The 216,757-nt window shown below is 34.5% G+C and overlaps 3 protein-coding genes and 1 pseudogene across 4 annotated transcripts in view; 2 read left to right on the top strand and 2 right to left on the bottom strand.

Moving 5' to 3' along the window:
* Positions 1-4,617: 4,617 nt before the first annotated feature.
* LOC148953035 (uncharacterized) lies at positions 4,618-14,453 on the bottom strand (annotated as a pseudogene).
* Positions 14,454-37,346: 22,893 nt separating this feature from the next.
* On the bottom strand, positions 37,347-192,804 carry Brr2 (U5 small nuclear ribonucleoprotein l(3)72Ab). Its single transcript, XM_089088243.1, has 34 exons — positions 192,627-192,804; positions 181,178-181,341; positions 172,270-172,432; positions 170,864-171,059; positions 164,743-164,924; positions 162,453-162,696; positions 160,257-160,439; positions 154,008-154,139; positions 152,470-152,663; positions 145,724-145,879; positions 142,607-142,777; positions 141,420-141,590; positions 133,734-133,914; positions 130,105-130,331; positions 126,407-126,538; positions 125,020-125,249; positions 116,021-116,177; positions 110,899-111,105; positions 108,978-109,125; positions 106,109-106,268; positions 102,091-102,441; positions 98,356-98,473; positions 94,122-94,409; positions 91,585-91,743; positions 88,636-88,848; positions 77,075-77,311; positions 65,015-65,217; positions 59,256-59,553; positions 56,831-57,038; positions 52,620-52,861; positions 47,990-48,195; positions 45,693-45,888; positions 43,260-43,383; positions 37,347-37,542 (listed from the first exon to the last, which is right to left on the bottom strand). Exons 1-34 carry the CDS (start codon positions 192,669-192,671, stop codon positions 37,421-37,423), a joined length of 6,408 nt encoding a protein of 2,135 aa, XP_088944369.1. The 5' UTR covers positions 192,672-192,804; the 3' UTR covers positions 37,347-37,420.
* On the top strand, positions 84,178-87,066 carry LOC148953034 (polyphosphatidylinositol phosphatase SYNJ1-like). Its single transcript, XM_089087312.1, has one exon. The coding sequence runs from the start codon at positions 84,178-84,180 to the stop codon at positions 87,064-87,066; it is 2,889 nt and encodes a 962-aa protein (XP_088943438.1).
* Positions 192,805-214,490: 21,686 nt separating the features above from the next.
* The window catches only part of Pdrg1 (Pdrg1 prefoldin-like subunit), a 191,682-nt gene continuing 189,415 nt past the window's right edge, over positions 214,491-216,757 (top strand). The window contains exon 1 of one of the 2 annotated variants that reach the window (XM_089088242.1): positions 214,491-214,538. The gene's annotated coding sequence lies outside the window, so the exon portion shown is untranslated. The remainder of the gene's footprint in view (positions 214,539-216,757) is intronic. The other variant, XM_089088241.1, reaches the window with a different exon arrangement.

Raw genomic sequence — 216,757 nt, 5'->3', positions numbered from 1 at the left:
CCTATTTGCAACTCTTTTTGTTAATAAGCTAGCATCAAATAATCAAAGCAAACTGTCCACAATTCCTATGAACCCTAGTTACCAATCACGCCCAGGATCCGAGTACATAACTAATCTATTTTCAATCCAAGAATTGAATAATGCAATACATCATATTAGGTCCAAAACTAGCAGTAGCTATGACAATATACACCCTACATGGATAAAGAATCTCACACCTTCATACAAACAAGAATTGCTAAATTGTTATAATCACGCTTGGGCAACTTCTAGGTTCCCCAATATTTGGAAATGTCCGTCCCTCCTACCAATCCTAAAGAAAAATAAACCAAAAGATAACCCTGAGTCTTATAGGCCCATAATGATTACACCTGGGATGGGAAAAATAATGGAGAAAATTATTTATCTCAGACTCCTCTGGTTTGTTGAAAAAAATAATATGATCCCACACACTCAAACTGGATTCAGGAAATACCACTCCTCAACAGATGCTTTCATTTTGCTAACAAATGCAATAAATGAATCTTTCTCAAAAAAAAATATCCTAGTGGCAGCTTTCCTAGATTTTGAAGAAGCTTATGACAATGTGAACCACCAAATCCTTTTAAATAAACTTGCAAACCTTGGAGTACCTCCTAAGCTAGTATCCTTTATTAAATCCTTCATAGAAGTGCGAAGTTTCATTGTTTGTGTTGGTTCAGCCTCTTCACCCCAAAAGACAATATCCAAAGGCCTACCTCAGGGAGCAGTCCTCAGTTGCCTCCTTTTTGCCCTATATCTCTGGGACATGAACCTACCCCACACGAATCTACAATTTGCTGATGATCTGGTGCTATGGTCATTTGGCAACACCTTTCAGATAGCACAGTCAAATCTGCAAAAGTCACTTTTCCAGTTTGAAAAATTCTCTCAACATTCAAATTTACCCATTGCACCCACCAAGTCAAAAATAATCCAATTTCACCGGAAGCGAAACCATGTTAGTGTAAAACTAACTCTAAATAAAACAACTATTCCAGAAGATAATAATATTAATTACCTAGGTCTCATGCTTGACCAAAAACTTAATTTCAACCTCCACATTTCAAACACAATAAAAAAATGTTATAGAAAAGCAAATATACTAAAGACTTCTTTCCACACCCTGGGGTTGTAAGGAGAAAACCTTACTCCAGTTTTATAAATCACATATAAGACCCCATATTGACTATGGGCTCATTGTCTATGGTGCATGTGCAAAGACCCAGATGCAAAAAATTGAAACAACACAAAACGATAAAATATATTCCATATTTAGTCTTAGGAAACCAAAAAGCATCAATTTTCTGTTAACGGATAGCAGATTAAAAACAATGAGAGAGTCACGTAGAACTCTTTTGATAAAACTTTTTATAAAATTTTAATCAAATAGGTCATACACTCTAAGTAATTGGTCCCTGTACCAGCAAAGTCTATTGCACCTACTTTCCCCCAATCCCCTCCATGGAATTGGTCATTTCCCATAATAAATACTGAATTTTCAAAATGGAATAAAGATTTAACCCCCATTGCTTTTGTCCAGAAAAAATTTGCAGAACTTAATACAATTACCTATAAAAATCACTTCCAAATATTTGTTGATGGGTCAAAAATGGATGAGAAGGTTGCAAGTGGTGTTTTCCTTCCTCACCTGAAAGTTGCAATGGGAGAGAGATTATTTAATAATTTATCTATAATGTCTGCTGAGTTAAATGCCATAATCATGGCATTTGAACACCTTAAGCAAAACCAACCTTTGATTGAAAATTCGAATAATATTATCATCTATTCCGACTCTTTATCAAGCCTTGAGTTGCTGGCCTCAGCTCCTCAATATAAGTTGGACATTGGCACTTATCATTGTCTCAGTATTATTGATAATCTTGCTTCAAGTGCCATAAAAACCTATTTTCAGTACATTCCTAGCCACTCTGAAATAGGGGTAATAATCAGGTTGATGAAATAGAAAAAAAATGCTATAAATATTGACCAGCCAAGGGGTAGACCAATCCCGATTAGAGATATTTATCGCTGGAGGCTATCAGGTATTAATTTTAATAAAATTAATTCTATCCTTTCCCCCTTTCCCAATAAGTATCTTTCTAAAATTTATCATAGAATTCGTTCTGTAACAAATGGACTAAATTTAATTGCATTCTCATATAAGCTTTCTAATTCAAGTGGTTCAATTCCCCTGTCCCCTCTTTGCAGGCATTGTAACATGAATAATGAAACAATTGACCATTGCCTATTTGAATGTAATATGCTGACGTCTGCACAACATACCTTGCTTTGTAAACTGTTAAAATACTTCAAACACCACAAAATCCCACTATCAGCCAAGAGTCTAGCCAACTATACCTGCACACAGAGCATAGAAATCGACATCTATCATCTTATATTTGAACTCCTAGAGTCAAAAGATCTGCTGAAAGATATCTGAATATATCTAATAAATATGAGGCAATCAAGCCAGTAGCTCTGTAGCCCACAGAGTGAAGGAAAAGGGCTAAATAGTTATACTGAAAAGCCCGCCTGCTGTTAAATAGAAGAAGAAGAAGAATCGACTGTCACGAACAATAATCACTCTTAATTTTGCACGTCCAAAGTTTGTGATATTTAAACTGCGCAAATACGCGATCACCCGCTTGCATAACTGGAGAGAATATTCACTCTGAAATCCAATCTTAAATACGTGGGGAATTTCAGCCCGACAGCCAATCTTGAAAGCTTATAATCAAAGCATAATCATCTACGGAACAAGTACTGACAAAACCTATCCTCTCCACACAAAAAAGTGACCGTTTGTTACGCAATTTACACAGACCCTTAGGTTATTTTTAAGACCCTTAGTTACACAATTCAATACAAATTTCCAGGTGACTCTTCGCCTGAATCACGCTCTATTGGCTGGGAGCAAAGTACTTTGGCTCGGAGCGATTAAGTAGTACAACATTTTGCGTCTAGAGGCGCTGAGGTAAGCGGGGTCACTTTTGGAGAGTTTTGTCAGTACTTGTTGCGTAGATGATTATACTTTGCTTATAATGAATATCCTATTATAAAGAAAAACTTGCCATACAAGTTTGTAAATAGTCCAAAAAAGTTCAGGTAAGCTTGTAATGATATCCTGTTCATAAAATAAACTTGTCACACTGGTTTGTTAATACCCAAAATGTTTATCCAGTGTTCACTCAATGAAAGCTAGATATGATACTTTGGACCAAAGCATTCTCAAAACCTCTTAATTTTTATTATGTGTTCGAAATTTAAGATAATTTTGACATAATTTGCTTGTTTTGACATATTTACTCCATATAAAATTATCCTCCCCTCAACAAGAAAAAGTTTGCCATACATGATACCGCCTGAGGACCTTCCAATAAGAAGTTAGTTCAAATTGGTTACGAAAACTATAATGTTCACGCCTAAAACTACACTTATCTTAGGCATCAGTGCAGGGTTGCCACCCGGTGAAAAAAATCAAAATATTCTTTAAAAAACTCACTAGATCAGATGATAAATCACTAGATTATTGACTAGAAATCACTAGAATTATAATACTCATTATCAGTGCGTTTAACAATTGTTTTGCTTCTTCACCATGTTCTGTTTTCTATACCGGTGCACATATAGTAAGGGGGTAAAATTACTCCCCAAGGTCTGGAGAAATAATTTAGATTGCTGTTTTGTTGTTTCTAAAGTGAAATATATCCTTGGAACTTTGAAAAATGTCTTTTCGCATCTTTACACAGAGAATAGAACAAAATCCTGGCTTCCTCTATGTATTTTTCCCGAACTAGTAACCGTGACTCATGACCCGACAACTAAAAATTTGTTATCGGTGATATAATCGAAATATTAAAAAAATTTTTCTCGTCGATTCAAAACCCTAGTTTTTTCTTCAAAAACAAAGAAACTATTTTATTTTTACTCTAATTGAGCTAGTGTAATTACTGGGACACCAATGACAATTTTGAAAATGACGTTTTTATATTTTCATGTAAAAAGTTTGTCCCACCCTTCCCAAATTTCAAAAATTTTGATGTTACTTCTTTAATAAAAAAGATCCAGAGAAAATCTTTTTCACCCAATACGTTTTTGTTTATTGGTTACGATTGGTTATTCTATTACTTAAGCTGTAAAAGAGCCCGGGCTCCTCATCAGGATCTATGTCACTGTCAAACAACATAGTTTTCAATTAAATATTCATTTATTTAAAAATATCACAGGCTACAAACTACAATCAGATACAATAAAGGCAGGTTCTCACAAAGTTTAAATTGTTGTCACATTTTGGTCTTTTATATCCTGTTTCCACTTTTTTGGAGAAGCCACAAGAGCACGAAGAATTTCCCATTTTGAGAGATCTTTGACATATCGATTTACATGCATTAGTGAAGAAAGTGTTTCTTCTTCCAGTCTGTGTCTCAAAGGTGACTTAATTAACTTCAGCAACGAGAAGTGTCTCTCACCTGATGCGCTCGAATGTGGAAGTGCTATAAGGAACTTCATTTGCGTCACAACTGGGAACATAAAATCACCTGCACCATTCTTTCACTTCCCAAGGAAGTTGCTGAATAAAACAGGATCGCTCTTATTTTATGCATGCACCCGAATCAGTTCTCCTGCATGTGGAATTATCCGCCATTCCCTGTTCAAAGCTTCTACTTCCAGATCTATTGTCTGCGAGAAGCGATCATACAATCCAGTAATTGATGAGACAGAGCCAGAAACTGCAATAATAGGGCCCAAACACTTTAGCTGATGTAAAAGATCGTCTTTGTTCACTGATTCGGAATCGGATCTGCTCACAAAGCATTTGGTAAAACCTAACACATTTGTTGTGAACTCCATCAACTAATTTGGCGTCACAGTTTTTCGCAAATGATTTAAATTTTGCACCAAAATACATACTCTCATAATTTTTTGGGTTGTTTGGGTGTTTAAAGTCAACCTTCCAAGATCCAAAGCATCTCAACTTATCCGTATTTATAAAGCAACACATTATTTCTTTCAGTCCTCCTTCGACATTTTCCAAAAGGACACTCAAACTTTATCACTCTGGAACTCTTTGTTAAGGCTGCTCACTATTAGTAAAATGTGTCCAAGAAACAAACAATGTAACCGCACTGTATTGTTCTTTAGAGCAGCATATAGAGCATGAGGGGATGGTACGCTCTTAGCCAGCATGGATTGAAAATATAAGATTAAAGCTTCCCACTGCTCGAGCAAATTCAGTTACGTTTTCCATTGCCAGCCAACGTGTTTTACTGGGATACAGAAGGCAGTGCTCAGCAATACTAACAAACCTTGACACTCCGCTAATTCTTGCTTTCTTTCTGGACTATAAGCAATGAAATTATATATATCATGGCTAAACTGGACAATTGACTTATCTAAAATTTCCAGTGCAGCCGCTGAACACAACGCAAAAGAGTGACAAATCCACCCAAAAATTAAAAGCCAAGGAAGGTCTCATTTCAAAAGTGTAGCTAGACCATTCTTTGATCCAACCATAACGCTGGCATTATCTGACGTGAAGCCGATCATTTTTTTCAACGGAATCCCTTTTGAGTCAATTCATTCCCTCTGAACTTTTTTCGTCCTTGTGGAGAGGCATCAGTGACAACTGGCACGAAAAAAAAAACACGACTACATCTTCATCACTCAGTAAGAAAAATCGCACCATTATGACTAAAAATTTGGTCGTTGTTCGGTCATTGGACTCGTCCACAATTTGTATTTTTACACAATTGTGAAAACTTTGTATTTTTTAGTGTTTCCGAGAGATCGTTAGCCCCAGTTCTTCCCACTTTTTTAATCAAAACAGTGGTCTTCGTTCTTCCACAGTTCAAATTATTAATGACTTGAGAGTCTTTGACATGAAACTTGATAATTTGTGGAAGTGTGTCCATTACTGAAATTCGAAGATTCTCTTTGGCAACCCACGCAGACAAGGCCAATGACAGCTTTACACTCTGGTTACGATAGCTTTTATGCTCGTGCACTCTTTCAGAAAAGCCGGCTGGGTCGGACACTGAAGCCTGTTTTTATTAGCATTCATGGCTTTCGCATGCTCTGATTCTGGACCTCTAAGCAAAGCGGTTTTGCTACCCTTTAGCACCTTGCGGTAGTACTTGCAGTATGCTTTGCTCGGATCTATTTGGTCTAAGACTAGCCGGTCCCTAAGTAGGGGGTCTTTCATCCATTTTTGGGAAAAACTTTGAGAGTAAAACTTCTTTGAGTTGCCTCTATTACTAATAGATGTTTGGTCATGGTTTTTTCTCTTTTGACCACTGTTTTTCTTATCATTTCTTTTGCGCTTTTTAGTTTGTAAATCTATCACGTCAGATACTTCAGATAAATCAGACGAGTCAGACTCAAAATCGTCTCAGCCACCTGAATAACTAGATAAATCACTGGCACTACCATTATCTTTAGATCCAGAACTCTTTGTGTCTGGGGATGGACTCAATAACATCTGAGTTTGAAACTCCTAAGGCAGAGATGACACAGCTAACAGGTACTGTCTGTTCATGAACCGGAGCACTAATGTTGGCTGACGGAGTGTTTGGGCTATTTTTATTCTTTTTAGTAGACTTTTTAAAGAAATCAAAAAGATTCTTGTTCTTTTTGGCATCTGAAGCTTCCATGTGGCCTTGATGTTTCTTTTCCTACAAAAATTTTGTAAGTTTTATTTTTCACGCATGGCAAAACGGGGTAGAGCAGGGTATACTCAAAACACAGTCAACTCAATAAAGCAGAACTACCATTATAATAAGAATAAACAAAATGGGACAGGAACCACTAGTTTCACAAAGCAGACGACTACTCACTGAATTACTAGAATTGGTTTCTAGAATTGAAAGCAAATGGCTTCTAGAATAGTAAAGTATAAAAAAGAGTTTCTTCAGCTGTTAGTAAGGAACAACACTAAAACTTGTAACGAACAGGAAACATTCCGGTTGTTAGGGGAGTTATGTTATATACCCTCCTAAATCCCTCCATCCTTACGCTAAAGTTTTTTAATGCTTTAAAAAATAATTATTCTAAATCTACGGACCTTGTGTTTTAGCAGTGATTTTTAAAGGATTGGGACGTTGAAGTATAGTGCAAAGAGCGAGGGATTGATGAGAAAAGTTCCCCCATTTATATAGTAATGTCTGTTTATTTTAAGTTTTAATGTTGCTCGTTACTTTTTATTTATTTTCTGATCATTTTTTAAATGAAGCTGGGACATCTCCCTCTCCCTTTTGTGGAAATCTATGTCAAGGAATATCCTTTTTCCAGGGTCTTTAGAGGGTCATGCTATCCCCCGTAGAGCTATTGGACTTTTCATCTATACTGAATAAAAAGTCTTTCACAAAATTTTGATCAAATGTCTTTAGGGAAGACGGGGTGTGGGAAAGGGGCTAGTTGCCCTCTCATCTTTTGATTACTTGGAACTCTCTTGGACACTGGAACTCTTAATTTTGATTCAGCCCTCTTCCGATCATATGGGTCCAATGGTTTGATACAACCACTCCTGGGGAAAGCGAAAAAATTAAAAACAATCAATGCGTATTCGTCAGTAGTGTAGCTATAACAGTTACAAGCGGGGCCTTATCCTTTTTGTATATATTAATATATACAAGCAGACAGATAGGACATTACTGTGCCAATCTAAGGTAGCAGTCAGATATGGAATTACTGTATCAATTAAAGAGACAATACAGATATATGGATGTTTTATGTTTATGGATTTTTATTGTTGTATTGGTGTTATATTTGATGTTTTATTGTATGGTAGTCTGATTGTTATTACAGAGATGATTTTTTGATATATGGTTCGGTATGTGTGTTACTTTATGATTGATTAGTCATATTGTTATATGGTTGATGTTTTATTTAATGTTTTTTTTTGTATGGATGTTCTATTGTATGGATATATGGTTTTTAATATATGGTTGAATATGTGTGTTACTATATGATTGATTATACGTATTATTATATGGTTGGTGTTTTATTTAATGTTTTTTTTGTATGGATGTTTTATTGTATGGATATATGGTTGAATATGTGTGTTACTATATGATTGATTATACGTATTATTATATGGCTGGTGTTGTATTTAATGTTTTTTATTGTATGGATATACGGTTTTTCAATCATCATTCCAACGGGGCTTTCCCCTTGCATTCCAACGGGGCAGTATGGTTGGTGTTTTATTTAATGTTTTTTTTTGTATGGATGTTTTATTGCCCCTGTATTCCGATGGGGCAGTATGGTTGATGTTATATTTAATGTTTTTTTTTATATGAATGTTTAATGCATGGATTTATGGATTTTTGTTTTAATAGTTTTTTATTGATGTCATTTTATTGTACTCTAATGATGATATTTTTCTTTTCCAACGATACGATTTTTTACATTCTAAGTATTTTCACATTGATTTTTATGAAACTTGCGTTTGATGTAGGAATCGGACGTGAGACCCGTGATATCCTAAGGTAAAAGAACGACACATTAATCGACTGAACCAACAAGTCATTGAACATATTATGATTTTAGAAATACGTCCAATTTATTGTTTCTGGGACATTGGCCAACTGATGTTAAGCGTCACAATATCGTAGCAAGTTCATTCCATTTAACTGGAACAAGTTCAAGCACATTCGATTTATCAATTGGATTTTTGATAGGTGTTAAAAGTGACCTGTTTCGGGGCATTTTTATGGCATCATCGTGAGAATATGCATTCCACGATGATTTGAGATGCATACTAGACAGACAATTTCTTCTGATACTTGGGCCCCAAGTCCTAGCCCTATCCCTCCACCCTCCCTCCAACCCCTCCCCCTCCTCCCTCCCACCAACCCTCCCCCCCAACTTTTTTTACATCTCTTAGAATGACCTGAAACATACTTAAAACATAAAAAATTCACATTTAATATTTGCCAACTTCAAAATAGGAATTATATAGATATGTGTGTCGCGACTTTTACTATTAGAAAAATAATGTTTGTAGTGACCACTTTTTTTCATCTCTTAGAATGACATGAAACACTTAAAACATAAAAAAATCACATTTGATATTTTCCAACTTCAAAATGGGAATGATATAGATATGTTAGTCGTGACTTTTACTATTAGAAAAATATTGTTTGTAGTAGCACTTATTTTTTTTGAACAAAATTTTTTTTTTACTTCAAAATTATTCAATTTTTTTTTACATGATATTTTTTTTCAACTTTTGTTTGATAGTTTAGAGTCTTAGCTTAGAGTTTTAGTTAGAGTTATAGTTTAGTTATAGTTTAGTTTAGAGTTGTAGTTTAGTTAAGAGTTTTAGTTTAGAGTTTAGAGTTTCAGTTTAGAGTCTTAACTTAGAGTTTTAGTTTAGAGTCATAGCTTAGAGTTTTAGTTAGAGTTATAGTTTAGTTTAGTTTTAGTTCAGAATTTAGTTTTAGTTTAGAGTCTTACCTTAGAGTTTTAGTTAGAGTTATAGTTTATTTTAGTTTTAGTTAAGAGTTTTAGCTTAGAGTTTTAGCCTAGAGTCTTAGCTTAGAGTTTTTAGTTACGCTTATAGTTTAGTTTCAGTTAAGAGTTTTGGTTTAGAGTTATATTTTAGTTTAGTTTTAGTAAAGAGTTTTAGCTTAGAGTCTTAGCTTAGAGTTTTTAGTTACACTTATAGTTTATAGTCATAATTTAGTCAATAATTTATTATAGTCATAATTACACTTATAGTCATAATTTAGTTTTAGTTAAGAGTTTTAGTTTAGAGTCTTAGCTTAGAGTTTTAGTTATAGTTTAGTTTAGTTTTAGTTCAGAATTTAGTTTTAGTTTAGAGTCTTACCTTAGAGTTTTAGTTAGAGTTATAGTTTAGTTTAGTTTTAGTTAAGAGTTTTAGCTTGGAGGTTTAGCCTAGAGTCTTAGCTTAGAGTTTTTAGTTACAGTTATAGTTTAGTTTCAGTTAGGCATGTTAGTATCGAGTAATAGTTTAGTTTAGGTTTAGTAAAGATTTTTATCCTACAGTCTTAGCTTTGAGATTTTCGTTAAACTTATATTTTAGTTTAGTTTAAGTTAAGAGTTTTAGTTTAAATTTATAGTTAATTTAAGTTTTAGTTAAGAGTTTTAGCTTAGAGTTTTAGCCTCGAGTCTTAGCTTAGATGTTTTAGTTACACTTATAGTTTAGCTTAGTTTCAGTTAAGAGTTATAGTTTAGGTTAGTTTTAGTTAAGAGTTTTAGCTTGGAGTTTTACCATAGTCTGAGCTTAAGAGGTTTTAGTTACGCTTTTAGTTTAGTTTAATTTCATTTAAGAGTTTCAGTTTAGAGTAATAGTTTAGTTTAGTTTTAGTTACGAGTTTTAGCTTAGAGTTTTACCCTAGAGTCTTGGCTTAGAGTTTTTAGTTACACTTATAGTTTAGTTTAGTTTCAGTTAAGAGTTTTAGTTTAGGGTTAAAGTTTAGTTTAGTTTTACTTAAGAGTTTTAGTTTAGAGTTTTAGTTAGAGTTTCAGTTAGAGTTATAATCTAGATTAGTTTTAGTCAATAGTTTTAGTTTTAGTTTTGAGTTTAGAGCTTTAGCTTAGAGTCTTATCTTAGAGTTTTAGTTAGAGTTTATAGTTTAGTTTAGTTAAGAGTTGTAGTTTAGTTTTAGTTAAGAGTTTTAGTTAGAGTTATAGTTTAGTTTTAGTTTAGAGTTGTAGTTTAGTTTTAGTTAAGAGTTTTAGTTTATAGTTTTACTTTAGAGTCTTAGTTTAGAGTTTAAGTTAGAGTTATAGTTTAGTTTAGTTTTAGTGTAGTTTATAGTTGTAGGTTAGTTTTAGTTAAGACTTTTAGTTTAGAGTCTTAGCTTGGAGTTTTAGTTAGAGTTATAGTTTAGTTTAGAGTTGTAGTTTAGTTTTAGTTTAGAGTTTCAGTTTAGAGTCTTAGCTTAGAGTTTTAGTTAGTCATAGTATAGTTTTAGTTAAGAGTTATAGTTTAGTTTTAGTTAAGAGTTTTAGCTTAGAGTCTTAGCTTAGAGTTTTTAGTTACACTTATAGTTTAGTTTCAGTTAAGAGTTTTAGTTTAGAGTTATAGTTTAGTTTAGTTTTAGTTAAGAGTTTTATCTTAGAGTCTTAGCTTAGAGTTTCTAGTTACACTTATAGTTTAGTTTCAGTTAAGAGTTTTAGTTTAGAGTTATAGTTTAGTTTAGTTTTAGCTTGGAGTTTTAGCCTAGAGTCTTAGCTTAGAGTTTTTAGTTACACTTAATGTTTAGTTTAGTTTCAGTTAAGAGTTTTAGTTTAGAGTTATAGTTTGGTTTAGTATTAGCTTAGAGTTTTCGCCTAAAGTCTTGGCTTAGAGTTTTTAGTTGCACTTATAGTTTAGTGTAGTTTTAGTTAACAGTTTTAGTTTATAGTTGTAGTTTAGTTTTAGTTAAGAGTTTTAGTTTAGAGTTTAGAGCTTTAGCTTAGTCTTATCTTAGAGTTTTAGTTAGAGTTTATAGTTTAGTTTAGTTTTAGTTAAGAGTTTTAGTTTATTTTTAGTTAAGAGGTTTACTTTTGACTTTTAGTTTGGAGTATTAGCTTAGAGTTTCAGTTATAGTTATAATTTAATTTAGTATTAGTAAAGAGTCTTAGTTTAGACTTATAGTTTATTTCTAGTTAAGAGTTTTAGTTTAGAGTTTAGAGTATTAGATTAGAGTTATAGTATAGAGTTTTAGTTAGAGTTATAGTTTAGTTTCAGTTAAGAGTTTTAGTTTAGAGTTTTAGTTTAGTTTTAGTTAAGAGTTTTAGTTTAGAGTTTTACTTTAGATTCTTAGCTTAGAGTTTTAGTTAGAGTTATAGTTTAGTTTAGAGTTGTAGTTTAGTTTTAGTTTAGAGTTTAGAGTTTTAGTTTAGAGTCTTAGCTTAGAATTTTAGTTATAGTTTTAGTTTAGTTTAGTTATAGCATAGTTTAGAGTTGTAGTTTAGTTTTAGTGAAGAGTTTTAGTTTGGAGTCTTAGCTTGGAGTTTTAGTTAGAGTTATAGTTTAGTTTTAGTTAAGAGTTTTAGTTTAGAGTTTTAGTTTAGAGTCTTAGCTTAGAGGTTTAGTTATAGTTTAGTTTAGTTTCAGTTAAAAGTTTTAGTTTAGAGTCTTAGCTTGGAGTTTTAGTTAGAGTTTAGTTCAGTTTTAGTTAGGATCTTTAGTTTAGATATCTAGTTTAGTTTTAGTTAAGAGTTTTTGTTTACAGTTTTTAGTTTTAGTTTAGAGTTTTAGTTAAAACTAAAGCTACTAAAACTAAAATAAACTATAACTCTAACTAAAACTATAAACTGTAAACTAAAACTCTTAACTAAAACTAAACTAGAGATCTAAACTAAAGCACCTAACTAAAACTAAACTAAACCATAACTATAACTAAAACTCTAAGCTAAGACTCTAAACTAAAACTAAATTCTGAACTAAAACTAAACTAAACTAACACTCTATAACTAAAAGTCTAAACTCTAAACTAAAACTCTTAACTAAAACTAAATTATGACTCTAACTAAAACTCCAAGCTAAGACTCTAAACTAAAACTCTAAGCTAAGACTATAAACTGAAACTCTAAACTCTAAACTAAAACCCTTAACTAAACTACAACTCTAAACTAAACTATAACTCTAACTAAAACTCTAAGCTATGACTTTAAACTATAAAAAAAAGTAGAAGAAAAATATCATGTTAAAAAAAAAAGTTGAATAATTTTGAAGTCAAAAAAAAATTTAGTTGAAAAAAAAGTGCTACTACAAACAATATTTTTAAAATAGTAAAAGTCACGAGTAACATTTATATATCATTCTCATTTTGAAGTTAGAAAATATCAAATGTGAGTTTTTTATGTTTTAAGTGTTTCATGTCATTCTAAGAGATGAAAAAAAGTGGTCACTACAAACATTATTTTTCTAATAGTAGGCCTAAAAGTCGCGACACACATATCTATATAATCCCCATTTTGAAGTTTGCAAATATTAAATGTGAATTTATTATGTTTTAAGTATTTTTCTTATCATTCTAAGAGATGAAAAAAAAGTTGGGGGGGGGGGTTTGGTGGGAGAGAGGAGGGGGAGGGGTTGAGGGATAGGGGTAGGACTCGGGGCTCGAGCATCAGAAGAAATTGTCTTTCCGGTATGCATCTTAAGTCATTGTGGTATGTATATTCTCACGATGATGCTATAAAAATTCCCCGAAACTATTCACTTTTAACATTTATCAAAAATCTCACTAATAAATCGAATGTGCTTGAATTTGTTTCACTTCATTGGACTGAACTTGTTACGATATTGTGACGCTTAACATCAGTTGGGCAATGTCCCAGAAACAATACATTGGAAGAATTTCTTAAATCATAATATGTTCAATGGATTACTGGTTCAGTCTATTAACGTGTCGTTCTTTTACCTTAGGAAATCACTGGTCTCACGTTCGCTTCCTACATCAAACATAAATTTCATTAGAATCAATGGGAAAATCCTTAGAATGTAAAAAATCGTATCATTGGCAAAGAAAAATATCTTCATTAGAGTACAATAAAATGACATCAATAAAAAACTATTAAAATAAAAATCCAAAAATCCATGCATTAAACATTCATATAAAAAAACATTAAATAAAACATCAACCATACTGCCCCGTTGAAATGCAGGGGCAATATAACATCCATACAAAAAAAACATTAAATAAAACACCAACCATACTGCCCCGTTGGAATGCAAGGGGAAAGCCCCGTTGGAATGATGATGGGAAAAAACCGTATATCCATACAATAAAACATCCATACAAAACCAACCATATAATAATATGTATAATCAATCATATAGTAACACACATATTCAACCATATATTAAAAACCATATATCCATACAATAAAACATCCATACAAATTAAAAACATTAAATAAAACATCAAGCATATAACAATACGAGTAATCAATCATAAAGTAACACACATATTCAACCATATATAAAAAAACAATCTCTGTAATAACAATCAGACTCCCATACAATAAAACATCAAATATAACACCAATACAACAATAAAAATCCATAAACATAAAACATCCATATATCTGTATTGTCTCTTTAATTGATACAGTAATTCCATATCTGACTGCTGGCATAGTAATGTCCTATCTGTCTGCTTGTATATATTAATATATGCAAAAAGGATAGGGCCCCGCTTGTAACTGTTACAGCTACACTACTTTCATCGTCTTTCTTCGAACAAAATAAATAAAATTTAACATTTTTATTGGCAAAGGATTGAAAACTTTACATTCTCTTATGTGCTGAGTCTAAAGGTATGACCCCTCTATTTTTTCCCCCCGTTGAATTACTTCCCCACAATTAACTACATCCCATTTTCAGTTTTCAAAAAATAAAGTTAAAATTATTTACTTACCCATCTGACATTGTTTGATAAAGAATATCCAGAAAACCTGAAAATTCTTGGCACCATTGTGGTAGAAACCTTGCATTAATTAAAACTTGCGAGGGATGCTGATCAAAGTTTGAAAATTATCTCCTCCTTTTTATCTTGGGTAGAAAACTTAATCTACAAAAATTGCACTGAAGTGTTTTATTGAGTGAATCAGGGTTTTGGAGGTATACATTTCAGGAAGTTCCGGGGTACACTGAATATCATTTTTATGTCTAAAATTCCTTGTACCAAGCAAAGCTTGGTCTCCTTGTACTGCTTGTTAATACTGATAACAATAGAAAAAGAGTATAGTTTGATACCGTTTATATGTGCACACAAAATTTCTAAATGTGAAGAACATATAGATATATTTTTCGAATCTACTTTATCCTATCTGTAGCAGATAGTTCATGTAGCCAGCAGCATACCTATACAGTGATTAATGTCCCCCAAGCAGCGCTGGTGTTGCATGAAATATGATTAATTTCAGTAATAATCTTTAGTATATTTATGACAATTCTTTTTTTAGGGCTGGTTAAAAAAATGTATAGAAAAGTGAAAATAACGAGAGTAGTCAGCATGGTATTATTAATAGAGGCAATTATACATTTATTAAAAAAAAGTTTTCAACTGAAAGTAAGGGGCAACATTAAAACTCGAAACGAACAGAAATTGTTCCGTATATGAAGGAGTTCCCCCTGCCTCCTCAATACCTTGCTCTTGACGCTAAGGTTTCTAGCACTTAAAAAAAAAACTTCCCACGCTAATCAAGCAGCCCTTGTGTTTCAGGAGTCGTTCTTAAAAATTTAGACACACAGTCAAAATTTAGACACACAGTCAAAATTTAGTGTAAAAAGCAAGGTAGTGAATAGGGGGAAAATCTCTTCATATACGGAATAATTTTTGTTCGTTTTGAACTTTAATGTTGCTCCTTTCTTTCAGTTGATAATGTTTCAGTCTTTTATGTTTAATTTCGGATCGTTTTTCAAATAATGCCTGTAAATCTGGCTCGCCCTGTATAAAAATTCCCTCCCTTCATGGTAAAGTCCTCCATGGAAAGCCCCCCCCCCCCGTTAAAAATTCTTCGAAGACAGTTCAATACTTGCTGAAATCCCCCCCCCCCCTGTAAAATTTCTTGACGACAATTAAGCCTGAAAATTATTGCATACTTTTATCCCCAGGGGCTGCGGGGGGGGTCATGCTAAACCTGAGGTATAGTTTTGGAACCTTTCAACTATGCTAAGCCAAATGGCTATCTTAAACTTTTGGTCGAGCAATTTTATTGAAAAGATGGACTTGAGGGCGGGGGGGGGGGCTAGTAGCCCTCTGATCTTTTTGGTCAAATAAAAGGGGCACTAGAAATTTGGTTTCCGTTAAATGAGCCCTCTCCCGATGTTCTGGGACTTCCGGTTCTACACGATCACCCCTGGGGAAAAAAAATTACATGCAACCGTGATTTTTCCTCTCGCAAAAAAACAAAATTAAAGTTTTTGTAGACAGGAGCTTGAAACCTGTACAGTAGGGTTCTCTGATACGCTGTTTCTCATGGTGTGATTTTATTTAAAATTATTTTACTTTCAGGGGTGTTTCCTCCCTCTTAAGAATATCAAATAAAAGTTCAAATAGGGATAAAATCCTTTTAATAGACAGTGATGATAGAAATTCACAAAAAATACCAGATATTTCGGTCACATATACAGTGACCGTCATCAGTAGTAAAACTCACTGTCTATTAAAAGGAGTTTTACTACTGATGACGGTCACTGTATATGTGACCGAAATATCTGGTATTTTTGTGAATTTCTATCATCACTGTCTATTAAAAGGATTTTATCCCTATTTGAACTTTTATTTATCGTCATGGAAAGGCAGTGTGGTCTCCGAAATTATTTAAGAATATCAGGCAAACTTTTACAGGTTCGTAGCTTTTTATGGGTAGCACTAAGCTTAATGAATATTATATATTTGGAATCAGCATAATGATCCGATGATATATCGATTGATATCAAAATTCCGTTTTTTTTTAGAGTTTCGGTTACTATTGAGTCGTAACCCTCCATTCTTATAGTTCGTTGCCTCCAACTATGTGATATGTTAGCACGTGAATCCAAAAACTTGAATCCAAAGAATATGATGTTATATACGCTTATTAGTTGTTACAGTTACAAATAAGATAATTTGAGGAATTACTGTAATTTCAATTAGATATTATAAGTAAAGAATAAAATCATTAGACAACTCTCGGATTAGATACCCCCCCCTCTTTTACTCCCAACCGCGTTCAATCATCAAACTACAATCGATTAAACCTATGTGTTATAACCTGATGTTACAAATCTTATTACTAAAAGCAATGAGTCCTATTTTCTTTTTCAATAATTTCTTTTTTCATTCAAAAAATTATATTTAATGTATACCTAACTTCTTATTTTTCCATGAATCCATTTCTGTTCTATCTGTAGATGTAGAGGGTGTGTTCATATCCACTGTCCACTCCACTTTCAAAAGTTTTAAGAAATGAAAATCTGATTTGGAACTGATTGATTATAGGGAGTAAAAAAATCATAACTTTGAAGACAAAAATTTGAGCTGAGCAAATTTTGTGAAAGAGGAATTATAGAACAGATTTACAATTGTCAGATTAAATAAGTTCGCGTATCATCTTGCTGATAGCGCTCTGGGGTCTATCTGTCTAAATCTGATATGGACGTATGGTGGGAAATCGGAAGTTTCAAAGGCGGTATATTTACATAAATGCTAATCTGGAATATATTAGGAACTGTAGTGAATAACTATTGCGCGTTTTTTTTATTTGTACTTCTCGTATGATTCATTCGATTGAATCATGAATCTACGCGCTATAAGGTGAAAAAACAACAGTTTTAGAACAAAAATCACTATAAATCACTAGCTAGAAAAAAATCACTAGGCAACATAAAGAATCAGTAGAACGAGTGATAAATCACTAGGGGTGGCAACCCTGCTTCAGTGTGTGAACTATTCGAATGTCAGCCGAGCATGTATGCTAAGAAGGCGAGTTCACCCTAAGAAGTCTTTAAATACAACGTCCTTCTAAAAAAATTTTAGACAAAAAATGTTTGGTAATTTCCACATTTTAGTCTAAGAGGCCGCTTCTTGTTAGCATCAGTTACGTTCTATTAAATCATTATGTATACCCCTCAACTTTGAAGCATCAAGGGCAAAAGATGAAAACATTCTTTGCCCCCACGACCCCTCTTGATTCTATTTATGTTGTTTGTTTGTTGTTTGACGCGTTCGACCAATAGGTCACATGCGTTCGATCACTTTGATTTATCTGTGCCTTCTGTAATCACTAGCTTGCTTGAGTGTCTTTTCAGTCAATGAAATAAAAAAAAACAAGTTTTTCCGAGGGAAGTAAAGAGCGAAGTTGAAACTTAAAACGGGCAAAAATTATAACTTCACAGCCTATTTAATATATATATATATATATATATATATATATATATATATATATATATATATATATATATATATATATATATATATATATATATATTAAAATAACTAGTACAAATAAACCAACTAATTATATTTCCCTATGCTTTTAGGATTATACAAAACTAGCGCTTTACTGAAAACACAAAAGTCAAGCATAAAAAACAGGATGATTTGCTTAAGAGTTAAAAGTGAGTATGTAGCCTGACAACACTAAACGAATCTATAAGGCTTTTCTTAGTTTAACACCAGTTGTGACATTAGTAACTTTCAGTATACAATTAAAATTACCTTAAAAACATAAGCGTAAAACTATATATTTTTTAATTATCGCGAAGTAATTGAACAGCAGTAGAAGGCTATCTTATGCTCGTGACACTCACCCCTGCTGCCACCTACAACTTTTTACATAATTTATGCATGTTTTTATGGTTATAGTTAGTGAGAATGAAAAAGCAGAATTTTTCTCACTTGAAAAATCATGAATTTTCTCACATTGATGGATGTTTTCTTGGATGGTTATGTGTGTAGGTCAATTTATTTGATGTTTTTCATGGGTGTCAACAGCAGTTCACGTCTGTTTTATGGCTTTTGTCAGTGAGAATGAAAAAACAGAAACTTTCTCACTTTGATGGATGTTAACAGCAATTTATGCTTGTTTTATGGTTTTTGTCAGTGAGAATTGATCCCACGATGACCACGTGGTTTATGGTTTTCTCAGTGAGAATGAAAAAACAGGAATTTTCTCACTAGAAAAAACATGAATTTTCTCACTTTGATGGATGTTTTCTTGGATGGTTATGTGTGTTGGTCAATTTATTTGATGTTTTTCATGGATTTCAACAGCAATTCATGTCTGTTATATGGTTTGTTGTCAGTGAGAATGAAAAAACAGGAACTTTCTCACATTTATGGATGTCAACAGCAATTTATGTCTAGGCCTCATGAGCTCGTGTCAGGACCACGTGGTTTATGGTTTTTGTCAGTGAGAATGAAAAAACAGGAACTTTCTCACATTTATGGATGTCAACAGCAATTCATGTTCCTGTTTTATGGTTCGTTGTCAGTGAGAATGAAAAAACAGGAACTTTTTCACATTTATGGATGTCAACAGCAATTTATGTTCCTGTTTTTTGATTCATTGTCAGTGAGAATGTACATGCTCGACGCGAATGTTATGAGATTGTTTGGCTAACCTAACTTGAGAAATTGATTTACATAATCGGTGGGGAAATTATTGGTCCACGAAAGGGGAATTAAGAAACAATCTTGGTTTCTATGATCTTTAGGCTAACCTAACCTGAGAACTTGATTTACATAATCGACGGGGAAATTATTGATTCACGAAGGGGGAATTAAGAAACAAACATGGCTTCTTTGATCTTTAGGCTAACCTAACCTGAGAACTTGATTTACATAATCGGCGGGGAAATTATTGATTCACGAAGGGGGAATTAAGAAACATTATGGTTTCTTTGATCTTTAGACTAACCTAACCTGAGAAATTGATTTACATAATCGATAGGGGAATGTATTGATTCACGAAGGGGGGATTAAGAAACATTATGGTTTCTTTAATCATAGGTCTGAGGGATAAACGTTCTTTAGGTCAGAGAGAAAAATTAATATTCTATTTTTAAATAGGGCTTCATTGATCTTTACTGTCAGGAATTAGAAGAAATGACATCACTTGTTATCTTGGAATTATGCGGGAGTCTAAAGAGATAGAAATTCTATTTTTAAATACGGCTTCACTGAGCTTTAAGTCGGAGAGATAAATTGATATTCTAACGAAACCTTAATAGTGTAGCTAGGAAATTTATGAGATGAAGAGATTAACTTAGGAAAGGGTTTCCTAGAAATTTCAAATGCGTCAGCGCAGAGATGCCAAAAACAAAAGGAATACGCTGAAGTTACGATTAGGGATTATTTGGGCGAAACCGTTTTAGGGAATTATTTCGGCGAAACAGTTAGAGACATTTTAAAAGATGATTTAAAAGATGATTTTAGAAGAGGATTTGAGGGTGAAACTCTGTGGTCGTCATAATACACAAGTTCCATTTGCACAGTGTTGTGAGGTCCCCTACCACAACCCCAAAGAGTTCTCATACCCCACCCCAACCCCGAAGGGTCCTCATACCCCACCCCAACCCCGAGGGAAGCCCCCCGGTCCTCAAAGGTCCACCGGGCTCCCAAAGGGCCACCCGGACCTCAAGGGTCCCCCAGACCCCCAGGCCCCCAAGGACCCCTCCCCCTGGCCCCCTCCCTCTCCCCCTCCTCACCTTCCCCTCCCCCACCCCTCCTCCCCCTCCCCTCCTCCCCCTCCCATCCTCTTTCCTCCCCCATTTTTTAATATTTTTTGAAACCTATAGTTTGGGATGAGTAGTTTGCTATTTTTGACTTTTCTGAGCTAGGTTTCTTAGCCTTTCATAGGTGTGTGTTGTCAGAAACTTATGATTTGGGATATGTAAATTACTATTTTTGACTTTTCTGAGCTAGATATCTTAGCCTTTCGTAGGTGTGTGTTGACTGAAACTTATGATTTGGGATATGTAAATTACTATTTCGGGCTTTTCTGAGCTAGATATCTTAGTCCCTCATAGGTGTTTGTTGTCTGAAACCTATAGTTTGGGATGAGTAGTTTGCTATTTTTGACTTTTCTGAGCTAGGCTTCTTAGCCTTTCATAGGTGTGTGTTGTCAAAAACTTATGATTTGGGATATGTAAATTACTATTTTTGACTTTTCAGAGCTAGATTTCTTAGCCTTTCATAGGTGTTTGTTGTCTGAAACCTATAGTTTGGGATGAGTAGTTTGCTTTTGGACTTTTCAGAGCTGGATTTCTTAGCCTTTCGTGGGAGTGTGTTGACTGAAACTTATGATTTGGGATATGTAAATTACTATTTCGGGCTTTTCTAAGCTAGATTTCTTAGTCTTTCGTTGGTATGTGTTGTCTGAAACCTATGATTTGGGATTTGTAGTTTTGCTTTTTTGGACTTTTCAGAGCTAGGATTCTTAGTCCCTTATAGGTGTTTGTTGTCTGAAACCTATAGTTTGGGATGAGTAGTTTGCTATTTCAGGCTTTTCTGAGCTAAGGTTTCTTAGTATTTCATAGGTGTGCGTTGTCTGAAATTTATGACTTGAGGTGTCTAATTTGCTATTTCAGGCCTTTCTGAGCTAAGGTTTCATAGTATTTCGTAGGTGAATGTTGTCTGAAACTTATGATTTGTGATATGTAAATTACTATTTCGGGCTTTTCTAAGTTAGATTTCTTAGTCTTTTGTTGGTGTGTGTTGACTGAAACCTATGATTTGGGATATAAGGTTCTTAGTTTTTCGTTGGTGTGTGTTGTCTGAAACCTATGATTTGGGATTTGTAGTTTGCTTTTTGGACTTTTCAGAGCTAGGATTCATAGTCCCTCATAGGTGTTTGTTGTCTGAAACCAATAGTTTGGGATGAGTAGTTTGCTATTTCAGGCTTTTCTGAGCTAAGGTTTCTTAGTATTTCATAGGTGTGCGTTGTCTGAAACTTATGATTTTATGTGTGTAATTTGCTATTTAAGTATTTTCTGATCTAATGTTTAATATTATTTATTATTTGAATGTTGTCTGAAAATTATTATTTGGGATATTTCAATTACTATTTCGGGCTTTTCTAATCTAGATTTCTTAGTCTTTTGTTGATGTGTGTTGTCTGAAACCAATGATTTGTGATGGGTTGGCTGCTATTTTTGACTTTTATGAGCTGGATTTCTTAGCCTTTCATAGGTATGTGTTGTCTGAAACCTATGATTTGGGATGGTTAATTTGCTATTTTTGACTTTTCTGAGCTAGGTTTCTTAGCCTTTCATAGGTGTGTGCTGTCAGAAAATTATGATTTGGGATTTGTAGTTTGCTTTATAGACTTTTTAGAGCTAGGATTCTTAGTCCCTCATAGGTGTTTGTTGTCTGAAACCTATAGTTTGGGATGAATAGTTTGCTATTTCAAGCTTTTCTGAGCTAAGGTTTCTTAGTATTTCATAGGTATGTGTTGTCTGAAACTTTTGATTTGAGGTATGCAATTTGCTATTTCCGACTTTTCGTAACCAGATTTCTTAGTCTTTCGTAGGTATGTGGTGTCTGAAACCTATGATTTGGGATGTTTGGGTTGCTATTTTTTGACTTTTCTGAGCTGGATTTCTGAGCCTTTCTTAGGTGTGTGTTGACTGAAACCTATGATTTGGGAATGAGTGGTTTGCTATTTTTGACTTGTATGAGCTAGATTTCTTAGCATTTCATAGGTGTTTTCTTTCAGAAAATTATGATTTGGGATGTGTATTTTGCATTTTGGACTTTTCAGAGCTAGGGTTCTTATTACCTCATAGGTGTTTGTTGTCTGAAACTTCTAGTTTGGGATGAGTAGTTGGATATTTCAGGCTTTTCTGAGCTAAGGTTTCCTAATATTTCGTAGGTGAAGTTTCCACGTCAGTTTTAAGTTCACCAAGACATAAAAAATTTAAAGTTCAGTTCTAATTTTTCAATAGAAGATAAGAAAAGTTATACTATGATTGTGATTATTTTCTATGAAGATAGAAAGTTTCACTTTAATTCTAAATTTTCTTAAATTCAGTTCCGACATTTCTCAAAGAGATGAAAAACTTTAAAGTTCAATTTAAAATTTTCTCAACGAAGTCAAGGAAAGTTCAAGTTCTCTTCTGAATTTTCTCAATGAAAAATAAATTAGTCATTGATCATTCCTATTTTTTCAAATAATATAAAAATTTTCCACTTTAGTTCAGATCTGTCTCGAAGAGATGAAAAATTTAAAATACTGTTTTAAATTTTTCACAGAAGATAAAAAAGTTCAAGTTCTTTTCTGAATTTTATCAAAGAACACAATTCAGTTCTAATTTCACCAGAGAAAATAAAACTTTTCAACTTCAGGCCTTTATTTCACAGAGACAAAGAAATTTAAAGTTCAATTAGAAATTTGTCGGTTGAAGATAGAAAAAGTAATACCATACTTGTGAATATTTTCCCGGAAGATAAAAAGTTGTAGTTCAATTTAAAATTTTGTCAACGAAGTGAAGAAGAATTAAAGTTCTCTTCTGAATTTTACCAAAGAACACAATTCATTTCTAATTTCACCAGAGAAAATAAAAATCATCCACTTAAGTTCTTTATTTCACAAAGACATAAAGAAATTTAAAGTTAAATTCTAAATTTTTCGTTTGAAGATAGAAAAAGTAATACCGTACTTGTTAATATTTTCACGGAAGATAAAAAGTTATATTTCAATTTAAAATTTTCTCAACGAAGTGAAGAAAAGTTCAAGTTCTCTACTGAATTTTACCAAAGAACACAATTCAATTCGAATTTCTCCAGAGAAAACAAAAATCTTCCACTTAAGTTCTTTATTTTACAAAGACATAAAGAAATTTAGAGTTCAATTCAAAATTTTTCGATGGAAGATAGAAAAAGTAATACCATACTTGTGAATATTTTCCCGGAAGATAAAAAGTTCTAGTTCAATTCAAAATTTTCTCAACGAAGTGACGAAGAATTCAAGTTCTCTTCTGAATTTTACCAAAGAAAACAATTAAATTCTAATTTCACCAGAGAAAATAAAAATCTTCCACTTCAGTTCTTTATTTCACAAAGACATAAAGAAATTTAAAGTTCAATTCTAAATTTTTCGGTGGAAGATAGAAAAAGTAATACCACACTTGTGAATATTCTCTCGAAGAGATGAAAAATTTAAAATACTGTTCCAAAAATTTCACAGAAGATAAAAAAGTTCAAGTTCTCTTCGGAATTTAACCAAAGAACATAATTCAATTCTAATTTCTCCAGAGAAAACAAAAATCTTACACTTCAGTTCTTTATTTCACAAAGACATAAAGAAATTTAGAGTTCAATTCTAAATTTTTTGATGGAAGATAGAAAAAGTAATACCATACTTGTGAATATTTTCTCGGAAGATAAAAAGTTCTAGTTCAATTTAAAATTTTCTCAACGAAGTGAAGAAAAATTCAAGTTCTCTTCTGAATTTTACCAAAGAACACAATTCAATTCTAATTTCACCAGAGAAAATCAAAATCTTCCACTTAAGTTCTTTATTTCACAAAGACATAAAGAAATTTAAGTTCAATTCTAAATTTTTCGGTGGAAACAAGAAAAAGTAATAGCATACTTGTGAATATTTTCCCGGAAGATAAAAAGGTCTAGTTCAATTTAAAATTTTCTCAACGAAGTTAATAAAAATTAATGTTCTCTTCTGAATTTTACCAGAGAAAACAATTCAATTCTAATTTCACCTGAGGAAAAAAAAATCTTCCACTTCAGTTCTATATTTCACAAAGACAAAGAAATTTAAATTTCAATTCTAAGTTTTTAAGTGGAATATAGAAAAAGTAATACAATACTTGTGAATATTTTCTCGTAGAGAAGAAACATATACAAAAATTTTCAAAATTATAAACAGAAGATAAAAAACTTCATGTTATCGTCTGAATTTTACCACAGAACATAATTCAATTCTAATTTCACCAGAGAAAATAAAAATCTTCCACTTAAGTTCTTTATTTCACAGACATAAAGAAATTTAAAGTTTAATTCTAAATTTTTCGGTGGAAGATAGAAAAAGTGATACTATACTTGTGAATATTTTCACTGAATATAAAAAGTCATAGTTCAATTTAAAATTTTCTCAAAGAAGTGAAGAAAAGTTCAAGTTCTCTTCTGAATTTTACCAAAGAACACAATTCAATTCTAATTTCACCAGAGAAAATAAAAATCTTCCACTTCTGCTTTTATTTCACAAGGACATAAAGAAATTTAAAGTTCAATTCTAAATTTTTCGGTGGAAGATAGAAAAAGTAATACCATACTTGTGAATATTTTCACGGAAGATAAAAAGTTGTAGTTCAATTTAAAATTTTCTCAACGAAGTAAAGAAAATTTCAAGATCGCTTCTGAACTTTACTAAAGAACACACTTCAATTCTAATTTCTCCAGAGAAAATAAAAATTTTCCACTTCAGTTTTAAGTTCCACAATGAAATAAAGAAATTTAAAGTTCTATTCTAAATTTTTAGATTAAAGATAGAAAAAATAATACTATGATTGTGATTATTTTCCATGAAGAACAAAAGTTTCACTTTATTCATAATCTTTCTTAAATTCAGTTCTGATTTTTCTCAAAGAGATGAAAAATTTAAAGTTCTCTTCCAAATTTTTCATAGAAGATAGAAAAAGTTATACATTGATTGTGAATATTCAACATGAAGATAAGGAACTCCACTTTAATTCAGAGCTTTCTCGAAGAAGTGCAAAATGTTCAAGTTCTCTTCTGAATTTTTTTAAAGAAGAGAAAACAGTTAGCTTAATTCTGAATTTTATCAATGAAAATGAAAAAACCTTCCACTTCAGTTCATAATTTCCCAAAGACATAAAAATTTTAATTTCAGTTCTAAATTTTTCTGTTGGAGATAGGAAAAGTTATACTAAGATTGTGATTATTTTCCAGTGAAGATAAAAAAGTTTCACTTTAATTCTAATTTTCTTAAATTCAATTCCGATTTTTTGCAAAGAGATGAAAAATTTAAAGTTCTGTTCCAAATTTTTCATAGAAGATAGACAAAGTTATACATTGATATTGAATCTTCGACATGAAGATAAGGTGCATCACTTTAATTCTGAGTTTTCTCGAAGAAGTGCAAAATGTTCATGTTCTCTTCTGAATTTTCTTAAAGAAGATAAAAAAGTTAGCTCAATTCTGAATTTTGCCAATGAAAATGAAAAAAGCTTCCACTTCAGTTCTTAATTTCTCAAAGACAAAAAATTCAAAGTTCTCTTCTAATTTTTCCAAGAAAATAAAAAGGTTCCACTTCAGTTCTGTTTTTTTCTCAAAGAGATGAAAAATTTAAAGTTCTATTCTAATTTTACATTAAATTTTAGCTCCTTTGTCTTATGGATTTACCCCTCAAATTTTTAAATTAGAAAATGAGTGACTCGTTCTATTAGTGACAAGTTCCATTTGCACAGTGTTGTGAGGTCCCCTACCACAACCCCAAAGAGTCCTCATACCCCACCCCAACCCCGAAGGGTCCTCATACCCCACCCCAACCCCGAGGGAAGCCCCCGGTCCTCAAAGGTCCACCGGGCTCCCAAAGGGCCACCCGGACCTCAAGGGTCCCCCAGACCCCCAAAGGGCCCCCCAGGCCCCAAAGAACCCCCCCTGTCCCCTCCCTCTCCCTCCCTCTCCTCCCCCTCCTCACCTTCCCCTCCCCCACCCCTCCTTCCACTCCCCTCCCCTTTCCTCCCCTCATTTTTTAATATTTTTTGAAACCTATAGTTTGGGATGAGTAGTTTGCTATTTTTGACTTTTCTGAGCTAGGTTTCTTAGCCTTTCATAGGTGTGTGTTGTCAGAAACTTATGATTTGGGATTATGACGTAGGCTAACCTAGCCTAACCTAACTTAACCTAACCTAACTTAATCTAACCTAACCTAACCTAATCATACACCTAACTTTTTGCCTGTCTCTCACCTAACCTAAGCTAACCTATTGTTTTGGAGGTTAGATGAACGAGTTTGAACGATTGTCTTTAATAATAGAACGAGTCACTCATTTTCTAATTTAAAAATTTGAGGGGTAAATCCATAAGACAAAGGAGCTAAAATTTAATTTAAAATTAGAATATAAATTAAAATTTTTCATATATTTGAGAAAAAACCAGAACTGAAGTGGAACCTTTTTATTTTCTTGGAAAAATTAGAAGAGAACTTTGAATTTTTTATGTCTTTGATAAATTAAGAACTGAAGTGGAAGCTTTTTTCATTTTCGTTGGTAAAATTCAGAATTGAGTTAACTTTTTTACCTTCTTTAAGAAAATTCAGAAGAGAACTTGAACATTTTGCACTTCTTCGAGAAAACTCAGAATTAAAGTGATGCACTTTATCTACGTGTCGAAGATTCAAAATCAATGTATAACATTTTCTATCTTCTATGAAAAATTTTGAAAAGAACTTTAAATTTTTCATCTATTTGTAAAAAATAGGAACTTAATTTAAGAAAATTAGAATTAAAGTGAAACTTTTTATCTTCACTGGAAAATAATAACAATCATAGTATAACTTTTTCTATCTTCTACAGAAAAATTTAGAACTGAACTTTAAATTTCTATGTCTTTGAGAAATTATTAACTGAAGTGGAAGGTTTTTTCATTTTCATTCGTAAAATTCAGAATTGAGCTAACTTTTTTCTCTTCTTTAAGAAAATTCAGAAGAGAACTTGAACATTTTGCACTTCTTCGAGAAACTCTGAATTAAAGTGGAGTTCCTTATCTTCATGTTGAATATTCACAATCAATGTATAACTTTTTCTATTTTTTATGAAAAATTTGGAACAGAACTTTAAATTTTTCATCTCTTTGAGAAAAATCAGAACTGAATTTAAGAAAAATTATAAATAAAGTGAAACTTTTGATCTTCATGGAAAATAATCACAATCATAGCATTACTTTTTCTATCTTTCATCTAAAAATTTAGAATAGAACTTTAAATTTCTTTAGTTCATTGTGGAACTTAAAACTGAAGTGGAAGATTTTTATTTTCTCTGGAGAAATTAGAACTGAAGTGTGTTCTTTGGTAAAGTTCAGAAGCGAACTTGAACTTTTCTTTACTTCGTTGAGAAAATTTTAAATTGAACTACAACTTTTTATCTTCAGTGAAAATATTCAAAAGTATGGTATTACTTTTTCTATCTTCCACCGAAAAATTTAGTATTGAACTTTAAATTTATTTATTTATATGTTAAATGTATAACATAAGTGGAAGATTTTTATTTTATCTGGTGAAATTAGAATTGAATTGTGTTCTTTAGTAAAATTCAGAAGAGAACTTAAACTTTTTTTCACTTCGTTGAGAAAATTGTAAATTGAACTAGAACTTTTTATCTTCCGGGAAAATATTCACAAGTATAGTATTACTTTTTCTATCTTCCACCGAAAAATTTAGAATTGAACTTTAAATTTATTTATGTCCTTGTGAAATAAAGAACTTTATTGGAAGATTTTTATTTTCTCTGTAGAAATTATAATTGAATTGTTTTCTTTGGTAAAATTCCGAAGAGAACTTGAACTTTTTTATCTTCTGTGAAAAATTTGGAACAGTATTTTAAATTTTTCATCTATTTGTAAAAATATTCACATGTATGGTATTACTTTTTCTATCTTCCACCGAAAAATATAGAATTGAACTTTAAATTTCTTTATGTCTTTGTGAAATATAGAACTGAAGTGGAAGATCTTTATTTTTTCTGTTGAAATTATAATTGTATTGTGTTCTATGTTAAAATTAAGAAGAGAACTTGAATTTTTCTTCACTTCGTTGAGAAAATTTTAAATTGAACTAGAACTTTTTATCTTCCGGGAAAATATTCACAAGTATGCTATTACTTTTTCTTGTTTCCACCGAAAAATTTAGAATTGAACTTTAAATTTCCTTATGTCATTTTTAAATATAGATCTGAAGTGGTAGATTTAGATTTTCTCTGGTGAATTTAGAATTGAATTGTGTTCTTTGATAAAATTCAGAAGAGAACTTAAATTTTTCATCACTTCGTTGAGATAATTTATAAATGAACTAGAACTTTTTATCTTCCAAGAAAATATTCACAAGTATGGTATTACTTTTTCTATCTTCCACCGAAAAATTTAGAATTGAACTCTAAATTTCTTTATGTCTGTGAAATAAAGAACTGAAGTGGAAGATTTTTTTTTTCTCTGGAGAAATTAGAATTGAATTATGTTCTTTGGTAAAATTCCGAAGAGAACTTGAACTTTTTTATCTTCTGTGAAAAATTTGGAACAGTCTTTTAAATTTTTCATCTCTTCGAGAAAATATTCACAAGTATGGTATTACTTTTTCTATCTTCCACCGAAAAATTTAGAATTGAACTTTAAATTTCTTTATGTCTTTGTGAAATAAAGAACTTAAGGGGAAGATTTTTATTTTCTCTGGTGAAATTAGAATTGAATTGTGTTCTTTGGAAAAATTCAGAAGAGAACTTGAATTCTTCTTCACTTCGTTGAGAAAATTTTGAATTGAACTAGAACTTTTTTCTTCCGGTAAAATATTCACAAGTATGGTATTACTTTTTCTATCTTCCATCGAAAAATTTAGAATTGAACTCTAAATTTCTTTATGTCTTTGTAAAATAAAGAACTTAAGTGGAAGATTTTTGTTTTCTCTGGAGAAATTAGACTTGAATTGTGTTCTTTGGTAAAATTCAGTAGAGAACTTGAACTTTTCTTCACTTCGTTGAGAAAATTTTAAATTGAACTAGAACTTTTTATCTTCCGGGAAAATATTCACAAGTATGGTATTACTTTTTCTATTTTCCACTGAAAAATTTAGAATTGAACTTTAAATTTCTTTATGTATTTGTGAAATAAATAACTTAGGTGGAAGATTTTTATTTTCTCTGGATAAATTAGAATTGAATTGTGTTCTTTGGTAAAATTCAGTAGGGAACTTGAACTTTTCTTCACTTCGTTGAGAAAATTTAAAATGGAACTAGAACTTTTTATCTTCCGTGAAAATATTCACAAGTATGGTATTACTTTTTCTATCTTCCACCGCAAAATTTAGAATTGAACTCTAAATTTCTTTACGTCTTTGTGAAATAAAGAACTGAAGTGGAAGATTTTTGTTTTCTCTGGAGAAATTAGAATTGAATTGTGTTCTTTGGTAAAATTCCGAAGAGAACTTGAACTTTTTTATCTTCTGGGAAAAATTTGGAACAGTATTTTAAATTTTTCATCTCTTCGAGACAGATCTGAACTAAAGTGGAAAATTTTTATATTATTTGGAAAAATAGAAATGATCAATGACTAATTTCTTTTTCATTGAGAAAATTCAGAAGAGAACTTGAACTTTCCTTGACTTCGTTGAGAAAATTTTAAATTGAACTTTAAATTTTTGCATCTCTTTGAGAAATGTCGGAACTGAATTTAAGAAAATTTAGAATTAAAGTGAAACTTTCTATCTTCATAGAAAATAATCACAATTATAGTATAACTTTTCCTATCTTTTATGGACAAATTAGAACTGAACTTTAAATTTTTTATGTCTTGGTGAACTTAAAACTGACGTGGAAGCTTCACCTACGAAATACTAAGAAACCTTAGCTCAGAAAAGCCTGAAATGTCCAACTACTCATCCCAAACTAGAAGTTTCAGACAACAAACACCTATGAGGGACTAAGAATCCTAGCTCTGAAAAGTCCAAAATGCAAACTACACCTCCCAAATCATAATTTTCTGAAAGCACACACCTATGAAATGCTAAGAAATCTAGCTCATAAAAGTCAAAAATGGCAAGCCACTCATTCCCAAATCATAGGTTTCAGTCAACACTCACCTAAGAAATGCTATGAAATCCAGCTCAGAAAAGTAAAAAAATAGCAACCCAAACATCCCAAATCATTGGTTTGAGACACCAGATACCTAAGAAAGACTACTAAATCTGGTTATGAAAAGTCGGAAATATTAAATTGCATACCTCAAATCATAAGTTTCAAACAACACACACCTATGAAATACTAAGAAACCTTAGCTCAGAAAAGCTTGAAATAGCAAACTATTCATCCAAGACTATAGGTTTCAGACAACAAACACCTATGAGGGACTAAGAATCCTAGCTCTGAAAAGTCTAAAAAGCAAACTAAAAATTGCAAATCATAATTTTCTGACAGCATACACCTATGAAAGGCTAAGAAACCTAGCTCAGAAAAGTCAAAAATAGCAAATTAACAATCCCAAATCATAGGTTTCAGGCAACACATACCTATGAAAGGCTAACAAATCCAGCTTAGAAAGGTCAGAAATAGTAACCAACCCACCCAGAATCATTGGTTTCAGACAACAAACATCAACAAAAGACTATAAAATCTAGCTTAGAAAAACACGAAATTGTAATTTACATATCCCAAATCATAAGTTTCAGACAACATTCACCTACGACATACTATGAAACCTTAGCTCAGAAAAGCCTGAAAGAGCAAATTACACACCTCAAATCATAAGTTTCAGGCAACAAACACCTACGAAATACTAGGAAACCTTAGCTAAGAAAAGCCTGAAATAGCAAACTACTCATCCCAAACTATAGGTTTCAGACAACAAACACCTATGAGGGACTAAGAATCCTAGCTCTGAAAAGTCCAAAAAGCAAACTACAAATCCCAAATCATAGGTTTCAGACAACACACCAACGAAAGACTAAGAACCTTATATCCCAAATCATAGGCTTCAGTCAACACACACCAACAAAAGACTAAGAAATCTAACTCAGAAAAGCCCGAGATAGTAATTTACATATCCCAAATCATAAGTTTCAGACAACATTCACCTACGAAATACTATAAAACCTTAGCTCAGAAAGGCCTGAAATAGCAAATTAGACACCTCAAGTCATAAGTTTCAGACAACACACACCTATGAAATACTATGAAACATTAGCTCAGAAAAGCCTGAAATAGCAAACTACTCATCCCAAACTATAGGTTACAGACAACAAACACCTATGAGGACTAAGAATCCTAGCTCTGAAAAGCCAAAAAAGCAAACTACAAATCCAAAATCATAGGTTTCAGACAACACATACCAACGAAAGACTAAGAAATCTAGCTTAGAAAAGCCCGAAATAGTAATTTACATATCACAAATAATAAGTTTCAGTCAACACAATCCTACGAAAAGCTAAAAAATCCAGCTATGAAAAGTCCAAAAGCAAACTACTCATCCAAACCTATAGGTTTCAGACAGAAAATACTTGTGAAAGGCTAAGAAATCTAGCTCAGAAAAGTCAAAAATAGTAATTTACATATCCCAAATCATAAGTTTTTGACAACAAACACCTATGAAAGGCTAAGAAACCTAGCTCAGAAAAGTCAAAAATAGCAAAATACTCATCCCAAACTATAGGTTTCAGACAACAAACACCTATGAGGGACTAAGAAATCTAGCTCAGAAAACCCCGAAATAGTAATTTACATATCCCAAATCATAATTTTCTGACAACAAACACCTATGAAAGGCTAAGAAATCTAGCTCAGAAAAGTCAAAAATAGTAATTTACATATCCCAAATCATAAGTTTCTGACAACACACACCTATGAAAGGCTAAGAAACCTAGCTCAGAAAAGTCAAAAATAGCAAACTACTCATCCCAAACTATAGGTTTCAAAAAATATTAAAAAATGAGGGGAGGAAAGAGGATGGGAGTGGGAGGAGGGGAGGGGGAGGGGAACGTGAGGAGGGGGAGGAGAGGGAGGGAGAGGGAGGGGGCCAGGGGGAGGGGCCTGGGGGGTCCTTTGGGGGTCTGGGGGACCCTTGAGGTCCGGGTGGCCCTTTGGGAGCCCGGTGGACCTTTGAGGACCGGGGGCTTCCCTCGGGGTTGGGGTGGGGTATGAGGACCCTTCGGGGTTGGGGTGGGGTATGAGGACCCTTTGGGGTTGTGGTAGGGGACCTCACAACACTGTGCAAATGGAACTTGTGTATTATGACGACCACAGAGTTTCACCCTCAAATCCTCTTCTAAAATCATCTTTTAAATCATCTTTTAAAATGTCTCTAACTGTTTCGCTGAAATAATTCCCTAAAACGGTTTCGCCCAAATAATCCCTAATCGTAACTTCAGCGTATTCCTTTTGTTTTTGGCATCTCTGCGCTGACACATTTCAAATTTCTAGGAAACCCTTTCCTACGTTAATCTCTTCATCTCATAAATTTTCTAGCTACACTATTAAGGTTTCGTTAGAATATCAATTTATCTCTCCGACTTAAAGCTCAGTGAAGCCGTATTTAAAAATAGAATTTCTATCTCTTTAGACTCCCGCATAATTCCAAGATAACAAGTGATGTCATTTCTTCTAATTCCTGACAGTAAAGATCAATGAAGCCCTATTTAAAAATAGAATATTAATTTTTCTCTCTGACCTAAAGAACGTTTATCCCTCAGACCTATGATTAAAGAAACCATAATGTTTCTTAATCCCCCCTTCGTGAATCAATACATTCCCCTATCGATTATGTAAATCAATTTCTCAGGTTAGGTTAGTCTAAAGATCAAAGAAACCATAATGTTTCTTAATTCCCCCTTCGTGAATCAATAAGTTCCCCGCCGATTATGTAAATCAAGTTCTCATGTTAGGTTAGACTAAAGATAAAATAAGACATGTTTGTTTCTTAATTCCCCCTTCGTGAATCAATAATTTCCCAGCCGATTATGTAAATCTAGTTCTCAGGTTAGGTTGGCCTAAAGATCAAAGAAGCCATCATTGTTTTTTAATCCACATTTCGTGGACCAATAATTCCCCCACCGATTATGTAAATCAATTTCTCAAGTTAGGTTAGCCAAACAATCTCATAACATTCGCGTCGAGCATGTACATTCTCACTGACAATGAATCATAAAACAGGAACATAAATTGCTGTTAACATCCATAAATGTGAGAAAGTTCCTGTTTTTCCATTCTCACTGACAACGAACCATAAAACAGGAACATGAATTGCTGTTGACATCCATAAATGTGAGAAAGTTCCTGTTTTTTCATTCTCACTGACAAAAACCATAAACCACGTGGTCCTGTCACGAGCTCATGAGGCCTAGACATAAATTGCTGTTGACATCCATAAATGTGAGACAGTTCCTGTTTTTTCATTCTCACTGACAACGAACCATAAAACAGACATGAATTGCTGTTGACATCCATGAAAAACATCAAATAAATTGACCAACACACATAACCATCCAAAAAAACATCCATCAAAGTGAGAAAATTCATGTTTTTTCAAGTGAGAAAATTCCTGTTTTTTCATTCTCACTGAGAAAACCATAAACCACGTGGTCATCGTGGGATCAATTCTCACTGACAAAAACCATAAAACAAGCATAAATTGCTGTTAACATCCATCAAAGTGAGAAAGTTTCTGTTTTTTCATTCTCACTGACAACGAACCATAAAACAGACGTGAATTGCTGTTGACATCAATGAAAAAAACATCAAATAAATTGACCAACACACATAACCATCCAAGAAAACATCCATCAATGTGAGAAAATTCATGTTTTTTCAAGTGAGAAAAATTCAGTTTTTTCATTCTCACTGACAAAAACCATAAAAACATGCATAAATTATGTAAAAAAGTTGTAGGTGGCAGCAGTGGTGAGTGTCACGAGTATAAGATAGCCTTCTACTAACAGCATACAGAAATATTGGATTGATTTATCAAGCAGCATTTTAATCTCACCAGGTATAATACCAATAGTGGGTAATATACATTCTTAATTTGTAAGAAATATGCTTTAGTATCACTTGAAATGAAGATCAAATAAGACATAATATGAACTCTGGAAATCCGATTATTTCTCTCTCTACAAGAGTGAATTTCAAGCTATGATACAAATTCTAAAGCTAGTCTATAGTCCCAATACTATCAAGATGGCCTTACTTCAAACTTATGTACAAACTAATCATGACATGTCCTTTTAAGAACAAAACGAGTCCCAGTCATTGAACTGAACCATTGTGAAGAAGTGATGCCAAATTAAAGGTAAAAAAATAAAGTAAACTTTAAAATGGACTGTTACTTTATCTTATATGGAATTGATAATATTTTGATTCTGTAAAAATTTTCCTTAATTGGTTTACATTAAATGTACCAAAAGTCCTATATTATTTTTGTTTCCAGTAATGTGCTAGTTTTGTATAATCCTAAAAGCATAGGAAAACATAATTAATTGGTTTGTTTGAACTAGTTATAATAATATATATTAAATAGGCTGCGAAGTTATAATTTTTGTCCGTTTTAAGTTTCAACTTCGCTCTTTACTTCCCTCGGAAAAACCTTGTTTCTTTTAAAAATTAATTTTTGTTCGTTTTTGATTAAAATTTAATGTAGAAACAACGCTGCCATGATCTTTTTTAATTTATACAGAATAATGTATGTTCGTTTTAAGTTTTAATGCCACTTCTTAGTTTCAGTTGAAAACTTATTTTTAATATAATTTCTAATTATCACCGATCTAGGGGAAATAAGATACTTCTAAAAAATACTGCAAACAACCTTGACAGCTAAGAAGAACTTTCACTCTATAACATAAAGTTCATTATCCATACTTCACAAAACAATATATGTTTTTCAGGAACGTTTGTTCTTCGATGAGCAAAAAGCTATTTCTACTCGGCCGGCTTCTTCGCCTGGAAAAGCCATAATGAAGACAGGGTTTTATAAATTACTTGCTGACTAACAGAAACTAGAAGGCTACTGTAACAGAAGAGAGCTGTTTAAAGGCTTATTTATAACCTGATATTTGTACCTAATCGCTTTTTATAAATCTGATTTGATAGCGCCTTCCTATCAAATGCATTTTCGGCTGTTTACCCAACTTACTTAAATGAAACAAGGATCTTTTTCAATAAAATGGCCAAAAAAAAGGTGATTTCAAAACCTAGGCAAGAGCAAAAACTAAGGGAGCAGGGACGTCTCTTCCCCTCAATTACCGCCGTTAGAGATAGCACACAGGCTTCATCACAGAGTGAAGTTTGAAGGTTCAATTCAAAACTGTTGATCAATCAAGCTTAATTTTTGTTGCATGTTTAGTTGAAAAGTATTTAGTTTTAGTTAATTTGTTTTCGCAATAATCTTTTTCTTTTAATGTGACTAGGCGATTTATGAAACTTACTAAGAGGGTCTGGATGGGGAGTATATGTGAGGGGTTCTTATAAACCTCCAGTTAAGGGCTTTGGATCATAATTATTGCAATGGTACCGTTTTATACTTCCAAACTTTTCCACTTAAGAGGTGGTACCAAAAGTGCTGTTTTTAGTGCTATGTGGCACTTTTGGATGGTAAAATTAATAAAAAGCTCGTAGATATGAATAATAGGTTCAAGATCCACCTTCCCGGGATATGCCTTAAAAAATGAGTGCTTCACGCTTACAAAAATAGTGGATTATCTGAAAAGTAATCATACGAAGAGACAAACCATGATTGAAAAAAAAAAAATCCAAGCTGGAATCAAACGCATGATAATGTAATTTGAATTCCATCGTTCTACTGACAGAACCACGCCACTAATAGTGTAATTTAATATATTGATGTTTGTACGACTTTAGTTGTGTAGTTTATTAATGGGGACTGGAGAAGGAATTTGCAGGAAGTGTTCTTGCAAACATCCAGTTAAGGGTTTTGGACCATAATTATTACAATGATACCTTTTTAGGCTTCGAAGATTTTTCACTTAAGAAGTGGCACCAAAAATGTTGTTTTCAGTGCTATATCTCACTTACGAATGGTAGAATTGATAAAAAGCTCGTAGATATGATCGGAACATCATACCTACGGGCTACCAGAACATCACTAAAAAGATCTAGTAGCCCACTCGCCCTAGCTTTTCCACTTAAGACATGGCACCAAAAGTGCCGTTTTTAGTGCTATTTGAAACTTGCAGATGGTGGAATTTATAGAAAGAATGTAAATAGCGAGATTTCCCTGTTTCCGAACCTATCTTCAAGTACAAGATTGGATTGGGCTGCAGAGCCCTGCCCTTGATCCTGAGAATTGGGGATGGAGACTCCAGAACGGCATGTTGTATCTTATCTTCACGGATCTTCCAGCGGCACCAAAGAAAATTCTCACGGTCGTGAAGTGTGGTTGTAAGGGATCCTGTAATAGTGACCGGCGTAGCTGTCATCGAAATGGCATCGAATGCGACATTGCTTGCAAATCTTGCAAAGGAACTAGTTGTTCTGATGCTCAGGTCCGAATCGAAGATGACGAAGACTTGTGATCGATTTAATAAATGTGATAAATCTCCAATCCTTTTGCAATTTCAAATCATCTGTGAATTTTCTTTCAAATTAAAATTAATGATTTAGCTAGTTGTGAGAAGTTGATTATTGGATTCTAAGATTTTGTGGTGGCCACGTTTAGGGTGGAGGGTGGGGTAAATTGGCTTGGACACGACTTCTTTTCCTTATTAGCAGTAGATTTGTTTTCTGTATGAATTCAACTTCGCGTAATGTTGCTCTCAGACCTATATTGACGCTTGATTTATGGGAGGGAAGGGGGAGAGGGAAACTGAGCATGATTGTTCAAAATTAAAACAAAGTCCATATTCATGATTTACGTACCAGATTACCTATGACCGACTTTCTATACATACAAATTAAGTTTTTTTTTTAAAGTAGTCATTTTAGAAGAAAAGAGTGAAAAGGTCAGTTTCGCCTCGTCCGATTTCGACCGATTTTTTATGCGTTGGAGAGAATTTTTGTTCAGTTCAAATGCTACCAAAATCAAAACTGTTGCAATTTGTTTGAGGTTAAACCTTAGATTGACTGTACTATTCATGATGCTCAAATAAACGGATGATCTAGGATTCCTAGGCCTAATGTCGAGGAAACATTTGAATATATTTAATATTTTATTGCGATGAATAAAAATGTACACAAAGAGTTCTATATAGTGTCTTTCCTAAGACGGAATTAGTCCATATCGGATTCTTCTTCTTCTGATTCTGCTTCACCAATATCCACTGAAACTTTGTATTCCTGATCGCAACCCATGTATGCATCACTCATAAAGTACAAAACATATGAATGATGACCTGAAATAATTTGAAAATTTATTTTCTCAACCAACGGAAAACAAATATAATACGCAAATCCAAAAGTTGGAGACACTAAATTCAGAAAGAGTTGCTGAATAAAGTAAAACAGATAGCAACGGTTTGTTCGTCCAAAATCATTATGCATTTATTGTACAAATGAGTCTTGATCGATTAGAAATTGAAGTTGCAAGGCCAATTTTGAAACATGATACAGACAAATTCAAAATTGGACATCTAATGATATTTCTGATGTCATAAAGCACTGCAAAGAGGTCAAAATTATTGATCCTTCTGTATTAAAATAATCCCTTTAACACCTTTCAATGATGTTTCAGTGCCTTACTAATGGCGAAAAAAAAATTGAAGAAGAAAATAAAGAGACGCATCTCTGCTACCCATGCGAAAATGTGATTTTCCATGTAGCTAAACATGGAGGACTGTAATTCTCCTTAACAGGTTTTCGGCTATGATGATTTAAATGATGCAGTTTTCATTCCGATCTGACGACCTTTTCGAAGGGCTTCAGGCTATTTTTGAGATTTCCACAAATTTGACTTTGCAATAACCTTTTACCATTAACATTAATCGAAATAATATCTACCATTCCTGAATATACTTCAAATGAGGATTCTTCTTTACTTGACATTTTTTTTCAAAACGCGTTTTAAAGTTTTCGGTTACTAAGGGCTAGAGTTTGTTCTTTGCTAGGCTGCGTCTCACACTGCCACCATAATATTGCATTGGTAAATCTAGCTTAGACCAGCTCGTTGTGTTAAATTGACATTCTAGATTACGAATGACTCGCAATCACACGCATTATGAATATGAATCAATGACCTAAGAATCACACGCATTAGCTTCTATCCATTATTTAGCACAAATCAGCGTTTACAGACTAGTGGAGCCTCAGCAAAGAGTGATGTACCTCCCATGTATTATTTTTCCCTCACAGTCTCGCATACAAAGTCTGATAGTAGAAATTTGGGAGGTAACACATTCGATCGGAAACTAAAAGTTCCAGTGCTTTTTCAAGGGCCAAAAGTGATTAGATGACACCTGACCCCTCTTCCATTTCCTTTGTTTTTGTCCCAAGCAACGCCTAACACCCCATGGCATTGAATCGAGGTTTTGACCCAGCCATTTTGCTCAGAATAGTCAAAATACCCCATAAATGTCCCTTTAGGTATTACTTGACCCACTCAGCCCTAAAGATAAGGGTTCTAAATTCTTCACAGATAAATTTTAGTAGAAAAAGTGGACATGTCGCACCTTGCTAAAAGGACATTGGAAAACAATTCAATATTTACGATTGGAAATGGTATTTAGGCCCGTGGTCCCCCAAACCACCAACCTTTCTATGTATTCCGCCAACCTTCTCGTAGAGAATCTGGGATAAAGGAACAGATGTGTAGAAGAGTGTACAAGGTCCAGTGACCGGTGTTTATCAAGAAATTAAGATGAACGCAACATATGGAGATTTAACAAGGTCTTAACAAGGAGTGACTACTGCATCACCACAAAATGCTAGAAGTCATCTGTCATAAATGCCGCTGCCCTGCCTGGAGGAGACCCTCGACTAAGATCATGTCCTTGTTCCGACCCCATTGAGAACGACTCAAAGCTCTTCTTGCAAACAAGAATAAGATCCCAATATCTGTGCCAATAAACTGAACGCCCCCCCCCCAATACATAACTTTCCTTCAGTCACTAGACTGAAGACTGAAAAAACTTTAGTACTGTACTTCAGCTACTCCCGTCAACCAAAGCCCCAGGCGTCTTAGATACTCTGGTCCAGAAACAGATCATAGCCCTCCTACACAAGGCTAAAGACATCTTAGGTCATAAGCCTAAGGCATAGAAGTCTTGAATCACAGATGAAATCCTCGACCTACGTGACCAGAAGCGGCATGTTTTCAACAATGAGAACCGAAAAATAGTGAAATGTATAACAGGATACAGCGGATAGTAAACAGAAAGCTCCGAACAGTCCTTAGAGCTTACACACGGGAGAAATGTGATTCCTGTGAGAATGAGTTCAAATTAGAAAATAGGCCACAGGTTGAATGAAACAGTCGAAGACCTCTATTAAAGGCTATTAAAGAAAAATGGATAAACCACTTCGAAGAGAAACCAATCTTAAAACTCGCTGTGCTAACAGCATCTCCCAAGGTGAGGTTTGCGACCAAAACATTTACTAAGTGTTTACTCGCTCAGTGAGGTAAAAGACGCCATTCAAAGTCTTCAGAATGATAAAGCTTCAGGTACCCAGAACTGCTTGAAGCTGACTCCCCTTTAATAGAGGGTAGATTAAATGAATGGATGTTGCCATGCTGTCGAGAAGCCATTTTTCAAAAGCATGGGTGAAGATGGTCATAGTGGCGCTTCACAAAAAAAGGCAGAGAAAATATCAAGCCAGCCAGCTAAAATAACAACAAAGATTGTTCTCCAGACCTTTGTAGTAAGGCAACAGGGATAAATTTTTAACGAGTGTGGCAAAGAAATCCTTAAGCTATTTATTGATTTCAAGAATAATTCCACTCTAGTATGGAAAAATAGACTGTGACTAGCCAATTTATGTGTACTAGAAAATAAATCAACATAACCGAAAACATGTATGACAATTATCAAAGCTTCATTCTGACACCAGTTAGGCCAGACAGAAGAGTTTGCAACAGTTTCGAAAGTGCTGATGTTGGATTCTCTCACCGAAATTCATTAAGTTCTTTTCTCATGCCTTTCAGTCCCAGCATCCCTGCTTGCAAACAATGTGTAAGTGACCACTGTCAATGACACCCTAACTCATAGTAAAGACTTCGACAATCTGGCACAAAACGAGCCTAGTCTACCGGCCTAAGTTTCATAACTTGAACACGTTGCAAACAGCTTCAATTTGTGTCTGTAAACCCAATTACTACGCACCTGAGCTTTAGGGGGATATACACTAATTGGTCACTAAACCACCATCTCAAACTAATCACCATAAAAACCCTATTATACCCCCTAGAAGTTTTTTTTCAATATTGTATTGGTCTAAATATTTTCAATTAATATGTCGTGAGTGTGTATATTTTAGTCAAATACAGTGCTAAGTATTTAGAATTTAATGATTGTTAAAAGTGAAGCCTAACCTTGTTAAGAGTGGGGCTGCCCTTTCCTCAATGCATCGCTCTTTACACTGAAGTTTTTTTTAGACAATTTAAAAAAGCTTATTATTCTAATTAAACGGCCCGTGTGTTTCAGGAGTCGTTCTTAATGAATTGGGACAAAAAGTCCAACTCTAGCGTAAAGAACGATTGATGGAGGAGAGGGCAGCCCCCCTCATATAAGTAATAATTTATGTTCGTTTTAAATTTTAATGTTGCTCCTTACTTTCATATGAAAAAAACTTGTTTTTTTTAAATTTAATTTCTAATCGTTTTTAAATAATACCGGAAAATCCGGCTCCCTCTCCATGAGAATTTCCTTCTCCCCACGTACAATCCGTACATGGAAAGTTATTCCTACGTAAATCCCCCCCCCCCACCGAAAAAAGAATTTCTCTCCATACGATTCTATTCTAGCTGAAGATTCCAGGTGAAAAACTTTTCTTAGTGCACTTTTATTTCAAATGACGGTTTTTAAAATCATGCCAGGGCTCCCCTCCTCCATGTAAAAGTTTTACCGCAAATAACCCGCCCCTAGTAGAAAGTTGCACCCGACTTTTATCTCCGAAGGCATAGTTGTTGGGCCTTTCAACTATGCTGAACAAAATGCCTATCTCGAAATTTTGATCGGATGCCTTTCAGGAAAAAAACAGAGGTGGGAAGGGGCTAGTTGCTGTCCAATCTTTTTGGTCACTTGAAAAGGCCACTAGAACTCTTAATTCCCGTTCAAATGAGCCCTTTCCTGATATTATAGGACTATTGGTTCGATGCAATCACCCCTGGGAAAACAATTAAACACATATTCGTGATTTTTCTTTTGACAAAAATAACAAATTCCAAATTTTTGCACAGACAGGAGCTTGAAACTTCTACAATAGGGTTCTCGGATATGCTTAATCTGACCATGTGATTTTCATTAAGATCTCTTGACTTTTAAGGGATGTTTCCCCCCTTTTTGAAAATCAGGCAAATTTTCTCAGGCGCGTAGCTTTCGATGGGTAACAATAAACTTAATTAATCTTATATATTTGGAATCAGTATAACAAGCCGATTCATTGGATATACCTATTGATATCAAAATTCTATTTTAAGAGTTTCGGTCACTATTGAGCCGTGTTGCTCCTTACTTACAGTTTGTTACCACGAACTGTTTGACAAAGAAGTTGAATCGGCAAGTAAATTCGTGTACCTAGGGAGCTTACTATCATCAAAGAAAAACTGCTTCGATGACATAAAACGAAGACTTGCCCCCGGATGTGCAACCTTAGACAGGTTGCCCCCCCCCCTTCTTTAAAAACAGACACCTATCAATACAACTGGAAATAGGACTCTTCGATTCACGAATGCCAAGCTACCATAAAAACCATAGTTATATCAAGGGCTAAGAGACAACAGGGATTGCATGAATCAGCACTCTTTGTATTGAGGCAGGGTTTCCAGACTGTTTAAATTTTTAATTTCTTATTCAGAACTTCGCTGAAAACAAATTAGGATGAACAACTTTAAAAGTCATCGAGAAAAATAATTAGATTCTAAGCATCAAATGTAGGTCTCATGAAACTAATGAAACTTCATGACTTCATGAAAATTTGTAATAAAAATAATTCGTAATGTAAAGTTTTATTTGCAGTTTCATAACATATAATTTTCAAAACTACTAAACAACTGCTAGATTTTTCAGAGAAACCCAAATAGTCCTTTGGTAAGGAAATATGAATTCCCGTTTTGGAACTAAAAATTTGAGCAAACAGACGATTCTTCTCGTCACTTACGATCAGAAAAGCATCATTCTAGAAATCTCCACTAAAAAAATACTAAAACATGTACGAGGGATATTCAAAAACTGACTTATGTTAGGAAAAAAATATGACTAAAGCAATTATACTTTTCTGTCCTTTATAACGTACAATTGAAAGTCACATCCAGTGTATTTCTCAACAAAATCTCTCTGCAAATTGACACTTAACATATCAGCGAATAAACTCATTAATCCTGTATTCACAGAATTCGGCAATCTACCTATATCGTCATATCACAGTCGAAGCGCTGTGACTCAAGTCTCTATGCACAGGATCAAGAAACGGATTTTAGGACAAAGAATGAATAATGTGGTGAATATTCAAGCATCTTCTATCTGAAACCAAAGAACAGCTCTCGAGCGATTTTCCGAGTTCAGAAAAAATAGTCAAGCTTGTTTTGAATCGCTGTTCTTAAATGCTACGATGTACTGCATTATCTCTGCGTGACATAAAAAACCATGCTCGAAAAAATTAACCAAAATCAGCCATTCCTGCTCAAAAAAAGGCCAGCTTGATCTTTGAAACAAATAGTTATAATGTTAATTTTAAAAATAGACAGAAAAAAAATTCACAGCTAAACAAGTGAGATTAGGGAGGGACTCTTTCAGATTTAGCAAGAGATAACACTAGGTCTATTCTTCAGCCATCCAGATCAAAGTAAAATTACTCTATGGCTAGCATTATTGCATTCAGAAGAGGAAAAAAAGAAAAGAGAGAGAGAGAGAGAGCGAGATAAAGAAAGAGAGAGAAAGAAAGAGAGATAAGAACTGACCTGGATTTGGGGCAACAAAGTCGAGCTTGATCTTTGCTTTCTGCTGTAGAGTAAGCCTTTTGATAGAAAGCAAGGAATTTGTTTTTGGATCCCCTATTACAACCCACCAGCCTTCTTCACGTTTCTGCAAAAAAAAGAAGATATAAAAAGGAAGAATAAGACACTAAAAAAGGACTAATCAAAAAAAGAGACACATTTACTCAAATTTTTACTCAACTACAGCTAGGGCGAGTTCTATGATTGTCATGAGAAAATTCATAAGCTAGGTTCCTAATAGCTAAAGGTAAACATTGTAGCTCAGCAAGTTTATATAATGACCTAGAACTACAATACGCATAATTCTCTATAAAATATTTTGAGATAGTTTGCTGGTTGGATCATAGATACTCTACAGCCCCAGAAGCTGTAAACCACTTCAATTTTTTTTTAATTTGATTGGATATGTTTAAGGTTTAATTTTTGACAAAAACTTCTTCTAAAAAAAACATGAACAAAAGATAACCCTTGATGGTTTATTAATAAAAATATGCAACTAAGAAATGAAGAAGCAAAAACTCATACATATATAAATGAAAAAGAAAAGAAAAAAGATCTATCATAGGACCCCGATATTTGCATTTTTGAGTCTAGAGCAACAGCAGAAACAATTAAAAAAAAGATAAAAACATTACAAATTAAAGACAAAAATATGTGGCGAACACCAATTGCAATAACAGCGATATAAACTAAGATATACAGATATATGTAAGAAAAAAAATGAACAGGAAGAAATCAAAAATATTTTTCCAACGAATTTTAGCTAAAAACACAAACATCAATTCCTGAAAAATCATATTGTCACTTCACATCCACTTAAAAGTATCTTAAGGGGTCATTTGTTTCAAGTGAGATTTTTATTTTTGGAATACTGTTATGCAGAAGAACGTTTAAAGTTTACGTTAAACTTTACAGTTAAAAAGAACCGTATCAGTGGGGACGGGAATTCTTCTCAAATATGATGCCGAAGAAGAACATAAATTAAACAAAAACGGGGTTCTCAAAATGAAAGTAGAGAGGAACATTCTGCCGGTTCCTCAACCTTTAACTCTTTACACTATTATTAGACGTTTTTCCATTAATGCTTTAAGAACGAATGTAGTATTAAGAAGCAATATGATAGAGGTTCTTTTTTCTTTTTACAATACCTTCTTCTACTTTTTCGCATGCTTACCAATGGTCTGCGTAGCGCAGGCACCGATCTCCTGATAATCTGCCTTTGGCCGGGAGTGCAATGCGTGGTTGGGGGCAAATCATCCGTCGCTACATTTGTTTTTCCCCAACCTATCTCCAGTTCAGAGCTGGTGTAAGCTCTGGCTGAGCTTAGAGACTCACATCATTGACCTCCCTCCCAAACCCAATAACTAGCGACACCAGGACTCGAACCCCCGTCCTCAGGATTTCAAGTCTAGCGCGCTAACCACTCGGTTAGGAAAGTTCAAAACACGCATTACAACGCCTAATGGTTGGATTTCAATAATATTGGGTTACTGATCTGTTTAATTACATAGGGGAAAATATTTTCTCATTTTTTGAGGATAAGCAACGCTTAAGAGACACAATAAGTACTGACTGAGAAAGAACCGCATCGCACCATACTTACAAACACAGCTCAGATGTAAATTTAAAAATCAAATCTGTTTTACGGACATCTTATTAACGTACTGTCAGTAATTTGTGCTAGTAAAATTCCAATTTGGCAAGTCAAACTCTCCATAAATTTGCCTAATAGTTAAGAGAATTTATGAAGGACTAGAGTTGGCAAGATAAAATCTCTGCTAGGCCATAGCTGAAAGATTGTTTCCATATCTGTTTATTTGTGTTCGTACGGATTTTGAAAAATTCATCGACTGCTCTAATTTTACAATCAAAAATCTAAGAAATGGGCACAAATGGCAGCAGTGTCCTATAGCTATAGGTAAAATATTGCGTGTGTAAATCACATGTAGGCACCAGTACCGATAAAATCCGTTTTTTCAAAGTTAAAATCGACAAAAATAAGGTACGTTGCCTAGATGTAAATTGTGTAGTCTACACAAACCTTATTGAAGATAGATACAGAAAACAAAGGAATTTCCAATTCCAGGATTTGTACCTACAGCTTCCTTGCCTACCAAGGTAATGCTGGACACATAGGGGGGGGGGGGGGAAGTGAAAAAACAGAAGTATATTATGCAAAGAATTAATGGTAGCATCGTAAAACAAAATTTCACGGAGGGGAAGAGCGACCCTGCATTTCAAGAGGGGGCAAATAAAAAACATACAAAACCAGGGATATTATATAAAGAATTACACCAAATTATTGGGAGGATTTAAGTTTTAGTTGAGAGGAAGAAAGACCCAAATCTTCCCCCCCACGAGGTAAACTGCTGTCAAATGGTGATCAATACAATTTACCTGTGGAAAGAATGGTGCAATAACAGGACCAGCAATTTCATCTTCTCTTTCCAAGTTTACGTTGACGATAACTTGTTCACCAGACTTGAGTTTTTCTTTGTCATGTACTTCATAATTCAGCTCAATATTAGGATACCTATTGCAAAATCTTGCTACATCGGCCATTTGTTGGTCGCTCAGCTGAAGCAGACGGCGACTAAAAAAGCATAGGGTTTAGACCCTCACTCAGATTAATTTCTACTCGTTTTGAGTATGACTTATTTTAATTTGTCTGTTTTGGGTTTCATTTATTTATTGATACTGATTTGTGGTAGTTGTATGCTTGGTAGATTCTATTTTTGTTAATTTTTGGTTTAATGGGGTTCTTCACTTTTTTTTTGAAAAACTTATTTATTTTGTGCAAAAAGATTTTTGATTAATTTCTGTTCGTTTTATATTGACGTAGTCTTTTTCAGGGAGAAAGACTGAGCCTCTTCAGAAGTTAAACAACCATCCCTTCCGAAATACCCCCTAATAAAATACCTTTAATACCCCCAGGGCATAACTTACAACCATTGCCCCGAATCTCTGGGGTTTGTTTCATCCCAAAAAGCCTTGTTATATGATATTTTCACTATTTTGAATAGAATGACTATCTTAAAATTTTTTATTAGACGCATTTCGGCGAAATATGACGTGTGTGTAGGGGGGGAGAGGATAGCAGTCCTCTGGTCACTGATACTCATAAAAAGGGCACTAGAGCGTATAATTAACAACTCAATTAGCCACCTTTGATGTTTATATGACCACACTTTCTATAAAAACCCTATATGTACCCAGGGAAAAACTTACAACCCTTCCCCTGAGGGTTGGGGGGATTTTTTATCCTCAGAGACATAATTTCCAGACCTTTCAACTACGTTGAAAAAAATGACCATATCAAAGTGTTGATCGGAAGTGTTTGGGGAAATGATGGGCACGGGGAGGGGATTCTCCCTCTGATTACTTTCGACTCTTAAAAAGGGCAATAGCCCTCTCAATTTCCAATCGAAAGAGCCCTTTTTTTAAGTTTTTACGAGAAAACTTTCAATAAACCATTATAGGAACCCATGGCAAGCTTACAACACTAGCTTTGAAAGCTGTGGGGGGTCCCCAGACTCACAACCGCATTTTCCGAACCCTTCAATTTTATTCGACAAAATGACAATAGAAAAACGCTGATCAGGAGTGTTTGGGTAAATAATGGGTATGGGGGGGGGGGCATTCACCTTCCGTTCGCTTTTTACTATTAACAGGGGCACTAGACTTCTCATTTCCTAATAATAAAAAGTTTATATGCCCTCAGAGTATGAATTAAAATCCTTGCCGTGAGAGTTGTTGGGGCGGGGTCATCCTCAAAGACCTAATTTCCAGAACTTGAAACTACGTTAAACAAAATGGCCATCTTAAAATTTTGATGGAATCTGTTTGGGGAAATGGTGGATGTGAGAGGGGGGTTAGTTGCCCTTCAATCATTTTCGAACCCTTACCCTGAGGATTGTGGGAGGGGGGGGGGAGGGTTGTCATCCTCAAAGACCTAATTTCCAGAACTTTCAACTACGTTGAACAAAATAAATATTTCAAAATCTGCATTGGTTATGTTCGGGGAAGTGATGAGCGTGAGCAAGGAGTTAGTTGCTCTTTAATAATCTTTGACTGTTAAAAAGGACTCTATCCCATTAAATTTCCAATCGAATGAGCTCTTTTTGAAATTTCTACGACAACTCCTTCAATAAAAACCTCATTATCCCCCAGGGCATAACTTACAACCCTTGCCCTGAGGGCTGTGGGGGGGGGGGGTTGTCATCCTCAAAGACCTAATTTCCAGAACTTTCAACTATGTTAAAAAAAATTGGCTATCTCAAAATTTTGGTTGTATGTGTTTGGGAAAATGGTGGGCGTGAGAGGGTGGTTAGTAACCCTCCAATCACTTTCGACTATTAAAAAGAATATCCAAAGAATATTAAAATGAATTTCCAATCGAATGAGCCCTTTTTGAAGTTTCTACGACAACACTTTCTAAAAAAATCTTATATGCTCCCAGGGCATAACTTACAACCCTTGACCTGAGGGATGTGGGGGAGTGTCCTCCTCAAAAACATAATTTATATCTGGAAATCAACTACGCTAAACAAAAAATGGTGGGCGTGGAAGGGGTGTTAGTTGCTTTCCTATCACTTTCGAGAGAGAAAGAGAGAGAGAGAGAGAGAGAGAGAGAGAGAGAGAGAGAGAGAGAGAGAGAGAGAGAGAGAGAGAGAGAGAGAGTGAGAGAGACTAACCGCTCATCGTCTTCTAGCTCCATAATATCAAAGATAGTTTCTACGCTTTTGTCTGCACATCTTCTTATAATGTCGGGAGTGAAATGTGGTAACTGCTTCAAATAGGAGTCTTTCGACCACATTGCTTGTGTTACCATTTGAGCCAACTCCATAGCAGCAATGGCGGGTGATAACCAACCGTTAGATGACAGCACATCAACGCATGCCTAGAATAAGAAAAAAAAAAACTAAATCTAAATCTATGCAGTTTAGGCCCACTTCCTCTTTGGACGAACTTCTAGAGCAAAGACTGGCTTTTACATTTGCAGCATTTTGATACACGTCAGCCGCGTTCCAAGCGCGCCACAACTCTCCTGAATAATTTTATAACTAAGTTGGTTTCTGAAGAGCTGATATTATCAGTCTTTTTAGGATCTATGCTTAAACTAGGTAGCCCGGGCGGGACTATCATACCAGATACAGTCTGATTGGGTCTGGGAAAACTTAGATGGGGAGCCCCTGGAAAACTATGATTAACAAGCACAGCTGGAGCCTTATTTTGTCAGATGAAACACAGGCGACAACAATATTATTATTTTATTACGGTTCGCATTTTATTACATTATTTTAAACACTGGAGAATAACGAGCAGTTCACGCCCTAACAACGAATAGAAACTGCCAAGGCTTGTTCAAGTAAGAATAAACAATTTAAAAAAAAAGATAGCCGCACACTGTTACATTGGTTGGTTTTGGGGAATTTAGGGAGATTTAAGGAAAAAGCGCACCCAAACTCCATTAGATACGACGCAACAGTCCAGCGACAATGGGGCGTGAAAGAGGATCAAATAACAGAGGTAAAATGGAATAAAAATATGTGAAGTCCCAAGACGGTCTTTCAGCAAATTTTCCGACACTGCACTACATCTTTCAGCTGGTGCAATAGACGAAAGTACCAAACCTACCCAGAGATTAACAATTACACTCATTTTCATTTGGGAAACACCAGAAGGACTATTTTCAAGCTGGTTACATAACTTGACGGATCTTGACTAATCCATACGCGATAGACCACAGAAAATGTTTATTTCAACAAGCTTCATTCAAACAAGAGCAGACAACAATATCCAGGCTAAAAACTTTCCCCAGAACTGCCAACGACAATACTTTAAAAAGACATGCTTATGCAAAGCAGAAAGTACACATTTTTCGACTTTTTAGTTGTATTGTAAGCCCAACTGTTAGTTTCTTTTTTTACTGTATCTGCTAAACTAGCAGTGAAATGTTGAAATATAAATAAGTTATTGAACGTTCCATTTGTGCATTGCCCAATGTGTGGAAAATATATGCTTAACACGTTAGTTACATAAGACTTGGAAGCTACTAACTCGCGAATTCTTAAAGTACCAAGGACACCAAAATGAAAACATATTTAGCCCTCTTAATCTATTTTAGGTCTACTCATACCTGAAAATCCGGGTTGCCTACGAGTTTTTGTTTAGCTGTTATAAGCATTTTTAGATAGAATAAATTCGCAAAACAGTGTTGTCAATAATAAAACAAGATAAGCTGCGGAGCTGAAAAACATTAGCGGAAACTGTTTCCTATGAATCCGACAGTGTTTTTCATTTGTGAAAATTCAAATTTACAAAATCTGTTGATTGTTATATATATTAGTGAAAATACATTTTGTGAAAAAATATGACCTCAAGTTTAGAACTATTCTGATGTTATCAGAAAATATTTTTGATGATGACCAAGCACTAGATGGTATGCAAGATCCTAAAAACATCAAGTGGCATGTTCCCATTCATCCTAGCCAAATTATGTTGTAAAGTACAAATTTACCAAATATTGTTTTGTGCTAGAGAACATTGATACCCTAAAGCATTATATCTGATTTAACTAGAATTTAGTCAATGCTTGTTTAGCCAGAGTTCAGGGAAAGATTTAAATGGGTCTGAACACTGAGTTTAATTATACATATTAGACAACCTATTTGTTTATCAAACCAAAAATCAGTCACTGTACAGAATTTCATGAATTTTTTTTTTAAATCAACTTAATAAAGATAATAACTACCGATGTTTAGTTTTTTTTTTGCTAATATGGACTAAACTACATTATTTTTCAAGTAGCCTACAAATACCCCACAGAACAGCTTTACATTCTTTACAATTGAGAAGATCAATATGCATTTTTCAAAGCTCATAAATTGATGTGCTTTCTCAAAATTAACAACTAATGGTAAACCTGGCCCCCATTGGGAAACAATCACAGTTTGGTTACAGAACAATCTTTTTAATCACTAAAAACGAACATTGAAAATCCAATTTCCGTTCAAATGAGCCCTAACCCAATTTCAAGACCCATTAGCTTGATGCAATCACTTATGGGGGAACAAAAGAAAAACACAAATAAAAAAAAACTTGCATCCATAATCTTCCTTCTGGGAAAAAAATTAAAGGAGAAGCTTGAAATGTCTATCTTGGGGCTCTCTGAAAAGTTTTAAAAGTTTCTAACTCCTTACTTATAGTTTTCTACTAAGAACTGCTTGATGTAAAATAATATTTACATAGCATCAGCCCAGCGTTCTTATGCTAATTCAAACTACCTTCTATTACAAGAACAAGCTGGATACTGAACTATTATACTTTTGAAATATTAAGGATTGCAGGAACTGAAATTTCTGCCTTCTTACTTTATTGTGAGTTAAACTTGTTCATTATCGAAACAAGTAGAAATCTCTTCTGAAATGGCCCATAACAATATACCATCTACTTCTCAAGTGCAATCAGAGCTATTCATAGGGTTAGTTGTGCCTAGGGAAAATATAATTACATTACACCTCTCATGACTCAAATATAAGCAAATATAATAACAAGAGGCATAAAAAGACATCTGTATGACTTTATTCATAATGCTTTATAGTTGAATGATATATTAAAAAGTCATCTGTATGACTTTATTTAGGCTGCTCTATAAATGAAATCATGTAGGCCTAGGCTATAAAAAGCCATCTGTATGACTTTTTGTTGTTTTCTCTATGTAATAGCAGGAGGTATAAAAAGTCATCTGTATGACTTTATTTAAGTTTGCTATAAAAGAAAGGCATAAAAAAGTCATATGTAGGACTTTATTCATGTTTGCTCTATAATAGTATGAGGTATAAAAAGCCATCTGTACGGCTTTATTTATGTTTGCTCTATAATAGCAGGATGTATAAAAAGTCATCTGTATGACTTTATTCATAATGCTTTATAGTAGAATGATAAATTAAAAAGTCATCTGTATGAGTTTATTTAGGCTGCTCTATATATGAAATTGTGTAGGCCTAGGCTATGAAAAGCCATCTGTATGACTTTGTTGTTTTCTCTTTGTATCAGTGGGGTAATGTAATTTCTTCTGTATGACATTTTAGTGGATCATATATTAAATGAGAAAATCAAAAAGTATTTTGTATAACTTTATTCATGTTTCTCTATAATAATTTGATGTTTAGAAAGTCATACAGAAGACTTTATATCATTCTCCATGTTTAAAGGAAACACAATATTCTCTATTGTTTGACTTTATAGCGCTTTGTATATAAGAGTAAATGACAATATTTGTTGCTTAGAGTATAAAGAACCAATGACTTTAATAGTCAAACAGTGATCACTTCTAACATAAAAAAAGCATAAAAGGTATATGCTACTATTATATAATAACTATGAGGTAGATTTATATCAAAATATTCAAGCAAATCACACAGCCTACTAGGTGTCTTACCTTAGCCTACATAAGGTAGGCTATCAGTGACAGTCATTAAGTCTGCAAAACTATAAATAGGGTAGCCTATATATTGATACATTCTTCTAGAATCATTAATGTTTTCTTTAAAACTACTTCACGACTAAAAGATCACGGAGTGCAAAAAATTCCAGGAACATCAAGATTAGGCCTAGTCTAGCCAAGCTCTTTTCAAGAATCATTTCTTAAAGTATTTTTCAGAGAAAAGAGCTTTGCTGAACTAGGTTCCGATTTCTGTTTTACCAGAACATACAAGAAAACAACACTTTCTAAGGCTATATGCTGATTTATTTATTTTTTGCTCATTTTCTGCTGTTTAACAGCACACGTTCTTTATTTTTGAAATTGGCTAGGAAGTTTCCTATTGGAATACTTGTGTAAACTGGCGATCTTTCTCCTTAAAAAATGAATTATCGGTTTTTCACACTAATTTAAGACGTATATGGCTGTGTAAGTTTGCACTTGACCAATATAATGAATTAGTTTTCATTTTAGGTGTCCTTGGTACTTTAATGTAATGATAAAGAAAATTGAGAAGGAAAAGAAAAAAAAAAAACAGAAAAAAAACATCCAGCTCATCAAACAATACGGGAATTTACGTCTATTTTAAGAAACATACCGCAAAATAGCCAACAGGTCATTTCATCTCGAGAAAGTTTTGAACCTGTTTTGAACCAGTCAAACCACATCAGGGCAATTGCCATCGAGGTAAATAAACAAATACTTTAAAAACTATTAGTCACTTTCATTGTAGTGTTTAAGTTTCAAATTCAAACATGTCGGATTTTCCCTTCGATTACTACTGTTAGGCATAGATGCGCTGTAAAAAAAAAAAGAAAAAAAAAAGAAAAGGAAATTACTTGTACAAGGCGAACAGCCTTGCCAAGAATATACTCTGTATCCTGTTGAAGCTCAGGGCTTAACTGAATTCGGCTCAAATGTGCTTGTACAAGCAGCATGGCTTTATTATGCGGATCGTTGAATTTGGGCTGTGTGGGCTTGTGCGGCAACTTCTCTGCTAGTGCTCGTAAAACTGCTTCTTCCCCTTGCCTAATTGGGACTTTCTCGTATTCATTGGCTGCAGCAACAATCTCCATCAATCCTAAGACAAAAAGTTCAGATTACTTTGCTACATACCTAAACAGACGGGTAGGGGATAGCGCCTTTCGTTTCCCCAGAATCGAAGAGACTCCCTCAAGGAAAAAATGCTACCAAGATGCATTTATTTTTCTTTTCATCTCTTAGCCTTGGAAAGAACCTATACCCCCCCCCCCTTTAACAGTTTTACCTGTGTACGCCTATTGGTTTCTACTCCTTCAACTCTATAATATTTTTTCAACGTTCGAAGTTTTTTTTATTGGATTGTATGCTTATTATTCCTTTTCCCTGTAACTATCTTGTACCATACAAGCAAACAGGGTTCCCATTCTTATATTTTTCTTATTAAAATCCAACTATTTCAACTCCTATCAGTGACTAGTACACAATCAGAACATAATTACCATTCCATAAAATCGTCTATGGAGTTATTTGGTAAAGAAGAATAATTTTCATTGAGGAGTACAATAGTTAAAAGGTTTATTCTAAAAGCAAGCAACGCTTGCAGGCATATATAATTTTGTTTAACGAATCAAACGTTATTTTTCGGCATATTTCACTAACATAATGATTTTTCTAGTGTCGCGGTAACTTTATTCATGTGACTTCCAAATTCGTAACCCGATTAAAGGCCACATTAATTCTGAGGTTTTGGTTATTGTGTATTTTTGACTGCAAAAATGCCCACCCTATTTAAAATAACACCTGCCGCAGTCTTTCACCCACTTTACTAGATATTCTGCATTATTAGTTGCCGTCAAGTTATTGACACAGTCACGAACACCTATTTTTAGTTTCTTTTCGCTCCCGTGCTGTTTTCAAACCAAACAATTCTTCAACTTAGATTAGAGGTGGCAATTTCTCAGAACCAAGTCCAGGCTATAAATAGGAAGCCCCGATATACCCAATTAAACTGCTGAAGAGACTTCTTCTTCAAAGGAAGCACAGTGTTCTATTTAATCTAAATTTTGGCCAGTGACGTAATCATTAGAATCGGCTAGTCTCCAGGTGCTATGGGCGAGTCGTCGGCCGGACTACTCATTCTAATTGAGTGTTTTGCGAAGCGTCCTGTTTAGTTTACACTTGCTTGCAGCAGGACCAGGCATTTCCCGCCTCATTGGGCATACCAACCTCAGATTTTACGTAAGAATTTGTTTAACCGGCAGCTCTCAAGATTCACTGCAAAGAATAAAGGAAAACCAACTTTTTGGATGTGTATAGTTTTTATTGTCAATAAAAAAATTACTATTGCGAGGATGAAGGTTTCTATGCTCAGGTCTAGGGACAGTACAGCGTGCGTAATTGTGATACGCCAAAAGCCGCTTAAACCCAATGCGCTGTTTCTGAGCTGAGGCTTCAACCATCACGTAACCATAAATCTTGGTTATCTGTCTGTAAGTTTTGACAAGATCAAACTCTACACAACCAAGTGTGTACTGAGACAAACTTCATGCTTGGCAAGTACTAGTAATTTGGTCATGAGCTTTAAATTTGGACTAATAAGTATTAAACGACCTTAATGGTTCACTCGAAAAGTGCGGAAACTTGTAAAAGATGAACTTACGTTTTCCTCTGAGGTAAAAAACTAAAACCACCCAACAAAATCAAAATTTCATTATAAAACTTTTAGTTTTTTTTTCTTTTTTACTCTTGCTTTACTTTATACTGAAGACTATAGAGCTATTTTTGCCAAAATGGTAGAAGTAGAATATTTAAAAATTTATGCGAGAAAACCCTATATTCTGCATACTAATCGATTCCTCACAGGTAATGGCAATACACACAATACTGCTCAAAGCAACAATCAAACAGTGCAAACAAAACATGTAATAATAAACATATATCTTTTTTAATAATAAAAAAGCTAAACTCGAAAAAAGCTGGTAACTTCCAGAAAATTTCAGGCTCCTTTCAATTAAACTTCGACATTAACTTCAATATTAACATTTTAAATAATGAAAATAAAGTTCGGGTATTTGTTGATTATTCAGAACCCACTCAAATCCTTGATCTGAGTGTAAGATCTGATAAAACCGGTTTGATAGCCGCGAAGACAGGTGACGGATGACGGAATGCATTGGTCTCATATAATTTTGGCTGTATATCTGCACAATAGGGGGGTGGTGTAAAGTATTTGGACAGCGTGAAATTAGAAAACAATTTTTACTTCATAATATGCAGAATAATTGTAGCTAACAAATTTTGCATGCAGACCCGCTATATTTACCCCCCCCCCCCCAATGTGCAAATTTATAGCCCAAATTATATAAGTCCAATGCATTCTGTCACCCGTCACTTGTATTTGTGGCTATGATTAATGAAACAACAGATTAATGAAACAACAGCGGCGTAACAGGAATCACTCGTTCAATAAAAACATTTTTATTTCACCCGGAAGCATTTACATTCGTATCTTACTCCACAGAAGTTAAAGGGTGTGAAATCTGAAGAGGGTAATTTGCATTTTTTTTTTTTTTTTTTTTTTTTTTTTTTTAATGCTAAAAACATAAACGGAAAAAGTCTTCAAATCCTTGAACAGGGAATTCATTCCATGACATAATCTATGTGCGATTAAGCGAAACCCAAAAAATAAAACATGGCTTTTTTGGCATTACGGTGAAAAGTTCTGTCTTTAGATTGTTCTAAGCTAGGGTAAATTACTACCACAAATACTTTATCTTTCTTTCCTTCTGTAATAGGCCAGTTGCTCACCTATAACGAACTTCGGGAAGGTTGATCTCTTTTCATAGTTTTTTACTCTTGTCAAGTCTGCCTCCTTTTGAACTTCTTTTCCATTTGAGCTGAAACAGTTTGACCTCCCACCCTGTTTACCACCAATCCATTCATCACCAGGAGTAATTAAAAGGGCGTTATGTTTCACAACACGAATTTCGTAGGAGCAATAAGCTCTAAAATATGTTGTGGATTTTTTTTTCATCTTATGAAAGACTAGTTGCTTGTAAAAGAAAAATATTCTTGGTTTCTAAGATAAAGTTGGAATAATTTAATAGAAATACACCAATGTCCAAAAATTCATCAAGTTATAAAAAAATAAGTAAATTTTGGAGAAAATAGAAATAACAAAGTATCTCAGAATTAAACAAAACATGAGATAACAGACAGGAAGAATAGGTCGGTAGGTTTGAAGTCTACCCTTGACAAACACTGTTACCACCAACCTTTTGAATTACCTCAACGGAGTTAAGGAGTAGGGGCAGAATTTGCTATGGGGCAGGGGGACAACTACCCCTCCAGACCCCAGTTCCTTCCCCCAGACCCCAGTTTGCCCCTCCCCCCAGTTGAAAGTTAGTTTCTGTAAAAAATCTTCTCAAAACTAAGATAAGCCCGCATAAATCAAGCATCCAGTGAAACAAGTCAGTTTTCTTTAGTATATCTTTGCCTTTCTGGTAATATACGGCTCATTTTTACTGTAATTTTCAATTGATTTGGAAAAATTGGCTCAAACTTTGCCCCCCCCCCCCCCCTCAAGATTTTTATGAAATTACGCCACTGTTGATGAGCTACCAAAAATAGAGGTTGGCCTCAAAGGGTCGGATGACGAACAGCAACAGCATTTCTTCATGCTGAAAAACATTATACTGGTAGATATTAGATACAGATCAGCTACCTAACAGAAAAGCTACGCATTATCTATTGTCTATCTAAAAATTCAGCACAAATATCAAAGAAAGAGTGTGAAGGCATAACAAACTCAATTTACATTAGGAACCAATAATTTGCCAAAAAAATTTATTGGAATTGCAGAGCTGATTCAAGGAGCCACAATTTATGGATGAAGACTTCTAAGAATTTAATAAAAATCCGGTAGCAGATCGGTAGCAAAGTTCGCTGCTGCTTTAGGTCAAAGCATATGCAGAGAAATAATATATAGTACACTGAATCTTACCAGAACCGCCCTTGCCAAGAAAATTCCTTCGTAGAGTCCAATTTTAGTATCAAATGATATGCCTACCTCTAATTTTCGTTTTGTTGTTTAATGACAAGCTGAATAGTTCGATAGTAGTATAGTTAATGTAATAGTAAGCTGCAATCATGCCCAAATTCAACGCACTGACATCTATTTCATCCTCAATTGAAATACATTTGGACTGCTCCAAATCAGATAAAGTATTCTCAACAAGTTCAGATAGATGATCTGACAGATGTCTGTGCGAGACGCCCTGAAAGAGAAGGAGAAACCAAATAATGCTTATAAAAAAGGAAATTAATAAAATCAACTGGTATTTCCAAGAATACAGAAAGAACTATACTCACAGCGTCAGGTGCAACCTAGTAAAAAAATTCCAAGAAGGAATGGACTTTTCACAATGGCTATGTTCACATTTTTGCGTCAAATTGAGTCAAAACTAGACGTGGTAAAGCTAAAAGATTTTTTTTTTTATACCACACAGTTTTTAACACTTTTCTATTTCAAATACTTGAAACAGAAAGTATTAACAATGTATACAAGCTTATTTGGACAGATCCTGCTGGAAGTACAGAAATATTATATACAAAAGCCTCATTAGCTTTGAGGCAGCTTTCTTGTAAATAATTACTTTGTTGTGAGTTTTTTTTCTTTGTCAAAAATGATGTTACCATTACCTTAAAGTGCCGTTTTACCTTTAAAGAACCATTTTAGGTGGCAAAACTTTGTTCATCATGTCGGCAAGTTAATTTTTCAGAACCAATAAGTAACTTCAGAACATCTTTTGATATTAGGAACACGTTTTACTTAAAAAACAAAAACAAGATAAGTTAAAAACTGATTATATTTTTCAAATTTTCAGGCAATTTTTCAGTAGGTATTCTAAAATTTCAAATCGCTTCTGTGGACTTAAACATCAGCCGATTAAAAGAGAATAAGATGCACTAAAAATAAAATGGACAAATATGAGGAGGGATTTTAACCCCGATACCACTGATATTCCCACGATTACGCATTTGGTACTTACATCATTATTTTTTCACCTGGGGTCCATGTACCATTAAACAATTTGTAGGGACATTTCCAAGAATCAATCACCTTCGATATTTTCTTTTTAGGTTAATTTTCTTTCTAGGTTTCTTTTTAGGTAGTTTGAACTTAATGTACACTGAATTTAAGCATATTAATTCAGACGACAAAACACGCATAGCAATGTCAAATTCCTTTATAATTTTAATAAGGTCATTGGTAAGGAAAGTAAATACAGGCAAAAATTTGGCTCTAATAGAGCCAAATTTGCTTCGTATGTCAAGGTAGAAAAAAAACAAAACAGAAATAACCGAAATGGTAAGACAAATTGTTAAATTAATCAAACAGGATATCTATCAAATGTAGAAATGGTCAATAAAAAAAATTAACACAAATTAGTAAAATATAACATTCAATAATTTCTTCTCCAAAGACTAATAATGAACTTTGTGCAATTAATGGCAAAAAACAACAGAGGGGAGAGGGAGGGATAAAATTATAAATATAAGATAATATTAAATTATACAGATGATTTGAGCATCCCAGATAAACTTTTTCGCAAAAATGAACGAATTTTTTTAAGTTTAGAGAGTTAAGAGTGCAAAAATAGGTTTGAAAGCTAATGTTAAGAAGACGAAGTCACTTAGACTGGAATAAATGAAGGGGAATAGGTGATACTGGATAACAAAAAGATCTATCAAGCGGATAATTTCTGCTTGATAGATCTTTTTTTAAAAACTAAAACCATTTTTTTAACTAAAACAAACCTAAGGCTAAAACCGAGACGTCAAACTGCCTGGGTTAAGATTGAAGTCTCATACGATTTGCTATTCATCACTGCTATCGCTTCAGTTTCCTCCCTTTAATGTCGTTTAATTTAACAGATTTTTTGATTTTACGTCGGCCCAATTGACTTAGGTCAGATAAATTTAACAATAAATTTGCGACAAAACACTTCACCATAGTCTCCCCCGTAAGGTTCCATGGTCAGGGAAAATCGAGGGAGAGTTGAAAAACACTACTGACGGAACTAGACTGAACTAAAAACAACAAAGGGAAAGAGCTACCTTTAGAAAAATAAAACATAAAATAATCTGAATACACCAGCTACTAGTATCCTGCATTCTTCAGTAATGAAAAGACAGCTAAATTTAACATATCTCCCCCCCTGCTTGGAGGCTTACTTTCTGATTTTATGATTTGGTTTTATTTTGTGAGTAATGTACATTACAAGTTATGTTTTGGTCCTCAGGCAGTTAAATTTTAGCTATATAATTCTGCAGAATATATTCATAATTAAATTAAACCAGGGGCTAATATACTTAATAAAAAGCTCAGATATGGACAAAAAAACAAAATAAGAGATTAGAAAGTCCCTGGGTGACATCAAATAGTTAGTATCTCAGGAGGTCACATTAGTTATAACAGAAATGAGATATACCTGAAGATTATAGTAGTTGGGATTCTGCGTCATTCGTCTGTACAAGAAAGTCCATGTGAGATAATCGACAGCATCTTGTTTATTCTCAATTGTTTTCGTCACAACTTCTGCATTGAAATGATCATGCATACAATGGTCCAAATGTGACTCAATAGGTAATGGATCAAAAATAAACTTTTTATAAAAATCTTTCTTCGACGCCTGACACATTAAGATACACTTGGCATCATCATCTTCATTAGGGCGATTTGCAAGACCTGTCATTTGAATTATATCTGTTATTGGATAGTCATCATACCTAAAAAAAAAAGAGGGGAAAAAAAATACTGACAACTTGTAGAATAAGTTAACTGACTATGAAGATCTAAGCAATAATTTGACAACTTCATTGGCATTAATTGGAGGGGGGAGAGGGTTTGTGCTTTCAGAGATTTTGAAAAATAATTTATTTGGGATATTCATTGAAAAAAGACCTTTTTGTATTTTCGTTGAAGAAATTGAAAAAAGACAAATCCCCCCTAGATATTGAAAGGCACATTTGTCCCCCCACCCCCTAAATTTTCGTGAGTAAATTCCATTGGTCAGCTGGTCAGCAAATACACCTTATTTTTATTTTACGAAGCAAAGTCTCAATAACAGAATCATATAACATTTATTGAAAAAAAAAAAAAAAAAAAAAAAAAATAAGAAGGAGGTATCTAGCCGATTTCATTGTAGCTGGCGGAGGCTGGCTCGAAATATAATCATCCTTGGTACGTTTTGCACAAAATCCTCAAATATCTCCACAGCTTGTTTCATTTATGGCTGGGAAGTAATAAAGGCACCCAGAACTTTGAGAGGGGAAAGGGAGGAAGGATTTATGAAAACATTTTACCGATGTTATATTTTTGTTATATTATTAGGTACGGTATATTTCGTATAGCTCTACGTTTCATATTGCGTGTATAATAGAATGGTTTATATTAGTTACATTTGAGTAAAATAGAACAAATGCTGTATAGTCATGTAAACTTTCAATTTCCAAGAAGAAGAAAGACCTACAACCCTCCGGGTTACACCCTTGAGATACAGAATTTAAAAAATGAAAATATAAAGAAAACACATATACTATTTAAAAAAAAAAGCAGGGGACAAAACAAAAAAAGCAACATAATTTTGATAATAAAGAAATCCGAATATCCGTCTGTATGTCCAGGAGCCTTTATCAACGAAATATAAATTAACCTAAATAAACTAAAACTCGTTCAGTGCAGTACAAAGAGGTTTGTTAACTCCTTCGTGCCATATTTTGTCAGCGAATTTAACAAGTGACCTATTCTTTTTCTATTTTTGTTGTGATTACAAAAATGGTATAATATAGCGTTCATTTTTGATTGCTACGAAAGCTATTTAAATAAATTAATACGAAACACAAACGAATGATAAATTAGGTTGTCTCTGGTACAGTTGGAGTTTAAAATATATTGATAAGTTCCAAAATCACCATGCAAATAGCAGAATTTGCAAAACAGAATGACAAGTAAGGTTGTCACTGGAACAGTTTGAGTTTGGTAGTCAAACTCAAAACACAAACTGTTACTAATTGCCAAACTCAAACTTTACCAAAGACAACCTAATTTGTCATTCTGTTGCACGTATTATCTAGGTAGTATTATTAGTAAAGACGGTTGGTGTGATTCAATCCCTCTTTCTAGAGATGTATTGAGATAAAGGTTGAGTTGCCTAGGGCATGTTCTGCGGATGAAGGATGAAAGATTCCCAAAGATTGTCCTTTTCGGCTAACCGTCAAGGGCTAAACGGAAAGCAGGTCGTCCTTGGTTGAGGTGGGAGGATGTCGTGAGGAAAGATTTAAAGGAAATGGAAACTTTCTAGGAGGGTATAAAGAGGGAGGCTTTGAATAGATTGGGATGGAGGAGGAACGTGCGTAGGTGAGTTAACCTCAGTCGGCTTAGTGCTGCGGCGAGTTGTAGCAGTAGTAGTAGCAGCGTTACATTATAAATATTATAACCGTTTTCTCTATATTTCAATTTATTAAATTCTTTAAATAGAAAGGCAGTATGGTTTAAGAGATTATTTGCCTTGAGATACGTCACGTAAGAGGAGGGGTTTAAAGTCCCTCAAGCGTATTATCTTTCTCTTAAATTCCTACTTATTTCTAGCTTTGACAGAAGCTAATTCAGCTTCTAAGAAAGTTAAAAAAAAGATAGAAAGTCACAAAATTAAAAAGACGAACAACCAAAAATATTCTTAAATACAAATAAAATAACAAATACGCCCATGACGGGTACTCAGAAAACAAGCAGACGAGCTGTTTTTTTTTTTTTTTTACTACATTCTGAGTTGTATTTCTTTCCTGTTTTTGTTTGTCATTTTCACGTTGCTGAAGTAATTACCAAAACCGTTGAATAGGTTTTTCTCAAAGGGAGGATCAGCAGAACCATGTAGATAAGAAAGATCAAGAAAAATTCAACACGCATTGCCCTGCTGATTCGCTCTTTGAGAACAGACTAGCAAACGGGTTTCGGCAATTATTTCAAAAGCTGAAAAACGTCGGATACAGAGCAAATACTCCAGTTTGCAAAAAACAGCCTTTTTTTTGGTCAGAGCCTTTTTAGACTAGTAGTAAAATCTTGTATCTTGAATGAATTTTATTATCCATTTCTTACGAATAAAAATTCCTTTTATATTTAATTAATTCTGACACTCAATTTTACATGCTGTAAACCAGAGGTTCTCAATCTAAGCTTTCGGGTTACCTTACGACTCTAAAAACATTCGAAAAGTTTCTTTTTAATAGCAATTATCAATTTAACAGTGAAAAATGAAAACGGATACTATTCTCCCTAGGTTTATAAAATATATCTAATTTCAACTATTTTGGTAATATCAATATTGGGTCTGGACAGCCACCGTAGTCTCGGCTGTGGCGGTCATGGTATAAATGCATAATAAGGGCTCGACAAGCAGTTCAAGTGTACTTTAATGGGGTCAGATTAGTTTAAAAAATAAGCAGAACGCAAATTTTAAATTCAGAAACAATTTATTGAACATCGACTAATAATCTACATTATTGGAACTATATCAAATCTCGAAACAAAATTGGATATGATGACCCCCATTTCTTATTCAACGGGACGGCAGATAAGTCAGCTTTGCACTTGTACGAGGTTACATATGAAATTAATATGCTAATATTAATTCCAGCCCGGTAGAGCAAAAGTAAGAAAGAATGAAAGGCTGGATTCTGCAAGAAAGGGTGAAATAAGACAACTAAACATCGTCAAATCTTTTCATATCCTCGAAAACTTAATCTTTGTTTTACTGTGAAATATTTTAAACATATATGTTTCTGATGCTTTGCAATAAAAATAAGCAATATATATTGGTATTCGTGTTCATGTCTGTAGGTCCGATGCTCTGATTTCACATCGGATTCTTCCTGCATTATTATGCACAAATATTCCAATTTTGACACTACACTTTTTACAATATTCACTTGATTCAGAACATTCTCGGAGTTAACTCGAATCTCCCGCACATTTTTTTGGCTTTTTCCTGGACACTCTCACAGCCTCTCATAGGGTCGATTAAACTTTGAGCTAGTCATTTCAAATAAATTGGTCAAAACGTAAAAAAAGAGGCCTCCATTCAATAATTTGAGGGTTGAAATTAAGTGCAAAAACGAGAAGTCCTTACTTGCAAAAATGAGATGAGCAAGCTTTATTTTACTGACTGGCTCAATACAAAAACGAACTCAGTCTTGACTCAGTGTGTAATCTTCATCTTTGGCAGATAGCTGATTCCAGAAGAACTTAAGAGATTTTACAGTTCCTTTGGGTGTTATATCAAGTTCTTGTTTTGGTTTAGAAGCAAGTTTCAAAAAAGATTCAGCTAAGTTTTCAAGCTCGACAGCAATCATTTGGAAAGTTGGTCGTTCTTTAAATGCGGTACTTGTACATTTTTTTAGCAAATTTTTTTAGCTAATGTACATTTTTTAGCTCACTATAAAAATCATCTGAGTCATAGTTGTAATAATCCTTTAAAAGGACAGTGGTAGTCACAATATTTGTCCATTAACGTTTTAGAATGTTTTCCTCGGCTTATTTCTTTCAATTCAGTAAAGTTTTTGTTATCCAGGTAAATTTCACAAATATAATTTGATTTCGAAGCCATATATTTTTTTTAATTATGCCTTTTTTGGGGTTCAGCGATCACACATTCTTTTACTAGTTCAAAAAGCAAGCGACTGCCCTCGTTTTTGAGGAGACTCGAATCAATATATTCAATGTCTATAGTTCCCCTATCAACACCGTTACACCTTAAAGCCTCTAGACGCTTCTGAAAGGCTAACTCAACTAGAAGCATCCCAAAGGAATAAACATCGGAACTTTCTTCATATTCGTCTCCAGGTGTAGTTTCTGGAGCTGATTGTGGGAAGCCATTCAGCTTACCATAGCCATCTTTCTTATTTTGAGATAAACGAGTGACTAAACGAAAATCTGACACTAATGTAGTGCCATATTTTCTAAGGGGAATGCTATCAATAGCCAGCGCCCTATGAATAAAATTTTTAGAGTCTAAATATTCAACCCCAAGTACAATATCTCTTGCTATTAACAGCTTTTGCATTGATGTCATTGGGTTTTTCTCCTCTTCCCTAATTCGGTCCTTAAGAGTTCCACCTTCAGCCAACTCCATGATGATTTGCACGTATTCGGTCGAACAAATTAACTGCAATGACGTAACACCTATGAAATTCACAATATTCTTATGATTAAGTTCTCCCATGACCTGAGCCTCACGATAAAACGACTTTTTATCAAAGCCGCAGAAGTCCTTCAAAATAACGCGTCGGTCACCCTTATAACAAGCTGAGTAAACGTTGCAATGAGCACCATGGCTCAAAGGGGTCAAATCACTAAAATACTCTGGGTCCATATATCTTGAATGTTTTCAAATTCAGTACGATACATACTCATATAATAAAACTTTAAATTGAATTGTAATGTCATAATCCGTACTAGATAGTCTCCAACCTAACTATATAGTTGACAGAAAATAAAATATTTCTATCAAATTTAGTTACGTCCCTGATAGTGAAACTATTGTGTGAAACCAACCAAAATATTTGAGCTATTACTAAAATATGATAGTGATGTTTCAACTGCTTCCTATTGTACTTAGTGGAAAAAGGGAAAAGACCCGACTAAATTTATACAATAAAGTTGGATTCAGTAAATTTAATTTACTTCCTAATATTTGACCCATTAAGAAAAAAGGGACCCTTAGAACGTTATGATAGAAAATAAGTTCCGTAATGCAGAAAAAAGACTTGGGCGTAGCACAGTTTGTAGATCGTAGCGTTCTCGATTCCTAATGTCATTAAAAAATATTTTGAAGGAGAAACATAGCTTCGAATTGTAGGATGGCATTGAGTACGTTCTCTTCAGACAAAAGAGATATTAAACCATAAACGTTCCTAAAGGCACATTTCCAAACGTGGATACATGCATAAGTAACTTTTTCTTTTTAAAACAAAACTTCAGTTTCGCATTCACTCATTAAAATACATGACCATATTTATAAAATGAGCGATCAAACTTGTGTAATTGCCATATTTTAGAAATAGTTTAAGCACATAAGCAATGCCATTAATGCAAATGCAATTTTATTATAACAGTACTAAGTTCCCAGGAGCAAAATCAACAAGTAAAGTAAATGAAGACAGAGAGAAAAATAGGTAAAGAATATTTGCTTACATATGATATTTGCCATTATAAGTTTGTGTATCCATAATAATCACAATATATGCATGGATAGAGAGAGCCCACGCCATCTGTCGGGAAGCAACAAGCACTTGAATTGCACCAGAGTCAAACAGTCGTTCTACAATACTTTTGTCAGACGACGTCAGGCCCTCGTGGATGTAGGCAACACCTTGAGTTAAAGTTTCCCTCAAAGTCTAAAAAAAAAAATCAACATTTGATATACGGAGCACAACAATGCGGCTACAAGTTAGAGAAGGAGAGGGGGGTAGGTAGTTTTGCTTTCGTGTCAATAAATCTTGATATTGAATGCCGTACTAACGTTGAGTAAAATCTAATTGATTTTTAAAGCTATTTAATCATTTTTCTACTTAACAAAGGGAGTATAAATAATACAATTCTGTTCAAATAAACTTTCTATGGGCTATGGTTCGACACAATGACCCATCAAAATATAGGAAATTTTGAGGCGAGGGGGAAGCCTTGATGTGTCAACAATGCCTTTTCAAGCCAAAATTTCCAAGGCATATTTTTTCTTCAAATATATTTTGCTCTTGGGGGAAGCCCTCAATCCTCTTTTTATCTACAAATGTGATTTCAATTTTATAACCAAAAGAGTGGAGGTGCAACCACCTAATTACCCAAATTAAATTGTAGTTACTACTGCTGAAATCCTATCGCAGCACAAAGCCCCTTGAGGCTATCACAGCGGCGCACGGTCCTCATCCACTTCCCTCTTTCCCCTATTCCGTCCTATTCCCCAAGTCCCTGCCCCCTTTAAGTCTTTCCTTATCTTCCCGCCCCATTCGAAGACGCACTGGTTTCGGTTTGGTTGATAAACTGTCATTTAAAGTAACATCTAAAACTGTTCTTAAACAATTCCTCTGGAAGGCAGCTAGCCCACCTTCCTAGAGTCCTAAGTTTCCCCTGTCACTGCGTGGTTTCTAGTATCCTAATCTAAGTTCATAAGACTTTTATTTCATCTTCTTCCAAACCTTTTCAGACTGCAGAAAGGCACTCTACACCTTTGCTCTTCGACCAAATATCACATCTTCGCACCTATCTATTTATAATCGAAGCAACATGTCCTCTTCAGATTAATTTTCCAACTTGTTCTCGTCTATGAACTCTAAAAACCTTCAACAGTCATTCATTTCGCTAAAAACGTTTTTCTTGCCAAGGAGGCTCAAATCATCAGCGTAATCTAAGTTTAGGTTAGGAGGTTGAAAAACCGCTTTTTTTATAAATAACCTATATATAATTGACCTTTGAGTACCAGTGCTCAATTAGAAGGAGATATGATTGCCATTAACCTGGAAATGATTGCATGATCTATTCTTGATGCTAGTTAAAACAAGCATTTAGATGTATTTTTCAATGCAGCATAGCAACCTCTTGAGCATAGGCGGATATGTGTGTCAATGCGGATTATTAGTCACGCAAAACAAATGAAAAACTTGAACAACGTATTTCCGCGAGATTTTATTTAAAGTTTGAAAATCTTCTTCGGAGACATAAGAACATAAAACAGCTCTGGAAGATATATGTCTGACCCAGTCAAATGTATTTATCTGGTTTAGAAGATTCAGAGATGGCCGCAAATCAGTCGAGGATGACCACCAGTCTGGCCAGACTTCAAAATAATAAACCAATGAAAGATTTACGAAAGTTCGCGATTTAGCACGATCAGACCGCACACTTACAATTAGAAACATGGCTGAAGACCTGAACTGAAGTTTCAATGCTGTTTAGCGAACTTCAGGTAATGTAAATGAAAACACGTCGAGTATCTGCGATGTTTGTAACAAAATTGTTGTTGGACAACGCAACGCGTAAAAACAAAGGGCTAATCTTTTCACCGAAAGAGACAAGATTCACCACAGCCAAGGCACTACAAAGTTGGTTGATATTTTTTTTTTCTATGAGCATCGTGGACCATGAATTTGTGTCCGGTAGGGGGGGGGGGAGGGCAGACGATTGCCCCAAAATTCAATAAAAATCGTCTTCGTCAATTGTACGAAAATAATCGACAGAAAACCCTCAATAAAAAATAAAATAAATAAATAAATGGTTCCTCCACCACGACAACCCACCCGCACATCCTCAATCTAAAAACGTTTGCCGAAATCTGATATTCCTCTGCTTCCACAGGCTTCACTGATTCACTGATTTGGCTCCAGCCGACTTCCACCTGTTTTCTAAATTAAAATTAGCACTGAAAAGGAAGAGATATGACTTAACCGGCGACATCCAAACAAATTGAGTAGAGGGCTCTTCGTACCCTACGAAAGAAAACTTTCAAGAATGTGAAAGCACTGTTTGAATCAGGGTATTTATTCAGCAAGGGACTTCTTTAAAGAAGATACATCATAACACCATTAAGTACTACATTACATTAGAAGCCCAGTCTTAAGACATTCAAACCACACCCCGTACTGTGTAGTGGATGAGGATTGGGGTTTTTCAATTATAAGGATTGAGGATTTTCGGGCTTCTACGGGGTTAAAATTACACCGAGCCCCACATTATTTACGCAACCTTAGTGAAAAAGCTTAAATATTCTCGGAGGACGGAGGGTTTTATATCAGCTTGGCAAACAAATGCATTTGGGCAACCTTGATCTAAGATTTAAATTTTTGTTTTAAAAATCTTTCCATGTTCTCCTTTCCTGTAACTCTTAAGGTATTTTAATATAAGTATGCTTAATTCATTTCGAAGTCGAACTTTTTTGAAGAATACTTTCTTTGGATAAAAGCTTAAAACTATGATGGCTACAGGGTACTGGACGGTTCTTTTTTACGCTTCCAATTATACAGTAAAACCATAAGGCGATCGTATCACAAGGATCCGCACAGACTAACATCAGAGGGCTTTGGGCAGATTTGCAAGCTAGCAGAGCTGCCGAGCCAACAGGTGTTGGACTGTACCAAGATAGTCAAAAATTGGGGGTTTAAAAAAACTTTTGATTGATTTGCTTGAGATATGCAACTTCTGTGGCAGCTTTCACAGAAACTGACCAAAAATCACACTTTCGTTTAAAAGCCAGAAAAGGGCATATACCTCAAAAAAGCGTCAGCATCAAGCCTTAATGGCCAGAGATACATCCCTCAAAAGTTTAAACCGACTGGAAAAAAAGCCCTAGTTAACTTTCTGCAAAAAGTTCGGGGCAGGGAAATTTTGGAGGAGCCGAAGACCCATTTTGGTTTTGGAATACCACATTGTAAAGCCTTGCAGAATTTTGGATCGAAGAAGGTGCAACATACTTATCTCTCTCCTCAAAAGAAAGATAGTGCAGTGGAACGTAGGATGGGAGAGATATTCCCAGGACCACTGGACTGCTTCACTTCTTCAGTCAGTCAAACGTAATGAAAATTCTCGCATGACTTCATATCAAACAAGATGTAGCATACCCACTTTTCTACTAAAAAGTTGCTGGTGACCAGAGGGGGGGGGGGAGCCAATAGCCAGATTTGTGCCTCGAGCATACAGATTAGAAATATTGCATTTTTCTAATTTAGCCAAGGTGCTACCGGCCTATCATTGTACTAAAAAGGAATTGACAGTGGGAAAGGACTAAGAAATTCTATTTTTTTTCCCATGAGGCAGAACTTGTACCTTTTTAAAAAGTAAATATTTATATCGTTCGGTTATTCAGGACTTGAATCATTTTCACACAGCTTCACCAAAATTCTATAGCTTGAACTTAGACCGTTTTGCACTGAATCAAGACTTAAGTAGGATCAGGTGGCGGTTCTGGCCTTTCTTGTACCCGGGGAAGAATCTTGATCAGCGCCCCCTCCTCATCTGCCAAAGATTTCCAAGGCAAAATTTAAACACGTTTTCAGTTATTAAATTTTTTTTTTCATTTATTTAAATCTGACTTTTCTTACTTTATAAGGGAAAAATGAAAACATCGGATTCAGTTTGCTTATACGTACTGCCAACCGCGCCCTCTACTTTATTTTAAAAGAAATAAAACTCAAATAATTACAAAATGATTATAAATATTAGATTATTTATTTTAAACTTTTCACTAAAATTCTGCGCCCGGGTTAAGTGTTCCCTCTGTCCCCCACCCCTGAAACCGCCTCTGGCACGACTTTGCACAAGTCACCGAAATTCTAAATTTTGAACATAGTTCGTTTTTGTCCTAAGTAATACCACAGCTTTTTCTGTACTGAATCAGCCCTTTGCTTGGAGTTAGATCGCTTTCACATAAAGCCAGGAATTGAGTTGCTTTTGCACGGTGTTATCAAAATGCTGTAGCTTGGACTTCGACCGTTTTTTCAAAGAATCAGGAATTAGCTCAATTTGACATAGTCAGACATTACCTTATTTTTGCAACAAGATAGGAATTAGCTTGTTTTTCCAGAAGATCATGATTTAGTTCGTTTTAACCAAGTCAGGACCTAGGCACCAAGCCAGCCCATAGCTTGGACTTACCTCGCTTCTAAACTAAGTCGGGACTTGACTCCTTTTGCTTCGCGTCACCGATATTCTTTAGCTATGACTTAGTCGGTTTTTGTACTAAGTCACCTAAGCCACAAATGCTTACTTTGCACTGACTGATGTTCATCTTTTCAACGAACTGTATACTTGAAGAATGGGCAAATTGCGTAAGACGTAAAAGTTTGGACCTTAGGAATTCTCTGAGCGAAATAGCAATCTCCAAAATTAGATCCAAAGCCGTTGGGGCTAAAGAGGCAATCAAGGGAAAAGGATGAGGACTGAACCGAGTGACGAATTCAATAGTGACTCACAAACTTTACATATATTTATAGGAAAAAATAGACAAGATTCCAGGTAGATTGAGGATAAGGATATAGATTCTCCTGTCCCATTGATGGTACAAAGGGCGGCGAACTGACGTTCCAGTCGCTGGGTCATTTTTACAGGGATCGGTGGCAAGCTTGACACCCAACCTTGCGTCAGCAGATATCGATCCCTGGGCCCTGCATTGCCAAGCAGAGGAACTACACACTGTACTAACACAGGGTCTCAGCCAGAAATATAGTGTTTTATTAAGGGGCTTAATGCCGAGATTGGTGCAGCTAAGGGTAGAAAGTGGCTCAGCAGAGACCGATTTGATGCTTCAAAGTGAAACAACAAGATAATAGACTACTATTACTGTAAATACAATACTATATTTGTAATCAATATTATATTGGGTCATAAAATGGACCATAAGTTAGCATAGTGCTCGAATAATGGTAAACCAGCTGTCCTAATTGATTTTTTTTTACTGTATATAAAGGAAATAGTAAGATCACTAGATAACAATAAGGAAGAGAGGAGCTATTAATCTAAAAAGGTAAAGATATCACCATCTAGTACCCTCCAAAATTAATTCCAAACGGGAAGGTATATTACACAGAATGATAGTAAGAGAAGAAAAAATAGTAAGATCACTAGATAACAATACGGAAGAGATGAGCTATTAATGTAAAAAGGTAAAGATATCACCCTCTAGTACCCTCCAAAATTAATTCCAAACGGGAAGGTATCTTACACAGAATGATAGTAAGAGAAGAAAAAATAGTAAGATCACTAGATAACAATAAGGACGAGAGGAGCTATTAATGTAAAAAGGTAAAGATATCACCCTCTAGTACCCTCCAAAATTAATTCCAAACGGGAAGGTATCTTACACAGAATGATAGTAAGAGAAGAAAAAATAGTAAGATCACTAGATAACAATAAGGAAGAGAGGAGCTATTAATTTAAAAAGTAAAGATATCACCCTCTAGTACCCTCCAAAATAAATTCCAAACGGGAAGGTATCTTACACAGAATGATAGTAAGATAAGAAAAAATAGTAAGATCACTAGATAACAATAAGGAAGAGAGGAGATATTAATGTAAAAAGTTAAAGATCACCCTCTAGTACCCTCCAAAATTAATTCCAAACGGGAAGGTATCTTACACAGAATGATAGTAAGAGAAGAAAAAATAGTAAGATCACTAGATAACAATAAGGAAGAGAGGAGCTATTAATGTAAAAAGGTAAAGATATCACCCTCTAGTACCCTCCAAAATTAATTCCAAACGGGAAGGTATCTTACACAGAATGATAGTAAGAAAAGAAAAAATAGTAAGATCACTAGATAACAATAAGTAAGAGAGGAGCTATTAATGTAAAAATTTAAATATATCACCCTCTAGTACCCTCCAAAATTAATTCCAAACGGGAAGGTATCTTACACAGAATGATAGTAAGAGAAGAAAAAATAGTAAGATCACTAGATAACAATAAGGAAGAGAGGAGCTATTAATGTAAAAAGGTAAAGATATCACCCTCTAGTACCCTCCAAAATTAATTCCAAACGGGAAGGTATCTTACACAGAATGATAGTAAGAGAAGAAAAAATAGTAAGATCACTAGATACCAATAAGGAAGAGAGGAGCTATTAATGTAAAAAGTAAAGATATCACCCTCTAGTACCCTCCAAAATTAATTCCAAACGGGAAGGTATCTTACACAGAATGATAGTAAGATAAGAAAAATAGTAAGATCACTAGATAACAATAAGGAAGAGAGGAGCTATTAATGTAAAAAGGTAAAGATCACCCTCTAGTACCCTCCAAAATTAATTCCAAACGGGAAGGTATCTTACACAGAATGATAGTACGAGATGAAAAAATAGTAAGATCACTAGATAACAATAAGGAAGAGAGGAGCTATTAATGTAAAAAGGTAAAGATCACCCTCTAGTACCCTCCAAAATTAATTCCAAACGGGAAGGTATCTTACACAGAATGATAGTAAGAGAAGAAAAAATAGTAAGATCACTAGATAACAATAAGGAAGAGAGGAGCTATTAATGTAAAAAGGTAAAGATATCACCCTCTAGTACCCTCCAAAATTAATTCCAAACGGGAAGGTATCTTACACAGAATGATAGTAAGATAATAAAAAATAGTAAGATCACTAGATAACAATAATGAAGAGAGGAGCTATTAATTTAAAAAGGTAAAGATCACCCTCTAGTACCCTCCAAAATTAATTCCAAACGGGAAGGTATCTTACACAGAATGATAGTAAGAGAAGAAAAAATAGTAAGATCACTAGATAAATATAAGGAAGAGAGGAGCTATTAATGTAAAAAGGTAAAGATCACCCTCTAGTACCCTCCAAAATTAATTCCAAACGGGAAGGTATCTTACACAGAATTATATTAAGATAAGAAAAAATAGTAAGATCACTAGATAACAATAAGGAAGAGAGGAGCTATTAATGTAAAAAGGTAAAGATCACCCTCTAGTACCCTCCAAAATTAATTCCAAACGGGAAGGTATCTTACACAGGATGATAGTAAGAGAAGAAAAAATAGTAAGATCACTAGATAACAATAAGGAAGAGAGGAGCTATTAATGTAAAAAGGTAAAGATCACCCTCTAGTACCCTCCAAAATTAATTCCAAACGGGAAGGTATCTTACACAGAATGAGAGTAAGAGAAGAAAAAATAGTAAGATCACTAGATAACAATAAGGAAGAGAGGAGCTATTAATGTAAAAAGGTAAAGATCACCCTCTAGTACCCTCCAAAATTAATTCCAAACGGGAAGGTATCTTACACAGAATGATAGTAAGATAAGAAAAAATAGTAAGATCACTAGATAACAATAAGGAAGAGAGGAGCTATTAATGTAAAAAGGTAAAGATCACCCTCTAGTACCCTCCAAAATTAATTCAAAACGGGAAGGTATCTTACACAGAATGAGAGTAAGAGAAGAAAAAATAGTAAGATCACTAGATAACAATAAGGAAGAGAGGAGCTATTAATGTAAAAAGGTAAAGATCACCCTCTAGTACCCTCCAAAATTAATTCCAAACGGGAAGGTATCTTACACAGAATGATAGTAAGATAAGAAAAAATAGTAAGATCACTAGATAACAATAAGGAAGAGAGGAGCTATTAATGTAAAAAGGTAAAGATCACCCTCTAGTACCCTCCAAAATTAATTCCAAACGGGAAGGTATCTTACACAGAATGATAGTAAGAGAAGAAAAAATAGTAAGATCACTAGATAACAATAAGGAAGAGAGGAGCTATTAATGTAAAAAGGTAAAGATATCACCCTCTAGTACCCTCCAAAATTAATTCCAAACGGGAAGGTATCTTACACAGAATGATAGTAAGATAAGAAAAAATAGTAAGATCACTATATAACAATAAGGAAGAGAGGAGCTATTAATGTAAAAAGGTAAAGATCACCCTCTAGTACCCTCCAAAATTAATTCCAAACGGGAAGGTATCTTACACAGAATGATAGTAAGATAAGAAAAAATAGTAAGATCACTAGATAACAATAAGGAAGAGAGGAGCTATTAATGTAAAAAGGTAAAGATCACCCTCTAGTACCCTCCAAAATTAATTCCAAACGGGAAGGTATCTTACACAGAATGATAGTAAGAGAAGAAAAAATAGTAAGATCACTAGATAACAATAAGGAAGAGAGGAGCTATTAATGTAAAAATGTAAATATCACCCTCTAGTACCCTCCAAAATTAATTCCAAACGGGAAGGTATCTTACACAGAATGATAGTAAGAGAAGAAAAAATAGTAAGATCACTAGATAACAATAAGGAAGAGAGGAGCTATTAATGTAAAAAGGTAAAGATCACCCTCTAGTACCCTCCAAAATTAATTACAAACGGGAAGGTATCTTACACAGAATGATAGTAAGATAAGAAAAAATAGTAAGATCACTAGATAACAATAAGGAAGAGAGGAGCTATTAATGTAAAAAGGTAAAGATCACCCTCTAGTACCCTCCAAAATTAATTCCAAACGGGAAGGTATCTTAAACAGAATGATAGTAAGAGAAGAAAAAATAGTAATATCACTATATAACAATAAGGAAGAGAGGAGCTATTAATGTAAAAAGGTAAAGATCACCCTCTAGTACCCTCCAAAATTAATTCCAAACAGGAAGGTATCTTACACAGAATGATAGTAAGAGAAGAAAAAATAGTAAGATCACTAGATAACAATAAGGAAGAGAGGAGCTATTAATGTAAAAAGGTAAAGATCACCCTCTAGTACCCTCCAAAATTAATTCCAAACGGGAAGGTATCTTACACAGAATGATAGTAAGAGAAGAAAAAATAGTAAGATCACTAGATAACAATAAGGAAGAGTGGAGCTATTAATGTAAAAAGGTAAAGATCACCCTCTAGTACCCTCCAAAATTAATTCCAAACAGGAAGGTATCTTACACAGAATGATAGTAAGAGAAGAAAAAATAGTAAGATCACTAGATAACAATAAGGATGAGAGGAGCTATTAATGTAAAAAGGTAAAGATCACACTCTAGTACACTCCAAAATTAATTCCAAACGGGAAGGTATCTTACACAGAATGATAGTAAGAGAAGAAAAAATAGTAAGATCACTAGATAACAATAAGGAAGAGAGGAGCTATTAATGTAAAAAGGTAAAGATCACCCTCTAGTACCCTCCAAAATTAATTCCAAACAGGAAGGTATCTTACACAGAATGATAGTAAGAGAAGAAAAAATAGTAAGATCACTAGATAACAATAAGGAAGAGAGGAGCTATTAATGTAAAAAGGTAAAGATCACCCTCTAGTACCCTCCAAAATTAATTCCAAACGGGAAGGTATCTTACACAGACTTATAGTAAGATAAGAAAAAATAGTAAGATCACTCGATAACAATAAGGAAGAGAGGAGCTATTAATGTAAAAATGTAAAGATCACCCTCTAGTACCCTCCAAAATTAATTCCAAACGGGAAGGTATCTTACACAGAATGATAGTAAGAGAAGAAAAAATAGTAAGATCACTAGATAACAATAAGGAAGAGAGGAGCTATTAATGTAAAAAGGTAAAGATCACCCTCTAGTACCCTCCAAAATTAATTCCAAACAGGAAGGTATCTTACACAGAATGATAGTAAGAGAAGAAAAAATAGTAAGATCACTAGATAACAATAAGGAAGAGAGGAGCTATTAATGTAAAAAGGTAAAGATCACCCTCTAGTACCCTCCAAAATTAATTCCAAACGGGAAGGTATCTTACACAGAATGATAGTAAGAGAAGAAAAAATAGTAAGATCACTAGATAACAATAAGGAACATAGGAGCTATTACTGTAAAAAGTAAAGAAAAAACCCTCTAGTAACCACCAAAATTAATTACAACCGGGAAGTTATCTTACACAGAATTATAGTAAGATAAGAAAAAATAGTAAGATCACTAGATAACAATAAGGAAGAGAGGAGCTATTAATGTAAAAAGGTAAAGATCACCCTCTAGTACCCTCCAAAATTAATTCCAAACGGGAAGGTATCTTACACAGAATGATAGTAAGAGAAGAAAAAATAGTAAGATCACTAGATAACAATAAGGAAGAGAGGAGCTATTAATTTAAAAATTAAAGATATCACCCTCTATTACACACCAAAATTAATTACAAACGTTAAGGTATATTAAAAATAATTATATTAATATAATAAAAAATAGTAAGATAACTATATAACAATAAGGAAGAGAGTATCTATTAATGTAAAAATTTAAAGATCACCCTCTAGTACCCTCCAAAATTAATTCCAAACGGGAAGGTATCTTACACAGAATGATAGTAAGAGAAGAAAAAATAGTAAGATCACTAGATAACAATAAGGAAGAGAGGAGCTATTAATGTAAAAAGGTAAAGATATCACCCTCTAGTACCCTCCAAAATTAATTCCAAACGGGAAGGTATCTTACACAGAATGATAGTAAGAGAAGAAAAAATAGTAAGATCACTAGATAACTATAAGGAAGAGAGGAGCTATTAATGTAAAAAGTAAAGATATCACCCTCTAGTACCCTCCAAAATTAATTCCAAACGGGAAGGTATCTTACACAGAATGATAGTAAGATAAGAAAAAATAGTAAGATCACTAGATAACAATAAGGAAGAGAGGAGCTATTAATGTAAAAAGTAAAGATATCACCCTCTAGTACCCACCAAAATTAATTCCAAACGGGAAGGTATCTTACACAGAATGATAGTAAGAGAAGAAAAAATAGTAAGATCACTAGATAACAATAAGGAAGATAGGAGCTATTAATGTAAAATGTAAATATATCACCCTCTAGTACCCACCAAAATTAATTCCAAACGGGAAGGTATCTTACACAGAATGATAGTAAGAGAAGAAAAAATAGTAATATCACTAGATAACAATAAGGAAGAGAGGAGCTATTAATTTAAAACGTAAAGATATCACCCTCTAGTACCCTCCAAAATTAATTCCAAACGGGAAGGTATCTTACACAGAATGATAGTAAGAGAAGAAAAAATAGTAAGATCACTAGATAACAATAAGGAAGAGAGGAGCTATTAATGTAAAAAGGTAAAGATATCACCCTCTAGTACCCTCCAAAATTAATTCCAAACGGGAAGGTATCTTACACAGAATGATAGTAAGAGAAGAACGTAGAAAGATCAGACAGAAGCGACATATGAGAGGTTTAGAGCTTGACATTGTGAACGGCGGAAAGAATAACTTTAAGAAAATACGTCATAAAGCGGCAGAATAAGTTTTAGAGACAGAAAGTTAGAAAGGAACTTAGAAAAATGTCACTGAAAAGACTTAAAGTTTTGTAGGAAACAGAACGATTTTCTCTGAGAAGTTTCTGAGCGATATATCTGAGGCAAATATGAGGGAACTAAAGAAGGTGTCTAAGCGTGAATTAAGAAGATTTGAAATGGAGGCTATTGTTCGAATTGTAAGTGACCTGCACGTCATAATAGTATTAACTTCTTATGAAACTGACGGGAGTTAAATTGTAGTTACGGACAAAAAATAAATCTGTACGATTGGAGACACACTGATTCCATTGAAATTATTTAACATGCTATTAGAAAAAGAGTTTTCATAAAATTTTTGCATGTACTTATTGGCTAAAGTTAAGCGGATACCGATTTCTGGAGTTGACAGGATTAGTTTGAGAAAAAAATTAGTTAAACGTAGGCTATACTTTTTTTCATAAGCAAGAAGTAGAAAGAAAATCCTATCCCATTTTACTAAACGTATACTTACCGGGTCAACAATTCTGTCAATAAACGGCTGGACATCCTGCAATTCTGCATGCAAGAATCTTTCTGGTTTTCCTTCAGCTGCAGTAAATGCTAAAATATCAACAGCTGTGATACGAGTCTGTTTTCTGTTGGAAACAAAAGCAATAGCCGGTCTTTGACCAGCGTGATTGACAATACAATTATACATAGGCTTTGCCATGGCTACTATACGTGACTCGGCGTGGCTCACATTAAATCCCTAGAAAAAGAAAGCATATTAAGGATTTTAAGCAGCTACCACTGCACTCGGAGGTCATTCACTGCGTGCACCTAGGACCTGACTGTTTTTGAAATATCTTACTATTCCAAGTTTTAAATTTTTGAACAGCGTCTTGCATAATAATAATAATAATAAAAAAAAAACATTCCCTGCCTTAATGTATAGTTGTCATTAATTTACCTTGCTCAGATAAATATAATTCTGCTTTGCCAAAGATAGTCAGTCTGCTACAATCTCTACTACTGCTCTTACTCCTGTCCTGACTGCAATTGATGCTGGTATTATTAGTATAGCTCCTATGAAACCAAGCCTACAACGATTACTCATACCGCATGAGAAGTCACGCATGGGCCTGAGAATACCCACCGCGATATTTTTCGGAAACGTGATTTAAAAAACATCGGTAAAATTGCGGCGCGAAGCAATTTGGTTAACCGGCTTGTTATTTAAAGTTCAGTAAATGAGACGAAGAGAACTGATATTACAAAAAAAGAAGCGAATGCTGACATGACAACGACTGAAAATGTCAACCTGCTGAAGTCTCGTTCATAGTCGGTAAATACAGCAATTTGACCAACTCAGTTTCTAAATTAGGTAAAAAAGATGAATAAACAAATAAAATTAATGAAAAAAGACAATAATACCGACATAATATCTACCGCTTATATAATATTAGGAGTCAGTATATTTATTGATTTAAGTTAAAAAGAACAAAGTAGGTACAGAAGATATATATGTAAATTTATGGACCGATTGGGTATAGACTAATTGCTTGGTATACATGAGCATATTCGATGAGGGCTGCTGTTAGCTACAACATTAAATTGGATGTCCTTTCCAGCTGAAAGGAAGACAAGGATGTGCCTAACATGTTCACTATCCATCGGCAAGTGGGTATCCTGTCTTAGAAAGCCTGTCTATATAGCCTGATGACTCCACTCGGGTGAGCGGAGTGATCACGAACCTTCAGACTTTCCTATACATTTTACTATTTTACATACAATGTCTGTTTTTTTGGGGGGGCTTTCAGAATTTCGCCCCACCCGAAAAGATCAGTTCCACCAAGTTAATTCATGCATATAAGGTCTTCATTTCTTTCCAGTACTAAGATGATGCCACTTAACAACAGCATCATCAAACAGGATATAGTTCGACAATGTTCGAAATAGTTCGACAATAGACATTCGTATCAGGTATGGATGAGGCACGCGCCTAAGAAGAAGACCAAACCCTTCCACCTCATCCACAAGCAAAAAACTGACTCTACTGTTCTGCATCTATGTTGCTTCCGTTGAACTGAGCTTGTCCTCAAAACAGCTAAACGTACCACGTTGGAGCTTTTAGGACCTGTTCTTGGGAATACTCAATTAAAATAGAGCACACTTTGTTCATACAAGTTGTCAAAAGGTTGTATCTACGATATCAAAGGAATAGCTAAAGGTATCAAGTTTAAAATTTCAAGGCATGTTGAGGGGGATGTTGAACTAATTCAAAAGAAACTGTGTACATCTGGGTTGTCAAAAGGATGTATCTGCGATTCGTTCTTCTGCTACTACTTCTACTACGACTACTACTCATGCTACTACTGCTGCTACTATGACTGCTTACGACTATGACTGCGACTTTTAGCGACTGCAACTGCTTGCAATTGTGACAGTGATTACTTGTCCCTGCGACCGTGACAACTACTTGAGACAGCGACTGAAATTACTCGAGAATTTACTTGACTTTGCAGATTATACGCCCCCTTTTCCAATAATAAAACCTATATGTAAACAATGGGCAACCTCCACCACTTTACTGAAAACAGAAAACGTTATAAATGTTTTCTCTTTTATAACATGAATAAATACAAAATTTCTCAGATTTTCGAGAACGAATATCAATATATATCAAACTGTCAATCTACATTTTGTTATTACTTTTCAGTAATCTTGGGTATTATGGTGATTTTTTTTTCTTTTTTTTATTGTTAATGTTATGACTAATAAAAACACACAGCTCGAAATACAAATTGCTTTCAGTAAGGCTTAATTGACGTTTTGGTCTTTAGAAGGCATAAAAGGAGTTAGCCCTACTTCTGTTTGTGGTAGTTTCTGTTAGTTTTAGGTCTGACTTTATTATTTATTGTAATTTCTGTTCGTTTAGGGTTACGTTTATTTATTGATAGTTTGTTTTACGCTTGAATTAGTATTTGATTTTATTTCTACTTGTCATAGGCTTAATTTAGCCCTTAAATTTTCTTTGAAAATTTCCCTTTGGGTAAAAGTTCGCCTTAAAATAATCTCTATTAAGGGCAAATTTTTTGTGTATATGCTTCTTGAAATCCAACTGCCTCCCTGAAACCTTGCATGAGACCTTTAACGGGGATAATAAAAGAGGATAATCAAATAAAACAAAATGATGTGGGTTATCATAAACATGTTGAGTCAAGTCGAAATAAAAACTCTTGAGTCTTTGGCAAAGCTTTATGGCTTTGTCGATTTACGATGTGTGTTCCGATAACCTTTCTCCTAATTGTAGGTGGGTCCTGCTAACACAGATACAACCACAAGAACAGGTGATTTTATGAACACCAATGCCTTGAATAGGGCTAGGTTCATCCTTGCCACAGTTAAAAAGCCCTGTACTTCGCTAAAAAAAAAAGTAAACATGACATTGAGGATTTTTTTTATCGTTGTAGTTTGTCATACAATTTTGGAATATATGGCAAAACACTGAAATCTTTTAATCATCACTCACCATGAGATGCTTTCAGTTGTGTTGATTTTCCTTTTTCCACCTTTCTTAACCTTTTTTCTATAATAGAGGGGACTGAAGATTAGAATCTACCTTGTTAAGATGTATCAAGAAGGTTTTTAGTGATTTCTCTCCATGATCCCACACAGAAATAAAGTCATCCACAAACCGACCCAGACACGGGCCTTCAGAGGAAAAGTTTTTAAAGCAAAAGTTACAATAAAAATTCATCTAAAAAGTGGGCAAAAAGTGAATGGCTAGCACTCATTGCCAGATTCGTAGTTTGGGTGAAAAATTCGTTAATATATAGGAAATAAGATGAAAAATTACTGCAAATGCGGGTAAGACACACAGCAGTTCTAATCTATGACATTTTGCAGTCCATTTAGTAGATATTATCTTCTAGTCTTTTTCGAAGAGCAAATTCACATTTTTAATTTCATAAGAGGTATAGACAGAAATAGTATAAATTTTACGCAGATATAAGAGGACGGAAAATTGAGAACAACCATTGAAATTATTGGCAGGGGCTGAAACTATGGACTTTTAAGTGTGTGTATCGGATAAAATATCAATAGCTTGTTATTTACACTATGTGCATGCAAGTTGTCAAAAGGGCGTATCAGAAATGTCTCAGGAACGGCTTACAGCATTAAATTGAAACTCATAGGCATGTTGAGGGGAATCTTGAACTTCCCAAAAGTCACCATGTGCATGCTACTACTACACTGCCACTATAGCTAATGCAGAACACATTAAGGTGAAAGTTTCAGAGAATGAGGGGATGATGTTGAATTAAGGCACTATGTGAACACTACTCAACGCAGTACTACTACTGCTACTACTACTACTATTACTATGGCTAAGGGTATTAAGGTGAAAGCTTCAGGGATTTTTGAGGGGGATGCACAAATGAATAAAAACACATTATGAGCAAGCAGATTGTTAAAAAAAAGTAGAATCGTAAATATCCCAGAAACAACTTGGGGTATTAAGTTGAAGCTCTCAGGGCATGTTGAGGGAATGTTGAACTAAACGAAAACCACAATGCAAATTGCACTACTGCTAATACTACTACTACTATTCTTCAGGGAACGTTGAGGGGGGTGTTGAAGGCTAAGTATATAAGGTGCGGCTTTTAGTGAATGTTTGGAGGATGTTGAACTAAATAAAACTTTTTGTAGGAAGTATCAGCAATATCTCAGAAACAACTTAAAGTATTAAATTGAAACTTTCAGGGCAAATCGAGTTTGAACTAAATCAACACACACTATAGACATTCAGGTTGTCAAAGAGTTTATTAGAAATATCCCAGCAACGTCTTAGGGTACTAAGCTAAAACTTTTAGGGCTACTATTATTAAAACTACATTTGCTACTACTATTGTTGCCACTAGAATAAAACAAATAGTTTAAGGGTATTCAGGTTGTCCAAATGGCATAGCCGGGATATCTCAAGACAGGAATTGGGTATTAAGTTGAAGCTGCTAGGGAAAGTTGGTGGAAATGTAAAACTAAATCAAAACACACTATATGCATGCAGGTTGTCAAAAGGGCGTATCAGAAATATCCCTGTTATCATTAAATTTCATATGGGGAAACTTGATGATAACAGGGTCAGTCGCAACGATATGGGCAAGAAAAGCGACTTTAGTGCCCTTTCCATTAAAAAAAAGTGACATAAAGTGACGATTCAGCGGCATTTAGAACAGAAGCACAGGGACTACATAGGTCCTAGTCACTACTTTTTTTTATATATTGCCTATAGGAGAGTCTTCCAGTTTGGCTGTGGATGAGGAGGGTAAAATTGTAATATTTAATTCATTTTTTTTATCATTCATTATAAGAGGCAAATAGGAAAGTAAAAAAAATAATAAGATTGTACTACTGCAGTACAACCCCACACATCACGGTTACATTATAAAGGCAAGGGAAAACATCGGACGCGTCTTATATTCAGAATCAACTGGGGTAACTTTTTAGTCATAGTTGCAGCGGTAGCTGCAATCCAGTAAAGGACGAACCATGGACCAGAGTAACCAAAAATTGAAAAAAAACGTTTAAAAAACGGGCAAGTCAGAAAATATTACTATTTCTATCTGATTTGGCAATTGTAACTATTATCTAAATTAGTCTTGATAGCAAAATGTTAGTTCGAAAACGAATTTATAGGAATTTCAAAAAAATTCGAAAAGAAAGGGGAAAGGCCGGAAAAAAAGTCTTGCGACACAAAAAAGATAAGATTACATTCAAGAACAAGGGAAAACATCGGACGCGTCTTATATTCAGAGTCTACTGGGGAAACTCTTTAGTCATAGTTGCAGCGGTAGCTGCAATCTAGCAAAGGACGAACCGTGGACCAAAGTAACCAAAAAAAAAAAAAAAAAAAAAAAAAACAGTTTGAAAAACGGGCAAGTGAGAAAATATTGCTATTTCTATCTGATTTGGGAATTGTAACTATTATCTAAATTAGTCTTAATAGCAAAATGTTAGTTCGAAAACGAATTTATAGGAATTTCAAAAAATAGCCTGAAACCCTTAAAAACTGGCGTCAGAACGAAGCAAAAAGTACACCACTGCAATTGCCATGTCAAAAAACCTTATTTAGGAAATAAGGTTATATATATATATATATATATATATATATATATATATATATATATATATATATATATATATATATATATATATATATATATATATATATATATATATATATATATATATATATATATATATATATATATATATATATATATATATATATATATATATATATATATATATATATATATATATATATATATATATATATATATATATACATATATATATATATATTTATACATGTATATATATATTTATACATGTATATATATATATTTATACATGTATATATATATATTTATACATGTATATATATATATATATATATATATATATATATATATATATATATATATATATATATATATATATATATATATATATATATATATATATATATATATATATATATACATATATATATATATATATATATATATATATATATATATATATATATATATATATATATATATATATACATGTATATATATATTTATTTATATATATATATATATATATATATATATATATATATATATATATATATATATATATATATATATATATATATATATATATATATATATATATATATATATATATATATATATATATATATATATATATATATATATATATATATAAATATATATAGTTTTTGAAAGAAATTGAAAATGCTCTAATCTTCTCAACAAAAAAGTGAAGATAGTGGAAAACTTACCCATGAACAAAACTGAAAATGGTGACAAATTTGGGACAAAAATTGAAAAAGACGAAATTACGGAAAAAAAAAACACTTTAAAAATACGAAATCACGTGAACAAATTGAAAACTGGGATAAAATTGAAAAAAACGAAAAATTACGTGGGCAAAAGTGAAAAAAAAGAAACATAACAGTTTTTTTTCTCTTTACACATAAGAAGACTTGATACGTCGACCCCCACGCCTCCTCCTAAAGCTGTAAAACCGTTTTGAAGTAACTCGGTTAAAACAGTTTTGAAATAAGATAATTTAGGCGAAGTTAGAGTGGTGTCTAACAAAAATCCTGCTTTGCAAACTTTTTTTATGGCAATCGCTTCGCTCAGACCTTTTGCCACCGCAATTTGGTCATATCATATATCACAAATCGACCACGTGATCTTGAAAAAAATTATACGAGTCAGTCCTTTCCACATTATCTACATAAAAAAAGTGACAAAATATAATGGAATCCCTCTATTTCCTAATGAAGAGGACATTAGGGTTCTCTAGAATAGCGTCAAACCATACTTTATTGCCATGTGTAGTAACTGCGGAACTTCTTAATGAGTTACAGTTAATTTTAACGGTTAAATTAGTTAATATAAAGATGCAAAAGTATTTTAAGACACAGAATAATAAACTTAATTTATTTTTAATTTCTGAAACGGAAGCAAGAATTTAAGCTACGATGAGTTAAAGTGTTACAGGAAAGAGATGCATCTTCAATTATTGACTCGTGTTTAAAAAATTACTAAAATGCCTATACAGCCATTTGTACTACATATTAAACCTAACGAGGAGTGTATAATAGAAAGAATAGGGCACCCATATTGTTTGCGTTTGGACTCAAATGGTATATATGGTATTGACCTTGAGAAAGCCCAAAAAGCGATTAATAAGCATAAATATACCTCCATACTTGAAGTTTTCGCATGTCTTGGACTGCTGAGGTTTCAGATGGAAAGAGGAGACTCGCATTTATTCTTTGTGGTTGCGAAAGGGGTATCACGAGTGGGTGGAATCCAAAAGAGAGAGATGTTTAGAATAGAAGAAGTAGAAATGGTCTCGCTTCAGCCGCTTGCTTCTAACTCGGAGTTATTGAAGAGAAAAAAAAGAGTAAAACATTTCTTAAGTAGCGGGGCGTTTTATTTCGCACTTTCAGAAAATGGAGAGGCTTGTGACATTACCCTTTCTTCAGAAAGACATTTTAAGGGTGCGCCAACAGATAGCAGATTTTTCTGGAATAAAAGCTTTTTTAGTTCATTTATTGAGTGGGGAATTGAGCCAAACGATTGGCTAGTAAAAATAATATGCGGAAGTGTAGAAGTACAACCAATACCCTGTGAGATAACAGGGACAATATATAACAGTTTTAATAGGACAATAAAAACTGCTCTGATATCGCGTCTTAGTTGTGAACGAGTTGGGGCTAGATTTAATACTCGAGGAATCAATGACGACGGTCAAGTCGCCAACTTTGTGGAAACCGAACAAATAATACAAGTTGAAGAAGACTTGACGTCATTCATTCAAATCCGAGGTTCAGTTCCCACCTTCTGGGAACAAACATTTGTACCGATGATAGGGAGTAAAATAAGTTTCCCTCGCAGTGTAGAAGCATCCTTGCCAGCATTTGAACAACATTTTCACACAATGACACAACTTTACGGGAATATATTTATATTAAATTTACTCTGCAAACAATTCCAACTCATGACCCGAGGAGAGCAAAAATTAAGTGATGCTTATAAGAAGCTTCATCAGCAAAGTAGTTTCAAACTAAATATCAATTATCAAGAATTTGATTACCATGAAATGGGAACCATTTATTTAAACAAGCTTATAGAGGATCTGAAAAATACAACAATAAACCGATTTAATTTTTTTCACTATTCAGAAGGAGTTAGTTCAACGAGCCAAAAAGGAGTTATTAGGACAAATTGCTTAGACTGCTATGACCGAACCAACAAAGTCCAAGCTTTGTTAGGCATTGCAGCATTTGACTTGCAACTAAAACTTTGCACGAAAGGAATTCTTATAAAAATTGACAAGTCAATAATCTATGATATGTGGACAAGAAATGGGGATGAAATTCCTAAAATCTTTACAAGGGCAGGAGCACTTCAACAATATTCAATATCTGATATTCAAACGACCATCATTCGAACATATTGCAGTACAAGCAATTACGAGACAAAAATGCAGGGTAAACTGAACGATATACTCGAGATTAATATAGCCAACATTCATTTAAGAGAAAAAGCCAGGAGTTTACTTTCAAATAACTTGGCTCAAATGCCTGAAGAACTAGTACATTCCATTTGTACAAAAGGTCCTATGTTTACATATCCAGTTCCTATTCGAATAGCAGTTGGAACATACAATGTTATGGGAAGCTACCATATGAACACTTTTGGATCTAAAAACATGAACCTAGCAGACTGGCTACTTGGTGGAATGAAGGACAGGGGGGATATACCTTCAGGTTATAATATCCACAACAACAAGGATGTCGATATGTTTGTCATTGGATTACAGGAGCTAATTCCATACGAATACTTGAGCATAATCTACGGAGATCAAAGCTACTACTACAAGGCATGGATACGTCACTTAAAGACAACATTACAACACAATGGTAATTACAGCCTGCTCACGTCCGTGACAATGGGGGGTTTATTGCTTTGCGTTTTTGTACGTCCCGAACTGTTTAAATATATAAGAAATGTGCAAACTGACACTAAAACAGTTGGAATACTTAGACAGTTAAATATGAAAAAGGGAGCCGTTCAGATTCGTTTTGACTTGCATTCCACATCCTTTGCATTTGTATCTTGCCATCTGCCAGCTCATGCAGACCAGGCGTACGAAAGAAACAAGAGCTTCGAAGAAATTGTGAATAAGCTCTCTTCTGAATTCACTTGTGATCTACATTCCCATGATTACGTTATATGGCTTGGTGACATGAATTATCGCATAAACGCCAGTAGAGAAATCGCAGAACTAACAATAAGAAGAAAAGGTTGGAAAGAACTACTAAAACACGATCAGTTAAAGAAATATCAAAGCAAGGGTTCCATATTTCAAGATTATACAGAAGCAGAGATCAACTTCCCACCAACGTACAAATATGATGTAGGGACAGGAAATTTTGATACTAGCAAGAAACAGCGAGTGCCTTCATGGACGGACAGAATACTAATAAAAACTGAATTGCCCTTGGTACCAGTTTTCTACGGGGCGTCCTCCCTAGAATACAGCGATCATCGACCTGTATTGGGAATCTTCGATGTAACAGCTTTTAAAGTTAATGAAAATACAAGACATATGATAACTGCATCCACGATAAAAACGATAGGACCTCTTGATCGCACAATAGTTGTGTCAGTAAATGTCCAAATGACCCAAGAGTTCATTCAAACACTGAAAAAGCATCTAACAGCATATGGAGGTGAAATCCATCGAGTCAAAATTTTAACAGACAATTTACTGATGGTAACATTCAAGAAACTGAAAGCAACTTTGAGTATATTACAATCAAAACCTCTACTACCACATGTTAACATAAGACTTTTGAACAGTCAGTGGGAACCAATTATATACAAAAGACTATCCTTATTTGAACATTCATACAATGTAAACTGACTCCAAGCTTTTAAGAATTTTTAGTCATACTCACAGAAGTAGAAGACATAAACAAAGCGAACAAACTGAAACGTACAATAGATTATACACCAAATATTAATCAAGGAACAGCCACAAAAATATCTGCTTGATTACCAAACAATTAAGAAAGCTCACATTCAAAGAGCCTTTCAGAAATCGAGGGTTTATTGGCAGATACGCGTACCAAAAAGAAAGAAAAAGTAACTGCTTGTTTTCTAAGATATTGAACATGCCAAGATAATTTCTCTATAAAATACATGTTTATGACCCAAAAATGGCAACATTGATTTTTGTTTCCTTCTAAAAAATTAATACTTCTGAACATAAGAAGTACTTACACGGGAATTATATACCTAGATGCCAGGGTATGGAAACCGCTGGAATCCCCCCCCCCCCCATTCTTTCTTTTAGCCAATTCTTCAGAAAGTTCAGTGCAAAATTATAAATTGAAAAAAATAAATAATCTCTTTTAATAAATTTTCAATAAATAACAATAATAATTTACGTTTCTGAGGTTTTGTAAATGATCTCTGATCCTAGATCCTGACTCGTGACAAAGCAAGCGTTAGAAGCTTATTTCTATGCCATACAGAAGCAAAGATGAATGAAAAATGTTGAAACTGCTGAAAGGTTGAAAAAACCGTTTTAATCAAAAATAGAAATTTTAGCTTTTAATTCCAGTCGACAAATACACAATGTTTGATTGTCTTGCTTTTAAGTACTCTCTTAATGTGTATGTTCCCTCTGAAACAAGCGATTTTTCAACAATCTTATCGCTTTAACTTGCTTTAATAGGGCAAGATGCTTATGTCATTGAATTCTTTTTCTCAAATCTATCCATTCACCCAGCCAGAATACTGATGTTACAGAACTTTTCCTTATAGAAGGATCTAAACTTATATTTAGGACAAAATAATAAAAAATAGGACAAAATAATAATAATAATTTCTTTTAAAAAAAGGACAAAATTGTCTTTTTTTTTAGCAATTTCCAAAAATTTCCACCTCATTTTTAGTCCAAATTGCTCCGTATACTAAGTTCCAACATATAACGCAGTAGATAGATAAAACTGGATCTGAGTGACGAAAACGAATATTAAGTGTCTCGCCAATATAATAAAACCGCAGGAGAGCACGAAAAAGCACCAAAACTTATGACTCGAAACATGAACCTTAATTGGTGTTATAAAAGTATTTGGGATTCTACATATCAGGAAGCATACACATAGATTAGAGAGAGCAGGTTTCATCTTGTTTTAATTCATGTTCAAGATGATACGAAGAAACTCCATCCCCCTCTCCTTTATTATTCTCATTACTAGTAGATGAGGTAGTTAAATAGGTGAGATCTATCTCTCCTTGCAGAGCAATAGCCGTTGCAAATGAGTAAAGGGTCATTGCTTTAACAGGGAAATACCTAACATAAATAGAGAGCAAGGGTGTTCTATTTTAGCATTACTTGAGCTGTTTTCGCGCATCAACTAAAGTTCTTTAATGCTGCTATTCACCAATTAAGATAGGCTGCTATACCAGTTAAGACTGGCTTTACCTGTATATGTAGTTCCAGGGGCACTGGTCGAACGTTTGGATGAAAACTGAAAGTAGCATTGGGGGGACAACCGAGCCACTGAGCAACATCCCTTGAGTTGGCTAAAGAAGCACTTAAGGCAACAATCCTTATTGGTTTCTCTAGTTGAGATGATATGTAACGCATGCGTGAACAGACAACCTCGAGAACTGGCCCATCTTCGCCACCAAGCAACTGAAAAAATAAGAAGAAAAGATTTATATGCTAGAATACACAGCATTTTTTCAATAAATAACAGAATACTATATTCTCCAGTTTCATCGGAAGCTTGAATTGTTGTGAACAAAAGGAACTTTTACAAATTATAACATCACGGCTGAATTTGAGTTAAGAAACTTTATTTATGAAAAGTACAACGACACCTGACAAAGAAAGATACCAAGAAGCGTAAGTTTGCCAAAAATTTAAATTGTTTTGTATATATTATTTTTGAATTTTTGAAAATTTGGTTATTTTATTTATTTTTCTTTTTATCTTTTTAAATTATGATCTATAAAATATTTTATAATTACGACGTATATTTATGACTTTTGTATTTTGTATTTTACGAGTTACCTGTTGTGTTTCGTTACAGTGGTAACTACATTTTGTTATTTTTATTATTTTGTTATTGTATTTTTTTTTACTGAGAAAATGCGAATTCGGCCCATTAGGGTTTGTGATAGTCTTTTTGCCAATATATATCTATCTATCTAAAAAGCCCAATGCTCAGGTGTGTACTCCATTGAAGAATTTTTGATTGTAGTGCTGGTAATACACAATTTTAGCATTAGGAATAGCAGTGATTATTCCTAAGTTTACCATCAAATAATCTTGTTCTTCAGTTTACTTTTTTTTTCTATTTTTGTAGTGAGGCGAACCCAACTCGATAAAGGGTCAGGCATCAAAGGCCCATTGTTTGCAAACTAAGCACTGTTTCTGTTTTTGTCTAACTTGTTTCTGTTTCTGTTTTTCCAAAAAAAAACATAAAAAAAAAAATAAACGAACAGAAAGGAGAAACAGGTCCCCTATTTTTGACGGATCTGTTTCTGTTCTGTTCTGTTTTTTTCCTTTCTCTGTTTTTCGGAAAAACCAAAACAGTGCCGATGCTTGTTCCAAACCCCAGACGGTTGATTGCAGAGTCACACCACTGAGGGATATTCACATATTGATATGACATCCAATGTGACATCATATCCACAAAGGGGTATGACATATTCCCATTTAAATGGATCATTTTGATGGACTTTGTCCGAAGAGCACAGCAAAGGCAATGGGAGAACACGGAATGAAATGGAAAAGCAAAAGTCTCTTAGACTTAGATTATTTTGATGATCTAAGCATACTAGATGTAAAAGATAGCAAAATGACTGAACGTTTAGTGCTTTTGCGAGTTCAAGGTGCAAGATAGGTTTGAAAATTAATTTTAATAAGACTAAGTCACTAAGAATATTAGTAGGTGAAGGTGAAGAGGTGATGTTGGGTAACGGGAAGATCGACTAAGTAAACAGCTTCACCTACCTAGGTAGTATTATTAGTAAAGATGGCGGATGCAGTAAAGATATTAAAAGTAGAATAGCCAACAACACCCAGAGGGTTTTTTCACAGTTGAAAAAAAAAGTTCGGAAGAATAGGAAGTCTGCGAACCTAGATTAAAATATTGGATACTACAGTGATGACAGTGGTCAAGTACGGTTATGAAGTGTGAACGCTCCGAAAACCAGAAGAGAAGTTAATATATGTTTTTCCAGACAAATTGCCAACAGATTGTTTTGGTACCCGACAGACTGACGGTATCTCAAATAGTAAGATTTACTTACAATGCGGTTCAATCCCGCTTTCTAGGGCTATAATGAGATAAAGGATTAAATGGCTAGGACACCTTCTGTGGATGAAGGATGACAGACCGCCAAAGACTGTCCTTGTCGGCCAACCGTTTTCTAGGACCAAGCCAAAAGCGGGTCACCCAGAATAGGATGTGAAGATGTCATAAGAAAAGATTTAAAGGAAATGGGAAACATCTTGGGATGGTGTAACGAGGGAGGCTTTAAATAGATTGAGGTGGAGGAGGAGCGTGTGCAGCTGTCTTTGCCTCTGGCAGCTTGGTGCTGCAATGAGTTGTTAGTAGTAGTAGTAGTATCAAGGGATATGTCAGAGGTTAGCAGTTATAGATAGCGTAACCCTCACTTTTTTTTTTGCTGGATTAATAACCTTTTACGGGATTAGTCTTGCATAACTTTCATATTTTTATGTGCACTTTCTTTTTGGATTTTAACCGATTGTTTAATTTTACTGGTTCTGACGACTTCAGAAAACAAATAGAAAAATAAAACGAAAAAAAATATTATATTGTTTGGAAATGATATTTCGTCTGTGTCTTCAGTAAATGAATTCATCCCCCTGGTTTGGCCTGGCTAACACTGTTTTCTCAACAATCGAAAGCTTAGCTTTTAGTGTGCTGCTGATTAATTTTCATATCATGATTTACAATAGATTTTTGTGCCGCTACTATTATATACATTATTATTTTTATTAGATACTCTACCTAGTATCTGACTGACGTGTCAATACCTATCTAATTAAACGGTTAAAAAGAATTATAGAAATTGGTTTTTCGGAAATTCTGAACTTGCAGCTTAAGATAGGATGTACTGTATACCGTCAGCAGTTCTATTCTGCCCCTAAACTACGCTACTAGAAAAAAAAAGCTACTTTCAGCACGTTAAACGATCTAAATTAAAACATATAATAATAGCTAAGTCAAAACGTCCCTCCAAACACCGTTTAATTTCCTACTATAGTTCGTGAGAGTTTAATACGGAAAACCAGTCAAAGAAAAAAAACTGACAAATACGTTTTTTGTCATTGACCAGTCAATGACAAAAAACTGTTTAAGTTTCTGCTACAAAATCCAATAGTACTTTTTTTTACCTGCAGTTCATCAACGATGAACAATTGAATATTTTGAACATTTTTCCTTTGCTTCCAACGACGAGAGAGTATGTCCCAGTTCTCTGGATTAGATACTATTATATTTCCTCTTGCAAGTAGCTTCAGGTCTGTTGCCGTTTCTCCGGTCAATAAAACAACCTATAAAATAAAAGCCTTGTTCAGTAATACACATAATTTTTAATTTTGTAACTTAAGTAAAGTTACGGGGAAAAATACAGAGACCCTTATGGTTCTAATCGCTAAGATCTGGGCTGAAAAATGAAGTGTATGAGCATCAGTTACTAACACGCAAAGAATAGTAAGGGGTGCAGTGGATATTCATTGGTGAAGGCGTCTGTGAGTTCAGCAGAGACTCGACAAGGTATGCTTCTGATTGCAAAAAAGGGGATACTCAGGTGCATGCAGAAAAGGCAAAAAGAAGAGGAAAGAAATGAACCTGCACCATCCTCCCTTGTTATTCAGGTTGGTTGTTCGACAACTGTTGCAAATAGAGGGAAATACAATCTTTATGTAAATTATTTTCCTCGTTTTGTGATTATTCGGTTATATATCTTTCCGGGTTTTATCCTCGGTTAGATAAGAAAGATATTTCCTTCTTGTGCATTCAGTATTTCTGGTATTGTAAATTTCTTCTTTTTCTCCCTCCATGGTACCGTAATGGGAAGATACTGTCAAATTTCGAGATGACAGATGTTTTTAGGAAAGCTGCCGTGCTAAGTATTAGGCTTCCAGATATTGAAAGAATAAGTTTCCTCCGTTCCATTTTCTTGAAAGTATAAATTTTTCATGGTTAGTGCTTTTCTTTTTCCTTTTTTTTTTAATATGTTTTACTCCGCTATTTAGATTTTTGTTATTAGTGGGTTATAAATAAAATAATAACAATAGTATTAGCCAGTGACTCTTTTTTCCCTTTTTACAGGGTTTGCAACGCTAATGATCCAAAAAATTAATGTATGTTACTGATTTGCATCAGTCATTTTGAGTAAGGAGAAAGAAGTGTAGTTTCCCAATTTTTCTGTGAAGAAAAATCCCGCAATTTTTTAAGAGAGTGCAGACACAAGGGTTTCACAGGAACTCATCGGACTTCTTCAAGATAATAGCAAATTTAGCGCTTCGAAGGGGTAAATTCCTGGTTTCATTCGACTAAGGGTACTCATTTTGAGTAAGTTTTTTATTTGAGTTCGTTAGTACATATTTGCTCTCATTAGACGCAACCCCCCCCCCAAAAAAAAAACAAAAAAGAATGATTAGTCCTACCTGTTTGAAAATTGCGGCTCAATTGCGAACAAATTGGTACTCACTTGAGATTTTAATTTTGCGTTAAACGATTCAGCGTTCAAAATAACATTTAAGAAAAAAAAACTGTGCATCTAATTCTACAAGTTTTTTTGTACTGTTTTGAAAACTTTTTTTTAGCAACCTTTTTGACTTTTTGTGAAAAAAAAATTCCAGACTTATATTTGCTTGTTAATTTTTTTTTTTTTTACGAAAGTGTGAATCCGGCACACTTGAGTTTGTGATAAACTTTTTACAGATATACGAATCTTATCTTAATCCCACGATAGCCCCATCACTGAAGCTGTTTTTTTGTGAAGGAATTTCCCAGTCAGAGCGGGTGTCTAAAATAAGAGACTTCTGCATCTACTTCAACCACTTAGGATAAATCTTCATTTGTTAAACCATCGTCACAATGAGAAATTCCCTAATACCGAAGTTCATCTACTGTTATATGCAACTAATTAAATGCAAATCGGTATGTGAACGTCAAATTTATTGGATACTAGTTAAGGCTAGTCACCACATTTTTCAGAAAATTCTGATAGGGTAGGATCCTTGAAAAATGATTAATTACCCAAGAGCACACAGATTTGCAATCACAAAACTAAAAACACACATATTCAAATAACTAATAAAGAGAAGCATCTGCATGTATTAAACTGTCTTTTTCATGTAAAATTTTATTTTAAAACAATAATAGTTGCAGTAGCCCAAGGACTCTGATGCTAGCCTTGGAATAACAAGGCTTAAGTTCGAGCCAAGGCTACAGCAGCGAAAGTCACCTGTAATTGAAGTGTAGCTATAACGATTTCAATTATAGCTATAAAATCTAATGGTTTTCCTTAGGTGTCAAATTGAACTCTTTTTTTGGTGTATCCTAGGCAAATCTCAGGAAAACTGATTTTTGTAGTTCATGTTGTCATTTGAGATTCTGCAGCAGATCCTTAGATGTCCTTCTGCAGATGATAAAGAATTTTATCTGATTCCGAGTTCTGGGACTGGTTGAATCTCAGCGTTAATAAAATCTTCTTGCCACCCGGTCATCGATAGTTTTAGGCTATTTGTAAGGAATGCATTACTTTTCCATTAAACAGAAAAGAAAGTAAAATATGCACTATTTTAGGCCAAGCACTGCCACAGAGACTCTAAAGCGTGGGATTAGGAAAAAAGCGCCGTAACCTTAAAATGAGCACCATTGCAGGGCCCAAAAAAGAAACCAGCTTGTCAGTATAGCCTACCTTTTTCCCGAGTATTTCACCAAACTTATGCTGCCAATCAGCATACTGTATTTCAGCAAGTGATTCTTTGGGGACAACATAAACGCATCTGCCATCCACATTCTGTGAGAATAGCCGTAACATTGCAAACTCAGCACAGCTAGTTTTCCCGCTGCCAGTGGGTGCACCAATTAGAACGTTGTCATCAGTGTTGTAAAGAGCACTCCACACTTGAGTTTGAATCGGGTTAAATTGATGAAATCTATTGGCATATATGCTTTCGAATTGACGATTTAAAAGGGCTGTGATCTAGAAAAAAGGAAAATGTAAAGGATCGTTCGCTAGTACAAGGCTGTATCAAGAGCAGCCACATCGGATAGAAGCAATTCAAGAGATTTCAGAAAAAAGTTTTTATTAGGAAAGAAGAAAATTGATTATATAAATTTTTCTGAATTAAAATTTAAATACCCTTTATTAGGCAGAATAAGTTGAGACCCTAGGACACACAACAACTGATCAATATCCAAGTTTCACAAACAAAAATATATTTCAAACTTATTTCTCAAATTTAGTCTCGCCTTAGTGCCACAAGCAATTTGTCATAATGAAAAAAATTGTATGCTCGTAAATAAAGCAACCCCCTCTAAAGCCCTGACTCCCAACGCGGGGTACAGACCCCACCGATAGGGCATGACAATATTTTGGTGTCATGGGCAGGACGTGCACCTTTTGGCTGACTATACTTTAGAGCCTTAATTTGAAAAAAAAAAATCATGTGAGTGACGTCAGATTCATTTGCATTTAAAGAGCAAAAAAAGATACATGATAGCATTACAATAGCGTCATGCATTGTTTAAAAGATGTTTTATTCCGACAATATTTTTCATTAGCATAAAATATGTCTAGAGGATGACCCCTCAAAAAATAACAAGTTAATGGCCTTTTAAGCTTGCTTTAGGTGAATACACCTATAATTTGAGTAGCAAAATTTAAATATCACGAGGGGGGTCACGATTTTAAAATGTCTAGGTGGGGCATGGCACAAAATCGATTTGGAACTACTGCTCTAAAGCCTTAAAAATATTAAAGTCGAATGACATTTTTATTACCCATTTTGAGCAAAAATCATAACAAGCGAGGTACAAAAAAAACTTGTGAGATTGCTTCCATGCAAAATGATTTTTTTTTTCACACACAGTCCCAAATTCATTGAGGAATCCAGAATGGCCAGTAGATCCACAATCTAGACGCAGTTAGCTTTATCGAGTCTGTGAAAAACCTGTTTAAAAGCATTCAAGAGATCAATGAATAAGCTACTGGTCTCCGCTAGCCGAAGTTTTTAAACTTGGGCCCTCCTTTTGTGCCTATCACCACCTCCCCTAAGACCCTTAAGCAGCACTCGGTCTTACCTTCTGAATAATTCCTTAAATCAAGTTAATGAAATAAATTTCGCAGATTCTACTACTCCTATAAACTCCTCACTACATTACGGCATCTAAGGCTACCAAAAATGCAAATAGTCTTCCTTCGTTCCCAACCCGTTTAAAGCTTCTACTTTAGCCCCTTCCCGGTAACAGCAAGTGGCAGGGTATCCCTTATTCGACGAAGGGCAGGTAGGCGTAAGCATATTTTCAGCGTAAATGGGCCAAACAAAAGAAGAGAATCTAAAGATCTGAACATCCAGAGAGAGAATTCTGCAAGGACGAACACGCTGAAGCGTTAGGACGTCCTCCGTCCCACCCTATCTGAACCACCAGCCAGAAAATTTCAAATATTTAAAGTTGTTTCTAACAATCTAATTCTGCTTAAGTCTGAAGCTTTCTTGTCTTATCCGTTTGTGGGTAACATAGTGCAAATCTTCTAGGAATACGGGGGTTCGTCCATCCAGGGGAAATGTCCCAGCCATCGAGCTACTCTTTTATGATGCGTGCTTGCAGTCTGTAGCCCAAACTTTGAAGTGGCAAGTTTTAATCCAAAATTCATTACTAACTTAGAATTTAACCAGAAGCTTATTAGAAAACAAGAAAACTTCAGATTTTAGATTAAAAGATACAATAAACTGAAACCACAATGAGTCGACAATGAAAAAAGATGCACTTTAAAGATACTGACATATTGACAGTTTCAGAATATTACTGATGTTTGGCCTCAAATGGCTTTTTACTTAATATTTGGCAGAGGATACTCATATTCAGTTTGGAATGATGAAGTCAATACAGTAACATTTGTTTTCGGAATATTTTGTGTTATAAATAACTTTCCTGAATTTGCACCAAGAATCCTTTCTCGCTATTGAAGTAGAAGATTGACCTTGGGCCTTGAGATCATGAACTTATTAGAACAGGAACAAAGTGCGCGAAAAAAAAGAGCCGTAAATGGTAAAGAACTTTAGTGAAGGTCCTATTCGGGTATGGTATACCAGATAAATACATTAAAATGGTTAGTGCTATGCACGAGAATAATGCTGCTGCGGCTAAGGTAAGAAATGAGATTAGCAGCTGGTTTCGTATTAAGTCAGGAGTTAAGCAGGGTTGCGTCCTTTCCCACTTATATGGATCATTTTGATGGACTTTGTTCTAAGGAGCACAGCGACAGCAATGGGAGAAAACGGAATCAAATTCAGAAGTAAAACTTTCCTGACTTTGATTTTGCTGTTGATTTAAGTATCCTAGATGAAAAATTTAGCAAAATGAATGAATTTTTAGTTTTCTCGACTTCAGGGTGCGAGAATAGGTTTGAAAATTAATGTTAAGAAGACTGAGTCACTAAGACTAGTAATAATTGAAGATGAAGAGGTGTTGTTGGGTAATGAGAAGATCGATCAATTGGACAGCATCACTTACTTGGGTAGTATTATTAGTAAAGACGGTGGGTGCCGAGAAGATGTTAAAAATAGAATAGCCAAGGCCCAAGGTGTTTTTTAAAAGTTGAAGAAAGTTTGGAAGAATAGGAAGATAAGTCTGCAAACTAAGATTAAAATATTGGAAGCTACGGTGATTACAATGGTAAAGTATGGTTCTTAAGCGTGGGCGCTCCAAAAAACGGAGGAGGATTTGCTAGATGTTTTCCAGAGAAATTGCCTACGGATTATTTTGGGTACCCGACTGACTGACCGTATATTAAACAGTAAGCTATACGAAAGTTGTGAGTCAATCCCGCTTTCTAGGCCTATAATGAAAGAAAGGTTGAGATGGCAAGGACGCGTTCTGAGGATGAAAGATGACAGATTGCCCAAGATCGTCCATGTCGGGCAACCGTCTAGGGCCAAACGAAAAGCAGGTCGTCCCTAAATGGGTGGGAAAGATTTAAGAAAAGATTTAAGATTGTAAGGAAGTTGTAAAATATTGTTAAGAAAAATTAAAGGGGAAAGAAAACTTCTTGGGAGAGCGTAAAGAGAGAGGCTTTGGATAGATTGGGGTGGAGGATGAGCTGTGTTGGCCTCAGGCAGCTTGGGGATCCAGTAAGTTGTCAGTAGTAGTATGCAACAAGAGTGCTTAAAATGCTTTTATTCAATATCTAGGAGAATGTGAATTCGGCCCTCCCCTAAAAAAAATAGAAAAGAAAGAGAAATATATTGGAAATAAATTTTGGCATTACAAAAGTATTACAAAATCTTAAATTTGAACAAGAACTTGAAATATTTCACAATATACTAAAGAGTAGTTTGAATTTTTTTTTTTCTGACGCTAAATTTGATTTCTCTGATTTTTCTCTTGAGGTGCTCCTTCCTTTTCTAATTTTGTGGTTTTGTTCTTTTATTTTCTTTTTTTATATTAAGGGGCTTAATCTCATGTTTTTTACACCCAAGGGCATATCTAGGATTTTTATTCGGGTGAGGGGGGGGGGGGGAGGTACAAAACGCGTCAAAAGTTTGTTTATGTGCATCTTTGTTACCTTTTTACGGGTCGGACAAAAATTTCGGGGTATCTACGGGGGGGAGGTTCAAATCCGGCACTCCTCCCTCTGGATACGGCCTTGGTTACAACCAACGATTATGAGCCCAACTCTCTACCAAGGGTGTGCTATTTCCTAGTAATATAGTACTTTATGCGCGAGTTTCGTAAAAAAATTCATTGATTCAGGTATTCATCATGAATTCATCGTGTATTATTCATCATGTATTCATCGTGTATGTATTCATTGTCGTATATTGGTTGATGTATTCGATGTATATTTCATTAATTCCACGACGTAAAAAATATTTACTTTGTTCAGGATCCTATTATATCATCTAATTAGCAAAAAAAAGACTTACCGGAAGGGCTTGAAGATCCAATAGTTCAGTTGGTGGAGGGTTTTTCTCAGGCAAGATCAAATGGCGGAAAGAAACAGGAAGCAAAGTTTCAGAAGCAATCCATCGGTCTGACACAACGCTGCAATTGGAAAAAAAAAATACGAACGAGAGCATCTTTGATTTTTTTTTATTGAAAGATATACAAAACATTTTAACACAATTTTGGCGAAACATGAGAAATAAAAACGATTAAGCGTAAAATTTGACGACGAACCGGTTGATGTAATTCCATAGAGTCTAATGCCAAAATTTATAGTACAATTTAGTTCCAACTGTTCTTCAACAAATATTGAAGAAAAACCACGCTAAGTCTTTTAAATATGGGACCAATCACAAAGTTAGACTTAAATTCCCTGCGTAATTTCAACAGTATATGTTTTTTCCTCTGTGCTAATTATTTCCTCAAAGCCAAGATATTGCAAGAGTATTTCGTTTCGAAAGAAGTCTTCCTTTCAGCGTGAGTGTGTGTGGAAGTGTGTGTGTGGGGGGGGGGGGGGATTGGGACTTCGTCATTTCATGTCCCAGTATAACGAAATGCAGTAAAATGTATAGTACATTCTGTCATATTATCCCCGAAATAGCAATTGAAAGTAGAGCCATTAAGGCAACATTCAAGTAACATTTAAAGGCAGATTTTCAATTTTTCAATTTTCAAAACAAAGGTATACCATAGGAGTGCAAAAATATAAAATAAAAGGAAAGTAATCTCAAATGTCAGAAAAATTGGGGGAAGAGGGGACGGCAGCGGGCCCCCCCCCCCCGCCAAGACCTAAAGTACCACTGCCAAAAGTGTAACAGTGTCACAAATTCAACTTTATGCATTTATTTCGCTATAAAAAAATTGATCATACTCATCCCACATACAAACCCCCTTTTTTTAAAAGTAAATATTTTTTTCTTTATTACCAAAATGTTCAAGGTTCATCGTCGCTTTCACGTACACATCTCGTTTACAGAAAAAATATAAGCTTTTCTAGAGAAGTTAAAGACCGCTTTTCTAAGTTTTCGTTGGTTATCATCTTAAATGATACAACAACCAACGATACCAACAAAAAAAGGTATTATTCACTAACACCTCAGTGCAAGTTTTATGTAAACTATAAAAACAAGAAATATTTACCACAGAGGCATAAAGCTCGTAAAAAATTTGTCACCTTTAATAAAACATTTTGAAACTTTTGAATGGAAATAACTCTTTTGCTGTTGTAGTTTCTTCTTTTCAGCTTTTGTTTAATTTCTTTTAGGGCAGTAAAAAGTAATTAAGCTTTAAAAAAGGCAAAACTATATGCCACTATGGAATGGAAGGGGGCAACACCCTGGATCCTTCCCTTTGCGTTAAAGACACTAGGATATAATTCATCCTGCACACAGAGAAATAAAAATAGGTGGGATTGGCAGCCACTGCCAAAAGTGTAACAGTGTCAGAAATTCAACTTTATGCATTTATTTCGCTATAAAAAAAATTGATCATACTAAAGAGTAGTTTGAAGTTTTTCACCTCAGTGCAAATTTTATGTAAACTATAAAAACAAGAAATATTTACCGCAGAGGCATGAAGCTCGTAAAAAATTTTGAAACCTTTTTAATAGGTAAGGTAAAACCGAGACAGAAAAATATATCTTTTTATGTTACTCTTAAACTGTTCCTCCGTTAAGAGGGGGGAGGGGGAGCTGTCACTCCTAATCCTTCACATCGAAGACTAAAAATTGAAATACATTTTTCAAGTAAATGAGGGCTAGGGGATATATGCTCTAGGGATCTGGAGAAACTCCCAGGAGGAATTGAAAAGCGTTCCCCAAAGAAAACCTTTTTGGGCTCCAAAACTGTTATAGTTTCTATGAACGGCACGTATACATGCTCAAGAAAGAATGCGTTGCCGTATAGCCTCTAAGACAAGGAGGCTAATTATTTTACTTTTCAGTTGTTCTAAAGTAGTTGCCTGTCTCAAAAGTTTTGGTCGAATTTTTGTATATGGGGACATAGAATATCCGGCAAAGAGTCTCTGGATTTACTGAATTTGACGGCATAGTTTTGTCAAAGTCACCATCCTTTTTGGGGTTATCTTCTCTTGTTCTGAGATTGTGCAATTTTTCTTACGCTAATAACTTTTGTTGGTAACACTAAAGGTACTTAATCTTATTGTAAAATAATTTGTTGGGAAAACTGAGATTCTCTTGAGTTTATATTCTCATCAAAATTGTCTTCCTTAGAGTTTTGGTTCCTATTGAAGCAGCCAGGGGCGTCGTTGGGCGGTGCCACGGGGGGGGGGGAGCAGTTGCCCCCCTATAATGTAGAGAAGAAAATACTATACATCACATACCCTTTGACTATCCAGATATGGACCCCTAATACTCTTTATATGGTCCGGATACATACTCGTATTTTAGTTTGTGACTCAAAATTACGCTAGTCCACTTGGTAGGGGGACGAAGGGCGGGAGGTGGGGGGTATGAAGAGGGGGATTGCCTTTCCTCCTCTAATGCGCGCTAATTTTTGCTCATTTTAAGTTTAATCACTTAAAAAACACTCTCTTTACTGTTTCTTTTAATTATTGCAAGGGTTTTTCTAAATTCAAAAGATGTTGATTTATTCGGGGATATAAAAATATATCTTATTAGAGCCATGTATTTGACTACAAACATGCCGACAGGCTTGAAGCCAGGCAAATACACATAGAGGTTTAGGGTCCACCTCCCCATCCAAAACTGTTACATCTTTATAAATTTTCCTGAATTTGTAGTGCTTCAAATTTTCCACTGACCTTTGCTTTTTTAATTTATCTTCCTCCCCCAGAACATATTTTTATGGAAGCGTTGCAAACCTACATTTTAGCGAGTCCATTCCAGCCTCCTTTCAACTGCAAAATTGTGTACGTCGATGCACTCTGGTCTGGCTTGTTTAAGGAGAGGGGAGGATTTTGGAAGAAATTTCCAAAGATTCACGTCTTAAAAAACTCTCTGTGGACTAAAATCTTCAAATTTCCCCAGCAGTTCGTTAAAGCAAGCGGGGGGAGGGGGTATATTTGGTTGTTCACACTAGTCTACAAATATTCAAGCCAAGTTTCCAAATTATTACCAAACCTCAGTTTTGATGAACTCGTATCTTAATACCCAGGGTCATTGTACACCAGCCAACTGGCATCACGTTGCTAAAATTGATTCTTCTTCGGACAGATCTTCAGACAATCCAATGGACTTCTTAATACAAAATAGCGTTTGGGTACCTCTAATCCAGAGAAATATTAGATACTTGAAGTTTACGTTAAATAGTAGAATAGGGCTGGATGATTTTTTCTTCCAGCATCGAATTTCCAGTTTAGCTTACTATAGGATGGAAATCCCTTTTTACCAGGTGTACATTAACATGCACACGACCCGATATATTTATTGAAAAAAATACTAGGTTTTCCTGTTTGGACGGGGAGGGGGCCCTAACCTTCAACACAATTAGAAAAGTATATGGGAAGAGCCGTGTCAGACAATTGTAACATACAAGGCCAAAACCATGATTCAAAAACCGTGAAAAGTTACAGGCCTACACTGTTAAAAAAATGAAATGATGAGACAAGGAAAAAAAATCAATTCATTTTAACAAAAACCTGTTTAAGCTTCTGAGAAGTTAATAATGTGTAAAATTTACCCCAAAACAACGTGATAACAACACAATTGATTCTGTCATATTAAAAACGAATCTTACCGAATAAAATACTGAGGAGGAACAGGGTCAAACATCTGCACGTAAAACTTCACTAAGTGTTCTTCCTCTGCATAGGCCTGCTTCAATAGAAAATATTCACTATGTAGAATCGTCTCTGAATCAACATCCTCAACCATGATCCAAAAAGCCTGGGAATTTCCGTGAACTTTTTCATCCCACTGGAAGTCGGGAGTCATTGTAAGCTCCACTTTAAGAGTGGCTCGGTTGATTGGTTGTATATGGGCCGACAGTTCAAGTTTCGGGAATTGATGAATGTATTTATGCACAGTTCGCCCAAGTTTGGGAACACGCAGTAGCTCGCCGATTTCTTCAGGTTTAAGATCGTATAACCTATAAATAAAGGATTGAAAAGAAAAAGCAAAATGAATTCTTTATTTGGGTAGAAAGCCAGACATAATAATTACTAGTTTCAAAAACATAATACTAAAAGTGGTTTTTGAGACAGCTTTGACAGCAAACATTATCAAATTTAAATTGTTGAGGAAATAAAGCTGCTATGAAAGAAAGACAAAAAAAGAGAAAGAGACAAAGAGATTCGCTACACATTAAACTGTAAACCAAAATCGACTGTTACGACATCAATTATTTTGAAAAAAAAAATGTAATCCTAAAATATCGAGCAGTATTTAATTCTTAATATTATAGTGAAAAAGGACTATTACTAACCGACTGTTACAAACTAAATCAACTGTTACAACCTCATGATTTTGAAAAAAAAATGTAATCCTAAAAGTTCGAGCAGTTCTTAATTCTTAATGTTATAATGTAAAAGGACTGTTACAAACTAAATCGACTGTTACAACCTCAATGATTTTGAAAAAAAATGTAATCCTAAAAGTTCGAGCAGTACTTAATTCTTAATGTTATAATGTAAAAGGACTGTTACTAATCGACTGTTATAAACTAAATCGACTGTTACAACCTCAATGATTTTGAAAAAAAATGTAATCCTAAAATTTCGAGCAGTTCTTAATTCTTAAGGTTATGATGTAAAAGGACTGTTACTAATCGACTGTTACAACCTCAATGATTTTGAAAAAAAAATGTAATCCTAAAAGATCGAGCAGTATTTAATTCTTAATGTTATAGTGAAAAAGGACTGTTACTAACCGACTGTTACAAACTAAATCGACTGTTACAACCTCAATGATTTTGAAAAAAAAATGTAATCCTAAAATATCGAGCAGTATTTAATTCTTAATATTATAGTGAAAAAGGACTATTACTAACCGACTGTTACAAACTAAATCAACTGTTACAACCTCATGATTTTGAAAAAATTGTAATCCTAAAAGTTCGAGCAGTTCTTAATTCTTAATGTTATAATTTAAAAGGACTGTTACTAATCGACTGTTAAAAAATAAATCGACTGTTACAACCTCAATGATTTTTAAAAAAAATTTAATCATAAAATTTCGAGCAGTACTTAATTCTTAATGTTATAATGAAAAAACGGCTGTTACTAATCAACTGTTACAAACTAAATCGACTGTTACAACCTCAATTATTTTGAAAAAAAAATTTAATCCTAAAATTTCGAGCAGTACTTAGTTATTAATTTTATAATGAAAATGGACTGTTACTAATCGACTGTTAAAAAATAAATCGACTGTTACAACCTCTATGATTTTTAAAAAAAATTTAATCATAAAATTTCGAGCATTTATTAATTATTATTGTTATAATTTAAAACGGCTGTTAATAATCAAATGTTAAAAACTAAATCGACTGTTACAACCACAATGATTTTGAAAAAAAAAATGTAATCCTAAAATTTCGAGCAGTTCTTAATTCTTAATTTTATAATGTAAATGGACTGTTACTAATCGACTGTTACAAACTAAATCGACTGTTACAACCTAAATGATTTTGAAAAAAATGTAATAATAAAAAAGGACTGTTACTAATCGACTGTTACAAACTAAATCGACTGTTACAACCTCAATGATTATGAAAAACATGTAATCCTAAAAGTTCGAGCAGTACTTAATTCTTAATGTTTTAATGAAAAAGGACTGTTACTAATCGACTGTTACAAACTAAATCGACTGTTACAACCTCAATGATTTAAAAAAAAAAAAATGTAATCCTAAAAGTTCGAGCAGTACTTAATTCTTAATGTTATAATGAAAAAGGACTGTTACTAATCGACTGTTACAAACTAAATCGACTGTTACAACCTCAATGATTTTGAAAAAAAAATATGCAAATCTAAAAGTTCGAGCAGTACTTAATTCTTAATGTTATAATGAAAAAGGATTGTTACTAATCGACTGTTACAAACTAAATCGACTATTACAACCTCAATGATTATGAAAAAAATGTAATCCTAAAAGTTCGAGCAGTACTTAATTCTTAATGTTAAAATGAAAAAGGACTGTTAATAATCGATTGTTACAAACTAAATCGACGGTTACAACCTCAATGATTTTGAAAAAAAAATGTAATCCTAGAAGTTCGAGCAGTACTTAAGTCTTAATGAAAAAGGAAAGACTGTGTAATGGAGTTCTTTCAGGCGCAGACATGTTCACGACATTTGGAAATCGTTAAAATTATGGATAAAGTGTGGGATATGAGCGGGAAAAGTATATACTTTGACGAATTTGGCAGATTTATAAAAACTTGATAAATTATAAAGAGTGTAAGACATGGTCTTATCCAGGATTTTTCTTTTTGGCGGGGGGGGGGGGAAATCTACAAAATATTTTTTTTTTCAGGACGGGGCCGTACAAAAAACGTTAAAAAACTACATCAAAAATTTGTTTTAATCATTTTTGTTACGTTTTTACGAGTCGGACAAACATTTCTTTTGGGTGGGGGATGTCAAAATCTCCTACCATCGCATTTCTTGCAAACTGTACTTAATTAAACTGTACAACTGTTACAAACTGTACAAACTGTACCCCTGCCCATTTTAGCCTTTCTTAATGTAGGCCACTAATTAAAATGGTGTTGTTTGATATTGTAATTATAATGATAATATGTTTAAATGTTGTATTTTGCTTAAATTTATGTAAGTTATTTATATTAGAATGTTTACATACCAATGTTATACAGTACGCAATTTACTTTTCCTGTCACTCCTTAATTTAAACACTTCAATAGTTTTTTTTTCAATTGTATGTTTCAACCATTAACAAATATGACTCAGCAATGTTTAAATGTTTGTGGGGGGGGGGGGGGAGGTGACAAGTTAAAATTCCGGCCCAGGCGTCACAAGACCTCGCTACGCCACTGGTCAAGACCAAATGTTATTGAAGCAACAAGTCAATTCTTTCAACAAAGTCAGCTTTTAACAAAATAGACTTTTTTTGCATTAGAAACACTGACTTGTCTTCTTTTTTCTTGTCCCCGTTCTTTAAATAAGGGAAATTTGGGACTAATCTGTTCCAAGCAAGGATTAACTATATTACAATTCAGAGCCACAATACAAGTTACTTCCTATTTAAAGAAAAGTAATGTTATAATGAAAAAGGACTGTTACTAATCGACTGTTACAAACTAAATCGACGGTTACAACCTCAATGATTTTGAAAAAAAAATATAATCCTAGAAGTTCGAGCAGTACTTAATTCTTAATGAAAAAGGAAACACGGTGTAAAAATATACGACTTTTATGCCCACCCATTAAAAAGTTCCTAAAGCCTTCAAAACATTATCAGGGGAGGAGAAACTCAGATTTATAGAACCTTTTTTTGGCTTATCAAGCTTAATATTCGAAAAAAAATATTAAAAATATTGCACTATTTGAACATTTCTGGTCTTCCAAAATTTAGGGGGGGGGGGGCAAAATTCGTCCCGGTCTATGGGCGTCCTTGGATTAATTTAATATGTTTAACAGAAAAAATTCATAATTTGAAGCAGTTAGAACGATTAACTGAAGCATCCGTGCTGATGACGATAGGTAAAAGTCCAAAGCAAGTTTATTCATCAATCTGAAAAAGGTGCTCCTAGTTGCCATTTTTGAAAACATATGCAATATTTGTTGAATTCTCACCTTTCCCATGGAAAATTTTTCTTTTCAAGCTTTTTCACAATTTCTTCTGGAATCTTCTTGAACTGTCTTAGTGGAGACATTGATTGCCACATTCTCTTATCTATCATTTTACATAAAGCCAATGCTTTGTCACCTAACTGTGCCCAGCCACGGTTGATCACTGAAAAGAAAGGAATTTTATGAATTTTACATACAAATTTTGACGAAAAATTTGCGCTGAAATTTGCAAAGATGTGACAAACTCGAAAACTTTTGAGCCAAAATGAAATTATTGATTTTGTCTCGGCTGTTTGGAATTCAATCTTTCAAAACATCCATGTTTTAGAGTTGTACTTGACGACTATCATTACTTCTAGAATAATAACCTTCGTTCTAAAACTTATCTTCCTTTTTTTATAACTGTCCCTTCAATGAAAATCCTTCCTGGACAATGGCTCTTCTACTTTTTACACCTTCATTGCATCCACTGTCCTAACTAAAGAATGCTATCAATTTACACGAAGATATGCAACTAGTCACTTTTCCCCATACCTACCATTACCCCTTCATCATTAATTATTCCAAATTAAGTGACTCAGTCTTCTTGACCTCAATTTTCAAATCTATCATCACAACCAGAATCCTCAAAACCTTCAAAACTTCCTTCAGGCAGTTAAAAATTTTTATCTAGGCCCACTCAAATTATCTGCATAGTTTAAGTCAAAGAGACTTTTACCTTCACATTTGGTACTATCTTCAACCCTAGTCTTTCCCTTGCTTCTTAAAACAGTGTCCATCATAAAAGGTGACAAAACACAGCAAAAATCCATATAAAACGGTAATATCAACCCACGATAGTTTACTTCAAACAAATTCACACAAACCACCTACTAGCCTAAATCACTAAAGCAGAAAATATCAGTGAAATAAAATCTTGAACTAATGATTTTTGAAGAATTAACAGCCTTATTATCAAATATTGTTTGATTTTTATTGTACTTTCGAACACTGTTCAAGACATATATAGTGTTCAGTAAAGCACCAATGACGCAGTAGGTTATAGACTTTTACGGTGAGATAGGGTAGCAAAACTCAACTTGTTTGATAGATATTTATTCGTTTTTAGCATGATTAGCGTATTCAATTTAAGTTTTCCTTGTTTTAAGATTTATTTATATCATTTATATTTTCGTGTGATGTTTTTAAAATTATGTGTGCTTAAAATCTTTATCAAGTGCGCTGGAAGCTTCCCAGGCTTGGCTAAGTACGTTACTTGTAAAGACTTTCAACTAATGAGAAGCCTTATCAGTTTTTCTTTTCGTAAAACTCTTAAACGACAAAACCCATACAACTGAGATGTGAGACTTCTGACATGACGTACACGTGAGACGTGAGAGTCCCAGAGTGGTAAGTGATATCTGCTTTAGCCGCAGCAATATTAATTTCCACACGTAGTACTAATCACTTACTTACTTATCTGATGTGCCGTATAAGGATGGGACCTTCACTATAACTTTTATATCAGCTGAATCAAATACCTGAGTATAACCCATAAAATTCACAACTAAGGGGCTTGAAAATCAGTCACTTCACAAATCTTAATTCAAGTATGGAAATTTTGTCAATGCATCCTCTTCCTTAGGCTATTTAATTTGAAATAAAACCTTGTCTATTTTATGCTTCACAAATACACGTAGATTTTCGGTCAGTCTTACTCGAAGAATTTAGAATCACTCCCTTCCCCCTGTTCTATTTTAACCTAACATTAATAACGTTGACGTTAACTATAAGAAAAACGAAAAATATATAAAATTTCAAAAATATAATTGTATTGTTCAGGTCTTCAGGACACTGAAGGAGTTGAGTGACAACTGGAAGGGGGTAATGGCAAGTTTTGCCTAAAGCAGCACTTGTTTTCCTAGAGAATGTAATGGCTAACCAGTACTAAAATAAAGACAACACAGTTTTTAATGGCTTAAAGCAAGACAAAATTCATAATATCCGCGGGGGTGGGGTTGGGGGAAGGTGTTGATTTTTACAGAATTCTCCATTTTTGTAATAGCTTAATTAGTCTATTGTGACAGACTAACCAATTTTTCTTTACTAATTCTCAAATTTGTTTTCTCATATAGAGTATACCCCCAACGAAGTAAATTCCTGTGTTAGGATCTGTCTACTGGGTAGGGTTTCTACCCTCCATCGTCTAGTTCTGTTCCAGTCCATCCAGAGTAATGTTGCTATACAGTTGTCTTAGTTACCCCCTGAGGAAATTAAAAAATGGCTCGAATAAAATTCTCAAATTTGGAAAGCCTTATTTTCCACGGGAGGGGGTATTTTCGGAGGGGTATTTTCCGGGGGAGTATTTTCCGTGGGGGTATTTTCCGAGGGGGGGGGTGTGTGTGTGTTCCTGGGGGTATTTTCCGTGGGGGGGGGGGTGTTTTCCGGGGTGGGGGTATTTTTCCGCGGGGGGGGTATTTTCCGGGATGTATTCGCTGGGGGGGGGGGGGTATTCGCTTAGGACCATATATATATATATATATATATATATATATATATATATATATATATATATATATATATATATATATATATATATATATATATATATATATATATAAAAATATATATATATATATATATATATATATATATATATATATATATATATATATATATATATATATATATATATATATATATATATATATATATATATATATATATATATATATATATATATATATATATATATATATATATATATATATATATATATATATATATATATATATATATATATATATATATATATATATATATATATATATATATATATATATATATATATATATATATATATATATATATATATGAGCAAGAAAATACTTACCAATTTCAAATATGGCTCTTACAAGACGACTTCCTGACTGAGTGACGTAAACCATGTCAGCCATTAATGACAGTCCTTCTAACTTCAACTGGGAAATGTAGGCTTGGAGCAAAACGTTAACTTTGGCACTAGGCTCCTCAAAACTTTCCTTTTTTAGAAAAAAAAAATATATATATATAAGTGTAAACGAAATTAAATAGATAAAAAAGAGGGAAATAATAGATTAGCCGTAACCCAATTCAAGCATCAATAATAATAATGAAAACAGGAAAAAATATTTTATGTATATAGGTTTAATCCTTGCTCGTTATCGGAGGTAAACAAAGGGACAAAAAATTGTGGGAATATATCCATCAAGTAATAGCCTAAGCCATATCAAATTGTTCCTAGCAAAACAAGGTAATTAAAGACTTACCCTTGCCAACAACAACCAAAAGTAAAAAATAGAATTTTGACAATAATATACAAAACACGAGTCGGCTTTCCTATCGATTCTAAATAGTCGATATTCTTGAAGTTCACTGTAGGAATTATTTGGAAATTTAAAGGTGATGTAACGGTGTTTTAAGATGACTTTTTATCTCGTTCATTTTTATTTTAAATTTTCTTCATGATTTTTATTTCATATTCCTTACTGAGCAAGGCTGTCGAATACATACAGACAAATTATTTTCCTAGAAAAGCCCGTTTAAATTTTTCTGTCCAGGAAAGACACAGGATTTCTTCAAAAAGTTCATTGACTCTTAATTTTTTAAATTCACAAAGGAAATGATCAACACATTTTGTGGATCAATTTCTATAAAAAAAAGAGGCCAATTTGAATATGTCCTAAATGCTTTTTAAGAGAATTCTCTATGCTCAAGCATACCAGGCCAACACCCAGTACTCAGGACATTTTTTCTAAGATCATCTTTTTAAATTTGGCTCTACTTTTTGTTTATGGACTTGGTTAATTTTGCCTCAAAGGAGTTCAGTCTTTTTTGCTACTAGGCCGAAAAATTTAACGGTTCATATTTTTTAACACTGTGCATTGCATTTGCTTATCTGCGCAGAGATAGAAAATTATTTCTGCATAATATCTCAGATATATACACTATCATTTTTGCTGATCAATGTAATCCCATGTAAGCTAGTCTGGAAAAGTTAAAACCCCAGAGTTTTAACTTAAGTGAAGTTTAAGCTTAAGCGAAGTTGAATTTAAACTGGGTTTTCATCTCGCCCTTTTTAGTAGTGGGTTTAATTTTTAAACGTCCGTATTAATTCTTATCGTCTCTTCTCGTCCTAAACTTGCATTATTTCTATTTTCAATACCAAGATTGAAATCATTTTTTTTTCAATCTAAAACATTATATTAAAAATACTACTACTAATACTACTACTACTAACAACTCACCACAGCACCAAGCCACCTGAGGCCCACACAGCTACGCACGCTCCTCCTCCATCCCAATCCATTCAAAGCCTCCCTTTTTACACCCTCCCAGGAAGTTCCCATTTGCTTTCAATCTTTCTTTATGGCGTCCTCCCACCCCAGACGAGGACGACTTGCTTTCCGTTTAGCCCTCGACGGTTGGCCGAAAATTAAAAATTTAAAGTCAGTAAAACTTAAGACAGCTATAGAGGTAGACTCGACGAGAACGGCTTTTAAAAGACTTAAACCTACTACAAGTCTACAGAATCTTCTCAGAAATCGCATATTCACTGACATACAGAAAACACAAAAATGGACAAAACGAATAAGCTATTGATAAATAGCATAATTATATGACCTTTTTAATTAAATTATGAGAATTTAGTCCAAAACATTTATTTCACAAAATTCCTCAATTACAAATCCAAGTTATGCTTCATATTCTAGTAAATTTGTCGGACAAATTAAATTCCTTTAGAAAATTAGCCAATGACAAAAAAAATTAGTTACCTTGATAGGAATTGGAACTCTCTCCATCAGTTTGCTTAGCTCCAATTTTTCATCTTCTCTAACGGTAATTTGCCGAAATTCCGAGCTGAGACTGAAGACTCTAAACAGCTCGATTTCACTGAGAGTTGGTTTCAGTAGTTGATTATACGTAGCTACAGTTTCGTGGGTCAGATAATAGCCACTGGCGATACGACCAAGCTCAGTACTCTAGAAAAAAGAAAATATCGAACATAATACGAGTTGGAAATATAAAGAACAATAACATAATTTATCAAGGGTATTGACTTATTCGAGAAAACGAAGCAAACAGAAGAAGTAAACACAAGGAGAGAAAGAGAAAGAAATGAGAAGAGGGAGAGAGAGAGAAAAGCAGAAATTAAACAGAAATTCATATTTTTATGAGAAAACTGAAAATTCCCATTGAGTCTTTTTCCCATCAGCGCAGGAATCAGGAACTATTCTACTTCCTACCTTTTTGTTGGTTTCGTTCTTCAAAGATGGGTAACAAAAACTGTTGCCTTAAAGTAATATTAGTTTACGCAACTTTAAGATAACTTGCCAAAAAAAGGTTTTAGAAGAAGTTCGAGTGCTCTGATTTATAATTAGTTAAAAAGGAAAAAGTTGCATTTAACGCTACCCTTGCAAAAAAACCTCGGCCTACTCCCAGAATGTTTGAAAATAGCCCTAGACTTAACACAAAGTTGTTTATTTTGTTTGCTAATCTTTTATCGCCTTCAGAAAAACAACCGATTAGTGGCGTCATTCTTCTGAAGAAAAGGGTTTACCAGTAGTCAAAAGGGTCCCAAGAGCCTTTGCCAATACTCACAATAACGATAGGCCTGGTTAAAATTTTTGGGAAAAAAAAAGTGGGATCTTAATTGTGTTAACAGTCTGATAGTTAAAAGCTAAAAACAAATTTATAAAACAAAAGAACCTGTAAAAGCAGCAGTGTTGTTCCAGAACAAAATTATAAAAAATATTAAATTTCAAAGTCCCTTAAGAAGCAGAAAAAATAACTACCAAGCCTCCGAATTAAATTTTTCCTTCTGTGATCAGCTTTATCTTCAATATATTCATTTTAATTTCTGTTCGTTTCGAGTTTCAGTTCTCGATTTTAATTTCTGCTCGCTTTCAGTTTAAATTATCATGTGATTTGTGCTTCGGAATTAATGTTTTTATTTCGGTGTAGATTAACAGATTTAAGCTGAGACTTTTCAACAGCAACGTCCTCTCGACGCTTTGCTATAGTTCCGAAACCTGGAATTTAGACCAACACCTTGAAAGGAAACTCCTCGCGCTTGAAAAATATTTGTTTAAAGCGCATTCAAAATATCCCAAAAAAAGGAGCGCTGCTGTATGACACAAGATGTCTCAGGCACTGACTACTGAAGTTATCAGATACCCAAAATGTAGATACCTTGGGCATGTGATCCACCTGCCCGAAACTCGACTGCAAAAGGCCGTCCTCCACTGACAGCCCCACTGTACCAGAAGAAGAAGACGCCTCAAAACACCTTACGGAGCAGCAATCGAACTGACCTCTCAAATCTAAATGCCTCGCTTAACGCTGAATGGGAGGATGTCTGGGCGGTTGCAAATTGCAAAAAATGTCTGGGCGGTTGCAAGAGTCGACGATTGGCGACTCTTCTTAGATACCCTGAGAGCCTCTAGAGGCACAGAAGGATCTAAGGTCTAAGGTAAGATGAATATGCAGACAAAATAATTTAGTAAAGCTTTATTTATTTTTTTAACCTTATCGGAAGTCCGGCGTGTAATGCTACGCCTAAAAACTCCAAGGACAGAAGTTCAAGCCTGTCTATCAAAAGACATTCCCTCTTGAGGATTGGTGGCCCATCAATTATATGGTCAAGAAACTGCTATGACTTTGTGTTGGTTTCTGGCGACTTTGAACTACGATCAATTGTTGGCTGAGATTAAGTATTTGCATATTTATAAAGTTTGCTCCAACTAATGCTAAAAATTAGTGATATTACTTATTTATTTTTAACTTCTGAGATTTTATTTGAATTTCTATTCTATGTATTCTTTGACACTGACCACTTCTCTCTTGATATAGATCAAACAGTTAAAGTAACTAGACACATGACGCTCCCCCCCCCCCCCCCCACCATAACCAAAGTACGGGATGAGGCCTGGAAAAACGAATAAAGGACGCATTTTAGGGATATTGCAGGGTAGCCAACCTTGTTTGAAACTTGTAAAGTTTACAAAATAAAGTCGTTTTTATGGGCGGTGTCCTATAATAGATATCTTTCATTCATAGATCTTTTCTTTCTTTGACGAGAAAGGTGAAAGTCAGATAAATGTAGCTTCACTGCTATATTACCATGGTATGCATACAATACAGATTGGAAGACAATTTTCAACATAAGAAAAAATGAAAATGAAATGAGCAGTAGCACAAAAATGCCTTAAAAATTCAATAGTAGAAGAAGCAAAAGAGAAGAACTACTTCTTTTATCGACACCATACCAACTGGGGAAAACTGCTCAGCATCAACAGAAAGAGCCAAAAGCTGACAAAATTTCTGTGGAAAGCCGAGGGCACAGCAGCTGAGGTGAAGATTAATCACTCGAAGCTTTGAACAAAACAAATATTGTAGCACCCTGAACAAGTTATCAATTTAACGAATGAGAAATGCAAGTAAAATACAACTCGAAGAATAAAGAACAAAATGAAGCAAACAAATGACCACATCTTATCACCTAGGGCTCATCAAAGAGAGACCACCAGCCTACGCGGATTTCGGCGGTCTATCTCTCAGAGAGCCTAACTTTGGATAATTAGCATTTTAATGGAAAATCCCCCTGCTAAAAAAAAGAAAAACGTAATAATAATGTTTCAGCCATTCTGTGTGCTCTAAAGAAGGTTCTCGACTCTCTCGATAAGTTATTCAATTGATAAGCTGAATAATAATGGAGACAACTGAAACGATGTTGATTTACTAAGATATTACCCGCATAATCACTAAGTGAAGGGCGCTGTACAAGGGCATTTATCAATCACTCTTATTCTTATTAATAGTGAAGGCCTACAAGGCTCGACATTAAGTTCCCGCTATTCTTAATATATATATATATATATATATATATATATATATATATATATATATATATATATATATATATATATATATATATATATATATATATATATATATATATATATATATATATATATATATATATATATATATATATATATATATATATATATATATATATATATATATATATATATATATATATATATATATATATATATATATATATATATATATATATATATATATATATATATATATAAAAAAAAAAAAAAAAAAAAAAAATATATATATATATATATATATATATATATATATATATATATATATATATATATATATGACCTTGCTAATTGCACAGATAATGATGAACATTCCGAAACTATTTTTGCATATCATACTGCAGCAGTTATAGAGTTGTAGGTATCCTCCAAATTTATCAAAAAAAAAAAAAAGAACAGACAATTTATGTTAGGTGACCACAAAATGAGTAAATATATTTATCTAGTAATGAGACCGTAATGAATGGTATTCATAAAAAAGCTCAATCAAATAGATATGCAGATTTGCCATCATGATTGATGATTAACCATCATGTTTTAAGCATTCCGATTATTTGCGGTTCAAACCCTTTCAAAATTTAGGTAGTATGCATTAATAGAAATATCTCTTTACACTTCCTTTCATAAAAAACTCTTTACTCACTATTAATAGAATCATACCTCAGATATTGTCCTCTAATTTTACCAAACAATTTTTAAACTCATTAAATGCCAAAATCGATATTTAAAAATTTGGTACACAATCTGTTTTAGGAATACCCTTTTTTACAGTCTCATTACAAGAACGACAGGGCACAGATTCCGAGACACAAAATATTTTCAAAAATCATTCAGACACTCATTTTCTATTTTCTTTTAGTCTCTTAAATACTAGGCAGATTGAACACAATAATTCTCAGTGTGATACTGACTTAACGTCAAATTATTTTCGTGATTTGCTTATGCTCGTTCCCATCTCTTTCTGCTTCTCTTCCGCTAATAAGCATCGATTGTCGTTTTTTTTATATAAGAAAATTTAGATTCTCGATATTCTATAAAACAACTATTGCTGCTAATAAACTGAAATTTACAATTGAAGACTCGTCAACTTTCAAGAGCTTCCCCATTCTCCCATTAGGAACATCTTATCGTCGATAAGGTATCAAATACCCTTTGTTGCCAATAAAATAAAACCTATAAATAAAGCCTTATCGACTTAAAAAAAAAAGAATTCAGAAAAAAATTGTTTTATATCATGATATCGGGACAACTTAAAAAATATTCTTTACGTTCTTATTATATTTTTTTTTCTTCTAGCGCCCATAACATGGGATGGCTTCCATAAGACCTAATCAATGTCTTTAACAAACCGTCCATATTTCTTAACATTTACGTCTTTTGCTGTGTACCTCGAGCCTTGTGCCATCTGATGGTTAAATACTTAAGTCTTTGCACGGTCTTTTTATTCTTAAATTCAGTATAAAAATATACTAGACCTGCTTAAGATCTGTCTTATTTTGACAGTAGTTTTAGATATCTCTATTTCTTTTTATTTCCAAAATGGATACAAAAAAAACAGACGCAACTGAAAGCAGAATTGCTTTTCTTTTTCTTTTTTTTGAATAATGTCTTTTGAAAGGTTTTTCTTACTTTTTTGAAATTTATTTACAATGTTCATTGCGGAGCTATAGACTTAGCTAAATGAACGTACAGGTCGCTTAACATGGTCACTTAGCGCTTAAAAAGGCACTGGTAAAAAGCAGTCCTGAAATCACAAATGTTAATGAACAAGTGGAAAAAGGCTACAACCCGAAACCTTTTTTTTTGCAAAAGAGGTTAATTTTGTTTCCCATTACCAACTATTCTCAATTTCTCTTGGCTAGCTTATAGCTGAGGGGGGATGGTTTTGAGAGTCTTAAATTCTCTGACTCAAAACTGTACCTTGTATCCCCTATCAACTAATGAGCTTCACTGAAACATTTCATTAAAAAAAAACTAAATAAAGCAGAAAAAATACCTGAAAGTGTCCAGTTTTTCGGTCATATTTGATCATGTAATGCTTATCAAGGATCCCAGCTGCGGTGTGAATTATATCTGCTCTGAATTTTTCTAGATATGGATCATCTTCGCACATATCTGAAGTAATGCCGTAAAGTCCAGGATTTCTAAGCATTCTGGAAAATTAAGGAAAGAACTTCAAACACATATAAAAATTTACTTACTTATTTCCCTTAAAATAGAGAAGCAAAGAAGATACAAAATTAGACCCCGGCGCCGCGCCGATGAGGGAAGACCGAAGGCGGCGGAGCCAAAAACAGCGACGCGCCACCGGTAAGATGTCGGCCGCGCGCCACCGGCGTGATCAATGTTGACCACAAACATTAATGTTTTCATCAGTCTTTCTCAAATCACAGCTTAAATTTACAACAGATTCGGGCCTATTCATGAGTTCAAAAATTCACAAGTCGCTGGCTGGAAACTGGTCTTCTTCGTTATGCATCAAGAGAAGTAGAAATGTGGTAAAAACGAAATGGCTGTGGCGTTTCACAACTCTTGCATAATACGAGTAGTTGAAGTATCTATTAGTTATGTATTCTTAACATAAATAATTATCAAAATTAGTAGTTTTTTTCATCGAGCATTACTGCATACAAAACTTCAAATACCGTATCACAAAATTCGTCAGTTATCTATCTGGGTAAAAACTTTGAATATAAGTTTGAACTTAGAAGCTTAATTTTTTCATAATGCGCTTTGCCTATATCTGTTTTGTTACCTTTAAAACAGTTGAAATGGGCGACTTTGATATTGATTGTTTTTTTTTTGCTCTTTTGGATTCCTAAAAAGACTTCTTGTATTAAAAACTGGTTTTTAATTACAATTTAAAAATAAAATATATTTTAAAGTTTTTTGGCTTTATTGGAGGAGGATGGGTACCGCTGGCACCACTTATTGGAGGTTTAACGTGCGGGGGTCACCACTTTTAAAGGCAAAAATGTCGCAAAGAGTTGCTATGCCACTTACCGGATGGGGAGATCCCTGGTCGGCCCCAAATGGATTTCCGCGGTTACTCCAACGGTTCCGTATATACAAACGTGATCGGATGGTCTATGGCCACATTTAAAGCCAAAGTTTACCGATAAGATTTCTAACTATCTCTTTTAGACTCGACCTAAGCTGAAAAGTTAAAAGAGTACATAGTAAAAAAAAGCTTACTGTAATCACTACACGTTGTATAAAAGAACTGATCTAAAAAGGACTCTTTCTCCCAGCCCGCTAGCCGTGGGCTGTGACAAGGGTTACAAGGTTGGTAAATGAATCTTTCCAGCCAATCCTAGGACTTACTAATTTACTGGTCAACCTCCCTAACTGCGCAATTTCTTACCTCGTGGTCTATTAAACACGTACGCAATTAAGAAGACCCAAAATGGCGTCACAAAAATGAAGGGAAAATTAAAATTTATTACTCGGAGAAGGAAAATAATTAAGGGGCCCAAAGAAATGAATCTGGGAGGGACATTTATCTGAAAAACTGGGACCAAGGGTTCCAACACCTCCCTCCTAAGATAAATGGCCCGCATCCCCGGTAGATTGGCTGGAAACTCAGACATAAAATAAATAACATTAAACTCAAAATCACTAAACTTGTATCTTCTCTCTTTTCACCGCTTGGCTCAGGATTCCTCGCCATCCCCACGTCTCCATTGTAGGACCACCATGATCTAGATCGTCTAACATCCACATTTTGTTTTCAAAGTTGACGTCCCTAAGATTCGTAGAAATTCATTGTGCACAGCACAATCAAAAACAAAAATTTTCTTGCTCTCACGAATTTACATTTGAGAGGAGCAGAGAATCAGTTCCTGGCACTTTCGATGATGCCAGCCATCGTGAAAAATTGGCTGCACTAGCCTTTTAATTTCCATCTGTGGAAACAACCCCACATCTCAATCAAAAAATAAATTGCCCCTTGGCATAATTTCAAATAATTTAAGGCCGAAAATACACAGGCCTGTGAAAACGATAAGAGTACTGGGAATGTAGTAAAATTTTTAGTGATCCATGAATCGCCTTTTTTCTGGGTTCCCTCCCCTGGTATAATGAAATGATGAGCTGGCAACTGAAGATGAAACTTAGATACATTTCTCACTGAATACAATATCCCAGAAATACTTGTCTATTCCCTTGAATAAAAAGTGTTACAAAGAGGGTTGCTGGACAACGGTTTGGGCGATATAAAGTGATTGGAGTAGAGTATCCTCAAGGGGCTCCAGATCAGAAGGGTAAGATCTGGGTAAAGGGATTACAGCTTGTCCACCAGTTGTGCATTTAGGAAAAGGACTATTTCTCGCCACTTTACAGAGGGGATCTTTCCCAAGGAATCTCTCCCCCTCATAAAGGAACAAACCCTCTTTTGAGCTGATCAGACCAATATTAGATTCCTTTCCAAGTTTTTTCAATCTGAATCGACATTCAACATTTCCCAACTTTCCCACAACCCGTTGTAGGTCATTCATCTCTCTTTTGTAACCATCTTCTTTTATTACCCGTGGGTCTTTGACCTCTTTTTCCCTCTTATTATCCATGTTTTCAAGGCACAGCCCATCCAACAGTGTTTGGTTTTTCGCCACTGCAGGCTGAGTCTCCAAATTTTGTCTCTACTTTGCATTCCTCTTTTCGTCTCTACTTTTCTCAATTCTGTCATTTGCGCAAAATAATAAATCACCGTTATATCTAATTTGGACTCCAGTGTCCACTATCTTTGACTGAATAATTTCATTATAGCTCCGTTTATATCTCTTTTCTCTCTCTTAGTTTTCTTTTCTTTTGTAGTAGCATTAAATAAATCGTCATGAAATCTGAATTGGACTCTATTGTCCATCTTCGACTGTCTTTCTTTATTGTAGTTCCGCTTAATATCTTTCTTCTCTCTTTTAGTCTTTTTTATTCTTACCGCAGCAACAAACATTTCGTCATCAAATGGGAAGTGAATTCCGATATTTGGTTTTTCATATTCTACTAAAATTTTTCGAAGTTTCCGAGGAAAAGCACGCACATTAAATTTCGTCTCATTTTTCTTTGGTACAATCAGTGTTTCATTTTGGCCTATACTTGTTAGTGTCTCATATTCATTAAAAGTGTTCTCAAGTTTTCTATTATTTGCAAATTTTCATGAAAAATCAATTTCGAGCGTCTTATTTTCAATATTATCTCGTCTATTTATTTCCGCATCCCATTTTTGTGGATTATCAAAATTTTGAACTCGCGTATCAAGTATTTCGTTTTTCCGACAGGGTGGCACAGCCTCCAAATTTGTTTTATGGGCCGGTACACCTCCCCGCCTTGTCAACGAAGTAGCATATTTTCCCGTAAAAGTGTTTAATGTCTGGCAATTTTCTTTTTCTAGCGATTGATTCTTAGACTAATTATTATTGCTATTTGACAGCCTAGAAGTTAATAGTGATAAAATATACCTTTCAAGAATTCCCCAGCGGGCTTCTATTAGGCCTTTAGTGGGTCTTATAAACTCTTGGTGATATTTTTTTTCTTTATCTCTATCTGTTTTACCATTCTCTTTTCTTCACTCTCAGGATATTCTGTCAGCCTCCTCCTTTCGTTCTCTGGCTATTATATGAGCCTCTTCCTTTTTTTCTCTAGCTCTTCTTTCTTCCTTCTCTCTTTGTTCACTTTCTTTTCTATCTCTTTCGTCCTCTCGTTCTCTGGCTCTTCTCACTTCCTTCATGAAATCTAATATTTGTTGTGTCATATCTGTTAGAGTGCTTTTTCGTGAGCTCCTGCTGGATCTTGATTTAACACTGCTCCTTCTTCTTGGACTACTTTGATTCTGTCTGTCATCATTTCTTCTTAATTCATTTTCTGACTCTGTTCATTCTCTATCCTGCAACTCCCCTTCATTTGGCACAGCCTCTGAGGGATGAGTTCGTCTTGTTTTTTCACATTTTATTTCTTCCTTGTTTATTTCGTACCCCCTCATTTTACCGCGTATACTTCTTTCCGATTATATTATCTTTTATTCAATTAGTCAATCTTGGTAAGCTCAAAAACTGTCATGCAAAAATTATGATACGCAATTACTATTGTGAATTATCAGCTCCGTGTAATGAGATTCAACAATTTTTCAAATAACCGGAATGTCTAGACTTCATTAGGGAATAACGACTTCTTTCACAACAAGCAGTTTTACGCGAGTGAAATATATCCCCGAAAAACGAATTAACAGGGGTTGGACGAGAAAATAATCAGAAAAACCGCGCGAATATTCCACTAGTGAATTAGCTGGACTAAACTCAAACAGGAGAACTACCCTGTAAAACAAATCGCGAATCCTCCCTGGATACTTGTATTCCTAGTACAATCTCCTCCTGGGTAGGTTACTCAATAGGACTGGTGCCTCCCACCTTCCTTGTCCAATGTGCGCACAAACTGACAAACTCTCCTAATTTGCCGTCCTCAATACTCTTATAACCTACGTCACTGATGAATATTTCTAAGTACGCCAATGTACTCAAAAAATAACCCAACTCTCAACGTTGTCTTATCTAACTTTAAATCCTTCAATACTTTTAAATACGAAGATTCCTTCACTGCAAAGTCAAGTAAGTAATTTCACGTTATTCTTTTTTATATTTGTCTAATAAGGCACACAGCCTATTATAGACCTTCACAATCCTATTAATTAATTCCGTGTTTCTGTCTTTTTATATAGAATAACAATAGACTATTTTCAAGGCCAAATTAATCCGTCTCTTCGAAAACGCAAAATTCTTTTGCTATCAGTGCTGTTGATAGGTCCTTTTCTAGCTGCCACCGCTTTTTGGAGGTTTATATGCGGGGGTCACCACTTTTAAAGGCAAAAATGGCGCAAAGAGTTGCTATGCCACTTACTGGAGGAGGAGATCCCTCGTCGGCCCCAAATTAGTGGGATTACTGCGGTTACTTCAACGGTTCCGTATATACTAACGTGATCGGATGGTCTATGGCCACATTTAAAGCCAAAGTTTACCGATAAGATTTCTAACTATCTCTTTTAGACTCGACCTAAGCTGAAAAGTTAAAAGAGTACATAGTAAAAAAAGGTTACTGTAATCACTACACGCTGTATAAAAGAACTGAACTCAAAAAAGGACTCTTTCTCCCAGCCCGCTAGACGTGAGCTGTGACAAGGGTTATGAGGGTGGTAAATGAATCTTTCCAGCCAATCCTAGGACTTACTAATTTACTGGTCAAGCTCTCTAACTGCGCAATTTCTTACCTCGTGATCTATTAAACACGTACGCAACTAAGAGGACCCAAACTGGCGTCACAAAAATAAAAGGAAAATTAATATTTATTACTCGGGGAAGGAAAATAATTAAGGGGCCAAAAGAAATGAATCTGGGAGGGACATTTATCTGAACAAACTGGGACCAAGGGTTCCAACAGGCTTCTTTATAGAATATATGTCATGTAGGCTAAGGCTGAACTGCTGCTTTTTTATTGCTTTTCGCTGCTCTTTTGGATATTATTCGTTTTTTTGGGGGGGGGGGATTCATTCCAAATTATAAATTGATAAATACCTAATATAAGTCAAATTATGAACTGCATCTAAAAGGAGTAAATTTATCAAATTGAAAAATACATGATGAAGACTTCACATGATAACATTTCAATTACAATGAAACAAAAAACACTTAATGGTTTATTCGGTATGAAGAAAAATTAAATGCCAGCTATTTTCTGGTAAAAAATGAAAAACTCATCCGTTTTAAATGTAATTAAATGAAATAGTATGCAGACTGAAGTAGCTCCAGGAAGATGATGAGATTTTCATCCTAGTTCGTCACTTTTAATCCAAGCAAAATGTTAGGACACTTAGTATCAGTTATTGAGTTTAAGCTTTGATTTCCAAATGCTTACGAAATTTACCAAATTTAAGAAAGTCGCAACAATAAGTCACCTGTGGTCAAAATACTCAAAGACTCCTCTTAGATTCCCACCCAGGCTCAAAGATTCAGCTATGGTCATTTCCATGGAAATATTCAAAGAGTTTCTTTTTAAAATAGCTTTCTAGCGTAGTTTAGGGTATTTAGCCTTTTTTTGCTTTTCTTCAAAGCTTTGAAAAAAGTGTTATAATATTCCAAATGTTACATTTGTTATGTTTGTGCATATTTTTGGTAATCATTTGTGGGGTGATCAAATTTTTTAAACCACTGTAGATACGTAAGAACGTTGCAACATCTAGTACCCTGAGGTCATAAGACTGTCAGACTCCTCCTTGAACCTCCCAAATTGAAAGCTTTTATTATGACCTGGCCTTTTAATGTAACCTGGGCACTGGACCAAGGGCGCCATTGTCACTCGAGCGCAACGTTAGGTGGGGATGTCGATATCGCTTTCGTCACACCAATTCGTTTTAGTGTGAATCTGCCTGGTACTTATGAATGAATGTTTTCAAATTAAACCCGTTTCATCAATAAGGAAAAAAACTAATTGGACGCAAATGTCCCTTTCCCTTTGGACGATAAAACCATGCAAGTGCTGTATCAAGTATAACTCAAGAAAATCTTGTTAATTTTTGTCAACTTTTCAACTTTTTGGCATCCCTGCTTTAAAAAAAAAATCAAGGTACTATCACTTAAATATAAAAACTATCTTGATAGGATACCGTCTCTGCTTTAAATAAAAAAAATTAACTTATTGGCACCCCTGCTTTAAAAAAAAATACGAGGTATTATCATTTAAATATGATAGCTCACTAACCCCCCCCCCCCCCCCCTCTGGATACCACCTTGATAAAATGCCGTCTCTGCTTTAAATTTAAAAAAAAAATAACTTTTTGGGATCCCTGCTTTCAATAAAAAAATTTCGAGATATCATTTAAATTTAATACCCCCCTACGCCCCCCCCCCCTCTGGATACCAACTTGATAGGATACCGTCTAATCTTTCATTAGAAAAATAATTTACTTAATACTTAACTAGGTTACTATATGGTTAAAAAAAACACGCAAAATAATGTTAAACAGCTTAGTCTTCCTTGAAAAAACTTGAGGGTATGAGTAAAGGAGTAAAAAGACAACAACAAAAATATCGAAATTATTCAGATATACCTCAAATTATTGGAAAACTGAGTCATAGATTCGCCGTGGCATTTAATAAGATCCAAAGAATCTAATTAAAAGGGAGCACACACAAAAGCCAAATTAGACCAGTAGCCTATGAGAAATTGCAAAATACCCAAAACAATGAACAAGTCTTAATGGGGGGCCCTGGGTCAATCAAAATATTTGAATGGTTTCCCAGGGAATTTGATATCATTTTCGTCTGTCTCCACTTTAAATGAAAAAAATAATTATCCTTTTGGCATGCCTGCTTTCAATAAAAGAAATAAGGTATTATCACTTAAAAATGATAGCCCCCTATCCCCCCCCCCCTTATAGGCAATAATTTACAATTTATTTATGAGTCATATTTTTGGGGTAGCTTCCGAACAATTGAGTATTTAAAATTCAGGCGTTCAAAAATTGAGTATTAAACATTAAGACAATCTTATCTAAAAACAGCAAAAAAAAAAAAAATCTGCAAACTTACAATTCAGCTGTAGAAACAATCTGTCGGCTGTCAATTTCAAAATCCAACTGAAGGCTGAAGCTGTATAGTAGTGAGTTCGTTCTATAGTTCTATTCAACTTGAAAAATAAAATTCTTGACTACGAACGAAGTTAGAAATACCGATTGGGAAACTACGTTAGAAATGATTGAAATTCATTCCATAAAGACGATGCTATTTTTTTTAACATATGAGGAACTGTTTCTATTACAATATTTGCAATTGCACAATCCATCTGTCTCGTTTTTATGCAACATAGCAAAAGAGGCAAAAATTAAAGAACAAGAGAGTAGTGAAGAATTATGGTATTCAAAGTAATATTTGGCAGGGCAAGTCACTGGTGATAAATCGCTAGGGGTGGCCCCGTGATTGCGTGATTTTCGGGGATTCGGGGAACCAACTTTGTTTTCAGGGTGACGCATAGATTTTCGGGGAAATACCCAAAAATTCGGGGATAGTCCAAGCCCTGCTTGATTTCTAATCAGGAAAATCGAAATACTAAACCACACGAGAAGGAAAAGCTCCGACTTTGCGGTTGACGCAATAAAGATTGCCGCAAAAGTAATTTAAAGTCGACCGAACGCCACCGCCTCTGTCGGCGGCGGCGCGCCCTTGGCGCCCCGACGGCGTTACGACACTTTGGCCGCGTTCGACCAAGTCTCTCGTCGGCGGCGTTCGGTCGATCCGCCGGCGCGGCGCCGGGGTCTAAACAAAATACTGAAAATACGAAATAAAGTTATAAACCACTTCCACAGTTCCACCTTTCTATGAGAATAAAGGAGGGACGGTGAAGGGAGTACGGTTCTAATTTATAACGAGGGGGGAGGGAACAAGACCCCAAGAGCCACAATATGTGCCCTTCAACCGTACAGGTTAAAAATCATTGTATTACTCTGATGTTAGCGAGCCGTAACATCTCCATCCCCTCTTCTAAATAAATCGGCGAAGCCTCTATCTTATATGGGCTATTCGCATAATTTAGGGACCTTGCCCCTCGGTATATACTTCTTTTGTTACATCTGGAAGAAAAGTTGTGAGACCTTTCGATGATTTTGATTTACATAGCTATATTGAAATTTTAAACTGACGTCATGTAGTGTTGGGGGGGGGGGCACATAAGGTGGCAGGTTACCTCCCAATCCGTTTTAGATCTTAAAAGAGCCCTATTAATTTTGTTGGAAATAAAGTATGCCCTCATTGTAAATGACGAAGCTGAAAAAAAAAATTATACATGGGAGACATATCGTTCCTTACAAAGTCTATGCTAAAGCGTAGACTGCAATAGAGCAAAAGTTATTATTTTGACCAAACGACGCACTTGAACGCGAAGGCACTGAAGGCCTTTAATACTTTCGACAAAATGTCAGGAATTCCGAAGTATAATTGTGCAGAAAGAGACAAAACAAACCTGATATATAGATAAGTATAGCCAAGCCAGGTAACAGCATCCCGTACAGACTGAACACTCTGCAGTACAATTTCAGCATTAAGCATGTCAGGTAATTTGGATATCAGCTGACTTTCGATGGGCAGTTGCTGATTCAAAAGAGACAAGTAGTACTGTAACTCTGTGTGATTGGTAATTACAATACCTTCACCTTTCGTATCGTATTGCGGTCGTCCTGCACGACCCAACATCTAAAATAAAAATTTAAACATTTACTATAAATAAATTAAAAAAAAAAAATTGTTTTTAAATAGTAATAAAACACAACTTTAAAATTGAAAACGAACAGAAATTATCATATATATTCATATATATATATATATATATATATATACATATATATATATATATATATATATATATATATATATATATATATATATATATATATATATATATATATATATATATCCTAAATCTTTTCAATCAAATGAATAACTATTGATCTGTTGTTTTTTAAGACTGTTACCAAATATATTAAGTAGACCATGCGCAGGCTCATCTAAATAAATTCCTAGTAACAGTTTGTCCCTCTACCATAGAAATAAACATAAGGAGAGCTTCAATTTCCAAATAAAAAACTATAAGCTGAACGGAAAAAGAATACAAAATAGATCGCTATGTTTCTGCGGGAATGTCTGCGGTGACATGACAAACGCCGTTTCGATATTAATTTTACATCTCTAATAAATCAAGGGGGAGGGGCGTGTAGGATGGCTTCCAAAATCCTCGTATATAAGTGGTACGAAAGTATCGAACGTGTGTACTCCATTGCGGTGCAGGGTCATTGGACTTTTCAGAATATTACAAAGATTAAGCATAACACATTATTTACCCATTCGATATTATTATTCTTTGTTTGGCTAAAACCTTCTTGTATAGATGATTTAATTGTACTTACTCTTTTTATATATGCTAATATTAAATAGGTCCAGAAGCGAGCAAATGCTCTTTTATTATGTCAGACAGCTATACTACTACTACTACCATGGCTGATACTAACAACTCATCGCAACACGAAACCGTCTGAAGCCCAAGTAGCAGCGCGTGCTTTTCCATCACCTACCTATGTTAGGGGCTTGACCCTTAACTCCGTGCCACGAAGATCTTACTTCTTTTGCTTCTTCACGCGCCATTCACGGTTTTTCTGATGGGCGATTGACTTCAATTGGATTGACAAAAAGGACGAGTTTTGGTAGCCTATCATCCTTCACCCGTTTAATGTGACCTAGCCATCTTAACCTTTCTTTCATTATAGTTCTAGAGAGGTGGAGCAAACCAAAGTTATCGTATCTATTAGTTTTAATCTTATTAGTAAATCCCAAGAGAGTAAATTGACACTGTATACCTGTAAAACATCAAGTGCCCCTAGCTCAGTCCATCTTCCCTTTTCTGGGCTGTAAATTTGAGTTCCCTTGATAATAACTGTATGAGCTGGTAAATTCACGCCCCAAGCAAGCGTGGCAGTCGAGACAAGTACCTGAAAATAGTAAAAATCCAATTTATTATCACTTGTTAGGTAAGATACATTTAAGTTTTACCTTCACTGTAGGACACAATAAGATAGTATATGCATTCATATAGTACATACATAAACACATATAGGCATATAGTATGTTATATTTATATATTATGAACTATATATATACACTATATGTCTATGTGTATCTATGTAAACTATATGGCTTGTAGTAATATATAATACAAAATACGGTAAAGAGAAACGTTTAAAAAACAATATATATCGTCGCTGTTGCGCCTAAAGGACGTATCTGACATTTTCACACTTCCAGGGTCATTGCCAAAAACCACTTGCTAAGCTGTTCTCAAAGAAAGGAACTACATGGAAATGTAGAATAGAACGATCAAAGATTGATTGAACGTATATTGTCCTGTCGATCTTTCTCTTGAATGCAGCTCAGCAAACGATATCGGCACTTAATTGATGGACAAAACATTTTGAAAATGTGCTAAACCGTGATGAGAGTTACAGGAAAAGATATATAAAAAGAAAGAAAAAGTTTGTGAAACTTTGGATGTTATGGAAGATCCATTTTGTAATCAAGAATTAGTGACGGTACTAAAACGATTAAAAAATAATAAGGCCGGGGGTACTGATAGTGGGGTAAATGAGTTGGTTTTTTTTATATGGCGGTCATGAAGTTAGAGATAAGTTATTGGAGATTACGAATATGATTTTTGGAAAAGGAAATAAGGTTAGTAGCTGGCTTCGTATTAAATCAGGATTTAAGCGGGTTTGCATCCTATCCCCATTTATATGCATCATTTTGACGGACTTTGTCTTAAGGAGCACAGCAAAGGCAATGGGAGGACACGGAATAAATTGGGGAAGTAAAAGCTTCCAAGACTTATACCATGCTGATGATTTAACTATTCTAGATGCAAGTGTCAGGAAAATGAATGAATTTTTAGAGGTTTTGGGAGTTCAGGGTGCAAGAATAGGATTGAAGAATCAAACAGTTCGTGGTAACGAACTGAAAGTAAGGAGCGACCTGGCTCAATAGTAACCAAAACTCTACAAAAAGGAATTTTGATATCAATAGACATATCAAAGAATTGCCTTTTTATGCTGATTTCAAATGTATAAATTTCATTAAGTTTAGTCTCACTCAACAAAGGTTACGAGCCTGATTTTGGAAAAATGTTCCTAATTTTTGAAAAAAAAGGGGGAAACACCCCCTAAAAGTCAAGTGATCTTAATGAAAATCACGCTTTAAGATTCAGCCTTTTAGATAATTGAATTGTAGAGGTTCTAAGTTTATATCTGCAAAAATGTGGAATTTTTTATTTTTTGCCAGAAGAAAGATCACGGATGCGTGTTTTTTTTAATGATTTTTTTTCCCAGGGATGATCGTATCGACTCAGCGATCCTAGAATATCGGGAGAGGGCTCATTCAAAAGGAAATTAAAAGTTCTAATGCCCTTTTTAAGTGACGAAAAAAATTGGAGAGAAACTAGGCCCCCGCCCCCCCCCCCCTTTTCCCCTAAAATCGTCCGATCAAAATTTTGAGATAGCCATTTTCTTAATCATAGTTGAAAGGCACAGTAACTACGTCTTTGGGTATAAAATGACTCCCCCCCCTACAGCCCTAGGAGAAAGGTCTTTAAGTTGTACAATTTGCCCATTGTTTGCGCATAGTATTTGTTATTGGAATGCATGCATACATTTTCGTGTGTCGGGTGAGGGTGGGGGGACAAATTTTATGCTGGGCGTTTTTCCACGGGGGAAGTTTCCATAGAGTGAACTGGTCAGGGAAAACTGTACACTGGGGAATTTGTCAGAATTCTTATACAAAATGCTTTTTATATGCCTTGCTTTCTATTTTCCGTCTCAATTTTACGCGCGCAGTGGTTAAGAGTAATTGTCCAGGGCAAATTTTCACCGGGATTGAACTGTCTAGAGGATGTTTCCGTGGGGAGGGGGTTTCTCCGCAGAGGTGGGGCCAGATCCCCTGGCATTATTTAAAAAACGATCAGAAATTTAATAAAAAACAAGTTTTTTCAACTGAAAGTAAGGAGCCATATTAAAACTTAAAACGAACAGAAATTTCTACTTATAAAAGGGGGGTTGACCCCTCCTCAACACCTCGCCCTTTACGCTAAAGTTTGAATTTTTTCCCAATTACTTAAGAATGACTCCTGAAACACAAGGGCCGTTTAATTAGAGCAATTAGACGCTTTTTTTAAAGTACTAAGAAACGTTAGCGAAAAGAGCGAGGCGTTGAGGAGGTGGCAACCCTCCTTATATAAGTAATAATTTCTATTCGTTATAAGTTTTAATGTCGTTCCTTACTTTCAGTTGAAAAAACTTTCTTTTTTCTATTTAATAATGTTAAGAAGACTAAGTCGCTAATACTAGGAATAAGTGAAGGTGAAAAGGTAATTTTGGTTAACGAAAAAACCGATCGAGTAGACAGCTTCACTTACCTAGGTAGTATTAGTAAAAACGGTGGGTGCAGTGAAGATCTTAAAAATAGAATAGCTGAGGCCCAGGGTGCTTTTCAAAGTTGGAAAAAACTTTAAAGAACAGGAAGATAAGTAAGTGAACCAAGATTAGAATATTGAAAGCTACAGTGATAACAGAGGTCAAGTATGTAGGATTTGCTACATGTTTTCCAGAGAAATTGCCCACGGATTGTTTTGGGTGCAGAACTGTCTGACCTTTTCTACAACAGTAAGCTGTACGATAAATGTGGGTCAATACCGCTTTCTAGTACTATAATGAGTGAAAGTTTGAGATGGCAAGGAAACGGTCTACGGATAAAGGCTGACAGATTGCCCAAGATCGTCCTCTTCGGCAAACGTCTAGAGCAAAACGAAAAGCAGGTCGTCCCCGAATGGGATGGGAGGAAGTCGTAAGGAAAGATCTAAGGGAAATGAGAGCTTCTTGGGAGGGTATAAAGAGGGAGACATTGAATAGACTAGGATAGAGGGGGAGCGTATGTAGCTATGCTGGCCTCAGGCAGCTTGGTGCTGCAGTGAGTTGTTAGTAGTAGCAGTAGTAGTATGTCATAAGCTCAAAAATGTCAGATACGACCTTCTGCTGTAATGGCGAATATATGTAATATTTGTATACTAGAGCGTCTATATATCTTTATTGTCTTTTTGATCGAAACTAACTAAGAGAGCAAGACGTCTGGGCTGTATAAGGGAAAGTTAGTAGATTATCTTCCTTTTTTAATATGGAAGCATTAACCCATAAATAGCAAATAATGCAAAGAAAAACAAATGAAAACAAAGAAAAACACAAGACAATTCAAAGATTTTGTCCTTGGGAATTGGGCATACACTAGAAAAAGAAACTAAAACAATACGAGAATAAAAAAGAGAAAGCATAGGAAAAATTAAATAAACTGAAGATAAAATAAAAAAAAAGGATCTTAAATTACGCAGAAAAATCGGAGTAACACCGACAAATACGAGTGGAAACAATCCAGATAGTTACTTCATCCTTCTAAAAAATAGAAGGCCTTTTCAAGATTCGACACACGATTTTTTCTTTTTTTCAAGAATAAAAAATCAGACCTGAATGTGTTTATCGGCAAACAAATCTTCAACAAGCGTTCTATCTACTCTACTCATACCAGCGTGATGGATAGCGAATCCATAAGGAAGGAGATCTTTTAAGTCTAGGTTTTTCACTGATTCTGCCTCGTCTCTAAGTACTGCAGTTGAAGCAGACCCTTCACGAAGAAACTGACTAATCGTATCTTTTTCCAGACACATTGTGCGGAGAGCTCTGGCTGTTCGAGCTGAAATAGAAAACAATATATGATTTTGGTTACTCATGAGAGAATTGCAGATCTAAGTACCCTATTATTATATATGTCAAAGAATATAAGATTAAAAACCAGTTTTGACAAAAAATAAACACCAACACAATCTAGTATTGGGCTTTTCTTGGTATTTTTTCAGTGTAATAAAAATCAGAATTAGGGCAATTAATGTAACTGGCAAAATTATTGCAATAATAAGTGTCTGATCGCAGTTTCTGAGAAGAAAAAAATAAGAAGCTTGAAAAATGCAAAGAAACTCCAAACGCTAAGTGGCGCTCGTGATTTTTTCTTTTTTTTTCAACACTAGCGACAGTTCCCACTTACAATTTGCCCATAATCTTAGACATATCTAATTCTGTGAAAATTAATACGCCAATAAATTGATCTCCGAAAATTGTTATGACAGTTATAAAACACGACCTTTTATACATATTGATTGAGTTTAAACGTAAACGCAAACATGAGTTAAGAAAAAAAAATAGCAACAGAGAAAATAAACTAACTTATGGAAATGGCGAAAATCCATATTAAAACCGAAGATATGACTATTTTGACTGTAATCATGGCATGCGCAATATGATTAAAAAAATTGAAGACAAAATAAGACACTTCAATATGTGAATGAAACTTTGTTAGTTGAAATTCAATATGATAATAGAAACGATGAGCCAACTTAACAATAATGGATTTTCTATATTTAGAATTAGTAAAAGTGGTAGATTTTTGTTATGCATATGTCGTAAGCAAAACCGTTCATTTTTAGAGTATTGATTTGTAATATTAAGGGTCACTCTCTACTTACAGTTTGCTGCTAGGAACTGTTTGATCCAAGACACCCTTAAATAAGGAGGGAAGGCTACGACTCCATCTTTAAATCCCCCTTTTCGTTTTGTATTCAAGTTTAATATTTGCATAGCAATGCTTCCAAAATAATAATCATCCCTGAGCAAGTGTATCTTAAATATTTCTGGGGCAGGTGGGGGACGTGCAATATTAAAAACGAATCTTATGGTCATCATTTTTACGGTTTTGAAGGGGAGTTCTTTAAGAAATATTATTTGAAGAGACAAAGTGGCGGATCCAGGTGGGGGGCACCCCGTACTGAAAAAAACTTTCGTCTCAACGCCACCCAGAGCAAGTAGTCCCAACCCCAAATCCGCCACAGCGTTAGTGGGGGGAGGCTAACGCAGTGGTGGATTTGGGGTTGGCACCACTTGCTCTGGGTGGCGTTGGGACGAAAGTTATTTTTTTTTGTAATTGGTTTTTAATAGTTGAGTTATTAATAAGTTTTTATTTGTTGAGACTATTTCTTTTTGCAAAAAAGTTTGAAACAAAGTTTCAAACTTTTAAAACCAATCCTCCTCTCCCCACCCCAAACGCAGTGGCAGATTTGGGGTTGGTACCACTTGCTCTGGGTGGCGTTGGGACGAAAGTTATTTTTTTTGTAATTGGTTTTTAATAGTTGAGTTATTAACAAGATTTTAATCGTTAAGACTGTTTCTTTTTGCAAAAAAGTTTGAAACAAAGTTTCAGTTACTTTGTATAGTCTCTGTTAGATTTTACTGATGACGCATACTGCCAGTATTTCAGTTCTCAGTTTTACTGAAAGTATTTAATTAAGTTGGTATTTATCAAGGGAATTTGTCCGTATTACCACAAAAGCCAACTGGGAGGCGGAAATCTTCATTTCGTAATAAGAAGGAGGAAAAATCCAAAATCCTAACTTCTTTAGGCTATCGAAATGACATTTCAGGATTGTGCTGTCACAATGAGGCTGAAAAAACTTAATATTTAAACTTCTTTTTACTGTCAAAACTGTATTTTCGATTCTTGCTATGATACTGAGATAAATAAACTGATATCATTACTTTTTTTGGCTGTCATAAAATTTGGGTTCGCTTTTTTTGCAAAGGGGGTGGTTTTTACAACATTGTTTTTTTAGGGGATTTGTATAATAGAAAGTAAATGTATGAGAAGTGCAAACATATTATTGATTTACGTTTTGGATTTCGGTGAGCAAATGGTGGCCACTCTACTGCCTCTTTTCACCTAATTAAAGCTCTGCGTTACATGACATATCACCTCCTCTGTTCATCCTAAAACATAATATAAAGGCTAAACTCTTTAGAAACATCTGAACTTTAATAAAGGTTCTTATAAATATACACTTAAAACTAAGTATATGAGTCGAAAAACTCCTTCATAAGGTCGGAGCAATCATTTAAAATAAATGGATTTTCGAAAATTGTTTATAAAAAGAAGTCAAATAACTATGTGTTTATTTGTTTATCTACTCAGTATAGATCAGTAGACTGGTATCGATTTTTTTTTAAATATTTACTAACAAAATGTTGAAAAAAAGTGGAAATTCACACCACTTGAGTTAACTACGGAAAAGGAATGCAACTAGAATATTACTTCAGAATTCCTTACCTTCTCAATATCAACCAGTCACAAAGTATAGTTATGTTTTTGCATAGGGATTGCATATATTTGTCCATAAAATTGTATTAAACTGCTATATATACCACTCAGGATTTTTATACTTATTTTGATACATGTCATCAAATCATATTTCCACGATTAGTAGCACCTGCAACAACAGCCCCTCCCCATCTTCCCACCGGCTTTGTGTCCGTGTTTAAATAGCATTTAAATAGGTATTCGTGTTTAAATAGGTACTCAGCAGCAGTGTTTTTCACTTTCTTAATTTCCTAGTTGTAGTTCTGTTTGAATGCTATGTAAATTAATTTTTCGGTGTTCCTTACTTCTTATATTGTATTTTTTGTTTGTGTATTTTCTTTTTTTCTTTATTTACTCCGTTGTGCATTTTTAATGTTTTTAAAGACTCTATTTTTATTAATTCGATATTTTTTTTGGCAACTTTAACGAATTCGCTACTTCGTTTAATTTTTTTTCTGTGGCCACAAGACACAGCACAAAATCCTACATTGGACACAAGTAGTCATTTTCGGCAAAAAATTATCCCCACAGTGTATATGCGCATCACCCCATGATATCTACTTTTCCAACTTCATTGAAGAAAGAAAAAATCTGAGAAAAATAAACCTAATTCTTTTCTTACAAGCACGAAAAGATAAATAAATAATTATTAGATGACTTAATTTCTACTACATAAATATTTGTCTCCATTCCTCCTGGATTTCTGGTGATTTTAACGAATTCGCCAATTAGTTTTTTTTTGTTTGTTTTTTTCGACCGTCCCATAATCCTGCATCGGATGCAATTAAAGACACTATTGATCAAACAAATTAAAAATACAGGGTATGTAAAAATACAGGTCACAGTAGCACAGGGTATCTACTTTTCAAAACTTCATGGAAGAAAATAAAAAAAAAAACAAAAAAACAAACAAACCCGTTTCTTTTCTTGCATGTACAAAAATAAGAACTTGATTTTTTCCCGCATGTTCCAGCACCTTCTCATATGTGATTTCGTCCATAAGACGAAGTCGTTTGATTGCTTTCTTCTCAGTGATGCCAATATATTGCTGTTCTAAGGGGACCGGACGGAAACTGTTGTCAAAGTAAAATAAGCCCTGAAAAAGACAAATTGAATCATTACAAAACAACTAGAATATTTTCAGTCACAGAAAAAAAAAATGAAGAATTATGTAGGATTTACTTCATTTAGTTCATTAATATGTAAAACACTAAACGAAGAAACGTTTCCTGTATACTATGTTACTTTAAACATTCAACTATCATTTTATAGTTACTATTAACCCATTATCACGGAAACTATCCATTTGTCCCTGTCTAATTATCGCACACTTATTCTGACAGTGTTCGATGCCCTTAAAAAAAAGGAAAAAAGAAATGACTAGTCCTTGATATGATTTGTTTTTGATACATAAGAAGCTATATAAAACGTCTGTCCCATAGACAGTGGCAGATACGTAAAAGGGTGCTTCTTGGGGCGAATATTACAGTCTATAATTATGTCTTGAGCTTTACATTCCCACTAACAATAAGGGATTTTGTGACAAGGCCGCAGCTGTAAAATGTACCAAAAGGACAAGATACTTATATCATTAGATTCATTAGTCTCATACCTGTCCATTCACCGAGCCAGAATTAAGATATTACTTAGACTTTTTCATAGGCAGCGCGCTAGCGCTGCCTAAGTAAAGAACGATGTGGGCACAATGTGTTTTTTTTTCTCCATACCCGGGCACTTCGTAACAAAGGATTTGCCGTAGAAACTTCAAAAAGGGCTCATTCGATTGGAAGTTGGAGTGGCTAGTGCCCTTTTTAATAGTAGAAAGTGACTGGAGGGCAACTAGCCCCCCCCGGGCCCATCATTCCCCCAAACACATCCAATCAAAATTTTGAGTTAGCCATTTTGTTCAGCCTAGTTGATTTCCAAATATAAAATATGTCTTTGAGGAGGACACTCCCTCGCAACCCTCGGGCCACGGGTTTTAAGTTATGCACTGAGGGCATATAAGAACGACGTTGGCACAATGTATCATTTATTATTTTTTTCCTTTAGAGCAGGGCACTTCATATGGAAGGGGTCGTCGTATAAACTTCAAAAGGGGCTCATTCGTTTGGAAATTGAGAGTTCTAGTGCCCTTTTTAATAGTAGAAAGTGATTGGAGGGCAACTAGCCCCCCCCCCCCCACGTCCATAATTTCCCCAAACACATCCAATCAAAATTTTGATATAGCCATTTTGTTCAGCGTAGTTAATTTCCAGATAGAATATATGTTTTTGAGGTGGACACTCCCCCACAACCCTCAGGGCAAGGGTTTTAAGTTATGCCCTGGGGGCATATAAGGTTTTTATAGAAGGCGTTGTCGTAAAAACTTTAAAACAGGCTCATTCGATTGGAAATTCAAAGAGCTAGTGCCCTTTTTAATAGTCGAAAGTGATTGTAGGGCAACTAGCTCCCCCCACGCCCATCATTCCCCAAAACCCATCCAATCATAATTTTGAGATAGCCATTTTCTTCAGCGTAATTGATTTCCAGGTAGAAAATATGTTTTTGAGGAGGACACTCCCCCACAACAATCAGGGCAAGGGTTTTAAGTTAAGCCCTGAGGGCATATAAGGTTTTTATAGACAACCCAGAGCCATATTTGACCACTGCCATCACTATAGTTTCTAATATTCTAATCTTGGTTTGCAGACTTATTTTCCTATTCTTTCAGACTTTTTTTAACTGTGAAAAAACACCCTGAGCCTTGGCTGTTCTACTTTTAACATCTTCACTGATGCCACCATATTTACTAATAATAACACTACCAAGGTAAGTGAAGCTGCCCACCTGATCAATCTTTTCATTACCCAACGTCACCTTTTCATCTTCACTTATTCCTAGCCTTAGTGACTTATTCCTAACATTAATTTTCAAACCAATTCTAGCACCCTGAACTCGCAAAACCTCTAAAACTTCATTCATTTTCCCCACACTTTCTTCTAGGATGCTTAAATCATCAGTATAATCCAAGTCCAGGAGACTTTTTCCTCCCCATTTGATTCCGTGGTCTCCCAGTGCCTTTCCTGTGCTCCTTAAAACAAAGTCCATCAAAATAATCCATATAAAGGGGGATAGAACACAGCCCTGCTTAACTGCTGATTTATTACAAAACCAGATACTAGCCTCATTTCCTACATTAACCGCAGCAATGTTATCCTCGTCCATAGCACTGATCACTTTAATGTAATTATCTGGTATACCATGCAAGGGTAAGACCTTCACTAAAGCTCTTCTATCAACAGAATCGAACGCTTGCTCATAATCTATAAAACTGAGGACCAAAGGTGTTTTAAAACTCAGGCACTTCTCAATTATTAGCCTAAGAGTGAAAATTTGGTCGACACATCCTCTACCGTTTCTAAAACCGCACTGTTCTTCTCTTAAAACTTTGTCTACGGCATCTCTCAGTCTAAAAAGTATCATATTACTAAGCAATTTACTACCTACAGAGACCAGACTAATGCCTCGATAATTACCACACTCACTTTTATCACCTTTCTTATAAAGTGGCTTAATTAAGGTTTTCCTAAAATCGTTAGGTACTTCCCCTTTTTCAAAAATCATATTCATAATCTTCAGTAACTTATTTCTAACCCCAGAGCCACCATATTTAAGAAACTCATTTAACACCCTACCAGCACCTGGAGCCTTATTATTCTTTAATCCTTTTAGTACTGTTGCTAATACCCCCTCGTAAAACAAGTCTTCTTTCTCATCCAAGTTATCATAAACTTTTTTATTTTCATCTAAACTTTTTTCTCCTACTCTATCTAATTTAGAAAAGCTCTCAAAATTTTCGGCCCATCTCTCTTAAGTTTTTTCTTATAACTAATGGCGGCCCCATTCCTATCTTTAACTGGGCCAAGTCCAGAATGACTACTCCCTCTCAATTTATTAACGTGCCAGTACAATATTTTATTATTATGCCGCCTAGCTGCATCTTCCAGATCATCGACAATTTTATCCATGGCCTCCACTTCACACCACCTTAGTTCATATTTTACTGCTTTCTCCACTTCCCTTACATTCCCTTTGTTTTCATATAATCTATCACTCAGATAATTCTCGTACAAGTCCTTTCTCCTTTCTATTAAACATAAAGCTTTTTCACTAATATTCCTAGCTGCAGTTCTAGCTTTCTTCCCTAATACATCTTCAGCAACTTCACAAATTATTTTTCTAAAATTATTTTTCTAAAATTATTCCAAACATCTTCCACATTATAAAATTTTAAACTCTCAAGTTTAGTATTCAACTGTTCCTGGAAAGTTTCTCTTAAATTCTCATCCTGGAGTCTACCAACATCATAACTTCCCGGGAGGTAGTTATGATGTTGTTTTAAGTTCTGGAAATTAGGTCTTTGAGGATGACAACCCCCCACAGCCCTCAGAGCAAGGGTTGTAAATTATGCCCAGGGGGCATATAAGGTTTTTATATAACGCGTTGTCGTAGAACCTTCGAAAATGACTGATCAGATAGGTTATCGGAGTCAGCATTGCCCTTTTTCACAGCTGAGTGTGATTGGAAGGCAACTAACCTCCCTTCCGTGCCCAATTACCCGAAACAAATCCAATAAAGATTTTGGTGTGTCCATGTCTTTTTGCGCTGTCCAAAGTTTAGGAAATTATACCTATGAGAAGGACACTCCCCCCACAGTCTTCAGGGCAAGGGTTATAAGTTATGCCCTGGGGACATAAAGGTTTTTATTGAAATCTGTCGAAGAAACTTGAAAAAGGGCTCTTGAATAGAAACTTGAAAAGGGCTGAATTTCCATTGGAAATTCAAAGGGCTAGTGCCCTTTTTATTAGTCGAAAGTGATTTGAGGGCAACTAACCCCCCTCTCAAGCCCATCTTTTTTCCAAACACATCCAATCAGTATTTTAGATAGCCATTTTATTCAACGTAGTTGAAAGTTTTTAAAATGAGGTCTTTAAGGATGAAAACCCCCCCCCCCAGCCCTCAGGACAAGGTTTGTAAGTTATGTCCTGGGGGACATGTAAGGTTTTTATTGAAAGCTTAGAAACTTCAAAAGGGCTCATTCAATTGGAAATTAAAGGGCTAATGCCTTTTTAAATAGTTGAAAGTGATTGGAGAGCGACTAACGCCCCTCTCACGCCCACCATTTTCCCAAATATATACAGTCAAAATTTTGAGATATCCATTTTTTTCAACGTAGTTGAAAGTTCTTGAAATTAGGTCTTTTAGGATGATAGCCCCTTCAGAGTCCTCAGTGCAAGGGTTGTAAGTTATGCCCTGGGGGCATGTAAAGTTGATATAGAAAGTTGTTATAGAAATTTCAAAAAGGACTCATTTGATTGGAAATTGAAATTGCCTTTTTTAATAGTCGAAAGTGAGTGGAGAGTAATTAACGTCCCTCTTACGCCCACCATTTCCTTAAAAACATTCAATCAAACTTTAGATATAGCCATTTTGTTCAATGTAGTTGAAAGTTCTGGAAACTATGTTTTTAAGGATGACAAATCCTCTAGAGCCACAAGGGCAAAGGTTGTAAGTTCTGCCCTGGGGGCATATAAGGTTTTTATAGATAAAGTTGTGGTAAAACTTCAAAAGGGGGTCATTCAATTCGAAATTGAGAGGGCTAGTATCCTTTGCAATAGTCGAAAGTGATTGGAGGGTAGCTAACCCCCATGCTCACGCCCACCATTCCTCCAAGCACATCCAATCAAAATGTTCAGATAGCCATTTTGTTCAACGTAGTAGATAGTGCTGGATATTAGGTCTTTGACAATGATCCCCCCCCCCCCACAGCACTCAGGGCCAGGGTTGTAGGTTATGCCCTGGGGGCATATAAGATTTTCATTGAAAGTTTTGTCGTATAAACTTAAAAAGGGCTCATTTGATTGGAAATTGAAAGGGCTAGGGCCATTTTTAATAGTTGACATTGATTGGAGAGCAACTACCGCCCCTCTCACGCCCACCATTTCCCCAAACACATCCAATCAAAATTTTAAGATAGCCATTTTGTTTAAGGTAGTTGAAAGTTCTGGAAATTCGGTCTTAGATCATGACAACCACCCTAACAGACCTTAAGGTAAGGGTTGTAATTTTTGCCCTGGGGGCATATAAGGTGTTTATAGAAAGCGTTGTCGTTTCCAAAAGGGCTCATTCGATTGGAAATCGAAAGGCCTGGTGCCCTTTTTAATAGTCGAAAGTGATTGGATGGCTCGACATTTTTATAGTAAAGATCGATGTTGGTATAATGTATTATTTTTTCTTGTTGTTGTTTTTTAGACCAGGGCACTTTGTATCGAAGGAGCTGTCGTAGGAACTTCGAAAAGAGCTCATTCAATTGAAAATAGAAAGGGCTGATGCCCTTTTTAATAGTCGAAAGGTATTGGAGGGCAACTAATCCCCCTTCCACTCCCAACCTACCACGCCCACCTACCCATTTGCCCATTAGGTTTAAAAACTAAATGTTGCCTTAAGATTAAATAAAAATGCACTGTGATAATTCTAATTCCCAATAAGGCATCTCAGCAGTATCCAAGGAACGACTGAGGGTATTATGTTCAAACTTTCGGGGCTGCTTCTGCTCTTAAAATTTAACCAAATCAAAATAGCGTAAGTGTATCCAAGCTATTAAAGAAAGTAAACAGATTTTATTGCGAATGGTATCAAGTTTTCCATTTCAGGTCAACTAGAGGAGGTATGAAACTAAATTAAACACTACTATTTGTGTCCAGGATTTTAAGAGGGTGTATGTTGTTAAAAACTGCTGAAAATTTTTCTCCAGCATACAAATAGCAGGCCAAACTAATAAGTCTTAAAAAACGAAAAAAATTAAAGTATTATTTTCTTTTACCCTGAAAAGACTATGTCAATATAAAACGAACAGAAATTAGTTAAAAAAAACTTTTGCCACAAAATAAATTTTTCAAAGAAAAGTAAAGAACTCCATTTAACAAAAAAATGAGCAAAAATAAAATCAAATAATCTACCATGCGTGAAACTACGACAAATCAGTATCGATAAATAAATAAAACCCAAAACGAACAGAAATTACAATAATTAACCAAGTCAAACTCAAAACGAGCAGAAATTAACATAAGTTGGGCGCAAAACTTCTATGCCTTTCCAAGGCCAGAACAAAATTTGCACTTTACTGAAAAAATACAAATGAATGTGCATTGTCAGTTTAATATACATATACTGATATTTAGTAATCAAAATGTTAATATTATTTGATTTATTAAAGTCATAAAAGTAAAAACATTTGTACTTTTGTCAGTAATGTGCAAATTATGTTCTGGCCCTTGGAAGGCATAGGGGTTTTGAGCCCAACTTATGTTAATTTCTGCTCGTTTTGAGTTTGATTCGGTTAACTATTGTAATTTCTGTTCGTTTTGGGTTTCATTTATTTATCGATACTGATTTGTGGTAGTTTCACGCATGGTAGATTATTTGATTTTATTTTTCCTCGTTTTTTGTTAAATGGAGTTTTTTACTTTTCTTTGAAAAACTTATTTTGTGGAAAAAGTTTTTTTAATTAATCTTAGTAAAGGATCTGAACTTGCTAAAAAGAAAAGAAAAGAAAAAAAAAACTGTCCTTTTTGCAACAATTTAAAAAATATAATTAGGTAGATGGATGGGGCTGAGTCTCAGCTTTGGAATGATAGCGAAATTGTCGTGTTTTATTGATGTATTGAAGCATACGAGAGCAGAAAAATAATATACCAAAAATTGCACAGGGAACACAAACCTTAAGAGGCAGAACTAGAGTTTCTTAAGGTTTTACTATATGCCTGTGAAACTTTGCATTTCTTAATCCAATTCTGGAAAATGAAGCAAGCACTCCACTTGGTCTTCTTCATTAACAGTTTAATAAACCACCATCAAAAATTACTTTCAGTCTCACTACGTTTATAGAATATCAATCTTATGAACTCACATGACTTACTTCACTGTAGCCGATTTCTCTTTATTGTTTTGGCGATAGACTAAAAATTATCATAATAGTAAAGAAATTAACAAAGTGTGTGGCAGCCTAATTCAAATATTTCTTGAGACTTTTTACCTGTAATCATATACTACACTTTTAAATAGTTAACACGTTTAGAAACTTGTAATTTATTAGTGTAAAATATTTCTATCAAAAATACACTTTGTCCTACTACTCCATGAGAATAAAATACCAAAAACAGTATTCAAAATTCTTCTTCGCCTTTCGACTGAGCTCGAAACCCAAGCCAAAGATTTTATTAGCGGGTAGCTTTCCACGACAAGATTTTTTAAGATTTTTACATTTTTAACTTGGCCACTGAAAAGGAGAAGGGAGATAGATAAAGAAGGGAGAGGAGCAGGTGGGAGAGAAAAGAGATAAAATGAAGCCCAACATGAAAAGGAGAAGAACTAAAATGGTCACAGAAAAGGAGAAGGGAGGTAGATAAAGAGAAGCAGGTCGGAGAGAAAAGAGACAAAATGAAGTCCAACATGAAAAGGAGAAGAGATAAAATGGCCACTGAAAAGGAGAAGGGAGGTAGATAAAGCGGGGAGAGGAGCAGGTGGGAGAGAAGAGAGATAAAATGAAATCCAACATACTGTGGAATGATCGACCCTCAAGAACGTTGCTACATCCTGATAATTGGGAAGAGTGGCACTAAGACCAACAAGCCGGACATCCTCTTGAGTTGTTTCAACAGTTCTCAGAGTTCTTGCAACTAAACATTCAAGCACTGGACCTCTATCGTCGTGAAGAAGATGGATTTCATCCTAAGAAAAAAATATACATGAAAAAGATAAAGAGACTGTTAGTAAAAAGATGTATACTTAAGGAAAGTAGACGGTGAGGCAACTTGCAACGAATAATGACAAAAAAAATATTTCATAGAATTTTATTGACAAAAAGAGCAACCAAATTTTAAAACCCTGATAACATCTTCAAATTTGAGTGCTTTGTGGCTAAGGTCTGAATCAAATTTCATTGATGTTCATAACAGGGGAACTTGTGGCAGCTCAGGGGATTCATGCACTTGGCAATACGAGTTCTGGGGTTTGGTTCCCGCTGCTACAAGTCTGGGCAACAGGCTTGCTACCTGACCCCTAAAAAAGCAACCGAAACGTCATATGTGTTGCCCAATGCGTCGCATACAGCGTTGATTCAACGCCCTATGTGCTATCAGTAGCTCAGAAGCATCGCTATCCTGTCGTAGCAGTGGCGAATTAAGGATTTAAGGAGGTGGTGTTGGCTGCCTTGAATTTCAAACACCTTTTTTTGTTTTTGTTTTTTTGCTCGACAAATTCGTAACTAGAACTTTGATAACCTTTTGTTCGTATTTTGATTGCTCGGCAGACCCATAGAAATGTAATTGAAAACCACTCAAGACAAGGTGCGAAACCCTGCGAGTAGTATCACTACACAATCGTCACAGCATAGGCACCGTGACAGACTGGCCGATTAAAAGTAATTTATCATACTCCCAACCTAGCCAGATTTGGGTATCCAGTCATTCTGTTTTTAACTTGCAGGCTATCTAATAAAAAAAATTTCAGGACCATAGTCTTTTTCCACCTGGAGAACTCGTTAAAACCCCTTTTTCACAATATATATATTGAAGCAGGACGAACCATTTTGTTCATGAGTAGTGTGATGATAAAATTTACCATGCTTAGCATAAACTATGGAAAATCCTCACCACCAGCTGCAAAATAAATATCATAATCTAACTTTTACTATTATCTAAATAAATAAGAAGCAGGAATTCTGCCAAAAAAAGACATTTACTTACAAAAATCATGAGTCGAACTAGCTGAGTATAAGTTCTTTCGCCCGATTTTCTAGTAATAATGTCCCATTTTTCAGGGGTGCATACAATAACTTGTGTTGCAAGAATTTCCTCTCTTGAAAGCTGATGGTCGCCCGTTAATTCTGACACTTTCAAGTTGTAAGGCGCCAGTCTCTAAAAAAGGATATTTTTTAAACAACGCATACAAGATAGCAATAGATCACACAGATGCAACTTTCAAAGATTGTAGCGAATCATAAGTTGTTAGGGAGGCTTAATAATAAAATATACATGAATGGAAAAAATAAAACTCAGCTGTCTCTTTCCTAGACATTCTGGATCGACAATTTGAATTGCTAGAGTACCAGATAACAAGAAAAGCCTCAAAATCTGGACTATCCTTCACAATTGATGTTGTCACTGATGATATGAGTCGCCGTTGAAAAACCCACACTCAGACTGGAGAGAGGGGGGAATCACTTGACAGAGGTAGTTAATTTTAAAAGTTAAATATTATTGCTAAATTTGGTTGCCACAACCAAGAGAATAGACACAAAACCCTGCTTTCATAGTCTAGTTTTAATATGAAATGATTTGATATGAAACTAATTAATTAAATTTAATTTAACCCCAAGTTAAATTTAAAAAGCTGAATGAAATTTATAGCCAGATCAATTCAACGGTATAACTATTAAGAATAAGAATAAATCGCTATCCTTAATCTGTTATGCATATGTAACTGTGAATGTCCCAAATCTGGTTATTATCGATATTCACCGGTGATTTTCCGAAATTCCTTTTTCTCTGCTTGGACTCAATTAGCTTTGCGAATCAGCTTTTTCAGTCTTGTGCAAGCTTTGATGGTAAACGTTAAATTTAGGTTAAATTATGTCACACATCTCACAAATGGGTTAAAAACCTAACCTAACCCAACCTAACTTGTCACCATCAAGCCTTGCACAGAGCTGAAAAAGTTGACTGGCAACGCTGACTAAATGCAAGCATAAAAAAAGATCTTTCCGACATTCACCGGTGAATGTCGACATTCACCAATTTCGGACATTGACGGTAACACATGTATGTGGTTCTTCCAGTTTCAACCGAAAATGATTTGTGTACCATCCGTGCTTAATTTTATCTTTGTTTTGTAATAGGAATATTCTCGCCCAAATTGTATCAGAACTAAGAAACTTACGCATAAAATTGGCAGATCTTGATGAGGCATAAACGTATTGAATACATGGAGATTCCTTTTGTTGGCCGAAGTCTTTACGCAAGATATGACCTTTACCTTCAACAGATTTCAGAAACAATAAAAAAAAATCAGAAACCGAAACACTATTTTCGTGTTTAAAGGCTTGATGATATTGCAAATTGCCTCATGTGCTGGTACTTTGAAACATTTTCAAATCCCTCGGCTACTTTCCCTTTTTTATAACAACCTCTTGGATAGATCGTAACCTAATTTGAAACTTTTTAATGCATTTATACGGATAAAAGTTAATATTACCAAAAAGATATGTTAAGTCCAAGGATCGTAGAATCTAGAACTTAACTTGTCTAGAAAATAAAAAGAAGAAAAAAAATTACCCGAAAACAAATTTAAAACCAGTAATTTAACCCATATATCATTTTTTAACCATATTGTCCACTATTTCCATATTAGGTTAATATTACTATGCTAACCATGTTTCAGCTAGCAGGTCTTTTAAAGCAGTTTCCAATCCCAATTGAAGTTTGATCCAGTGGACTGAACCCTTCTCTGCTGCATGATTTTAGGAATGATATAGTGGAGATAATAATTTGGAAAGTTTACTGAGAAATATGAAAAAAAATTCTTGAACAGTTTAATTGTTTCTATAATTTAACAATCAAAAATCTCGATCAAAAAGAATACTGACAATTGGACATCCCATACAAAAACCTCATAGCAGCTTTATCGAGAAAAAATCAAGATCCACAATTGGATTGTCAGGGAAAATCAAATTCGGTTACCTGCCGTTTGAACAATTGACTCTTCAAGGGGGAACAACCATAAGTAGAATTAGAGGCAAAGCCTGTTCAAAGGGAAATATTGTCCCAGCTGCTTTATTCCTGGGTTTCAAGCAAGCATTAAATACGACTCACAACAAGCCGTTATCACTTGAGCTGGAAAAAAATCTGTGTGACTGGAAAGAGCTTGTTATGGTTTGCATCCGACTTGAGTAACTGAAATCAAATTGTGGCGAAGGAGTGTTCAACTTCTGTAGCCAATAAGATAACCTGTAGAGTACCCCAGGGATCTATACTAGGCCCACTTTTGTTTTTAATCTTTATTGATTTAATTTTACTTGAAGCTGCTCCAGCTGATCTACTTTTCGGTAAAATGAGAAAGGCATTGGCAGAGTTTATTGAGTGGGCAGACTTCAATCTTTTGACACCAAATTATACTAAAACTAATAACATTTTATTTTCTCGGAAATGTAGCAATGAAACTAATTTAGAATTAATAGTATACATAGATAAAAAAAAAAGCATTGGGGTTTGATGAGTGATGAAAATATATCGTGGAAAACGCAATCAAATGGTATAGCTTCAAAATTCTCAAGATCTTTGGGAGTGCTTAGCTTAGTTAAAAATTTAGCTCCATTTAGAATTCTCCGATTGCTTTATTTCGCTATTTTTACCCGTACATTTCCTATCAATTTTGGCAATTAATTTGGGCAAGTAGCTTTGTGTCATGTAATAAAAAAATTCAAAAAATCCCATATAAAGCTATTAAAGCTGTTACTTCTGATAATATTAATGAATTGACATTATATGTTTTGAATCAAGTTCGAGGAAGTTTACAATCAATTTTACACTCAAAGTAGCACTCACAATATGAAAGTCAATTTCTCCAGTCTTCAAATATGCAAATAAACCAAAAATTTGTTTCGTGACATTTATAGATAAATAAACTTACGAAAGCTGGAAAAGATTAACTTTTGAGCAATTTTTTTGAAAATAAGGAATCTGCATATACGGCTCGCTACCCTAAAGAGATGAAAAAAAGAAAAAAAGGAAAATAAATGAATAATAAATGAGATACATAATTGAAAAAACAGGTAAAAAAAAGAAAGAGAAAAATAGGGCTTGTACCTTACTAAAGCTGCCAACCATTTCAGCAACAAGGGATCTCATTGGGGCCACATAGACAATTTTGAATTCATCTGCTCTGATAGTACCATCAGGGTTGACATGCTTTCCAATTTCTCTCATCATTGTCAAAAGAGCTACATTAGTCTTTCCTGCACCCTACAAACATATCAAAACCTGAGCAAACAACTACGGTTTGTCTCACATCTAGTGAAAAGTAATAAACTGAGAATTATTTACAGCAATAAATTACTTTAAAAATAACTAGAAAGTTAAAGAAAACGACTAATACCAGTCCCAAATCCTGCTATGTGTCTTTAACTAAAACATTTTTTCAATGTTTAAGTTCAGAACGGAAAATGCATTTTTATTTTTTGTTCCATGATTTAAATATCGGTTCGTATCCACAATGGATATTTAAATGTGTAACCACAATGGATATTTAAATGGGTAACCACAATAGATATTTAAATGTGTACCACAATGGATACTTAAAGGTGTACTATGAAAGATTTTACGTTTCTCATGAATTTATCACTGTGCAATAATGTTGTTTTTAACTATTACGATGACTAAAATAATTTGCCCACCAACCCCTTAGCTAGCCCCATAAACCAAATTAATTGTGAAATCTCGACACTTTTGATTTTGTAAAATATATGAAACCTAAGCTAATGAAAGAGACCAACCTTAATATAATTTGCTTCAACATCAGAAGCATACGAGATAAGTGGACTAATTTTAAAGATTTAATTTTAATTAACGGATACTGCCCTTTCGCCGTAATTGGAATAACGGAGACTTGGCTTTCAGAAATTGATGATACTAATGAATTTTCCCTCCCTGGCTTTCAAACTATTCATATTGAAAGAAAATTAACCAAGTCCACTGGTGGCATTTCTCTTTACATCCGGTCAAGTCTAAAATTCACCAGGCTATTACACTGTGATTCCTTATTCTCGCAACCTACAAATAATAGATGCATTTATTCAATAATTGTAGACATAAGTGTTGACGACAATTCTTTTATTTTTTCATTGTTTTATAAACCACCCTCATTTCCGACACCTTTCTTTTGTAATCTGTTTGATGACTTTTCTAGTTTTATTAATTTACCAAAAAAGAAGGCAATAGTTTTTGGGGACTTCAATTGTAATTTACTAAATGTTAGCAATAATAATGATTGTGATACCTTCTTTGAAACATTTAGCTCAAGTGGTCTTCTTCCAACAATCCTTTTTCCTACTAGAGTTGATCCTATAAGGTCTACCGCTACAGTAATTGATAACATTTTTGTATCCACTTCCCTGGGAAACCACCTGTCCTCTAAAATAACATTCTCTGACCTGTCAGACCACTTTCCAATCTATCTCTTCCTACCCTCCCTACCAACTACTCAACCCTCTAGAACTATTACTCCTACGTCTAATAGAATATATAATATTGTGAATATGAACCGGTTCACGGATCGTTTGAAATCCTTTGACTGGTCCAGGGTTTTGGATTGTCAGGATGTTAATTCAGCCACAAATGGTTTTACACAGGGACTGAGTGATATTATCAGTTCAACCTTCCCAGTCGGTAAATCAAAGCGAAAAACTACCCATATGCGCCCCTGGATGTCCAATAGCCTGATAATCTCTTCATACCGTAAAAATGGCCTATATAAGTTAGCTTGCAAAACCAGTAGCGTTATTGACCTAACTAATTATAAAAAATACAGAAACTTATATATTAAACTCGTCCAGGAAGCAAAAGAATTACTAGTATTCAAAAATCTCTCACTGCAAAGTGAACTTGCAAAAACTTGGTTCACAATCAATGAAATTCTTCCAAAAAAAAGGAATTCAAGATCTATACCTATTAACCTTAAGGACATCAGTGGCAGATTAATTGACCCAATTTCAGTACCGGATGCTTTTAATAATTATTTCATCAATATTCCAAATGCTAACTCCTGTTCCCCCCTCCGAGTCAGTACACCCTAGCAAGAATCCCAGATCCATGTTTTTCTCTCCAACTGATAGTAAAGAGGTGCTTCAAGTTATCGAATCTCTCTCTAATAGTAGTACACCTGACTTCTTTGGCATAAGTAATAAGCTTCTTAGGACCGTATCTTCCTATGTTTGTGAACCCATTGTGCACATAGCAAGCCTGTCTATGATGAATGGAGTCTTCCCAGAAATATTTAAATCAGCAATTGTTATCCCGATTCATAAAATAGGCGATCCGTCTGAGATAAGTAATTATCGTCCAATCTCACTTCTCCCAGTTATATCCAAAGTGCTAGAGAAAATTATCTTCCGACGTATTTCTCCCTTTTTATTTGGGATTAATCCTTCAGATTCGTTAATTTCTGCTCATGAATATGGTTTCCGTTCCAAATTTTCAACTGCTCTATCCGTTCCAAATTATAGCAACTGCACTAATCGACGCCACACAGTTGAAACGTTCCCAACTTGACCTTAAAAATACTGTATTGGGCTTATTTCTGGATTTTTCTAAGGTCTTTGACATGGTTGATCCCTGTGTTTTATTAAGTAAACTCAAGAACATAGGGATTCGTGGAATTACTTTCTCATGGTTCGGCTCTTATCTCTCTGGTAGAGTACAGAGTGTGAGTCTGGGCGGCATGACCTCACATCCCCTACCTGTCCGGAGGGGCGTCCCGCAGGGCTCTGTTCTTGGTCCAATACTTTTTCTCCTTTATATTAATGATTTGGTTACAGACCTGGGTCCACCAGTCCACCAAGTACTTTTTGCTGACGATAGCAACTTTTTCATCACCGGCCCTAATTTACCATCCGTCGTCACCTCTACTCAAATCCTTCTGAATAGAGTACAGCAGTGGTGTCTCGTTTACTGCATGACCATTAACAGCAAGAAAAGTCAGTTTGTATTATTTCGATCCCTTACAAAAAAATGAAGCTCAACAAGCACTTGGCCTAAAATATTCCACCAATCTCCTTCCGCAGGTCGAAGTTGCCAAGTTTCTTTGTGTCCACATAGACTCCTCCCTATCATTTGCAGCACATTTTTCCTACATCAGAGCCATAATCTTGCGACAGGTAAGTATGATTAATCGTGTGAATAATTTTCTTCCTCCTGATGTCGTTGTCACCCTTTATTACTCTTTTATTTACCCATATATCTCATACTGCGGATCTGTTTGGGGCAACACTTATCCTTCAGTTACCAATAAATTAAAATCTACCCAAAACCGTGCCATCAAAGCAGTTTTTCGGCTGCCCCGACTATATCCCACCCAGGACTTGTACTCCGATTTTGGTATTATCCCTTTTGAACAAATCATTAAAAAATTATATCTATACTTTGCATACTCCGCTTACCATAAAAATCTTCCTCCCCAATTATTATCTTATATTAATTGTAATAATTCTGAATGCCTCTGTCTCCGTTCATCCAACCGTTCCTTTATTGTCCCCAAGTGTGTCGCTAGCTCCTCCAAGCGATCCCCCATTTATAAATCTATACTTCAATGGAATATAATACCCTCCAGTAGCGAGCTATCGCAAAGTTTTCGCACGCTGTATAACAATGTTACTAAACTTTGATATTATAATTTTCTAAATTTTTAATCAATTTGCTTTAATTTACCCATGTTTTCTCTTTCTTTTTTCTAATATTTTTTTTTCACTTCTTCATTTTCAATTTTTTGTTTTTATGGTCCTCAACAAGTTCGCTTCCAGGATCCTTCTTATTATTGGTGGTATGTTTCATTTTTATTTGAATAAATTGAATTGAATTAATGTTAGCGCTCCGTTTCTTCTCTAAGCACTTCGAAGCAACTAGATTTCAAAATGTAACGAATACTAAAATAACCAAAGGACCAGAATTAGAAATGTGGGCCCAATTAAGTCAGGTTAAGCCATTATTAATGAACAGCCGGGTTGGTGGGGGGTGGGCTAAATGTAGTTCTGCCCCAGAGGAATATTCTTACCCATTTGAACAATATTCAACCAAAAACTTGTGCCTTGCTGTAGGTCTTTTTTGTTTTCTCTGTACTGCTGGAACTGTAGCAGTAACCGTATTAAAATGGTTCGTTTGCATTCTTAAAATTACAAATTTTAACCACTGTAAAGTTAACTCGAAATAAATTTAGCAGCGAATTCTAACGGGAATTTCTCAATTAAGATAATTATCGAACTTAAACTATAATTCCTTAAATAAACAGTCAAATTTATTCTGCTCTTAATTAAATTCTTTTCAAGTAGGCCATTGATTAATTTAATTCTTCACTTTTAGCTATTTTATAACTTAAAAAGCAAAATTAATGAAAGATGGAGGCCGTTTCCTTCCAAGACGGTGGAGGGGACAAAAGAACGTTCAAGTATTTGAATTAGTCAACAACAATGGTCATCAGTGACGCAGTGGCGTCAATTCAAGACAACTTGGGCAAAATATATTTTTAAAACCAAGGTGGGGGACCAATTTGTGGTTTTTTCCTTTAATTTTTCAATTAAAATATCAAAAAGGGAAAATACCTTTATTTAATAAAATGCATTCTTTAATGAATATACCCTTCAAAAAAGGTATTTTTCAAAAATCTATTGGGAGGGGGTCATATTTCCCCCTTCCCAATTGATGCCACTGTAGCGACGAATTTGTCTGACTAAAAAAGGGAAGGTCAGCTCAAGATAAGAAACTATTTGATTTGTGTGATAATTTAATTTCTTTAATGATTTCTATACGCTCATGAAGATTGTTGCTATCACAATCGAAATAAACTCAACTGTCACTTCCTTTTCGCTATTGAAAACAAAAATTAGAAAATTCTTCCTTTGTTTGCATGATGAAAAGACCTTCACATTTATTTAATTATGTTCTGCAGTCTTACCATATTTTTTTTATTATCAGACAAAGGACCAAAGTTTTTGTAGATCAAAATAAAAATTTATTTTCACCTAAAAGTAGTTAATCATTCATAAATTGCAGGGGACAACTAAAAATCTGGCCTTTTCTACTCTGCAATCTGAACTACGGAAAATGTTAAGAGATACGAGTATAATTTTAAATTAATCTTGGCTATACAGATATAGATATATTTCTCACAAAAGCCAAATGGGCCATGGATAATACAAATACAACAAAACGCATAAAACATAATAATAAGTTCAAACACTTTAGAAAATCACACTACGATAGAAACCCTTCCTATGTCTCATCCCCACACCAAGAAAATTTCCCAAATTTCTAATATCCAGTTTGCAACTACTTACTGTTTTGTTTTCTAAACACCTTCTATCCATGACATCCCTCCCAAAAATTTCCCTTCTAAGTAAGTCCCTTCAGGTCCTCAGAATAACACATAAAATGTTCTAAATCTTCAGACTCCCCGCACATCGGACAAGAGAAGGGACCACTCCGTACCTTAACCGTCCCTAAATACTTCCTTCTCCCACCAAGCGGCATAAAATTCCCTCTTACTGATAAGACTCATTTTAAAGTATCAATTTGGAGCCCAAATCCTATACATAGTTCTTCTCTCCAGGTTTTTTTAATTTTTCTACACATCCCAAGTGATTGTGTTTTAACCTTGTCTTCTTGCCAAACCTGGATCTCTTGATCTTGTAGCACTTTTTCCACAGCTTTTGCAATCAATTCTGTTTCCACTCCTGGTTCAATGCCGTCATTCCACCAGCCTGATAGCCCATATTTGTCTATTATACTCTTAATTTGCGCAGGCCAAGAATCTTTCTTTTGTTCAATAACATTTCACTGAAAGCATTTTGTGTTAACCGATAATCTGGCATAGCAACAATTTTTTTCCCAATAACCTACCATGCGTACTAACCGCTAAAAAGACCCAGGTCACCCTTTATAACAATGCTATTAAACTTCTTATCTAACCCTATTAATCTTTTAAAATAATATAGCTGTATCCTCTCCATTTCCATCCCCCTTTGGTGTCCCCATATCTCTGCCCCATAATATATAGCAGGTTCTCATCTACTTGCGAAAATGCGCTTTTGTAGTTTGATATCCCTTGTTCCTATATCCTTTATACAACTCTTTAAAAATATACCAGTTAAACTTTTACCTTTACTTGACATTAGAGCTATGTTTCTTGTCCACTTACCATTTGAAACAAGTCTAAAGCCTAGGTAACCATACTCTTTCACTACTTTCATAACTCCCTCCCGTAACTAAAATTTTCTTCAGATGACTTAGCCCCCCTTGCAACAACCAATACTGCTGACTTCTCTAGATTTAAAACCATACTCTTTTCCTTAAAATATTTTTATACACGCTCTATTGCACGCTGCATTTATAGGCAATTGGATAATAATTTTTTTTTAAACAAAAAGTAAGGAGCAACATTAAAACTTAAAACGAACGAAAATTATTCCGTATATGAGGAGAGACACCCACTCCTCGACTCCTCGCTTTTTACGATCACTCCTTGATCTTTCTTCTGAGAAAAAAAAAATCAAAATTCTACAGTTTGATATATAGGAGCTTGAAACATCTATAGCGAGGTTCTCTGATATACTGATTCTAAAGGCGTGATTTTCATCAGAAACACTGCCCTTTCTGGGTATGTTTCCTCCCTTTTTCGAAAATCAGGAAAATTTTCGCAGGTCCGTAAAATTTTATGGGTAACATTAAACTTAATCAATTTTATATATTTGGAATTAGCAGATTTAGAGTTTCGGTTACTATTGACCAGAGTCACTGCTTACTTTCAGCTCGATGCCACGAATTGTTTGATTTGTAATTGAACTTACCGTTGGCGCACAGATGAGCAGATTATCGTCACTGTCAAGCGCAGACTTGTGAATCCTAGATTGAATTCTGTTTAATGTTTTGAAACCTTCGAAAGCTGGCTGAGCATAAACTGGCAAAGTCGATATTGGTACCAATGATTCATCAGCAGCTAGGGGTTTTGGCTTCATTGCTGGCACATGAATTTCTTCATAGTCTAAACAAAATACCCACATTAGCATGAATAACGAAAAACATACCATTGAAAGAAAACATAGTGTGAAATTTCGAATAACACAATGCTAAAAATTTCCATCAATTAATGAATTATAAGCCACTGTATGAATAAATAAACTTTAAAAACAAATTAAATAAAACAATCCAGTCAAGCTAAAATTGAACAAAAATGGAAGAAACAAGAGTGGGGCTACCGCCCCTTCGACCACCTAAACTAATGTAATTTGCATTTTGTTAAAAACGCTCAATATTTTGAGCATTGCGTTTCATAGTATTTTTCCGGTGGTTCTGATCAGAACACACAAAATAAGCAAATCGAGTTTACAAGAAAGATAGAAAAAACTTGTGACTTTTGATTTTGCTTTGCTATGTTAAAAGGATGTATTTCTCGTCTCTATTTTTTTTTTTTTATTCCGTTTCATTCAAAGGAAAAACAAAGTTGTAATCTAAACAAAACATTAAAAAAAACAATCTGTACTTTTTGATGTTGTCTTTTTAGCTTTCTTAAGAAATTTGTTGAACTGTCAAATAAGTGAATGATTCACAAATGACTTGAAAATCACAATAAAAAGAAATGGATCAAAAAGGGAGAAACATAGATGAAAATTTACTGCATATTAGACTAATGAAAATAAAGTTATTGTTTCAGATATACTGACACATAAAAAAAGAATCCCTGAAAGTTTGAGTAGTCTTTAATTTTCAATGTTCATATAAAAATGAGTTGCTCAAAATATTGTCAGAAAAGCGGAAATGTCACCTTCAGAGGGTTTAAGGGGGAGTTTGACCCACTCTTGTGCTGATTTCTATTCGTTTTAAGTTTTACTTTATAATTCATTTTAATTTTTTTTTTTCGATTCAAGGGCCATTTATTTATTCCCAGTATGTTCAGTTCGCTTGAAGTTTGACTTATTCTAGGATTTTATTCATGCATGTATTAGGTTTTAATTCCTCTCTCTACTTTTTCTGGAAAACAAATTTTGAGAACTTTTTTAATTGCAATTTAATTTTCAAATTTAAGAAAAACTAGTGATGGAAGTCAGAGGGATTTATAATCAGACTGATGGAAAATATTTACAGAAATTTTGCTCTAAGAAAAACATGAAGGCTCCTCATGAAAGAGTTTAACACCTTGGAGAGCACTGGCAAAAATTTGGAGCAAAAAATACAAGTCAAACAAGAAAAAAGAATAAATTCAAACTTCTCTTCTTTGAAACTGCTACTTTTGTTTCACTTTTCTGTCTTAAGGTCACAGAAAATATCACAAATGCGATAATGAAAGCAAAACGAATACTAGCCAAATATAAACTTAAAAAAAAATTACTTTTCCTAATTCGTTTGTAAGACCCTTCGGGATACCGAGTTTCTGGCAAAAAGCGTGAGCCCTGTGTAAAAGCCATATCTTCTAGATCAATAACTTTCCGCTGCCCTTCAACAAGTCCAGACTGTGCTTCTCCTGAAAGAAAGAAGAAAGGAATGCAATGAAATATTTATAGCTATCGAATCTCATGTCTTGGAAATTTAACAACAACAAACTGACAAAAACAACACGAAAAAACGAAAATTTTCAGAAGAAAATACCCACAACAGATAGAGTAACAAAGATTCGTTGAAAAGATCTTAAGACATTTATAAAGCTTGGATTTTATAACTTCAGCAACTGATACAATCCTATCGCATAAACATATATTCAGAATTGAAGGAGGTTTCCATGTCTAACTTGTTTACCAACTTGAATTCAGAATGACTGGTCCAACATTGATTTATTCTTGCTAAACTTCCAATGAATCTATAAGCAAATATATTACACGGTTTTTGACCGCTTCTTACTTTAATTGTTTGAGTTGTGTTGATCTAGGTTATGCGTTAGATGTATACAAAAAACGATAATTTCATTTTGTTAGAATTTCGTATTAGAAGCAAATTTCAACTGTTCGAACCTACACCATAATATACATTTTGATTGGGTTTGTATAGCGTTTTTGGGAACGTACTGGATTTTTATAAGAACTTTTACAAAAAAAAAAAAATTATATCTGAGTTTCTTTTGTTTCTTTCCTATGTTGTATAGCCTTTATTTACCTCTTTTTTATTTTCTTGAATGTTTTTAACTTCACAGGCAAGTTTTTTCTTTTTCCGTTGATAAAAATAATTTTTTTTCGGTATTTTAATTTAAAAATTTGTTCTGCCATTTTTATATTTTCATTTCATTACATTTACTGACGGTGAAATGCTGTACAAAAAAGTAGATGAACTCTGGGTTATCCAAACATTTCGGACATAAAGTAAGATAGCCGAATCTTTCGCTTTATTGACATAGAAGTTGAGGATGTTCGACAATTAGTAATGATCAACATACTAAGATTTTAAGAAACAAGTTACATACTAGAAAAAAATTAAAATAAAAAATTATTCCCATAACCTATAAATCCTAATATACACATTTCAATAGATTACTTATGGTATCATTTGTTTCAATGCATCAAGGAGTATCAACTTCAGTAAATACTCAAATGATTCTCTCTACAAAGTAATGAATATTTTTCGAATGTATGCCTAAAAGCGCTATTTAAAAAAAAATTACTGAGAGGAGGCTAAAAAACTCATTATTGTGGTCTTTTATAAAGTAGGGGAGACGGGGGCAATAATGACAGTTGGGTAATATGGACACCCCACTCCTATGCACTCCAGGTGACTCTAGATTAAAGTCATTATAGTCAAAATAGGAATCGTTAATGGTAGAGACACGTGGTATATGACTTCTGTCGTTTGGAATACGCATTCATTTCTGAGAGCATAAATTTGGAATTTTCAAAAGTGAAGTAAATTTCTTTGTTTTCACTGAATTAAGATTTTCAGCCAGCAGCATTCACTTTCATAATTTTTTTAAGGTAATTTTAAGAGGGTACTATTTAGGATAAACAATGAATACTTGCAATTTAAAGTGAGACTTCGTGGAGAGGACATATTTTAATTTTTTATTGTTACCTATTAAGAGGCAATATGGACACCAAAGACAAGGGTAATATGGACAAGGGTGTCCATCATGCCCTGATAGAAGCAAAATCCACACCAGATCAAGAATATAATAGATAATTCTGTTTCATGTGGTAAGAAATTAACGAAGAAAGTCAACCAGGTGCGTAACAGACTAAAATACAATTAAAGAAGCTTTGATAATGATTCACAGTGGTGTTTCTAAGAAGGAAACGTCAAAGAAACTCAACATTCCTTGAGCAAGCCTGATAAGATGGGTAGAACTTTGGAAGGAAGTGCCTTTAAATGAACTTGAGAGTAAGGAACCAAAGTTATTTAAAGCTTATTAAAAAACATTAATTGGTATTTAAGAAAACAATCTAGCTAATTATCTGACAAAAGCTAGTAAGCTACACTATGGATGCCACCTAAAACAATATAGAATTCTCGTCCCCCAGTTTGCAAAAGTGAGCAGGAAAAAGATTCTAGATAGCTGGATACTAATACTGTTGCTGACTGAGACTGGTTTATATCCTTTCTGAAAAGAAACCCAAGTGTATCTATCCGTTCTTCTTAAGTTATAAGCATTGCTCGGGCAACAGCATTCAATCAAAAAACAGTCAATGAGTTTTTTGAAAATTACTCAGCTTTGTTAGAAAAGGATAAATTTGAAGCTTATGCTGTATGGAGGGTTGATGAACTGGTCTTACAACTTTGCAGAATCCTAAGAAAGTTTTAGCTCCATAAGTTGCTAAGCAAGTTGGTCAACTATCATCAGCCGAGAGGGGTAAGCTTGTAACAGTATGTTGTGTAATTAGTGCTAAAGATGTAGCGACTCTCCCCTTTATAGTCCTTCTGCGTGTTCACTTCAAAGATAGTATGGTCTCTGGTGCCCCTACTGGCACAAAAGGTGCTGCTTATGTAAGCGAATGTATGACAGTTTAATCTTTCCCAGAATTTCTTAAACACTATCGCAAGCCCATACAATGTAGTTTTGTCTCAAAAGTCTGATTAATCATGAACAGCTATGCAAGCCATATCAGCCCGGAATCAGTGGTATATGCTAAATTGAATGGAATTGTAATACTTACTACCCCACCACACACAAGTCACAAGCTTCAGCCCTCGGATAGATCTGTCTTTGGACCATTAAAAGCTTACTACAATAGAGCTGCCGACGCGTGGATACTTAACCATCCTGGTCGGCTCATCAAGATTGATAATATTAAAGAATTGCTTGGCACTACTTTTCAACAGGCTTTCACGCCGAAGAATATTCAGTCTGGCTTCAGAGTTTCTGGAGTCTATCCCTTCAACCGTATTTTTACGGATGACGAATTCTTGAGTTCCTATGTTTCTAATCGTGCATCACCAGCCAATCCAAGAATTAATCCTCATTAAAAAAATTACCTGTGTAAACCACGCAAATCATCTTGTGCATCTTCAGAACTACTATAAGAAATGCCTGTATGCCCAAATATCTCCCTTGAACAGATTTCTCCTCACCCTAAAGCCAGTGCCAGAAAAAATATTACCTACCGCAAAAGGACCAAAATCTTTGTAGTCACTGACAAATATGTCAGAAATCAACTGATGAGACTTCGCTGAACAAATAGCAATGGTTAAGGGAAAGAAAAAGTGAGAAGTAACAAGGCAAAAATTAGCAAGAAAAAAGGGAAAAAACCCTGAGTTTTGACACCATAGAGAGTAGTCAGGATGAAATGGAAGAAGAATTTCATCTAAGTGACTCAGATGATGAAAGCATGCATGCAGATGTTGTGGAGATATTGATTTTGAAAAAATAAAAACTGGTGACTATGTACTTGTATTAGAGGGGAAAATAGGGAAAATCTCAACCTACTCAGTTGGGAAATATAGTTTCACAGGAGGAAGACTAATATGAAATACTCCATTTGAAAAGACTTTGGAAGCTTTTAATTTGGAATACTCCAATTGGAAGCCTTTCCTGAAGTTTACGAGAACAGATCAGATTTTTACATTGGGCAGTGCAAGCATCAAAATGAACATAGGGCTTCCATTACTTAGTGGTGGCACTATGCGACAGGCAGATCTGCTTGTTTGTTAATTAAACTTGTCCTAATTTGATAACAATTAGTAGTGATTGCTTAACGTACCACAGCTCGACAACTGAGTTGAATTAAAGTCTACAGCTGAATGTTGCCTAAGTTGTCACTGCATACCTAGTTGTTATATATAATCGAGACATTTTTAATAAAACTCTTCCCTTTCTGATTTCTTGTGCTTCTCTTTTACTCTCTTTTTTACTTCTGAGTTTTACTTTTCAATTTCTGACTTTAGCAACCCAGGGTATAATGGACATCAGTGTCCGAAATACCCATACCAAGTGTCCATTATACCCCGGGAATCCAGGTATATGGACACTTTTGCCACTTTTCGTTTGATCGGTTCCCATGAGAATCTGTTAAGAGGCACAAGTTTGTTATGAATAGCTCAAATATAGCTAACATACTGAAGTTAATGTATGTAGAATCAGATGTGCAAAAAAAGTCTTACTGAAAAGTTATTCGCAATCCTGTAAAAAAGTGTCCACAATGCCCCGGTCTCCCCTATATATGTTCACTTTCCTTTGGCTCGCTTTATGGGGCAAGAGATGATTTAAATAACACTGCGAAACAAGGAATGTTAAACAAGATGTGTGGTCTAGTGATTCTTGAACGTCGGGACCACCAAATGACATTTAGTAAAGGCACTAATTTTCAAGACATTATTTTAAGACATTTCTTAAAAACATTAAACATTATAGTGGTATTTAAAGACGTTATAAAGCACCTCAAAGACTTTCTAAATATATTATTAAGACATTTAAAAACATGATGAAGATCATGGTTGCTGCTTCCTAAGCAACCCTTTAGAGAACGAACTCAAGTTTAAAGTAATCGAAAATCTGAAAACGCGTTTTGAAAAAAGCAAAACATAAAGTGAGGAAGAGAAGTTATTTGAAGATGACTCAGGAATTGCAATATCTTAATGATATAACTTTCAGACAAAAATACTTAAGGGCATTATAGAGATATTTCAAGACACTTCTAAAAGATTTTTAAAATAGCATGGAAACAATTTGAAGAGCATTAGAAATGAAAAAACAAGGAAGAACAAAATTCTGGGGTGATGATTTTTTTAACCACGTTACTAGGATGTTCAAATCACGGGCATAGTATTGACGTTTCTTAGTTTTTCAAGAGGCCTTGTAAACAGATACCAATTTTGTCACTGAGGTACGGGAGGATATGTCGGGTACCCAAAACAATCCGTAGGCAATTTCTCTGGAACACTTCTAGCAGGTCCTTCTCCGTTTTTCGGAGCGGTCCCCCTTCAGAACCATACTTGACCACCGTCGTCAATGTGACTTCAAATATTCTAATCTGGGTTCGCACACTTATCTTTCTTTTCTTCCAAACTGTTTTCAAAACTTTAGAGAGAATTGGGACGACAGGGATAGAAATTTGTGATTGTAATTACCCTTATAGCGGTAACTAAAATTTAATTTACCAGATCTCTTCAACATTTAGAACACAATGAATACAAGCTAAGCGGATGTTTTGGATATATATGCAATAGCCGTCATCAGCAAATTACATTATATATAAAAAAAAAAAAAAAAAAAAAAAAAAAAAAAAACTTACTCGAATCTCATTGTTAGAAAATTTCAAAATTAAAATCATGAAATTTTAAGAAGACTCACAAAATCTAAGACTGTTTTAAAATCTACTTATAATTTAGTTAAAAAAAAAAAAAAATATCAACAAGATTTGAGTAAGTTTTTTTTTTATTTGTTCCATATTGTATTTCGCTGATGACGGCTGTTGCATATATGGCCGGAATATCTGTATGGCTTGTATTCACTGTCTTCACAAATTTCCTCGTTATCTTCTCTTGTTCTACATGATGGAAAGGCAGTGAGGTGTTCGTCAGTATTTATGATATTAAAAGAAAATCTTAGAGAAAGATATAAACTTACTTAAAAACAGATTGTTTCCTGTTTTTGCAAGTTTCTGACATATTTTTCAATCTAAAAAAGGCAAAATCAAATAGACTTAAAAATATAAATCGGTAGATAGATAGAGCTGAGTCTCAAGTTGAATCTCATGTTGAGCCTCAAGTCTCCTGGCTTTAAGTAAATTTTATAATATAAAATTTGTACATTTATTAGATTACAATGGTAGAAATGGGGGGGGGGGGCATAAACCTCAAGTCTCCTAGCTTTTAAGTAAATTTTGTTTTATAAAAGCTGATATATTTACTAGATTACAATTGTGGAGGGGGGAGGGGATAAGTCTCAAGTCTCCTAGCTTTAAGTAAATTTTACAATGCAAAATTTTTTATATTTATTAGATTACAATGGCAGAGTGGGGGGGGGTATAAGCCTCAAATCTCCTAGCCTTAAGTAAATTTTACAATATAAAAGCTTATATATTTACTAGATTACAATGGCAGAAAGGGGGAGGGCATAGGCCTCAAGTCTGCTAGCTTTGAGTAAATTTTACAATATGAAAATTTATATTTTTATTAGACTACACTGGTAGAAATGGGGAACTATTCAAAGAAAAACACATACCTATACCAAGCTCTTTGTTCTGGCGAGCCATTTTTGCGGATTCACTTTCAACAACAGTTTCGGCTGATCCAGTTTCTATCTGCCTCAAGATGGCGGCGGTTACTGTTTTACTTTTCATTTCTTCTCGAATTTTCTCTTTGTCCTCTTCTGACTCGCACATGTTCAAAAGAGTACAATAAAGAACTAAAAACAGAAAAATCGAATATATTTTTAAAAAAATATCCATTTAAGTCAATTAAGTCTGTAAGAGTAACTTTGGAAAGAGACCAGAAATTAGGTGATAAAATAGAACAAAATTTAACACATCAATAAAACACATTTTTCATAAGATTTGCCTCTTTTCAGCGTTTCTTAGAATTCACCCCGCCACACCACGAAAAAAATCAGCATGCAGCCTTGTAGTGAGCCCTTTGCTTTCATTTGCAAATTTAAAAGACCAGCATACAGTCTACCATTAGACCAGTATACCATTTTCTAATGGTGACGATGATAGTATTCTGGTAAAAGATGAAAACAATGGACCAAAACCGTGCTTGTGAATTCGGTTCATTATGTCTATGAGTCAATTTTTCATAAAAATGAGTCTATGAATTGGCTTTACTTTTTCTGTGAGTCAATTCTTTTATTCTTTTTCTTCGGGTACTGATTAACTGCTGAAATGTTTCAGCCACAGCAAAAAATTAGACTTGAGTTCATAAAATAGCAAAGAAACTATTGAGTTTCTGCTACTTACAGTTAATTCTCCATCAGTTATTTCTCCATAACTATTTATTCATTTATTCTATTTATCCAGCTACAGATTTTGTACGCGTCGTTAGAAGTTTTACTGAAGTTTTTAAACATAATATTCTAACCTTTAGTTTATTCTTTATATTATTCAGCGGTGGATCAAAAATTTTTGGAGGGAGGGGGTTGGCTAGTATTGTGACAACCATTGTTTTTTCTTTCTTTGTGTTTTGATCGAGAGATTTGTAAACAAACGCTTTTTTGTCTATCAACAAATTTGCAAAAATGTAGCTGAAAACTCGACTAAACAGCAGTGAAGCGAAGAAGGGGGAGGGGGAGAGGCCTCGATGAATAACTGTACAGGAATATATTATATGTATTAATGGTAATTGTTAATTTTTTCTTACAGACCAGAAAAACTATAAGAAAATTATAAGAAGGCTTAACTTCTTACAGTTTTTCCTATTTAGCTGTCCTTTGTCAAATATTACACAATCCTCATCTTTTCATAAATATTAGCAAAATGACCATATTATGTCCCTTTACATTATTCTTCAAATTTATTGTTTATAATTTACTAGAAAATGATTTGAAGCCCATACGTGTTTGCAAAACAACAATTTTTAAAACAATTAGTTTTTTACAGCAATTAATTTATTTCAACAACGATTAAATTCATTATCTAATCATTGTTTTCTGTTTTCGTCAACTACAGTTGATTTACTCCATTTACTTTTCAAAATAAAATGTTTATCAGCAATGCTACAAAAATTAACATCGTGTCGTAGGACAAAGGATTGATGATCTACTTGGCAATATGGGTACCGAGGTGCAATTTCCAATGCCGGAAGGTTGGATGACAGGCCTACTACCTATCCTAAAAAAAAAAAAAACACAAAAAAAAAAAATATCAAAAAAAAAAAAACTTAAACAACGTCGATTCTACGCCCTATGTGCCTTCGATGCTCTGAAGAGTCGTTATCCTACCTAAATTTAACAGGCTAGTTAGACCGTTGAATGATCAATGACAGGATCACATATTATTAAGCAAATAAAGGAAGAAATAATTACAGTACAAATAAATGAATTAAATAAATAACAAGCATAGAATACGAAAAAACCAGAGTTTAAGAACTTTAGTAAGAAAAATTTAAAAGGACGTAGAGGAGACAAAATTTAGAGAATATAACAAACCATTTAATAAGCAGTTGGCTGAAATTAGAAAAGACAGTTTTTTATATAGTACAGAGTGGAAATGTTTTATTAGAGGGAATTTTAGGAAGAATGAAAGAAACAAAATAATCATGCCAAACTCACCAAAAATCGAATAAAAACTTATTTTAGCCAAGACCTTACTCACAACATTAAAGTAATTTGAGAAAAAGTAAATAAATAAAAGCCGGATAAACATTCCGCTGGACCAAACTAGGACTTTCTTTTCCGCTTAAGTTTTACTGAACTTCTACTTACTTAAATAACGCTGTTTCTTGAGGATTTTTATGAAGTCAAAACTTTCAAATCCAAGGAGCATGACCAGTTTATTTTCCATTTCTCTTTCGTCCTCTGCCGCTTTGAGAATATCAAGAACTTCAGACGCTTTTTGTTGCGATACCATTGGGTCATGATATAGTTTATTCAATTCTCTCTGCAGCCAGTATGCATCAATTTCTGAGGGTAAAAGCAACCTTTCTTTCTTCTTACCATTGTCGTTTAACTACAAAATGTAGATTTAGAGGATCAAAAAGTTCATAATCACTAGCACATGACCCGGAAGGATCAAACCTAAACCCTACCTGACAGTTCCAATTATAAATAAAGAAAAAAATTTCTCTATTTTACAATAGGCTCACCGGCTTAAAAAAAACAATAATCACGGTGAATTATTTACCATATAATTAACTTATACATATCAGTAAAGGGTTTTCGTGTAGTTTAACATTTACGCTTCAACTGATGATGTTGGAGCTGGGACTATTTAATTAAGCAGTCTACAGTTCAAACGTAAAAACCCTTATATTGGGTAGGACTGATTGGATTCCCCGATTAGTTAAAAAGATAAAAGCACCCTACGCCAAGACAGATAGTCCAAGTAATTGAGAGGCAAATGTTTAAATGGCTGGGGCACGGGTAAATGGCAGGAGTATGAATGACTCTCTTATTGGACACATACTTGTCAGGTTAGTTTTTGGAAAGGCAGGTTAGGGTAAAATTAGGATAAAAAAGATACAAGTACCCTACAGTCCCTACTGTTGGTACTGATTGGGTGCTACCTTAATTGGAAAAGGCTGAAATTACAAAACTTACTAACAATCTTAGGATATTTCTTAAGAAGTGACGAAAGGAAATACTACATACATTTGGGACAAAGGAGGTATTCATCAGTGCGTCGGCCTCATGTAGCCTAACGTTCCAATTACTTTGTAGAAGTATTAGCATTAGAAAACCCTATCGTGGCATTAAACAGCAAAGAAAAACAGCAAGAAAACCGTATGAATAGAAGAGAAAAACAAAGGAATTGATTTAACTTTGCTTCAAGATCAATAGTATTTTTTATACAGTCAGTACCGTACTTCGTCATATTTTTCCTTCCAAATAAATTGAACACATTCTTCAATTTTACACAGTCCTGTAAAGAACTGTACATAACGCGTTATGATCCGTTTTTCAAATTCGTAAGTGACATTATATACAAAACAAAGCACACTATCTGAATGATATGACATACAATGGATGTTTTCATTGTATAGTCTATAAAATATACTTTGAATAGCCTGCAATCTTTATAATTTATTTAAATTAGAGTGCATCAGAAAGGTGATATCTATCTGCTTCAGAGACTTCGCAAATAAAGCGAGCGGGGCCTATAACTATGGGGAGTATATTCAATTGGAAACCATAAAGCGAGCGGGGCCTATAACTATGGGGAGTATATTCAATTGGAAACCATAAAGACACAGGGAACATTTGAATTTTGGAGAGCCAAGCAGGGCAAAATGTTGGGAATTTTATTTTGAAAAAAAAATCTTTAATTAACAGGAAGTAATCAATCAACTATCAGGTGGTTATATTTTATCGTTAATTTGGAGGTGAGGTTTCAATATTACCATTCTTCCAATTATAAATCATTCTCATGATTCATTGAACAATTCCAAAAAAAATTATGATTCACATGTAAAAATTGTCTATAGAGTCCGAAGAAAACGGAATAGACGTTTTCATTGCTTTCATCAGGGCTTTCGTATGGACGCTTTGAAAAGTGCTAGCTTTGTGACTGGTAGCTTTGAACGGATTCTAACAAATTTTAGTCACGAACAAAGGAATTTGTCTGTGTTTCTCTTATCAGTGAGAAAGCTGAAACTAAATTTCTTATCCGAGATATAGAGAAAGAATGGTTTAAGGATTGTGAGGGAACCGAGCTTTAGTCCTCTAGGATGATACACATATGAGACAAGAATATTGCTGAATTCTCTACTGTTGCCTATTATGTGCATCAACAACGCACAATCGTTCACACCACCCTATTAAGCTACAAACTACGTTTACAATTAGCATACAGTACTGAATAGAGAGTAAGGATGGCCGAGAATGGCTTCTAACTTCTTTTTGTTGCACCCTTGATTCCATAGAATTGTTTTTATGCATTCTACGTGCCTGAATGACGCAATATGGATATTTTACCCGTTAGAGAATTTTTACTATGTATCTTTTTTTTTAAAACGCATCATCCAAGGGTTATACAAAATCTATGATGCCAAATTACCATCTTAGCAGTTATCTTTTCTTTTTCAGTCTCATCCTCTTCTTCTTCCTCTTCTTCCCTTTCCTCTTCTTCTTCTTCATCTCGAATTTCGCTGACAACCTGCCCTTCATCTCCTCCTTGTTCTTCAGCATCTTCCTCTTCAAAACGAACGGTGATGCCAAGCTGTTCATCAGTGATATCCTCTGAAATAAGGATGGAACGTCGTTATTGAAATAATGCCGGGAAAATTTGCTGAATTTTTAAAAACTTGTAGTTTATTCCATTTATCAGTCCTCTTTAAAAGAACCTAGGTACATGCCGTCACTACATATCTATCACTGGTTATAGCGATATATCTTTCTTCCTAGAGATTTCTAGCATAGAAAACTTTAGTGGTATTTGCACAACTTTTTCTTAAGCGCACTACTTCAATTTTTTTCTCAGTTTTTATTTATAACTCCCATATTAAACTTTTTCCTTTGGCTGATCAATTCAACTTCTTCTTAGGTTTGTATTTATATTGTCCATCGTGAATCTTTTGAAAACCTTAAAATTAGTTAGAAAGTTTAATAATTTTTTTATTTTAATTTGTTTGTGACCTCAATGTGTTTTTCCTAATCTAACAATATCTGAAGGCTATCGTTCCATACCTGCACACAGAGTGGAGCAGGGCATGTAGTTCCCTTGATTTTTCGAAGAAACTCTATCCCTTGAAAAATTTTAGGTTTAGAAATTTTATTCCTCCCCACCGAGTGAAAAGTAGGGAATGAAAAGGCAAGAAGGAGGAGGAAGAGCCAGTTCCAACATTAAAGTTCTATAAATCGTTGAAAAAGAAGCAGTATTGACTAGCTTGACATACACGACCACATTTGAACCGGAAATACATATTTGCAAAATGAGAAACGGAATATGGCCACTCAAAAAGGCTTTTTCTAGCTACAGTGTTGATATCACCGAAACTAAGGGTACAGCCCCAAAAATACGACAAAATCAATTGAGTGCACCTTCAAACCATTGAAATAGACCAGAATTTTTTGGATCTATTACAAAAATCTAGCCAAAGTTGAACCAGTTATGTCAAATAGACAATTCCCAGAATTTCTGTTTTAGTTTTAATTGATAGTGACCATCAAGACGAAGCTGATAATAAATGTTAAAGTTCAATCGTTTGGCAGGATTTCACTAAACTATTTGATTTTTACGTCATTCGTTGTTTTCTTCTCTAAAATGTCGGCTCAAATAGAAATTTGTGGAAAGAGACAAAACCTTGAATGGGCAAAAAATCTCGTAGCCGTGCCATCTACCTGGTCAAATTCTTTTCAGTGTTTTCCTCATTTGGGAAACTGAATAAAGATTTTTAATTACAATACCTTGCTAGGACAAAAATAAATCTGATAAATTAAGTGCATGTTTCTTTTTTAAAGTGTTGTCCTTGTTTTCAGTTATAAGGACCAACTGAATAGTCGGTCCATCTAACTGCCTCAAAAAATATTTTTCCACTAGTTGTGTACAGAATTATCAACAATCTATTGAAATCACATAACATTTTTGAAAATGATGGTCTTATAGTCAGCTTTTTTATGAAAATGAAGACAACTTTTTATGGACAATACTATGTCCCACCATTTGCCTAGACACAACTTGCATTATAGTTCTCACTAATGGAACTAAGTTTGATAGACCAAAAATAGTAACTACATGCAAAACTGATAGTAAGGCTCTGGACGTATATATTTCAAAACTTTCAGCAGCATAAGCAAAATGATAAATAAATTTTCCTAAAGGATAAATTTGTAGAGTTTTTAGAGCTTAGGTCTTTTCATCTGGCAAACTCAATTTTAAATTCATAGTCTGAGTTTTAAATATGCCTTCCCATTGATGATCGAGATCTGATTTCATAATCTTAGATTGCTGGTTTATAAATTTTGCTGTTCCATGGTTTGCAATTCGAGAATCAACTTTTATGAGCTTTATTATTCCACTGATAGTCCAATAAAATTACGGAAAAAAGGCCAAACCTTGGCATTTGAACAACAGAAATGTTTAGGCACCAAAATGTTCAGAAAATTTGCTTATTAACATATCCAAAATCGGTCGCGCAGAAATACCCCTCTTTTCAGGGAAAAGAGGGGGGGGCTCGAATTTAAATCTCTGCAATATTTTCTGGATTGAAAGCTTATTTTCTGTTTATTCGAGTGCAGAATGACCTAAAATGACATCAGAATTGGAAAATTCCATCACTTAGTACGCCATTTCCACCGAAGCAAGATCAGAGTGGGATGAAACAATCCTAATTTATGCAGTATTTTATGGATTGATAGGTTCTTTCCTATTTATTCATGTCTGAAAAGACCGAAAATGACATTAGAATTGAAAAATTCCATCACATAGTACCCCATTTCCACCCTAGGCGAGGTAAGAAGGGGTGAAAATACCAATAGTGGCATCATAATAATGTAATAAATAATTGGAAAAATATATAATTGAAAGGCCATTTCCTATTAATTCAAAACCGGGGAGACCAAAAATTACATCAGAATTGGGAAATTCCATCACTTAATACCCCATTTTCTATTTTTTTTTTTTTTTTTAATATGCGTTATATTATTATAATACCACAAATGGTATTGTTCACCCCTTCTGACCTCACCTAGTATGTAAATGTGGTACTAACTGATGGAATTTTTCAATTCTGATGTCATTTTCAGTCTTCCCAGACTTGAATTAATAGGAAATGACATTTCAATCCCCCACATACTGCACAAGTTAAGATTCTGATTGTTCATCCCCCTCCCCCCCCCCCTGACATTGATTGGGAGGAAATGGGATACTAAGCGATAGACTTTTCAATTATAATATCATGTTAGATCTCCCTGGAATCGAATTAATAGGAAATGACCCTTCAATCCAGAAAATATTGCAAAAATTTAAATTCGAGATTTCCCCACCTCTTCCCTGAAAAAGGGGTATTTCTCTGCGGGCGAATTTGAATATGTTATTAGGCGAATTTTTCTGAACATTTTGGTGTCAAAATCATTTCTGTAGCTCAAATGCCGGGTCAAAACAAAACCGTATTTTACTGGACTATGATAATTTTGAACTTTGTTTGAAGAACCCGGTTTTTCAATGGAAAATGCCTCTAATTTATTTGAGCTGTACAGAGCCTGCTTGACAAAGTTCATCAAATAACCATGAAACATGAAAAAGAACATTTATTACTAGTTTTTGCGAGAGATAAAAATGTACACAGTTTCTTAGAGTACGCTCCCACTTCCACAGAAAGCCAATAATAGTCAATAAAAATCTACTTTTCCAAATTAATGTTAAGAAGACTAAGTCGCTAAAACTGGGAATAAATAAAGGTGAAAAGGTGATGTTGGGTGACAAAAAGATCAATCAAGTGGACAGCTTCACATAACTAGGTAGTATTATCAGTAAAGATAGTGGGTGCAGTAAAGGTGATAAAAGTAGAATAGCCAAAGCTCAGGGTGTTTTTTCACAGTTGAAAAAAGTTTGGAAGAATAGGAAGAAAAGTCTGCGAACCAATATTGGAATATTAGAAGCTACAGTGAAGACAGTTGTCAGGTAAGGTTATGAAGCGTGGGTGCTCCAAAAGATGAAGGATAATTTGCAAGATGTTTTCCAGAGAAATTGCTAAATGATCGTTTTCGGTACCCGACTGAACAATAAGCTGTACGAAAAATGTGGTTCAATCCGGCTTTTTATGGCTGTAATGAGAGAAAGGTTAAGATGTATAGGACACATTCTGCGGATGAAGGATGACTATAGTATCTCTTTGGCTGAGTTGGTTTTTATCATGCATCCTGGTCACGTTTTGGATTTGTTTTGATGTAATAAAAATCAATAATTACCTTCAGGTACGTGTACAGTAATGTATCTTGGAGGAGCTGCAGCTGCGGACAAATTGGCTAATTATACGGTAGATAAAAAATATAGGTGGAAAAAACGCAGAAATGTCAACATTCTGGGTGCCACTTACCTCAGCGTCCCCTTCTCCTTTGGTTGTCCGTAATGAATTATTAGTAGCCCAAATGTTTTTCTTTTTCGTATTGAGAAACTGTTTATAGAAGAGGATATGCAACTATTTCAGAAATTCTGCTCTTTCTACATAAAAATAAGATACACTTTGATAGAACTTGGTACTCTTAATTTTTCTTTATTTTGATTTGAGTCATTTTACTCATACGAAAATGTTCATTTTGAGCTTGGTTTTATTCCTGTCGCTTGTGAAGCCTCGTGATATATGAAACTAACAAATGAAATTATTCTATCAATCTAATATTCTTAATTTTCTCCTTAGATTATTGTTTAATTGGCACCAGCCTTTGGGATCAGGTTCCCAAAAATCTCAATGTGTTTACAATTCTCACTATTTTGTATTTTAAAAATTTTCACCCTTTACCTACACAGAAAAGGCTTGCATACGTGTCTGGCTGTAGCCTCAGCTTTCCGAGGCTGAATAGCTTATTAATATATTTCTTAATGGATAAACTAAAAGACTCTTTTATAATACTAACCTACTATAAGACTTTAGAGACCTGAGAACAGGAAAAATAAATTGAAGCAAGAGGCCTCTTTATAGCCTTGTGCTTGTTATAGCAAGTCTTATTTTTATGCTTCCTTGCTTAAGAGAACTCTTGCTGGAATACAAATTTCCAATTCATAAAATCAGAAAATGGGCCTCCTTGAGCGGATTACATACCTTTATAAGACAACAATAAAGTCTACAAAATCACCGAAAGATTAAAGCGTTAATACGCATTGGGGGTGTTTACTTTCTACACACTAGGGGACTGGCTCAACACACACACACACTTCAGGAACTTGTCTTCCTAACCTCTCAAACAACAGTTGCAGATTTATCACAGTTCCATCTAATCTGCCCAATCTATTTATACTTATTGGGAGGTAGCTGGGGATTGGCCTAGACTAGTATGTTCATCTTCGAAGGGAGAGTTGCCCCGCCATCTCTTGTATTTGAACTTTAACTCTGAATTCAATTCTTGGAATTAATTTCAGTTATCGAATACGAATAAAAATATAAATCATTTACCGAGCCATTAGGCACAGAATATTTCAACACAAGAAGCAAACAAGCTTACTCACAAAAACAATTAATACCGATAATACAGCCCTTCGAAGCGACACAATCGTTTGCTTGTTATTTTCCTAGCCATACCATTGATAAAAAAGAACATTTAACTTCCTGACACTCAATTAACTTCTTAGTGTTTATAATATTAGCTTATAACCATGAAATTCGGAAACAGCAAATGACTGACAGTCAGCTGTTGAATTAGAAACATTTCTAACATGAATCTGATTAGGTTACATGGCAACATAAATTTGAACTATTTCGATACTATTAAAAAAGATAGAGTAAAGAGTCAATCAATAGTATCAATAAAAACAAAAAATTAAAAAAAATTAAAATCAATTTAGTTCTACTGGCTTCTGGAGGGCTCACTATCACTTTCGAAAATAGGCAGAATTAAATATAACAACGACGAAATTTCGGCGCAACCTGACATTTGCCAATTAAGGATCTTTAGTAGCAATGCAATATGGTACTGCTTAAAAATTAGATTTGTTTCTTCCTTTCTTCTGTATGTTATATTTTGTTAAAGTAAATCAGGGACGTGATGTTTCTTCCAAGATGCATCAAAGGGCTGTAATATAACTATATTTGTATGTTTTGCAAAGAAACAAAATTGTTGAAATTTCAGATTGAGAATTTGAGGAATATATCACAATATCCCAGATTGTGAAATAAAAAAATGCAATCAAATAAAAACCGGAATACCTCCAAAATACTTGAACTCAATTTCAATATATTGATTTTCATTATTTAAAACAGCTATTGCAGTTAATATAAACCAAAATGACACTAAAAGTATAACCAAAGTCTATTTCTCCAGCAGGAGTGGTTGAACTAAATTTCAACCTATTTTGTGCAAAATGTTACAATCATGAAATATATCTAATTTAGGTCCCAGACTGTACATGAATACCGCAGGGCTAGCATTCAGGGCAATTCTGTTCTGAATACTTTCAAACGAAAAAAAGGTTCCAAGCTTGATGTTGCTGTTGTAAACAATAGCAGGGAAAACAATATAGTTACCTGCTTGCAAATCTCTGTCATCAGGTTGCCAATCCGTGATTTTCTTTCCGAGATTTACTAAAACCGCAAATCTTTCTTCAGTCATTTGGGCTCCAAATAAAGTCTCTAGTTCTTTCTTTTTATCCTTGTCTTTCATTCGATCATTCTTTAAAACCGTCAAAACTTCATCAGCAGAACCACATAATATATCCATTGGCTGAAAACATATTAAATTTATTAAAAAGAAATGCTGATAAATGAAAATGACATTTTTATTGATAGCGATCTGGGGTTACCATTTTTCATTTGAACACTACCATATGTGCTGATCTCTGTTAGTCAGTAATTATATCATCTATTACATTACATAATCTAATGCAATTATATCTTTTGTTATACTAATTACATAATTCAATTACATGATTGATTCATGTGATCAAAGACAAAAATTAATAGAGAAATGGAATTCCCGGATCAAATCATTCTTTAATTACTTTTTTGTGAGATAATACACAATTGGTGATTATGGTGAGAAAGAGGGAGGAAAAAACTGATGCTCATTCTCCCAATACTCATCAGAGCACTTCAGCCAAGTGCGGCTTATTAGATTGTGTATACTTAACTTTTAAGCTTCCAATATATTTTGTTGTAAAACCTGGACCAAAAATATTACTTTTGCTATTTGCTCTATTTTGTATTTTACTTATGCATATCAAAGGAGAGGTTATACACCCGTGAGTTAGAGCATTGGCAACTTATAATACAAAGCACATTAGCGATTATTAGTATTGATTCTCTGAGAACTTAAGAGTTTATTAAGCATCAAAAGCACTTTGATATTTTTGCTCAAGCACTTTGATTCTTAGCGCTGAAAAAGAACCCTGACATATACCAAATGCACTAATTTTAGGAATTATATTGGTGTATAGAAGTGTGCTCGAAAGGTATATAGTCGTTAGTCATAAAGAATGGAATAAAAATTATATTATTAATATATTCCAAACTAATATATTTGTGCATATATAGGCCTACAGCAAAAATCCCGCTATGAGGACATTTTGATGGCCCTTACTTCGCTCCGGCAGCTCAGACCCTTCGATCTCGCAAACTTATCATGTTAAATATCAAAAATAGATTACATTATCCTGTTTTAAATTTCCTACTCTGTTTACGAAAAAAAAACTAATGAGTATAGAATAAGAATCATATTATTAGGACCTTCAAAGCCTAAACAAGACTTAGAAAGCTATAGATTCGCCATGAGTCATACTTCCTTAGCGAACTACTCCATATGCTACGACCCAATCTACTACTACAACTTCACTACTCTTCTCTACTAATCCTGAAGCACCATCCTTGTCACCAAAATAAATAAATAATATATCATGTTTCATGATTCTGAAAAAAGGAAACACGTTCTAATTTACCTGGTCTCCAATAGCGGCCGAAATAAAACTTAAAAGAGCTTCGTATTTCTGTCTGGTTTCTACCGTTTTTGGTCTGTACAATACACCAACAAAATTTTCCATATCATCAATTGTTGCAGCTGATTTGAACTTCTTGTAATCAGGCTCCTCTTTCTCTTTATGTCTAAAAATTAAAATTCATTTCTTATTTGCATTATAAAGCAACTATATTTTTGAAAAAAGCACAAAAAAACAGAACGTAATCATTTGGTATTCTGCTTTTAATTGTTGAGTACTCTGGGGTAATCCCATAATAATGAAAATCTTGAACTCATCTTATACGAGGAAGCCAAAAAGTCGGTTTATAAAGAAATAAATACTGATTTTTGGACTTGCTAATGAGGAACAGAATCAACTACCATATAACGTTTAAGGGGTTCGAATTTTGTGCTTCAGATTTCCAAGAGCCGGAGCATTCCACAGCATAAAAGTAATTCTATTATCTTTTTCAAATAGATCTTTGATGCATAAAAAATCCTAACATAAGGATAATATCAAATGGAATCGGATCAAATGAAAAGTGTCAGCTATTCATTCAAACCAAACTAAAAATGTCAAATTTGTGTACTCTAACCAACCAAGATATTGTTTTTCCTTAACTTCTATATTCGTTGGTACAAGAGGAACATACATTTCGTTAGGAGGGATTTGGGTTTTAGGGGGCCCAGAAATGGATCAAAAACGTTTTATCTCTAATCAGTTTTAAACTTACAGCTGTTAGTCCCTGGGCCAAGAGGAGCCTAATCCACAAAAAAAAATTGTGGAAACAAACCCCCAAAACGAAAAATATTAAAGAAATAAAACGTCCAAAGATACAGAAATCATTTCAGTAGAAATATCTCTTATAAAAATAACCTAGACGAACCTTCCAATTCACTTAACGGGTGTACATTATAATCCCCTATGGAAATTAGAGTCTATTTATGCCTAAAAATGAGCTACGCATAAAAACTGTTCAGGAAATATATACATCAAGTAACGTCAATGAATGATAAAATCAGGTAATCAAATGAATTCTGCTTATAATTTTCCAAAAAAATGAAAAGAAAGGGAGGGGAGTGAAATCCATCTAAGCAAAGTTTTAAGAAAAAAAAAGTGAAGGTTTAGGAAAGGAAGATTACGCATTGAGGCAAATTTTTCCCTTTAGATTAATAATTGAGAAGGTTCTGAATTGTCCGACCCTTTTAGTTCTGACTTTTGTAGATGAATGCTGTCCAAGATAAAAAATCAGCAGACACAATAATTAATCTAAAATCCCTTCTGAATACCCCAATTAATAAATCTAAATGGAACCCAAAAGAATCCCCAACAAAAATAGTAGTTTATAATGTTCCCCCAGAAATACCCATTCAGGAGTTAAAAGAAGGGCTCTCAGATAGGGCTGGCAACACAATCCCAGTTGAAGATGTTACCCAACTTGGTAAACATAACTCTAATGGCCTAAAAACAAGTAGATCCTTCTTATTTGCACTGAAGGAAAAAATTAATATCCAAGAAAAGTTATCCCTGTTTTGGCAAATGAAACCACACAAGGAATACAAGCCAAAACCTATCCAGTGTCTGAAGTGTCTCAAACAGGGTCACACAACAAACAAATGCAATTATATTTTTCGAGCGATTAGCCATTATGAAGCATTCTATCCTAAAGAGTTGACAACTTGCAACAACACTCAGCCTACTTGTATCAATTGCAAAGACCCACGTGAATCTACCAATAAATCCCTCTTACCAGCATAGAAGAAAAAAACACCTACACTCCAAATAACAACAGAGAAGGCCATCCCATACCCATTTGCAGCAATGGAAGCATATGCTGCCCAAAAATACCAAATAAAGCCCGTAATGAAACCAACCAAAACCCCCAAGTCAAACACCCCCAATGCATCTAGTACCCCGTATAAAACACCATCCTCTAAGCCCCCTAGCTCATATCCCTATCAGAAGGAATCACCAAGTCAACAAGCCTCCTTGCCCGGTGAGATGAGGTCCGCCTGCCCCCCCCCCCCTCCCAAGAAGAAACAAACCAGAAACACAACCAGGAATTAATCCCTTAACTGACAAACAGGATGCAAAACCAAACATGCAATCCCCAAATATATACTTATTCATTCTAAACTGTATTGCAGTTCAGGCCATGAACATACATCAACTACAGAAAACAAAAATCATTGCAGATTTGGCAAAAATCTATATCCCTGATAATATGCTCATTCAAGCAAAAAAGATCTTGCTTTACTTTTAACAAAGCTGAATAATTGATACACAGTTTTATGAAAAATAAATCAACTATACAACACATATCAATACTCCAGTGGAACGTAAGATCACTCACAGAAAATAAGCTAAATGAACTAATATCTTTTATGAATAATAATTCCATTAATTATTCCAGGAAATTAATCCAGGAAACTCATTTAACCCAAAATCAACAAATTAAGTCTCTGGGATACACTATCCTGAGAAAGGATAGATCATCAGAGAAAAGGAGGTGGAGTGGCTTTATTAGTTAAAAATAATATAAAATTCTGTGGCATCAATTTTCCAGATTTTGCAAATGATGTTGATGCAATTGGTATCAGTGTTTGGCTGAATAATACAAAAACCTACATAATAAGCTTTTATAACCCTAATGGACAAACTACAGATGCCATGGATTTTTTTAGCCACATAACTAATTTTAATATATTTAAAAATATCATTATTTGCGGAGACTTCAATGCCCACAGCCTTTTGTGGGGGAATAAACCAGCAAATAAAGCTGGTAAATTGATTGAGCATATGACTTCAAATAATATTGAATTAGATGTTGCTACCCCTCCAAACCTGAATACATATTTCAATCCCAAAAGTGGCAGATTCTCTACATTTGACCTACAAATTGTGTCATTAAACATTTTGAATAAAATTTGTATAAATAAAATTGATAGTCTATGTACTGACCACTTTGCTATAGTTTGCTCCCTAAATGAACCTGCTGAAACCCGATCACACCCCTCAAAATATATCAACATTAAAGCTAATTGGTCTATGTTCCAAAATAAGCTAAATGATGAAATTACAAGTTTCACCCAAAATTCATGCATTTCAAACACAACAGTTAACACACATGCTGAAGTCTTGGCATCTTTACTAATAGATACAGCTAATCATCCTATTTCCAGGACAAAACCCACAAAAACGTTCCCTAAACACATTCCCAAAGCATGGTGGACAAATGAGTGCCAAAATAAACGGAGAATAAATAAGGCAGCTAGGAGAGCATTCATAAAAATACCACCACCTACTACATATTTAAAAAAATTACAAGCAGAATCTAATCTAAAAAGGACTATAATAGATGCTAAATATAAATAGTGGAATAATTTTGCAAATAATCTCTCCAGAGAAACACATGAGCCAATTATACATAAAGTCATAAGCCGCATCTGTGGGAAAAAGACTTCCCCCAACCCACTCCTGTATGAGCTTATACAAAATAATACCCATTATGACAATGATAATGAAAAAGCTAAGCTATTTGCAACTCTATTTGTTAATAAGCTAACATCAAATAATTGAAGCAAAATATCCCCACTTCCTATGAACCCAAGTTACCAACCACGCCCAGGATCCGACTATATAACTAGTCCATTTTCAATCCAGGAAATGAATAATGCAATACATCATATTAGGACCAAAACTAGCAGCAGCTATGACAACATACACCCTACATGGATAAAGAATCTCACCCCTTCATACAAACAGGAACTGCTAAACTGTTATAATCACGCTTGGGCATCTTCTATGTTCCCCAATATATGGAAATGTTCGTCCCTCCTACAAATCCTAAAGAAAAATAAACCCAAAGATAACCCTGAGTCCTATAGGCCCATAATGATTACTCCTGTGATGGGGAAAATAATGGAGAAAATGATCTATTACACTCCTCTGGTTTGTTGAAAAAAATAATATGATCCCTCACACTCAAACTGAATTCAGGAAACACCACTCCTCAACAGATGCTTTCATTTTGCTAACAAATGCAATAAAAGAATCATTCTCAAAAATAATGTCCTAGTTGCAGCTTTCCTTGATTTTGAAGGGGCATATGACAATGTGAACCACCAAATCATTTGAAACAAACTTGCAAACCTTGGACTACCCCCCAAGCTAGTATCTTTTATAAAATCCTTCATAGAAGTGCGAAGTTTCATTTTTTGTGTTGGTTCAACCTCTTCATCGCAAAAGACAATAACCAAAGGCCTACCTTAGGGAGCAGTCCTCAGTTGCCTCCTCTTTGCCTTATATCTCTGGGACATGAACCTACCCCACACGAATCTAAAATATGCAAACGATCTGGTGCTATGGTCATCTGGCAACACCTTTGAGATAGCACAGTTAAATCTGCAAAAGTCACTTTTCCAATTTGAAAAATTCTCTCAACATTCAAATTTACCCATTGCACCTACCAAGTCAAAAATAATCCAATTTCACCGAAAGCGGAACCATGTTAATGCAAATCTAACTCTGAATGGAACAGCTATTCCAAAAGATAATCATATTAATTACCTAGGTCTCATGCTTCACCAAAAACTTAATTTCCACATCACAAACACAATAAAAAATGCTATAGAAAAACAAATATACTAAAAAGACTTCTTTCCACACCCTGGGCTGTAAGGAGAAAACCTTACTCCAGTTTTACAAATCACATATATGACCCCATATTGACTATGGGCTCATCGTCTATGGTGCATGTGCAAAGACCCAGATGCAAAAAATTGAAACAACACAAAATGAATATACTAAAAAGACTTCTTTCCACACCCTGGGCTGTAAGGAGAAAACCTTACACCAGTTTTACAAATCACATATAAGACCCCATATTGACTAAGGGCTCATCGTCTATGGTGCATGTGCAAAGATCCAGATGCAAAAAATTGAAACAACACAAAATGATATAATACGTCTGATATTTGGTCTTAGGAAACCCAGAAGCACCAAGTTTCTGCTTGTCGGAGAGTGGATTAACAACAATAAGGGAGAGACGTAGCTTTCTCTTTACAAGACATCTAAAAAAAATTAAATCAAATAGCTCAAACACCCTACATAATTGGTTAAGAAATCCAGTCATGTATAGAGCCATTGCAGATGAGTATGCCAACACTCTGAAGAAGTTTCGTGTACCAGAAAAGTCAATTGCTCTTACATTCCCCAAATATCCACTAAGGGACATGTCAATTTCCTATAATAAATACTAATTTCTCAAAGTGGAATAAAGATCCAACTCCCCATTACTTTTTTCCATAAAAAATTTTCCGAATTTAATAAAGTTACTTATAAAACCACTTCCAGACATTTGGTGATGAGTCAAAAATTAATGAGAAGGTAGCAAGAGGTGCTTTCCTTCCTTACCTAAAAATTGCAATGGGCAAGAGATTAGCCTATATAATAATGTATCTGTAATGTCTGCAGATTTAAATGCCATAACCATGGCATTAGAACACCTTATATCAAGCCTTGAGTAGCTGGCCTCAGCTCCTCAGTATAAGTTGGACATTGACACTTATCATTGTCTCAGTATTATAGATAAGCTTGCTTCAAGTGCCATAAGAACTTATTTTCAGTATATTCCTAGCCACTCTGGCATAAGTGGTAATCATCAGGTTGATGAAATAGCAAAAAATGCTATAAATATTGACCAGCCAAGTGGAAGACCAATTCCAATTAGAGATATTTACCGATGGAGGCTATCAGATATTAATTTTAATAAGAATAATCCTATCCTTTCCCCCTTTCCCAATAAGTATCTTTCTAAAATTTACCATTCGTTCTGGAACAAATGGACTAAATTGTTTTGCATTCTCGTATAAGTTTTCTAATTCAAGGGATTAAATTCCCCTGTCCCCTCTTTGCAGGCATTGAAATGTGAATAATGAAACAATTGACCATTGCCTATTTGAATGTAATATGCTGACGTCTGCACAACATACCTTGCTTTGTAAACTGCTAAAATGCTTCAAACACCACAAAATCTCACTATCAGCCAAGAGCCTTTCTAATTATACCTGCACACAGAGCATAGAAATCAACATCTACCATCTCATAATTGAACTCCTAGAGTCGAAAGATCTACTGAATGATATCTGAAGATATCTAATAAATATGAGGCAATCAAGCCAGTAGCCCTCAGAGTGAAGCAAAAGGAAAAGGGCTAAATAGTACTACTGAAAAGCCCGCCTGCTGTTAAATAGAAGAAGAAGAAGAATGAACAGGTACCATATTGGATTCATGTCTAATGGATTAATGGATTAATGTCTGCTGAGTTAAATGCCATAATCATGGCATTAGAACACCTTAAGGAAAACCAACCTTTGATTGCAAATTCAAATAATATTATCATACATTCCGACTCTCTATCAAGCCTTGAGTTGCTGGCCTCAGCTCCTCAATATAAGTTGGAGATTGACACGTATCATTGTCTTAGTATTATTGATAATCTTTCTTCAAGTGGCATAAGAACTTACTTTCAGTATATACTTTACCACTCTGGCATAAGCGGTAATCATCAGGTTGATGAAACAGCAAAAAATGCTATAAATATTGACCAGCCAAGTGGGAGACCAATCCCAATTAGAGATATTTACCAATGGAGGCTATCAGATATTAAATTTATTAAGATTAATCCTATCTTTTCCCCCTTTCCCAATAAGAATCTTTCTAAAATTTATCATAGAATTCGTTCTGGAACAAATGGACTAAATTTCCTTGCATCCTCATATAAGTCTTCTAATTCAAGTGGTTCAATTCCCCTGTCCCCTCTTTGCAGGCATTGTAATATGAATAATGAAACAATTGACCATTGCCTATTTGAATGTAATATGCTGACATCTGCACAACATACCTTGCTTTGTAAACTGTTAAAATGCTTCAAACACCACAAAATCTCACTATCAGCCAAGAGCCAAGCCAACTATACATGCCCACAGAGCACAGAAATCGATATCTATCATCTTATATTTGAACTCCTTGATTCAAAAGATCTACTGAAAGATATCTGACAATATCTAATAAACAAGAGAGGACCAAGCCAGTAGCTCTGTAGCCCACAGAGTGAAGCAAAAAGAAAAGGGCTAAATAGTATTAACTGAATAGCCCGCCTGCTGTGAATTAGAAGAAGAAGAAGAATTCAGCTGATAGAAAAGCATTAAGGGCAATCAAGCCAGTAGCTCTGTAGCCCACAGAGTGAAGCAAAAGGAAAAGGGCTAAATAGTGTTACTGAAAAGCCCGCCTGCTGTTAAATAGAAGAAGAAGAAGAAGGGCTAGACAGAAGTATCTTTTTTAAGCGACAACTGACTGTGTTTATTCAACACAGGCGTATTTTATGCCAGTTTTCGAACTAGGATTTTTTTTTCTAGATTATTATTTTGAGCGTTTTTTGGCTTAGTTTTGAGTTTGAGTGGTTTTCTAAACATGTTTGAATATGTTCAATATAAAATTTGTAAAGTTACTAGCTCACTTAAAATACTACTTAGTGGTCTCATTGAGCAAATTTTCTTCGTTGAATGTCCGTTTTTAAGGAATTTAAAACAATTAGGCAAGAATGAGGTACGTTTTCTGTAAAAGAACCATTGTTTCATTTGCACGTGTACACTCTTAAACGCTGGAAGAAAACACTAAATCTGTCATGGCCATAAGTGAAGGTCCTATCCTTCTATTGTATACCAGATAAGAATGCTAAAGTGTTTAGTACTATGCACAAGAATAATATCATAATATCACAAGAATTATCACTTTTGGCATTACACTGAAAAACCATCCTTAAGTCACATGATAAATTTTTTTTTGTTTAGTTTGTAGGCTCTTTGTGGCCTAATAAGAAAAAGTAGTCTTATATAGTCTACACTTTCATATAGAGCACAAATGTGAGATCGTTTAGATTTAACTAATACCATAAGGCTTTTATAATTGTTAGATGTTACAGAGATAGTTTTTCTTCTTTCACTTGACAGACCATCAAGTAGTTTATGAGAAGAAAATAAACATTAAACATTAACTTAAACATTATCATGGGAAAAAAATTAAAACATTAACTATGGTGATTTTGCTTGGAGGGGATGACTTGCGCACTTGACTGGGATGTTTTGAAAACTTTTGTGTATAGAAATTTATTTCCTGCAATTTTAACATCTTGAATTGCTAGTAGAATTGACGTACCTTGATTGACGGCTGCAGTGAAGATTGTTTTGTCATAAGATTGATATCGTTATGGAGCTGATTTTTGTTTTCAAAAGGGTGCTTGGGAGCAATCTTTAGAGATATGCTCGAATATTATAGCTCAAATGAGTGATTTAGGTCATAAAAGGAACAAGAGGCTAGTTTCAGCGGTTGAAATGTTTTTTTTTCTTTGAACTTCAGGGTAAAACCTGCTGGAAATCTAGTTCAGACATTTTGTTCATCAGAGTTATTAATTTTGGAAAGATTTTCACCAAGCAATGGGAGTTATCAGGAAACCATATACATATATGTTCAAGTTGGCAGGGAAGAAGATTTATAAAGAATGGCGAATCTTGGTACAAGCCTATTGGTAATAATACAAGATCACTTACAACAGTACCATACTTCACTTTAGTTAGCTCATTTATGATAGTGAGTTTTATTGGTAAATTTAATGTATGTTAAGATATAACACCAGTTCTTCTGTCAGAAAGGTCAAATCTACCTGCTTAGTGTTTTAATATGTTGGTAAAGGTGAGTAAAAACAAATATGCCATTTAGCTTATGTCATTACTTTTGTGAATGATTGTTCTGTAAAGTCACATCTCATCTAGATATAAATAATCTTTGATCTAATTCAGAATAAGATGAATTAAGAAAAAGAAAAACTTACTTGGCCAGTTTTTCATCTACTTTTATAGGCTTAGTTCTCTGAAACCTGTCTCCCATCCGTGTTCCAGTCAGTTTACCAACCAGTGACATAACTTCACCTGTTGCTTCATCTCTTCCTCTTTTTTCAATTAAACGAACATCAGCTTGTAATACTAAGTTTGAGTTCTATAAAGAGAATAAATATACCAGTTAATGAACAAATAGAATAAATAAAATTAATAAATGAAATAGATCTGTTTTATTTATAAATATCAATACTCGTAGCAAATCAATCAAGTGCTGCTACTACTAACAACTGATTGCAACCATGCTACCTGTGTCCAACACAGCTATAAAATTTCTCCTTCGTTCCAATCTATTCAAAGCCTCCCACTTTACACCCTCCCAATAAGTTCCAATTTCGCTTAAATATTTCCTTGCATCCTATTCAGGCATAGCCTGCTTTTCGTTTGGTCCTAGATGGTTGGCTGGCAAGGATGATCTTTGACAATTTGTCATCCTACATCTGTTGAATGTGTCCCAGCCTTTCAAGGGCTTGTCTCATTATAGCCCTAAAAAAGCACGATTATTTCACATTTTTGTACTGCTTACTGTTTGAAATACAATGAGTCAGTCAGGTACCCAAAACAATCTATAGACAATTTCTCTGGAAAACATATAACAAATCTTCAGTCTTTTTGAGCACCCACCACCTTGAGACCATACTTGACCACTGCCATCACTGCATCTTATTCTAATCTTGGTTTACAGAATTCAACTGTAAAAAAAAAATTACAGTTGTGAAAAAACTTTTTGTACTTTTTTCAACTGTAAAAAAACACACTGGGCATTGACTATTCCACTTTTAACATCTTCACCATGCCCAATATCTTTACTATTAATACTACCTAGGTAAGTGGAGCTGTCCACTTGATCTTAGTCTTAACGCAAATCCAATCCATCCAAGTCTTAATATAAAAATGTTTTTTTTAGATAAATGATATAGCATAAAATATTTGTATCCATTCTGGAGATATTGTGAAAAATCCTTTTTACTCTGTTCCAATTTGTGCTTGAGCAATTGTTCTTAAAGTATAAGGGACACAATTTCAAATTTTAAGCCTTGTCATATAAAGAATTATTTTTGTTTGTTTTATGTACTTTTTGTGTTTTAATGTACTTTCACATGAAAAACTTGGCTTTTCATTTAATTACAAAAAGAAGAGTATCTCCTAAGTGGTAAGGATATGTAGATTTAAATTCCATTTTCAGCATTGTATTGATGCAAAACTGAGTTTTCAGCAGTTGCTGTAGCAACAACCAGATTATGTTATAGCAAATCAAATACTTGAAGACTTGATACAGGATACTAGGGCACATTAGATGCATCATTATTGAAGTTAAAAGTAAAGATCTCCATCTGAAATCTTGTATTAATCAAAAGCTGAAATTTAGGAAGGGTAACTACCTTTGAGGTAGTATGATGTTAATACACTCAAGAATGAGAGCCTGAGTAACACTTTCCAAGAACCATTGGGTGTAAAACTAAAGTCTCTAATTTGATAATATAGAAGATGGATGGAATAGTTTTTGGAAAATATTTGTGAAGTAGCAGAATATGTCTTAGGAAAGTTGAAAAAGAATGTAGGGATACTAGTAAGAATGCTTCATATTTGGTAGAAGAGAAAGGCTTTGCATAAGAAGCTTCTGAGTGATCGATCTTATGAGATATATGCAACATGATCATCTCTTTCTAGGTTGCTAGCTACCACTGCAAACCCAGATAGATCTTATGAGATATGAAGAAAGCAAAGGAAGTTCAGAAGGTATTAAAGAGTGAATTATACAAGATGTAAAATGGAGCCTGTGAATAAAATTGTTAAGTATCTTGAAGATTAAGGCATGCAGAATAAAAGTAAAATACTGTACAATATTTGATTGAAAATTGCTCATTTGATTGAAAATTGAACATTCTAGTTCACTTTTTTTATGAATCAAGAGATTTAAGGGCAACTAGCCCCCCACGCCCTTTTTTCCCCAAACCCATCTGCTACAAACTTTGAGATAGCCAGGTTTTTGAAAATTGTTCAAAAATTAGATTGTCAACACAACCCCCCCGGGCCCGGGGGTAGGCGTTGTCCTGGGGGCGTATATGGTTCTTATGAAAGGGATGCTTGTATAAACTTCAGAAAGGGCTCATTTGATTTGAAATTGAAAGTTCTAGTTCACTTTTTTAAGAGTCAAAAGATATCCAAGGGCAACTAGCCCCCCCCCCCTACATACCCTTTTCCCCAAGCCCATCCAATAAAATTTTTAAAATAACCACTTCATTAAAAATAGTTCCAAGGTCAGATAACAAAAACTCCTTTGTCGACGTAATCTCCCCAGGGCCCGGAGGCAGGCGTTGCAAGTAATGCTCTGGGGGCATATATGGTTTTTATGGAAGGAATAGTCATATATACTTTGGAGAGGGTTAATTTGATTGTAAATTGAAAGTTTTCGTTCACTTTTTAAGATTCAAAAGAGATTGGAGGGCAACTAGCCCCCCCCCCCTCCACGCCCTAAATGCATCAGATAAAAATTTTGGGATACACATTTTGTTACAAATAGTTCAAAGTTCAGATAACAAAAACTCCGGTGTCGACACAGTCCCCCCCCCCGTAGGGCCCAGGGGCAGGCGTTGTAAGTTATGCCCTGGGGGCATACGTGGTTGTTATAGAAGGGATGCTCTTATATACTTCATAGAGGGCTCATTTGATTTTTTTAAGAGTCAAAAGTGATCGCAGGGCAGCTAGCCTCCCCCTACACTCCATTTATTTATTTTTTCCCATAGGCACTTCATATAGGGGTCGTCGTATAAAATTCAAAAGGGGCTCATTCGATTGGAAATCGAGAGTTCTAGTGCCCTTTTAAGAGTCAAAGCTGATTGGAGGGCAACTAGCCCCCCCCAAGCTCTTTTCCCCCAAAAACTTCTGATAAAAAATCTGAGGTAGCCATTTTGTTAAAAATAGTTCAAAGATCATATAAAAAATTCCTTTACGTATGGCTATTTTGTTGAAAATAATTCGAAGATCATATAACAAAAATTCCTGTATCGACACAACCCCCTAGGGCCCGGGGCAGGCGTTGTAAGTATTGCTATGGGGGCATATATGGTTCTTATGGAAGGTATGCTCGTATAAACTTCGGAGAGGGCTCATTTCATTCGAAATTGAAATTTCTAGTTCAGTTTTAAAGAGTCAAAAGATATTGGAGGGAAACTAACCCGCTTTCTCCACCCCCTATTTTCCTCAAACCCATCCAATAAGGACTTTAAAAAAGCAATTTTTGTCAAAACGGTTCAAAGATCATATAACGAAAACTCCGGGGTCAATACAATCCTTCAGGGCCCGGGGTAAGCATTGTAAGTTATGTCTGGAGGGCATAAAGAGCTGTTGTGGAAAAGATGATCATATAAACTTCAGAGAGGGCTTATTTGATTGGAAATTGAAAGTTCTAGTTCAGTTTTTGAGTGTCAAAAGAGATCAGAGGTCAACTATCCTAACCCAAGCCCCTTTTCCCCCAAATGCATCCAATACAAATTTTGAGATAGCCATTTTGTTAAAAATAGGTAAAAGGTCAAATAAAAAAAACTCTAGTTCATTCAAAAATTAAAAGTTCTAGTTCATTTTCTAAGAGTCAAAAGAGATTGGAGGGCAACTAGTCCCTCCCCCACGCCCTTTTTCCCCAAAACCATCCGATACAGATTTTGACATAACCATTTTTTTTAAATAGTTCTTAAAGGTCAGATAACAAACATTCCAGTATCTAAACAAACCGCCAGGGCCTGGGGGCAGGCATTGTAAGCTATGTCGTGGGACCGTATATTGTCCTTATACAAGGGATGCTCATATAAACTTCAGAGAAGGCTCATTTGAATGGAAATTAAAAGTTCTAGTTCATTTTCTCAGAGTAAAAAAAGATCGGAGGGCAACTAGCCCATCCCGCCCTTTGCGCCTTTGAGTTTATCAGATGAATAAACTCATCTGATAAAAATTTGAGGTGACCATTAGGTTAAAAATAATTCAAACATCAGATATTAAAACTCCGGGGTCGACACAACCCCCCAGGGCTCAGGGACAGGCGTTGTAAGTTATACTCTGGGGGTATATATAGTTCTTATAGAAGGGATGCTTGTATAAACTTCAGAGAGGGCTCATTTGATTGAAAATAGAAAGTTCTAGTTCACTTTTAAAGAGTCAAAAGAGAGCAAAGGAAAATTAGCCCCCCCCCCATACCCTTTTTCCCCAAACCCATACAATAAAAGTTTTGAGATAGCCATTATGTTAAAAATAGATCAAACATCAGATAATAAAAACTCCAAGGTTGACACAAACCCATTTTTTCACTTTGATATTATTACTTTAATACCAGTTTAGATATGTTGATCAGTGTTTCCACTTTTCCATTTCAATTTTCCATATTTTTAAATCAATTTTCCCTAAAATTCCGTATCTTTAGGTATGATTTCTCCCTAGAAAGAAGGGATATTTTACTTTACTTTTCCATACAATCTTCATGAAAAAAAAAACATAGCACAGCATCAAATTGTTATTTTTTACTTCAGATAATGATATATATAACATCTTTTACACTACCAAGAACACATAAAAAGATTTAATTAGCCTATGTGTCATCTCCAGCACTTCATTGCATGTAGCACTTGCCTTTGTCCTGAAGCCAGTGACAGCTTTTGGTATGCTGACAGTTGATGAAGTTTTGTCTTCGTTTTTCAACCAGTAATTGACTCGAATAAGTGAGACTAGTGTGACATTCTCAACACTATTTCGGATGTCTGTATTAATTAATTTCAGGAGACTAAACAAACGCTCAGCTGGCACATTGCTAAAAGGTAAAGAGAAAATCAGTGATATACGCTTCCGCAATTCCCGGTAGGCCTACTTGATTTTGTCACTGCAAGTCTCCAGGCTAAATATTTTTATCCAGTACTGCTCAACTGACAGGTCTTCAACTTGGGCATCTCCCAAATGAAGCTCAGTGACATAATTCATTGCCTGTGACCTCTATTCTATGTCCACTTTCTGGAGGCAACACTTTTCTCTTGGAACAAGAAATCTTGTAGATAGTTGCCTTACACATTTTGGCTTCAAATTTCTTCAATTCCATGGTTCAAACAAAGCCAAAATGTCATAAATTTTGTCTTCATACTTGAAATGGTCTTGGATCTGCTTGATTAGGACTATATTGTATTTTCAACAAGACTGGTAAAAGAGATCCATACTATCACTTGGCTCTTGAGCATCTACGAGTTCCTGCATTGAATTGGTTGCATCTATTCCCACATATGTTTGGTTTAAAGGCAGGTACTCACTTCAAAGGTAAGGATCCAGTTCGGTAAACAAACCAACACTGTGAATATAGTCCAGTTTCCTGGAGTTAGATGCAAGATCATTCACAAGTTGCTGACACTTGCCTTTAGAGATTAAAGAACTGGAAGCTCAGGTTGAAAAACTGTGTTGTATCCGTTGGAAAGGCCGAGGGAGTAGTCCTTGAGTTCAAGGTATGACTTTATCAACTTGCTTTGTAATGTTGACAAGATAAGGTCATTGGTTGCAGTTGGGTTGTCAAACGTGGTTTCTATGAAATACTGAGTAATAGCAACCCAATGCTCTATAAGCCTCTTTATGCAGGCATGAAAGGACAATCAATGGTTCCATCCTGGTGCGAGAATTGAGTGCTTTGCATTGAAATAACTCCTGTAATTCAACATACTTATCTTGCCTAGAAGCGCTTCTGGAAAAGTGAGCATAGATATTTTTGCGCCAAGTCTTCTAGTGTCTTGGGAAGTGACAAGCATGCATAGGATGAACATAAGTGGATAAGATGGCATGAGCATTTCACATTCAAGATATGGGGCACCATGGCTTTCATTAGCGTTGAAGCAGCTCTATTGCCTCCAAACATGACATTAGTAGTGTCTGCACAAAATCCAACAATATTTTGCCAAGGAATCGAGTTTTTTTCAATGATTTGTTTTATGCAGTTAATAAGACCCTCAGCGAATCCACCACTAAATTCACTTTAGAGAGGGTAAAGCTCATTTCCGACCCAAATGCATGTTAAATTTGGGTTCAGGGTGCAATATTGACTATAGAGAAAAGTTTATCTCTTAGCTACCTGAATAGTCCATTCATATAAACCTTACCCACAATTGCTGCATAGCCTAACCAATACTCCCTTATGTCAGTAATTTACACCAATAAAAGGCATTGCTTAAAAGTAAAATAAATACTAAGCTACCTAAATAATAATCCAGAGTTCAGCTTTTTGAAATTTCGGCAATTACAGCAACGTAAGCCAGTGTTGCTACATAAGATTTTTAAAAAAAAAACAAGCATATACAATCTTTGAGAATTTTTCAGCCTTTTGTTTGAAAAATAAACTTTCCCTTAAAATCCCTACTTTACCCCAGATTTCCCTGAAAATCCTTACTTGACCCCATATTTCCCTTTGTCCCTAGATTGAAAATAAGTGTCCCTAAAAGAGTCTTAAAACGTGCAAATGCCACATTTTTCCCTCCTTAAAAAAATTTAAATGCCCTAAATCTCATTGTTTGAGGATTTTCCTCTCATTTTTACGCCCAACCCTTGAGTACGCCTGTCCTGTTTGACATTCTGGTATCTCCAAAACTGCCATTCTGGCAGTCCATAAAAAGGTGCCTAAGAATTATCTTCAATGAGGGTAAAGTACCTTATATTTCTCTTCTTAGGAGAGCTAATCTTGCCACCCTTAAGGAAAGGAGAGCAAAAATTACCTTGCGTTTTGCTAAGAGTGCCCTTTGTAACCCTCAAACAACTCCCCTTTTCCCAGGTCAATATTCACCCCTTCGACCCCGCCTCCCGGATTCTGTTTCAACAAAAATCCCCCTTCTTGCCCCAATAAGAGTTTGCACTGAAAGACATAAAAGAACTTTTATCCCTTGCATAGTTGACATTTTCAATCAGTGAATCTCCACAACCGCCCCCCCCCCTCACTCACTTTTTACCTGATAATTTAAATTTTAATGTCTGTTTTGCAAATTTGGAGGTTTTTTAGTCATTAACTAACTTATGTTTTTGCTTTAATTTTTTTCCCCTTCTTAATTTTACGAGTTTTAATTTTTTTGGCATTTTTGATGGCTTGACATTGACCTTCTAATTTGTTTAGTCTAATTTGTTTTTGTTTTTAACATTTTTACGTATTTGACATTGACCCTTTTATAATTTTCACATGTTGTTGTTTGATTGTTTGTTTTTGTGGTTATTTTTTTGTTTTATTTGACGCTAAAGTGCGAATTGGACCCTTTTGGGCTTGTGATAGCCGTTTTTCAGCAATAAATCTCATCATATCGTATCCTAAGTCATTTCTCCCTAAAATAGGGTAATCTCCCTAAAAGTGGAAACCCTGAATTTGATGAACATTTGATTTTTGTTTTTTAGTTTGATTTTGAAATAAGGAATTTTTTAAAACTTGAAACTTTTTGCAATCAAAAATGAAAAAAAAATTTATTTTAAAAACTTTCTGAAAAATTTGTTTTTCAAAAAAAAAAAGCAAGCAAGTTGTGTGGATGAGGGATGACATATTGCCAAAGATTGCGCTTTTTGGTCATCCATCTAGGGCTAAACGGAAAACAAGTTGTCCTTGTCTGGGGTGGGAGGACGTCATAAAGAAAAATTTAAAGGAAATGGGAACTTTGTGGGAGGGTGTAAAAAGGGAGGCTTTGAATAGATTTGGATGGAGGAGGAGCATGCATAGCTGTGTTGGTCTCAGGCAGCTTGGGGCTGCAGTGAGTTGTTAGTAGTAGTAGTAGTTATGACCCATTTAGATTGTTTTTGTGGCCATAAATGTTAATTTGTCAGCTTTATGAAGAAAAAAAGAAACTAAATAGCTGATTTCAAGGCCATACCCAATCATGGCTACCTGACAGGCTTGTCTATATTGATTCTCAATATCACTTATCTTGTAACTGCAGACAATATGTTCTTCTTCTTGATGTCATGGCATCACCATAGGTTCAATAAAACCACCATGGGAAAAATACAAATTCCTCCTTAAAGTTGTAACCTTTTAGATTGTTTTAGTGGCCAGAAATGTAAATATACTAGTTAAAAAAAACAAGAAAAAAAACTATGTAGCCAATTTTGAAGCTAAAAAAAATGCTAGTTAAAAAAAAACAAGAAAAAACTATGTAGCCAATTTTGAAGCTAGGCCCTGGCCCTCAGTATGTGATAGGCTTGTATATATTGATTCTTGCTGTGAGGAGCAACCTCCAAATCAGTCAGCTTTGTTGGCTACTCTTTCCTTGGGAAAATGTAGGGTTTCCCAGGGAACACATAGGAAATTTAAGGGTCCCAATGACTTGTAATAAACAGTTGCATTGTTTATTACATCTTTGTAGGTTTTGTACCACTTTTCAATACAACCACCATGGGAAAAATACCAATTCTTCCTTAAAGTTGTAACCTTTTTAGATTGTTTTAGTGGCCAGAAACATCAATATGTCAGTTAAGAAAAAAAAACTATGTAGCCAATTTTGAAGCCAGGCCCCAGCACTTGTAGTATGTGGTAGGCTTATATATATTGATTCTTGTTGTAAATAACAACATCCAAATGAGTCTGCTTTGTTTGTTACTCTTTCCTTGGGAAAATGGAGAGATCCCCAGGGAACACATAGAACATTGAAGGATCCCAATAGCTTGTAATAAACAGTTGCATTGTTGTAAGTTTGTACTGGGTTTTGCACCACATTTTGTTGGCATCAAACATTTGATGTTGTTGTTCTTCTAATGTAATATTTCTTACTTCTTCAATTTCATTCTTGACTTGTTCTTATTTTTGCAGTCACTTGTCTTCTAACAGCACAATTCCATTTTAGATATGTTCAGATGCTTGCCTTCTCACAATGCTAAATCAGGGGGGAGGGGACACCTGTGAGTGAGTCAATTATCATATTTGAAAACAGCACAAAAATGAAATAAGCTAGTGGAGATTAGTGTATAGTTAAGAATGCTCAAAAGAAACACAATAAAATTCTGAAAATATCTTATAAAAATCCTAGAATATGAATTATGTCATTCCTTAAGCACTTTACTTTACTTTGCCAGCCCTCCCCTCCCCCCTAATGTGCAAATATATAGCCCAAATTATATTTCCTATGCATTTTTCAATTTCTATATTTTGGTGATGTTGCTTCTTTGCCATTAAATAAATTTGAACAAAAGTGACATAATCAAGAAGCAGAAAAGTTCATAGGAAACATGTAATTTGGGCTATACATTTGCAAATTAGGGAGAAGGAAGGTAAAGTAAAGTGCTTTTAGTCATCTGTATGACTTTATTCATATTTGCTCTACAATAGTGTGAGGTATAAAAAATCATCTGTATGCCTTTATTCATGTTTTCTCTATAATAGTGTGAGGTATAAAAAGTCATCTCTATGACTTTATTTATGTTTGTTCTATAATAGAGTAAGGTATAAAAAGTTATCTGCACAACTTATGTTTTCTCTATTAAAGAATGAGGTATAGAGAGTTGTCTGTATGACTTTTATTATTGTAAATAATGAGAAAAGTATGACATTATCTTTTGTTTGACTTTGTACTGCTTTCTATATAGTAGTAAATGACAATATGAAAATTATACTTTGGCTACTTTTGACTATCTTGGAAAGGGGTTGGGTTAGGAAAATGAAACTTTCAAGGATGGGTCTACAGGCTAAAGTGTGTCTGGGAAGGTATTTTGAAGTACATATCTCCACTCCTTCCTCTAGAGGGTCCTAACCTTTGATGACCTTTAAAAATTTGTGAGTTATAGAAGTGAAACCTTGTGAAATAGATCTTCTGCTTAAATGAAGTATAACAAAATTGTTTTCAGCTTCACAACTTTCCTCAATCCCAATTTATAAGGTTCTAAAGATATGCAAATACATTTCCTAAATTTTGGAAATAAAACAATGATATGGCTTAAAATTTTGCTCAAATAACAGGAATTGCATTTTCAGAGCTAAAGCCAGAGAAAAAGAAACTGATAACTGAAAATTAAGGTAAAATGTTGCTTTGTCAAAATTTCAATAGGTAGGCTATAGACCTGTCATGTAGGCAAATTTCAGGACCCTCTAGAGAGAGGGGCGGAAGTAGGTACTTAAAAATATCTTCCTGGGACATACTTCTGCCTGTAGACCCATCCCTGAAAGTTTCATTTTCCTAACCTAACCCTATTCCAAGATAGCCAAAAGTAGCTAAAGTAGAATTTTACTCCCTAACCTAACTCCTTTCCAAGATAGCCAAAAGTAGCTAAAGTAGAAGGTCAATATATACCAAATCATATTCATGAGTTTAAAATAAAGTGAATACACCATTCGATGCCTTTTTTTATGCTGATTACAAATATAATAGGGTAAGACACCCAGTAGTTGGCCTCCTGCCTATTTTTAGACAGAATCTTTTATGCTATTTTAATCACTAATTTACAATGAGCCGTATGTATGTCTGAGTTTAGGCAGAATTGTCACTTGTTAGTAAATTCAAAAATAGGAGACGCTGTACAAGTGAAACCATTTGAATTAGTAACCTACTTGTTCAGATGTTCTTCAGAAATTTTTTTATACAAAAATTAAGTTTCTAGGTGGTATAATATAGTAATTATAGTATTTTAAATGTCAAAAAGTTTTCAAAGTGATAAAAGTGTCTGACTACTGGGTGTCTTACCCTAAGCATTTCTATCGGAAATGAATTTCAGCCCCCCCCTATATAGGCTATACCTAACCTAACCGTGAATTGGCCTATATAGGGGGGGGGGGGGCTGAAATTCATTTCCGATAGAAATGCTTATTATATTCGTAATCAGCATAAAAAAAGGCATCGAATGGTGTATTCACTTTAGTCCTAACTCAATAATATGATTTGGTATATATTGACCAAGTAGAATTTTACCGATTTACCTATAAAGGAGTAATGACTTATAGTCAAACATTGTAAACTCCCAAGTTTCTATGGTTTATATTTCCTTGGTCCTTATATTTCTATGGTTTATGTTTCTTCTGATTTTTGTCTTTTTTTGAATCAGTTCTCATTAACAATTATGATAGCTATTTTACATAGCCTAGGGCTATAGGAAACAATTAGAAAAAGGGGTTGGGGATGAATTGTGAAAAACCTGAAAGAAACCATAAAAATGAACATGAAATGGGCAATATAAAACTGTCCTTTTTTCAGTTCTAACATGTTTCCTTCTAGAGAGCTGGCATTCTAGACTTTTGACTTCTTTTTCACACTATTGTACTAGAGGGTTAGATATAAATTAGCCTAGTTATCATTGGAGAGGATTAGGCTTAATGACCTGCACTATAGCATATAGTCTACTACAACAATGTGGAGTATTGAATTCATGGTGAGCACTCTTAATTCAGAACAATATAGCAATGAGAAAACTTACAGATTTATATTCATACTGCAATGATCGTGCTGCAGCATCAGCCATTTTCTATGTATCTTTTAAGGTAAAAGTGACTTAAGGTAATTTAAGGTAATTAACCTGTTTCACAATAAATTGAATTCTTTGCCCTATGCTGTTGTAGTCATATTTGAAAAAAAAATCCATAAATTAACAAAACTAAAGATTAGGTGAATGTCACTGAACATTCATAGAAGAAACATAAAAGAATGGGTGCGCTCTATCCCGCTCCGATTGAGTTTATTCAATACTGAACTAGGGTCTGGCATAAGCAACAACACTCAAATGCGTAGGATCAAGAGTCTTTTATCAGACATTTTGATATCTTGCTTTTCCCCAAAAGGTAGCGTTCGTTGCCCTCCTGTGTCTGTGTTTTCATTAAACCTTTTGTTGAACTCGACAAAACCGAATCAAAGTATCATACCTGTCAACCCAGTGCGTGTCATAATAGTGGAGCAGCATTTTTTTTCGTTGAAGCAGAATACAGAAGAAGCTAAGAACTCTGTTTTGTTTGGGGGAAGAGGAAGAAAAACAACAACGTCTTGCAAATACCTTGTAGTATTTAAATTAGACCCAGTTTGGAGGGCTTAACTAGGACAAAATTTGAACAACAGAAATCGCAATGTATGTAAAATCAAGTGGTTGCTTCTTTCTACCTCCATTCTAGCAGGCAGGTGTGTCTCAACGGGGTGGGGGGGGGGGCTCCGCAAACTTTTTGAGATTCTGTAAAATTTGGAACAAAAGTCCAAAATAGACTGCATCCAAGAAAAAACGAAGTAGTTATAGCAGAATCTTAGAGAGTCGAAAATATAAATCCGATTTCAATATCAATTCCACTATCCATAGAGAAGGTGCAAGCTTCGGTAGCACAACTTATATATTTTTTGAAGGAAGTCTGGTTTTGACATGTCTAGCTATTAATAATTTTAACAGGTTCCTTGCTTCCATTGTCCAGACCCTTCCAGTATTGTCTTATCAATTACCTACTGATGTTCTCCCCCCCCCTGTTTTCCCCTCCGTATCTCCGTCTGAGATCGAAAGAAGAATTGGGAAACTACGAAAAGCAAATCTCTGCCCTTTAGATATCCTATTTCCTCTTATTAGTCCGCTCAGTGACTTTCTCTCAAATTCCTTGTCTGTTATTTTCAATGAGATTACTGAGTCTGGCCAATATCCACAAATTTGGAAACAGGGTTTCATAACCCCTTGAAAAAGAAAGACGGAAAACCTGGTTTTGAAGTTGTTCGTCCTATTTCACTCACTCCCATTTTCTCTAAGCTGTATGAAGGATTCCTCGTAGATTAGCTAAAGTAGAAAATCCTACCTCTTACTGACCTGAGACAATTCGGAAACATCAAATCCACCTCTACTTCCCATTACTTTGTTTTTCGTATTGACTCAATTGTGACAATTTCTCGAAAAACTTAATTGCTGGCTAAATTTAATTTCCATTGACCTTCAAAAAGCATTTGACCTTGTTAACCACAATATTTTAGTAGAGAAACTTGTAACTGATTTTAATATTGATTCTTTCCTGGTTAAATTGGTAGCCTCCTTTTGATCAAATAGATCAAAGGTAGTAAAATGTCATAATCATTATTCCAGCCCCCTCCCTGTACACAATGGAGTACCCCAAGGTACTCTCCTAGGTCCCCTCTTTTTTTCTGTCATGATAAATAGTATCGTTAAGGAATTCCCCGACTGACAGAAATTTATGGATGACCTAACGGCTGTTGAAACCTGCTATCGAAACTTAGTAAGTAACCCTATGAGTATTCTCAGTGATTGGGCTGATGAAGCTGCGGAGTTAGACATGAGAGTAAACCCCTCTAAATCTATGATAATGCCAATTTGTTTCTTTAAAACCTAACCCCTTTTCCTCAACCCTATCCCCCAGGTATTTATGGGTCTTCCTTTAAATTACTTGTCTCTCCTTAAGTTCTTGATTAAATTTTACGTCCCCCCTTCCCATTCTTTAAGGATTTATACTTCCTTTGTCCGCCCGTACTTTGAATATGCTTGTCCAGTTTGGCATCCTGGCATCTCCCGTGATGAATCAGAAAAAATTGAATCTATTCAAAAAAAGAGCCATAAGAAAAATTTTTAAAGAAGCTATGGTACTAAATTCACTCTTTCTAAAAAAGGCGAAGCTGGAAACTCTTGAGCACAGGAGAAAAACGCTGTGCCTCCGGTTTGCAGAAAATGCAATAATAAACCCTTGCATGGAAAACATTTTCCCCAAAAGACATTCCCCATCCAGACACCGCCTGCCACGTACTGTTTCTGAGCCCGTCCCTATCTTGTCCCCCATCCGTTGCTTAACCTCCAGGTATGAAAAAAACCTTTGTCCCCTTCATTACTGATCAAATAAACCACTAGTTTTTTTATACTGGTGATACCCAAATTTATGTCCGTTTGGTTATTTTGTTCCCTTCCCCTTGTTTATATGTTCTCTTTTAACCTTTTTAACGCTATTTTATCTTATTTTTTTTGGTTTTGTTTTAATTTTTACCTTTTTAACTTTTTTACATTTGACGTTTTTTTACTAAAGAATGGCTATCCTGAAAGATCCTGAAAAAGAAAAATATAAAATAATAGTCCAACGCTTAACAACAATTGTTTCAAGTAATTTATTACTTGCCTAAAACTGAAGCCTTTTTTCTTTCACGTTGACTACAACCAGAATCTGAAAAAGACAAATGTTAAATATTAGTCATATGCTTAAGAAATTTTTTTTAGAATAACTTTTAACTTACGTGAAAACAGAAATAGCCTAAACATAAAAATAACAGCCTACCACATGTAATTGGCCAAGGTTTGTTTTCTTCTCCTACATTTTGATTAGTTCCATAGAGTGAGCATATTTGGATTTTTATTCCTCATTTATTGCTGGCTATGTTTACTAGTAGCCTACAGTTGTGACAGTGGGGTACTACTAACTATACAAGTGTATGTTCTGCTTTGTTGTGTTACCCCTCACCTTAGTAGTCCTGGTAGCCTCAGTATACTTGATTATTGATATAGAATCTGCACACCTATTGGAATTTTTGAAATTATAGCCAGTTTAGTAGCCGATTTACCAGTGTGATGCCCCCTCCACAAAGTAACAAACGTCAGAAACCAATTACTCCTGAAAAAGGTATTGATAAATGTGCTGTTGCTGGGTGTTTACTTGACAACAGTTCTTGTGCTATACAGTGCGATAAATGTGACCAATGGTTGTGTGCACAATGCCTATCAATGTCCTCCTCTGAATATGATATCTTTGTAAAAATGAATGACCGACTTGGTAGCACCTGGGTATGCCCCATGTGTAAATCTAGAGGTTCAGCCCACCAAGATCTTCCCCAGCTGCTGAAGTCAGCTCTTAATGAGCACTGTAGCGAAATGAAAGCTATGTATGTTGGTTTTCAAAATGTAATTTGCACCTATCTTGAAGGTATTAATGCTAGAGTTAAGAGTTTAGAAAATATTATCTCATCTAAGGTGTCCATGGCCAATGTTGAGAAAATAGTCAATCATACTATTGACGTTAAGCTAAAAACTGACATTCAAAAGAGGGTGCCACAAGAAAATGACAGATTGAAAAGACGTATGAATTTTGTTACATATGGTGTTCCACCTCAAACCAATGACTTAGAGTTCTTACAAAATTTTCTTTAAAATATTTTTCAAATTGATGTAGGTGCAGTGACCAATTTGCAAAGGCTGACAAGGACTAACCCCAACTCAAATGCTCCCAACTCATCCAATCGACCAGATCCATTACTGTTCTCAGTCAGTTCTCTTAAAACTAAAATTGACATCCTAACACAGTCCCGCATTAAAAAGGGAGACATTCGTTTCTATGCAGATACCTAAAAAGAAGACCGGGCACACAGAAAAGAATTAGCAGAAGAAATCAAGAAAAGAGCTGCTGCTGGTGAGCAAAATTTAGGAATTAAAAATGGCTGTATAGTGACAAAAAACGTGCCAAAATGGGTTGCCATTACCCCAAACAACAGAATGGCCCTTTAAAAACCTATTCCCTGCCTCTACATAGTATTAACAAGCAAAGTAATTTATCTGTTCTGTATACAAACGCAGACTGTTTATCTACAAAAATTGATGAATTTCATGCCCTAATATCAACCTGCAAACCCCTATGTTATTGTTATTACAGAAGCACTACCCAAGAATTGTCAGCACCCAGCTATATTTTTCCAGCAAGTGCCTGATTATAATCTCATTATAAATAATAATTATAAGCGTGGAATTTTCTTTTATACTCATGTCTCATTAAAGTATACTGGACTCGATGATCCAATCTCTTCAATTATAAGTGAACCCTTAGTAATTGATGTGAAATTACCTGGGTCTTCAATTACTTTTAGAGTAGTTGCCATTTATTGTAGTCCTAGGGTTTGTGAATCGTCTTCATTTAATAATAGAAAAATATTGCAGTATTTATCCACTGGCTCTTTATCTAGTTTTAAGTTTTTAGTGGTATGTTACTATAACGTACCATCTAGTGATTGGACATCGGGTACAAAAAAATTTTCTGATGAGTCAATTGAAAATTATTTACTTGAAGCTTTACACGAGCATTATTTGTATCAGCACATTCAAAACCCTCCTTATTTGTGCGCCAATTCAACCCCTTCAGTTTTAGACCTTGTAATTACAAAATCACCAGATGATGTTGCTAGTGTTGAGTTTTTGCCACCACTAGGAAAAAGTGATCACTTGGTATTGGTGATATCACTAAATTGTGTGATAGGTCGTTATGATATTCTAAATTGTTCTCCCAAGTATGATTATGATAGAGGAAATTACCTTACATTTTCAGATTATATTTCATCTCTTTCTATACAATAGGAGTTACAGCAATGTGATGCTGCTGTTGATACATCTGTTTTATTCTATTAAGCTGACTCTTATAAAAGGTAAGAATCAATATGTATCAACTTATACTAGTAGATAGTTTATCAAAATTAGACAGATCCTTCCTTGGTATATTGGACAAATGGTAAAAGAGAAAGGTGATAGGTGGTGTCATCATTTAAGAATTACAACCTTAGATTCTTGGTTAAATTATAAAAGAGCTAGCAATAGAGCAACTAAATTCCTTCGTTTAAATCGTCAAGAGGTGGAGACAAATGTTATAGCATCAGTCCAAAGTTGCCCAAAAAGATTTTGGAGATATGTGAGAAGGAATCAAGTTTCACAATCCTCATCATCCACTTCCTTTATAGATCCCGAAACTTTTTTACATATAGATGATGATTTTGTAAAATCACAACTTTTCAATAAGGTATTTGGTTCAGTTTTTACTCAAACACACACCAAAACACACTCAGTTTATTCCTCCAGATTTAACAAAAGAGTTTGTTGATTCAGAGTTTACAGTCCAGCAGGTTTATCTGACACTCTGAAATCTAGATCCAGGAAAGGCACCAGATATTGATGGATTTTCTAATGTGATGTTGCGTGAACTTGCATCAGTGCTTGCTGGGCCACTCACATATCTTTTTAATATTTGTCTCTCATCTGGTAAATGTCCTTCAGCTTGGAAAAGGACTATCATTAGGCCGTTGTGCAAGAATGGTTCAAAGTCCCATTTCAATAATTACAGACCAATTTCAAATACATCAATCTTTTCCCGTATAATGGAGGAAATTGTTGTGAGTAGAATCCAGGCACATTTTGAGGAAAATAACTTATGGCATTCTGCTCATCATGGTTTCTGTAAAAGATGATCTTGTAACACGCAACTTCTTGAGGTGATTTGTGATTTTCAATCGATGGCTGATAAGGGTATTTTGTTTGATTGTATCTATATTGACTTTTCCAAAGCATTCGAAAAAATTTCCATTCCACTTCTGATAAACAAATGTCTACTATATGCTATAGGCCCACAAACTACAGCATAGATAACAGATTATCTTAGAAATAGAACCCAAGAGGTTGCAGCAGGTGATGCCTTGTCATCATCTATGTCTGTCGTAAGTGTAGTTCCACAAGGCAGTTGTCTTGGGCCAGTACTCTTCTGCCTTTATATCAATGATTTACCAAGCGTTGTTAGGAATTCGACCATAAAAATGTTTGCAGATGATGTAAAAATCTACAGGCCAGTCATGAGTGAACATGAGATTTCTTTACTTCAAGAGGATTTGGTTGCTCTTGGCCAGTGGTGTACTGCAAACTCTATGTTCATTAATGAAACCAAGCGCAATGCTGTGCACTATTTGCGTAGACTCCCTCAGCATTACCATTACTTTGTTGTTGGTAAATTAATTTCAAGTGTAGAATATGTTCGTGACCTTGGGATTTGTTTTGATTCAAGTCTCAAATTTAATAAAAATGTATCAGATATCACCCATAAGGCTAATTACCAATTATTACGTCTAAGGCGTACTTTTTCTATGTTGACTTTAAAAAGAACCATAAATTTTTTTTTAAATATTAGTCATATGAGCAAGAAAAGTTTTTTTTAATAGTTTATTACTTACTTACATGAAACCGAAGTTTTTTCTTCAAAGTTGACACAATAGGGAACCTGAAAAAGAGAAATATAAAATAATAGTCCTACGCTTAACAACAATTGTTTCAAGTAATTTATTACTCGCCTAAAACTGAAGCCTTTTTCTTCCACGTTGACTCAAACCAGAATCTTAAAAAGACAAATGTTAAATATTAGTCATATGCTTAAGAACATTTTTTTCGAATAACTTTTATCTTGCGTGAAACCGAAGTATTTTTCTTCCATGTTGACTTTAAAGGGAACCTTAGAAAGACAAACATTTAATATTAGTCATGTGCATAAGAACATATTTTATTTTTTTAATGTATAACTTACTTACGTGAAACCGAAGTTTATTCTTCGATGTTGACACGAAAGGGAACCTGAAAAAGAAAAATATAAAATAATTCTCCTACGCTTAACAACAATTGTTTCAAGTAATTTATTACTTGCCTAAAACTGAAGCTTTTTTCTTCCTCGTTGACGCAAACCAGAATCTGAAAAAAACAAATGTTAAATATTAGTCATATGCTTAAGAACATTTTTTCCGAATAATTTTTAACTTACGTGAAACCGGAGGTTTTTTCTTCCATGTTGACTCCAAAGGGAGCCATAAAAAGACAAATATTAAATATTAGTCATATGAATGAGAATAATTTTTATTAAATAATTTATAACTTAGGCTACGTAAAACTGAACTATTTTTTTCCATGTTGACTCCAAAAGGAGCCTTAAAAGACAAACATTTAATGTTAGTCATATGCATAAGAACATCTTTTTTTAAATAATTTATAACTTACTCACGTGAAAACGAAGTTTTTTTCTTCCAAGTTGACACAATAGGGAACCAGAAAAATACAAATATAAAATAATAGTCATACGCTTAAGAAAAAATTTTCAAGGAACTTAAAACTTGCCTAAGACTGAAGCCTTTTTTTCCATCTTGACTCAAAACAAAATCTGAAAAAGACAAATGTTAAATATTAGTCATAGGCTTATGAACAGTTTTTTTAAATAATTTAAAACTTACTTACGTGCAATAGAAGTTTTTTTCATCCAAGTTGACACAAAAGGGAACCTGAAAAAGACAAATATTAAATATTAATCATATGAATGAGAACAATTTTTAAAAATAGTTTATAACATATGTGAAACATATATAACATATGTTTATAACATATGTTTATAACATATATATATATATATATATATATATATATATATATATATATATATATATATATATATATATATATATATATATATATATATATATATATATATATATATATATATATATATATATATATATATATATATATATATATATATATATATATATATATATATATATATATATATATATATATATATATATATATATATATATATATATATATATATATATATATATATATATATATATATATATATATATATATATATATATATATATATATATATCATATATATATATATATATATATATATATATATATATATATATATATATATATATATATATACATACATACATACATACATACATATATATATATATATATATTGTGCAACCCAAGTATATTTCATAAGAAATGTATGTGACTGCAATTCCTGACCTAGATTCAGTGTGAGATTATATTTTTAGATTTTGAAATCTCATTAATTCAGTGACCTTGAAAACAATTTCTCGGACTACAAAGCTGTAACTCCACTGTGACGTCACTGCCTGCTTGATTGGATTGAGTTTATATTGGCGACAGTTTTTGGCATTGATTTGGAGTGGATTTTTTTCTATTGAGTATTATTACCGTAATTGCAATTATGAAATAATGGGCGACTCGTATATTATTTTAAATCCAATACTGAATTTTATTTCTCGATCGATGATCGATGGTATCAAAGTAGAAACAATAATTGCTAAGTCGACAAGCTTTTTCAGTCATGAAACCATTCTAAAGGCAAAGGAGGTCTTACATCAGGTGCTAGAAATTGGAACACGTTTAATTAGATGCCAAAAAGACGATGGAAAATGTCCTTGACATTTGTAAGTGGTTATCTACGGCATCGAAAGAAAAACGTAAGATCCCAAAATTCGTGATTTACTCACCATGTGAAATTCCAACAATTGGTGATGCGATCGTTGCAACATTAACCTGTCGCATGAATGAACTTTCCCTTAAAATTGAGAGTTCGTCTGAGCTAAATAAGCAACATCTCACAGTACAGGCAACTCCTGCCTGGCACTCTTCTGCTCCTTGGTCTTGCACCAAGGACAAATCTAATCCTTCTATCTATGCTGTTGGGTAAAAAAATTTCCCGTCCAATCTTTCATCTCCACTTTTCAGGAAAGATTTTATTGATAAAATATGTCTGGAAGTTGCAAATGAAATTTCAGAAGTGAAACGTTCTGCATCAGAATAGAAAATTGTCGTAAAAACTAAGTCCGCTGCCTCCTCAGTTGCTGACCAGATGAAAAAGTTCCAACCTGGCCTATTAGCCTCTATTAAATCTCCCGCCTTCAGCGGTGTAATAAAAGGCGTTCTGACAGAAATGAATGAAAAAGATCTTGGGAAAATTATTCCAAAGTGTGTCAAAGCTTTGCAGTGTGGCAAGTCACGCGTCTATAAGATTTATTTTGAACAACGGAGTGATCTCGATTCTTTTCTGAAAAATTCTGTGAAGATGGGTTATGAAAAGTTAACTGTCTAGAATTTCATATTCATACCTAAACGGTGTTTCAGATGCCATCAGCACGGACATTTTGCTGCTGATTGTAAGAACGCAGAACTGTGCTCTCGCTGTGGTTCCTCGGAGCACTCTTCCACCAGGGATAATCCATGTGTTCGGAACATGTTTTGTATTTCATGTAAAGAGTTTAATCACACCTGTCGCAGTATCAAACACTGGCAAGGCTCGAATCGATAAACGGGCAGCTAAGTAGATAAATGGATATTTGTTTTCTCTCTTGGAACATTAATGGTAGTCTTATAAAAAAAAACCTATGCTTGAGAATATACTTCATAATCATGATATTCTTTGTTTGCAGGAACATTTCCTGACCAACCATAGCCTTAGTTTACTGGACATTAGTGCCACTTTCAAAAATTTCTCGGTTCCAGCTAAGTGCTTCTAAAGGCAGAGCTTCCGGTGGTATTGCTACTTATGTAGCATCGAATCTTAATTCTAGTGTTTTCTTTTCTTGTGATAGTTGTTTAGCTGTTCGACTAGTTGAGTGCGTAATAATAAATGTGTATTTACCCAAAGATCATAAAGATGAAGATTTGGAGAGAGATTTCGCTTTTGCAGTTAGTAAACTTAGCTCTTGTCTTCGTGATGTCCTTAAACTGAAAATCCCGTGTTTGATCGTAGGTGATTTTAATTGTAATTTAAATTGCGGGTTGTCTTCAGCTTCTATCCGTGCTTCTTTACTATTACGAATATTTGGTGATGATTTTAAAGTTCAACAGAAATCTGCTCAGTTTACTTACACTCATTCTTCCTCTTGTACATCTAACCTCAACCATGTTGTGTCATATAACCTTGATATAACTTGTGTTGAGTTAGTTTCTAAATTTCAAGTTTCAGACCATCTTCCTATTGCTTCTAGTTTCAAACGAGAAGCTTCTCAGATTCCAGTGTTACAGGCTTATACTGTTCGCCGGCACAAGTGATATACTTCTCGCGACTGGAATAAAATTGACACATCTCAGTACATTGAAATTTCAGATAGTATCCTAAACAAGATCCGGGTTCCATTTCATCTTCTCCAAAAGTCTTCTAATAAAGACATTAATGAGGTTAGATTAACTCTTGATATACACTCCACAGAAATCTGCCATGCAATTTTGTGTGTTAAAAAAAAGGAAGTTCCTCTTAAAAAAATACGTGCTGGTACACAAGTTTCCGGGTGGTCCGAAAATCTTGTGATGTCTGAAGCTTGTGACCGTGCTAAATTTTGGTATAAATTATGGAGAGATCTCCTATGCCCCCGTCAAGGAATAGTCAATGAACTGAGAAGAGTGTCAAAAAAACGTTTTGCTAAGGAACTTGCCCTTCATCGATCTAAAATGCAGACACTTTATTCCGAGAAGGTCAGGAATTCACCTGATCTTCTGTGGAAGCTACTACCTCGTACTATCTCCTCCAATTTGCCAGACCCGAATGACATACCTTTGTCCGAGAGGATATCCCATTTTTCAAATGAATTTTCTGAGCCTGATCCTGTTTTAGAGTCACAATTTTGTGACGAGCTCTGCAAATTCATTGATGAATCTCCTAACCTTGATTTTGTTGTTACTTGTGACGCTGTTATAAAAGCCATTTCCCAACGTAAAAAGAAAGCGTCTTGTGGGATAGATAAGGTGAGCACATCATCATCTCTACACATCATTAATGGAAGTTATCTATAGGTGCGTCACCTCAGCCTTCTCATGCAAATGATATTTGTTACAGGTATTGTTCCATCCTCGTTTTGCATTGGTGATCTGTCTCCGATTCCCAAAAAAGGGAAATCTGAGCTTCAATGTTCCTCTTTCCATCCCATCACCATATCTACTACGACATGCAAACTTTTTGAGCTTCTTTTTCTTGATGAGTTAAGACAGAAATGTTACGTTCCCCCACATCAGTTCGGTTTTCAGGCTAATATTGACTGTTCTCATGCTCTTACAGCAGTTTTTACTGCCTTCGCCAACGCTGAATATTCGGGAGAAAGTATGATCCTCGCCAGACATGACGTTAGACTTGCGTTCAAATCCTTAATTCATTTGTTCATGCTTCTTCATATGGCAAGGCGAGGCGTAAACCCATCAGTTGTCCGTGTTCTCAGGGATTTATATAGGAATCTAAAAGTGCGTTTAAAACTTCCATCCCGTTTTTCCCTGCAGTCGGCTCTTCATCCTTCCCTATATAATTGCATTATTCTCGTGTGAGGCCAAACTCTTTGATTCCCTCAAATATGCTTGTGAATTTTCAGTACCCCATCCTCGTTAAGAAGGGGACTAGACAGGGAGCTATCACTTTCCTAACCCTGTTCCATAATAGTGTCCTGGAAGCGCAGGCAAAGTGTCTTCCTTCATGCATTCTTGGGAGAATCGATATGTCTCTTATTTGTTATGCTGATGACATCCTGAATCTCAGCCGTACGATCCAGCGCAATGAGCAGAATTTCAAAATCCTCAAAGATGAATATTCAAAAATCGGCCTGTCTTTTATTCCTGAGAAATCCGAAGTAATCCTTTTCAATTGGCGAAATCCCTCTACTTCTCTTATAAATATGGACGGTTCTTTTGTTAAACCCTCAGACCATATTAAATACTTGGGCCTCCCATTTGGCACATATATAGGTCAAACACGTTGTTTGCTGATTTCTCACGTTGAGCGTAAAATTAGCATTTCTTACGCTGTAATCGTAAAAAGCAAACTACGTTTCAACCGTTATATTCTAGCATCCATTTACAACGCCACAGCCCTTCTACGTCTGCTTTACATTGCTCCTTTCTGGAGATTCTTTACAGTTATAGATAAAAAGTAGCAATAATCAATCTTGTTCAGACTTACTGAATATTTTCTACATTTGCTACCGTGGAAAAAAAATATAGAATTGTTCGATTGTATAAGCTATTTGACCCTAATACTAGCATTAATAAATCTGTATCCTATTTTCAAAGTAAATTTCATCATCCTTGGTCAATAATTCGTTCATAATAGTTTTTTTATATTAATGTAATGCATATAGTCACTGTTCGTATTTATGTAATGAAGAGTTTTCTTTTGTCAGGTGTTTGAATTTTTAATGTGTGTTTGTGTCCTTCTTTTTCTTCTTTTTTTTCTTTTTTGTTTTTTTTTTAGTGATTACTCCGTCTACTGTACCTTTTGCACCTTTTTTTGACGGGCAATAAATGAATAATAATAATAATAATAATAATAATAATAATATATATATATATATATATATATATATATATATATATATATATATATATATATATATATATATATATATATATATATATATATATATATATATATATATATATATATATATATATATATATATATATATATATATATATATATATATATATATATATATATATATATATATATATATATATATATATATATATATATATATATATATATATATATATATATATATAAATCTATATTAGTACTTTAAATAGTACTTGAGTACTTTAAAATATAGGAGCTGATATATGTAACAATTTGAGTTTTACTCCTGTGTCTAATAATTGAATTTTATTCTTCACAAACAAAGTTTTGTTTTCGGCATCAATTCACACCAAATTTTTTACATCTCAATTGATTTGACACAATCTAAGTAAACTATCTAATTCTCCAAGATCAGTTCAATGGAACTATAGGGCCAAAGGTTCAAGCCATTTGGTGCAGACCATACTATGAACCGATACCTTGGAGATATACTATATTGTGGAAATTGTACAACAAATTCAAAGACTTAAAGTGAGAGAACACCAAACGTATATTTAGGCCTAGTTAAGTGAAAGACAAGTAATTGCTACAAGCAAATAAGTCAAATTCAATTGAAAAATCGGATGTTTATAAAAATCCTAAAATTTATCGGTTATTATTGATCGTAAAAGTAACATTCTATCGTTATTTGGAAATGTGTTTTATTTTCTTACCAAATCGATCCAGAACTTCAAAAAAATATAGAAGAATCCGAATAATATATTTGTTAACATTCCGTCAGAGCTCAACTAATAAACTTTAGTTTATTATACAAAAAAAATTAAATCTTAAGTTGGTTAAACACTTGGACGTTCGTCTAGCATAGTTTTTGCTTCTATCATTATGCAGATTATCACATGAAAAACATAGAATATGAAAATAAGTAAACGCATACTCTCCTTAAATGGTATAAATAATAAAAAAAGAGAGAAGCCATCGATGCACAGATGCACACGATCCAAAACAACAGCTATACAACAGCAAAAAGAAAGAGAAGCCAACGGTGCAAAGACATGCACACGACCTGAAAAATTACATCTTTACAACAGCAAAAAAAGAGAAAGGATCGGTACACAGACATTCACAAGACCCAAACAAAAAACTAACCAAAAGGAGGATACATGAATAGATTGAGACAGTTACAAAGAATTATAGAAACTTTGTGCTTTTTATTTTTCGCTATAAGAGAAGATGATCCTAAGACATAACAACTACAGGTTAAGACTAGTTGAAGTGTGGGAATCAAAATTAGCCTTTGAAGATAGAATTAAAGAGCCGAGACAGCTCTTCTTGACGAATGGAGTACTGTAATAGCCCGACATATTAAGTTTTAATAAATTGATTTTAGTAAAAGCATTGAAAATACAACAACGCAACTTATAAGTTGGCAGATAAAAAGTTTTGAAATTGAACATCAATCTAAGAGCTGACGGAATGGCAATGGAGATACGGGATATTTATAATACCATTTCCTTGTTTTAAAACAGGACGTTTGGTCGGGCATAAAATATATATTTGTCAAATTCAATTGTGCTCTAAAAAAGTGCACTGGAAAAAACTCTAAAAAAGTGCACTGGAAATTTTGATTTCCAATCGAATGAGCCCCTCTCCCCAAAGGTAGCAAAGCTCAATATATTTATGTCAGTTTTTGCGATAACGTGGGCTCTCTCTCTAAATTACTTTTTACGAACTCTGGATTTTTGGATTGTTTTGGGAACTGTTAGTGTATATGATTTAATTATTATTTGTATTAGATGATGTGCCTTACTTGTCTACTTGTCTCCTTTAATGTATAATAAAAGTTATTGTACTATACCAAACCTCTCTACAACGTTAGCTTAGTCTCTCGATTAACCCTGGTCGGTACGCCCAAGATAATTAGCCAGGCCAAGGCGTAAGGCACGCTACCAAAGTTGACCCACCTTAGGGATGTAATTATACCCCCTATAAAGGGCGTAATAACGTACCAACCCAAGCCTAAATTATACCAGCTAGTGACAGCTGGGTGGCAACCATAGCCTTACTTTATTACAGCTTAAACAGACATTACTACAGTATCGGTAAGTGATTATGTTTGATTTTGATTTTCCATCGAGGGCCAACACTACCAATAAAAATGACAATTTAGATGAGTATGAAACTAGAAGATTATATTTGAATGAAAGTACGAATAAGCCTAGTAAAAATTATTGATAGTGTCTTTGTGCAGGAGCTGGTATTTCTGGATTCCAGAGCTTGGTGTGGGGGGGGGGTCCTTCAGATTGTATATCTTAACGTTCAGGGACTGACTTCTTTGTTTGATTATACTAATTAAAAAAAAAATCCAAAAAATAGGTTTTTCAAAGAAAAGTAAAGGCCATTTTAAACTTAAGCTCAGAAGATACAAATACCTGTTACAATTCAAACTCAAAACGACCAGAGATTACTATTAAAGAATAAATGAAACCAAAAACGAACAGAAATTAAATAAACAATCATAGCAAAAAACATACAACAAGTAATGATATAAATGAATAAATAGCTCTTAAAGCGAGTAATGGTTAGATTGAATATGAAAATCCAGCTTAAAACAAAAAAAAATATTTCGCTATTGAAGTATAAATGAAACTGAAAACGAAAAAGAAAGTAAATAAACAATCAATGCAAACAAACATGCAATACATTTACATATTAACGTAAATTAATAAATAAATCTTAAAACGAGTGAAGCTTAAATTGAATATGCAAATCTAGCTTGAAACGAACAAAAATCACTAGAAACAAGAGTTTGGGTATTGCCTCCTTCTCTCACTGTAAAAGTCTAAGACCTATTGCGTCATTTGTGCTATACTGAAAACCAATTTTATTACAAATATTTTCTTTTGTACTTAATATTGAAAATAAACATTAAAATTAAAGTAAAATTTTGAACTCATGAGCTTTAAGCAATTAATATCATTATACATCAAATATTCATTTTAATTTATTAGTTCGTTCTAAAGTTGTTCAAGACGAATATAGTTTCACTACAAACAAGAGTTTGGATACTGCCCCCTTTATTAACTGTAAATAAAAACTTAAAGCCTACTGCGTCATTGGCGCTTCACTAAAAACGAATTACATTACAAATATTTTCTTTTCCAGTTCTTACAGCATAGAAAATAAAAAATAACTTACAGTGAAATGAATTCTTGAACTGATGGATCTTTCAACAACTAATATCATTATACATCAAATATTCTGTTTGATGTTGTTTATACTTTCCAAGACTGTTCGTGACACATATAGTTTTTTAGCGCCAATGACGAAGTAGGTTTTAGACTTTTACAGTGAGAGAAGGAGGCAATACCCAAACTCTTGTTTATAGTGATTTTTGTTCGTTTCAAGCTTGATTTGCATATTCAATTTAAGTTTTACTCGTTTTAAGATTTATTTATTTATTTGCATCGATATCTATTGTATATTTGTTTGTATTGATTGTTTATTTAATTTCTGTTTGTTTTAAGTGTCATTTATACTTCAATAGCAAAATTTTTTTTTTCGTTTTAAGCTTGATTTTCATATTCAATCTAACCATTACCCGCTTAAGATCTATTTATTAATTTATATTATTACTTGTTGCATGTTTTTTGCTATGATTGTTTATTTAATTTCTGTTCGTTTTTGGGTTTCATTTATTCTTTAATAGTAATTTCTGGTCATTTTGAGGTAGAATTTTAACAGGTATTTGTATCTTCTGAGCTTAAGTTTAAAATTGCTATTACTTTTCTTTGAAAAACTTATTTTTCGGAAAGTTTTTTTTAATTAATTTTTATTCTTTTTTTATTCCAAAAAGTTTCAATTTTTTAAAGAATCCTTATTTCAAAATCAAACTTAAAAAAAAAATCAAATGTTCATCAAAGTATCAAAACTGGTATGAAAATAACAATATCAAAGTGAAAAAATAGTTTTGTTTCAACCTCGGAGTTTTTATTATCTGATTTTTGAACTATTTTTAACAAAATGGCTATCTCAAAATTTTTAACGGATGGATTTGGGAAAAAATGGCGTGGGAGGGAGGGGGGCTAATTGCCCTTATGTCTCTTTTGACTCTTTAAAAGTGAACTAGAACTTTCTATTTTCAATCAAATGACCCCTCCTTGAAGTTTATACTAGCATCCTTTCTATAAGAACCACATATAAACCCAGAGTATAACTTACAACACCTGTTCCCGGGCCCTGGGGGGTTGTGTCAACCCCGGAGTTTTAATATCTGATGTTTGAACTATTTTTAACAAAATGGTCACATCAAATTTTTATCAGATGGGTTTATCCATGCAATAAACCCAAAGGCGTGGGGGGTGAGAGGGGCTAGTAGCCCTCCGATCTTTTTTACTCTAAGAAAATGAACTAGAACTTTTAATTTCCATTGAAATGGGCCCTCTCTGAAGTTTCTACGAGCATCCCTTTCATAAGAACAATATATCTCAAAATTTTTATCTGATGCATTTAGGACGTGGAGGGACTGGGGGTTAGATTCCCACCGATCTCTTATGACTCTTAAAAAGTGAACAAGAACTTTCAATCTCAAATCAAATGAGCCTTCTCCGAAGTTTATACGAGCATCCCTTTCATAAGAGCTATATATGCCCCTAGAGCATTACTTAAAGCTTCTGCCTCCACTATTAAAAAAATTTTATCGGATGAGCATGGGAAAAAAAGGCTTGGGGGGGGGGGCTATTTACCCTGAAATCTCTTGACTCTGAAATAGTGAACTAGAACCTTCAATTTCCATTAAAATGAGCCCTCTATGAAGTTTATACGAGCTATTTTTTAACAAAATGTCTACCTCAAAATTTTCATCAGATGGGTTTGGAAAAAGAAGGCGGGGGGCGGGGCTAGTTAACCTCAGATCTCTTCTGACTATTAAAAAGTGAGTTCGAACTTTCAATTTCCAATCAAATAAACCTTCTCCGAAGTTTATACGAGCATCCCTATCATAAGAACTATATATGCCCCTAGAGCATTACTTACAACTCCTGCCTCCGGGCCCCGGGGGGTTGCGTCAACACAGGATTGTTTAATCCGACCTTTGAACTATTTCTAATGAAATGACTATATTTTAAAAATTTATCGGATGAGTATGGGGAAAAAAGGGCTTGGGGGGGGGGGGGGTATTTACCTTTAAATCTCTTGACTCTTTAATAGTGAACTAGAACTTTCAATTTCCAATAAAATAAGCCCTCTATGAAGTTTATACGAGCATCCCTTTCAGAAGAATCATACATGCCCTTAGGGCATAACTTAGAACGCCTTCCCCTGAGCTCTGGGGGGTTGTATTGACACCTGAGTTGTTCTTATCCGATCTTTGAACTATTTTTTAACAAAATGTTTACCTCAAAATTTTCATCAGATGGGTTTGGAAAAAGAGGGCATGGGGGGAGGACTAGCTACTCTCGGATCTCTTTTGACTATTAAAAAGTGAGCTCGAACATTCAATTTCCGATCAAATGGGCCCTCTGAATTTTATACGAGCATTCCTTTCATAAGAACCATATATACCACAGGGTATAACTTACAACGCCTGCCCCCGGGCCCTGGGGGCTTGTGTTGACCCCTGAATTTTTGTTATCTGAATTTTGAACAATTTTTAACTTAATCGCTATCTTAAATTTTTTATCGGATGCATTTAGGAAAAAAGGGGCGTGAGGGGGGGGGTTAGTTGCCCTCCAATCTCTTTTGACTATGAAAAACTGAACTAGAACATTCAATTTCCACTCAAATGAACCCTCTCTGAAGTTTATAGAGCATTCCTTCCATAAGAACTATACATGTCCCCAGGGCATAACTTATAACCCTTACCCTGAAGACTTTGGGGGACTGTCCTCCTCAAGGATATAATTTCCAGAATTTTCGACTACGTTGGACAAAATGGCTATCTCAAAATTTTGATTGGATGTGTTTGGGGAAATGGTGGGTGTGGAAGGGGTGTTAGTTGCGTTCCAATCACGTTCGACTATTAAAAAGGGCACTAGATATTTAAATTTCCAATTTAATGAGCCATTTTTGAAGTTTCTACGACAACACTTTCTATAAAAACCTTATATGCCCCCCGGGCATAACTTACAACCCTTGCCCTGAGGGTTCTGGGGGGGAGGGGGCTGTCATCCTCAAAGACCTAATTTCCAGAATTTTCAACTAAGTTTAACCAAATGACAATCTCAAAATTTTGATTGTATGTATTTTGGGAAAAGTGGGCGTGAGAGGGGGGCTTTTGCCCTCCAATCACCTCCGACTATTAAAAAGGGCACTAGCCTTTCGAATTTACAATCTAATGAGTCGTTATTGAAGTTTTTACGACAAAGCTTTCTATAAAAACCTTATATGCCCCCAGGACATAACTTACAACCCGTGCCCTGAGGGATTTGGGGGGAATGTCCTCCTCAAAAACCTAATTTCTTTCTGGAAATCAACTACGTAGAACAAAATGGCTATCTCAAAATTTTTATTCGATGTATTTGGGGAAATGGTGGGCGTGGAAGGGGTGTTAGTTGCCTTCCAATCACTTTTGATCCTTAAAAGGGCACTAGAACTCTCAATTTCCAATCGAGTGAGCCCCCTGTGAATGAGCCCCAAGCTCAATCAAAGGCAGCGCTATAGTGTTGCCTTTGATTGAGTTGATATGCAGGAATTCACTTCCCGCAGTAATTGAGCTATGTGAAGCGTTTTTGAGCAACGAGAATCAGCTGGTTATGTGTATTTCTGGATATACGTCCATGTTTTTGAACCGAAAGGCGGCAAAAAAGGGGGGACTCGGATTTTATATTTGAATAATGTGTTAGGTATCCGAAGAGATGATTTATGTATAAACATTCAATTGGTTTTTGAATCGTTATTTTTAGAAAATAAAATTAATACTAACGAAAAGATATTACTCGGTGAAATATATAGATATCCAAGTGTTTGTTTTTTTTTTCACTTAGATCTACGAAGTTTTTTTCCAATTTTGGAAGAAGTTCTTTTGAAAATTTCCTCTGATAACTCAGAAATAATCGTCTTCTCCTTCTATTTAACAGCAGGCGGGCTTTTCAGTAGTACTTTTTAGCCCTTTTCCTTTTGCTTCGCTCTGTGGGCTACAGGGCTACTGGCTTGATTGCCTCATATTTATTGGATATTTTCAGATATCTTTCTGTAGATCTTTTGACTCTAGGAGTTCAATTATGAGAAATAATTGTAACAGGTAACTTCAACATTGACTTAAAGGATATGTCACATTGTCAAACTTTTGATCTTCTGTCACTGGTAATTTCATTCAGACTAGTTCTTTGAATAAATTTACCAAAACGGATTTCAAATCAAACAGTAGCTTTAATAGATAACATTTTTCAACAGTGCATTCCGCACAAAATGAAGTACTGATCTCCGACTTATCGGATCACTGGTCCAGTTCGATTCCTACTTCCCATTCCCTGCATTTCTAAACGACAAAGAATTTGCTATAAACTGATATTTCGATATATACCAGCAGAGCTGTTCCACTCAAGGAAACACTGAATTCTACTTCGTGGGATTTTGTACTATCTGATGAAGTTAATTATGACATTATGAAATTATGATAGGATATTTGATCAGTTTTATTATAATCTCAAAAGTAAGTTTACGGAACATTATCTAAAATCTCCGACTAGTTGGTCTAAAAGATCAACACCCATGCCCCCTGAACAACAGTTGGCATTCTAAATTCAGCAATAAGATAGCAAATTACACCAAAATATTGTAAAATCACTGACACGCAAAGCTCAAGTGGCATATTTTACTAGAAGACTTTTAGATTCTGGAAGTAATGTTAAGAAGACTTGGATTGTGATATAAGAAGCAACATGAAAACCAACAAAACCACTAGGTTGCCCAAAATCTCTGAAAATAAATCATAAGTTGATTACAGATGAAGGCCCTGTTCAACATCAGCGGACGAAATTTTTTGTTGAGGTGGGGAAAAAAAAGGAGATGGTTGTGAGGATCCAAGGAATTGCACGCCAATCTCTCTCCCCTCCATGTTTTCTAAGAAATTGGAAAAACCAATGCTGAAATGGCTAATGAGCTATCTCGACACTAAATAGTTTTCTCATAAAGATTAATATGAATCTCCTGCTAAACAATCAACGGAAAATGAACGCAATTGACTTCTTCAGTACATACAACAGACATTGGATTATGATCTCATACCGGCAGCCATTTTTCTTGATGCAAGCTTTCGACAGTACGACCCACGAGATCCTATTTGATAAATTGTCTCATCACGTGGTTCATGGGGAACGACTATCATAGATTTCTTCATATATCACTAGCCATTCTATCGCTGTTCAATCTTCAGACGACCAGGTTCCAACTCCTTTTGGGGCTCCTCAAGGCTCAGGTATTGGGCCTTCGCTATTCCTCATTTATGTCGATGACCTTTATTGCCTTTTTAATACCATGACAGAACATTTTTGCTGCAGATATTGCCCGAAATTTTATTGCCGTATCGCATCAATAGCTAAATCCAATAAGCTTGAAAAATGGATCACATTCGCTGGTGACAGTACGTTAGGTACATCGACTACATTTGAAGATTCATTTACTCCAAAGTTACAAACCATGACTGAGGAAATTTATTATTGCTGTGATAATAATCTTTTAGCTATGAATGTAAAAAAGCCAGACCTAATTATTTTTCCCGTATAGATAAGAATTCTCCTACAGTAATGGAGCTTCCTACTTCTACAGGTCTTATAAGTCACCCACCTGACCAATACGTGCGATTCCTTGGAATTCTTTTGAATGAAGAGTTAAAATTCAAGCCCCATATTCACATGAAAACAGTCAAAGTTTCAAGTAGACTGGGGATAGCAATAAAACTTAAATAGTTTTTTCCTCTTTCTATTCTCTGTCTGTTATACTTCTCTCCAATTTGTCTTGATCTATATACTGCTCATCTGCATGGATGTCTATTTTTCCATCTCTACTTTCGCCTATCCGTAATCTCCAGCTGAAAGCAAAAAAACACTTCCAGTTCACCACTCATGCTCCTGTCAACTTTTAAAGCTGACTATGGTGATAAAACAAGAAAAGCTTGCATATTCTTCTTTACTTAAATAAAGTTAAAATCATACCGTAATAAACCGTACAAGATGAGGCGTAAATTGAAATGCCACTTTATTAATTGAACACGTTTTAAGTAATGTTGGCTACCCTATCATTCCATCCAGCAAATGCATAAGGGCAAATATACAAAGTAAAAGTTGAGTTAGGATGGTGGCACAACATTATCTGGCGTACTTTTGGCTTGTTTTTAGATCTTGCAGCTATCTTTTCAGCTGTCAAAATTTTAACGCTGACCTTGTACTGGCGAAAAGTTTGAATGACCGAAACGTTGGATTCTTCTGAAAAATTTATAAGTATGTTTTAAGTGTTTTTATCTGAATTCACACAGCAGCAACATTTAAAGAAATTTAAACTAAATTTCTCGTGTTATTATCTCCATTAATCTGTAGTTGTACCGAAAGAATCGTGCTCAAATCCTCCTCAGGGCCATACTGGGGCGTTTCTTTTGATCCTGAATCACTCCCCCTAGTAGAGTGCAGACGCTTTGTTATTATTTTATTACCCTTTCTTGTTTTAGTTTGGGTAAAATTCTACTTTAGCTACTTTTGGCTATCTTGGGAAGGGGTTAGGTTAGGAAAATGAGACTTTCAGGGATGGGTCTACAGGCTAAAGTATGTCCAGGGAAGGTATTTTGAAGTACTCCACTCCTTCTACCTCTAGAGGGTCCTGAATTTTGCCTACGTGACAGGTCTATACCTATTGAAATTTTGACAAAACAACATCCTTAATTTTCAGTTATCAGTATCTTTTTCTCAGGCTTTAGTTCTGAAAATGGAATTTCAGTTATTTGAGCAGAATTTTAAGACATATAAATAGTTTATTTCTAAAATTTAGGAAATGTATTTGCATATCTTTAAAACCTTATAAATTGGGATTGAGGAAAGTTATCAACCTGAAAACAATTTTTTTGTAGTTCATTTAAGCAGAAGATATATTTTGCAAGGTTTCACTTTTATAACACACAGATTTTTATAGGTCATCAAAAGTCAGTACCCTCTAGAGGGAGACAGAGTGGAGGTGGATACTTCAAAATAACTTCCCATGACATACTTTAGCCTGTAGACCCATCCCTGAAAGTTTCATTTTCTTAACCTAATTCCTTTCCAAGATAGTCAAAAGTAGCTAAAGTAGAATTTTACCATTTTTTTTAGTAAGACCCCATCCAAAACAATCCTGGGTATGGCCTTGGGAAGGGGTGAGATTATAGAGAAGCAATGGGGGTAATTGTTTAGCCTTGGCCCCCTCATAAGTAGACATGTTAAGAAAACAATTCTAAATCCTCCAAACTGAAAAAGTTTCCAAATTTCACCACGTTTTGAATTCAATGCTTAAGTCTTTTGAAATTGCCGCTGTAAACTGCTGCCAAATAAGTTGTTTTATAGATAGCGTTTAGCACGTGTTTAACACGTGTATCAAAAAACGTGTTTAAAGAAAAAGTAGTAATATATTGAGATTATAGAAACTGTGAATTTCTAGATTATAGGTTAGGTTAGATTAAAAAAGGTAATTTTTAAAATTATAAAAGATAATCAAACCTTTTTTGAGGTGTAAAATTACCTCAAAAAAGTTAATTTTTATACTTTTTCATTTCTTTTCATAACCTAATCTAACCTAACCACTGCTATTAATATTTTGTATTTACGCCACTGCTATTCGTCCTTCGCCACTGCTATTTTGCCTTTCGCCACTGCTATTAATATTTTGTATTTACGCCACTGCTATTCTCCCGCCGCCACTGCTATTTGCCCTTCGCCACTGCTATTTAAAAATAAAAAGACCAGCATGAACGCTATCTATAAAAGAACTTATTAGTTGGCAATTTAAAGCGGCAATTTAAAAAGACTTAAGCATTGAATTGAAAGCGTGGTGATATTTGCAAACTTTTTCTCTTTTGAAGATTTTTAGAGGAAAGACTTGATGATGAAGGTTCTCCCCTTGGATAATATAAGATCATTTGGATAATATAAGATCACCTTGGATAATATACTAGGATCATTATACATATTTTAAAGTAAGAATTGTTTTCTTAACATGTCTCCTTATGAGGGGGCCAAGGCTAAACAATTACCGCAATGGGTAGCCAACTAGTTTAGTTGGTTGGTCTCTCTAAAGAAAAAAAGAAACAGTCTACAAAATCCTGAACTCTATGTTTAAATTTATTTAATAGCAAACAAAGAAGCAACATCAACATAAAAAAAACACAGTAAAATTGAATAGGTATATCCTATATAATTTGAGCAAGGCTATATATTTGTATATTAGGACAAGGGCAAATTAAGGTGATGTGCTTCAAGGAACAATTAAAGCAAGCATCCTATTTTAGATTTTTTTAAACAATTTTCTGAATTTTAAACTGTTTTATTCTGGAAAGGCTGGCCAGTATAAATTTTTGGCAGTTCATATTATTGACTTACTAATAAAGTAAACATACTGTAGCATTATCTATTATATTTGCTTGTGCTTGCTTATGTATTACTTGTGTATGCTTTTGCTTATATTGCCTGCTTGTGCT

This window comes from Artemia sp. Qi Xiang Cuo, chromosome 4, assembly GCF_049724085.1.
Source record: "Artemia sp. Qi Xiang Cuo chromosome 4, ASM4972408v1, whole genome shotgun sequence".
In the NCBI taxonomy this organism is placed as follows: Eukaryota; Metazoa; Arthropoda; class Branchiopoda; order Anostraca; family Artemiidae; genus Artemia; species Artemia sp. Qi Xiang Cuo.
The sequence above is the reverse complement of the archived record's forward strand: the minus strand, read 5'-3'. Positions and strand labels throughout refer to the sequence as shown.

Excerpts from the sequence above, each read along its gene's own strand:
- LOC148953034 (XM_089087312.1), top strand. The coding sequence starts at position 84,178 with ATGCCTATACAGCCATTTGTACTACATATTAAACCTAACGAGGAGTGT.
- Brr2 (XM_089088243.1), bottom strand. The coding sequence starts at position 192,671 with ATGGCTGATGCTGCAGCACGATCATTGCAGTATGAATATAAATCT. Across the intron at positions 162,697-164,742 it reads AAAAGATAACTGCTAAGATG|TTAAACGACAATGGTAAGAA; the intron begins GTAATTTGGCAT and ends TACATTTTGTAG. Across the intron at positions 91,744-94,121 it reads GTGAAATACTCGGGAAAAAG|GTTGTTTTATTGACCGGAGA; the intron begins GTAGGCTATACT and ends TTTATTTTATAG.